The 240,028-nt window shown below is 44.4% G+C and overlaps 4 protein-coding genes and 3 long non-coding RNA genes across 16 annotated transcripts; 4 read left to right on the plus strand and 3 right to left on the minus strand.

Annotated features, from left to right (window-relative positions):
* Positions 1 to 638: 638 nt before the first annotated feature.
* Positions 639 to 14,151, minus strand: ARMT1 (acidic residue methyltransferase 1). The gene is made up of 5 exons (XM_082730102.1): positions 14,007 to 14,151; positions 11,813 to 11,918; positions 11,167 to 11,411; positions 5,495 to 5,660; positions 639 to 2,391 (listed from the first exon to the last, which is right to left on the minus strand). Exons 1-5 carry the CDS (start codon positions 14,045 to 14,047, stop codon positions 1,624 to 1,626), a joined length of 1,326 nt encoding a protein of 441 aa, XP_082586228.1. The 5' UTR covers positions 14,048 to 14,151; the 3' UTR covers positions 639 to 1,623.
* Positions 14,152 to 14,380: 229 nt separating this feature from the next.
* Positions 14,381 to 58,128, plus strand: RMND1 (required for meiotic nuclear division 1 homolog). 3 transcript variants are annotated; one of them, XR_014311577.1, is made up of 13 exons: positions 14,381 to 14,591; positions 18,741 to 19,255; positions 26,286 to 26,394; positions 28,791 to 28,866; positions 32,813 to 32,852; positions 33,658 to 33,758; positions 36,219 to 36,325; positions 37,408 to 37,472; positions 38,169 to 38,245; positions 38,372 to 38,510; positions 40,653 to 40,773; positions 57,308 to 57,424; positions 57,924 to 58,128. XR_014311577.1 is itself a non-coding variant. In XM_082730103.1 (12 exons), exons 2-12 carry the CDS (start codon positions 18,755 to 18,757, stop codon positions 57,963 to 57,965), a joined length of 1,356 nt encoding a protein of 451 aa, XP_082586229.1. In that variant the 5' UTR covers positions 14,387 to 14,591; positions 18,741 to 18,754; the 3' UTR covers positions 57,966 to 58,128. The 3 variants fall into 3 exon arrangements, 1 of the variants encoding a protein (XP_082586229.1); XR_014311578.1 differs by lacking the exons at positions 57,308 to 57,424; positions 57,924 to 58,128 and adding an exon at positions 39,068 to 39,300 and having other exon boundaries at positions 40,653 to 40,738; XM_082730103.1 differs by lacking the exon at positions 38,372 to 38,510 and having other exon boundaries at positions 14,387 to 14,591.
* A 2,054-nt stretch (positions 58,129 to 60,182) lies between these two features.
* LOC309864511 lies at positions 60,183 to 65,334 on the minus strand. The gene is made up of 2 exons (XR_014311583.1): positions 65,047 to 65,334; positions 60,183 to 62,211 (listed from the first exon to the last, which is right to left on the minus strand). It is a non-coding gene; the product is annotated as an uncharacterized lncRNA (long non-coding RNA).
* Positions 65,335 to 70,193: 4,859 nt separating this feature from the next.
* ZBTB2 (zinc finger and BTB domain containing 2) lies at positions 70,194 to 94,186 on the plus strand. Of its 6 annotated transcripts, none has more exons than XM_082730079.1 (5): positions 70,688 to 70,825; positions 81,361 to 81,493; positions 82,567 to 82,658; positions 85,631 to 85,815; positions 91,370 to 94,186. In XM_082730079.1, exons 4-5 carry the CDS (start codon positions 85,643 to 85,645, stop codon positions 92,739 to 92,741), a joined length of 1,545 nt encoding a protein of 514 aa, XP_082586205.1. In that variant the 5' UTR covers positions 70,688 to 70,825; positions 81,361 to 81,493; positions 82,567 to 82,658; positions 85,631 to 85,642; the 3' UTR covers positions 92,742 to 94,186. The 6 variants fall into 6 exon arrangements, with proteins under 6 accessions (XP_082586203.1, XP_082586206.1, XP_082586205.1 ...); XM_082730081.1 differs by lacking the exon at positions 70,688 to 70,825 and adding an exon at positions 71,230 to 71,361; XM_082730080.1 differs by lacking the exon at positions 81,361 to 81,493 and having other exon boundaries at positions 70,680 to 70,825.
* Positions 94,187 to 97,738: 3,552 nt separating this feature from the next.
* LOC309864506 lies at positions 97,739 to 103,751 on the plus strand. Its single transcript, XR_014311579.1, has 2 exons — positions 97,739 to 102,960; positions 102,993 to 103,751. It is a non-coding gene; the product is annotated as an uncharacterized lncRNA (long non-coding RNA).
* On the minus strand, positions 103,423 to 201,481 carry AKAP12 (A-kinase anchoring protein 12). 3 transcript variants are annotated; one of them, XM_082730073.1, is made up of 4 exons: positions 201,145 to 201,481; positions 146,376 to 146,490; positions 105,164 to 110,150; positions 103,423 to 104,503 (listed from the first exon to the last, which is right to left on the minus strand). In XM_082730073.1, the coding sequence occupies exons 1-3, from the start codon at positions 201,304 to 201,306 to the stop codon at positions 105,172 to 105,174; spliced, it is 5,256 nt and encodes a 1,751-aa protein (XP_082586199.1). In that variant the 5' UTR covers positions 201,307 to 201,481; the 3' UTR covers positions 103,423 to 104,503; positions 105,164 to 105,171. The 3 variants fall into 3 exon arrangements, with proteins under 3 accessions (XP_082586199.1, XP_082586200.1, XP_082586201.1); XM_082730074.1 differs by lacking the exons at positions 146,376 to 146,490; positions 201,145 to 201,481 and adding an exon at positions 125,738 to 125,980; XM_082730075.1 differs by lacking the exons at positions 146,376 to 146,490; positions 201,145 to 201,481 and adding an exon at positions 114,338 to 114,443.
* On the plus strand, positions 122,826 to 127,457 carry LOC309864512. Its single transcript, XR_014311584.1, has 2 exons — positions 122,826 to 123,108; positions 127,284 to 127,457. It is a non-coding gene; the product is annotated as an uncharacterized lncRNA (long non-coding RNA).
* Positions 201,482 to 240,028: the final 38,547 nt, after the last annotated feature.

Raw genomic sequence — 240,028 nt, forward strand, 5'->3', positions numbered from 1 at the left:
TCTGCCTGCTGCTCTGCCTACTTGTGATTTCCCTGTCAGATAAGTAAATAAAATCTTTTTAAAAAAGTCAACTGGGTAAACTACAAGTGGGTCCAAACCCTGCTAAGCATTTTCTAAGAAGTCCATCTTGAACCGACTTCCTCTCCGATGGCGCCACTTTTCTTGCTTCCTCATGTGCTTCCATGTTCTTATGGGAGGGGGTGAACTATTTCTTCACAAATCCTAATTTCATGTTCTTTATCAAACATGATGAAAACAGATAGAAATCCATTGCTCTGCAAACTGTAATATATTACACCATAGCTCACACTGTGGTTATTAAACGTATACAGTCGTGTTCTAACTTACGTCAAGTGTCTACAAACAATTCTAATATGCTCAGTATTTTAATAACTTAACGTTTAAAACAGGAACATATGTAGATAAGAGTAAATTCAAAATGTTCAGCTTTATATAAACATTTTACAAAACGTTTTAAAAACACTTAGCAAGAATATTGATGATAACCTCATTTATAAGTAAATTTAAGAACTGCTTTGGCAACATGTATAATACACATTCCATTTCTTTATTACATAGATCTCATATTTAACCTTCCCTTCTTGACTTTCTCCCACTGGAAAATGAAACCAAAAAGATTTTTAGTATAATTCATTTTATTATATCATCAAGAAAACATTTCCAGGTTTATTACCAATCTCAGTTTCAAAACAAACTGACTGAAACTTAAGGGTCTTTACTATCTAGTGGTCATCAAAAAAATGGGTAAGCATATAAACAATTAACTTAGTACTCTAAATTCAATGCACAAGAATCTCTTCTATCTAAAGCATTTTTTTAAAAAACTGCAAAACAATCTAAAAACCTGTTCATTTAGAGCACTTGTGTATTAAAATAATATATTTCAGTTGGTTATGGATATCACAAATAGAACATAAAAGGTATCAGTTCTCCAATACCATTTGCTACATTCTGTTCAATTTGGGGTTTCCCGCTATCCATCCCACAGGTCACTCAAAATACAAATGCGTGCAAATTAAACAGGTTATTTAAAATGAAATAAAGTTCAAGGAGAACAAAACTTAGAATTAACTTATGAGGTAATCTTTACTTCCATTGTTCAAGTATCACAGCTCTAAGAAATGCCTCTTTTCAAAGCCTATTTCATTGAAGATGTTTGTCTTCACGGAGCCCTTAGTTCTAGAGCTCCAAAACAAGTTAAATAAAATCCCATGCTTCCTAGAATATTAAGTACCATGCAGCATAGCATTAAAAGAATGTTAACTAACTTTAAAGGCAGAGCTGTCTTATATTTTACTTTCTGACCAATTAAAAAATAAGTTCATTAAAATCACTTGAAATTATGCATTTAACTAGAAATAAGTTACTAAAATTCCAACATGAACATAAATACCTGTAAGTAGCTCAATCCCTCTACTGCCCAATGAGTGGGGCTAAAAGCCCCAACAGAAGAGCATCCAGAGTGTATGGAAATGAACACTGAGAAGCCACGCTCCCCAGAGCTGATGCACAGCAGCCTTGGGACTAAATTCACACGCTCCTCTGGGCGACACTAAGTGTCTGTCGTCTCTCCCTACACAACCTAAGAGTTCTTAAAGCAAGTCAGAGTGGACCATCGAACTGCAATACCCCATACTTGCCGGTGGTCAGCCAGTTGGGCTCAGAGGTCATGTACTGTTCGGCCTGCCCCGGCCGCAGCCCCACTTGGATCTCAGCTTTTAATGTCCGAATGCTGCAGAGAGGGGCAGGGTGGAAGCCGTTCAAAGCCTGATGAAAGGGAACGGTAAATTCCCACTTCCTATCGCCTGTCAACTTTCTATAGTTCAAATCACCCTTGAATAAAATTAAGTGTGCCTTCTGTAGTTCAGCGTACAGGCCAGGAGCGACCTGAGACATGACGCAGAATTCATGAGGCAGAGTCCAAAATATATGATCCTGGTAAACCCACCTGCCCATGTTAATATAGGTTTCCCAGGCAGCCCCACATTGGGACATGCACTTATCATCAGACTCTTTCATTTGTTCAATTAACCAGTTAAAATCATGGATAGTCACATCAGACACAAACCACGGAATCATTTTTCCATAAAAATGGATCTCAGTAGCCAGTTGAGAGGACAACAAAAAGTCAGCTAAAACTAAATCTGTAACAAGTTCAAACCCAGAATTATCCAAGACAATATCTACTCTGGTAATAGACGCTTTTTCTCTTGTTTTCTTGCAGTTGGTAAGCAGTGACCAAAGATGTTCCATGTCATTCACTAAAATCAAAGGTTTTAGCTCCTCCAAAGAATTAATTATATTGGTTTTCTGAGAACTGGTGCCCCCGCCTGATAGAGACAGATCACACTTATTCCCCCACAGTGAAATCTGAAAAAGAAAAAGTACAAAACTTTCACTTTTCTTTTGAATAACCGACAAAAATTCTGTTGTATAAAATGTTGGGGGAAGGGGGGTTGCTAGATCTATTCATAAAATTTATTTCTACAACATGCTTAACATAAAATATCCATCACATCTACAACTTCTCTAATAACACAAAGATTCTGTTCCCATCATGATGTACAAACAAGGTTAAGACAATGAAACAAAATTTAATTGGTCACTATGTAATAATTTTTAAAAAACTAGTTTGAAAAAAAAAAAAAACTAGTTTGAATGATGTTAACGATCTGTATGGCTTTGTACAGCTTAAATCAGAATGATTTTCATCTTGCAGATATTAGAATATGATCACACTGTAAAAAGAGGTTACAAAGTATATTTAAAAATCCAAAGTCAAGAGAAAAGTAAGTTCCCTGTTCCCTCACATTCCTCCCCAAACTGCTGTTTCTTTTACTAGCTGTATAACCTTGGGACCAGGCAAACTCTCTGGGATTTAAGTTTCTTACTTGAAAAAGAAATTGGGCAAGCTGATGTCTACTAAAGACCCATCCAATTCCAATCATCTATTACTCCATTTTAAATTGAAATAATACTCAAGCTTATTTTATAGAACATGGTACAGAGCCCCTTTAAGCTGTCATTAAATGACATGTTTAGGAGTACATGCTCTAGAATCAAACAGACATGGGTTCAAATCCCAGCATTTCCAGTTAACAGCCATTGGTAAAGTACCTATGCTCCTGAAGACTCAGGTCCCACAGTGGAAAAATGACATAGCAGCACTTACCTGGTAGAGGTACTGTGACATGAGGTGACATGATACTAACTGTGTGTTTAACTAACACACCCAATACTCCATAAATAAGAGCCAAAACAGACTCTACTCTTGCGTGATTCAAAGACGAAAAGGCACATTCTAAGAATATTTTTTTAAAAAAGACAGATGGATGGATGTTTTTAAGTGCGAGGCTTCCATAGTAAGTGTCCATCTGATGCAGAAACGCAATGTGTGGGCGGCGGCCCCAGCCGACCTGAGGGTCTCTGTCCGCGCCCACTGAGGGTCTCTGTCCACGCCCACGTTTCCCTCACCCCACCTTCCGGTCTGCAGCTCCACGTGGAGTCCTGCCATTACTTGACTGTCCGAACTTGAGATTACAAGTTCTACCATAGCAAGGACTGTCTGTTTTTCTCCCCTTCACAGGCCCAGCATCCATTTCAACAGAGCAGGCGTTGAAATGTTCGTGTGGACGGTGGGCTTCTAAAAACAGATCGACTAAAATACCACGGTTTCTTGCAGGAGGTGAACTTGCTGGTCACCATGAGTACTAACGGAAGGTGACTCTGGCCTCCTTTACTTGGCCACATTCAATGACAGAAAACAGAGTGCTATTCCTTCTTCTTCATAATTTAATATACTCATGAGACAAAGACATCCATCCTCAAAGACTGTCCCCTGACACAATGGGCCAGCTACGGGTAAGGACGGACATATTACTACTTTTCTTCTTTCTTAATTCTAAACTAAGCAGAAAGGACAATTCCAACTGGGGGAAATAACCAGGCTTATTAATAATACCCCGGCAACTTTTCTCCCGAACTCTAACTAAGCCTTTCCCTCTTCATCATCACGCAGCTTACTCTGCTTGCCCTCAAAGTTTTATCAGGATTCTGCAGTCTCTACTTTCAAAGTATTTCCAGAATACTGGGGACATTTAACACCTCTTCTTGGTCTAGTCATCCCTCCCTGAGTCACGTTAATAACAGACTTCGCCTTGGGCGCCTGGGTGGCTCAGTGGGTTAAAGCCTCTGCCTTCAGCTCAGGTCATGATCCCGGGGTCCTGGGATCCAGCCCCACGTCCGGCTCTCTGCTCAGTGGGGAGCCTACTTCCCCCTCTCTCTCTGCCTGCCTCTCTGCCTGCTTGTCAACTCTGTCAAATAAATAAATAAAATCTTTAAAAAAAAATTTTAATAACAGACTTCCCCGTCCAGCCCTGAACCCCTTCAGTGTGTCCTGAGAAGTAATCCTTGTAACAAATCAATCCTTGTTACTCCTTTGATGAAAACCCTCTAACAGCGTTTAAGTAAAGCATGTAAGTAAAAACCGAAATCTTAACCTTTGCTTGCGAGGCCCTTCCAGGCCCGTCAGCTCGATCGCGTCCTGCAACATCCCCTTGCAACTCCCCTCACACCCCCGCCAGGTTCCCACCTCAGGTGCCCTGGCAGGAACGCTCCCCCGGACCTGCATGGGACCCGCTCCCCTCACCCGCTTTGCAACGTTCCCGTCACCTTCTCAGGCCCTCCCCTGGCAGCTGCACCCCTGCTTCTCCCCCAACATCCCCATTCTCCCACCCTGCTTTATCGCTCTGCGTGGCACTTCCTAAGAGCACCTTTTTCTGGAAATGTTTCTAACTTTTTCTGGGGGATGAGGGCTGGGGATACTGCGGTGTAAAACCCCACATTTTCAAACAGTTCTGATTCTAATAACACATCTTACGGATGTGTTCGAATGAGAATGCAAAACTAAACTTAATGCAAGACTGATGAAGAAATGTAATAAAACCGTATTAAACAGGCCACGGACCACGGACCACCTGAGTGTTTCCACCTGACAGTGACAGCCGGCCGGCTGTCCTAGCCTCTGTGCTCCAGGCTGACACGACGGCATCTGCTTCCATCCTCACGAGGTATACAGTGCCGTCCTCATCTAACAGATGAGAAAACTGTAGCTCAGAGACATGAGGTCACTTGCCTCAGGTCCAACACAAATAAGTGACAGAACCAGCCTTCAAGTCCAAGCCAACCTAGGCCGACCAAATGACTGTGAAGTGCTCTCTCAAGAATGACCGAGGCTAGGAAGCCAGAGGACTCGTGTGCCACTAAATTCACCTCCAGCTGAAGAGATTTCAAAACTCGTTCTCAGATTTTAAGTGGATTTTCAGCTCCTGAGTAAACTATTGTTAAAATGATAAAGAAGGATTATAAGTTCAATGACAATATATACACGTGCTCTGTTGTTAAACCAAGGCCACTTTATTTTTTAGCTGTTTAAACACACAAATATACTCAGGAGATTAATTATCATGTTTACCTGAAGAAGTCTGAAAAATTCGTCTTTCAGCTGATTTTCATCTAGGTCTTCGATGGCTCTTACCACCTCTTGTAGGTGAGTACACAAAGCAATGATAGATTCCCGTGACTCAAAGAAATTTTGGTCTTTTGATTCTTTAAATACATCAAAGTCATCAATTGGTGGACTATAGGAGGAGAAAAACATATAGGAGAAACATTTATAGAACTCTGTATCTTCTTTTTTTTTTTTAAACATTTGGGTAATTGCAGTTTAGTAAAGAAAAGAGAGTAGAAGCATCTAATCTCAAAAATCACTGGTAACAGATACTGTATGAAACATAAATCAAGTTACGGAAAAATGAATAATTATCAAATTACATAAATCAATTTGATCAAATTACACAAAATAAATCTCCAAAGTCATTTTAGTTAACTGTCAGGAGCTCCCTAATCCAATATTTTACTGGAATTTGAAATTATAGTGCTGTATCAATAATTATTTATACAGTTAGGGCTTCCAGAGCAAAAGTAGAAAGAAACAACACTTCAAGATAATTGCTTTAGTTGAACAAACATTTTCTTGGGTGTTAAGTGTGGCAGGGTTCCATGAAACAAACATATGGAGATCAATATTTGAACACAATATGGCAATTACCAATCGAGTCAAACAAAGTACTATGAGAACCCAACTACTTGAGAGAAATCAGAAAATATTAATGTCAATTTAATTACAACAAATTTTGACCACATATATATAGTTTTTTGGGTTTTGACCAATGGTGATGTATGTGTTGGGGCTTTATGCTATCCTATGAGATCAAATAATATTAATACTGGCCTAAGAACAACATAACTAGCAAGGTATAAATAAGAACATTAAACACTTTATAGAACCAAACACAAAAGACATTCAGATCCCCTGATCTTCTTGAATAGCAACTTTTTCCAAGGGTCATCTGCCTTATAACAAAAACAATGTGACTGATGTGGGACTGACTTAAAAAACAAACACATACCAGAATTTATACATCCTCTGGATTGCGGTCTCCTTCCAGTCTCCCTGGGAAGCTACATCCTTATTCCAAGGATGCTGCTATTCCTCAAAGCCCTTTTGAATTTTCTTTAGAACTTGTGGCACATTATTGAATGTCCTATCAGCGAGAGCACATCCTTATCCTTTGGAGTTTGGAGCCAAAGTCACTCAGAGCAATTTCAGCAGAATGATGTGTGTAAACCAAATGGAGTAATAGATTTTTTTTTAAAAGATTTTATTTATTTATTTGACAGAGAGAAACACGGTGAGAGAGGGAACACAAGCAGGAGGAGTGGGAAAGGGAGAAGGTTTCCCGCAGAGAGCCCGATGTGGGGCACGATCCCAGGACCCTGAGACCATGACCTGAGCTGAAGGCAGAGGCCCTAACCCACTGAGCCACCCAGGTGCCCTAGATTGTTTTTAATCAAAAATGAGTAACAACTAAAAAATAGTGAGGCTAATTTTTTTTAGGCGCACACTGGCTCTGAAAGAGGTTCCAAAGAATTAAAAGATGTTTTTGGCAATGAAGGCATTGCTGAAACAAATCAGTCTCTCAAGGTGACTTAAAAAGATAAAAATTATTTGGAAGCACTGGTTGAAGTGTAGGGTCAGCAAACCACCTCGCAGACTCAGTGTGGCCCACCACCTGTTCTGTATGACCTGTAAGCTAAGAACAATTTTTCTATAGCTGAGTGGTTGAAAAAAGAGTATTTTATGAAATATGAAATTTAAATTTCCGTGTCCACAAATAACATGTTATTGGAGCACAGCCACACTTGTTCATTAACGTACTGCCTGTGGCTGGTTTGCATGGCAAGGACAGAGCTGAGCAGCCGCAAAAAGACCATGTGGCCCCCACAGTCTAAAATGTTTACTATCCTGCCCTTTACAGGAAAAGTTTGCCAATCCTTGTCCTAATGTCTTATTAATAAAATCATTAAAGCCACACCTCTTATTAAGAATGAGCCTTGGGGCACCTGGGTGGCTCAGTCGTTAAGCATCTGCCCTTGGCTCAGGTCCTGATCCCAGGGTCCTGGGATCGAGCCCCGCCCACCTGGCTCCTGCTCAGTGGGAAGCCTGCTTCTCCCTCTCCTTATCCCCCTGCTTGTGTTCCCTCTCTCGATACATTTTTCTCTGTCAAATAAATACAATCTTAAAAAAAAAAAAAGAAAGAAAGAGCGAGTCTTATTCCTTGTATTTAAGAGTAAACTCATATATATGATTTCTGACTTTTAAAATGTTTGCTATTTTAGAATCTACTAAAGCTGTATATGTGCCTAATCTATGACCCGGTTATTCACTCCTAGATGCGCACCCGAAAGAAATACAGGAGTTTGCTCACGAAAAATATGTGTTCGAAGGTTTGTAGCAGCATTCTTCATAAACCCCAAACTGGGAACTACTCAAATATCCATCAATAGAATAAACAGAATAAGCAGATTGTGATTTATTCATATAACACAATACAATACAGCAATGGAAAGGATTTGTTTATATGGAGCAATATGGATGAATCTCGCCAACATAACACTGAATGAAAAAAAGACATAAAATTATATCCAATATAATTTCATTTAAATGCAGTTTAAAAACAGGCAAAACTAACGCAGGTCAGGATAGTGTTATCCTTGAGGGGCAGGAATGGCAGGACCAAATGGGCCATATGCGAGGATTCTGCCTCTTGGTCTGGGTGCTTGGGACATAAGCATGTTCTGGTAAAGACTGCCGAACACTTAAGATATGTTCTGGATGCATACTATACTTTAATAAAAGTCGTAAAATGTCTGTTTTCTCCATACTTTCATTTTTCAATATCTGAGGTATATTTACTTACTATATTTAAATTTTGTATATGGCTGACATTTTGAGTCTGAATTTAGATTACTCAACCATTTAACACTGATAAAAACTAAAATATACACCTTGACAAAGAAAATTTTAAGTATATTTCTGCATAAGGGACAAAATCAACATAAACTTGTCTCAAAGATAATAGTGCTTTGTGATTCTAGAAAAGTCAAGACCCTTCTTAGTCACTGGAGCTATCACTGGCCCAGCACAGGAATTCTACCTATGAAATGGACATTTAGGGGTGCCCAGGTGGCTCAGTGGGCTAAAGCCTCTGCTTTCAGCTCAGGTCATGGTCTCAGGGTCCTGGGATCGAGTCCCACATTGAACTCTCTGCTCAGCAGGGAGCCTGCTTTCCCCTCTCTCTGCCTGCCTCTCTGCCTAACTTATGATCTCTGACAAATAAATAAATAAAAATCTTTAAAAAAAAAAAAGGAAGGAAATGGACATGTAAAAACCTTCAGTACTAGTTCTACTATAAGATATTTCTTCCTTACACTGACCTAAAACCCGAGTTCTGATAAAAATTCCCTACAGCGCCTGGATAGCTCAGTGGGTTAGGCCTCTGCCTTCAGCTCAGGTCATGACCTCGGGGGTCCTGGGATGGAGCCCAACATTGAGCTCTCTGCTCCACAGGGAGCCTGCTTCCCCCCCTCTCTCTGCCTTCCTCTCTGCCTGCTTGTGCACTCTCTCTCTCTCTCTCTCTCTGTCAAATAAATAAAAAAAATCTTAAAAAAAAAAAAATTCCCTGACTTTGAGTGTCTGCCACAGGGATCACCTGAGGAGAGTTCCACATTCATGACTAACATCCTTGTTCCTGCAACTTAAAGCTAAATTGTCCCTTGACCCCTTTTAACAAGCTGTCCCCAAACCTGTGCCTATCAATCCAGGCAGGATGTGCAGAATCTCTCTGAGGCATGGAAAGAAAAACTGCTGCCCAGTCCCCACCACAGGGATTTCAAACCCTTCATGTTAAAAAAAAAAAAAAATGTCCTCCCCAACTGGGTTATAAATGTGTAACCAGGTTTATAAACTTCCACCCTAGTATTTTTTAATTCTGAAACCAAGCTACCTCTAAAATCAAACTCAGAAACATATTCCTTTTACCTTTCTAACTCTCAAACCCCTCCAACACCATGCAGGGAGCCACCCCATGTTTCAACACTTCAGCAGCTTTGGGTCATACCATGGATGTTTTCCAGAATTATGAAAACATCAGCCAGAATTTCACTCACCTTAGTCCTTGACAGACATCCAAATCTACTACTTGGAAAAAGATGGTTTAATGAGGGCTCTAAGCTGATTTACATAGACCAGGGTCAAGTACTGGCCACACCACTGACTAGCCATGTAACCCTGGGCAACTGATTAGCAGCATCAGACCTGGATTTCCTCGGCGGAAAGCATAGAATGCTACACTTCACTGGGCTGCAGTCACTGGAACCCAGCTGGTGTTCAACACACGACAGCTCCAGTAGTGACTACCGTCTCGCTCAGATGCCTCCCATGTGCCAGATACTTGAGAGCGTATTTTGCTTTCAGGGCAAAAGTTTTAAAATATGTTTGTTTATTCAACAGTGGGTGCAGGGTGAGACACAATCAATTATTTAATTAAATACACTTATTCAGCAAAAATAAGTTGGGACTTTAAAAAATAAATTCTAGGGGTGCCTGGGTGGTGCAGTTAGTTGAGCATCTGACTCTTCGTTTTGGCTCAGGTCATGATCCCAGGACCCTGGAATCAAGCCCTGCGTCCGGCCCCTGCTGAGCACGGAGTCGGCGTAAGATTCTCTCCCTCTAATTCTGCTCCTCACATTTGCACTGTTTCTCTCTAAAGCTAAATTAAAATCTTAAAAAAGAATTTCAATTTAAAAAATAATTTCTAAAGATTAAAACACTCAAGTTGTTTCCCCAAATAATTTTTTTATTTTACTATTAGTGCTGGTTTGATCAATTGCTTTTAATTATTCTTTCCTATTTTTAGGGACAGCTTCCAAAGAACTCCTCTTATCTAGCAACCTGTAGTTTTGTAACCAGTGACCTAAAAGGATGATCCACATTACATTTTCTTCTACTCTCTAAATCAATTCCGTATCAGAATTTTCCTAGAAAAAATTAAATTAGTATAAACAAGCCTATAAAAAGTGATTTTGATATGTGTTTAATTTTTAAAGTCTGTCTCCATTCTAACCATCAAAAAAGGGCTAAAAATTAATGAAGATAGTGCAAAAAACAGTCATGATTCACTGTTCTGTTAACTCCTTACCCCAAACTAACATATTATCTTTTTTATAAACAAAATATGCTCCCTTTGTCCTATCTTGTTTCACTGAAATAATTTTTTCAAATTAACACTTTTTGCTCAATACAATTTGTTTTACTCTAAAAGTAAGTCTTCTTTTACTCTAAGACTCTTTAAGTCTTTTACTCTAAAAGTAAGTCTTTGATTCTTAAAATTAAAGTGTTTAATCTTAAGTTCCCACTTCAGATATTATATTTTTATAATATTTTTAATAATCTCAATACCAGATGTGGGGGGTAGAACTTACAACCCTGAGATCAAGAGTGGCCTGCTGTACTGACTGAGCGGACCAGGGACCCCCCTTCACCTTACGTCAATTCTGGCAATTTGGGTTATAACTGCCAAGCATCTATTATACCAGTAACATTTGCAGAAACATCCGATATTGCCGTTAATATCTGCTGAACTGAATTCCGGCTTCCACTGGTTTTTATTTTTAAACATATCATTTTATAATTTCAAAAAAGCATCAAGTCATCTAAATATTTATTATTTGTTATATACTTACCTCTGGATAATTGCTTCATGAATTCTACGATACATGTAGCATTCTACAAACAACCAAGGTGAGTAAAACCACCTGGGTTTTCCATCATTTTCATTTAAAAGACTCTGTTGATATTCTAGGTACTGATTCCATATGTCAGTATCAACGAACTTCTCAACAAAAGGGATTATTGGTTTATCTGTTTGCAATTCATTTCGCAATTTAGAAAGAAGAGAAATTGCTTTCTTTTCAGCTTCTGTGCCTTTCTGCAGAAACATGAAAAAATTTTTAAATGCTTAAAAATATGTGAATAATCTAAATATAGAATTTACATAGGTAAACAGCTAATTTATATAGAAATAAGTTCTCTAGGATAACACATTTTTAAGGTCTTAAACTAAAGAAAGAAAAAAATACTAGATTTCAAAGCTACATTTTAAGTCTCTTACAAACAATTATAAACACTGAAATTCATAATTCTTAAGTTGAAAATCAAAGAACACACACATGATCCTGCCCTACTTATTCTGCCTTTTTTGTTTGTTTAAGGTCCTTCTAAGGAACCAGACTCTTCTCTAGGGGAGGAATGATCCTTACCAAAGATGGAAAACTACTATTGTGTTTCTATTAGAGTTAACACAAAATTAAAGTGAAAACACAGTATTACCTCTCCATGTTTTTCAAAAAATTCATTTTTATGTCGATGCAACGTATCAATAGCCTTGGTTAGGATCTGTGGTATTCGGTCTTTAATTGTAAGATACGCAAACGATCTAGAAAAGAGAGTCACATACACAGTATATTACTTAGTGTTAATACCAGCAGACTGGCCATCTTCCAGTTTCATTTGAATTAAAATTCCTTTTCTTACAAGCATTATAAAATAAGCCACCATTGTCTGACTATTATATTAAGACAGGAAAATCCAAAAACTTCTCTGGTATTAAATGTCATGAAAGCTAAACATTCTTGGTGCTTCTAGTCCCAGATTCTCCCCTTCAGACTGTTCCATGATTCTTATCTTTCCCATTCTCTTCCTTTTATTTTCTTGAATCAGAAACTGACTTAATGTGATAGGACAGAAAAAGGATTTATCCTTAAAAAAAAAATAGGATAAAATAATTTATACTAAACTTCAAACAGGCTCTTGTTCCAGGTTTATTACTTACTAAGTGACTTTACATACTTAGATGAATGAGGCAACAGATGTAATAATGTGTGAAAGCCTCTAATGTGCTAGAACATGAGGAATAAAAGAGATTTATAAACCAGCTTTTCTCTTAGTCTATATTCTTAGCCAATTTTACTTCTCTTTAAAGGTTTTCTCTCCTGCCTTCTCTACCTGCACAATGACTCCATCCATCCTACTCTGCCCCCCCCAAAATTAAGACATGTTACTATCATACTCTCCCAACCAAAAAATCAGAAGTTTCCAGAAGTGTCAAAGAATGAAAAAATCTGGAGGAAAAACTTGAGCATACTTGCATTAAACAAACAAACAAACAAACAAACAAAAAACCACCTACAAGTACTCTGGATGTTAGGCATACAAAAATCAAGATTTATAGATTATCATTTTATAGATAATTAATTTTTAAGCAAATGTATATTATTCAGCTAGAAAAAAGACTTCAGGAAATGATGAAATTCTGTGCATTTTTAGGCACAAAACTTAATCAGTTCATTTATATCTTCAGATCACCAGACACAAAATATAGTAAGTAGTTAGGTTCTGGGGGAGTCAGAAGTTATATGCAGATTTAAAAAAAAAAAAAAAAAAAAAAAAGAGGAAAGGAGGGGTGTCGGGGCCCCTAACCTCCACCCACCCCCACCTTGTTTAAGGGTCAACAGTACTAAACCTCCTCAAGGTTTCCTAAAAGAACTGCATCTGGAAGGGTAAAGTCCGAGGCCAGGACTAAGGCAAAGCCAGAGGAACCTAGAGCTCAAAATTTAAGGTTCCACACACTCCCTTATATTTTGCATGACTGAATGAGTGCCTGCTCAAATTTGGGGCCATTGGTGCCTCTCCAGCCTCAACCTGCTCCTGTTAAGGTCAATTTCCTCTGGTTACCCCCTTCCTCCCTTTTTGGGGGGCACTTATTTTGCAAGACGTATCTCCAAATACAAATTTCGCCATCCAATGTCTACAAATACTTATTTTTTATGGTCGCCCACAACTTTTATCTAGAAATCCGTGATATGACACGTAAAAAGCGAGAACCTCCAGGCGCTGATCGCGAGATCACGAATTAATCTCAACGGCAATAGGAAGAAACATTTCTCAGTAAATCCGAGATTCCTAACTTCTGCAGAAAAAGGAGGCCTCCGAAAGCGCGTTTATTAAAGGAAATAAAGAAAAGATGCTGTAACACCCTGAAAGGGGAGAGAGTTGGAGGCACCAACTCTCACGACGGTCACGAGTAAAACAAAACAAAACAGCAGCATCCGATCACTTGAAAGACAAGTTAACTGTTCGCCATAAATTATAACACAAGCCTACTAAAAGGCCTGAACAAGGACAGGAGACAGAAGCGGGGTGACCCGAGGATTTCGGCGGCGTGCGTCGTCCGCTCCCAGCAGTCAGGGAGAAGGCTGGAAGCCGATCCGAGCCCGGAGCCCGGAGGCCGGCGGGCAGCCTCAGCCAGAGGGGTCGGCCCCCGGCCCGGGCCGCCTCGCTCCCCGCCGGGAGGAGGAAGCCGAGCCAAGACGCCAGGGAGCGGGGCCCAAAGACCGACCGGGCGCCCCCGGGCCGCCGCAACTCCCCTGATGGCTTCCCAGACGTTCCCGACGAGGCCCAGCTTTCCGCAGAAGCGGGGAGAGGAGGAGCAGCGGAGGGACTGGGCGAGGAAAGAGACACGAACCCTTCGTCCCGTCCCGAGAGAGACGCCGGGGTTCCGGCCATCACCGCGACCGCGCCGCTGCCGGCGTCGACTCCGACGCTCACGTCGCACCCGCGGCGGCGAGAGAGGCGGTTCCGGCGCCAAGGAGGGGCTGAGAAAGGGCGGGGCATGGGTTAAAAAAATGCGTTTGAATGAAAAAACTTTATTTGGTGCCCGTGCAAGAGACAAACAACGGCTGGCAGGGCTGGAGAGCGACATCTTCCGGGGACGAGGGCGGGGACAGCTGAAGGCGACGACAGCCCCGGAATCAGGAAGCGGGCGGAGGCGGAAGCAAGCAGGGACCGGGAGGTACCAGGCACTAGGGAGCGGAAAAGGTCGCGGCGACGCGGGTCACGTGGTTCGGCAGTCACGTGCACCCGGCGGCTCAAGCTCTGCCGGGCCTGGGGTGCTGCGCGCCTGCGCAGTGCGGACCCTGGGAGGGTCGCCGGAATCTGCAGTGCGGGCTGCGGGAAGCGGGAGGTTTGGGGACGGCTGTTGTATCTGACCTGCAGCCGGGTCGCGGAAGCTTGTGCGCCTGGCACGTCCCTCTTCTTTTCCGTCGGAAAGGTTAGTGCATGGCCTTTCCCTAGCCAGCTTGTACGGGCCCTCACAGCGGTCCTCACCTTTGATCCCGGTCACGCTGAACCGCTCGGGTCACAGGTTTCACCGGAACCGCTGCGGTGTTCTTTGGTCGACTTAGCTGGGAGTGGAAAAGCATGCAATCCATAAACCCCTACTGAACCTTTTTCTGAGCCAGTGCATAACGCTTACCGCAAAGATTTAAAAAAAAAAAAAAATGAGCTTACGGAATTGGAAGGCATGCTCCCAAAGATTAGCGTCCCTGTTTTCTTATTTAATATTACTGTTAAGAAGTAGGAAATGTGCCCAGTAACTGAGTAGCTGCCTTGTATCTCATTCAAAAAATAGGATTGAATACCTGCTGTATACTGGGCACTTTGTGATCACAGAAGCCACAACATGGAAGGAAGACATGGGTCTTGTCCTCAAGAAATTTACATTCTACGGAGGGGAGAGCGAAATCTGTTCTTTCCTCTTCTGTTTTCCCCTTTAGCTTTGTCACTGTTTTTTAGAAGTATTTATTTATTTATTTATTTATTTATAACCTCTACCCCCAACCTGGGGCTCAAACTCACAGCCTGGAGATCAAGAGCCCCAGGCTCCACTGACTGAGCCATCCAGGCGCCCCTAGCTTTGTCACTGCTTAACATATATTTTACTCACCCAGTTTATGCCTTGTCATCTCCAATGTGATGTACGTTTCAAAAGTCAAGGAATTTTCTCTTTTATTTTCATGTGTATTAGCAGTTGGGAAAAAGTCTGGCACATGGTAGGAACTCGGTTCATCTTTGTTGTATGAGTTGACAAATTAGAAATACAAGGCATTCAAGTGATGTTCAATGCAGTAGAAAAATAAACAGGAGAGGAAGATAGTTGTGCATTTAAAATGAAGTGGTTTGGGAAGACTTCGCGGGGTGGGATCTGTTGGAGCAAAGATCTGAAGGTGGTGAGAAAATGAGCCTTGCAGATTCTCAGAAGAGCGTAAGGAACAACCAGTACAAGAAGTACCAAGATCCAGAGTGACTGGAACAACACGAGCAAGGCATAGAGCTGTAGCAGGTGTTAAGGTGGAGATAAAGGGTCTGGGAATGTAGGACCATGCATCAATTTTAAGGTTTTTGGCTTTTATTTCAAGTGAGAGGAGAGGGCAGCATGAAATTTGGTGCAAGAAGAAAGATGTGATCTGGCATAGGTCTTTGAAGGATTATTTTTGTTGCTGCGTTGTGAAGAATCTGCAGGAGACAAAGAATAGAGGCCGGGAGACCTGTTAAGTGGTTGTTACAATAATCATGGGAAATACAGCAGCTTAGACCAGCGTGGTAGCAGTGTTGGTTGAGACCTGGTGCAAATAAAGCCAGTGGGATTTGCTGACATATTGGGTATGAGGAATGAAAAGGCAAGGTGGATTGTAGGTTTTTGCCTTTAGCAAAGATAAGAATATAATTGCTATTTTGTGAGTGGGGAAGACTGTGGGAAGAACAGATCTTGTGGGAAGATTTCAGAAGCTCAGTTTAAAGCATGTTGTGTTTTTCATGCTTATCAGAGTGGTTTAAGAATAAATTTGCTGTTCATCGTATTGACTTAGGAATAAATATTTGCTATTCATCAATGTGTAGGTTGCATATAAGGAGCTGAGAATAGAGAAGAAAAGTGGCCCAAGTACTGAGCCGTGGTGCTTGTGATTGTTGAGGGGATAGGAAAACACAAAAGAGATGGAAGGTACAACCAATGAGGTAGGAGGAAAATGGCCAGTGTCCTATCCCGGAAGTCCAGGGAAGAAGGAGGGTGCAGTGCCGATAGATAAGTCCGTTAAAACGAAGACGGAAGTGACCACTGGCTTAGAAATACAGAATTCATTGGTGGCCTTGCCAAGGGAGTTTTGGCGAAGAGGTAGGGATGATAGCCTGATTGAAGTGGATTCAAGAAAATCAGAGGAGTTAGAGATAGTTAATAAAACTTCTAAAGGAAAGGAACTGAGAGCAAAGGTATAGTGTATGGAGGGAAAGATGGGATCAGGGGAGAGTTGTTTTTATAAGATAGAAATTAAAGCAGAGTCATATGCTAATAAGAATATTCTGGAAAGAAGCACCTGAGTGGCTCGGTTAGTTAAGCGTCTGACTCTTGGTTTCAGCTCAGGGTCCTGAGATCAAGCCCTGCATCAGGCTCTGTGCTCAGCGTGGAGTCTGCTTGTCTCTCTCCCTCTGCTCTTCCTCCTGCTCTTTCTCTCTGGGATAGATAAAGTCTTAAAACATATGTATTTTAAGACTTTATATATATATATATTTTATATACATATGTATATATATTAAGACTTTATATATAAAGACTATATATATACATATACACTATATATATAAAAGACTTTGGGGGACGCCTGGGTGGCTCAGTGGGTTAAGCCACTGTCTTCAGCTCAGGTCATGATCCCAGGGTCCTGGGATCGAGCCCCAAATCAGGGGCTCTCTGCTCAGCAGGGAGCCTGCTTCCTCCTCTCTCTCTGCCTGCCTCTCTGCCTGCTTGTCATCTCTCTCTGTCAAATAAATAAATAAAATCTTTTAAAGTAAGAAAAAAAAAAGACTTTGTATATAAAGTCTTAATATATATACATATATACATATATATACATACATATATTAAGACTTCTTTTGACAGAGAGAGATGACAAGCAGGCAGAGAGGCAGGCAGCATATATATATGCTGGAAAGAAGGAAAAACAAATAGCACGAAAGAGGAAAGGAGGGTTTAACCATTCCTGCTAGAGGCAGGAAGGGCTGAGACTTGGTGTGCACATGGAGGACCTGGTTCCTGGTGGGACCACGGGCAGCTCATCTGTGGCAGCGGAAGGGAAGACCAAGTACATAGGCACAGAAGCAGTCATTGGGCAGGTGGATCATGGTGAGAGCTTGTGGAAATTCTCTTCTGTTCTGTCCATGAAAGAGGAAGCAAGGTCATTCAAGAATGAGAAGGGAAGAGGAGGCAGTGGAGGTATGAGGAGAGAGCACAGAGTAGACTGTGGTGGAGAAATGGGTTATGGGTGTTGAGCACTGTGAAAGGCGTTCCTGAAGGAGGCGGCCATGATCTTAAAGTGAGACCGGATGGCTTGGTTGGTTAGTTGGTTGGTTGTCTGTGGCCACGTTCAGACGCAGGCACATATTAGGTGAATTATAGTTAATTTCGGTGGATGCGATGTCACATAGGCATGTGGGAGAAAAAGGGATGCAAGCGATTCGAGGTATGTGGGGGAAAGAGAGGCGGGAGACCCCAGAATGTATACTGAGCATGGTGGAAGTGAGCAGTGGGAACGAGGGGCACTACAGGCTGTCCAGATCATTGAGTTTTTGGTCCTGTTGGGGTTGAAGCGTTGTGGGAAATGTGGAAGAGGAGTGCGCTTTTAAAGACCAGACGTGGAGTTCGGAGTTGGATGCTTGAAACTGAGCATATGAGGTTGTAGTTGGTGATAACACACAAAGCTTATGGAGAGCTTTTAGAGTAATTAACAATCTAGTAGACTTTTAATCTTTAAGTGTAGTTGGTGCAGTTAAAATTTCACTTTCCTGAGTTGTGGCCCAATTTTTAACAAAACCTAAATTTTGTGTGTGTGTGTGTCAGACACCTTAAATGCTACATCTCTCTTCCTCCATAAAGACAGAAAACACACTAGTTGTTCGTCCTGTTCCTTTTGCGTTGTTTGTCTTAGTGCTTTGCATGGCCTGTATGAAGGCAGTCTTTAGTTTCCAAGGTAAGAATTTCATAGAAGAGAATAGGGGAGAACCAGTGTATACAAATTTCTAAAACTTTTTATAATTCGTTTCTTCAAAACCCACTGGCTCAGCTGGCAAGGAGTAGTACTAATTAAAGGTGAACTGTAATAGCTGCTTGGACTAGAACTAAACACAGAATTCCAGCTTTTGAGATATTTTAGAGGCAGTAGCTTCTAAACATGACTGTGACAAGCCTAGGTTGTCATTACACTTGTATTTACTTTTTTAACCTCATTCTTTTACTAGACTTAGGTTAAGGTGTATTTGTTTTGCAAATGTTTTTACAGAAATATTTTTAGTATCTAGGAAAATATTGTATATATTTGAAAACATGTAGAAAAAAAAAAACACTTTGAACTTAGAATTCTTTTTCTTTTAGCCTGGGATGTGGTAATGTCAGCCAGACTGTTCAGAGCCCTGGCCGGATCTCACTGTATTTTATCAAAAATACGTCAGTGCCAAAGACTTGTCCATCGAACATTAAGGCCACGGAAAGAATTTGAGACTACAACATGCAGCACCGTGATGAGAAGTCAGAACTTGGAGTTGTTCTTTGCTGAGACAGCAGCTGGTGGTTTGAGTAAGTCCCCGGTCCTGGAAATGAGTCCGAAAATCTTAAATACAAGCATACTCTCTCCATTAAATGCTGCGCATTACCAGGATGAAAAAATGCACCTTCCAACCAGATCTTTTGGTACTCACAGGAATGTGACTCACAGACCAAATCTCTTAGGTTCTAAGTGGTTCATAAAAATATTAGAGCGACATTACTCATCTCCATCAACGGAAACACTAGTTCCTAAACAAGACCTTCCGCAAATCAAGAGACCACTAAAAGCATCGAGGACCAGGCAGCCATCCAGGACCAACCTTCCAGTTCTGTCTGTGAATGAGGTAAAAACGTGTGGTGGTGGCATTCTGTTTTGTAATCATCGCTTGCACTGTCACTGGTGTCCATGGAACATAGCCTTACTATGAACCTAAGAGAGCTGGCCGCAAGACCTTTGAAGCCTAATAGTAAAATCTGTGATATCCAAAAGCAACCATCTTTTTTTTTTTTTTTTTTTTTTTAGAATTTATTTATTTATTTGACAGAGAGAGATCACAAGTAGGCAGATAGGCAGGCAGAGAGAGAGAGAGAGAGAGAGAGGAGAAAGCAGGCTCCCTGCCAAGCAGAGAGCCCAATGTGGGGCTCGATCCCAGGATCCTGAAATCATGACCTGAGCCAAAGGCAGAGGCTTAACCCACTGAGCCACCCAGGTGCCCCTCTTTTTTTTTTTTAAGATTTATTTGAGAGAGAGCACACACTCATGTGAGTAGGGGAAGGGACAGAGGGAGGGCGGGTGGGAAGAGAGAATCCCCAGCAGACTCCCTTCTGAGCACAGCGCCCAAAGTGGGGCTCGATCTCACTACCCTGAGATCATGACCTGAGCTGAAATCAAGATTCAGACACTTAACTGAACTACACTGGTGCCCTAAGGAGTCAACATCTAAGTTTTAAGAATTAATAGTATGTATAAAAACAAAGTTTAAGCAATTAAATATAAAAATACAGTTTATGAAAAGATTAGTTATTGACTTAAGGCAACTTTGAGGAAGAATAGTGTTAGTGTTAAGTCCAGTGTTGGAATGGTACTGTAAAAAAAAGCCCATTTTGGGGCGCCTGGGTGGCTCAGTGGGTTAAAGCCTCTGCCTTCGGCTCAGGTCATGATCCCAGGGTCCTGGGATCGAGCCCCACATCAGGCTCTCTGCTTGGCAGGGACCCTGCTTCCCTTCCTCTGTCTCTGCCTGCCTCTCTGCCGACTTGTGATCTCTGTCTGTCAAATAAATTTTTTAAAAAGAAAAATTCGGACTGTAGAAATTTGTCATCAAATTTTAAAAATCTTTTTTTAATAGCTATGCAGACAGGTAAGCACTCATTAGCCTGTGGTAACTGTGTGAGATCGAGTAGTAAAATGACATGGCAAGGTACAGTCAGAAAAAAGAGAGAGGTTTTGCTTCTTTAGCCTTTGAGGGTCAAAGGGTTTTTTTTTATTCACTGTTAAGAGGTTTATGGGAATTTCTCAGCTACAATTGCATTTCCATTCTAAATGATCAATACTGTTTAAGGTTCAGATCAAGCCCTTTGCCTGCTTTTGTATCTTGCTAATACCTAGAACTGTGCCTAATACTTAATAAATGTTTATTAAGTTGGAAAAGAGAGAAGGGAGGCAAAGGGGTCTCTGGTGTCCGTGGTCATCCACATTAAAAGTGGGAATGTAAATATTTAGAACTTTTTTTTTTTTTTTTGATTTTACTTATTTATTTGACAGAGAGAAATCACAAGTAGGCAGAGAGGCAGGCAGAGAGAGAGAGAGGCAGAAGCAGGCTCCCTGCTGAGCAGAGAGCCCGATGCGGGACTTGATCCCAGGACCCTGAGATCATGACCTAAGCCGAAGGCAGTGGCTTAACCACTGAGCCACCCAGGCGCCCAAATATTTAGAACTTGATCAGGCCTTCTGAATCTATCAGAAAACAGGTTAGAATGTCTGTCTTAAAATCTTGATTCTGAGAAGTAGACCTTGAGCATGTCTAATTAGTGTTGATTTGTTTTGTTTTTTTCTGACTGCATAGTTGACTTCCTTCAATGAAAAAAGGTGTGATTAGGTACTGTACCCCCAAAGCAGAAGACTGGCTTTTATCTGCCCCAACTGGAGGGGCACCCTGTTGCCACATGGGCATCATGGGGCTGGCGAATGCTTTGTGGCGGTAGAGCCTTTTCTCCTGCTCTGTACTGAGACAGGAAGGACTCTCCCTTGTTCCAGAGAGCATGTGTGCTTTGTGTGGACCCCCACACGGGCTCCTGAGCTCGCTTGCTCTCCTGGAATCAAATCTTTATCTGGTGTCATTTGCGGAGATTAACCTACTAAGATGTTCAGCCCATGTGCCATTGGCTCCTGGTTTACCAGGACAACAGTGCCTCTTGGTCATGGGTCCTGTGTCTCAGGATGGTGGAGGATGACAGCCACGGCCCCAAGCAGTGTGGAGATGGGCACGATAGGGAAGGGGCCAGGGGCCTGCTGGTGGTGTTCAGAGGAGCACCACTGTATGCTGCAAAGTTCACTAGTGGGTTGTTCATAGTTGTCTGTCTGTTCTTGGGGGATTTTTTCAGTGAAATAGAATAGAAAGCATCAGAATGTATTACTCATGGTAGAGCTAATACTATTTTGTGAATTTTTTGTGTCAGCTACTGATCTATATACCTATGTGTACTGTGTATTCAAAAGGCATTCTTGCCACAGAGGGTAGTCAAAAAACTGGAGAGCCAAAGTGTTGTACTAGTAATGTAAAATGTATTTGTATTTTATAACTTTCATCCACAGTCTATACGTAACGGGAAAAACATGCATTTTTCTTTCTGTGATACAGAAACAACATTGCAGTAATGCATTAATTTTCTTCAGTACTAGAATGTGAATAAAAACAAACTTTCTTTTTCAAGAAAAGTGTTCCATCTAGAGTGTGTGATGCGCTAAAACAAGAATCATATATAGATTTCTAGCCCCATCTGCTGGAACATGTTTTCTGTGCCCAGAAAAATGAATTCCATATTGTGGCTCTCTTGGCTTTGGGTTTTAGGGTTTTGTTTTTGTTTTTTTAACACTTTAAAATAGAAAGGCCCAAGCTTAGGTGTTAAATTCAGTAACTATTTTAGGTTAATTTGGCACATTTATTTAAGAACAAGTTGTTGATCCCATCATAAACTCAGAAGTTTGTTCTCTCTCCATATAGATATGTGATTCATTATAAAAACCCAGAAAAAAAACTTGTATGAAAACAAAAGCTTTTCACAATGTAACAATATCATTAACGGCAGGGTGGGGGGGTGTGTGAATACAGCATACTCCATGGGCCTCTCTTCCCTTTGAGTATAGTCTTGAAACTTGAGGGATATAAAACTAAAAAAAAAAAAAAAATCCAACAAATCAAACTGAAGAACTTTGTGAATCATTTATTAATAGAAGAAGCGGTAAGTTAAAGAGAGACCGCGATCCGAGATGCTTGAGGAGGAAACAGAGAGGAGTAGTGTGGCACCGCCAGGTCAGCTGTGTGGTGCTGGCCAGAACCGGGAGCCAAACCAAACAGGAGACCAGCGAGAGAAGGAAAGGTGACAATCTCTAGAAAGTCTGTAAAAATCCTTGGCTAAGTAAAAACAGATTGTGTTTCGAGATTCATTTTTAATCTCTTTGGAACTCCGTGTGTTTTCTCATGGAAGCGGTGACTGAATGCCTTGCCTTGTCCCGTCCTTGAGGGTGCACAGTAGTGCATGGACGAGTCTGGTCAGTAACACATGATGGTGGGGCAGACAGGAGACAGCCGGGAGTGGGGGGGCTTGGGTGCGCTGGGGAACGGCGACCCCTGCCTCAACCTCAGTTGATCCTTGCCAGACCTTCTGCTTGATCAGAAGTTGGTGGAAATCTGGGTTTTGTGTGAAATCTCAATTTGTTGTTATGGTGAATTCAAATCTTAAAAATACTAGATGCGGGGTGTCTGGGTGGCTCAGTGGGTTAAGCATCTGCCTTCAGCTCAGGTCATGATCCCAGGGTTCTGGGATCAAGTTCCACATCTGGCTCCTTGCTCAGCGGTGAGCCTGCTTCTCCCTCTGCCTGCCGCTCCCCTACTTGAGTTCTCTCTCTCTCTCTCTCTCTGACAAATAAATAAATAAAATCTTTTTTAAGAAAACAACGCTAGATGGGTCACCTTTGAGTTGGATCGTTCTCTGAGCTGCCAGGTTACAATTCTGATTCTAGAGACAGTTGTCGTCTGCCACTTTCGGTGCAGTTACGGGAAGATCATTCATGGGAATAGTTCTAGGGCTGGGGCCCTCTTATTCCTCATCTCTCTCTCTCTCTCTCTCTCTTTTTAAAAATTTTTTTCAAAGGGTCCTTTTTTTAAAAAAATATTTATTTATTTGACAGAGAGCTAGAACACAGCAGGGGGAGCAGCAGAGGGAGAGGGAGAAGTGGCTCCGCACTGAGCAGGGAGCCCGATTCACAGCTCTATCCCAGGACTGAGCAGAAACCAGATGTTTTTTTGGTTCATGACCTGAGATCTGGGATCATGACCTGAGCCCATAGCAGACGGTTAACCGACTGAGCCACCCAGGTGCCCCATTTTTTTTAGGTAGGCTCCATACTCAGCCTGGAGCAGAGTACGGGTCCTTGAACTCATGCCCCAGAGATCAAGACCTGAGCTGAGATTAAGAGTTGGACACTTAATTGACTGAGCCACCCGGGCACCCCTCTGCTTATCTCTTACCTTTTTTGTGCTTCCTGCTCTTCTACCTCCGGCCCAGACAAAGTGTGTCAACTGTAGTAGTCACAGAAGTAATTCTCACGTCTAGCCGAACTTACTGTGCTTTTGCTTGGCAAGTCTCAGTAAATTCGTTGAGTCTTCCTGCAGAGCAGAGCTTGCCCACTGCGGCCTTTCCTGATACCTGTTACCAGGATTCCTCTCTTTCCTCCAGCTTAAATCACATGTCCGGTCAGCTCTTCTTAACTCCACGGAGCCTGAAGAGAACAGATAGTGTTAACAGTTCTAAACCTTAAGCATGTACTTGATTTCTCTGTAACTCTCTCTATTATCTATACTCTGGCTGTATGAATCCGTATGGTTTATCCGCAGGTTGATTCCCAGTGAGTCTGGGAATCAGCTTATCAGATACCTTCCTGCAAAAGGAGGGCAGCTTACATTCATTTATCCTCACATCCAAGAGCAATTTCTCCTTGTCTGACTTTCCTTTTTTTTTTTTTTCCTAATTAATTTAAAATCATTTTGGTGATGACTGGATATTTGATTGATGTTAGGTTTTTCGGTTTGTATGTATCCTCAGGTCCTCTCTTTATTCCTCTGCTACTTTTTAAACCGCATGTGAAAACGGCGTAACGGGTTAAGGAAAAGGGTTAGGCAGGGTTAGACCGTTTCTTGGGATAGGGCCGGGAGTTAGGTAACAAACGTGAGAGAGGGGAAAGAATTAATATACTACTTTTCTGAAACTGTGCTAGGAATATAACAGAAAGGGAAAGGGCTTAATGCTGAGATGAGTAAATCCTAGGAGTAAATTTTGATTCAGTGACTCATAAACCTCTTTTAACCAGTGGTGGGCCAAAGCAGCATAGGTATCACATGACCATAGAATCCCTCATGTTCTGGCGGAAATATAAAATTATGAACATACGAAAATTCAGATTTAAATTACTTGGCAAACTTTTTCGCCTCCCATAAATCTAGATGGTTTAAACATACCCATACCCGTAATAGTGATAACTACATTCTCACATATTGACCATTTGTGCTAGCCGTGATTCTGAGTAATGGACATTCATCAGCTTTTTTAAATTTCACAACAATCTTGGGGCACCTGGGTGGCTCAGTGGGTTAAACCCTCTGCCGTTGGCTCAGGTCATGGTCTTAGGGTCCTGGGATTAAGCCCCGCATTGGGCTCTCTGCTCAGCGGGAAGAGCCTGCTTCTTCCTCTCTCTCTCTGCCTGCTTCTCTGCCTACTTGTGATCTCTGCCAAATAAATAAATAAAATCTTTAAAAAAATTTAAATTAAATTTCACAACAATGCTATAAGTAGGTATTTTGTCATCCTGATTTTTTTTCTTTTTTTTTTTTTAAAGAATTTATTTACTTGACAGAGAAAGATCACAAGTAGGCAGAGAGGCAGGCAGAGAGAGAGAGGAAGAAGCAGGCTCTCTGCCGAGCAGAGAGCCCGATGTGGGACTCGATCCCAGGACCCTGAGATCACAACCTGAGCCGAAGGCAGTGGCTTAACCCACTGAGCCACCCAGGCGCCCCCTGATTTTTTCTTAAAATCTGTTCAGATTCTGTACCAAACTCATGAAACCTTTGCCAGTAGCTTTTGAACTTAATGGACGTCATCCTCTAGTGAGAAATATATTTTATATTACACATACTTAGATATGCATATGTGACCAAAAAAAAAACATTTACCTATGCTCTGAATGATATATTTTCTATTTTGTTGTATTTAATTCTTTTTATTTTTTTTAAGATTTTATTTATTTACTTGTCAGAGAGGGAGAGACCATAAACAGGCAGAGAGGAAGGCAGAGGGAGAGGGGGAAGCAGGCTCCCTGCTGAGCAGAGAGCCCAATGCGGGGCTCGATCCCAGGACCCTGAGATCATGCCTGAGCCAAAGGCAGAGGCTTAACCCTCTGAGCCACCCAGGCACCCCTTTAATTCTTTTTAAAAGCTGGTTTGGACCAAGTAGATCGGTAGCAGGTCCCACGGATGGGTTGTGACTTACAGTGAGACAGACCAATGTGCTGTGCCACGCCCCTTATCGTCTGTGTGCTGCACACACACACAGCACAGAGGTACATGTATGTACACAGACAAGACTCCATGCACTAACGAAACCCGGACACATCATCAGATAAACACAACTTTTTGTTTAATAGTAACCAGAGTAAGAGTTCTGTACTTCCTTCGTAGATGTAAAGCCCTCTCTGATGTACAAGACTAGTGACAAATTATCACATGGTCTCAAATAATAATGCTGCTATGATGGGCTCACCCGGGTGTCATACGGACCCCACCCAGGGCCATATGATGCCTTAACCCTCTCCTTATCTTTTGTTCCATGTGCGCTTACACCACCACCACTGGGGGAGCAGCTCTGTTTTCGGGATAGCCCGTAACATCACTTTGGGGGCTGGCAGGAGAAGGTCCTCATAGACTGGGCTGAAATCCATCTCCCTGTCCCTTTCTCTTCACCCTCATCGTGTTCCCTGTATGAGCCTTTGAGAGCTTTGATGAAAACTCTCAAGAGCCTCCTTTGCCTAATGGAGTCCTGGGAGGTGGTCACCGTCAGTTTAACCTCTTGGTAACCCGCGTCATGCTGATGTCGCCCAAATAGGACCTGATGCACTGCACAGCGTTCGCGACCGCAGATGAATACCATCTCGGGACTCTCTCTCAAGATCTGGCCTCCCATGGATACGTCGAAGTAAACAGTTTGCCTAGAGGTACATCTTCTTGAACCTGGGGCCAAGTATGTTAAAATGTATTGGAAAATAATTTTCCTGTGATACTCCTTAAATATGCATTTGTTTACTTTCCGTTTTCTATTTAGAAGATTCTATCAGGACTACCTGGGTAGCACGTTTGGTTAAGCATCCAACTCTAGGTTTCTGCTCAGGTCCTGATCAAGGTCATAAGATCAAGCCCCACATTGGGCTCCGCAATTGGTGGGGAGTCTGCTTGGGACTCTCTCCCCCCCCCACTGCACCTCTCATATGCACATTCTTGCTTTCTCTCTCAAATAAATCTTTAAATAAAAAAAAAGGATTGTATCACGAAAATGATACAATCATTTGTCATTGAGTCTCCTTATACAAATGGCAAAGATAAGAAATTAAAATGTATTTACAGAGAACTTAGCTCTCAGATTAAAATCAGTATGGTTTATTAAGCTTTATTTGTAGGATCACCATGACTTGGGATGATCAAAGGCTGTGACACTTCATTTCTATTGCATTAAAAAGTTGTTTTAGGAGGCACCTAGGTGGCTCAGTGGGTTAAGCCTCTGCCTTCAGCTCAGGTCATGATCTCAGGGTCCTGGGATCGAGCCCCATGTCGGGCTCTCTGCTCAGCAGGGAGCCTGCTTCCCCCTCTATCTCCGCCTGCTGCTCTGCCTACTTGTGATCTCTCTCTCTGTCAAATAAATAAATAAAATCTTTAAAAAAAAAAAGTTGTTTTAGTGTTACAGAAGAACCATGCCATTAACAGAAATGTAGGGAGAGCCTTTATAGAAAAATTTACCAGCACAATCCGATACTTTAAAACTAACAAAATTAATGAAATGAGAAATACAAAGAATATTGAAAAAAAGAATTAAACTTAACAGGATTTTAGGACAATATCAGGAAGGATTCTTGAAAAAAGAGCCTGTTTTGTATTTAAAAATAAGTAACTTGGAACACACTGGTGGAAATTAATGAATTTACCACCGAGTAGCAAAAACAGCAGGTTGAAAACCTCCCTGCTACCTAGAAAATTCTTCAAAGGGTCATTGACCCCATAAGAAACACATGAAATGTCACTGTGCTCTTTCAGCCTTGGTGCCTGGTACAGACTCCTTGTGCCATTTGATGGTAGAAGCAAGCATAATTAACTGAGAAAACCAGAGCTATGTCCAGAACCATGATGATAAAAAATTTTCCAGGTGTGGGGCGCCTGGGTGGCTAGTGGGTTAAGCCACTGCCTTCAGCTCAGGTCAAGATCTCAGGGTCCTGGGATCGAGTCCCGTATCGGGCTCTCTGCTCAGCAGGGAGCCTGCTTCCCTCTCTCTCTCTCTGCCTGCCTCTCTGTCTACTTGTGATCTCTGTCTGTCAAATAAACAAAAATTAAAAAAAAAAAAATTTTTTTTTCCAGGTGCATTCTTGGCTGATTACAAAGGCTGTGCACCACAGCTGGGCTAGCTTCTAGTACCAGCCCCATTGCCCTGGGTCTTTTCCATTTCATTTATGTGGCTCTTGGGTGCACAGGTGAACTTTGCCCTCTGTAGGATGTAGTGCTTAAGGGAAGTTTAACCTCACCCAAAAAAGGTAGGGTAGGATTTGGTCGTTACCTGAATGCCCCATTCCCCAGCCTCTACTAGGAACTCTGAAATTTCGTTGGTTCTAATTTTAGGTTTAGGTAATTTTAGGTGTTGCACATTAACATTAATATATTAATTGACATGTTCACATATATTTATAATTTATGTTATAGAATATTTTGTACTCAACAATTATTAATTATGCTAATAAAGCAACTACTTGTTGATGAATGTGTATATTAATATGTATATTAATACATATCTAATAATATTTAAAAGATTATAAATATTTAAATAGTTACAGGTGGCCACAGTGTTGGTTCTCATAATTAACTTTGAATTCAGATAGGTTTTGAAGTGGTCAGTATCTTTGTTTCTGTATATTTTCTGTTGTCTCATACTATATATATTTTAAAAAGCATCAAAATGAATAGTTTGAAAATATTAAAATCATTTTATTAACAAAATGGTATTGAAAAGAAGAGAATTTTGTAGAAATTTTAATTCTTGAATCTTAGTTGCATTGAAACTAAGACTTTAATCATTATTAACTGGACTGAATGAAGATCGGTGTCCGTGAGTGGTTTTAAATAGTACTAATAATAGTGTCACAAAATTACTTTTGTGAAAGTAATTTCTTATAGTCTTTCATTTTCATATGTTGAATACTTTCAGAAACCTAAAAATGGACAGAATGTTACAGAGCACTTATTGATCTACGATGGGTTGATCATAAGGACTTCAATAAAAGTTCATAGGTGACTCGTAAACCTTGAGTCACTATATGGTGGTAGTTTTTCATGCCTCAATTTCAAATCACAGATGCAGCAAACATTTTGGTGATGGGTGTGGAACACTCTGCTAAAGAAGGTGATCCTGGAACAATATTCTTCTTCAGGTAAGACAAGTGGGCAGCCCTTTTGGGAAATGGGCCTGTGGTCAGATAACGTGGTCTTTTTTTTTCCTCCAAGTGGTAAGAAACACAGATAGTTTATTTTTATCTCTCTGCATTTTATACCTTTTCTACATTGTAATTTTCTTTCTTTTTCAATTTTTTATTCAAATTCTAGTTAGTAACATATAGTGTAATAATTGGTTTTAGGAGTAGAATTTGGTGATTCCTCCCTTATTTATAAAACACCCAGTGCTCCTCGTAACACATGCCCTTCCTTAATACCCATTACCCGTCTAGCCCATCCCCCAACCCACTTCCCATCAACCCTCTGTTCTCTATTGTTAAGTGTCTCCCATGGTTTGTTGCCATCTCTCTCTCTCTCTTTTCCCCTGTTCCCATATGTTCATCTGTTTTATTTCTTAAATTCCACATGTGAATGAGATCATATAGTATTTGTCTTTCTTTGACTTATTTCATTATGTACTCAGGCTCCATCCATGTCGATGAAAATGGCAGGATTTCATTCTTTCGGTGGCTGAGTAACATTCCATTATATACCACTTCTTTATCCACTCGTCTGTCGATGGACCTCTGGGCTCTTTCCACAGTTTGGCTATTGTTGGTAATGCTGCTATAAACATCAGGGTGCATGTGGCCCTTCAGATCAGTATTTTTGCGTCCTTTGGGTAAATCCCCAGTAGTGCAGTTGCTGGATCATGGGGTAGTTCTGTTTTCAACTTTTTGAGGAAACTTCATACTGTTTTCTAGAGTGGCTGTATACGAGCTTGCATTCCCCCCAACAAGATGGTTCCTCTGTCTCCACAACCTCACCAACATCTGTTGTTTTCTGTGTTGCTAATTTTATCCATTCTGACAGGTATGAGGTGGTATCTCATCATGATTTTGACTTGTATTTCTCTGATGCTGAGTGATGTCGAGCATCCTTTCATATGCCTGTTTCCCATCTGTGTGTATTCTTTGGAGAAAAGTCTTTTCATATCTTTCATCCATTTCTTAACTGGATTAGTTTTTCGGGTGTTGAGGTTGGTAAGTTCTTCGTAGATTTTGGATACTAGCCCTTTTTCTGATAAGTCGTTTGCAAATATCTGCTCCCATTCTGTAGGCTGCGTTAGTTTTGTTGACTGTTTCCTTCACTGTACAGAAGCTTTTTACCTGGATGAAATCCCAATGGTTTATTTTTACTTTTGTTCCCCATGCCTCCGGTAACATGTCTCGTAAGAAGTTGCTACAGCCTAAGTCCAAGAGGTTGCTGCCTGTGTTCTCCTCTAGCATTTTGATAATTTCCTATCTCACAATAGGTCTTTCATCCATTTTGAATTAATTTTTGTGTGTGGTATAAGAAAGTGGTCCAGTTTCATTCTTCTGCATGTTGCTGTCCCGATAACATGGTCCTTAAATTTGAAGAGTACCTCCTCCCTTAATAGTAAATGTGTCCAAATATACTTGTGATTTAAATTTCTCCTTTGATACTTATTTGATCTAGGAGGCTTCATCAGTTTTAGGAATTTTCTAGTCAATCCTGATAACACAAATAATTTTGAAAACAAATAATTTTTCCATGGCTTGTCCTTCATTTATCAATCCAGATTCTTGATTCTGAGAGTATGTATAGCATCCTACTTTTCCATTCATCTTCAGGACTCCCCACCAGACTCATGCTCCCATCCTGTTTTCTCTTCTTCCTTTATTTATTTTTTTCCTTCTGTAACTCTTTTGCTTTAGTTTTACACCACCTTACCTCTCCAGAGACATCAGACTGGAACCCTGAGAATGGTTATGATAATAGAAACCACTTAAAATAATTTCATGTTATCCTCACAGCTCTTCAGGAGGCCTATTATTCCCTTTTTTGCAGCTGGGGAAACTCAGGGGGAGAGAGACTAAGGGAAGTGTCCGTAGTCATGGGATTGTTCTATGACAGAACAGAAACACATAGAGTGTTTGTAAGAACCCCAACTTTGATAAAAATCTTTTGATATCAGTGTCTATGGTTGATGATTCCTGGAAGCTCCAGCTTGGTTCCTTTCAATGCCTTACCTTCCTTTTGACAGAACTTTGGAGATAATCGAGAGCTCAACACTTGGCCCAAGTAGAATAGCGTCCCCTTCAGTTTGGAGGAATTTGAATTTCTGTGGTCCTCTAGATGAAAACTAGGAGAGCATCCAGTAGAAATATAATGCAAGGCTCGTATGTAAAGATACATTTTCTAGTAGGCACATTTTTAAAAGTTAAAAAAAAAAAAGATTTAAATTTGAACCCCGATAATAATATGTGTCACCTGAAACGGATTTTAATAATGTGTTTTATTTAACCCAACATATCTGCAAGGCTATCACTTCAACATATAATCAGTCAATAATTAATGAGATTTTTCCACTCTTCTTTTCACACCAAGTCTTCAAAACCCACTGTGTGGCTTATGTCACTAAAGTCACTTGGTGTGGACCAGGCCCATTCAAGGGCTCTGAGCCCCCATGGCCTCCAAGTGCCCCAGCGCATGGCACAGCTTCCTGAACGGAGGGGGCATGATCCCAAGATCTCTTGTCTGCCCACAAGGGACCCTCTGAACTAATTACTCCTCTTGCATGGCTGTGGATACCAACCCCGACCACCTAGACCCTACACCGGTGGGTTTCCGCAGCCGGCTGCCGGTCCCCCCCGCCTCTCTTCTCGCCACTGCCAGTCTTGTCTGGGCAACACAGACAGGAGCCATGCTCAGCAGGCACTTCTGATCCCCACGCCCTCCGGCTTCAGGTTCCATGGAACCTGACCAAACTCCATGTCGCTGCCTCTCTGGCCTGACCGCCTGCTGCTTGCTCACATCCACAGCCTTGCAGACAACGAGCTGTTTAGTCCGAGATGCGCCGTGCTCGCTCACCCCTCCTCCCTGAGCCCACGGCGTTCCCTCTGCCGTGCTGCCACCTCGCTTTTTCTCCTTTGGCCTAGCCCTACGTGTCCTATGGGAACACAGGTCCTCCCAGGGACATTCCAGAGTACATAGTGCGTAATTCTCTAAGTTGTCACCACTCTGCACCTGCAGTTGCGGGTGTGTCTGTCATCAGTCTTTTCTAAACCAGGAGTTCCTCGAGAGAAAGAGACCAAACTCATCTTGTATCCAATGCAAAGTGCTGACCCACACGTATGCTAACGAGCACAGTGCTTAAGACACATTTGAAGAACCATAGGGACTACTGAATTTTTACCTCTTCATTTCTACCTTTCTTTCCTCTGCTGCAATAACCCAGAGCCATAATTTCTCCCTCTTTCTCGTGTTTGTTTGTTTGTTTTGTTTTTTAATTTACCATCAAAAACTGCACAGCATGTCAAACTTGAGAATATCAAAGCAGGTTCATCTAAGCTTTTTAGACCTCACATTTTTTCAAAGCCAGACTAGATTCAGGGCCCTCCTGTGGCTTCATCGTACTGCTCCAAGCACTGTAGGGATGGGCAGCATTATTCCCTGGGTGCTTTTAGCCATCTTTGGCTTTAATTTATCTCAGTCTTTTTATTCCATAACTATTAAAAGCATGATCCTTTATTCGTTTCCTGTAGCAGAATCTGCTTTAGATTCTTAATGAGAGCTAAGACGGGTCCCCGCATTTTCCTTATTCTGAACATCAGAATTGAACCAGATATGAAACAGTCTAGATACATGAAGTTATATAGCATTACAATAACATTTATTCTGCAAGCCATGTGAGAAATCATGAACTTGGGGGAGCTCAGGTTTTATCGAGAGTTCAATAATAGTTCTTGTTTTCACAACTCCGTCTAGGAACCATAATGTCAAATAAGTAATAAATCACATTTTTTTAAAAAATCGCCTTCTGGTTCTCTCCTAGAAGTTACTTAAGCATGATTTTATGTATAGCCCTAAAGAATATATTCTGGCATTAACTTTGTTGGTTCTTTTATTCTTTTAAATCAGAGAAGGAGCTGCTGTGTTCTGGAATGTGAAAGATAAAACTGTAAGTATATATAAAGTATAAAAGTGTAAAAATCTAGTTTTCTGAGAAAAAAAGTAGTAATTATCCCTCAATAATCTGAGTCATGGAAGATAAATTAACAGATAATCCACAACTTACTCGCTCTGTGTTACATGGTATTTATCCTAGCACTTTTGCCTTTTATAACGATTGTGTTTGGGGGTCCTGCATGGCTCAGCCCGTTAAGCGTCTACCCTCAGTTCAGGTCATGATCCTGGAGTCCTGGGATCCAAGCTCAGTGGGGAGTCTGCTTCTCCTTCCCCGTCTGCCCCTCCCCCCACTTGTGTGCTCACCTGTGAACACGCTGTCTCTCAAATAAATAAGTAAAATCTTTTTAAAAAAAGAACTCAGAGCAGAGACTGTCACTTTCTGTACCTTGATATTGTTTAAATTTTTACAGTTTTGTAGCTTACATATTTTTAAAAGATTTAAAGGCTACAAACCATAATGTTAAACTAGTTGGTTTTCTTTGGGTTGTGGAATTAGGGTCATTTTAATTTTCTTCTTTATGCCACTCTCTGTTTCCTAAATATAAAAACTATGTAATCTCCTGCTGAGTTTACTCTCACAAAGAATTTGCCTTTTCCTTCAAAATTAAGCAGAAGAGCTTTGCACAGTGGCAGGATCATAGCCAGTGAGGTTTCTCCGAGGCACGAGTATTGCTAATTAAAAACTAAACAGAAGAAACATCAGCAAATGTAATGAAAAATGCTAAACGCGTTAACCCTGAACCATAGTTTTGTACTGAGAGAGTCAGTGCAATTCTGGGTTCTTGCTTCTTTTCCAGATGAAACACGTGATGCGGGTCTTAGAAAAGCATGAAATCCAGCCCTATGAAATCGCTCTGGTGCACTGGGAAAATGAAGAGCTTAACTACATAAAAACAGAGTAAGCAGCATTTTATCAAGTTTGCAAAAAGAGCCGCAAGCAGTGAAAGCAATAAACAGCTTGGGCACTTGGAAACTAATTTTAAGACAGAAGTTATTGGTGCAGGGGTACCTGGATGGCTCAGTGGGTTAAGCCTCTGCCTTCAGCTCAGGACATGATCTCAGGGTCCTGGGATCGAGCCCTGCATCGGGCTGTCTGCTCAGCAGGGAGCCTGCTTCCCCCCCCACCTGCCCCCACCTGCCTCTCTGCGTTCTTGTGATCTCTCTTGCTCTTTCAAATAAATAACATCTTTTTAAAAAGTTATTGGTGCAGATATAAAGCCTAAACAATATAATACGTGTTAGTAGGTAAACATAATGGTTTGGACTTGTCAGGCTACCCATAAATTACAATAAATCGATATATAACCCCAAAATGGTAAGTAAGTGTTCTAACTAAGCAGTCTAAACCAGTAAATGCTGTGCCTTCATCAGAATGAACCTATCAACTTATTCTAGTAAAGGTTTCTCATAAGCCCATTTTCCCCCTATTGGTTTTGAGTGTGGGTGAGATGTAAGAGAACCACTGGTAGAAATGGGGGGCCCGCAGGAAGTGGGGGCCCGACATAGCATCCCCAGGGAAGACGTGTGGGTGGGCAGCCCCCGGCTGATTTTCTTATCTCAGCGAGCAGGGGAAGATGGAGACAGACGGCAGTGCAAACAAGATCGAGAGGCCCTTTTCCTCAGGGAGTTACCTGGCTAGTGGAATACGAGAAAAAGAATTCTTTCTATTAAAGGAAGGGTTGGAAGCAGAACTTGAGGAAAATTTGGAAGAGACGCCAGCTGTAGAAAGACGAGATGGGGTCAGAGCTAAGGACTAATAGCCAACAAAGATACAGTACTTGCCTTGTGCCAGGTACTGTTCCAGGTACTTTCCAGGCATCCTTTTATCTGGTCCTGACAAAATAACCCTACAAATGGCGTGAACCAGCTTTTCGGACAAGGTTCAGAGATATTTCGTCCTACCTAAGGGTACCTGACCAGCGGTGAGGGCCTGGGCCCAGAGTGGATATGCACTTGAAAGTGAAGACGTGAACCTGAGAGACACAACAGAAGAAGAGCTGGTGGAGTTTTATTAATTTTTTTATTAAGCACTCAACCTTGTGGCTCTGCTTCCCATGAACCTCCTTTCTGTGCTCTATTTCCAGAGCAGACTGTTGCTAGACACCCACAGACACGCACACACGCACGCTCACCCAGTACCTTACAGTCTCTGGAGGAGTAAAGTCCCTAGCTGGGGTGTCTTTGGCTCCCAGATCCCATGTTTGGCTTCATCAGAAAGCCCATCCCAGGGGTGCCTGGGTGGCTCAGTGGGTTAAGCCTCTGCCTTCGACTCGGGTCATGATCTCAGGGTCCTGGGATCGAGCCCCGCATCGGGCTCTCTGCTCAGCAGGGAGCCTGCTTACCCCTCTCTGCCTGCCTCTCTGCCTGCTTGTGATCTCTGTCTGTCAAATAAATAAATAAAATCTTTAAAAAAAGAAAGAAAGAAAGCCCAGCCCAGCTGCAGCACCGTGGCTGACACATCAGTCCTGCCGGGGATCCCGGCTCTTGCTGCCTCGGGCGGCTCTGCGGCCAACAGCTCCGTCATTAAAGCGTCTGGCACCTCTGCTGTCCGGTCTTTTCTTTTTCCTTCCACATGAGGGTGTCAGCATTCTGCCTCGCAGCCTCCCACTGGGTCCATAGCTTTGCCCATCTCTTGCCTCACATCTGTGATGGTTTACCCTGTATGTTGCCTGTTTGCTTGTGACGTTTCTGTCCCCAAGTTCCCTCCCATTCCCTCTCTCCCAGTCCTCACAAAGGCCTCACATGTGCCCCTCACTGTTCACCGCTTCCCGTCTCCCTCCCGGTTCCCACTGCATCGGTGTGACTGTAGATGACAGCGTGACTGTAGATGACAGTGTGACTTTAGAGGACAGTGTGACTGTAGGTGACTGTGTAGATAGCTTTATATTCACCATTATTATATTATCCACCATCGACAATAGGAATATATTATATTAACCATTATATATATTATATTTTTTTTCACCATTCACCTTCCATTAGCAATTTATTGGGATCATTTTCCCTTTCTACAAAATATTAAAACACACTTGTCAATTTTTGCTGTGTGGATTTCCTATAAATGAACCATTCTCCTACTGAACATCTAGTTTCTTGATTTTTTACTGTTAGTTCACCATAAAACAAGTTTTCCTGCCCAGATCTTTCTTTGCACCTTTGATTATTTCCTTGGGATAAATTCCTAGAAGTGGCATTATTCAGATCAAAGGGTATAAGAACATTTAGGAGAGTCTTGGTACAAATTGCCAAATGACCTCTAGAAAGAGTATAAGGTGACTACTTCAAAAGAAAAAAAAAATTTTAAAGAAAAAGTGCTTTTTAAGATTTAGAAGATAATTTTTTTTTCTCCTTTTCACAGGGGACAGTCGAAACTTCACAGAGGGGAAATCAGATTAAATTCAGAGCTAGATATAGATGACGCCATTCTAGAGAAATTTGCTTTCTCGAATGCTCTTTGTCTTTCAGGTAAGTTAATGCTACTTGTCAGAGAAAGAGTTACATGGTTTTCATTTCATCAGGGAAGTTTAAGCGTTCAGTAAAGAGTTAGGCATGTTTTCACAGATTATTCAGCAAAGCCTTAACATTGCTTTGCAGAAGAAAAAACAGAATAGAGTGTCTGTGCGAAGGTATTCATTCTTTATTAACTGTATCAGTAAAGCTTTCCCTCTCCAGAAATATTTGTAGTATTATCCCCTTTGTTTTCCTGTCTTCTTCTGCATGGTGGTGGCTCTCAGGTCGTCTCTAATCCAGGCAGAGGAAGCCCAATGTGACTGGACGCAGGCCTCTGGGTAAAAGTGTACCCCGGTTCCTCGCAGCAGTGGGACAGAGATCCGTGTGCTAAATAGAACTCCAGACATTCAGGGTGCCTGGGGAGCTCAGTCAGTTAAGCCTCTGCCTTTGGCTCAGGTCATGATCTCAGGGTCCTGGGATCCAGTCCTGCATCGGGCTCCCTGCTCAGCCGGGAGTCTGCTTCTCCCTCTCCCTCTGCCTCTCTCCCCAACTTGTACTTTCTCTCAAATAAATAAATAAAACCTTTAAAAAAAAAAAAAAACTTCAGACGTTCTCTAAGAATTGTGTGGCGGTCCCCTACACTCCGCTGTGGCGGATGTGGCCTGCCCGGGAGGCTTTGGGGGGCTTGTGAGCCACATGCACAGCCCCAAGGAATGTAAGAAATAGGAGGGAAGGCAGGGAAGGCCTGGTTCCTGCGCCATCGACAAGCCACGCTTCCCTTCGGGGTGTACCTGGTGCTCGCTGGCTTTCTGAGATGCAGCGGTAGAAAATTAGGAATTCGACCCAGCGTCGTTGCGGTCTGCCAGCTGGGCTTGGATGTGTACTTTTTCCTCCCTCTTTTTCACTTCCAGTGCTGAACTTGATCATGAGAACGAGCTATTCTCAGGTTTCAGTTGCACATTGTTAGCACATTTGCTCCTTAAACTCTTACTGAAATGGTGGTGAAGGTACCGGGCAAGTAATTGTGCATTCTGTATAAACATGACTATGAGGATGAAAAATGTTCCATTGTTACTCCTTTTTTTTTTTTTCCCCAGTGAAACTGGCTATTTGGGAGGCATCACTGGATAAATTTGTTGAGTCTATTCAGTCAATTCCAGAGGTAATTATACCAATTTTATGCTTGTTTTCAAGGGTTGGTTTCTATTTGGGAGAAATACAAATTTCCCACCCTAACAATATACTTAGGAGTAAGTAATAAATGCTAGAGAAGCTGTACTGAATTTAAGCAAAAACAGAACATTCATTATACCTAAAATAAAAAATTTTATATATATATATTTTTTTACTTTTGAAAACTTAGAATTCTAATTACTTTCTTCTGATGGTGTAGTATTTTTAATATAACTATCCTTTTTTAAAAAGTGAGCTGTTTCCTCTCTAAGGAAGAGGATTATGACCAGTGTTCTTGACTGAAAACTATTTTGCCAAATTATGAGACAAATGGTGGCTTGAAAAGTAATAGTTCTATCAGAATGCACCAAAACTTACTGTTGACTGTAATTTTGTTTTTACTGTGAAAAAATCACAGAATTATACTTGGGAAAAGAGGCCCTGTTTTTTCAATAAGAGATTAGGACTGTAGATCCTAGAAAATGCCATTGAGAAGGGAAATGCAACAAGAGAATATAGAATTTCTATCCATTAAGATGTTGACATTTTGAAGAGAGAGACTGAGACATCATCCAAGGTGTTGTTTACATCTGCTCTAGAATGTGCTTTATGGTCCTGTTACTTGTCGGAGATACGTTTGTGTGGACACATGTATGTATGTCTGTGTTTTTTCCCTCCCAAATAGGCTTTAAAAGCTGGGAAGAAAGTGAAACTATCTCATGAAGAAGTGATGCAGAAAATGGGTGAACTCTTTGCCCTGAGGTAGAATGTTCTCTGTAAATAAGATTAACGTATGTATGTAACAGTGTGACGAAGATGTTGCTGTCCTTGTCTAGTAAAAAGCCAACGTGGGCCTTGATGGGAAGGGCGGTCTCTCTCGCCTCACAGACATGGAGCCCTGGGAGCTCATTCCCGTTAGAAGAACTTGAGCTGTACTAGGACTGCACTGCAAGACATTCTGTGTGCGCCCAGAGATCATAACTAATCTACGTTAAACCTACATAAGGGAGCCCAGTAGATGTTCTTGGTAGGTAGAAAGATATATTCTAGAATTTGGGTAATGGGAATTCTTGGTAAAAAGATCTCCTCACATCTGGAGAATGTACCGCTCAGTGAAATAAGCCAGTCAGAGAAAGACAAATACCGTGTGATTTCATTCGTAGGTGGCATTTACGAAACAAAACAACAAAGGAAAAAGAGACAAACCAAAAAGACAGACTGTTAGCTGTAGAGAGCAGATGCAGATGGTTTGGGGGGTGTGGAGGGTTGTGTTAGTAGGAGAAGGGTATTGAGAGTACTTATCCTAACGAGCACTGAGCAGTGTATCTAATTGATGAATCACCGTATCATAACCTAGTAGAACTAATGTAACACATAAACTACATCGGAATTAAAATAAAAACTGTATATATATATATATATTTATGTGTATATATATATATACTGCATGATATTGCTAAGTGGAAGCCAGTGCTACGGAAATGTTGCATACCATGTGTCGTCCACTCGGAGACACACTGTAAGAAGCCACAGCAGAGACGGATGCTGCCAGTGGAGCTCTGAGACAGTGCTCTTTTATCACAGAATGAACCTCTTACACTTAAATAACTCCTTGAGCTTTGTCGGGTGTGCATGCCATCCCATTCCGTCTTGGGCGCACAGAAAAGGAAAGCAAGAGGGAGAGGAGGGGAATGACAACTAAGTGACAGCCGCCACCGGTGCGACATCAAGCCGGCCATTTTCAGAGATGGGAAGGAACGGTGTCTTAAGACTGACGAAGTACATCGCTGTGTCATTTTAAAGAAGTTTCTGGAAAGGTGTTCAGTTTCTTTCATTTTTGTCATTTTCCCAGGATTTATGGGATGAAACATCCCGAATCTTGGCACAATTTCACAGGACAGGATCGTTCAGCGTCTTGTCCCTCCAAGTGTGTGGCACAAGCTACTAGGGATTGCTGTAGATAGTTTGAGAGTGGTTGTCCCACATTCCCCTTAGAGACTGGCCCGGAGAGAAGTGGTCCGGGATTTCTTTACTTGTGCATTCCTCATAGGCCAGGGGCCTGATTCAGGTTGCCAACAAAGTAAAAACCTATTCCCCGGGAGCGCCCTGCAGCTCATCTGAAGCCTTGAGCTCTCTAAGAAGTGGGGGAGAAACAGTCTCCAGCCTCTTCTCTTGGTAATGCCAACAAAATGGCAGATTATAATCATATCAAAATGCAGAGATTAGGGCTAAGTATAGTTTATGAACAGTTTCTATAGTGTCTTACTGTTCTTATCCTAAGTTTTCTTCTCTTTACCATAAAAGCACCTGTTTGTTATTAAAAGGAACATGGCAAACCGAATAGATAACATGGCAAGTTGCAACAGTGGGACTTAGAAATTAAGTCCCAATTATGTAGGTACGATCCAATTTGTGTAAACAGACAAAAATGAATATTCATCTTTATCCTGCCATATATGCATACCTCCCATATGTGTTGTGTGTGCACAGACATGAATATATGTGTAGAACAGGTCTGGAAGGACACACTAAAGTGTTCACGGGGCCCAAAGTTGTTTTGGGGTAAGAGGGCTGACTGCTCTTTTCCAGGCTCTTCCCTAGGGATTTCTTTGTTACGGTGAACAACTGTTTATGTTTTACTTCTGTGCCTTATTTTCATCTAAAAGTAAGCACAGGGCTCTTAGGTAAAAAGGTACATGCGTGTGTGTCTTTCTTGTCCAGTGTCTGCACACAGAGTAAGCGAACAGTGGGGACCTGTGGTGGGTGGGACAAAGGGAAAGCCGGGAATAAGGACAGGAGTGAGATTTGTCGCTTTACCTTTTCTTTATTTTTAAGCCACATGATTACCTACCCATCAAAAAATGTCTATTTGTAAAAGTTAATGAAAACAGGAAAATGGTCAGAAATTGAAAGCAAAATGAGACAGGTTTTTTTTTTTCCTAACACTTTGTAAGTAACATTAATGTTAAAGATTGAGTTAATTTGGTTGCAAATTTTGAAATTCTCATGTAAGTCTTTTTATTTGTGTATTTCTCAGAAGTATTACAAAGGTGAGCGTTAACAAATGTTTTCATAAAATCCTTTGTAAATGGAAATAAAATAGGGACTGTGATTTTTTTAATTCAAGATTTAAAAAGTTATAATTTTTGGTTGTTTTTTTTTTTTTAAGACACCGTATAAACTTGAGTTCAGACTTCCTGATCACTCCCGATTTCTACTGGGACAGAGAAAACCTGGAACAACTTTATGATAAAACTTGTCAGTTCCTTAGCATTACTCGTAGAGTTAAGGTACGTATTTTGCCCTTTTACTGAGAAAGATAACAACTCTGCTTATAATTTGTGTGATGATGTGAAGAGAAATTTTAAGTAAATGTGTTTAACTGGTTTTAGAGAAATATCTTGTTTGACTTTGATTCTGATCTCTGGATTTCCCCTTCCCCATCTTCTGGGTACAGACAGTTTTCAACACTTTTCTTTATGGTATCAAAGGATATTCTGAGGGGCGCCTGCGTGGCTCAGTGGGTTGGAGCCTCTGCCTTTGGCTCAGGTCATGATCCCAGGGTCCTGGGATCGAGCCCCACATCGGGCTCTCTGCTCCACGGGGAGCCTGCTTCCCCCTCTCTCTCTGCCTGCCTCTCTGCCTACTTGTGATCTCTGTCAAATAAATAAATAAAATCTTAAAAAAAAAATATTCTGGGGGCGCCTGGGTGGCTCAGTGGGTTAAAGCCTCTGCCTTCAGCTCAGGTCATGATCCCAAGGTCCTGGGATTGAGCCCCGCATTGGGCTCTCTGCTCGGCAGGGAGCCTGCTTCCTCCTTCTCTCTCTCTGCCTGCCTCTCAGCCTACTTGTGATCTCTGCCTGTCAAATAAATAAATAAAATCTTAAAAAAAAAATTATTCTGATAGTTTCTAGGTAAAAAGAGTTTTAGAGACCCACTCTTCTTTCATCGAGCTCTTGTCAAGTCTCAAACAAGACTTGAACCCAAGTTCAAGTCCTGGAACTATGTTGGTGGCAGCAAGAATAGAAATGAATTCAAGAAAGAATTCTCTAAGATCAAGCAATTGGCTTATGGGAGGTCAAGGACAGGGAAGAGTCAAGGATGACTGACGTTTGCCTGTGAGTGACAGGTAGGAAGGTGGCAAAACATAGACAGGTGCGGCCGGGGGAGTGGAGGAGCAAAATTTAAGATATGTTGAGAGTAAGTGGCAAGAAGCCATCCAGTGAGGGGCGCTCATGGGTTAAGCCGCTGCCTTCCGCTCAGGTCATGATCTCAGGGTCCTGGGATCGAGTCCCACATCGGGCTCTCTGCTCAGCAGGGAGCCTGCTTCCTCCTCTCTCTCTGCCTGCCTCTCTGCCTGCTTGTGATCTCTCTCTGTCAAATAAATAAATAAAATGAGAGAACCATCACTCATTAGAAGCATGAAAGCAAAATTGTGAAGAGTGACGTAGGTATGAAGAGAATGATGAAAGTGGGTGGAGGTGGTCATGATGGAGGTAAACCATAGGGGGTTAGGGAAACAATGGACGTTGTAGGGTAGGAAGCAGAATGGACGTTGTATGATGTGCACGTAGTTCTATGACCTTTTATTACGTTGAGATGCAGAACTGTTCTTTCACCACAAAGATCTTGAGCTGCCCCTTTGGAGTCACCTCCCCTCCCCTCCCCCATCATCCTTAACCCCTGGCAGTGACTAATCTATTCTCCATCTCCATAAAATGCTCTGTACATACAGTCATACAGTGTGCAACTTTTAAAACTGACTTTTTTCATTCATTGAGTATAATGGCCTTGCCATCCATCTAAGTTGTCGTCCGTGTCCAACCCTGCCCTCCTGTGCATTACTTAAACATTTTTTGGAGTTCGTTTTGATTTATCTATCTGTATATCTTTAGTAAACCTCTTTGAATAGATATTTAGTGCTTTCCCTAGATATTCTCTTGTACATACATAGCTGATCACAGGCTACTCATTTTGACATTTTACCAGGTTAAATCAAGTACTAAAATCTGTTACCCTTTACATGCCTTTACCCACCACTATTTACAGTGCTCTGCAAACATTGAGAACTCCATCACGGTTACAATTTTTGCTTTAACCATCGAATATAATTTTAGAAAACTCAAGAGGAGAAGGAAATTCTATTGTTTTTACCTATATTTTTTTATTGTTGTTCTTTTTTCCTTAATGATGTTCCATGATATCTTTTACTGATTCCTTCCTGTTTCAAGAACATTCTTGAGTTATTCCTTTAGGATACATCCATAGAAACACAGTCTCCTAGTTGTCCTTTTGTCTGAGACTCTCTTGATTTCCTCTTCCTTCCCAGCAGCTCTAGGATTCTGGGCTGACCGTTCTCTTCCAGCACCCAAAAAACGCTGTGGCATCTAGTTCTGGGCTGCTCGGTTTCTGATGGGATAATATGAACCTCACATCCTTTCTTACACGTAACATAAGGCTCTGTTCACTTGTTCTGTGGTCTGTTTCCACTGTGGTGTTCATATGGGATAACTTCCTTCATTCTGTCTTCAACTTTACAGATTCTTTTGCTGCCGAGCCCATCATTGGGTTTTTTATTTTGCTTATTTTATCTGTCTAAAGATAAAATTCTAAAATTTTCCCATGATTCTTCTTATGCTTTCTAGCTCTTTGCTGGGACTTTGTTTGTTTTTGTTTGTTTGTTTGTTTGTTTGTTTGCTTTTCATTTGTTTCAGGCATTTTCATAATATGCTTATTAAAGCAGTTTGATGATGACTGCTTTAGAATTCCGGTCAGATCATTTCAGCATCTGATTTATCGTGATGTTAACACCTCCTGATTGTCTTTCCTCAGTGGCTCCCACCCGAGTTAGTCCCTCCAGTTGCCTCATTGCCTCAAGGGTTATGTTCAAGTGTTTTTGCTTCCGATTCAAGGACCTTCGTGCTCTTTCCTCTTTTCCAGTCTTACTTCCTCCCGCTTCCCCACATTCATCCCATGCCCCGTCAAAAATAAATGACTTACAGGGCTCAGTTGGTTGAGCATCCAGCTCTTGATTTTAGCTCAGGTCATGACCTCAGGGTCATGGCATCAAGCCCTGCATGAGGCTGTCTCCTTTCCCCAGATGGTGAGTGTGTGCACTCTCTCTCAAACAAATAAAATCTTTTTTAAAAAATGGCTTACAAGGGGTGCCTAGGTGGCTCAGTGGGTTAAGCCGCTGCCTTCGGCTCAGGTCATGATCTCAGGGTCCTGGGATTGAGTCCTGTATCAGGCTCTCTGCTCAGCAGGGAACCTGCTTCTCTCTCTCTCTCTGCCTGCCTCTCCATCTGCTTGTGATATCTCTCTGTCAAATAAATAAATAAAATCTTAAAAAAAAAAAAATGGCTTACAATTTCAGTAGCCCACCATGGCTCATTGAATGATCAGGCAGCTCTGGTATCTACGTATTTTCCTCCAGCCCAGACATTTCCCCTTGAATAACAACATCGAAATCACCTTAGTTGTCTCGGACCTGTATGGTACCCGCTGCAGTTGTCACTGACCTTGTTACCGCCACTGCCTGTATGGGCGGTTTCCGGCGCAGGAGAGCAGAGGTCATTGCCAGCCGTCAGGGAAGGAGGCCTATCCTAAACTGGGCTGCTTTTAGCTGATGCAAGAGGATTGATCAGTGATACTCTTAAGATTCAAATGTCAGGGACGCCTGGGTGGCTCAGTTGGTTAAGCAGCTGCCTTCCGCTCAGGTCATGATCCCAGGGTCCTGGGATCAAGTCCCACATTGGGCTCCTTGCTCGTCAGGGAGCCTGCTTCTCCCTCTGCCTCTGCCTGCCTCTCTGTCTGCCTGTGCTCGCTCGCTCTCTCTCCCTCTGTCTCTGACAAATAAATAAAATCTTAAAAAAAAAAAAAATTCAAATGTCAGTGGCTTCCAAAATGAGTTTAGATATTAAATGACTAAATAGACAGGGTTTGATAATCCAGATATCTGCTCAGACATGAAGGGACTTGGACTTGCGTGGTTGTGGACTGGGCTGAAGTTCTAGAGGCTCTAGAAAGGATGCTAAACACGCTACGGAGTTGAGGGACCTCCTGTGGTTGTGTTGTTAGCTCTCACTGTGAAACAGATTGTTCCAAAACTGAGTGGCTTAAAACAGCACTTGCTGTCTTACTGTCTGTGGGTCAGGAGCCCGGGTCCAGCTCAGCCAGGGCCTCCGGCGCTCTCTCTCTCTCTCTCTGTGGTCTCAGGCATCAGCTGGGAAGGTGAACTTCCTAGTTCACTCATGTGTTGTTGACAAGATTCAGTTCCTCTCGGGGTGATGGGCTAAAGCCTCAGTTCCTCCCAAGCTGTTGGCCAGAGAGGCCTCCCTCAGCTCCCTGACCTGTAGTCTTCTCTGGGGAACAGGACCTCACAGCATGGCAGCTTGTTTCATCGGGCTGAGCAGTGAGAGAAGGCGGGCAGAGCACCACCAAGATGGACCCACAGTCTCTTGTAACCTAATCGCAGCAATTACAGCCTGCCACTTCCGCTGTATTCTTTTTGTTAGAAACAAGTCACTGGGCCCAGCCCACAGTCCCAGGGAGGAGATTGCACAAGGGTATGAATGCCCAGAGACGAGGACCTTTGGGTGGTGTCTTGGTTAGGCGTCTGCCTAACGCAGACTTCGGGTTTTGAAAAAGGTGGAGAACATTTTTGGGAGCCTCCTTGGTCAGCACCGTGCCCTGCGTCGTCCTCACAGTGCTGTTAGGTTAGTGACGCCCTGCTTCCCGCCACCAAAGGCCCTGCCAGCAAGCATCACTGGTCTCGTGTTCTGAATCATCAGGAAGCCGACTGCCACTGCCACTTGGCTTGGGCAGGAAGGTTGATGCCAAAGAAATGAGCTGATCTTTGCCCTGGAAGGTGGCCATCTTGATGTGTCTGTCCTCACTGTACAAGATGGAGTTACTGGCATTAGGTCTACAACTGAGGACACCTTGTGTGAAGAATACCTTGACGACCAGATGGTCAGCTAATTCATGGCCAAGATCAAGTGCAAACAGAAGACAAACATCGGTGAGAACAAAAGGGCTGTGTAGGCTCCTCCCTGCCATGTATACTATGCTGAGTACCCTCTGTCTTCAGTATCCGGGCCAGTTTGAGATTGAGTCCCTCCATGAAAGGATTGACATGTAACTGCTACCACCCATCAGCAGCTGGGGAATCAGATGCTAACTAACCCAGTCTTTGGCACCCTGGACCTGGGGAGAAAGCCCCATACAGTGCCAGCTAGACAAGGCACTAATCCCTCCAGGTGGTTTTATCATAGCCCCAAGATTGAACATCTCCTATGAAAAGAAGTAAAACCAAATTTATTCACAGACGACAGGATCTTGTATGGAGAATGTCCTAAGACATCTACCAAAAAGCTACTAGAACAAATTAGTGAATTTACCAAAGTTGCAAAATCCAAGGTCACTATATAAAAAATAATTCTTTTTCTTTATACTACCAATGAACAATTGGAAAATGAAAAATTTGAAATGCCATTTATAATACCATCAAAACCTCCGATTACTTAGGAAAACTTTTTTTTTTTTAAGATTTTATTTATTTATTGGACAGAGAGCCCAAGCAGGGGGAGCAGCAGACAGAGAGAGGGGGAGACGCAACCTTCTGGCTGAGCCAGGACCCCAACATGGGGCTCAGTCCCAGGACCCCAGGATCATGACCTGAGCCGAAGGCAGGCGCTTACCCAGCAGAGCCAGGCAGGCGCCCCTCTTTTGCCCATTAACAAAATCGGCTGTTCCTTAAACATTGAATAGAAACAGTTCTTCGTATATGCTGGGGAAGTCCTTCATCAGGGAGGTCTACGGAGAATGTGTCCCAGACTGTGGCTTGCCTTTTCATCTTTTTTTTTTTTTTTAAAGATTTTATTTATTTGACACAGAGAGAGAGACAGCGGGAGAAGGAACACAAGCAGGGGGGTGGGAAAGGGAGAAGCAGGCCTGCTGCTGAGCAGGAAGGCTGATGCGGGGCTTGATCCCAGGACCCTGGGATAATGACCTGAGCGGAAGGCAGACACTTAATGACTGAGCCACCCAGGCACCCCACTGTTTCAAAGAGCATTAGCTTTTCTTTTGGGTGAAGTTCAACTTGTGAAGTTTTTCCTCCAAGGTTCATGCTTTTTTTTTTTTTGTCCTAAAAAATCTTTACCTGGCTCAAAGTCATGAGACTTTTCTGCTATATTTTCTTCTTGAAATTTTAAAATTTTAGCTTTAGTGATACAGTAGGTACTAACTTGGTGGGAGTGACTGAGAAAAGACAATCAGTAGGTGTTAACATCAGTATTTAGGTCTCTGATCCATTTTTTTAAAGATTTTATTTATTTATTTGACAGAGATCACAAGTAAGCAGAGAGGCAGGCAGAGAGAGAGAGGGAGAGAGGAGGAAGCAGGCTCCCTGCTGAGCAGAGAGCCAGATGTGGGGCTCGATCCCAGGACTCTGGGATCATGACCCTAGCTGAAGGCAGAGGCTTTAACTCACTGAGCCACCCAGGCACCCCTCTGATCCATTTTAAAATGGTGTGAAGTAAAGGATAGAGTTCAGCTATCCAAGTGTTCCAACACCATTTGTTGAAAATATTATCCCTTCATTACTGAACTGATTTATATTGGTCAAAGATCAATCGCTTGGGGCACCTGGGTGGCTCAGTCGGTTAAGATTAAGCAGGTCAGGGGTGCCTGGGTGGCTCAGTGGGTTAAAGCCTCTGCCTTCGGCTCAGGTCATGATCTCAGAGTCCTGGGATGGAGCCCCACATCGGGCTCTCTGCTCCGCAGGGAGCCTGCTTCCTCCTCTCTCTCTGCCTGCCTCTCTGCCTGCTTATGATCTCTCTCTCTCTCTGTGTCAAATAAATAAAATCTTAAAAAAAAAGAAGATTAAGCAGGTCATGATCCCAGGGTCCTGGGATTGAGCCCCATGTTGGGCTCCTTGCTCAGTAGGGAGCCTGCTTCTCCCTTTGTCCCTTCCCCTACTTGTACTCTCTCTCAAATAAACAAAATAAAATCTTTAAAGTAAAAATACATAAGCGGCCAAAAGATTTGAAAAGACACCTCGCGAAAGAAAATAATGCAAATGGCAAAAAAACCATGAAAAGATGTTCAACATCCTTGTTCACCAAGGAAGTGCGATTAGAACTACAATGTGATTTCACTACACACCCCTTAGAGTGGCTGAAATTAACAGACTAATGCCAAGGGTTAGTAAGGATGTGGAGGCACTAGAACTTCATTACCTGTGGGACTAGAACTTGGTACCACAGCTTGGCAGTTCCTCATAAAATTAACCATTGTCTTACTATAAGACTCAACAGTTCTTCTTCTTAAGTGTTTTACCCAGGAGAAATGAAAACACGTGTCCTCAGTGTTTCATACACAAATGTTCGCAGCAGCTTAATTCATAATCACCCAGAGTGAGAAGCAGTGCGGCACCCAGCAGCAGGTGGAGGGTAAACGAACTGTGCCATATGCACAGAGCGGACTAGCAGGCAGCAACAGTAAGGCCCCGACTGGTCCCTGCCTCAACATGGAGAATATCAGTCACGCCAGGTGAAAAATCCAGACACAAACACGTGCGGTTGTGTTTATGGGATCTAGAAAGGCAATTACATCTATAGGTACAGAAAGTAGATCTGTGGGGCGCCTGGGTGGCTCAGTGGGTTAAAGCCTCTGCCTTCGGCTCGGGTCATAATCTCAGGGTCCTGAGATCAAGCCCCACATTGGGCTCTCTGCTCAGTGGGGAGCCTGCTTCCCCCCTCTCTGCCTGCCTCTCTGTCTACTTGTGATCTCTGTCTGTCAAATAAAGAAATAAAATCTCTTAAAAAAAAAAAGAAAGAAAGATCCGTGATTCCCTGGAGCTGGGGAGGGGTGAGGGGTGAGTGGATGGGGCTGTAGTTTCTGAAGGAGCAGCAGGGAACTTTGGGGGATGATGGGGAATGTTCTGCGGGCAGCTACAAGGGTATCTGTTCGTCAAAAGTCTTCCAGTTGTCTGCTTAGAATAGCTGCATTCTATCATGCGTAAACGCCTCATAACGTTAATTTGAAAATAAAACATCTGGTGAGAATTCTGTAATAGACTAAATGAAAACATCAGTGTCGATGAGACACATTCACTGGGGGCAGATTGGAGAGCTCTCTGAGTTACTGCTCTTGGATGTCTCTTTTTCATATGGAATGGAGACTTGTGATGGAATCATGATCGATGTGACAAGATATAAAGTCATTGCCGCCACGCAGCAGCAGACCTTCCCTACCTCTTCCGATAATCAGCGTGCTGTGCCTAATCGAGTCCATGAAAGTGGCTGGGCAGAAACCCAAATAACCAGCTGCTTCCCCAGCCCATCCTGTCTTCCCTCAAGTTACGGTTCCATGATGCTGATGCCCTTCGCTTGTCCCTCGTGGACAAGACTACAAGAAAGGAGATAAAAAATGACGATGACCAGTTCTGAAGGCGGACTGAGGGTTTGGTTCAGAGGAGAAGTATAAAGACAAGGACATCTTTCAAGAACTTACTCAACGGGAACGCTACGTCCAGCATGAAAGCCGGAGTTGAAGATGAGACATGTCAGAGCAAGACCAATAGTGAAGATGAAGTCAATGAAATCATCCGCTAGCGGGACGGGAACCAGCTGCTGAGGAGGAAGGGAAACCGGAGACCATGCTGAGGCTCATCACTCTGCTAACCCAGGAGGGGCACCTCCAGCCGAGGCGCCATTGGAAGGTTGACTGTGCAGTCCAGAGAGTCGGTGCGGTAGGGTCCAGTCAGTCCCCAGATCAGAAAAGTCCCACAACAAGTCAGTTCTGTGGCAGTTTTTTAATTAGCAATAATCGCGCCTTGGATAAACCTCATTGGCTACGATACTGCCACTGCGCAAAGCTGTGGCAGTTTTTTAAATCTCATATGAACTAGATTGAACGACAGTCCTCCTGGCTCCTCAGTCCTCAACTGAGTACAGCGTGAGGATGCATCCATTGCATTAATCAGGATAAAAATAAGGGTCTTTTTAAATTTCACACCATCACAGATAATCTGTAGCTTATGTTCTTTCAAGTTGATGTGATTCGATTCACTTGGTACCTTTGGGCCAGGACATCCCTGGTTGCATTTTGCCAGATGAGCCCAAATGTCCCGTTCTTGGAAAGTTTTCCCTTCTGGTCTGTGCCTCTGGCTCTGGAGCTTTCTGTACATATCCCTCTCATGCAGCGCTTACAACCTGCATCTTCGTGTTCTGATGACATGTGCAGACCGGGTTCCTGGCGAGGGCCTTCTTCCAGTTCATAGACCGCCACCTTCTCACTGTGCCCTCGCATGACAGGAGAAAGAATGCTGTCTTGTGTCCCCTCCCCTTCCTGTAAGGACACTAATCCTGCCCTCATGACCCCACCTACACCTGATCGCCTCCCAAATCCCCATCTCCAGATACTATCACCTTCGGGATTAGGGTTTCACTGTAAGAATTTAAGGGGGACACAAACTTTAATTCCATAATACCAACAGTCCCTGAAACTCCACTTCATTTTTTCTTTCGGAGCTAAAATTCAAGATTGATTTTAATTATCTTCATAAATTATATATTTCTACCACATCTTTATTGGATTCTATGTTAGGAACTGGGGCAAGATAGCTAAAAGTAGAAGTAGCAATGTATTAGGGGGAAAGGGACTTGCAGGAAATTGGACCTGCACTCGTGGGATTTCCCCCTCTCCTTCCTAAAAACACAGCAGCAAAAGGGATAGAAGCTACTTTCCCCCTAAATATCTAAATATATGATGGGCACACCAGAGTGGAGGGGTTATTTGGCTCATGGGCCCAGAGGGCGAGGGATGCGGATTGGGACCTGTAGCGCGTAAACAGCTGCAGGGCATGATGGCCACATAGGTTTAGACTACATTTCACTTTATCTAATGGATTTGGACATTCTGTTTCTGAAAACTCATTACAAAGCAACTCAAACTTATGGTCATCAGAATTCCTTGGGTGACTGACAGTTTTTATGGAAGCCCACTCACTTCCCCCTGCATCTGCCTCCCCTGTAGCAGGGTGCCCCATGATCATTACTCTCGGCACCTTCGTGGCTTGATTGAATCATTACAGCTAATTGTTTTTCATTTCCCAGGCCCACTCTGAGCCATTTTTTTGGTGTTAAATCTTCCACAAGTTACCAAGCATACTTAGAAGTTCCCAGACTATGTTTCTCAGAGTATGTTCCTTTTTTTTTTTAAAGATTTTGTTTATTTGAGAGCGAGAGACAGCATAAGCAGGGGCAGCTGGGGCGAAGCGGGGGAGAAGCAGACTCCCCACTGAGCAGGAAGCCCAACAAAGGGCTCAATCCCAGGACCCTGGGATCGTGACCCAAGCCAAAGGCAGATGGTCGTAGGACTGAGCCACCTAGGCGCCTCTCTGAGTATTTTCTTATCATGCTGAAGGCAGTTAAGACTAGTTGGGTTTTGTCAAGATTATTCAGAAGAAGTTAAAAGAATTTAGCCTGCCTCAGGGTGCTCAACACAACCCTGGGGTTGTAGGGGACACAAAAGAAAAGAGCTGGTGCCGCCCTTCGGCAAGCTTTACCATCTAACAAGACGACGCCCGGAGCAAGGAGGGTTGCAAGGAGGGTTAGTGGAAATGCCAGCAGAAAGCTGTTCCTTGTTCCATTTGGTTGGTTTTCTTTTTCCCCAGAGAAAGGAATCTGGAAAAATAAAGAGGCATGACTTATGCTCAAAGGAGTCCCGAGATGTTGAGGGTGGAGGTCAAGTATTTCATTTGGTAATTAAAAGAGACGGAAGGCGCCTGGGTGGCTCAGTGGGTTAAGCTGCTGCCTTCAGCTCAGGTCATGATCTCAGGGTCCTGGGATTGAGTCCCGCATCAGGCTCTCTGCTCAGCATGGAGCCTGCTTCCCTCTCTCTCTCTCTCTGGCTGCCTCTCTCCCTACTTGTGATCTCTCTGTCAAATAAATAAATAAAATCTTAAAAAAAAAAATCCACTTGTTAAAAAAAAAAAGAGAGACGGACTAGAAAAGATGAGGGGAGGCACAGCAGGGCAGTTGGGGCGGAAGAGCCAGGCAGGGGGGTGTCGCTCGCCGCCCCTTCTCTGGGAGTGTCCAAGGTTCTGTCCCGGCTGCTTCTCCTGCCTGCCCCAACAGCTCTCCTCTTCGGGTCCGTGACTTCCGACCCCGCGTTTTCCGGATGATTTTCAGCTGAGTATCTCTAACCTCAGGTCTCCGCGTGCCTTCCAGGTGTTTTCCGTTCCCTAGCAGATCTCACACGCCTTCCGCAGTGACCCATCTCCTAGCGTCCCTTTGAGAGTCCGTGCTCTGTGTCACTCCACGCTAGAAGGTCAGCTCCCGGAGATCAGAGACCAGGATTATTTTCTTCCTTGTTATCTTCCCAGTTCTTGGCAAGGCCTCACACAGAGCACATGGCTCAGTAAATATTTGTACAATTAATCGGTGATGAAGATTTCAAAATGAAGCCCATGGTAGTCTCCCAGAAAACACTGAACATCTAGTCTCCATTTCAGCTTGTGGCAGGACCATTAGTTCCTCCATCTGTCTGTCAACCAGAAAGCCGAAAGGCCTCATGGTTTCCTCTTCCTCCGTCACCCTCCATGTCCAGTCACACCGTCCTTTCATTTTCTCCTCAGGGTCCTTTGTTCATTGACAGGTATTTATGGAAAGTCTGTACGATGGGCCGTGGGCTGGTAAAACTGGGGGGATTACCATACTGACCACTGCCTTCAGACCCCCGCCTGTGACACTTCTGCTGTCGCTCACCCTCTTGTCTCCGCCAGACTATTCTCAGACCTTGACTGCCCCCCGCCAGCCTCTCCACTGCACCGTTGAGCTGGAAGGCAGGGATGTGTCTGTCTGGTTCACCATTCCATCTCCTTGCCCAGCCCTAGTCACAACACAACCAATATTTGAAGACTGAGCAAAGGTCTCCACATTCCCTACAGAATAAAACTCCAGTGTTACAGCGTGGTGCAGTAAGTTACTCTTGCTGCTGTAACAAATTATCCCAACTGGCTTAGCATGAATGTATTGTATGACGGCTCTGTAGGTCAGCAGTCTGACTTGACAGTCACTGAGCCAAAATCAAGGTGTTGGCAGGGCCGCGTTCCTTTCTGGAGGCTGTGTGTAGGGAAAGGCTCTTTCCTTGCCTTTCGCAGTTCCTACAGGCTGCCCACATTCTTGGCCTGCAGCCCCTTCCCTGTAACAGAGGCGAGTTCCAGACTCCTCGTGTAGCATCGCTTTAAGCTCTTGTACCTGCCAGTTCCACTTTGAAGGACCCCTGTGATTCCACTGGACACCCCCCCAAGTCATCTAGGTTTCGCTCCCTGTCTTAAGGTCAGCTGATTTCCGACGTTAATTCCATATGGAATCCTATTCCTGTTGCCATGTCCTAGTCACACTGTTCCACTCACAATTTGGCACTAACTCACCTTTTTAACCTCATTTTCAAGTACTTCCTTCCAAGTATCTAGCATGCTTTGCCTCTGTGCTGTTTCCTGTCTTGGGCGCTCCCCCCTTTCCTTGGCTCCCTACCTTTCTTCCTGGCACCTGCCTATCTCTTTTAAGATTTTATTTATTTTTGTGTATGGGAGAGAGCGAGCAAGCATGAGTGGGGGAGAGGGAGTGGGGAGGGACAGAGGGAGAAGCAGGCTCCCCGCTGAGCAGGGAGCCAGTGCAGGACCCCAGGACCCCATCGCAGGACTCTGGGATCATGAGCTGAGCCAAAGGCAGATGCTGCACTGAGGGAGCCACCCAGGCGCCCACTCCCCGCCTGTTGAGCGCCTACTCCACATTCCCACCTCTGTGGTACCATCCCTGTTTCCTCGTGCTCCTCACGTGTGTGCAGGTAACACGCAGGACTCTATAGCTCAATGAAGCAGGAAGCCAGGACGGTCCTGCTTGCACACCACAGAAAAGTTTGAACGAGCTTACTTACTTAGCACCATGAAAGGCTGAGAAGAACAGGCTAGAGTGTGGGAGTGGGGAATGTCTATCGCACAGATCCAAATAAGTCAGTCTCTCCTCGCCACTTTCTGAGCCAAGCTGGCCTCCTGGTGGCCTTCTCTGTGGGAATGGGAGAAATGGGTGTGGGAAGAGGGAATTTCCAAGTTTACATTTCACCCGACCTGGCAACTTCAGAGGACTGGCACATGTGTCCATCTTTGACCAACCGTATGAGGAGGAAGTGGGCACTATGGTTGGCTAAGCTCCTGGGTCTTCTAGCCACCCTTTCCACCCTGGGGGTTCGGGGGGAGTGCTGGCGAGGGTGTCAGGTGGGTGCTGAGATCATGGTTGGCCGAATCAGGTGGAAGAGTCACTCCCCCAAGTGGGGGGGGTGGGCTGGGCAGCCAGCAGATGGCTGGGAGGCAGAATGAAGGAAGCGCTAAAATAAGGAAGCGGTGCTTTCGGAGCACCGAGGAAAGAGCAGGCTGGGAAGGCGGCACAGGGCGCCATCCTCAGAGGCGTGACTGGACCAGATGATCTGGGATTGTTTCATGTTGTCGAGAAGGCAGTGGATGCTAAAATGTTTAAAGCTGTTGAATGGAGGAGTGACTTGATCCAGCTGCTTAGAATGAGAACCTTGATGCCAGTGGGGGGCGGGGGGAGTGGGTCTGTTCTTAACAAGTAATATTTCATGAAGACCTCCTGTGTGGTATTAAGGAGTGCTAAGAAGGAGGTAGATTCAAGACTGTCCACCGTGGGGCCTAACTGTAGGGAGTGGGAATTAGAGATCAAAGATCTCCACCCCAGGGGTGCCTGGGTGGCGCGGTCCATTAAGCGTCTCCCCTTCCTCAGGTCACGGACAGAGTCCCACGTCACGCTCCATGCTTGGCAAGGAGTCTGCTTCTCCCTCTCCCTCGGCCTGCCACTCCTCCTGCTTGTGCGCGCTCTCCTCTCTCTGCCAAATAAATAATCTTTTTTTTAAAGATTTTATTTATTTATTTGACAGATCACAAGGAGGCAGAGAGGCAGGCAGAGAGAGAGGAGGAAGCAGGCTCCCCGCTGAGCAGAGAGCCCGATGCGGGACTCGATCCCAGGACCCTGAGACCATGACCTGAGCCGAAGGCAGAGGCTTAACCCACTGAGCCACCCAGGTGCCCCTAAATAATCTTAGAAGAAATAATCTCTACCCCAGGTGACTGGGAACAGCATGACCTGATCAGAGGAGGGAACGCAAGACAAGGGATAGACTTGGACAGGATGTCAGTTTTAGTTTGAGAAACATTAAAGTTGTGTGGTCAGGAAACCCGTAAGATGTTCTGGAGGCAGGTAGAAATTCAGTCAAAGAAGAAACCAGAATTACACAGTTATATTTGGGAGTATAAGAGATCGTTTAAGTCTCTCCCAAAGTGTGGGGTACGTACACTTGTTCAAGAGCGGAATTTAGGTGACACCTGGACCCTGAACAAGTTTGGTTTTGGTGGTTTAGTGGCTCCTGATGGGCCCTCTAATGTATGCTCCTCCCTCTTTCCAGGGAGTCAGGCTCAGCTTCCTGAAGGTAACAGTGTTTTATGTCACACTGTTGTCCATTTATGGCGATGACAGTTTACTTTTTTTTTAAAGCATTTTTTTTTAAGATTTTATTTATTTATTTGACAAAGATCACAAGTAGGCAGAGAGACAGGCAGAGAAAGAGGAGGAAGCAGGCTCCAAGCTGAGCAGAGAGCCTGATGCGGGGCTTGATCCCAGGACCCTGGGATCATGATCTGAGCCGAAGGCAGAGGCTTTAACCCACTGAGCCATCCAGGTGCCCCGACAGTTTACTTTTAAATAAACATACTAAGCATAGTCTTTTGGAAATGACTTAACAGTCCAGTTGGCACATACACTTCACAGAAGCAGTGATGGTGAGATGCAGGGTTACCGAAGTTTCGGGAGCGTCTACACAAACCGAAGTGGGTGAGACAGTACAGAGCACAGAGCTAGAAGACAAGAAGGGTAAGAGCAGGACTTTGGGAAGTGTCATCTAAAGGCAGAAGGGGACAGAGAAAACCCAGGAAAAATGGCCGTCCGGGGTAGAACCTAGATCTTAGGGGAGAAAAAGCCAAAGGAAGTGTGCCTTTCAAGGTGTTGTCAAATGCCTGAATTCGCTGAGGTTTAGAACCAAGAAAAATTGTTACGATTTACCAATTCGGAGACATTTTTCCAAGTTCCAGAAGAGTTGTAATATGCAGTTGCTAAGGGCTAGAGTAAAGCGGGTGACGAGGAAGTGGGGAAGAACGTGTCTGTTTAGTCACCTGGAAGAGAGAATGAAGCCTGCGGATGAGCATGTTTCTAGAGCAAGATCGGGCGGCCCGTTCGCGCCTGTTCGCGCCGGGAAGGAGGGCGAGGAGGGAGGGGCGGCCCTGGTGTAAGCATTTGACGGAGCAGAAGCGACAGGATGGCCATCAAGGCTGGAAACACGGTGAATGTATGCTTATAACTGCGGTCCCTTGTGTTCTCCTTATTGAAGCAGTTTATTATTACTATTTTTTAATATTTGAGAGAGAGGGAGGAGAGAAAGAGCACAAGGGGGGCGGGGCCAGACGGGGGGGGGGGGTGGAGAAGCAGACCTCCCGCTGAGCAGGGAGCAGGACGCAGGGCTGGATCCCAGGACCCTGAGATCATGACCCGAGTGGAAGGCAGATGCTTAACTGAGGAGCCACCCAGGCGCTCCTGGGGCAGTTTAAGGCTCTGTGCACAGCCGCAGTCCATAGGGTACGCCGGCACCTTTCTGTCAATCCCCAAACATGCATCTGTGAATGATGGTCTCAAATGTCCAGACCAAACCCATAAGGAATCGGGGAGAATCAGGCTATCTTAGAAAAAGTTTCCAGACTTTTTCCAATTTTCAAAAGAAGGTGAGATACAGAGATTAAGGAGGTCCAACCACCGGTGGTCACATCCAAGTCTTAAATTCAGAGAATGTTTTCTGGGGCGCCTGGCTGTTCATTCCGTACAGCATGCAACTCTTGATCTCGGGGTCATGAGCTCAAGCCCCACATTGGGTATAGAAGTCACTTAAAAATAAAATCTTTTAGAAAAACAACCCCCCCCCCCCGCCAAAGATTCTGTTTTCTGTGACCCTGCCCCAACCAGCACGTGGTGGGGCATTGGAACCCCAAAGTTCTGCAGTTCAGCACTAAAAGCAGTGCCAACTAGTGGCAAGTGTGCCCCCAGCCAAATGGTACAGTCTGGGGGTCTGTACAGAGCCTGAACAATTTTAGAAAGTAATCATCATTTTTATCTTTTCGGGCGTTTTGGCCACAACGTGTTTCAAATTTGCCTTTTTTTTTTTTTTTTAAGATTTTATTTATTTATTTGACAGACAGAGATCACAAGTAGGCAGAGAGGCAGGCAGAGAGAGAGAGAGAGAGAGGGAAGCAGGCTTCCTGCGGAGCAGAGAGCCCGATGCGGGGCTTGATCCCAGGACCCTGAGATCATGACCCGAGCCGAAGGCAGCAGCCCAAACCACTGAGCCACCCAGGCGCCCCTCAAATTTGCCTTTCTTAACAGCTAAACTTCCAAGGGCAGCTAACCAGAAACTGGGACTCAAAACCTTTTTTACATCTTCCATCCAGTCTTAAGAATGCAAGAGTTTCAATAGAAGAAGTACTTCCTGCCGTTCGGTGTGTGCGAATCAAAGTGTCTCTATGCGGACTCCAGGGAGGCAGGTTCCCACGGGCAGGCTGCCTTGGGGACAGAGCGGAGCGACACTTGGAGGATAAATTGTTTACCTATTTCAGACCTGGACAGTTTTGAAATGTGACGTTACTTAGTTCTTAAACCCGTTTGAATATAAATACAGGTGCTTCCTGAGGTTTTTCTAACGCAGGTTATGAATGAGAAGCTTCAGCACTGCATGGAGCTGACAGATCTAATGCGGAATCACCTGACAGAGAAGAGGGCGCTCCGCCTGGAGTGGATGATTGTCATCCTCATCACCATCGAGGTACACAGCCGTGTAGAAGGAAAGCGGGGGCACCTGGCTGGCTCAGCCAGTGGGGAGGACACTGTTGGTCTCGGGACTGTGGGTTCAAGCCCCACATGGGGTGTAACTAGAAAAAAAAAAATTAAAAATCTAAAAAAAAAAAAGAAAAAAGATAATTTGACACAGAAAATGACAGTGGAAAAGAGCATGGCTTTGTTCTAATTACTAAGTCTATTTGGAAGTGAGGCAAGTTTCAAGGGACTGTGGTAATCCTGCAAATGCAAAGTGTGATTTTTGGAGGCGTTGCATTTTATGAAGATAGCATTTAGAGAATATTCTAGCTGCACATCTGTAACGTACAACCCAGCAGTAAGAACCTTTGCCTCACATCTGGAGAGCTTACCATGAGGGAAAGACTTCAGGAGCATTTTCAATAATCACAATTTTGGAAAAAATCATTTAGGTTTTTTATCAGTGATTTGCTATGAAACTGACAAATCTCATTTCTTATCACCCTAAGGTCATGTTTGAATTGGGACGAGTATTTTTTCTCATCAAGTGATAACCAGAGAAAAGTATCAGTGCAAAAAGATATTCAAGTTCTACAATCAAAATATTCTATTGGGGGAATCTCTTATTTAATTGGTATTTAATATTTTTTAATCAATGTGATGATCTTTTTCAGCTCCTGTATGTATTGCTGCTTGAATAAAAATTATGAAGAATCTGGTGCTTGAGTCTTTAACACTGAGAGTTTGAAAGGAAGACATTGTAGAACTGTAGAAAGCTTAACACCTAGGAAAACTAGGCAAAGATACTTATTAAAGCCAAATGTCTTAAATTTTGGACACTATCCCTTCACCTGTCCCCAGGAAATCCCAATCACAGCCCTAAGAGAACCATACACGAAACTCTGGAGTATTGAAATAAATACATGAGAGGATCGTGCTGACAGGAATGAATTTAGACACCTACTTTGGATGGTTTAATTTCAGTATGGCTGCTCACTGGCACTACTACCCACACCTTTACTATCAATTTAGTCAAAATAGTCTTCCCGGGGCGCCTGGGTGGCTCAGTGGGTTAAAGACTTTGCCTTCAGCTTGGGTCATGATCGCAGGGTCCTGAGATCGAGCCCTGAATCAGGCTCTCTGCTCAAGAGGGAGCCTGCTTCCTCCTCTCTCTCTGCCTACCTCTCTGCCTACTTGTGATCTCTCCCTCTGCCCAATAAATAAATAAAATCTTGGAAAAACAAAAAACAAAATATTCTTCCCACACGTTTTTTTAGTTTCACACATACTTTGAGAAAATGAAAAAATGGCATGAATAAAGAACTTGACCTTTATGTGCTTACCATCTTGAACTGATAAACATTTTTAAAAAGCAAAGTCCTTTTGGGGCACCTGGGTGGAGCAGTCGGTTAAGTGTCCGACTGCTGGGTTTTGGTTCAGGTCGTGAGATTGAGCATGCTAGAGTCTCTCCCTCTCCCCGCCATCCCATGTTCTAAAATCTTTAGAAAGTAAATTCCTTTTTATCTTCATTTAGACATAACCCCACTTGTCCCATGTGCTTCCCACCACATTGAATTTAAATGTTGCTTTTTTCATATATTAAATGGGGGGTTAGATACATCCACCCCCCCATAGTTGAAGATCTGTGTATCTTTGACTCCCCCAAAACTTAATAGCCTGTTGAGCAGAAGCCTTACCAATAAGTCAATTAATACGTTTGTCATATTTTTTACTGTATTCTTACAATAAGGCAAGGTAGAGAAAAGATTTGAGAAAACCCATTTACATACTAGATGTACTGTATTTATGGCTAGAACCCACTCGCATATAAATGGAACTGTGAAGTTCAATGAAACCTGTTATTCAAGGTTTCTATCTATGAATACAGTATTAACTGTTCTAAACCGAGATACTTAAATTTTGCAGCTTTAAGTGCCACACAGGATTTCCCCTAGAGAATGCACATCTATCTATATACCCTTACTATTTTTAAATAGTGCTCTAATAGTGCAAAGGTGAACATCCTGGTACGGTTTCTAGCACACAGTTCTCGAGAACTGCTGTCTGCTAAGGAACCCATATCCCAAGATTTCCCAAGGAACATGTGGGCATGGAGTTCAAGGAACACTTTCTAGATGCTCAAGTTCACAGAAGCGCTTACACAAAGCTGCTGTGCCTGTAGATGCACCTGCAGCCAATGCACGAGGGCTATTCTCTTTACCTATCTTCTCTCCTCACCCATCTTCAATTTTAGTTTGGTCTCCTGTATTTAAAAACCTATAAATATACTTAACCTACATTTAGAAGTCTATGGGAAGGGGCGCCTGGGAGGCTCAGTGGGTTAAAGCCTCTGCCTTCAGCTCAGGTCATGATCCCAGGGTCCTGGGATCGAGCCCCAGGTCGGGCTCTGCTCCGCAGGGAGCCGGCTTCCCCTTCTCTCTCTGCCTACTTGTGATCTCTGTCAAATAAATAAAATCTTAAAAAAAAAATCTTTGGGAAGCCAACCAGAACACAATTTGAAATACTGGTCAATGAAGCTTTCTAATTTAATGAGAACCACATAATCCCCCACCTCTTAAGAGGGACATTTCCAATAAAGCTTTACTCCTAGTGCAATATACACAATTTGCTGTTTGGGTCAACTGTGTGTTAATTACAATTTTAACAACAAAATATGAACATTTGGTATCTTTTGGTCATAGCAAAATCCAGCATTTCAACTTATATACAAACATGCTGCAAAGAACATAAGGATGATCAGTAAGAACTCTAAGCATAAAAATTTATTAGGTAAACATTCTGTGAGGGAAATGTAATAGTTTTTCAAGAAGGAAAAAGGAACAGTGTTGGGGCGCCTGGGTGGCTCGGGGTTAAGCCTCTGCCTTCTGCTTGGGTCATGATCTCAGGATCCTGGGATCCAGCCCCATATGGGGCTGAGCATAGAGCCTGCCTACCCCTCTCCCTCTTGCCTGCTTCTCTGCCTACTTGTGTGATCTCTCCTTCCCCGTCGATAAAGTCTTCAGGGAAAAAAAAAAAAAAAAGGAACCATGTTAAATTTGAATTGTTTATTTTTATTAAAGCAATCATGGTAGACACCAACTCATTACAGCACTACATTCCACTGGATACACTAAAGACAGATGTGATTCATCAGAAATTGCATCTTTTTCAACCAAATTTTATGATAAAAGCTTCAACTTAAGTTATAGGAAAGAGGTTTTTTTTTTTAAATTTTAAATTATGTAACAGAAGAAAGATGTTCAAGATCACAACTTCTGTAACATCAAAATGACCAAGAAATCCTAGCAGAGAAGACAGAGGTGAGCACAAGTTTAAGTACATTCACCAGTGGCCCTGGAAGCACTCCTCAAAGTGGTATCAAATTTCTGTCACTCATGCGAGTACAGTGATTAAGACCAATCTGGACGTGAATTCCTCACCACCAGCGACTAGCTGTATCACCTTGGGCCAATCACTGAACCTCTCTCTGGGTCTGTTTCTTCATCTGTAAAATGGGTTTCAACAGTACACAAGTTCACAGAGTTACTGTGAGGATTAATGGAATTAAAATGGAAACTCTGAGTTTATTGTTGCTACAATCCATCTGAGTAAAAATCCATAGGATTCTGAGATTAAATGGAGGCTCAATCAAACCAGGACCCCCCGCCCAACTTTGAATCCAACTGGGAAACATCATGGGAAACTTAAAAAGACAGATGTTAGCAAATCCTGCACCTAACTGGATGGAGCAGTTCACTTAAAGTAGTATTTCCACTCTATAAAATGAGTTGGCTATTCAGTGTAAGCCCGAAATGGCTTTTAAAATCAACACATTTTTCATGTACCAGGCAGCCGCCACTGGCATTCTGTGTGCCTTCTCACATATCCACAGCAGTAAGAAGCAGGAATGTTTTTTACATATAAAATCAATATATTATTTCTAGAATCAGAAACATGTTTTGCCAAAACTTAATCATATTCACCGGTCTATCACTTAGAGCAGTGTCTCCTAAGTGCGGTGCTCAAACCAGCCCCATCAGCAAACACCTGGGTGTCCGTGATTTATACAGATTCCTGTGTTTTGCAATCAGGATTTATGAGGCAGCAATTAAAGAATGTTTCTTACAACTCTCCAAGAGATTCCCATGCTCACCAAGCTGAGTCCTGTTAACTACTTACTGGCTTCTCCTCACTTTACAGAGACAGACTTTCAGCAATTCAGGAGTACCCTCTTGCTCCATTTAATGTACTTAAGTACTAAACCACCTCAGGTGGCTGAATTCTTTCTTTCCCCAACCCAACCTCCTCGTGCTCTCCTCTCCCTGCCTTTACCAAGTGCGTGCGAACGGCCATACTGGGAGAGATAAAGATGAGTAAAGGAAGTTTTCCCAAAAACCTCAAATCTACTAACTTTCAATTCTCTCCGCTGCTTATGAATCGCCACTTTTTAAAGATTTAAGGTCACTATTCCAAATTCCCTTTCCTCATGGGCCTTAACAAAACGGGATTTTTTTTAAAAGCCACATTTTTAAACTTCTTCTGCACAATCTGAAAACACAGGATTTAAATGTTCTTTAGAAACAAAATGTTTCAGGGTACGTGGATAGCTCAGTCAGTTAAGTGTCCAACTCTTGGTTTCTGCTCAGGTCCTAACCTCATGTTGTGGGACAGAGCCCTGTGTCAGACTCCATGCTCAGCCGGAGTCTGCTGGATACTCTCCCTCTGCCCCTTCCCTGGCTTGTGTTTGTGCACTTTCTCAGATAAATAAATCTTTTAAAAATTTAAAAATAGGGGTGCCTGGGTGGCTCAGTGGATTAAAGCCTCTACCTTCGGATCAGGTAGTGATCTCAGGGTCCTGGGATGGAGCCCCACACCGGGCTCTCTGCTCGGCAGGGAGCCTGCTTCCCCACCCCCCACACCCTCTGTCTCTCTGCCCCACCCTCTGCCAAATAAATAAATATTTAAATATTTAAAAAAATAAAAATTTAAAAATAGGGACGCCTGGGTGGCTCAGTTGGTTAAGCCTCTGCCTTCAGCTCAGCTCATGAGCCCACGTTGGGCTTCCTGCTCAGTTGAAAACCCGCTTCTCCTTCTCCCTCTGACTGTGCTCACGTGCTTGCTCTCTGACAATAAATCTTAAAAAATAAAAAAAAATCTGAAGATTTAAAAATAAAAGCAAAACGTTTCAACATGTCCTAGACTGTAATGATAAAATAGGCTGGAAAGCATATAGAACTGTAAAGCCTACTCACAGAGATACTCATTCTTTCATGCAACACAACAAATAACTTAAGTAGTTGGGATGTGTTACTCTGGACTGCAAGCTGCAGTGGCAGAACGACAGAAAGGGCTCCTCCTTTCCTGAAGCTTACATTCAAATGAAGACAGGAGGAAAACAAACAACTCATCTGCTTACAGACAGAAATGCTCTACAGAGAAATCTACAGAATCGGTAGAGGGGTGGTATGAACAAAATCAGAAGAGTGAACACAACAGTTAAATCAACTAAAGAACCTAAAATGTATGCAAGATTTAGACAGCACTATTTGAATTGAAAAGCCCAAAACAGGCGAGATCCTGGTTAAGTTTGAACTGAACTTTTAATATCCAACTGGACTTTTTGAGTTCTAGAAACTTGCTTACCACAACCTTATTTTTTTAATACTAATATAAAAGCATGTAGTAGATTGCTTCTTGAACTCATCACATGAAGACTTACAGATGGCAACAAACAAAAAATGATGTAATTCCGGTCAAATCTCAGCCACCAGACCCTGGTCTTTAAATGCAGAGTACTGATCTTAATCTAAAAAGCCTCATGTGGTTTGGGCTCTGGTTACCTTAGAGATTTCTGACTCTAAGCACTCTGATGGCAAGCAAGATTAGTCTGAATATTTGCCCTATGGGGCACTAACGGAATCTGATGAACTAGAATCCTTGAATTTTATGTGGCCCTTTCAGATCCTGGGTTTCCTGGCACTGAGGGGTTTCCTGAAACAGCCAGATTTCCAGTGCTAGGCTGCAAAGGCCTGTGCAAACCAGCCAGCTGGTTATCCTATCTTCAGACCACATTTTAGAAATCAATGTTTAGACAGACAACTTTTTCAAATGAAGACACTGCTGCCACTCCACAGATCTTTATTCCGGGTAAACTACCAAAAATGGGACTCTCCCCTACAATGATCAATCATTTTCATAAAGAAAAACAAGTCCGTATCATATAAAGACACACAGATACAAGGAAAAGTAGTTTTTTCTTATAAATCATCACTGATTTCACTTTCAAAGATAAAAATTCCAAGTCAAATACAATTCTATAAGCAAAATTCCAGATGCAGATTTCTTTTTTAAGAACTATTTCTGAATTAAAATAAATGTCTTAAAAAATCAGTTGTGACTACTGAAACACATGACTCCTTGGAGGAGTCCTTCACCCAACTTGGCTGAGAAAAGCAGCCAGTCTCAAAAGGGTATATATTGCACGACTCCATTTATGTAACATGCTAAAAGAGACAGAACTGATGATGAAGAACAGATCAGTAGCTGCCTGCAGGGATGAGGATGGGAGGAGGTTAAGTATCTAAAATGACCGCATCAGAGTTTTTTGAAAGTGGGAGAACTGATCTGTATTCTAATTGTGACGGTGGTTACACAAATATTTATCGAAGTTCAAAGAACTAAACACCAAAAGGAAAAAAAATTGGGACACCTGGGTGGCTCGGTCGGTTAAGCAGCTGCCTTTGGCTCAGGTCATGATCCCAGGGTCCTCGGAGGGCTTCTCCCTCTGCCTACTACTCCCCCTGCTTTTACTCTCTCTGGCAAGTGAATAATCAAATCTTTTAAAAAATTCACTGTATAGTTTTTAAAATTTATTTAAATAATCAGTGACTTTTTTCAAAAAAAAAAAAATAATAATAATCTTATCATGTACTGAGATATTGTGTTAAGCCCCCTTACATTTATTTTATACGCACACAAATCGTAAGTTTATTTATATATTTAATATATATAAAATAAAATATGACTGTGTCCTCCCCTACTGGACTGTAAGCATCTTGAGAATATTAAGTATAACGAAAAACTGAGGCTTCACAAATGAAGTACATGCCCAAAGCCAAACAATTTAAGGTAGAGAGAACATGATTCCAACTTAGATTTGACTCCAATGCCTATATTCTTCACTAATGTAAATATCCTATACTCTCTCCCCTCTGTTCATAAATACCAACCACTCTGCCTCTTCCAATGATGTCAGAAAGCTATTAAGTTTACTCATTCTATTCCTAACTCAATGCATTATCCTAACATGAAAATGTCTGATGAGCAAAACATGATTCTAGAGCAGCAAGGCCCAACAGAACCTTCTGCAATAATATAAATGTTCTATACCTGTACTGCCCAACACGGTAGCCTATACCCACATGTGGCTGGCGTGACATTAATTTACAAAGCCACATGTGGCTAGTAGTGACTGAATTGGACAGCACACTTCTAGAGAAGTAATATAAAAAGTGCATGCCACAGAAAAAAGTAACCTATCAAAATAGGAAGGCAACTCAACAATGAAACAACTCAAGGTAGATGTGTATAATCAAAGAGTAAGGCTGAGAAATGCAGAACCACTTGGGGCACCTGGGTGGTTCAGTTGTTTAAGAGTCCGACTCCTGGGACGCCTGGGTGGCTCAGTTGGTTGGGCGGCTGCCCAACTGCTCAGGTCATGATCCCGGCGTACTGGGATCGAGTCCCACATCGGGCTCCTTGCTTGGCAGGGAGCCTGCTTCTCCCTCTGCCTCTGCCTGCCACTCTGTCTGCCTGTGCTTGCTCTCGCTTCTCTCTCTATGACAAATAAATAAAATAAAATCTTTAAAAAAAAAAAAAAAGAGTCTGACTCTTGGGCGCCTGGATGGCTCAGTGGGTTGGGCCGCTGCCTTCGGCTCAGGTCATGATCTCAGGGTTCTGGGATCGAGTCCCGCATCAGGCTCTCTGCTCAGCGGGGAGCCTGCTTCCTCCTCTCTCTCTCTGCCTGCCTCTCTGCCTACTTGTGATCTCTCTCTGTCAAATAAATAAATAAAATCTTAAAAAAAAAAAAAGAGTCCGACTCTTGACTTCAGCTCAGGTCCTGACCTGAGGATCATGAGATCGAGCCCCACATCGGGCTGAGCTCAGTATAGAGTCTGTCTCTCTCCCTCTGCTCCTCCCTGTGCTCGCTCTTACTCTCTCAAATAAATAAAAGAAATCTTTAAAAAAAAAAAAAATGCACAACCACCAAACATGTCACAAAACTCTATTTCTCACACACCTATTCACCCTTCAAGATTCAGTGTAAACACCGAGTTCATTTATACTAACCACTACACTTTGAGTATGTGTAGTGTAGAACTGCATATTAAATAGGAGACTGTCTTCTTCCTACTGGACTTTGAGCATCTTAAGAACAAATATTAACATATACAGCACAAGCACCTCCTACCTATATCCAGAAGCTTTCCACAATAATAAGCATTTGTTCTCTCAGTTCTAGTGGGAAAAATTATCTTCTCGGGTCCTTCAACTACAAATCCAATTCAATTCTGCAAGCACTTGAGTACCAGCAACACACAGAAAAGGGAAGTCGCTGTAAAGAACTGAGAGAGGGGATGGGAGGGACAAATATGGGTAAACAGGAGCGAACACGTCAGTGTGTGCTGTAGAGCAGACCAGCACCTGACAGGAGGCCTGATGGTAAGAGAAGCTGGAAAGCAGTTTAAGAACAAAGCAGCCATTATCAATTCTGCAATACCAAAGGTGTAAGATAATTTACTCTATCCCCAATCTATTACTCAGGAAAGTCTACCGGATTTAGAAGAAAAAAATCAATGAAAGCCTTCAAGATTCATCCCGGCTCCACTCACACTACCCATTTCAGGGTTCCATCCTACTTCTTACACCGCAGAGCCAAAACTATTCTCAGAACAAATCTTACTAGATCCAAAGTTTCCACGACAATCTCAGAGCAGAAAGTGGAATCGTTTTCTTTCATACACAAACCCTGATTATCTTTAACATCCTTTAGGTCCCCAAAATGTGCTATCTGGAAGAGTTACACAGTACAGTCCCGAAGTCTATATATGCAGCATCTGGAGCTAACACCAAGTCACATAGTTTGAATTAACTTAATTCCTACTTTTGTTTCCTCTAAAAATCAATAGGGAGGGGGTGCCCTATGAGGAGTCTGCAAATTCATAGACATCAAGGCATTATCTGTAGGTCAAGTAAGTTGAAAGTATTACTATCATGTAGAAGTTTGCAAACAGTAGACTAGGGAAAAACAGTTCTATACTAGAACTTCTTCAGATTTTTAAAAATCTCCAACAAGTTTTCACATCTTCATCAGTACACAGATTGTTCACAACAAAAATCAGAGAAAAATCTGCTTAGTTTTCCTAGACTGAATGGCCATGGGCTGGTCAATTACTTAACTTCTTTGAGCCTCTCATCTCAAATTTAAGATTGTGGGCTTGAGACTAGATGCCCTCAGAGGAAAAACTGACATAATTAACTAAGATAATTACTTACAGATTGACTTCAACAAGACTTCTGGTTCAATCCTAATTCACCCATAAACAAGAAAAATACAAAACTATGGTAGTTATTAAAATATGTCATAAATTCTCTGATACTCCACCCTTCAAGACATGAAGCTTAATTCCTATGCCCTTGGCTACAGGCTGGACTTAAGTGACTTTCTTTTAAGTAACAGCATGTGGCAGTGGTGTGGTGCCCTTAGGGAAACAAACTACCACCATGTTGTGAGGACACTCAAGCAGTCTGCTGGAGAGCTGAGACCAGCAGATTGCCAGCATTAACCTGCAGTGTGAGCCACTTGGAAAGCAAATCCTCTAAGCCCAGTCAACATCTTGACTGCAACCTCCTTAAAGACCCTGATCCAGAACCACCAAGCTAAACGAGTCCAGATTCCTGATGCAAGATAAGCAAATGTTTATTATTTTAAGCCATGAAGTGCTGGGGTAATTTGTAATAGCAAGAAAAGTAATCTGCCAGTGTTTTTCAAAAAATGGACCTTGATTCATTTGTGACTGATGAAATCAATTTAAACCACCATAATCAGGCTTAAGTTAGGAAAAATTATATAACTCAAAATAACAAGTACTATTTCCTTAAATCTTATATATTGTGTAAACCAGGTAGCATTTAATTCATGTTTATCTTAGAATTATAACCAAAAAGGTATGAAACCCAAAAGCCAACACTAATAGGATTAAAACAAAAAGTTCCCTAAAGTATAAGGAATCCTTCAGAGAATATGGACTGAGCAATAATGAACTATAAAATAAACATTTCCTATACACTTTATAACCAAACCAATGAAATACAAGACACTCTCAAAAATGCATCTTTTCTGACTTATATTTTAAACTTCATGTAAAACACAGAAGACGTGGTAGACTTAAACACGTAAAAACTTGTCATTTTCCTAATTTAAGAGGTCAGCCAGGAGAACATCCTTATAAAATCATATACTGAAAAAGCTGCTCTGGGATCTACCCACATCTATTATTTCCTCTACTACTTTTACCATCAGTGTTAAAGGAAATTCCATCTTCCACTTCCGCCCACACACACGACAAATTTCAAATTTTTGCCCAAAAAAAAAGGTAAGTACAGTACTACTAAATTGCTTTCTGCCCAATGTCCAAGTCTCACGGAAATTATCCTCTTCAGAACACAAGCAAATGCATACTTTTCTTATTTCAGCACAACATGCATCAAAACTTTCATCAGCACATGACTGTAGAATATTTATGCATAATTCAACTTTTGATGAATCCACTTAGATTATTTGCTTACAGTGTGATTTTCTTTTAAGTAAATGTGTGAAACTATTTTTGAACTCCTAATTTACCAAATTCATTTTCAAAATACCAAAATAAATCAGTGCATGAGCACTAAACAGATGATTTAACTTCTTATTTTTCTCATTACTGAACTCACGGCATTTGTGGCTCTCCCACAACCAGACTGACAGCTTTCCTTGTCCCAGTCCTGAGATACACTACTAGTTCTTCTTTGCCATGACTATTTTCTCCCCAGCCTTTCCATCTGTATCCACCTAAGTATTTCCACTTCGGCGAATTGTAGAAAGCACACAGAACTGGTATAGAATTCCTTATAATGCTATTATTTTGTGATGGTGACTAAAAAATCAAAATAATTTGCATACTTGGCAAAATTCAAGTGCGCATGCCTAAGTCTTGAGAAAACTGGCAGCAAAGCAGCCCTGTTCTCAAGAGCAGCAGCTCCTGAAGACAAGACCAGGATGCTCCTGGCACAACTTTCTCTAGGAACGAGATCCAGAGTTTCAGGAATAACCCTGGTTCATTTCTGCACAACTACCTAAGAGTACTGGGAAACTATTCACTGGTCTTAAAAATAAGCAGTTACTTTGAGACTCAAGGCCAACACTCTAGACACAATGGCTAAAACGAACCCAAAACTTTAACATCAGTTTTGCCCACATTTTCCTTAAGTTTTTCCCTCAAGTCAGTTCACTCTCCATATGGGTAAGCAGTCCATCAGACCATAAACCTGAAAGTTCACAGTCAAGGTTTAAAAGAATTAAGAACCCAAAGATCTCTAACTACGTCTACCAACCAGTCAATTTAGTTTCCCAGTAAGATGAAACGGACTTCAACTGCAGAGCCAATCCAAGGAACCTGGCATGCCTGTCTGAAGGCCAACTTTGATGTGTTAGTGAGAGCACACTAGAAATACTTCTATCAGGGCCAAAATTTAGTTTTGCAGGTAGACATTTAACCACTCAAGTCATTTATCTAGCTGATCAAAGAATAAGAAAGTTCAAGGCAGGTATGTATGAAATCTATTATTCACTTTTGGACCACTAAAGTGACAAAGCTGCTTATTTTGTCTTCGAAGAAGGAATCAATAATCAGTAGCCCTGGATAAAACTAGATAACTAAATCAAACTCACATTTTTAGGAGGGGACACTTATGTCAAATTAACGATCTTAAGTTATTAATCTTGCCTTAAATATTTTGGGAACTATGTGCCAGAGCTCTGTGCTAAAGTCTGGCCCTGTAAACCAGAATGAGTTCAACATCAACCTAAGGAAATTATAACTAAATTGCATACTTTAAAACCACAGAGAATCCTGGAACCTGCTACCTCCATTTCCTTAATAATCAAGCCACATTCTTTTTAAGTCTCCAAAATCCTAAATTATGTAAAATACAAAAATCATTAAACCCAGTTCTCAAAAAATTAAGTTGTACTTGCAAAGATATAAAATTCTAGCAAAATGGAAACAACACAAAAATAAACTTTCAAATGTTAATAATGACCACCAGAGAATCCAAGTCCCCTGCTCGCCATGGAACCTGTTTCTGGACTTCCAAATTTAACAGAATGGCCAACTCTAAATCCAATCTAACAGTCCCTCAGAGAACAAAACTTAACAGGAAAGTAAATTGTGCTTAAGTAACAAACATGCTTTGCAAACTGATTTTTTCTTGGACCAACGCCTCATAAACTAAACCACAATTACTGAAATAAGCATCAAGTTCAATACTAACAAACGTCTGTCATCACATTCAACTAGTCTGTAAGGAAGGACTTGTACCTCTATACACAGCACAAATTGGCATATCTACTTCGGAATGACTTTTCCAATTCCACTGATGACAGAAAGGTATTAGTGATTTACAAGTTTCTCCCTGGCTCTCAAGTCCACTCATTTCAAGTCTTAAGATGAAAACTTAAAAACACACGGGAAATAAAGGGACAAAGATAATGGCCAAGAGATGTCAAGCAGAAGCTTGCAGACGGATCCGAGCGGTTCTGCATCCCTTCCCGGAGCATCTCCAGGACTGTCCTACCTAAACACTTTATGTAAACATGGGGCTTGTGACTCAAGCCTCCAGCCCCAATAGGTGGAGAGAAGTTTCCTCGCCTCGGCTGCACATGGTTTGCAGAAGTTTGGCTGGAGCAGAGCGGAGCCTGGGTGGGAGCGGCAGTGTAGTTAGTGCTGCAGGCGGCGGCGGCGGCGGCGGCAGAGCAGCAGGAGGCGGAGGCGGGCGGGGGGAGGGGAGGCGGCTGGGGGGGCGGAGGGGGCTCTTGCCGCCACTGCTCTCTCGCCGCCTCTCCCCCCCGGCGGGAGCCGCTCTCAGCCTCTTTGCACTAGTCGCTCCGCTCTCTCGGTCATGTGACCTTAACGTAACCGGACAGGAAAAGCCCCGCCGCCGCCGCCGCCGCCGCGCCGGAGACACCGACCGCGGCGGCAGCAGCAGCAGCAGCAGCAGCGAGAGGCAGAGGCGGCGGCGGCGGGGAGAGCACGGCCAAGGCTGCCCAGCGGTGCCTCCTCCACACCCCCCGCCGCAGCAGCACCGGCGACAGGTAAGCGCGCAACGCCTCCACCTCCCGGGGCCGGTGCCCACGTGCCGCCCCCGACCCGGGCTCCGGGAAGGCGGAGGGGGGGCGGGGGCCACCGGAGCTCGCAAACGGTTCCGGCACCAACGGTGGCAACAAAGAAGACGAATGACCCCCGTCCCGGGGCTCCGGGTGAAGGCAGGCGGAGGGCCCGGACCACACGGGGACCCAGTTCTGGGAAGCGAGGGCAGGGGCGCCCCGCGGGGGCGGTGGCGGCTGCGCCTGGCGCCGGGGCTCTGGCCGCCTGACAAAACCATCCCCCGGAGCCAGGCGGCGGCGAGTCGGCGGCGGCTCCATCCGGGGCTTTGCGGGAGGGGGAGGGGACGGAAGCCGAGAGGGCGGGCGGCGGATCGGAGGGAGGGAGGGAGGAAGGGGAGGGGGGCGATTCGCGTTCCGTTCCCCGTTGCCGGTCCCTCCCTTCTCGCCGCCACCGCGAAGCGCGTCCCGAGCGGCGGCGGCCGGTGAGCGTCCCGCGCTGGAGCCCTGAGAGGCGGGCCCGTCAGGTGCGTAATCCTTCCGACGCCTCGCCGCCGCCTCCTGCTGCTGCCGCTGCTGCTTCTTCGGCGGCAAGGCCGCGAGCTGCGGAAGTGGGTTTGGGGGAGGGGAGCGGAGAGGGAGGGGGAGGGGAGGGATCCGGTCCGACCGGAGCAGGCCCGGCCTCTCTGGCGCTTCTCCCAGCTGCAGCGGCTCCTACAGCTGCTGCCGCTACTGCTGCGGCTCCGCCTCCCCGCTCGCGGGCGGGGGCGCGCACGCGCGCTTCCGGCCTCCTCGGGTCTCGCGCTGTCTTCGGCTCTCGCGCGCGCTCTTCCCCTCGCCCTGTCTGACCACCCCCCCCCGCCCCCGGCGCCGGAGCTGTTGCGCCAGCCGGGGCGTTGCGCACGGCGTAGGCGTCGGCATTGTGTTAAACTCCGCGGGACTTGGGGCGAGCGCGCGCGCGCACGCGGGACTGAGGGAAGCGGAGAGCGTGCGGCGCGGCCGGAGTGCGTCGCCCCTCCCTTCCCCTCCCCTCCCCTCCTCCCAGCCCCTCGGGGATGGGGGCGGGGCCGAGGTGCGCGGCGCCGGGGCCCGTCGGGTCCCCGCCGGTCTGGCCGGCCCCGCCCCCGGCCGGGCCCCCGCCCCCCGGGACGGGGCGGGGCGGGGCGAGGCAGGACTGGGCGGCCGTTGGGCCGCTCGCCTGCGGTCCGGGCAGATGTAGGCATCTCTGGGCGCCGCCCGGGTGGACCGCTGCGGCCCGGGCCGCGGGTGTGGGTACGCTGGGCCGGCAGCCTCCGGCTTCCGCTCCGTTGCCGATGTGAGCCTCGGCTGAGGCCGAGGTTAGCTCGGCGCTGCGCTGTGGTTTCTGGCTGCTTTGCCTTGGGGCGTGGGCCGGCGTCGGTGCTGCGCCCCGAGCCCGCACGGCCCTCCCACCCCGGAGGGCTCGGAGAAGGGGAGGCTGGGGGTTCGGAGGCTGTTTCCCGGGCCCGAGACGTTTTTCCGGTGTAACAGAAGCCCGAAACCAATGATTTTTAAACAGGCTGCAAAGATACAGAGGTGCTTAGGAAGCAAGGACCTTTTCTGGTGGTGAAAGGGGGGCGGTAAGAAAGCAAGGGTAGCTGAGCAGGCAAAAAAGTGGGCAGGGTGAAATGCAGATTGTTAATGCTAGGCCATTTACTGCAAGAACTTGCAACTGCTCAACTAATGATGCCTTAGGGAATTAACCCCCTCCCCCCCAATCGCTGCAGTGTTATTTGCTCTCCATCAAATACAATGGGCCCACTTAGTGTATAAGTGTCAATTCTATTCATTTTAATAGGTTATTGTTTCAGTAAAAGCATAAAAAAGGTCAGAATTACGGGCTCATACAGAATTTAGGGGTGCTCAGGGTTCCCTTAAATGGGTTGCCCTGTCCTTTTTAGGACGGATCTTCACGTAGACCCGGAGGGAACCCTGCATTAGCATTTTAGTTGGAGAGGTCTGAAGTTGAAAAGAAAATCAGAACTAAGACATCATTGAATGCTCATTTCTGTGATTTATTAAAAACCGACATTAACTTAAAAAACTAGATTTCATTTTGCATTCTAAATAACCTTGGTGTATATCCAGGGTGTTTTCAAACTGTTAAAATGTAATTATTAAGAAAAAGTTCCATATTCCTTTAAGCTGGGCATTTCTCACTTAATAAATTGGTGGTTTATAGAAGTTTATTTTCTAGCCAAAGAATTGACCTCTTACTGATACCATGGTAAGATTCCCAAAGCACAATGTATACCAGGGGTAGTAAGGGCCACAAATAGTAGTGAAGGAATCCTTTGAAGGGTGGCAAATAAATCACCCTTGAAGCTTTGTTGTAGTGGATAGTCCAACCACTTGCCAGTTTTAAAGCTTCTTTCAAAGAGGGTGTAAGTAAATGGTGCTCTGCAAACTTCCACTGAAATACTCCAGCAGCACAGTAAACAGGGGGCACCTTTTAGGCACAGAATAAAAGCTGCCACGATGACATTCTCTTCTTTATCATAATGATTAATGCGAACTTTACACTGTCCCCAAAGATCTCCTCTTCTGTAATACAAAAATTATATAAAATATAAAATTGTATTCACCTTAATCCTCTAAGATAGATGCTCCTTGTGAACACTGCATGTCCAGTGTACGCGGATACGCGTTCCCAGCTCGAGAAGCCCTGACATGGGGGTAGAAAGGGAAGGAAGCCTTCAAGGCTCGTAAATGGCATTGCCATAAGAATGGCTTTGGAGCTGGGAGGCTTTTCCGCCCTCTCTTCTTAACTGTCTTGGTGCTTGATCTCTAGTCCCACTGACTTTTCCCTGAAGTTAAAGTTGAAACGTTGAGCAAGTGGTGTGGTTCCAGGCTGTCACGGTGAAAGAAGAGCTTGCTGGTCTGCTGGAGACTGCCATAAATTTCAGAATGCACACGGCGAAAATGGGAATTTATCACTTTTCCTACCTCTTGCGGTTGCAAAGCAGGACTCTAAAAACCCAAAAGGGAATTGAGAATTTTTATTTTCCTGAGGGGAAAAAAAAAATTGTAAACATTCTAAGCATCAGAGAGTGCCCAAGTATATGAATTACAATTTTGTTACCAAATTAAACTTAATTAAAATACTACTGTGAGTCAATAGTAAATAAGAGTGTTTTACAACGCTAATATGCCATTAAGAGATGGAATCAGTAGCCACAGAATACTTAAAGTTGGCAGTCCAAGACAGTTTAGGACCATTTTTTTCCTATGTTATAAGGCCAAGTTAGAGGCTGTATTTATGCTCAAACCCATAATTCCCAGCTCCCATGAATGAGGTATGCATCCTAAGACTTTCTCACTTCAAGAAAGCTCAGTGTGCAAAGATAGGAATTTTTTTTTTTTAAAGATTTTATTTATTTATTTATTTGACAGAGAGAGATCATAAGTAGGCAGAGAGGAAGGCAGAGAGAGAGAGGAGGAAGCAGGCTCCCTGCTGAGCAGAGAGCCCGATGTGGGACTTGATCCCAGGACCCTGAGATCATGACCCGAGCTGAAGGCAGCGGCTTAACCCACTGAGCCACCCAGGCGCCCCAAAGATAGGAATTTATAAAGCATTTTTAGGTATCTAAGTACTTGTAAAATTGCCCTTTTTACTTTGCAAGAGGTTCAGTTCCTTTAAATTGTGCACCTGCCTAAGTTCTGCAGCAAGCAAAGAAGAACCTTCAGAGTCATCTGAGAAAGGTTTCAATGTGTGGTTGTGTTCCACATCGCGCCGGTCTTCTTAGATTCTCTGAGCCTCACAGTGCTTCTGAGCAGGGGTTGGGGTTGTCTGAGTGTGGTCTGCACACTCTTCTGAATCTCCAGGACCCCCTCAGGGCTCCATAAAGTCAAAACAATTAAAAAAAAAAGTCAAAACAATTTTATAATAATGGTAAGATGTTGTTGGACTTTTTAGCTGTTGACAAAATGTGTCAACGTTGGAAAGATCCACTGCATAACTCACCAAGCTGATATTTTCCAGTGACCCATGGGGGATGTTCACAAAAACCATGCATGGGTAAAAGATCCGTTCAAAGTGCAAGCTAGAGCAATGAATTTTACTGTAAGAGAGTAGGAAAATTTTCATTCGTTATGTATTTTTAGATCAAACTGCTAACCTTCAAGAAACTGCGACTTATCAGGTTTTGGTGTAGTATCAAAGAAAAATATCCACAATTTCCTGGAAAAGCTATTAATATATTTCTTTTGCCAACTACATCTGTGGGTGAGGTTGGATTTTCTTGAGTACTCAACCAAAACAGTTATCACAACAAACTAAATGGAGAAGTAGAGTAAATGCAGAATCCCATTGTCTTCTGTTAAAGAGATTTGTAAAAATAGCAAATTAGATTAGGTTTTTAAATTTTGCTATGTGATTATATGTAGGTTTCCTTAAAGTTGATTATAGCATAATGCCTTTAGAATTCTCACTTTAATATCAACTCCATTAGCCATAAACCTCTGACTTGGTTCTCCTTGATGCAAACTGTCCCGGAACTGCCTCCTTCTGACCTTCACTTAGAAATTAAAAACTAATTCCAAAGTTAACGTCAGCAACCTGTAATTGAAAAGACAATCTCTTACAAATCCAGTGGCTTTCAAAGTCAAAATACGTGCTATTGATTAGTATATGTCCCACCTTTTTCTAATCACAATGGAAGAGGATTGACTAATGTTAGGAACAATGCATCAAATTGTCACCACAACTGATTAAGACATTTCCTAGCTTTGAGATACAGTTTAAAAACATTAAAATTCAAATGGCCAGCCTCATTCAGGTTTACTTTATAGGCCCTAAATATTAATTATTAATAATACTAATTGAAAAAGCAGTTTTTTCATCCTGGTAAGTGGGCTGAGCTACTTGAAAGAATCAATCTTACTTGTGGGTAGTGCTTTTTCTGTTACTGATGTGTCCTGTGCATTACAGTATTCATTTATGCTTCACTTAAATAAAATTAAGGACTTTAGAGGACCCTTTTAGTGCCCTCAAAATGGGTAGTCTAAGTGGTATTTAGTATCTTAGGAGAGCTATTATCTTTAAAAAGTGAGTCATCAATTCCCAAAAGCTGTTCGGTCTCTTCTTATACTGACAATGGTAGGAGGAAATTGGGTTGTCAAAATATACTATGATGATATTGTCCCATTCAGCTGCACCTCCAAAGGATAAGTAACTTGCACAGAAGTATCAGCGCCACCTGGGCTGCCAGCTGGAAGCAAAAGCCCTTGACCTCTAGGCAGTACCGCTTTATCAGTGTGGAAAACAGTGGTGAAGCATTAAATTACACAAGTGGTCATTTATATTTAGCTCTGAAAAGTGCTTTTGACGTGTTTTCAACTTGGTGTTTTCGACTTGTATCTCGCAGTCTCTGAATTTGCTTAAGTTAAAAAGAAAAAAAAAACAACTTTGTACACATATACATGTATAAAGAAAGCATTCAATGAAAACCCACTTTTAAGAATTGCTTCCCTCAGGGCACCTGGCTGGCTCATTCCAGAGAGCATGTGACTCTTGTTTCTCCGGGTTATGAGTTCCAGCCCCATGTTGGGTGTAGAGATTACTTAAAAATAAAATCTTTAAAAAAGGAGAATTGCCTCCTCCCCTCCCCCAATCTCTATTTTTCCCTCCGTGCCTTTCTGCTCACATTCTGATTTAAGAAAGACAAATGATTTTTTTGAATTTAGTTTTTTTTTTTTTAAGTTATTTGTACAGTTTTAAATGATTGGGGGCTTTATGTAGGTCTTCATTTTCTTGTCACGATTTCATGGCAGCCTTCTGTGACTGGGAGTACTAGGAACTCCGAGGACTGACCTCCGGAGCCAAGTAGTGCAGAGGAAAGCGTGTGAAATTTACACCCGTTAGACCAGAATTCACTTGACTCCTGTTTGCAGTTGTGACCTCTGTGAACTGTCATGTAGTGATTCAAGGTTGGAGTAAGATGCACCCAGCTTCTCCAAAGACTCAGACATAAATCCCGGCGGGGACTCAGGACTCCAGACCAGTACAGTCACCGTGCACACTGCACACCTCCACTTGGTTGACTCAGAAGTATCCACGGTCCCACCTCCTCCCAACATAACCTCACGGTCTTCCTCACAAAGCTGGTCTTTGCCTGTGTTCTCTCTTCTGGCCGGAGTCCCCATGATCTTTCTGGTTACACAAGCGAGAAACCTAGTAGGAGTTCTCTTGAACACATCGGTTTCCCCCGCCTTCCTCCATCCACTTCACCGCCAGCTCTGTTGAGTTCTGATCTTCCAGCTACGTTTCGAATCCCATCCACATCGCCACCACCTACTTTTGTCACCTCTTCTAGACCACAGAAACGTCTCCCCTCTCACCACTTCCGGCAGGTCTCACCTGCCTCTTCACTCCTCAGTCCGATTTGGTTTAGCTCTGCAGGGCAGCCATCGGATCGCTCACCCTGCGAAAGCCCCTCGGTGGCTCCCATTGCTTTTCAGATACGGACCAAAACCCTTAAGAAGACCTGAGTCTCCAACTTCGCCTCACCTCCTCCGCTGCCGGCTCTTTGACCTTCAGTCAGAGGGACCTTGTCCCAGTTCCTCAGCTGCATCTTACTCCCTCCTGTCTCAGGGCCTTTGCAGATGCCTCCCCTCCGCCTGGAACACTCCCGTCTTTGCCCACTTGACTCTTCTTACTCTCCAGATACCTGCTTAACTGGCATTTCCTCACAAAAGCCTTCCCTGATCTCCAGCCCCAAAATTAGACCCCAGTTTCATGATAAACTTTAATTTTGTAAATTTGTGTACTTCTTTGATTCTACCCTCGAACTCTGTACTCTCCATGCCAGTGTGAACACTATACCTGGCAGCTCTGAAAGCGCTCGACAGATGTGTGACTGCTCCCCAGATCTGCAGCTTCAGAGCTGGACTACATGTGGGCAAGTCACTTAACTTCCTAAGTCCAGTAGATTTCTGCTGGAAAGAGGGTGGTTGGTCCTTGGCACATAATAAGGGGTCATTTATTATTAAAGCTGTGGTTATTCATATCATAATTCATACTGAAGAGTGACAAAATGATCCACCGTGGTGTTATTGAGGATTAAATGATGAGTGTAGGGACGCCTGGGTGGCTCAGTTGGTTAAGCAGCTGCCTTCGGCTCAGGTCATGATCCCAGCGTCCTGGGATCGAATCCCACATCGGGCTCCTTGCTCCACAGGGAGCCTGCTTCTCCCTCTGACTCTGCCTTCCACTCTGTCTGCCTGTGCTCGCTCTCGCTCGCTCTCTCTCTGACAAATAAATAAATAAAATCTTTTAAAAAAATAAAAATAAAAATAAAAAATAAATGATGAGTGTAAAGAGTTACCGTAAAATAGAAAGCACTGTTCAGAACTTAATTGTTAGCATGAAGAAACACAAAATGACATTTAAAAATCAAAAATAGCTCCCTTTAAATTGCTGTGAACTTTTTAGGTTAATCTAAGATAAATAGAAATCCAGCTCTTATCCCACATCACCCAGCTAGTCGGGGGCCAAGAACTCAACATTCTTCTCTCTGAATCTAGAGTTTCTTAATTTTTTTTTAACAAATACTGAACACCAGACAATACGCTAGTATGTGAAATAAAGTAATAAGTGATATATCAGACCCAGTGATGTGTTTTCGGGAAGCATCAGGCAGACACCGTGTAGACTAGAATGTTCACCGATGTTCCAGAGGCAGGGAGGGCCTCCTAATCTTGAGGGTCAGGGAAATTCTGCAGGGGACAAGTAGGGTAGGGGACAGGGAAGGCAGTAAGTAGTGGGTCCCTCTGGAAGTGGCATGTTTGAAGGTCTAGCGTAGAGTTTCTGAGGCCCCGTTCAAACAGGCCCCCAGTCCTGACCGTGGGAGTAGAGATCCGGTGCTGGGCTCAGCCTGGAGAGAACGGGCTCTGAGCAGTAAGTGTTGCAGGGGGCTGGGAGCCCAAGAATGGCCTGGGCTTCAGGACCTTCTGGTTATAAAGAAAGATGCCCTTCTTCAGCTTAGCTCAGCTCATCTGGCATTTCCAAAGTGAGTGAAATAACATCATTTTGTCCCCATTACCATCCATAGACTCAAGATGAAATTGGGCTTTTAGTGATGCTTGCATTTCAGAACAAGTTTTACTTGATCATTTCATGAAGGTCATCAAATGATAATCTTATATCAAGGAAACAATTAGGCACAACTTAATGTCATAAAGTAAAATTTTATCTTGTACTTTTTTTTGCATTAGAACATTTTTCTTCCATATACTGAATAGACTGCCAACAGCCCTTCCTCTAGAAAGGTGTTCAGACCTTATGTTCTTCCTGCCCATGTACACTTAGAAGTCCCCCATCCCTACTGGGTGTGTGAATTTTTTTTTTTTTTAAGATTTTATTTATTTATTTGACAGAGAGACATCACAAGTAGGCAGAGAGGCAGGCAGAGAGAGGAGGAAGCAGGCTCCCCGCTGAGCAGAGAGCCCGATGCGGGGCTCGATCCCAGGACCCTGAGATCATGACCCGAGCCAAAGGCAGCAGCTTAACCCACTGAGCCACCCAGGCGCCCCTGGGTGTGTGAATATTTTATGTCTTTTCTTGAAAAGTAGAGAATGATACCCTTTTGGACCCCTAGTTTCAAGGTTGGTTGGCTGGTTTTTAGTAGGCCTATAAAATCCAAAAGTCTGGAGACCATTAGTTTCCATTAGCACGAGACCATGTTGTGCAGTTAGGCAGGGGTTGGCCATGGAGGACTGGTAAGCTGTGCTGAAAACTTTGGGTTTCACACTAAAGGAAGTAGGGAATCACAGGAGGATTTTAAGCAGGATAGTAACATCAGATTTGCCCTTTGGAAAGAGCCTTCTGGCTATTCCGTGTGGATGGATTCAAGAGCTAGAGCCGGAAGCTGGAGAGATGTGTAGGGAGACAGAGCTCGGCGGTGGGATAAGAAGCTGAAGTTGGTGGGCCGTGAGTGACCGACTGTAGAATGAGGGAAGTGAGGCCAAGAAAGGGGGAACTGAGAGTCCTGGCTTGCACAAGAGATGGATGGCGGTGCCGTGCACTCTGCAGGGGGTACGGAAAGAAGGGGTTTGAGGCTCTTAGTGTCCTTTGGAGGAAATGGGGGTGAGGGGAAAGGGGATTTGAATTGCTTTTCCTGTTCTGAATTGAGGAGTCATTTGGAATGGCCCAGTGGGAGTGGACTGGATCCCCATAGAGAGTCCACAGAAGGAGAATTAGGCTGTGGTCAAGGCAAAGAAGCATCAGCAAAAGAGGAATCCTTGGTGGAGATTAAAATAGAACAGCCAGAGGTGAGAGAAAACCAGAGCACAGCAGCCTCGGAGCCCGAGACAGTATTTATGGAGCAGAGAGGTCGAGTAGGCTCAGTCTGGGGGGGCTGGGGAGCAGAGGTCCTCGATGACCTTGGCTGAGCTGTCTCGGTGCACAGGGCAGGAGCGGGCACATGTGAGCCGTGGACGGGAGGTGGGAAGCAAGGAGCGGACTTCCATTTCCACAAGCGGGGGTGGCCTCAAGCAGAGCCCCCCATGAAGATGCTGCAGCCTCAGCCTGCGCAGCACAGGCTGAGTGGAAACAGCTCTGAAGGGGCCGTGATGACAAAAGGAGGTTTAGGACAAGGGAGTGCCGTCGACTGTGCAGGGGCAGGCGGCACTGCCCGAGCTGCCCGTCTCATGGAACCCAGGCTGGGGACCCCGCCACCCCATTTTCTCAGACTCACTCACATGTGCCAGACTTGAGGGGGGGGTTCTGAGTTGGTTCTGATTTTTCTTCCTCAGAAAGCTTTTCTGGGTGTCCAAAGTGAGATTTAAAAAAAAAATTTATCTATGCAAAGTTTTGTCTTCCCTATATACATTTTGAACAGAAGACTCGTGCTTTCCATGATTCCTCCTCTCGTTTGGCTTTTGTCACATCCTTGAGACTCCTCTACATGTGTTCTTCCCTCTCTGTGTGAAAGACCTGTTCAGTATGATTCCTATTCTGGGTCAAATGGGAAATCTCTAAATTGAGATTCTAATTTTTTTTTTTTAAGATTTTATTTATTTATTTGACAGAGAGAGATCGCAAATAGGCAGGGGGGGGGGGGGACAGGCTCCCTGCTGAGCAGAGAGCCCATGTGGGGCTCGGTTCCAAGACCCTGAGAAGATGATCTGATCCGAAGGCAGAGGCTTAACCCACTGAGCCACCCAGGCGCCCCTCGAGATTCTAAAATAACTGATAGACCCCCTTTAAAAAATAAACATTTCACGGTTTGGGTTTTTTTTTTCATTATTTTTCCATATTTTCCATTCTTACGGGCTGAAAAAAATACTCACCTTGGGCTGTTTGTGGAATGAGAAGGAGCTCTACCTCTTGCTGTATCAAGATTTTCACTGTAAGAACAAAAACTTCAAAATCCTATAAAATATAGATAAGTTTGATGACATTACAACGTAAAACTGTATGTCACAAATCTCTAAAACAAAATCAAAAGAAAGTACAAGAAATGTTGGCGGCTTACATGTTTAAAGGGCTCATTTTTATTATATACCAGGGGTTTTACAGATCAATAAGAAAAAGACAACCTGATAGAAAACTGAGCAGAGCTCATGAAGAGATACAAGAGGAAATGTAAATGATCGATAAACATAAAAATATACTTCCTCTCATCACCAAATCCACAGAAGGTAAGAAAATGAGAACGGATTTGGCAATGATTCCTTAAGAAGGGGTACTACCACCCCCCACCCCCCCATCCCCGTGCTGGCAGAGTGTGGAGAAACTGGGGGGGTGGGCGGAGGATGGCTGGACAGCTCCCAACTGTGCGTCTGTGATAGTCGAATGTCTTATCACAAGTATGTATGCTCAAAAGCAGCAATAAAAATAATGTTTCGATTGATTTTTAAACACACTCCTGCATAGCGCATACCAACAAACCAGACAACCCTGCTTAAATCTCTCTTCTAAGGCCTACCGAGTCTATCCTGGGGGCCGGGTTGGGGGGGCAGACCAGCTGACCTCTCCGCCTGTTTCCTCCTTTATAAAATCTGCATAGCAATACCACAGATAAGTTCATGCACAATTAAATAAAGAAACGAATGGTCAGTGGTAAACACTCCATCAGTAAGAGCCACTCTTGTCATTATCATCAGGGAATGAACAGTCATGCGTTCTCATACTCAAAGCTGCTGTCAGGGAAGGGAGAGCCAGAGCCGCCTAGGCATAAGGGGAACGGGCTCAGAGACAAAGCGCAGGAAAAGCAGCAGCTCAACGCACGGTGCTCTCAGGGGGTGATACGCTTCTTTGTAGAAAAACGCTGGTTGGTAAGATGGAAAAAGGAAGTATGCTGCACTTTCCAGCCAACAGGCTTCTACTGGTCTATCATGGGGGCGGTCAGGTTAGAGTGATGTTTCTGTGTAATCCCCGTTACCCTGCACGCAGGCACGGACTCGTGTTTTCATCCTGAACCTCGCACCTTGTTTCTGTCTCCCCTTCCTCCTCTGAGAGCTCTTACTTCTCCGATCTGCACCGAAAATCCTGGGGGAACGAGGGTCCTGATCCATCCCAAGGACGTGGACATATAAATGAGCCTGCGGTCCGGGTCTCTGTACCCAGACTGCTGCGAGCTTGGGGGACCCGCCTGCCTTTCCTACTTGGAGACAGCCCTTGATAGAAAATGTGACACTGGACATCCTTGATCCTTGCTCCGTGACCTGATTGGTCTCTCAAAGTATTATTCCATTTCCTTCTTTTCTTTTAGGTCACACTTGTTAATTCTGAATCTGCCAGATCATGCCTAGCACAGGAAGGAGAGTGGGGAGTTCAGTACCAGCTGAGTAAGAACTGCCACGGGTCTGGTTTGTTTTGTTCTGTTTTGTTTCTAAAGCTTACTGATAATGCATCCTTCACAGTAGCTTTCCCAGTTCTGCACTTAAGTGTCATCGTTATTACCCCTTTCTTTTTAAATCTGGCTAATTAGTTAATGTGTGGTGGGGTTGTCTTTTTTTCCTTTTACTTTTTATTTTGAGATAACTACAGACACACATGTAATTGCAAGAAGTGAGAGACATCGCATAAGCCCTTTGCCGAGTTTCCTCTGATGGAACCTTCTCCCTAAGCTATAGTCCACATCACAACCAGGGTGCTGACGCTGATACAGTTGAGCTGCAGAACATTCCTGTCCGAAGGATCCCTCGTGTTGCCCTTCTGTAGCCGAACCCATTTCCCTCCTGCTCCCCTCGCCTCCCGTCACTAATCTGTTCTCTGCTCCTCTGATTTTCGAGAATGTTACAGCCGTAGAATCATAGAGCGTGTGACCTTTAGGGATTGGCTTTTTTCACTCCGCAGAAGCACCCGCCTTGCTCTGTACACGCAGCAGTAGTTCATGTGTCCTTAACTGGCTGCGTGGTTTCCTGGGGCGTGGGCATACCACGTGCTTCACTGTTCACCCACCGAAGGACATCTGGGCTGTTTCTAGTTTTGGGCTATTAGGAGTAAAGCTGCTGTGGATGTCCACGCATAGGTTTCAGTGCGAACGTAGGTTTCTGTTCTCTCAGATGTGTCCACGAGCCCTGTTGCTGAGTGGGACGGCACTTGCATACTGAGTTTTTAAGAAACCGCTTTTCCAGAGTGGCTGCGCACTTCCCCTTCTCCCCGCCGAGTTCGAGCGGTCCAGCTTGGTCCTTGCGAGCATCTGGTGTTGCCGTTATTTTCTACTTAGGCCATTTTGATGGATATATAATGAAAGCTCACCGTGGTCTTAATTTGCTTTTCCCCAGTCACCAATGAGGCTGAAGCTCTTTTCAAGTCTTTGTTCACCATCTGCATAGCCTCTGTGGTGAAATTTATCTTCTAGTCCATTGCCTGTTGTCTAGTTATATTTTTTTCCCCTTTTTGGGCCTTCGTCCGCATCAGTTGTGCATATTTATGTGGCTCTACTGCTGGGTTCTCAGTCTGTTTCCTAGTCTGTATGTTTATCCCTTCAACAGGACCTTGCTGTCTTGAATGCTATACCTGTTCGACGCATTTTGAAATCAGACTGATTCGTCCCACTTTAATATTCTTTTTAGAAACTATTTTAGTGGGGCACCTGGGTGGCTCAGTGGGTGAAGCCTCTGCCTTCGGCTCAGGTCATGATCCCAGGGTCCTGGGATGGAGCCCCACATCGGGCTCTCTGCTCAGCGAGGGGCCTGCTTCCTCCTCTCTCTCTCTCTGTCTGCCTCTCTGCCTCCTTGTGATCTCTCTCTCTCTGTCAAATAAATAAAATCTTTAAAAAACTTATTTTAGCTCTTCTGGTTCCTTTGGCTTTCCATGATACATTTCAGAATATTCTCATCTGTGTCTACAAAAACAAAAACAAAAAGCCCTTGCAAGAATTTTGATAAGAATTTTGCCAAACCTATATGCTGACTTGGGAAAAACTTGTTTGTGCTATGTTGGATTTTCCTAACCATAAATACAGTGTATGTTTCCATTTCTTTAAATATTCTTTGATTTTTTTTCTTCAGTGTTTCAGATTCTTCAGCATACACGTCCTATACATGTTTGGTTAGATCGACAACCTATGTATTTCAACATTTTAAGTGATTGTAATGGTGTTATATTTCTAATTTCAGTGTCCGCAGGCTCAAACTTAGTATACAGAATTATAGTTAACTTTCACATGTTTATCTTGTAGCCTCCCCGTGGTATGGCCAGACTCGCTTGTTAGTTCCAGGAGGGGGTTTTTTTTTGTTTTTTTTTTTGTAGATTCCTTGGGATTTTCTAGGTAACAACCATGTCATCTGGCAAGAGGGACAGCTTTGGTTCTCTCTTTCCTCTCTGTATGGCTTTTATTTCCTTTCTTGCTTTATTGCACAAACTCAAACTTCCAGTACTATGTTCGGTAATGAGAATGGGCATCCTTGCCTTGTTCGCAATCTTAGAAGGCATTCGCTCTTGGTAACACTGAGTCTACTGTTAAGTATAACGCTGATCTGTGTGTAGCGGGCTGTTAGAAATGCTCTTGGTGGGAAAGGAGCAGCCTACGGATGTGCCGAGCTACCTCCTTTAGAGGCAGCTCTGCTCCTCTACAGCTGATTCAGACCCAGTGCTTTGCTAGGGTGAAGTGGTCATGAAGACCGTAGAATTTGGAGTCAGAACAATGGGATTTAAATGTTGGTTCCCCTGCCTTCTAGCTTGATGGCCTGGGCAAACTTATTTACACCTCTCAAAGCCCAATTCCTCATCCACAAAAAAGGGAAGAGGATGCCATCCCACTGCCCCCCTCCATGAGCACAGGTGTCCAGGGCAATAACGGGCGAGTTATTTTATCCCCGCCAGGGGCAGCCCTGTCCCCAGGGCAGGAGCTGGAAAATGCCCCAGTTTGGTGAGATCTTCACCCTCCTCTGCTGTGTCCCCCCGTCCCCCTGCACCCCGCCCAGCACCTTAATTTACTGATCTCTATGGAAGATTTGACAAGTTCTAGTAGACAGGTCATTTAGAATTTGCATTTGGAGTCGTAAACTAAAAGACTAACTGATCTGGGGACATTTGCTGTCTGGAGCGCAGACAGCCGAGTTCATTTCCCGGCTCGGCTCCCCCACGCACGTCTGTGTAAACTTGGGCAGACCACGTAATCTCCCACCTCGCTGTAAATGCCATCATCTGTGAAATGGGAGTGAAGACAGCTGACTCCCAGGGCGGCTATGGAGGTGAAATGAGCGAGCTGGTGTCACGTTGTTAGCATGACTTTTTAGCTGTGGTCATTACTATTGGTGACTATAACGGACACATACTTACTTGTGAATCACCTTTCTTAAAAAAAAAAATTGTTTGCTTTGCAGATTTTTAAAAAAATGGATTTGGCCAACCATGGACTTATTCTTCTGCAACAGTTAAACGCTCAGCGAGAGTTTGGTTTCCTGTGTGACTGCACGGTTGCCATCGGCGATGTGTACTTCAAGGCACACAAATCAGTTCTTGCTTCATTCTCCAATTACTTTAAGATGTTGTTTGTCCATCAGACCAGGTAACTAACGTGGTTGATAATAATCTAATGACTGTAGACGCTGAACTTCATGGCCCTCTTCCCCTCTGCACCTGCTCTTAGCCCATCCAGACCATGGGGCTCACCTCCTCTCCCTGGAATCCTAGGCCCCTGGGCGCCCAGTTTTCCCTCATGACCTCACTTGCCCCTTTGCCCATCTTGGTTACTCACACTTCCATGGACCTTGGAGCCCCCCCGGCAGCCCCTCCACGCCCAGTACCCTGGGTAGCTGAGCCCAACCCCCAGGATGGGCAGTGGCAGCCTGATTCCCTCGCTCCCACTCCTCCAGCCCTGGGCCCCGGCTGCCCCCACTCCTTTCCCTATTTTTATCCTTATTTGCCAGTCTAATGAGAAGCTTCAGGGCATGAATTCCCCAGTTCCCTTCTTTTCTCTCTTAACACATCTCAATCTCAGCATCTTTGTTTGATCTTTCCTTCCCATCTCTCCCATCTTGGAGAAAAGGACCCTCTAAGGAAAAGTGGGCTTCCTCCAACTCTCAGGCTACAGATCCGACCTCTTACTCTCTGTTCTATCCTTTTCTCTGTGCACTGCCCCCGTATCCGAGCCGCTGCAGGATCAACATCCTGGGTACCTTGGCTGTGCTGTGGGGCACCTTCTCCTTTATCTCACGGTGAAGGTGTTCAGAGGGTGAGTCACAGCCTTGCTGGTGCTCCCCACTACCCCCTTGACCTCTCCTCTCTGGGGACACTGTGGTCTGTGCTCCATCTCCACCGAAATCATTTCTCTAAGGTTACCTCTTCATCAAAACCGCGGCTCTTCTCAGCCTCTGGCGTCCTTGTCCTTGGCCGCACTGCATCAGCCGCACTTTGATAATGCAGAACGTTCCCTGTTTTCCTGCCCTCTGGGCAGGAGCCTTCTGAGAGTCCTGCTGAGTTTTAGTCTGGAGCTCTCCATGCTTCTTTCCCTGTGCGCTCTCCTGAGGAGCTTGTTTCTTCTGGATTTGGCCTCCAGTGGAAGCCACAAGTTTACAACTCTGGCCTTGACCTTTCTCTGCGTCCAGAACTCTGCTTCCCAAGGCTGCGAGGCTGCTGCTCAAGGGGTCGAATGGAGTATCAGCGTGTCTGAAGCTGAGCTAGACCTTCCCAGGTCCTTCCCTATTTATCTCCAAGTAAACCGCACTTAAAATCGCTCTAGAACCCCATTTTCTTGGTCCCGCCCCCAGTCACATTTCCCTCTCAGTCCCTTTTGCATTAGCCCTTTCCTTCCCCTTCCTAATCACTCCTGTCAGACGAATATTCCTGAAGAGCGAACGCATAACTGTAGGACACCTTTGATCAGAAACCTAGTCCAGAGTGTCCTGCTTGGATCAGAAACCTCGAGGCCGTCCGTCGCACATCAAAACAGCACACGGATTCCTGCTTCTCTTTCAAGGCCCGAAGGCTGCAGCCTGCTTGGGCACCCTGCTTGGCCATCATGCCCAGTCCCCGAGCCCAGCTGCCCCTCACCTCTTCTGCGACCCCTCCCCACAGTGATCCAAAGCCGGCTCTTCCTCTCTCACATTTCACAGCACTTTCTGCCCCTTTACAAGATCAGCACATTTTCCTTGTATTGTTCTCGGTGGACTTCTCCCTCCCCCCACCCCCTTCATTTGTAAGTTTCCTGAGGGCAGAGACCAGGTTTGACCAAGCTTTGTGGATGCCCAGTAGTGTATAGTTTGGGTATTCGTACATAATGGCCACCAGTTAAATGTCTGGAGGAGCAGAATGGGTGAAGAAGAGGGATGATGGGGAGCAGAGGTTGCTTTGTCCTGCAACACTAAGGATGTTCCCTTTTACCTCATGGTCGGAGACTTGCTTAGAAGTTTCAACACAATGAGTTAACTTGTCTTGAGGGGGAAAGATTTTCATTTTGAGGAGTAAAAAAATACAGTTTAATGAGTTTTAAGATCTTCTATTTATTTATTTGACAGAGATCACAAGTAGGCAGAGAGGCAGGCAGAGAGAGGATTGACAGAAGCAGGCTCCCTGCTGAGCAGAGAGCCCGATGATGTGGGGCTGAATCACAAGATCCTGCGATCATGACCTGAGCCAAAGGCAGAGGCTTAACCCACTGAGCCACCCAGGCGCCCCAGTTTAATGAATTTTAAATAGATTCAAGAAACTTAAGTGGAGAGCAGTTTAAATGCCTTTGTAAAAAAGGAAATGTGGTATCTGTGTAGACCGGAGTTCCCAATGTTCTTTTCTCTTTGAGACCAAGCAAACAGAGAGCAAAGGCCAGAGGCAGCCTTTCAAACCAGGGCCTTCTTTGTCAGGTGCTGTGAGCTGCCACCTGATTACCCAGAAGGTAGACTGAGAATACAGGTTTTTCACACTTGGTTTAAGAGTTTTCTTCGGCTCGGGTCATGATCTCGGGGTCCTGGGATCGAGCCCCGCGTTGGGCTCTCTGCTCGGCGGGGAGCCTGCTTCCCTTCCTCTCTCTCTGCCTGCCTCTCTGCCTACTTGTGATCTCTCTCTGTCAAATAAATAAATAAAAATCTTTTAAAAAAAAAAAAAAAGAGTGTTTTGTTGTCTGTAGTGCCACTAGATGTCTCTGTCTGGTGTGCAGCCCTGGAAGTGACTGGGTTGTGAATCTCACAGGACTGCAAACACCGAGTTCCCCAGACTGCAGAGAGGCAGGTCTGACTAAGCACAACCTCCTGAGCGAGGGAGAACATTATGTAAAGTTAATTATTTCTAAGGTTCTTTAAGCCCCTTTTTTCCTTTGAGATTCCAGTGAAGGAAAGATTAAAAATGCAAATTCCTGTGAAAGTTTGCACAAAGGGCTTGTGGCTGTGCTAAAACCTTATTTTTCCTGTAAAAGTGTCTCAAGCAGACACCTACAGACCAAACCATGTAGGTGTAATTATCTTGTGGGGAGCTGTGTCCTTCCAGAAGGACTTGGAAATGACCAAAGTCTGGCCCATAGCGAGCAGAGGGGTCTAGCTGGGAGGGGAAGCAGTCAAGGATGGAAATTGCTAGAATGTGACCTAAGGAACTTTTTTAAATAACTTTTTTTTTCAAGTGTTTCTATGTGTATATGTGTGCATGTGTTCTTCTGCTTTAAGGAAAAAAAAAATGAAGTCAAGAAATCAAGATCATTGGTTTCTGGGAACCTCCCAGGGCCCTAGGCACTGGCGTTGAATCCCAGAGGCCTCCCTCTCCGTGATGGTTTCTCTCCAGCCCCAGGGGTCCCTTCAGATTCCTTCTCCCTCCAGCCTGGCAGGGTCTCCCAGCCCCGTTTATTCTTTGCCTTCAGAGATTGCACACAGTTCCTTAAAACCTGAGCTCTGCTCAGTAACCACCCATCACTGACAGTAGACAGAGGACAACCTATATAGTAACAATAAGGAAAAACCATAAAACTGACAACAAAACTTGTATAGAAAGGGACCCCACTTGGTACTTACCGATCACAGATGCTAAAAAACATATCCCTCCTTGGGACTTAGACCCTTCTCTTCTCTTTCTGGGAGGCAGAGGGGAGCTTGCTTTCTCTTTTGCCTGGAGGAACATACCCTTCCAGCAGAACAAAGGTGCCCTGTGAACTCCTGGGAGTACTTTGCATCTCCGAAGGCCTGTGGTTTCCCAGTTCTCTGTTTTGGAGGTGGCTGTTTACCTGATTAAAGTATTCTTCCCCACACATGATCCCTGAAGCTTTGTTTTGAATATTGAACTTCCCTAGAGCCCCTGAAATGTATTCTAGTGTACACACAGTATTGTCGGCACTCGCTCTGTGCTCGAAAGGAGGACCACCTATAAAAAGACTCCAAAGGAAAATGAGTGATCTATCTTTTTTAAAAAAGAGTCACAGAAACTCTCTTCTTTCTGCCATCAAAGTGCTGCTAGTTTCTATGCATAATCTTTATTCTTTGACTTCCATACTTTGTAGGCAGACACTTTTCACATGATTACTTGTATGCAGTCATCTTGAAATATACACGTATTGATAGCAAGACAGGAATTCCTCAAATCTGGTCTGTCTCAAATTGCTATTAAATCACTCCTTTTAAAAATAGAATAAAATGTTAAATTTGGAAGAGCAGGTATACTGTGACTTTTTTTAGCATGTTGAAAAACATATTGATAAGATAAACAGCTAAAGGAGACAAAAAGAGTTACAAGAGTAAGAAGTGGTATAATCAAAAATGATTATACATTGTAAGAACCTGATTAAATAACTCCTCCATTTTTAAAAATGATTATACATTCTAAAGGCATTCAAAGAAGCTGTCCTTGAAATTGAAAATGCATTGTCTCTAGAATATATTCACACAGGGGACATACAGCACACACCTCATACTTTATAGATACAGTCATTGCTTTTAATGCATTAGAATTGCTGTCATTAGTGATGGTTTAGGAAGAGTTTTTTGGGACTTCTTGATTAAAGCTGCTTGATCAGAATGATGTTTCTTGAATGAGGCAAACACTAGCTGCTTTAGGGACCTCAGATAAATCACTTAACTTTTTGGGTTCTCAGTTTCCAGATCTGTCAGATAGGAAGAGTCCCCTCTGCCTGAACCACTACACAGGATTGTTTTCATGCTCTAAACAATTTTGGTGTCATGGGTTTGGATTGAGACCGAGATTTAAATCCCTCTTCGAACTCTGATATTGAGCAAGGCATGAATCTCTTTGAGCCTCAATCCCTTAGCTGGAAAATGAGAATGAATGGAGTTTAATGAGATAATGCCTGTAAAGGCCGGGGGTAGTTCTGGTGGTGGTGGTATTTACATTTGGTAAGTAAGGGAGTTGTCCTGGAACCGCTTTTTACTGCAGTCTAGCAATACTGGGAAGGTGATCTGACCCCATTAGAGCTAGAATGCTCCCACATACCTTCCTGGGGCGGGGGGTGCAGATCAGAGAGTTTAGAGCACCAACAGAATTAGGTTTTATTTTTCTCTCACTTTTGTCGTGTGGCTCCTAGCGCTTGTTCATACTAGCCCAGCTCCCCCGTGTCATTTTACAAATGAAGAAACTTTCTCACCAGGTAGATTGTTTGATTTGCCTTAAAAGATCTCCTGCTGAGCTCTGGATGGCATTGGATCAATAGAAAATCATAGACTTTTAGCCAAAGCTCTGCCAGGTCAGCGGCTCTTAACCATTTCCAGGTCACAGGCCACTTTCAGATGGAGAAGCAATAGATCCTCCGCACAAAACACAGAAGTTTTTTTATATAGAACTCTCAGAGTTCTGTCTAAAAATACAATGTGATAGAAGTTCATGTAGACTCTGAGGAGAAAAAAAAAACTGCTTCAAGAATCTAGGAGTTAAGATACCATATTTGCTTAACGTGAACTTTTTCCTTCTCATCCTTGCAAATACATTTATTGTCTCTGTCTGTTCTTAACACCATGAAATTACATGGGTTCCAGTTATCTCCCCTGAGCATTCCTGTTCATGAAACACTAACCGTAAGAAAGGGGAAATGCTCTGGTTTCATTTGCCTTTAAAAGTTGCCCCCTTTTTTCTCCAGAGATCATGTTCTCCCTGGAGACCTGGGCTGACACTTACAGACTTGTCCCTGTCTCTTGCAGTGAGTGTGTCCGTTTGAAACCGACCGACATCCAGCCGGATATCTTCAGCTATCTCTTACATCTGATGTACACCGGCAAGATGGCACCCCAGCTCATCGATCCCGTTCGACTGGAACAGGGGATCAAGTTTCTGCACGCCTACCCGCTGATCCAGGAAGCCAGCCTGGCCAGCCAGGGCGCCTTTTCTCACCCCGACCAAGTTTTCCCGCTCGCTTCTTCCCTGTACGGCATTCAGATCGCAGACCACCAGTTGCGACAAGCCACCAAGATCGCCTCTGCCCCCGAGAAGCTGGGGCGGGAAGCGCGGCCGCAGCCGTCCCGGGTGAGCCAGGAGCAGGCGCCGGAGGCCGCCCAGCTGTCCCAGCTGCCTTCCAACCTGGCCCCGGTGACTCGGACGCACCTGACTCCCTCGGACCCGCTGCAGACCTCGCTGTCCCCGGAACTCGTTTCCACGCCCGTGCCTCCCCCGCCCCCCGGGGAGGAGACCAACCTGGAGGCCTCGTCCTCGGACGAACAGCCGGCGGCCCTCACCATCGCCCACGTGAAGCCGAGCATCATGAAGAGGAACGGGAGCTTCCCCAAGTACTACGCCTGCCACCTGTGCGGCCGGCGCTTCACGCTGCGCAGCAGCCTGCGGGAGCACCTCCAGATCCACACGGGCGTGCCCTTCACGTCCGGCCAGCCCGGCGACAGCCGGGGGCCCCTGTCTCTCTGCAGCAACGCCCCGGACCTGGGGAAGGACGCCATGGAGGTGCCCGAGGCCGGGATGATCAGCGACAGCGAGCTGCAGCACATCTCCGACTCGCCCATCATCGACGGGCAGCCGCACTCGGAGACGCCGCCGCCCTCGGACATCGCGGACATCGACAACCTGGAGCAGGCGGACCAGGAGCGCGAGGTGAAGCGGCGCAAGTACGAGTGCACCATCTGCGGCCGCAAGTTCATCCAGAAGAGCCACTGGAGGGAGCACATGTACATACACACCGGCAAGCCCTTCAAGTGCAGCACCTGCGACAAGAGCTTCTGCAGGGCCAACCAGGCGGCGCGGCACGTGTGCCTCAACCAGAGCATGGACACCTACACCATGGTGGACAAGCAGACTCTGGAGCTCTGCACGTTCGAGGAGGGCAGTCAGATGGACAACATGCTGGTGCAGACCAACAAACCCTACAAGTGCAACTTGTGCGACAAAACCTTCTCGACTCCCAATGAGGTGGTGAAACACTCGTGCCAGAACCAGAACTCGGACGTTTTCGCCCTGGACGAGGGGCGGTCCATTCTCCTGGGCAGCGCGGACTCGGAAGTCACGGAACCCGACCACCCAGTGTTAGCCTCCATCAAAAAGGAGCAGGAAACAGTGTTGTTAGACTGAATGTGACTTACCTTTTTTTTTTTTTTTTTTTAACTGTCATTTTTACAGAGACGGTCTCCTCTCCTGCCCCCCTTGCCCCCACCCCCCACCCCACCTCCCAATTCAGAACTGTAGTTCTCCGTGGCATGATACCAACAGGTCCCCGGTCCTTCCGTCCTCCCCACCGCCTCCCTGTCCCCAGCCCTTCCTCCGCAGAGGCTTTGTGCATTATAAACCTGGAACATATTTACTTCGAGTCAGGGGATATTGGAGAGATAATGGGCAGTAGTACTTATAAACTCAAAATAGATTTTGAGACGTTTTAGATTATTTAAAAGCAGACTTGCAACTAATGAAGGGTATACAACAAAACAAAACAACTAGAATGCAATTTGGTAAACTCAAATTATGACTTTCCCTGGGTAATAAGTCTTCCTTCTCGGAAAACAGCAGAAAATACAGCATGCTTCTTAGAGATTCCGCTGGGCTCTGTACTATGCAAAAATCTAGAAGGTGTGGGGAAACTTTAAACCCAAGTAAATGTTCTTAGTATTTATCCTCCAGGTGTCTTATTTCAGAATGCGTCCTTTGAGATTATGTCCAGTCAAGAAAAATCATTCGTTAGGAAATCTACTTGAACAAAACACAAAAGAGAAAAAGTAATAATGTGATGGCAATCTTAATTTTTGGATAAAACATGACAAAGCTGTGAGTTTGTGTGTTTGTAAGAGAAAATGTGTGGATATTTGTGATAAACAGGTGTATTAACGCACATGCCTTATCCAATTGCTGGCTTCTTTCAAAGTTGAACGAGAAAAAATTCTCTGTTTTAGTTTCTGATAAATCTGTTGGTTGTTTTAAAAATCAGACTTGCGAGTACTGTTATTCTGTAGATTGTCTTTCTGAATAGAAAACGACATGCCATTCCAGCAGCTGCCGGTGGTAAATTTGTTTTGGCACCGACCAGCTGCTTTAAATCAGTGTATGTATGCAGGAAAGTGCATCTCAGAGGCAAGGCTGTGGGCAAAGCATGTAGTAACTTTAATGACTTTAAACGTTAATGCTAATACTTTACTGGCAACATTCATTGAAGCATCAAAAATGGCAAAGAAAAATCAGGACAAAAAAACCTAATTGCTGTTTGGGGGAAAGAAACTCGATTTTGTTGTTTCATCTCCACATTTTTTTTCTCTGTCCTTTAAATACCCGAAATTTCCTCCACTGGCCTGAAAGCAGTAAAATGTGTCCATTAATCTTTCCTTGGGCCAATAACAGAATGGGTCTGACAGGACAGAACAGGAGCCAGAAATAAGGACCGAAGGGAAAAGGGAAGAACAGTTCATAGCTGTGCTGTACGTATATGTTTAAAACTGAATATCCCATCATCCTGTTTCATGTATAGTTGAGTTCTCAGATTTGTAAGTTTTTATACATACTTTCATTGAATAAACATTTAATTAAATGGGTATTTTATTCTATCTGTGTATTACTTTGTCTACCTAAAGAGATGCAGGGAGGGGGGCGTGGCGCAAGGAGGCATCTCCTTGTGGCACCTCCTTTCTGTCTGCAGAACTTCGGACAGGCCCCATCACTTGAGTGGCATTTTCTACATCTATAAAATGAAGACAGTGGGGACACCTGGGTGGCTCAGTGGGTTAAAGCTTCTGCCTTCGGCTCAGGTCATGATCCCAGGGTCCTGGGATCGAGCCCTGCATCAGGCTCTCTGCTCAGCAGGAAGCCTGCTTCCCTTCCTCTCTCTCTCTCTGCCTGCCTCCCTGCCTCCTACTTGTGATCTCTGTCAAATAAATAAATAAAATCTTACAAAAAAAAAAAAAAAAAGAAGACAGTGATAACTGCTGGATCATCAGATTGTGGGAAACAAATGAGTAAACAGTATGAAGGTGCCATGGTCAGTCCAAGCTTGGCCAGGAAGGGGTCTGGAGGTCATCCTACCCAACTTTGTTTTACAGGGAAGACTCCAAGAGGTGTTTACCTTAAAAAATGACACAAAGTCACGCTATATAAACTTAGATTCTCAAATACTGAGAGCTTTCCGTTGATTTCATCTTTTTTAAAAATCATATTCAACATCTCCCAATTTAAATGAGAGTCTTGTGCCAAATTAAGTTCTCTGAGTATCTGTGGAACGGGAGATCCGGGCAGGTCCCCGCTGCTCTCCGCAGCACACCAGGCATCCTCGAAGGCACATGGGTCACACCAGAGGCTCTTAAAGAGCAGAAAGTCATGGGAATCCCAAGGGATCTGGTGGGTAATGAGAGAGGCTGAGGTGAAGATGCCAGCTGGCCCCAGCTCACTTCCCACAATTTGGTGGAGCAGGAACTGTGGTCAGCTGCTCGCTATGGGCAAGAGGTCTTAATGCTGGCTTGTGGCTACCTCCTCCTCTTGTGACAGACCTGCCAGTCCCTCCCTACCCTAGAATGCTCGCTGGCTATTTCATCACAAGAGGTTATAAAGTTAACATTTCATTCTTAATTTTTGATGGTACCAATGTAAACACGCTTTGGACATTTCAGTTAGTAATGTCAGTCTGAACACCCAAGCTCCAGCATCATTAATTTAGGCTGTCACTCTCCACATTTTAGCCATTATTGACACCACTGGTACTACCATTCCTTTCATAGGGAAAACAAAAGTGACCCATTCATTAAACAGATACAGCTAAAAAAAAAATCTGTAAAATAGTGTAGGATTTACCCTGGGAAATATGGCTGTAATGGGATTTTAGATTTTTATTTATTTTTTTAGATTTTATTTATTTTTTTCCAGTTATAAAACTGGAAAATATATACATACATATATAAAATAGCTTTGGATAAGGATAGAAGAATGGAGAGTAGAATGGACCTCAAATATTCTCCTTTCTAAAGTCATTACTAGGGCGGCTGGCTGGCTCAGTGAGTGGAGCATATGGCTCTTGCTCTCGGGGTTGTAAGTTCGATCCCCACGTTGGGTGTAGAGATTACTTAAAAATAAGATCCTTAAAATAAAAAGTCATAGAAACCTGTGGGGCATCTGGGTGGCTCAGTGGTTTAAAGCCTGAGCCACCTCTGCCTTGGGCTCAGGTCATGATCCCAGGGTCCTGGGATGGAGCTCTGCATAAGGCTCTCTGCTCAGTAGGGAGCCTGCCTCCCCCTCTCTCTCTCTGTCTGCCTCTCTGCCTGCTTGTGATCTCTGTCAAATAAATAAATAAAAATCTAAAAAAAAAAAAAAGTCCGAGAAACCAGCCACTATTCTTTTTTTTTTTTTTTTAAAGATTTTATTTACTTATTTGACAGAGACCACAAGTAGGCAGAGAGGCAGGCATAGAGAGAGAGGAGGAAGCAGGCACCCCGTCGAGCAGAGAGCCCGACCCTGAGATCACGACCCGAGCCGAAGGCAGCAGCCCAACCCACTGAGCCACCCAGGCGCCCCGAGCCACTATTCTTATTTGTAATTTCCCTCCAAGAAAGGGAAAGAGCTGAAGCATGCCGAGTGAGACTTTCAGTTCAAAATGTCACGCCTTGGTCACTGAATTGCTATGTTTAGAAATATCTAGGCACTTAGGAGGATGGTTGGGGAGGACCGTGTGTGGGGCGGGGGAGTACTTCCTAAGGCTTGGTTGGAATTATGGTGGGGGGAGGGGGAGCCCTCTTCACTCATTCACTAGTAAGGAATGTTGAGACAAACTTACTTGTATGGAGAGTAGTTTATCGGAATGGAATGAAACTTGTTCTTGAGATTGACTGCATTTTTAGGACAATTTTCAGAATCCTGAAAATACTTAGATTGCATTTTGCTTGGCTTTAGTTTTCCATTTTAGTCTGGAACAAACCATTGTCATACATCATTGGCAGGTAAGCAAGATTCAGGCTTAGAAATCTTTGAGTAAATATAAAACGAAGTATCTTGAGACAGATCAACTAACCTGCCTCTTCTAGAACTAGCCCCTTAAACACAACTAGAAGGGTATTAGCTAACCCATTAACAACTCTCTAAATAAAAAGTAGACTCGGAATCTTCAATGTGAAAAATAAATGGACCAGGATGAAATGATATTCTGTGGTTTCATTCTCTTCAGATCAAAGTAATTCTGAATATAAAACATGGTTATTCTTGACTGAAGTTGGCGCTGCTCTCTGAAAAATACGTAATCACCTGCCCTGCCTAATTTCTTGGTCATTATGAACATCGCAGCTTGTGAAGAAGGCATTGTCAACAGAAGGGCTGAGTGGGGTACGTGAGATCCTCAACAGGGTGTCTGTGTGCTAGAGGCTTTCATTTACTCCCAATCATCCTGGCAAGCATGTGTCCCATTTTTATAAATGAGGAGACTGAGCCCCAAAGAAATTAAATAACCTCTTTGAGGTTATCCAGCCAAATAGAGACAGTCATCTTTTAAAACCCCATGTGGCTCCCTCAAAAAGCAATGCTCTTTCTCCTCCCCCAGGGATGCCTACACCTAACAAGCACCTTTGACCAGCCCTTGGCAATGGGCAAGTCCTGTATTATTGTAATTGACAAGCCTTTGATTCAGCAAAAGCAAGAAGTACAAGGCATGGCTTTCCTTGCTCATCTGACCTACTTTTTTGTGTCTGGTTTCAGACCTAGGTTTGTCCAAATTATATTAGGCAGCGGGAAAAGACATGTATTCCCAAATGTGCAAACATTTCTGTGGACTAGAAGCAATTGCTGGGGGAGAGGTGCCAGGGGCAGGGAAAGGAAAGCTTTTTCACCTGCTAACCTATTTGTTCTGCGACTGAGGCAATTAACTTAAATCCGTTCTATAGCCTTATGTTACGGCAGTGGTCCTAAAACAGGCACATCAGAATCTCCCGGAGGGCTTCATGAAACAGACTTTCAGCCTGGCAGAGTCTCTGATTCAGTTCGTCCGAGGTCAGGCCCAAGAATGTGCACGTCTAATAGGTTCCCAGATGAGATGATGACGATGATTCTGGAAGCCACATTTTTTTTAAAGTCTTTATTTATTTGAGAGAGAGAGAGAATGATAGAGCAAGCAGACACCACCCCCCCCCCCACCACCGCTGAGTAGGAAGCCCATTGCGGGTCTCCATCCTGGGACTCCAGGATCATGACCTGAGCTCAACCAACTGAGCCACCCAGGCCTCCCCCCCCCTTTGGAGCTACATTTTTTAAAAAGATTTTTATTTATTTGAGAGAGAAAAAGAGAGAGCACGAGCAGGAGGAGAGAAAGAAGCAGACTCCCTGCTGATTCCATCCCACGACCCTGGGATCACGACCTGGGCCAAAGGCAGATGTTTCACCAACCGAGCTACCCAGGTGCTCCCAGGAGCCACATTTTGAGAACCACAGCATTACTCTATCATTTCTGCTATATTCCTATCCTTCCCCGGTTCTACTTGCTCCTTAGAATTGCAATAACCAGGGGACCTACTGTGGGGCCACACAGAGACCTGCGAGAATTTCTAGCATTCTGCTTTCTTTGAGGCAAAGTGCTCCTTAACGAGATATATGATCTGTACACATTGGTACAGGAGCCCTTGGAAGAAATGGGCTTTATTCTAAACCTCCCTCCTCTCCTTCCAGAGGCACCTGTAACCTGTGAGCATGGAAAAGAATAAAGCTAAAGTAATCGAATATTCTAAGTAGTTTTCGGGGAGGCCACCTAGCTTCCTCCGTAGGAAAGGGGCCAGGATCTGGGTGAGGACACAAAATGGCACGGAGGTGGTCGGCTGAGGCCACACAACCCCTGAGAAGTAAGTACACAGCCCCCATGTCCTTTTTGGTCAGCGAAAGAAAAGAAACTAAAAAATCTTATCTTTGCAGTTAGGTAGTAACGCCCGTGAGTAGACAAATGCGGGAGGACCGGAGCCTCCGCGGTGCGGCATGGGGTGGAAGCGAGGACGGACCCAGAACGCTGCGGGGACCGACCCTCCCACAGGCCCGCCGCCCCATGGAACGGGTCTCCCCCGTCAAGCCTCGCTGGAGAGCCGTGCAGCAGGCCACCCAAGCCGAAAGGGAAAAGGGGAGGAAAGAAATGAAATGTGATGACACACAAGTGGAGGTTTCATTTCTAGAAAGAGCGCCTGTGAGTAAGATGGGTCTTCGTAACTTTGGGAAGATCCGTGTCATTCTGAAGGTTACCAAGATCTTCAAGGACACAGCAGTGAACAGCGGTCCCGGCCTCTGGTGGGAGGCTTTATTTACATATTTCTCTTTATTTTTTCCTCTTCTATCTATTTACCTATGTCTCTTTCCCTTCTAATTACTAATATGAATGCATTGTGGTGCGTTTTGCTTTTTTTTTTTTAAAAAGACTTTATTTGACAGGCAGAGATCACAAGTAGAGGCAGGTGGAGAGAGAGGAAGGGAAGCAGGCACCCTGCTGAGCAGAGAGCCTGATGCGGGGCTCGATCCGGGAATCCTGGGATCATGACCTGAGCTGAAGGCAGAGGCTTTAACCCACGGAGCCACTCAGGCACCTGAGTTTTGCTTTCTTAGTTCCTAAAGCACATTCCCGAGAGACTCTTATGAAGATTCTGAAATGACACTGTAGTGACAAGCCATAAAGCCACCTCTTGGGCGCCTGGGGAGCTCCGTTGTTAAACGTCTGCCTCCAGCTAGGGTCATATCTCAGGGTGCTGGGATCACGTCCCGCATCGGGCTCCCTGCTCAGCAGGAAGCCTGCTTCTCCCTCTGCCACTCCCCCTGCTTGTGTTCCTGCTCTCCTGGTCACTCTTAGGCAAATAAGTAAAAATCTTAAAAAAAAAACAAAAAACAAAATAAAAAAGGAAAGAAAGAAAAAAGGAAGGAAGGAAAAAAAGGAAAGCAAGCAAGCTTCCTCTTCTCAATCACCTGACCAAAGGTTGTGTGTGAGATTTTAGGCCATTATTTCACGGCTCTGGGTCTTCCAGGACACAGAACGGAAAAGCCATGGCTCTCGTTCTCAACTCTCCCAAGACCCACCCTCCCCGAGGCCGGATCTGTATTTGCCCTCACATAGCTCCTGGGCCCCCCCGAATGGAACAATTCCCAAACTGATCATCATCTCCTGGCCCCACCCATGTCATGGCTCAGCTCCACACCGAGGCTGGTCACCCAGAATGTCCTACTTCACTCCACCAAGTTCCCATGACAGACAATGAGGTGTCAGGCCCTGTTGACTCGACCCTCCTACATCTCTCCATCTCACCCATAGGCTCGCCAGCCAAAAGGCCATTGCTTTCATGGTGCCCATTATCAACTCCTGCCTGGATTATGGTATTCTCATTTGTAGTCCTCTTCCCAACCTCCAGTCTTGGAAGCAATTCTCCAGATGCATGTCATTTTATTTTTTTGAAGATTTGAGAGAGAGCTTGTGTGCAGTGGGGGGAGTAGGGGAGGGGCACAGGGAGAGGGAGTAGTAGACTCCCCCTCTGAGCAGGGAGCCTGATGTGGGGCCGGCGTCCATCCCAGGACCTCAAGATCATGGCCAGAATCAAAGGCAGAAGCTTAACTGAGCCACCCAGGTGCCCCTGAGACGCGTGACATTTTAGGTAGAAGTTCCTTTCCTATGAAGGGCTGTCCTGGGCCAGCACATTAAATTCCAGTAACACCCTTCCCTTGCCACTGAAACCAAGAACGCTACAAGGGAATAGGGTAAAGCGCACCACACAAGACCCTAACACTCCTTGGGAATCACTAACACAGAAGGACCGTTTCACTTCCTTGCTAAGTTACTTTAATGATTTATAATAGGTCTCGTGCCCCAAAGCGGGGCACGAGACCTATTTCTGTCAAGTCTTTCAAAAGAACACCGATTTTGTTTAGGTTTCAAGTTCTAGAGGAAACCCTGCCTGCTTTTTTCAGGTATCAGAACAGGGATGAGGAGAATCAAGCACAACGTGGTTTTTAAATTAATCTATAGTATTGCCTCTCCGCTCGTGAATTATACCAAGTTATTTGGAGTTAGAGTAAGAGGTAAAGCACAGGGTTGAGTTAGAGGTAGGCCTTCGTACTCAGTACCCTGCCACAGGAAAACGGCACATTCAGTCCTATTTTCTTCATTTATGAAATTCTAACACTGGTCTCCAAATAGTGTTACAGTGACGCTGCTCTTTTTTAAGATTTATTCATTTGAAAGAGAGTGACCAAGAGCAAGGGGGTGGGGAAGGGCAGAGGGAGAGGGAAAAAGCAGCCTCTCCACTGAACATGGAGCCCAAGGCGGGGCTCGATCCAGGACCTCAGGACCACCACCAAGCTGAAGGTAGACACCCAACCGGATGAGCCACCCGCGCGCCCCATTAAAAACCAGTGGTTTCAATCTCCACTTTCTCATATGTAGAATTAGAACCCTGATCCCCAGATCATGTCCAGTGACTCCAGGTGGAGATAGTAAGGAATTGGGTGGGGAGGAGAAGTTTGCATTTACAGAACAATTATGCCCGGATATCCTGATCCATTTCCATTAGAAATGAACGGTCACTTGGGCTTGAAGCTACAGAACACTGCGCTCAGCCTCCATCCTCTCACCGTCTGGGAAACCTGGGGCTGCTGGGTCCATCGCCTTCGTTGTAGAGCTTGGTTCCTACCTCTGGTTCTAGTTACTGGTTGGGATTTCAGAGGGAGGTCTGTGTGACTATCCAACAACTCTACTTTGGGGAGTTCGAGGTCAGCCAGAGGGTTTTAGGTTTTTGGTTGTTTTTTTGTTTTTGTTTTACTTTTTTAGTTTATTTTTTTAAATAAACGTATCATGTATTTTTATCCCCAGAAGTACAGGTCTCTGAGTCACCAGGTTTACACACTTCACAGCACTCATCATAGCACATACCTAGCCAGAGGTTTAATGAGATTCTAATTAAAGGGCCCTTGGCTCCCAAAAGGTTAAGAATCACTGACCATTTTGGGTGCATTTACACATGTCCCAGGTACATTCCAAACTCCCACAATGCTCTGTGGAGAATGTTGCAAAGGTGTAAGTAATTAAAAGAAGTTAAACGTGTGATGATTACCACAGCAGTGGAGAAAAGAAATCAAAACTGAATTAAGGTGAGATTGCAGACAAGAAAATCCAGGGCATTTAATTAGGTCGCATTTTATTTAGATAAATGAAAATCTGCCCCCCAAACAGAACTAGGAATCAAATATTTTCTCAGGTTAAAAGAAACTTGCTATGCTTGAAGCTTACACTGAAAGCTAAAATTTCCAGCCCTTGACTATTTGTAGCTCCAAACACCAAAGGAAAATACGGGAAACACAGTATGTGTTAACAGAGAGGCAACTCAGGTGTACCATTAGCAAAATAACCTGAGGGGAAACATTTTACGTTCCCCAATTATAAGAAGTGGTGAGAGTTTACAAGTCTTGCATTGCGTTCTACTGTACATGGCTCTACAGTAATGCCAAAAGTAGCAAAATATAGGCACTTGCTCCAACTTCTGCAGTTTACATTTCGCTGGTACGTACTTCATAAATCAACAGCAGCTTTAGAATTGTAATACAGGATTCTATGTCATGCTACTGTTAATAGCATTCCTCCGGCTAATGGAAGTGTTGCTTAACAGACATAGGTCTAGAACTCGTACAGAGATAATCCGAGGCACATCCAGATAAAGGAGTATGAAAAGTACAGTCATGAAGCAACCACTGCTGGAAAACCAGAATGACTTGGCCACAGGTGCTCCGGGAAGAGCAAACCCAAATAGAATGGAGTGGGAGGGGGTTAAAAAAAAAAAATCCAAGTTAATCACTTGACTACATAAAGCCTTAATCAGTTCAAAGTGAAGCGTCTCGTGCCATAGAGATGAAGTCAGTGTTTGACCCATCAGGAGCCCCTTACAGATTGCTTGCTCTCATCTCCAGTGCCTCTTGGTTGATCTTCAAAAACTGACATCAGCACTTGGATTTTTTTAAGTCTCTAAGTTGGCAAAAAAATTATTTAGATCAGAGGGTTGTTTTTTTTAAATTTGGGGGTTTTAAGTTTCATAATGATGTTCAGATGACTATGATAGAGGAGAATAACTCCTTAAAGGGTATTAAGTATTTCTCAGCTACAATGTCATACACTGTTAATCATGAGGTGTCTCATGATATGATATGGCCCCCCCCTTTTTTTGGTCGTCAGGTTTGTTGATCTAAGATCAACTACTTTCTAATTCTAACAACCTATGTTCCTTCTGCCAAACTTGTCTTCCTAGAACATCTAGAATAAAATCATTAACTAGCAGTCATAATTTCAGTTTGCAAACCAGAGTACTGAGTTTGAGTGCAATTTAAGATGCTCGTGTGGCGAGGCCATTTCTACGTGTGAAGAAGCGGAACACGACACAGCTAACTGTGGCCAAAGTCTGACAAAGTCTTTTACATATTGGCATAAATTAAGAATCATTTTGATATTTTAAAAAAATACTCAAATCACCTATTGGGCAAGGCATTTTTACTATTAAGCCTTCTTAACAATTTCTTTCTTGACGTTTCTCATTAAAACCCAGAATGATGAAAGAAAACTGACTTTTCCAGGAAGGCACCACCAGATGGTAGCACTGTATCAGTCCTGTCCGTCTCAAAAGCTCCCGGTTGACCTGCAACTGATGCCTCTCTGCTGGAGTTCCTCTGAACATTACCTCAAAGCAGTATCCAGTGGTGATACCATGTAGTGACCACACTGGAAACTTCTACCTTAGCTGCTTTTAGATCTCAACAAACATGCCCCAGGCTTCCTAGTATCTAATAAAACCAGCAAATCTACGTGAAGCAAATATTTTATTTAAATCGGTTGTCAAATCACAGTTTATCCAAATGAACATAATGCAACATTGTCCTTTAAAGAGTGGGCACAGATATGGCACAGACACAATCCAGGACCTACCAAAATACCAGTCATCAAGAACCTGACTTTCCTTCACGCTGTGTGTGAATGTCGTCCAGCACAGAAGAGTAGAATCAAAACCTTAAAACAGCCAACTGTTTTCTTGACAAGATGAAAAACGTTTCTCACTACCTTGCCTCAGGATTTCAGCACACTCCTCTCTCCAAACAGCCACAACAATTCAGAAAAAAGGCTTAGAGTGAATTCGCTACTGGAAAAAACAAACAAACAAACAAACAAAAAACTCCCTTCCAACCCCCACTGGGCTAGAAAGAAATTTCACAGTAACAATGGAACATTCTGTATGTTTCCCCTCCCCCACCCCAAAAAGGCTTTTTAGTTTTAGCACACTGTGCCTAATAGGAAAGTGACCCATTTTAGAGCGGTATGAAACATGGACCCTACTCCTTAGTAGATTTTAAAGTACGAACTATAGCTTCTGATCAGGAACGTTGTCTCTAGGGAGTTGTTCTCACGACTTCCCCGGACTTGACCGCGGCTGCATGGCTGCTTGGCCCGCCTTATCCTGGGCGACACAAAAGGAATGTACCATCCTGCACATTTCCTTAATCATTAAGAAAAAAAAATATACAATAGATACAGAAGGAGGGTTACTTAAAACATACATATAAATACATAAAGGAAGATACTCCAGTTTGAGAAGCAGAACCAGGTTTGGCCAACTCCAGTTCCGAGTTAAGAATTCAGGACCTTCAATCAGAAACATTGGAACAGGGTATCAGGGCAAAGTGAGGGGGGAGGCCCTGCGAGGAGGAAGTGTTAGATGGCTCTAGCTCCCGATGCAGCCTCAGGATTGTCAGGGGCTCCAGAAAGGTCAGTCCAGGGACCTGTTCTTCGGTTTTGAGTCTGGAACACTGGTCTCGAGTCTCGACAGCAGCATCCATCGCCTCCTACTGCTCGTCTTCACATTCTGGTCTTGCAAACACGTGGGCTGGACCTGGAGGAGGAAGGAAGAATGCAAAGTCAGTCAAGGTCTTCTCCTCCCTCGTTCGTTCCAGGAGCAGCAGAAGCCCTTAGAGCAGAGCGCCGCCCCCGCAAAAGCAAGTGGGTCAGAACTGTGGCAGTTCAGACTGGGCCACCCCAAAACTTGGGAGCTGTGGCTCCCCAGCACCAACATTTGGGTCCATCACACACATTGGGAAATTTTTTAAATGCCTGTTCCTACTGATGGGGGAACAAATTTTTTTTTTTTCCCTTGAGAGCTATCAACTACAATTTCAGGCTGTAGGACAGCAACTCACCATGAACTTCTGCTTATAAAGAAAAATTCAATGGGAGCACAACCGGTTTCTTAAGCCTTTGAGCCACACACACACATGCACGCTTGTGCACACACACATGACCCCTCACTTTCTTTGAAAGCAGGCACGTGGGTGGAGAATGAGCTCATTGTTTTCGTGTCATCAGTTAAGCCTGAATGGCAGCAGGTCAGTGAGGGGAAAAAAGGAAACCAGGATCTCCTTTGACTGTTCTTTGCCTAACTCGAGGATCTGCCTACAGTCACAATGACTCAAACTCCTGCTTCCCTTCTAGCAAATATGCCGTCACATGGCAAGAAAAGAGGAAAAGACTGTTTTAGAAGATGAAACTTGCTTACATGACGTTTTAGGATCCTGTGGGTTCGGATTTTGTCGGTTCTTCTCCCTCCTGTTTCTGAGTGTCGTCCTGCGTTTCGGTTTTGATCTCTTCTTCTAACTCGCTGTGGACTTTTCCTTCTGGAAATTCTACTTCCTGGCCACCTTCCTTCTCCTTCAGGGTTGGTCCATCTGTGTCTGGGGACTCTTTGCTCAAGCCTCCTGGGGCCGCCACACCTTCCAGGGCTGAGTGCTGGTTTTCCGGCTCCACAACATGACCTTTTTCATCTTCTTGGGGTTCAGAGAGGAACCCCTCTAACCTTTCTTCTAAGCCGGCACGATCACCATCTTCTGCAACAGACTCGGTCCCGGTTGCTTCTTTCTTTTCCTCCGACAGGAGAACTGCCTCTTCGAGCTGCTGGTCATTTATGCTGGAAGGTTCTACCTCAACACTTGCCACCTCAACTGAAGCTTCACTCACAGTTTCGCACACGTCGGAATGGGTCTGTTCCCCGGCGGTGAGCGTGGCTTCTCCGTTGGCCACCGCAGCTTGAGTTCCATCCCGTGCAGTGGCCTGAGGCTCCCCTTCTTCGGTCGCAGGGTGCACCCTCCCCTCCGGGGCGTCGGCGATCATCGGCGGGGCCTGTGTCTGGAAATCAGCGGCTGTTTCTTCCGAGCTCACTAACTGGTCGACAACCGTCTGGATTACATTGTGTACAAGTTTACTGCTCTCAGTCTCAAGTTTCAAAATCTCGGTTTCAGCCTTTCCATCTTCCTTTCTTGTTTCACTCCCTTGGACTTCTGGACCAGCACTGGGCGCGCCCTCTTCCTCCGGGGACGGTCTCCGGGGTGGGCTTTTCTCTCCTTCCAGGTCAGCACCGATGCCTCCTTCAGGCGCAGCCGCTGTGGTCACGGGTGCAGACTCCGGCTGAGCCTCAGTCCCTGTGGGTGCCTCGATGTCCCCTGGCTGGGCGGTCAAGTCTTTATCTTTTTCGGAGGATTCTTCTTCGGGTACTAACTGTGTGTCTGCAGATTCCCAAGTTTCCGTGGTTTCTACAATCTTGACAGTTTCTTCTAAGACCTTCTTCTCCACTGCTGCAGCTGCTGGAGTTAATGACACCTCTGGGGTCTGGACCTGAACTTCTGTGCATACCACTTCCTCCTGCACTGGCCGGGGAGAACCTTCTGAAGCGGTAACCTCCTCTTCCCCGTGGAGGACGGCCACGCTGTCTGTCTCCTCCAGGTGCTTACGAAGCTCCTCAGATGTGGTCACAGCTGGTTTTTGCTCGAGTTCCTCTTGGGTGGCTTGAGCTGGCTCTACTTCCGTCTCCTCCCTTTCTCCTTGAACTTCCACCTCTTCCTGCACTGGGGTGGGAGATGGTGTAGGGCTGTGGACTTCGGTGTCGTCATCCTTTTGAAATTCAGATTCTTTAGGAGCTTCATCTTCAAGGACAACTTCACTTGTTTCCTGACTCCCGGTGGTCTCAAGGTCTGCACCTGCGACAGGGCCTTCGAGAAGCGGTTTCTCTCTGCTCTCCCCACCAGTAAACTGACCTTCCTCTTCAATCGCATCCATCTTTGAAAGAATGGGTACGGTTTCCACCGGTACCTCTTTGTCCATATGTTCTAGAACCTCTTCTGTTTCTGAATGTCCTTTAATTTCTTCCTGGGATGGAAAACTAGCAGGTGTTGGAGGCAGCTGCTCGGGGACAGAAACTGCTTCTGCTTCTGGGACCTGGGAATCTTCACGCATCTCCAGGATCTGCTCTTGCTGTGTTCCAGGGAGAGCTTCGAGATCTGCTACGGGGGTGCTTCCGTTGGTCTCGCTGTCTGTAAGGGTTTCAGCGGAGTCAGGAGCAACAGCCTGTTCCAGAATCAACTCTGATTTTACCCCAACCAAGGTTTCAGCTTGACAAGTGGTTCTAGGCTCACTGGAGTCCACACTGTCTGTGACTGCAGGAACTTTCTCAAAGCCTTCTGGGGTGGCCTGTACGACTACTTCGGCTTGTGTCAAAGTCTCAGCTTTAGCTTCCTGTGCCTTCACTTCCAACACTCCATCTGCCTCTTTCTTCAGGTCTAGCCCTGGAGCATCCTCTTTGGCTCCATCCAGCTTCTCCAGTATTTTGGCTCCTACGTCCCCTGTTGTCTGAATCATGTCTTCTGGCCCCCTGCCATCAGGCAGCGGTGATCCTTCTCGAACTTTCTCCGCAACTGCCCGCAGGACCTCTTGAGTCCGCCTCTCTTGGTCTTCCAGGTCTGGCACACCGCCTTCCACCTCCTGAACCGGTGTTGCTTCCTCTGTGGTTTCTGGAGAGTCGGTGAGCTGAGAAACAGCTGAGACCATGTCAGCGGTCTCTTCAGCCCCAGATGCTTCTGCGGCTTCTTCAGCACAAAATGCCTCTGCACCTTCTGCAGCTGTCACGGCCTCTGAAGTTAATTCCGCCTCGCTCACGACCGTGTCATCAGTGGCATCTTGCCCCTCTGGAAGAGTTTTGGTAACAACGGAGGTTTCTTCTGCAAGGACCTCTCCTTCAAGTACCTCCCCAGTTAGGGGTTTGGCTTCCTCCTCTGTTTCTTCAAGAGTTTCTGTCACCGAAGCGGATATCCAAGACGGCGACCTCTCTTCGACACTGCTAACAGCCCTGGCCCCGTCGAGGACAGTCACCTTCACGCCGTGAACCAGATTCGTACTGAGCTCTTCCGACACAGAAACAGCTACCTGCTGCTCAGGCTTCTCCTCTCTTTTTTGGGCTTGCTGAGCTTCGATTTTCTCCCTTTCCACCGCATCATACTCGGACAGAGGTACCACAGCCGGGACATCGGAGTCATCTTCGTTGACCTCTGGCGGCCCCGCATCCTCAGCCGTGGCGTGTTCTGCTTTCCCATCTGACCTTTTCTTCCTTCGTCCGGGAATAAATTTCTTAATGGAAACCCAAGACTCTTCTTTCCCAGGCTCAGCATCTGATGTGGAATGTTCTCCAACAGACCCAGGTACAGCATCTTCGCTTTTCTCTTCCAGTTTCGACTTCGATTTTTTCCTCGGAGTGACTAATCTTTTAAAGGACTCCCAGGTGGAAACCCCCTCTCCTTCGGTGGGGCTGCCAGCTTGCTCAGGTGAGGGGCTGCCCGGCCCTTGATCCTGTTCCTGAGAACTGGCAAGCGCAGCGTCCGGTCCGGTTTCTTTCTCTTTTCCTGCATCATCTGGTTTCTGGCCGTCTCCTCCCATCGTTTTCGGTTCCCCTTCATCATCAGAAGATGATGCTTTTCTCGCTCTTTTCTTGGATGATCCCACACAAATCAAAGCTTCCCAAGATACTGAGGTATCAACCCGGCGCTTGGGTTCTTCTGGCTTCTGCTCTTCTCCACTTCCCTTGGCTTCTTCCTGCATCTCGGAGGCCGCGCTCTCCGTGGAAGACAAGGTGGCGCTCTTGACTTTCTCCAACTCGTCTTCTTTGTCACTTTCAGAAAGCCTTCTAACACGTTTCTTGGGCGTCACCATCTTTTTGAAAGATGCCCAGGGAGTAACACCTTCTCTCTTCTTCTCCCCGTCGGAGGTAGTCCCTTCCTCAGCCTCCCCCTCCTGCTGTGTGTCCGCGAGGCCTTTCTCTAGACACGCGATCTCCTCCGGTTCCTCCGGGGACGAGGCAGAGCTCTCGCCCTTCTGTTCATCTGCACTGTCCGGAGACTCCGCTGCGACCTGGTGGTGCTCCCCCGACTCTTCATCCCCTCCTCCTCCTCTCTTCCCTTTCTGTTTCTTTCCAGAAAGCTTTTTTAAGCCAGTGCTGGTAAAAAGTTTCTTTAAAGGGCTTCCTTGCACCTTCATTCTCTCTTGGGAGGACAGCATGTCTGCCTCACTTACGACGCCCTCCGGGTGTGCAGAGGGCGCTTTCTCCTCGGGGCTCAGGTCCGCCGGCTGGGGGTGGTCCCCTCCGGGGGTACACATTTCTTTCATCTTCCCCGGCTCCTCAGGAGGCTCGGCTTTCTCGAGCTCAGCCTGGGAGTCTACCCCTTTCTCAGACGGCAAAGGCTCCACTGCTTCTTCTCCCTCAGCCTTCTCTTCTTCTGTCTTCTTCTCTGGCATCCTGACGTGGACTTCGGCAACAATCTCTACCTTATCATCAAATACTTCTGTGGCTAAAGGGGCGGGTCTCTCTTCGGGGGGTCCCTGCGCTTGATCTTCGGAGGGCAGCTCTACTTTTTCAAATTCCGCGGACAGTCTGGCAGCGTCAACGCTCTCGGCGATCTCCTGGGGGCCCTCTTGCTCAGAAGCTGCCACTTTCTCTGAGGTATCTTCTGTCTTTTCCTGTTCCTGCGTGTCTCCTTTTTCAGGCTCTTGGTCCTTTTTCTTCTCTGAAGCTTCCAGCTCCTCCTCCTTCGGCTTCCTGAAACTGGTCTTTTTTCTCCAGCCAGCCCAACCTTGCGTGAAGAACTTTTTGAAGGGTGATGCTGTTTCGCTGGCCACCGGACTAGCTGGAGACTCTGGAGATTTGGTGGGTTCTTTTTGTTTATCTTCCCCGTCCTCTTTGCCTTCCTCTGCTGCTTGACCAGACTCAGCCTGGAGAGAAATCTCTGTGTTGCTTGGCTCATGCTTAAGGGTTTCTTCGGGTTTCTCCGTGGATTGTTTTAATTCACTGTCTTTGGCTGTTGCCTCTCCGGTCTCCTGGCTGGGTTCCTGGTGGTCACCAGCCCCGTCTGCTGCTCCTGATCCTTCCCCTTCATCTTTTTTGACAGTGAGTAGCTGCACAGTGTCGGACTTCTCGGTCTTATCCTTTTTGACAGTGAATTTAAAGCCAACAAACTTAAACACCTTCTTAAATCCAACATCATTAGCCTGGGAATCAGCAGGTTGTATCAGCTCTTCTAAATTGCTTTCTGAAGAAGGAATCTGGTCGATGATTTCAGGCATTTCCTCCTGCCCATCCTTTGCTAGGTCTTGAGCGACCACGGAGCCAGCAGCCATCACCTTATCTGAGGCTCTTTCATTCACATCTTCAGACTCCCTCTGTCCAACTACAGAAAAAGGAGAGTGGTGGAGAAGAATAGAATTATTACAGTTCAGAAAAATTATACATGTTTTAAAAAACATAACCAAGTAATACTTTATTTAATCTCAGGCAATTTCATGATAGGCTAACAGTCTTCTCAGTATTTATAAATCTCAGTCCATGAGACAGCATCTGCTTCTTTCAAATGACTTTTAAAAATTCAGGTTTACAGATACTACTCTGCTCCTTCTGTTCCCTGTGAAAGCGAAGTTTACACACCCAAGTACCAGGATACTAGTTATATATAAGTAGCTGCAACATCATTAAAGTGGGACAAGCAGATTCTGTTGCAACAGAGAATGGATCAATCATCACACCCACGACAGAATCCGACCCATTTTAGAAAAATAAGCTAAATGGCAACAAAAGAATCTAGACAAATCTCAAGTTGAGGTATTCTATGTGACAACTAGCTGGCGCTTTCTTTTAATAAGTCCCCCAAAATGGACTGGAAGCTGCATGGGGAAATTCAAGACTGGGGAAGGGCAAATACAAGGAACAATTTATCTCGACAGATGGGAAGTGCTCAATAATGTAACACAGAATGTGAAAAATTGTGTTGTACACCCGAAGCTAAAGTAATGTGGGTCAACCAAACTCAAATAAAAAACAAAACGAAACAAAATTAAAAGAAGGAAAGGTGGTGCTCACAAGCTGAGAGGTGTGACAGAGGGACACAGGAGTTAGCTTGAAGGGGTCTCTTGCTGGACCAACACTGAAGCGTAAGAAATATGATGAGAAGGATGGGGTACAAAACACTGAACAAGAAAAGAATCCATGAATCACGAGTGATACTAAAAAAGTAAAATAGGGAACAGGGAATACTTCTTCATGAAAAGTGCCAATCAATAATAAATTTAGATATAATTTCTACTTTGATCTACAGTCACTCATTAGAATTTCAAAATTCTACCGCATCAACCCCATCAAGATTCACATTGTTAAGGATGAGTTAACAAAAATGTTTCTTTTATAGCCAGTTACATAGGCTCCTTCTAGACCATGGTCAACAGCTGTTTGGCCGTGAAAACGTTGAGCATTACAGTCTTTGAAGAAGAGACTGTGTCCCCTCATCCAGTATGATCCACTTACATGAAATTAACGTAAGTGGATTTTCTTTTATTTCTTTGGGGAGGAAAAGCCACGTTTTAGTTCAGTTCATCAAATGGGTCCACCGACCTGAACTTTTCCAATGCTCAGAATAAAGTAAAAAATCATTTCTCATTATGTTCAATATAAAATAATACACAACACCATTTTCATGGCCAAGTGTGGTTACAAGAAGTTTTACTGTTTTGAATGCAGCTGGGACTGAATAAATATGGAACTAGTCATATCACCATTAAAACCAGCCATTCGGAGGCGCCTGGGTGGCTCAGTGTTAAGCTTCTGCCTTCGGCTCAGGTCATGATCCCAGGGTCCTGGGATCGAGCCCCACATCTATGCTCAGCAGGGAGCCTGCTTCCCTCTTTCTCTCCGCCTGCTTCTCTGCCTGCTTGTGCTCTGTCAAATAAATAAAGTATTTTTCTTAAAAACAAAAACAACAACAACAAAAAAACACCCAGCCATTCAGAAGCAAAAGAAAAAGACAGGAGTTAGAGGAGAAGTTTTTATAGAAAGGACTTGAACGCAGAGCAAGGAAATTATCTGATTTGCAGTAGCTTAAACGGTCATGTTATTTGAAAAAGCTTAGTTGTCTGCCATCAGATTAAGAAAACTGCTCTTTGCCAGTATCTTTGTAGTAACTCCTTCAGTCAAAAATCCAGAAATGCTAAAACCATTGGGTGAAAGGTTGTCAGGAACCTGTAGTTTTAGAGTATGGACACACAGATCAAAAGGAAAGCCTGCCTTTAGAGTGGAGAAATCTCCAAGTACCACCTTAAACATCCCCACTAATGGAACAAAACTATCATTGTGCTTTCTGATGTGAAGCACTGAGAAGGCCAATAAATCACTTCTAAGTACTCCTGCCAAAAATGCTTAATGGAATCTTAACTGTGAGGAAACTATCAGATGAATCAATGAAGGATATTCAGTACAACATCTAGCTTGGCAGCTATGTCAATGTCAGAATGTACGAAAGTCCAACAAAAACCCAAGTAGACTGTCTGCAAGCAACTTGCAAACAGTTTAAGGAGAGAGAGGAGGGCGGGCAGGAGAGACTGTGCTAGACTCTATGTAACTGCTAATTAGGTCACGTGTATATGACTTTATTCTATTTGTCTACAGTTTTGAAATATAAAATATCATTGAGGGTTTAAACAAGCAAAATCAATGTAATTTGATAAAGGAAGGAGATACTGTGCTAAATTAATAATCTTAAGAAGCATAACAGTAAGATCTACCGGGCACAATCCTAGACTGGTTATTGGTTAGGGCAAACTAGCCAAAGGAGATTTTTGGCTTTTTTAGGAAAATATAACTGAGTATGATTTAGGATGAGATGAGATGAACTTTTCCTGAAAGCAAGAGCTGAAGTTTGACTTAAAAAAAAAAAAAAAAAAAAAAAGGCGGATTACCAAACAGTATATATAGTGTGATTCCGATTTGGTCCCCGCCCCTGTTACCAAACCCCCTACACCCCAGCAAACACACACCCCTCACATGATCTCTGGGGAATATAAATGTGATTTTTAAGAATTTTTGAAATTTATTTCTTGTGAAAGAGAGAGTGAGCAAGTTAACAGAGCAGGTGGGGAGGAAAGAGGAGGGAATGATCTCAAACAGACTTCCCAGGGCTTTTTTAAAGATGTTATTTATGTATTTATTTGACAGACAAGAGATCACAGGTAGGCAGAGAGAGCGGGGGAAGCAGGCTCCGTGCTGAGCAGCGAGCCTGATGTGGGGGCTCAATCCCAGGACCCTGAGATCATGACCTGAGCCAAAGGCAGAGGCTTTAACCCACTGAGCCACCCAGGTACCGCCAGAAAAGGTCTTAATACCCACAGCGTAAAATGAAGCTTAATAATTATAAACTATCCATACCAATACTTAGAATATATCCATACATATCCATACATATACAGCATGGTTCTCATGGGCTCAGTTTGCTTGAGAGCCTCAGTCCCTCTCCCTTTGCTCTCCCTCTGGCTCATACTCTCTCTCCAATAAATAATTTTTAAAATTTGTTAATTTCCCTCATTATAAAAGTACATTCATAAAAAAAAAAAAAACCTTTCCCTGAATTCTTTTAATGTAACACAAGAGATGTAACTTTTTTTTTAGACTATTTATTGACAGATAAGAGTGAGAGAGAAAGCTCAAAAGCAGGGGAAGTGGCGGGCTGAGGGGAAGGGGTCAACAGGCTCCCCACTGAGCAGAGAGCCCAACTGGGGGGGGGGTCCATCCCAGAAACCCCAGGATGATGACCTGAACCAAAGGCAGACGCTTAACCAACGGAGCCACCCAGGCGCTCTGAGATGTGACTTTGTAATTTAAAAAGGCACACGATACCATTGAAACCGCACTAGGGAAAAAGTCAACCCCCAATGATACACTCCACACTAGCACAATTTTACTGAAAACGTACACAGAGAGAAATGAAATTTCCTGCCAGCAGGCACGGGAGAAAAACACTCGTCCACTAACCTTTCTCAGCTTCCCTGGACAACGCAGAGACCTTTCGCTCACACAGGGGAGACCACGGGTGTTCCGACACACACCACTTGCCTCCCCATTTCCCTGCCTGCTCGCAGATCGCTTTCCATCTGAAACACTTTTTCTTCCACTCTGGGGTGACTGGACCGTTGACAGTCACAAGGAGAGAGACAAAAACCAACAGCTGCCAACTGGCGGCACCGAGCAGCTGGCGACGCCCCCGCCAGCCCCCCGATGCTGAGACCGGCTCTTGACCCACAGCAGTTTACGGGCAGAACCCATCTCTCTCTCGCTTTTTTTTTTTTTTTTTTTAATTATTTATTTTTTTGAACTCATCTCTTTAAAGAGGGATATAGGATCCCGAGAAAATTTAAATCCTAACTGGCCAACCAACTGGTCTACAGCTTCTAATGACCGAAGCAGTCCCAGGAGCCAGGATCGTCCAACAACCGGGTGCTGTGGGTGGCCCTCAAAGCCGCCCCGCCCCGCCCTGCCCCGCCCCGCCCCGCCCCCCGCGTCCCTGGGCAAACCGCCGCTGGGGGGCGCGCTACTCACGGCAAAGGTTACTCCACCAGGGCATCACGCGCCGCCAGCCGGCAGGGAAGCGCTACAGGGGCCGGGGAGGCCCAAGCTTCTCCCAGCTGCCCCATCGCGCAGGGGACACTGATAGCGCTGACGAGGGCGCCCCCTGGAGGCCACCACGTGCGTCACAGAGGGCACAGCCTCCTCGCGGTCCAGCCGCCCAAGGGCTCTGGCCTCACAAGCCCGCAAGGAAAACGTCCCGAGGGTCCTGTGCATCATCCCAATGGGTCGCTTCAAACGTAAGCGCACTCAAACTCTGAAAATCCTCATGGCTAAAGGACTGGCCGACAGCTAGACCTCCATACTGTCGGCTATCTGAGCTGCTTCTCTGATCTGAACTGTTGGGCAGTCATTTCCAAAATCGCAATGCATAGTGATGGCCAAGGGGATAGTGGGATCCTGCCCACAGCATGGTTCATTTGGTTGTAAGAACTTAAATTTCTTGAGTTAAGGACAAGAACTGTGTGCCTTGTGCACGTTCCCATTACAGAGCTCATTCAGAGTCACAATGCCTTGGGCTTGAAGGAAGAATTCACCTTGTCCTTCCAACTGAGGAATAAATGGACTTCAGATAAGGTTATGTGGTTCTTGCACAATGGTACAACCACTTTTGAAGAGAGCTTGGCAGTTCTCCACATAACTAAACATTTTCTTACCTTGATAGCTGCAACCTGCTCCTTGGTACCTCACCCGAGGGAGCTGAAAACACGTCTACACAAAAACCCGCGTATGGATGTTTGTAGCTGTGTTTATGGCTTTATTCATAACTGCACACACTTAGAAACAACCGCAAGATGTTCATTATATAAATGGATGAATAAACTATGGTACATCCAGAAAATGTTGTAACATCATTCAGCGCTAAAGAGAAACTAGCAAAAAGCCATTCAACAATACAGAAGAACCTTAAATGCATTATCACTGGGTGAAGGAAGCCTATCTGAAAAGGTTACATACTGTATGATTCCAACCATATGATATTCTGGAAAATGCAAAACCAGAGACAAAAAAAAAAAAAATCAGTACTGTCAAAGGATCGGGGGAGGGAAGGATGAACACGCAGAGCATGTTAAGATTTTGTGGCAGCAAAACTAGTGAGCCCTCCAACAACATGGGTTTGAACCATGTGGGGCCCCTTACCCATGGATTTTTTCAATAAATACAGCACAGTACTGTGTAAGTGTATTTGCTCTTATGATTTCCTTAATAATATTCTTTTCCTAGCTTACTTTAAGAATAGAGTGGATCATATATATAACACGCAAATATGTTAATCAACTATTTATATTATCAGTAAGCCTTCTAGTCAACCGCAGGCTAATAGTAGGGTTAAGTTTTGCAGGAGTCAAACCTTGCATTTGGATTTTTAACTAGTAGGTCCCTAACCCCATGATGTTCAAGGGTCAACTATACACTGTGATACTCTCAGGGAAGATACTTATGATTATTTTATCATTTGTTCAAAACCCACAGAATCTACACCACCAAGAGTGAACCCTAGTATCAACTATGGACTTTAGGTGGTAATGATGCCAATGTAGCTTCATCAAAAATAATAAATTCACCACTCTGGTGTGAAATTTGGTAATAGGAGACACTATTCATGGCAGGGTGGCAAGGAGGCATAGAGAACTCTGTACTTCCAAGTCATTTTGGCTATGAACCTAAAACTGTTCTAAAAAATACAGTCTATTTTCTTTAAATGGTCTCATGACTTGGCCAGTGTCAGAGTAGGGGTGTGGCATTTCTGGTGGGCCAAAGGCTGGAGGGGGACCATTAAATAGGAACAAAACAAAGTCAGTCTTTGTAAAGGAGAAATTCCATACACTTATCAAGTGCTATACTTATCTTCCAAAAATTTTAATATTTTGTAATTTGTAACTGCTACTTATGATAAGAAAAAGTATTGAGACAGGTCTACTCCCATTCTTAGATGGAGACAGCACTTAAAATTCTATTTTGGGGTGCCTGGGTGGCTCAGTGGGTTAAGCCTCTGCCTTTGGCTCAGGTCGTGATCCCAGGGTTCTGGGATCAAGCCCCGCGTCAGGCTCTCTGCTTGGTGGGGAGTCTGCTTACCCCTCTCTCTCTGCCTACTTGTGGTCTCTCTCTATGGCAAATAAATAAATAAAATCTTTTTAAAAATTTTTATTTCAGTGTAAAAACGCTGTTTTTGATGATTACAGTCATGCCATTAAAAAAAAAAGAAAGAAAGAACATATATATCCTACTCACCCACTCAGAGAGAGTCAAATCACTCGATCACCATTTCCAACCATTATGGTAAAACTGGGTGAGGCTATGATCTATGGGCGCTAAGTGGGGGATGGGAGAGAGAGCGGGCAGGGTATTTATGTGCTCACTAGCTGTAAGAGTGGGGAGATGGGGCAAAAACTTAACACCAACTTCCATTAGGGCCAGATGCACATTGCGTTTAAAACCTTCACAAGGGACACAGCAGCATCTGTGGCTAAGAATGCATAATCTAACATGAAAAAGGAAATAAACACAAAGGAATGCAGTGGAAATGGGGAGAGGAGAGTATATGCTTCCAACATGTCAGTGTCTTAAAAGACAAGGAGTGCAGAAATTAAAGAAGCTAATGGATTTAACACGTAATACTGATCCACGGATGGATCTCACAATGCAAGGTAAGAAATGCTAAAATGGACACTTTTAGATTAGTTTACAAAATTCGAACAAGGATGATAGATTCTACATAATGACTGTAATGATGTCAATACAGGACACGGCTGTGGAACTACAGTTATAAAGAGCATGTATCTCTTCTTAGGAAACGGACACTTAATACTCAGGAATAAATGACATGGATAACTGAACCCTCAACAGCTTCAGACCAAGTCCTATCTCCTGCCCATACAAGGGCTGACAGGAACCTGTATGCTGGGTTTTGGTTTTATTTTATTTTCTACCACAAAGGAAAAGTAAATAAGGAAGCAAATGCAATACAATACTAACAATACAGTTATCTCGATAAACGGTATATAGATGTCTCCTGTACTTGTTTTTTATTTTTGCAACTTTCTCTAAGTTCAAAGACACTGTTAAAAAAAAAAAAGACACTGTTTAAAAAAACAAACACCCAGAGATATGTGAAATAGATAAAAATGACTAAGAGGTACAAAATTCCAGTTATAAAATAATCACGGAAATTCAAAGTACATCACATGAAATTGTATGGTGACAGACGGGGACGACACCACGTGGTGAGCAGTAAGTCACGTACAGAGCTGTTAACTCGCTATGTTATACACCTGAAACTAATATAACGTAGTTATACTTCAATTAAGAAACACTCAGCAGAATCAACAGGTGCAGACAACTAATAATACAGAAAACAACAAAAGGAGAGAGGGTGGCGGTCACAGAAGACATTGGATCCTAACCGCACAGCACAGACCATAATGTTTTATCAAGGTATTAACAGAAAAATTACTCTCTCCCAAATTCAGGGAGGGGGGAGATTAAAAGAGCCAAAGTTCTGGAGACAGATTTGGTTTCAGCTGCACCACATCTAGCACTGGGCCCTTGGGCCAATTTCCTGAAGTTTCTGTTCTTAGCGTCTTCACCTAAAACATAGGTCACCTTTGGGAAGGCTTGTTAGGAGTAAGTATCCGTTTGTTGTTAAGATAAAACAAAAACTCTAATTTTTTTCTTCATTGTCTTCTTTAGAATAGAACTATTTCATTTTAATTATTTTGTTGCCCAACTCCAAAATGATCTTTTTTTTTTTTTTAAGATTCTACCTATTTACTTGACAGACAGAGATCACAAGCAGACAGAGAGGCCCGGCAGAGAGAGAGGAGGAAGCAGGCTCCCTGCCGAGCAGAGAGCCCAATGCGATGCAGGGCTCGATCCCAGGACCTGAGCCGAAGGCAGCGGCTTAACCCACTGAGCCACCCAGGCGCCCCCAAAATGATCTTTATAAACTGCAGGAGATTCTTCAAATTCGGAAAACTGGGAATGACATGCATACAGTATATAAATCACTGTCCAAACCCCTGAGCAAGTGTTTGAACAGAAGAGGGCAGTATTGAACAGTTTTCAACTCCACCACTGGAAGCCTTTCAATTTTCCTAGATCAGGAGCACAAAAAGAAAAAAGGGGGGGGGGGGAAACCCTCAAAAACCTACCAATCCATAAAGCTTAGGTGCCTTGTCAAATTCTCTATAGTTGAACGTGTACCTCTTTGACTCTCAACACAGATGCTAAGGGAAAAACGGGGCACAGACAGACTGAGTTGGTTCCCTCCCTCTCCTGTTTGTTATTCAAACCATGTGAGGATCTAGACCCTTTACCCCATTTTGGACCAACTGAGGGTCAGAACAGTGACGCATCCCTTCTTTTTGTGTTGAACTCCATCCCCCCAACCCCCGACCCCCCCCCCCCACCCCCGCTTTCCCAGGCTCATCCGTACCCAGTACCTTTCCCACGTGCTGCCAGAAAAGGGAATCTCCAGACAAGACCACACTCATTCCTGTCCCTGTTCTAGTTTGTGGTGAGCAGAAACCTTTTCCCAGGCATTTTTAAAAATTTTTATTAACATATAATGTATTATTAGCCCCAAGGGTACAGGTCTGTGAATCATCAGGCTTACACACTTCACAGCACTCACCATAGCACAGACCTTCCCCAATGTCCATAACCCAACCACCTCCCAACCCCCTGCCTTCCCTCCTCCCCGACCCAGGCAACCTTCAGTTTGTTTTGTGGGAGGGATTAAGAGTCTCTTATGGTTTGTCTCCCTCTGGATCCCATCTGGTTTCATTTTTATGTGCTGTCTGCATACTGGTTCTGAATGAGTTAAAGATCATCGCTGGGGGAGCAAACCTGCTGGCCCAGTTTGTCGGGGTCTGGGCAGGGGAGTGAAGGCAGCAGATATGTGACACAGAAGGCAAGTGATACTAGTATCTTCTAGAAAAGACAGGCCACTGTTCACCTACCTAGATTCACACAGTGGAATCCATTCACAACCAGACCCAGAAACATTTCATTCCTCAGTTTACCTCCTCTGCTCGAGTTTTCAACACATCAGCTCCCTTCAGTATTATCTGCCTTAGATCTGTCCCACTGGATTGAAAGAGGACAATCAAAAGGCTTGATCATCTAAGCATCACTGATTTGAGGATGCACTTTCTTGGTACCCAAAAAGTCCCTCCCCAGAAACAACTGATTTTACAGTAGGCCTTTCTGACACACAGTTATCACTCATGCGAGACTCAGAGTGATCGAAATTTTCCACTTTGAAGAACACTGCTCTCAATCCACCAAGATTCCCAAATGCCCATAAAGTCTAAACACCATGCTCATTTACCTACTGCTTTGGTGACTGAGCTAGAAAATTCCACATTCTTGCCTGGTATCAAAGACAGCAAGAAAGTTTAGAAAGGGAGCCCGGACTGCTTATCAACAGGAAAAAACTCTAGTAGATAGAGCTGGCAGATACTGGTCCTCTCCACACCCCAAAGCCATTTAAAAGGGCTTTGACTACAAAGGAAAAAAACTCTACCATCCTAACCTCAGGCCACACACTCACCAGACCCACGCTTCCCACCATTTGCTTGGGACATGGTCTGTGTGGACCTATTTTCCCACATCGCCGTCAGTGAAAAAACATCACAGAAGTCCTGCTTCTCAAATAAACATTATTACCGAAACCATGCATTTCTATTCCCTTTTTCGGGGAGAAGACTCTAATCATGTCTGTGTGAGAGTGTCCGTATGTTGAAAACCGTTTCTTGGAAACACAAAGGATGATTTTATTTTTGGGGAAGTGTATTTTTTTTAGTCATCTCTACACCCAGTGTGGGACTTGAACTTACGAACCTGAGATCAAGAGTTGTGCGCTCCTCTGGCAGAGCGAGCCAGGCACCCAAAAAAACACAAATTTTAAAATGATGTACAAGGTGCTTTCATGCATTTAAAGTTTCAGAATATCCCTCAAAAAAAAATCCTTATGGTGGACCTTAGATATTGAAGACACAGTACATAACAGACACAAACGAAGGTACCAGCTTCCTAAAGCTGTCCTACCACCAGAGGCTTGGGGTAATTGTCAGCCTGTCTTGTGTTTTTCTAAGACAAATGAAAAAGTATCCCTAAAAAGTGTAGAAAGTAAAAGAGAACAGTGGCATCCAGTAGTATATATTTTCTGGAATGAACACCTGTAACTGTATTTTCATTTTTTTTTTTTAAAGATTTTATTTATTTATTTGACAGAGAGAAATCACAAGTAGATGGAGAGGCAGGCAGAGAGAGAGAGAGAGAGAGGGAAGCAGGCTCCCTGCTGAGCAGAGAGCCCGATGCGGGACTCGATCCCAGGACCCTGAGATCATGACCTGAGCCGAAGGCAGCGGCTTAACCCACTGAGCCACCCAGGCGCCCCACTGTATTTTCATTTTTAAAAATATAAGCCACTCCCTTCATTAAACTATAGGAAAACTGTTAAGGGCTTTGATAGTAATCTATGTATTTCCTTTTCCTTTTTTTTTTTTTTTTTTTGAATATTTATTTGACAGAGAGAGATACAGCTAGAGAGAGAACACAAGCAGGGGGAGTGGAAGAGGGAAAAGCAGGCTTCCTGCTGAGCAGAGAGCCCGATGTGGGTCTCGATCCCAGGACGCTGGGATCATGACCTGAGCAGAAGGCAGTCGCTTAATGGCTGAGCCTCCCAGGCACCCCTAATCTACGTATTTCTTAGTATTATGAGTTTGTCATCACAAGCCCTTTCAAGGTCAAAAAACAAGAACAGGACCCCTACAAGGCTGTGAAATAGTAACGAGTCAAGTTAATGTGAGAATACGGGAAGTATTTTTAATGATGTCTCAAGAGCAAAACTTGAAATCATTTATGGTATAGAAATCCCACTTTCGTAGAGCATATGAAAGCTTTTAGGTGTTATTTTCTAGTAAACTCTGCTTCATCTCCAGATAAATGTCCAGTTAGGCAATCCCCATTTAGGAAATCAAACACAAGAGGCGTCCGGGGTGCGTGGCCACATTTACACTGTCCTTGTGGAACTATCGTCATCCCCCTACTTCCCGAGTTTCAAAAGGCACATGATCCCCCCAAAAGTCCAAGTACTCTCCGAGAAGCTGTGCTCCACACAGACACCCCACCTCCAAACTCCACAAATGCAATCAACGGTTGCAGATCAATCAACAAGTCCAAAACCTACAGGGTCTGTTCTCACTCTTCCAAATACTTAAGAGATTAAGACATAAAAAGTGTAACTCGTGTCTTCTATTGTAGATGTTTAAGAGAAGACAAGAAAGAGGTCGTCATATGATATATTGCAAAATTTTAATGCTTTTATCCAAACGTAGCTTTCCAAGTCCCGTGGTACAACAATAGTCATTTTTGTCAGAGAAAAAGTGCAATATTGCAAAAGCTACAACATTAACTTTTTCAGTTTAGGGTAACCAGAGCGCTCTGTTCTGTAGCCCCACCAGGCCTGCTTGCTGCTGACATCTGGATCTGGTTAACTTTCTCCTACAATCTGCAGCACTGTCCTGGAGTTTTTCCAGAAATTCTCTACATTCTAAATCCATCCCGTGTATCCCACACACCCAACGTCCCATGCTGTCAGGCTCATTAACCACAAAACCTTGAAGGGAGATGTTTAAACTGGGATTAAAACTCAGAAAAGCAAAACCCCACGTAGGCAGGGTTCAGGGGACGGTCCCCATTTGTCCCGGTCTCAACAGTGATGCTGAATGGCCCCTGTATATCGGGGCAGGCATACAAAAGCAGGGGCACCAAGAAAGCCGTATTAATATCCTTTACAAGGTACTCTACGGCTGTGCTTCTTTGTAGCTGTGAAACACCAAGAAAAACTGAGTTATCATCTTTAAAAGGGTGTTAAATACCCATTGTGTGCAGGATTCTTGTACAGAATAATGCCAATGGGCCCTCACTAGGAGGTAGTTATTACTCTAGTAGGTGTGACCATACTCATTTCAACATTCCTCGAGTCTCTAAACAACTCATCTGCCTCCTTGGCAAACAGAAGCAGCCGTGTAGATGATTTTTTAAAATCCTATCCAAAGATCTGCATAGAGAAAGGCAATATAGATCATCTAGAACTTGTATGAATGTTGGAGGACTCTTCCTTCCCTGGTTTCTAGTAGAGACAAAGAGTAATGCTGCCCTAATTCCCCATGACACTCCACGGTTATCTCAATAACATGTTAGATAAAACAGGTTAGATATTTTCAAATTACCTTCCAAAATTCAAGAAGCATTTTTCTCCTGGCACACCTTTAGTAGGCTGGTGGGGGAGATGACACCTCCACCATCCTATGTGATCACGTATTTTCTTGTTTTGTTTTTTAATGTATTTATTTAAGTCATCTCCACACCCAGCGTGGGGCTTGAACTCCAAGACCTGGAGATCAAGAGTCACGCCCTGTACTGACTGAGCCAGCTGGTCCTCAAGTTGTTTGTTTTGTTTTGAGAGAGAGAGAGAGCAGACAGAGAGAGCAAGCATAGCAGGACTGTAGCAGAGGGAGAGGGAGAAGCAGGCTCCCTGCCCACCAGGGAGCCCAACACGAGGCTCAAACCCAGGACCCCAAGATCATGACCTAAGTCAAAGGCAGACGCTCAACTGACTGAGTCACCCAGATGCCTCCTACTGTCCAGCTTGTAAGCTAAGTATTGCTCCTGTGATGTGAGGTTAAGATGTCAAGGAAGACCCAGAGTGTATGAGAATATGCCATCATATCACAGTAAGTTTTGCTACCCTCATTTCACTGGTCTGGGGGTGGGGGGTTGTGCAGGAAGGAGGAGTAATAGTCCTGTAAGTGACAGCATTTCCTTACTTTCAGGAAAGGAAACTCGCTCCTAAGTACAAGAATATTATCAGTCTGATCACTTCCTGTTCACTGTGAAATTTAAATGCTCCACGCATAACGTAACACTGAAGAGGACTAGATTTCATATTATTTAGATGAGTAATCTGCTAATTAGTAATTAATGCCATTTTAATTTTTTTTTTTTAAAGATTTTATTTATTTATTTGACAGAGAGAAATCACAAGTAGTCGGAGAGGCAGGCAGAGAGAGAGAGGAGGAAGCAGGCTCCCTGCCGAGCAGAGAGCCTGATGCGGGACTCGATCCCAGGACCCTGAGATCATGACCTGAGCCGAAGGCAGCGGCTTAACCACTGAGCCACCCAGGCGCCCAATGCCATTTTAATTTTTAAAAATTTTTTTTAAAGATTTTGTTTGACAGAGATCCTAAGTAGGTGGGGTCAGGGGGGTAGAGAGCAAGCAGGCTCCCCGCTGAGCAGAGAGCCAGGTGCAGGGCTCCATCCCAGGACCCTGAGATCACGACCTGAGCTGAAGGAAGAGGCTTAACCCACTGACCCACCCAGGCACCCCTATTAATGCCATTTTTAAAAGCTTTTCTTGCTTTTCAAGATTCTGACCAACTAAAGACCAGTCACTGTAAATCTTTCTTATCAGGATAACTTACAGAGGGGGGAAAAGATGACAGCTCAAACTCCCTTGGTCCACAACAAAATGGTTATTGGCTGTTACAGTTTTGGAGGTAGGAATTTATGTGCACTTTATTACTAGGGAAAGTACCAAATTTTGTCCATTCTCCACAACAGCACTGTAACAGGAACTCAGAAAGCAACGGATCTACTTAACTTGAAGTTGCCTTAAAAATGACATCATCCAGGGGCACCTGGGTGGCTCCGTGGGTTAAGCCTCTGCCTTCGGCTCAGGTCATTATTTCAGGGTCCCAGGGATCAGCCCCCCGCATTGGGCTCTCTGCTCAGCAGGGAGCCTGCTTCCCCCTCTCTCTCTGCCTGCCTGTGATCTCTTTCAAATAAATATATACATTTTTTTAAAAAATGACACCATCCTTCCAACCGTTTCCATTCATCCATTGGGATGATTTGAACCAATTTTTGAAAGCCCTCCAAATACCCCAAGTTCCGTACCTCTTTAACTACTTTGAAAAAGTGACACCTATCTCCTAAGAAACTCAACACCTGACAAATCAGGCAGTGAATATAATAAAGGTCATGCTATACACAAAAAGCACCCAGAAGAAAGTTATAATCCTAGAAGGCCCACCCCTAGCCGTGGCACCCCCCACAAACCACACTACCAGGCAGCCTCTCTCACGGTTTGGCATGGCTGTTTCATTCAGAGAAAAAGAAATGATCTGGAAAAAATGAAACGTTTTGGTTTTAATCTATTTTATTTTGTACAGTCTATTAAATAATAGATTCTAGGTGTCTCGTAAACATTGTTGCTATACAAATGGTATGTGGCTTATGGCATTAACTTGAGGAAGGAATTCTAAGGAAATCTCAAAGTAAACAAGCTAATCTATAGGAAGTGAGGGGTATTTTTAGTTTTGCTGAACTTTCACATTCATTTAAAATTGCACAGAAGAACCAGGCTTCACAGAAACCATTATATTGAGAAAAATGTGAAGTCTAGAAATCCTACACAGCATTTTTAAGAAAAGGTGTAGATTTGATGAGCAGTGATCTCAAACAATTAGAAAAGAGCAGGTCTTAGAAATCTAAATTAGCCAATGGGCGTTAGTGCTGGAGTGGTAAAAAGGAGAGAAGAGAAAACAGCCAAGTTCCTAAGGAGTCAGGCCACACACAGCACACATGCATCAACGATCAAACATCAAGTTAGAAGAGCTGTGAGGGCTTTTGACAAATCTGATATACATATAACTCATTTGCTAGACATATGAATTAAATATTATAATTCATACTTACAGCCACATTTTTAGAATGCGTTTTTTAAAAAACATACATTTTTACTATTCGTGCTTCAATCCTGTTACCCGCTGGCCATCAACTTTACACTATGTATTTGCTAAAACCACCATTTAAACCAGAGCTAACATTTTAGGCCCCTAAATCGCCAAGTGCACTTTCACTGAAAGTTTCCTATTAATAAGCAGGCCATATCCTAATTTCGCAAAGACAGGAATTTACTTCTTTAGGACGACAACCAGGGATTAGGCTTTCACAACCTAGCTTCAAATTCACCCCCATCTAACACCTACCTCTTCAGTTGGCTGTTCTTCTGCCCTCCGCCCACCAAGCGCCCCCAATACATTCAAGGTCTCCCCTAAGTACAGTCGGGAAGACTCCTGCGTAGGCAAAAAGAAAACGCTGGGCGTGTTGAGTTCTCACGGAGCCCAAGAGAGAACGCTCTTCTGGCTGGAAAGTCAGCCAACACAGGAATGAATGCCCCATCAGTGTGTCCCCGGCCAAGGACCTCGAAAGGTCTCTGCCCCCAAATGCGGGGTGGAGGGAGGGAAGCCTTTACACCACCTGCCACGGAGGCGGAACACAACCAGCCGGCCGCCGCCTTACCTGTGATGGTGAGGATTCCCAGCATATTTAACCGCACACCTGCAGACGGCAGGAACAGCCGGTGCTCGCCCTCCTGCGGGCGCTGGGCTGAAGCAGCACCGGGTCTCGCCAGCCCCGCGCAGGCGGGCTGAGAGATCAGAGAGGAGTGCGCGCCGAGCCACCCCCGGAGGATGAGGGAGAATTTAAAGTCACTTCGGAGCCGCGGCAAAAAGGGACGGAGGATGCATTTCCACGGCTAATTATAGGAGGGCCCGCCCCCGCCCCGGAGCCCCGCCCCCGGAGCCCGCCCCCCCGGAGCCCGCCCCGCCCCGGAGCCCCGCCCCCGCGCGCCGGGACCTGGCACCGCGCCCGGGTCCTGTGTTTCATTTTACAGGAGAGGAGCCCGCCCTGGAGCTGGTGTCCGGGAATGGTCAGTGGGGCTCCGCAGGGTCCCAGGGAGGGGTTCGGCGTGGCTGGGGTGAAGAACCCGAGTCAGCAACATTTTATCTGAGCCGTTACTTCATTCCTGGCGCCGATTTACTCGGGCGTCCTCACCCTTTAGCAGGACTTGAAGCAAATAACGGCCCAGATATTACAAGTCTACGACCATTTTTTTTTTTTTTTTTTTACGGCCTTTTGTAGCCTTGTTTGTGCAAAGGCTGACCAGGTGCCAAACACGGCTCGCATTTAGCAGCGACAGTATTTTTACATTTCCACCGCCCGTAGGACACTCGGGCCCTGCGCTGGGGGATGGCAACTGGTCTCCTCCCTTGTCCCTTGAGAAGGGTGTTCGAAGGCCACCGTTCTGTCTCCCACGCTCAATCAACCCAAGGCAACTTGTAAAAAGCCCGAAGACTGGGGCAGCGGGTTTGTTTGTTGATGTCTTTATGGTACCCGTTAACTAAATATTTAGATCAAACGAGGCCATATTCCGCAATACAGACACTGCCATATTCAAGCGCACGGCATGGAGGTCAGAACCCACATCAAGCACTCCTAACATCTCAGGCAGCCTCGGATCTCAAATGCTTTCTTCCCGAAACCTTAGAATGTTCCGTAGGAAGACACAGAGGAACTGATACACCGGTCTTGCAATTTCGACGTGCTTGTGTCATTGTTCTGCAAGGGAAAGTGCACCGAGCTCCCCCCCGCCCCCCGCTTCCTTTCCTTTTCATCCTCGTCCTGTTTATCACTTCATGCCTTGCCTGCTTTACCCCATTACCACGGCCTCTTCCCCTAAGCAAACAAAAGAAAGGCTTTAGGACTGCTCTTCCCTTCAGACGGAGAAGCTCAGATCTTACTCATTACTGCTTAGGGGAGCAGAGAGCCTTGGGCTGGACCAGAGTGGGCGCAGTGAAGAGAAGGGTGAGGCAGAAACATCAAAAAAGCCAGCCCGGGGATGCCGGCGGACACCTAGTTGCCTCTTCTGGCCACCAGGAGGCGCAACGCACCAGGGTTGGGCCCAACTGGGCGAGGTTAAGAAAGCAATGTCGCTAGTGATCAGACCGCGTTACAAAAATCCACCTCAGCCTCTTTGTTGACCCGGCTTCCCTCTTTTTTATTCCAGAGGACATCCAGCCAGGCCGTATGTGTCCCCAGGGAACGGAATGATGAGCTCCCTCTCCTGCCGCCTGTGATATGATACCCAGAGCAAGCGGCATCCTAACCTTTCATCTTCCCTCGAGGGCCCTTAATTGGGGTTCACAAATTACCTCAATTACAGAGTCTGGTGTGTGTCAAATACTGCTGGTGGAATGGTCCCCCTCTGTAATCCACGCATGCACACTAAGCAGTCCAGACCACTCTGAAGTTCCCCCCTCCCCCAACACAGGCACTTAGCTCCCGGAGCTGGGGAGTCCTGGCTGAACAGATCCTGGATGAACAAGCCTCTGGAGGCTGCACAGGTGGTCCACATTAAATGACTGGTCTATAGCCTTCCCAAGCAACAGCCCCAACAGTGTGTCCCCAGATACAGCCACACCCCTCCCCTGAACTGTCCCAGGAACAGCACCCCCCCCCTCCACACCTCAGGGATCTGGGATCTCAGTTTCGCCTCATTTCTCAGCACCAGCTGCTGGGGACAGCACATGGCCATCATCTGGTGTGCCCTTTGAAATACACCTGTTCCACCTATAGGCACATCTGTCAATTCTGACCTTGCTTAACAGTGCCTACCTGCTCCTTTCCTTCCCATAAGCCCAAGATCTAACAAATCACAGGCAACAGCTACTCCACTGGGCTGAACTGGAAGAAACATCCCTAGTTACGAATTTAAGGCCCCAAATAACATCCACAAAGATAAACTTATTGCTGTGTAATTCTGTTACACCTTTTCTTTTTAGGACACTGGTAACAACACTGACACTGGGATTCCTAAAGTGGTTAAAAGCACAAGGCAGAGCAAGAGAGCATCTGGTGGCAAGTTGCTGACTCTCTCAGCAGACAAGCAAGGACAGGGCGTGACACGGTGGCGGCCTCTGTGGGTCTGCATTTTACAAAGCAAAGTCACTCAACCGTGTGAAAGCAGAGGTGGCGCTCAGACCTAAGGGTCAATATACAATGCAGGAAACTTTCTTTTGCCGTTATGTTCTGATTACATTAAAACTGTAGAGAAAGAAATCATCACCCAAAGCCAAAATTATGGGAAAAATGTTTAACCATATCCCAAATAGGTAGCGGACAGCGAAGGTGTTTTTCCTGAATCTTCATGGTTCATTGAACAGGTATTTGCCACGTTCTTGCTCTGTGTTCATTACACTGTACATCCAGGGATACACTCGGTTATTATCCTTTGGCCTTGGGGAGCTCATCCAGCGGTAGACCCATCTGGAGGCCAACATGGGCACACTCCAGTGTAGCTCACTGCACATACCACGTGAGCTGGCTGCAGAAAGGGTGAGATGTGTGAAGGGGACGGCGGAAGGCAGTCCACGCAGGAGCAGCATGGGCAAAGAAGAAGAACATGACATTTAGCGAATTATGAGGGAGTTCTGTCGACCTACAAGCTCAGAGTACCTGGCAAGAGACCAGGGGAAGGGAGGGGAAGGTAACAGAGATGGTAACTGAAGTGAGAACGAGAAATACTGTATTTGAGGCTTATGAATTTGAGTGACAGCTTAATGGCTTTCTAACACATAAAACCCTATTAAAAGGCGGGCAAAGGATCTAAGTAGACACTGCTCTAAAGTACATACACAAATGGCCAATGAGCACATGAAAAGATCCTCTGCATCATCCGTCATTAGGAAAATGCCTCTCCAGACCACAATGAGGTACCAATCCACGCCCACTAGGATGGCTACCATCAAAAAGATGGGAGAGTAACACGGACTTGAGAAATGAGAAGCTTCATCCATGGTTAGCAGAGATGTAAAATGGTGCAGCTGCTTTGGAAAGCAGTCTGGCAACTCCTCAAAATGTTAAACACAGAGCTACTTACTGTATGACCTGGCAATTCTACCCCTAGATATATAGCCAGGAGAAATGAAAACATGCATCCATGCAAAAATTTGTACAGGAATGCTGATAGCAGTTAATCACAGTAGCCCAAAACTAGAAGCAACCCTGATATCCATCAACTGATACACAGAAAACAAAATTAGGGATACCTGCAAAGGAGAAGGCTACTCAGTAATAAAAAGGATTAAATATGCAGGTTATCTCTTTTTTTTTAAGATTTTATTTATTTATTTGACAGACAGATATCACAAGTAGGCAGGGAGGCAGGCAGGGGGTGGGGGAAAGCAGGCTCCCACCTGAGCAGAGTGCCCGAAGCGGGGCTTGATCCCAGGACCCTGGGATCATGACCTGAGCCAAAGGCAGAGGCTTTAACTTACTGAGCCACCCAGGTGCCCCTAAATATGCATGTTCTAACGTGGATGAACAATGAAAACATTGCTAAGCAAAAGAAACTCATCACCCAAGAGCATACTGAACATACCAAAATGTTTTTTAGTTTTTAATTTTAATAATTTTATTTTTTATAAACATTATAATGAATTATTAGCCCCAGGGGTACAGGTCTGTGAATCGCCAGGTTTACATACTTCACAGCACTCACCATAGCACGTACCCTCCCCAGTGTCCATAACCCCACCCCCCTCTCCCTACCCACCCCCAGGGCCCTCCTCAGTTTGTTTTGAGATTAAGAGTCTCTTATGTGGGCGGGGGAGGTCGGGAGGTCTCTTATGGTTTGTCTCCCTCCCGATCCCATCTTGAGAGAGAGGAGTGGGAAGCGCAGGGAGAAGAAGAGAGAATCTCAAGCAGACTTGGGGCTTGATCTCACGACCCTAAGATCTCCACTTGAGCTGAGACACGCTTAACTGACTGCACCACCAGGCACCCCTTGAAATATTTAATCCCATTTAAATGAAATGTCCACAAAAAGCGGTTGCCTAGAACCAGAGAGGTGGGGAGAGCAGGACTGAGTGAGACCAGGTTTCGGGGTTCTTTAGGAGAGATCAAAATGTCCCTAACTGCCTGCCTGCAAGTGGGACTGAGCCGTAAAGCCGCACATGAGAACCGGAGCAATCGGAGACGGCCACCAAACCCAGGCGCCCACACTCCATGTCACTGCCTTTCCAAAGCAGCATTCCCTTGCAGGAAAAGCAACCAAAATACCAACAAGGTCTCTTCCTCTGACAGGAAGAGGGCCGGTGAAATCTAAGCGAGCATCTTCACCACCGTGACTCCTTTACAAGGCTTCAAGGGATGCCTGGGCAGCTCAGTGGGTGTCTGTCTGCCTTCAGCTCAAGACATGATCTCAGGGTCCTGGGATCGAGTCCTGGATGGAGTCCCACACTGCACTCCCCGCTCAGCAGGGAGTCCGCTTTTTCCTTTCCCTCTGCCCTGCTCCTGCACACTTTCTCGCTCTCAAATCAAATCTTTAAATATATTTATATATATTTAAAAAAAGCTTCCAAGATAAACTCAGGGTGAGCTCAAAGCTGCTGGAAGAGATGACATAGACATGGTCTTTTTTTTTTTTTTTAATTTTATTTATTTGTTTGACAGACAGATTAAAAATAGGCAGAGAGGCAGGCAGAGAGAGAAAGGAGGAAGCAGGCTCCCCGCTGAGCAGAGAGCCCGAATGCGGGGCTCGATCCCAGGACCCTGGGACCACGACCTGAACCGAAGGCACAGGCTTTAACCCACTGAGCCACCCAGGTGCCCCCATAGACATGGTCTTGATGAGGCAAGCATCAGGTGCAGGATGGGTGTTCTGGTCTCCGCCCTTACACCGCAAACCCTGACAACTACCAGCTAATCGAATTTTACGGTCCGGTTGAACTGGACATGTTTATACAGACACGGTTACTCTGACTCAAAATCCTCAAGACAAATAATGTGAGTGGTTCCTCAAAGGGACTGTGGTGATACCACAGAAAGGCTTGAAGGGGATTTTAAAATGACTTCACAATCCAGTTTAAAACAAAGCAAGGAAAAATGTAAATACTCAATACAGATGATAAAAGTGACTTAATTTAAGAATTATTTCGCCCCTCATTGAGTCCATATTGGAACATTCCTTGATTTGGCAATTCTGTTTCTGCGAAATACACCCAATGAGAGGCAGAGGTTTATGTATGAGAGCATTTACTGCTTGGGGTGTACCATGTTTGAAGAGCCTAAGTGTTCTACTAGTAGGAAGGGGGGATATTTGGCAAAATCATCATAACAAATAACAAGGAAAATGGCTACACTTATACAGAAGTCCACACCTTTGTTCAGGGTGAAAAGCAGGATACAAACTATATATTGAATCTAACCACAATTCTGCTTTTTAAAAATGCATATATGGTACATAATAAGGCTGAGGAAGAAGGCCCAGAAAGAAAAATAACAAAAGCCAAACATAGTGGAATTACAGGGAATCTCAGTATCTTCCTATTCTTTATTTTAAAGTGGGTGCCACGCCTCACAGGATTTGAACTCCCAAACCTGAGGCCAAGACCTGGGCTGAGATCAAGAGTTAGACGCTTTACTAACTGAGTCACGCACGTGTCCCAATATTTTCCTACATTTTACGCATCTTCCACAACATTGTTACTTCTGTGGTCAGAACATGAGCACATTGGCCAGCTGGCTTTGGGGTGGACGGATGGTGTCCAGCATTACCAGACCTCGAACCCCAGAGCGACGCCTCTGATGTGCTATGTGACTGCACAGTGGTCCAAGATACCATGATCTTCAACTCTCCAATCACTGGAACACAGAGATTGGAAAAGTGCAAGGAGACTAAAGTTTAAATACAATCTTTTAAGAATTAGGAAATTTTTAAAAACTTCCAAATCTGGCGGGCGCCTGGGTGGCTCAGTGGGTTGGGCCGCTGCCTTCGGCTTAGGTCATGATCTCAGGGTCCTGGGATCGAGTCCCACGTCGGGCTGCCTGCTCAGCAGGGAGCCTGCTTCCTCCTCTCTCTCTCTGCCTGCCTCTCTGCCTACTTGTGATCTCTCGCTGTCAAATAGATGAATAAAATCTTAAAAAGAAAAAAAGAAAAAAAAACTTCTGAATCTGGTGAGCTACATGAATAAAAAAGAGGAATCAATTCTTTCCTGAGAGCCTTGTGTTCAAATCCTCCACTCATCTCAGGTCTGAACACTCCTGTCTTTGATGTTGTCAAAAGGATTCTAGGGGCGCCTGGGTGGCTCAGTGGGTTAAAGCCTCTGCTTTCAGCTCAGGTCATGATCCCAGGATCCTGGAATCAAGCCCCGCATTAGGCTCTCTGCTCAGCGGAGAACCGGCTTCCCCCCACCCTGCCTGCCTCTCTGCGTACTGTGATCTGTCAAATAAATGAAAAATTTAAAAAAGGGGGGGGGGGATCCTGAAGTCTGAAAAGCTAGCTTCTAGTCCTGACTGTTGGCTTTATGGCACACAGCGAAATATTAGAATGCTGTCTCTGTAGTTTAACTAATGGAGAATAAATATATGACCCACAGTAATGTTATGCTGAGATGTAAATGAAAGTTAACACTATCACTACTGAGTATATTCTAGAAGGAGAGTAAATATAGCTATTAGCTCACTTAAAACCATGCCCTTTTAGGGCACCTGGCTGGCTCAGTGGCTTTGGCTCAGATCATGATCTCAGGGTCCTGGGATCGAGTCCCGCATCGGGTTCTCTGCTCAGCAGGGAGCCTGCTTCCCCCTCTTTCTCTGCCTGGCTCTCTGTCTGTCAAATAAACAAATAAAATCTTTAAAAACAACAACAACAACAACCATGCCCTTTTCTTTTCCTTTTTTAAGATTTTATTTATTTATTTGACAGAGATCAAAAGCAGGCAGAGAGGCAGGCGGAGGACGGGGAAGCAGGCTCCCCACTGAGCAGAGAGCACGATGCAGGGCTCGATCCCAGGACCCTGGAATCATGATCTGAGTTGAAGACAGAGGCTTCAACCCACTGAGCCACCCAGGCACATCCTCAATGGGAGGAAAGCTGGTTTCCTTCCTGATGGAGACGCTCTGTGTGCCTGACGCAGACAGAAGATACAAAGTGCATACCCTGATATAGTACATGTGTCTATCTGAATATTATGGGGGGGGGGAGATGCTATGAAAATATCTAAAAAGATTCCTTCCGGGGGCGATAATGGAAAAAAGGTCAAGAAACGCTGCTCGTAGTAGCAATTAAGTCTCATTTTGAAGAATCCTCTGGAAACTATTTCTGGGAAGACAAAAATGCCCCTTTATTATTAAAAATGCCTCTTCTCCTCTCACTTTGCCGGAAAAGAAAGAGTGGATCTTAATTTGCCCGAATTCTTAATGAAAAGGAGTCAGGGAGGTGGGGTGGGGTGGGGTGGGGGAAGCAGCCGAAGGTTGAGTCAAACAGCGGCGATGGGCCCAGCACCCACTCGCACTCCGCATCCGTCCTCCTGATTCATGGTGTGACCCCACGCAAGCCACATACACAACTTCCAATGTTAGAGCAGCCACACCAAAATGAGTTAAAAAAAAAAATTGAGGTCCATTTTATTATGCTTTATTTAGCCCGGTATTAACAATATTATGACAACATGTACTCAGTATAAAAAATGATTAATGAAAACATTTTACCATCTTTCTGTTGCACTAAGTCTTTGAAACCCAGGATGTACTTTGTTCACAAAGCATATCTCAAGTAGGATTATTAGAACTTCAAGGGCTAAATAGCGACCTTGCGGCCAGAGAACAGCTCTGAAACCTCAAACCTAACTGAATGTTCCCGCTCTTTCATTTTTCTTTTAGAAAGCAGGCTCCATGCTAACACAGGGTTTGAACCCATGACCCTGAGATCATGGCTCACAAGCTCTACCTCTGAGCCAGACCCAGCCAGGCACCTGGAACGTCCCCTCTTTCTGCCATTTTGTCAGCAACAATCCTATCCTTGTTTTATTTCCTAGCCTTCTAGATAAATTCCCAAGATACCCAGTCACAGAAATGCCCTCACTACCTCAGCGTCCAGTTTAGAGCTGGCCCTTCCACTCACCTAGAATTCTCCAGCAGTTAAGCCCAAACCCTACAGTTAAGACCATTCTACCTCCCCATTACTGTGCTCCCACACAGGAATTCTCTGTTGGCTTAGCACTTAAATAAACCAAACCTGGTTGGACTAATGGATGAGTTCCTTGGTGGCCTCTACATGGTAAGGAATAAAATTCCCACTGATAGATTTAACTGGTACACTTGGCTTTTCCACTGTCTCTTAATTTGTTAATATATTTAATATCTTTAAACCTATTATTTTTCCACCAACTTTTACAGTAATAACATCCAACAATACAATGCTTTAAATGATTTTTTTACTTAAAAGGTCATCCTATGGGTATAATCAGATCGGCTTAAAAAATAATTATAAAGTAAAAGTTGACACTTGCAGAAGAAATAGATTTAAGCGACGGTCACAAGTATTCCTATTTACTTGTGAAGATGACTTTTTTTTTTTAAACAAATCTGGAGTGTCCTAGTTAAAAGCATGTAATTTTTTTAAAGTCAGTGTAAAATTTACTGTCTATCTACAGAGTAAATTCTGGATGACAGTGTATTTTATCTTTTACTTCCTCCAGAAAACATACTCATGGATCATCGAGATGAAATGCATGAACTCCAAGATCAGAGAAAAACAGAAAAAGGTTAAGAAATTGGCAGTGGCAACCAGTTTGAGCACCTCAATACACCGGCATCCTGGATTAGCTGGAGAAAAAGTAATTAACTCCACTTACGCTACAGAAATCTCCAAAGGCCTCAACCTAACGCAAATAGATTCAGGTGAAAAAACCCAAGACACGGATAAGTGGATGAACCGAATGTGGAATATATAAACAATGGATGGTCACCCAGCCTTAAAATGGACAGAAATCCTGTCCCATTATTACAGCTCAGACAAATCCTCAATACATGATGCAAACAGTGAGGCAAGCCATTCACACAAGGGCAGGTCCCTCCTATGTGACGTACCACAATTTTAAAAATTTTATTAAAAAAGAAAAAAAGACCCTAGGTTCCCTCCTCCTACAGTCTGTATAGCCAGACCCTCTTCAATCACCGGTCCCAGAGGTGACAGGAGTGAAGCTCAGTCTCCAGGCCAGGAGTGGGAGGTGGGGGGTGCAGAGACTCGAAGGCACACCACAGCACCCCATTGTAAAAGACAAGAGGCATTCAGCCACCCCACTCCCATACTCCCTCCCTCACTAGGCTCCAGAAAGGAGTCTGTACACTTGGGGGAATGTGACCAGCCCAAGACACATGAAGATCAACCAGATCACCCTCCAGGGATGGCCACGTTGCCCTGTAACACAATCCCAACCAACTCTTATTTTTTTATTATTATTTATTTACCTTTAGAGAGTGCGAAAGGAGGGCGAGCATACACGAGCAGGGGCGTGGAGCAGAGGGAGAGGGAAACAGACTTAAAAAAAAAAAAAAAAAAGATCTTACTGGCGTGCCTGGGTGGCTCAGTGGGTTAAGCCTCTGCCTTCGGCTCAGGTCATGATCTCAGGGTCCTGGGATCGAGCCCCGCATCAGGCTCTCTGCTCAGCCAGAAGCCTGTTTCCTCCTCTCTCTCTGCTTGCCTCTCTGCCTACTTCTGATCTCTGTCTGTCAAATAAATAAAATCTTAAAAAAAAAAAAAGATTTTATTTATTTGAGAGAGAGAGCATGGGAGTGGTGAGGGTCAGAGAGAGGAGCAGACTCCCCGCTGAGCAGGGAGCCCGATGCAGACACGATCCCAGGCCTCCAGGATCATGACCTGAGCTGAAGGCAGTCACCCAACCAACTGAGCCACCCAGGCACCCGGAAACAGAGACTCTTAATCTGCCTCAATGTCCAGCATGGAATCTGATGCGGGGCTTGATCTCATGACCCTGAGATCGTGACCTGAGCCAAAATCCAGAGTCAGACAGTAAACTGACTAAACCACCTAGGAGTGCTCCCCACCCACCGATTTTTAAATATCAACAAACCAGCCCCCAAATCAGATACATAAGGAACACACCTATTATGAAAGACAAAAAAGCAATCTGGAAGAGACAGAGGCAATGCAGAGAAATCAACCTTCAAAGCAATCCAAAGATAGATAATGCAGCCAGAAAAAAAAAAAACCCAGGATACTTCAAAAATGAATTTTAGGAAAAAAAAATTCAGTTCTTAGAAATAAAATAACAAAATGGAAACTAGTCTTTAGGATATTTTCCCAGAAAATAGAGTCAAATACAAAGAGCGAAGAGATAAATGACAGAAGGGAGAAAAAAAAGATTTAATGAGGGCCACTGTATGTCTTAAATCTGAATAACAGTAACTCCAAAAAGAGAACAAAGAAAAAGATGGGAATGGATGAAATAACTTCCCCGGCATGTGATAAATGGATTCACAAGGAGACCCATTGCTGTAAGATTTTCAGAAGACTTTTAGGACAGAAAGGACACTATAAGCCACCCGTGGGATTAAAGAAGCAGGTCAGCATCAGACTCCGACGGGGATATATATATGAAGACAACACAGAGAATCCTAACGCGCCTGAGGAATGAATGGAAGGAAAAATTAACCCAACTGGTGGTGGTGAAGGCCAAAATCTGACACACAGGAGGAAAATGTTGCTCTTTTGCAAAAAGTTCATTCGCGGAGCTTAGACAATGAGGCCACCGGGCTCTCAGCTCGGCAGGAAGCTACTAATATGGAAACCAAAGCAGCCTCCATTTATGTGGGACAAGCAATGATTTGCAAAGTGGAGATTATCTTACTCTGATCTTTAGTTCCTGGATCCCACCATGTAGGCTGCGTGCCGAGGCTCCCCTTGAGTGAACACCAACAGAGCGACTGTAATTCCATCATTACAAATACGTTATCGAAGGATATTGACATGTCCGTCACGCTAGTTGGCTTTGGCTCATTAAGCAACATCCCTGATACGACGACCGCTTCCTTATGCTTCTCCATCAACGCACGTATCTCCTCTCTAAGCCATTCTTTCCGCACAGAATACTTGGCGGAAGGCCAACTGCTTTCTCACGTGCTGAAGAGGTGGGGAAATTAAGCAAGTCTGAAAAGGCGGGAATATTGAAACAGAAACCCCTTTATGCTTGGCAAGCTTCCATCAAGCACATTCATACTCCAAAGATGTAATAAGCCCCTGGCATTTCTCTTCAAATGGAGATGGCTTATTTTCTCTGGTAGTGTTTTGTCTGGGGAAGAAAAGATGAAAGCAAAAGACAGGATGAATGTTTTCAAATACTTAGAGGGCCACCTTGTGGAAAAGGGAGGTGAGTTTATTCTAGATAGTTCCAGAAGTCAGCACAGCTTGGGGAGGAGGGGGGAGGGCATGTCTTCCCTGAAGTGAAGTAGTAACTGGCTTCCGGTCATGGAGAAACTCCCTACCTCCGAGTTTGAGAGAACAGCCTCCTGCCAGGGGGCCAGAGCCTGGTCTGGACCACCTCTAAGTCCCCCTCCTCGAAGGCCACTAAACCGGACTTTGCGGTTCTGTCGATCATGCCGACAGGACAGGTGTTGGGGGCTCACCTGGGCCCTCTCGAGATTCAGATGCTGAAGGCCCTGACTGCCAGCACATCAGAATGTGCTTGTGTTCAGAGAGGGGATTAAGTCAAAGAGACCGTTATGGTACGTCAAATCCAACCTGACAGGTATCCTTTTTTTTTTTTCTTCTTTTTTAAGATTTTACATATTTAACAGAGAGACCGGAAGAGAGGGCACAAGCAGGGGGAGCGGCAGGCTGAGGGAGGAGCAGGCTCCCCACTGAGCAGGGAGCCTGACCCGGGGCTGGATCTCAGGACCCTGGGAAGTGTAAGCAGATGCCCAACCCCCTAAGCCAACCAGGCACCACTTTTTGTTTATTTAAGTGACAGGTATCCTTATAAAAGGAGACTAAGACACAGAGGCCAGTGATACGCACATATAGGGGAATGACTGGACACCGCCAGCAGGTGGCCATCCGCAAGCCAAGGTGAGGCCTCAGAGAACATACACCTGCTAACACCTTGAACTTGGACTCTGCAGCCTCCAGAACTGGGAGAAAGTAAATTTCAGTTGTATAAGCCACCTGCTCTGTAATAGGTTATTGTGGCAGCTCTAGTGAACTACAGAGCAGGATAACTGCCCTGGGCTTGTCAGTCTAAGCACTGCATGTTCAGACATGGGCAAGTAACCAGTCCCTTCATTTAATTACATCTTCCCTGTAACCAGTCACACTGTCCCGACATGTTAACTACAAAAGCAGTTTGTAAAAATTCAAAGTGTAGAAAAGCTACATTTAAAAAAATAATAAAGAACAAAACCAATAATCAGCTAAGATACTCTGAAACTAATGATTTGGGGAAAAATATACCCAGAGACTGCATCTTCCATAAGTTACCTAAGCATCATTATTTATGTAACATGGGGACATTTAACATACCATTGCTAAAACCATTCAGGGTTCACTACATTAGGAGAAATTGGATTTTTTTTTTAATCTTTTTAAAGTTTATTTATAATATTACCCAGCCTGGGGCTTGAACTCACAACCCTGAAATCCAGAGTCGCATGCTCCTGCAACTGAGCCAGCCAGGTGAACCTGAACTGGGACTGTTTTAAGAATGAGTTAGTCGGAGAAAAGATCTAAAGGACTGTCAGCTAAATTAATAGCTAAAGAATTTAATGTTTCCATTAGGGCTTAGTCCCAGTTAAAAGAACCGGTAACCTCAGACCATTACAGTCCCTCCAAGGGAAAGGGTCTGAAGCTTGGTATGTAATGGAGACCAGTCTATAGACCATCTCACCTACGTGCCTCCTCACATGGGACAGAACTCACCCTGCTCAGTGAACTGGAGTAGCCTCAAACTATAGCTATTTCTGGCAGAGCCTTCAAAGTAACTTAAGGTTGAATGACAGTATTCAGGGCAGACAGATAGGGCATTTACCAGTATCTGTCAAAAAATAGGGCCATAACCAATCCTATGACATAATTTCCATTTCCCTTACAGGGCAAGAGATAGGTTACCGTGTAGCCACATTTATGAAACTACATAACTTTCTTTCATACTTGAATGATTTAGTAAGACATTCCTGAACAAATTTTTCCCTCTTGAGTTTTCATTAGATTAAAAACTTCATATATACAATAAGACCTTTTTAAAAGTATTTTTTAATTTTCATTTTTAAGTAATCTCTATACCCAGTGTGGGACTCGAGCTTACAATGTTGAGATCAAGAGTTGCTTGCTCCACCCACCAAGCCAACCAGAGGTCCCAAATCTGGAAGAGGACTTCTAACATCAGACTAAAAAGAAAAAGTGTCTTTACAATAAGGCATAATGAAATTACCAGGTAGGTTCTCACCTGCTCAAGGTCACTGGAGTGTCTTCAACGGCTAACCCCATCATTTGGTTTTCCTATTACCAGCAATACTAATGTCACTCAGTCCTGTAATTTCAGAGATGATTGAGGATGCTCTTTTTACATATGGAAACTGATGGTCAGTGAGATTAAGGGATAGATTCAATTCTAGGGCACACAAAGAAGATGACTAGAGCAGCCCCACCCATGGTTTTGTCCCCTAGAATCAACTGAGCAGAAAAAGGATGACTAGAAGTCCTTCTCTCCTCATACCCCCACCATTTACCATGTTAGGAGGAAAAGTAAGGTTCACCGGACTGCCAGACTTGAATACAGTTCAAGGGAGAAATTCTTCTCAGTACAGGTTAGCTGTTAATTACTTTAAAAGAAATCTGTTTCTTTAAAGAGGAAAGAGTAGTTATTTATTCCCAGAAATTTGTCAATGACATAGTCATTTCAGAGAGGAACGCTACAGACATTCCCGCAGAGCAGAGGAATGAATAAAAACCGGTTCCCAGAAACTGCGAAGTACACACTCCTGCTGATGTTCAAGGCTTGTTTTATGAGCGTTCCCCCTAGTTTTCAGAACATTACGAAAACAGGATACAGCTTGAGAAAATGTCACGCAATAACACTGTATTGGAAAATACCAAAGCGGGGGGTAGTGGGGAGCGCTCTGTCATTTGTTTGAGCGTGCCCACTGGAAAGCATTCCCGAGCAGGTCAGGGTCTGACGTCACCTTTTCAGGCAACACCTGGATGAGCGACGTTCAGCACCTGCGAGAGGCCAGCATGGTGCGCGGAGAAGGACCCAGCTTCACGGGTGCTAGAACGTTGCGGTATTTAACTATGTGAAAATGAGACAACGGTGCAAAGCTAACAGATGCTCCTCTCCCATGAGCGGAAAAGCCAAACTGCTAACTCTAACCATTCATTCACACAAGTACTTGCTTCCTACATTTTAGCAGAGCTGGAGGTAAGAGACCTGAGCCACGCCACAGGCTGACAAATGGTGTGGGAAAAAGAGAGGAGGAATGGAGGGTCGTGATCTGGGCAACAGGCACCTGTCTTCATGAGGATATGAACAAAGTACCAATTACATCACCAACTGAAAGAGAAAAAGCGATTGTGTATGTCTTCACTGTCCAGAGAGCAGCCTCTCACAGAAGAACATGTATGGGGTAGGGAGTCCACCTTACCAGAGACCTGGAAAGACCTTAGGTATTCACTGTCCAGATAAAGATACTAGATGATCCAAACTACTAGCAACTACAGAATGGATTTTCTGTAAGGTAGTAAGATCTGTGGGGAGGGGTGTGATCATTTGGCGGTAAATAACCTTCTGGCCTTACCTTCTGGCCTTTCCATGTCCCAAAGGCACTAAACACCAGAATCGGGTAGGTTTCAAACAGCAAATTTAATAAAAGCGGAGACAGTGACATTAAGCACCATGAGGAAGATGAAATTCTCCGTCATACTGCAAACTGAGCTTCTAGATAACTGAGCACGCCAGACTCCATTTTTTTGTTTCTGTATCTGGGGGACAGGAGCCAGATGCAGAAAAACTGGAATCCTACAGAAGGTAAGAAACACGCTCTGTCAAAGACTTCTGTTCAAAGTGACAACATTTAGGGGTTTCCCTCTTTGTACATTTTTCTCGGGATCTGAGAGGGGTTTTTTTTTTTTTTTTTCTCCCTAGGATTGCCTATCTTTTTTGCAGTAGTGACCCTCCTCACCTTTTTAAGGAAGATTTTACAGGCGCCTGGGTGGCTCAGTGGGTTAAAGCCTCTGCCTTCGGCTCAGGTCATGATCCCAGAGTCCCGGGATAGAGCCCTGCATCAAGCTCTCCACTCAGTGGGAGCCTGCTTCCTCCTCTATCTCTGCCTACTTGTGATCTGTCAAATTAAATAAATAAAATCTTTTAAAAAAAGATTTTCTTCTTCTTTTTTTCTTAAAGAGAGAGAAAGCTCAAGTGGGAAAGAGGACTAAGGGAGAGGGAGAGAATGTCAAGCCGACTTACTGCTAAGCAGGGAGTCCCTTGCAAGGCTCAATCTCAGGACACTGAGAACACGACCTGAACCAAAATCACAAGTCGAATGCTTAAGGGACAGAGCCACCCTGGTGCCCAGCTCCTCACCACTCTGATCAGCGTTAACAGAGCCTGTCCTTCTGGTTAGCTGCTGCTTTCAACACAGCCGGCTCCAGAGAGACAAACAGCAAGGGCAGAGCACCCCAAACGCTCACTGCTGCTGGGGTCCATGTCCTCACTCTGGGCAGGCAAACAGTAGAAAGCACGTGTCAACAAAAATTTGTTATTATTTTTTCTGTGCGTGTGAACAAAAATTTAAAAACCAGGGCAATGGCTATCCTTTATTCACACAAACAAACGTGACCTACGGAAACAGAGAAATCACCTACTTTATGACATTTGCTGTGTCTACTCTGCAGAAAGGCAAATCTCAAAAAGGAAACAAGTAACACATTTGTAAATGATAAATTCTAATTATTAAGATTGGAGACAATCACTTGTGTAGTTGCACATGGCAATGAGTTGAATGGATACTTTAATAAAAATATGTATTATCCGGGAGTGGCTGGTTGGCTCAGTGGGTTAAGCATCTGCCTTCAGCTCGGGTCATGATCTCAGGGTCTGGGATGGAGCCCCATGTGGGCTCTCTGCTCAGCGGAGAGCCTGCTTCCCCCCATCCATTCCCCCTGCTTGTGCCCAAGCACCCACACTCTCTCTCTGTGTCAATAAATAAAATCTTTAAATACATGTATTATCCAAACAAAGGAGGTCTTCAATTTTTTGGTTTTATAATATTGAATTTCCCCATCTGGTCAGGAAAAAAATAATGTGTGCAACAGATACTAAAGTTAATTTTTGTTTAAAATCTGGAAGTTTTAATTTGCCAAAGTTTCAAATATAAAATTTGACCTGGATTCACATGTAATGTTTTAAAAAATCATTCCTGTTGAGGCATTTAACTCCTACAAAACCCATATAGGCCACAGACTATAATAAAATGACAGTTTGGGATGGAGAGGGCTTTTTAAAAAATTTTTCCACAAAAGCACATTTTTCACAAAACTAATGGCACTTGTGTGACCACTGTGAATGCTGCAAATAGCATGACATGAAATAACTTTTTTTTTTTAAGATTTTATTTATTTGTTTGACAGAGAGAGATCACAAGTAGAGGGAGAGGCAGGCAGAGAGAGAGAGAGAGAGAGAGAGAGAGAGGGAAGCAGGGTCCCTGCTGAGCAGAGAGCCCGATTTGGGACTCGATCCCAGGACCCTGAGATCATGACCTGAGCCGAAGGCAGAGGCTTAACCCACTGAGCCACCCAGGCACCCCCAGAATAAGTTTTAATAAACAGAAACCACCTTAAAAATTTCAGAAGGACAGGGGCGCCTGGGTGGCTCAGTGGGTTAAGCCGCTGCCTTCAGCTCGGGTCATGATCTCGGGGTCCTGGGATCGAGTCCCACGTCGGGCTCTCTGCTCAGCAGGGAGCCTGCTTCCCTCTCTCTCTCTCTCTGCCTGCCTCTCTGCCTACTTGTGATTTCTCTCTGTCAAATAAATAAAATCTTTAAAAAAAGAAAAAAAATTTCAGGAGGACAAAATCTCCAAGGCTAAAATAATTTACTGTGAATTCTTTTCATGTAATTTTTTAAGATTTTATTTGTCAGAGAGAGCAAGAGAGACAGTACGAGTAGGGGGAGAGGTAGGAGAGGGAGAAGCAGGCTCCCCCCCTGAGCAAGGAGCCTGATGCGGGACTCAATCCCAGTGCTCTGGGATAATGACCTGAGCTAGAGGCAGACACTTAACTGACTGAGCCACCCAGGCATCCCATTTGTTCACCCAATAATTATTGGTTCTCAACCCTGACTGTGTCCTTTCTGTAAGATGGCCTGTGGAATTCTACAATCTTCAAGTCCTCTCCAAAATCCCTCTATACACACCTAAGCCTGATGCACAAAGATATTTATGTAGCAAGCAGGCCCTTTCTTCTGTCATCTGAGGAACATTTACAAGGACAGGATTCCATTTTCCTTATAGGAAGAGGATGGGTTCTGTATTGCCAGTATGTCTGGCTTCAGCAAGAAAGCTAACAAGTCAAGGTCAGACAGTATTTTCATGTCTGGCTGTGTCTAAATATAGTCGGCTGCTTTAAATGAAAAACCTGCTGGCAGGAACGCCCCTCGTTCATCGATCTCTCCCGTGGACTGATGCACCTAGGGCAGGACCCAATCCCTCTGCTGGTCAATCTTCCGAGGGAAGGAGGTGGGTCAGGCTACCCGTATTGACGTGGACAGCAGGAGAAACCGAGGTCCCCGCAATCCTACGTGTTACCTACTGAATTATGCCTTCACTGACATCCCAGGAAGCTTCTGTGTAGAAAGGATTTCTGGAAATAACAATAAAATCTGACCATAGGCGATCACTGTAGTCAAAAGGAAAGCATAAAAAGGGGCCCTGGGGTGGCTCCGACGGTTGGTTATCCGACTCTTGGTTTCGGCTTGGGTCGTGACCTCAGGGTCCTGAAATCGAGCCCTGTGTCAGGCTCCACACTCAGCAGGAGTCAGCTTGGATCGTCTCTCCCTCCACCCCCCCTTCCCCAGCTCGCCCGCTCTCTCAAATACATACATAAATCTTAAAAAAAAGAAAAAAAAAAAAAGCATGAAAAAGTACTAATGTTTACAATGCCAGGCAGCCAAAATGAAGACAGCACGGAAAAAGAGAAAACAAGTGCACCAAGCTTATTACAGACACTAATAAGCCAATGGATTAACAGTTCTTCGTGAAACAGGAAAAGCTCATCCGAAAGGCAGGGCCCTGGGTTGGTGGCCCCTGCAGGCCTAGGTCACCCACCCGTCTTTTAGGCCTTTTCAGGATTTTTCAAAGGAACAAGGTATATCACTGACCACTTTTCTTATAAGAGGTCTTTGCTATTTGTTCAGAACCCCGAGGCCACGAGCAGAAGCCTGGGTCAGCTCAGGGAGACCAGGGAATGTTCCTCTGCGAAGGCCTGACCTTGCCCCTTCTCCTCTCCCCCCCGCTTCTGGATCGCATACGTCAGCGTCACAGAGGAACCCCGCCTCACTCACGTCAGTGATCCCACACTGCCGACAAATACTTGCTTTCACAGCCCTGCCTGCTACCCAGCACACTTGCCTCTCTGGGTTTCCAGTGAACGCGGCTCAGAGAACGCTGTGCCCGAAGACAAGCCTACGGACCTGCCCAGCACGGTGAAGGCACAGCGACTGAGAGCTTGTGTTTGGTCATTTGCTGAGCTTGGGTTTGAGTCCTGACACAAGGTTCACCCACCTTATTAAAGACCATCGTGCACAAACGCACAGTTCTAGGACCCGTGGTAAAAACCTGCAAGGTGGTGGCTGCTATGATTAGTCACCTCACTTTGGCCCGAGACCCGTGAACCCGTCTGACCATTATCTGCCCCTGTCCCCAGGTCTTATGCGCTGACCTCAAATCATGGCACCCGCAGAATCCTGACCAGCTCTCATTTCTTGCAAATGCATTTGATACCCACCATGTGTATCCTACAGACCCGCTTCCTCTCCCCCTGCAATGGGGAAGCGGTAGGCTGTCTGTCCATTTGTTCTCCTTCCCTATAGCACAGAGCACAGGCGCTTGGCCAGAGAAGGCTCCAGACCCGCTGTGGCTCGACTGGATTCAAAAGTTGCCATGGGAAGGACAGAGCACAGGACTTTGGAATGTGAGCTGGGACCATTCCAATTCTTTTGGTGGAGATTATTTGAAACTTTCACACTAGGTCATGCAAATCCTCCCTTCTGTGAGACTGTATATATTTCCGACTTTATATTGTGCCTGTGGTGTTATATAAAGATCAGTCTTCCCACCAACTTCAAAAGCAGCTCGCGGCTGGAAGCAGCTCCATGGGGGCAGTGAACAAGAAGAGAAACAGGTTCCACATGTTAGGAGAGTCTCGTTTACCCAAGGCAATGGCCAGTCTCCTCTCCTGGGACTTTCCCCTCATCTCTCTTGTTCACATTGCGAAGACGCACTTCACTTCCTGCCAAATCATCATTTTATGCACCTTCGATAGTGGTCGTTAAATTCTCCTTTGTTTATGACTGAAGGAAATGAGGAGATAAGAACTTCAGGCCGGAGGACACTTCTTCTCCAGCCTGGGAAGCTTGGGCCTTTGGGTCAAGGTCCTTGCTCCTGACCCGAAGGTATGGTCCCTGCGACCTCAAGTGGGCTCACTCCAACTAGTCTAACTAGTCCAACTAGAATCACATTGTAGTGATTCACTTTCCAATAACCACCCCCACGGGGTCTCTAGGCTCAAGAGCTAAAACACATGCAGCAAATCATAGTTTGGGCGAAGAGCGGCAGGCACCCTGAAATACACATTTCTAGAAAAATCTGCGCAAATGGAGCAGGCTACTCACCAGAGGGAGAGATACTGAATCTTCAAGCAACCACGACTCTGGGGGTTTCCAACAAGATTTCACATCAATATCAGACTAGTTGGGACCAGCCAACAATTAAAATGAAACAGAACAAAAAACTACCAACCTAAGCTCCAGACAAAAATGTCTAAGAAGATGAAACATGACTTCGTTTCCTATACCCAAATAGCTGGCAGAACTTCGTATACCTGGGTGCAGAGGCCACACGAAAGATCTGATAAATACTTCCTTTTGTAACCAATGGATTGCGTCTGTGGTCAACATCGCCCCCCTGCCCCGACCCCAGTTGGACACCGACTGGTCCAAGCAGGCTGGCTTTCATTGTTTCACTGGATTCAGAGAAGGTGTTGTCAGCCCTAGAATCCCTACTTCTTCTACCCAGAGACTGAAAAGCTGCTTACCATCTGTGACAATGGCTTCTTCCTCCTGGCCATTCAGGGCTCCCTCCTGGGGGCTGAACTCTTCTTCCTCAGCTAAGCCATTGGCACTAGACAGCTGACCATTCTTCTGCAGGAGCTAAGGGGACAAAACAAAACCATGTAAACTTACTGTCAATGGTAATGAAGATTTGAAGTGTCCCATGAGCTTGAATCATCCAGCTACCTTACAAAAGGTATCCCAGGAGCTTTATCAAGGAGACAGGGCTTTGTGTCTGGGTAAATGAGCACCATTCCTTTATCCACACAGTCATCCGAACAGCGGGCACCATCTCCACACCCACCATTCCAGGCCTATTCGAGCTACAACACTGAGAAGTCAGATGCAGCCCCAGCCCCTCTGAGCTTAGAGACTACTAAGAAAACTAGACTTTCAGACTTTTAAACGCTGTTTTGTTTTTGTTTTTTTCAGGGCACTGGGTGGCTCATTTGGTTAAGCGACTAACACTTGTTCATCTCCGCTCAGGTCTTGATCTCAGGGTCCTAAGTTCAAGCCCAGGGATGGGCTCCACGCTGGGTGTGGAACCTACTTCAGAAAAAGTTTTTTTTTTTTTCTTTAAAACAACGTCTCCTTGTGATTAGATGCAGGGTAAGCATATTTGATCAAAGTATACCTAAGTGACAATATGTCCTTCTCAGGAAAAAGGACACGTAAATAAACAATCAGGGAAATGGTCCTGATGGGGGAATACACAGAGCCAGTCACAAACAGGAGAGGAAGTATGGATAAAGCTAGATCTCCGATCCCACAAGGTGGGTGTATGAGAAAGGGTCCAAGGAACTCAGGAAGGGGAAGGGAATTAGGAACCCCACGGTTCGAAGACCAGTGTACCTGGAGACAACACATCAAAGAGATGGGCCACTCATGCTTTTGTGCGTCACTGATTTTTCCTTAAAATATTACTAAAGTGGTCAGTTGTCCTCTATCCCAGAGGATAACCTGTGTGATTGAGGTTTTCAGTTGTCGTTAGTAGCAGATACACAGATTTGCCCTTCTGTCCATAGGTAAAAAGTTTTGAGGCTGTGGCAAACATAGTATAATAATCATTAGGAACCCCAGGATTCCAACAAAGCTTTCTATCTTGTATACGCATCTCATTTTATCAGAACCAACTTAGGTGGGGTGCTTGGGTGGCTCAGTGGGTTAAAGCCTCTGCCTTTGGCTCAGGTCATGATCCCAGGATCCTGGGATCAAGCCCCCACATTGGGCTCTCTGCTCAGCGGGGAGCCTGCTTCCCTTCCTCTCTCTCTGCCTGCCTCGCTGCCCACTTGTGATCTGTCAAATAAATAAATAAAATCTTAAAAAAAAAAAAAAAGCCAACTTTGGCAGACAGCAGTATCTCCATTGGGTAGAAGAGGACACTGGACCTCAGTGTGTGTGACCACAGAAGCTGGGGTTGGCTGGCCACAGGTCCCACAGCCTAGAAGTGAGGCACCATGGCCCAAAGGCCAGTACCACTCACCATCAAGGACCTGCTGCTGTGCATAGTAATAAAATGCCATTCAGAGTCTTCCAGAGTACCCGGACCTGCCTACTTCAAAGAAATCTCAAAACCACGGCACTCTACTTAGCATGATCCAATGATGCTTCCAAGCTAACGGAGCGCCCTGGCCAAACCACTGGCTTTGATCGGAGCCTTGAAGGGACAGCAGGTTCAAGACTGTCTGTCAATCCAGAAGACTTGAACTAAGCTAAATTGATTTCACCTGGCTGTTCCAGGCTCCCAGCTGCCTTCGACGGCATGAGCTGCTCCTTGAAATAATACCACGGTACTTTAATACTGACTCTACAGACGGACAGTCGGCTTCAGAACACCCATGCTGAGTCCATTTATCAGACAGAACACTCTGATTACATTTCCCCTTTAAGTCTTCTCTTCCCGAAATACAAGATGGAGTCTTAAATGAAACCTGAAGACAAAAAGCAAGGCGGGGGGGGGGGGGGGGGGGTCTCTGCAGTGCCCGTAAGGAAAAATGTTAGGTATCTGGACAAAAAAATCACTAGTTATGTGAACACATCAGGCTCAGATTTGATTAATAACATGAAGAAGAGTGGGAGGAGGAAAGCAGGGACACTTAGGACTGTGGGGTCCACGGAAACACCATGAATCTAACCTAAGAAGTGCTGACTTGCACCATGATGCTGCAAACTAATGGGGATCACGGGAAAGCAGCTTGACCATCTCCATTTTTTAATTCAATAAATGGGGCCCCTTGTTTGGTAACCAGAAATCTGAAGTTTTATGGAGTTTAGAGTCCTAGAGAATTTCTGCAATTCTTTAAACAAGTCTCATCTTTCTTTGTGAATTGTCAAAATCAAGGGATCTTTACCCAGAGCCCAAATGTCTGGAAACATGGAAGAACTACAGGATGCAGACACAAACTTTCCTCTGCCTTTCAATGTTAGACACACAGCGGCACCTGGGTGGCTCCGTCGTTACACGTCTGCCTTCGGCTCAGGTCATGATCCCGGGTTCCTGGGATCGAGCCCCGCATCGGGCTCGCTGCTCAGCGGGAAGCCTGCTTCTCCCTCTTCCACTCTCCCTGCTTGTGTTCCCTCTCTCACTCTGTCAAATAAATAACATCTTTGAAAAATCCCTGCTTAAAAAAAATGTTGGGGCGCCTGGGTGGCTCAGTGGATTAAAGCCTCTGCCTTCAGCTCAGGTCATGATCCCAGGGTCCTGGGATCAAGCTCCGCATCGGGTTCTCTGCTCAGCCGGGAGCCTGCTTCCTGCCCCTCTCTCTCTGCCTGCCTCTCTGCCTACTTGTGATCTCTGTCAAATAAATAAATAAAATCTTAAAAAAAAATGTTACACACATATAATGAAGCAAATTAAATAACATCAAATGAGTCTTACAATCGGAGTCACCTGCTAGCCCTCCTTATACACAGGTGTGATAATTATGGATTACTAATCCCAATGGCCACAGGGCAACTGTCTCTACTTCCAGAAGGCATTTGATGAATTAACTTTGGTAGCAGACAACTGATGACAGGGACCATTATTAAAACTGAGTTTTGAGGGCGCCTGGGTGGCTCAGAGGGTTAAGCCTCTGCCTTCAGCTCAGGTCATGATCTCAGGGTCCTGGGATTGAGCCCCGCATCAGGTTCTCTGCCACCCCACCACCTGCCTGCCTGGCTCTCTGCCTACTTGTGATCTCTCTGTCAAATAAATAAATATATAAAATCTTTTTTAAAAGGTCACTTCAAGTTGTAAGAAACTGGACCCTTTGATCCTTAATATGAAAGTCCTGTCTCTATGTGTATATATATTTTCACAAGCATTTGTAAAAAGGGGAGAAATACACACTTTTTGAAGTTTATGAGAGCCAGTGCGTGCCAGGGCAAGGGGCGGAGAGAGAGTATCTAAGCAGACTCTCCGCTAAGCGCGAAGCCAAACCCACAGCTCTGTCTCATGACCCCCCCATCAATGACCTGAGCGGAAAACCAAAAGTTAGACACTTAACCAACTGAGCCACAGTGTCCCAAGAATTACATGCCTTTTAATACATATCTGGCTTGTCTTCATTCTTTTTTTTTTTTTCTTCCTGATTATCCCTTTATTTATTATTTACTTTTCTCACCATAGCCAACACCCTTCCCAATGTCCATCCCCCCAGCCACCCAAACCCAGCCACCCCCTCCCCTCCAGCAACCCTCAGTTTGCTTCCTGAGATTGAAGAGTCTCTTAGGGTTTTGTCTCCAGTCATTCTTTCTTCTGTCTGTAATTCACATGCCCACCGGAGACAAGGATTGATTTATCAGTTATGCCCAGGTAAACGCAGACGCAAGGACACAACTTAGAGCCAGGGAATGGGAACTCTGGATCCAGAGACCAGGCATGAGGGCCAACTACTTCAGGGAAGAGAGCAGTACTGGGATTCAAGTTTCCAAACAAGAAAGAAAGAGGAAATGTCTACTCCATTCTTGCACACAGCTTTTTCCATTCCTTTTAGACTTATACAAATACAGTTCTAGAACCTTGACTTTTGAGATAGACATTAGACTTGAAAGACATGCTCCCTGCACTTCAATACAGTGAGCACCATGAAAGCTCTTTTCCCACTGGATTTGTGCTTCAAAAAGCGTCAACGCCTCTTTTGAGCAAATCAAAACCCTTAATGTTTTCAAGCTTATATCCTCTGAGTGGGTCAGCCAGAGTTCATTCCCGTAAAGTATTACCACATTACCACTCAACCTTTAGGAAAAAAAAAAAAATCTCAGCGCTTCCAGCAACTATTTTCCCCTCATTCTTCTAAGACCAGAGACTATCCAAAATGGCAGCCAAAGCACTAAAGAAAAACTACCAGACTCCTCTGTTCCTCTTCCTCCTCTACAAGACTGTCCACAATTTTCTCTGAGCCCCCTTTACAGAGTAAGCAGGAGGAGTATCAAGCTTTTTTGTTTGTTTTTTAAAAAGCAGGCTCTTGTGTCCAGGGCAGGGCCGAACACTGGGCCTAAACTTACAAACCAGAGATCTAGACTTGGAACTGAGATCAAGAGCTGGACACTTACCCAACGGAGCCACCCCAGTACCCTTCTTTTCTATGGATTTTATCTTTAAGTCATATCTTCACCCAACAGGGGGCTCAAACTCACAACCCGAAGACTCAGCGTCATACTCTCTCCTGACTGAGCTAGCCAAGCTTGCCAGGATTATCAAGCTCTTCACTGAATGAGTTAAACAATGTTCCACGAGTCGCGTTCTTGACGCTCTCGGGATATTGGGGGTAGGGGAGATGAGCCTGCTGAGGTAACTTCTTTAGTAGCAGACACTCTCTGTCTACATCCCCACTGGATGGCCAGCAGAAGTGGGACTGCCGTAAACGTAGTAAATAAGGCTCTGCCCAGCACAATTCTAGCAAAACCCAAGAAGAACTGTTAAAGCCCAAGAAGCGGAACTGTTAAATGGATATAAGCAGGAACAACCAGGAATCTGTATGACATGAAAAAGATAATCTGGGGGAATGAATACACCCAATGTGGGACTGAAAGTCATGAGCCCAAGATCAAGAGTCACACACTCTTCTGAGCCAGCCAGGCGCCCCCATCTGGGGGTATTTTAAACCCCCAATAAAACTTGCAAAGAGAACACTTCCATGTCTTTTTCTTCAAGTAGGGAGCGTTCTGAAGGTAAGCCTTTAAAAATGTCAAACAGAAAACAGAAACCAGAGTATCAATCAGTAAACTATGTCTTTGGAAAGCAATTTGGAAATAGCTATAAACCATCCGAATGTACATACACACTCCACACTATTTTTTTTTAAAGCAGGAGAGAGCAAGTGCGCATGTCAAAGGAATCGAGAAGGGGGTGGGCAAGGGAGAAGGAGAGACGATGTACAAGCAGAGACTCCCCACTGACCACGAGCCAGGGCCGGGTTCTAGCTCATCACCAAAATGAAGACCTGAGCTGAAATCAAAACTCAGATGCTTGGCTGTCTGAGTGCCCCATCCACCACGCGATTCCAGTGGGCACATGGATGCCTTTACACACCCAGCAGGTGTAGGTGGCAGTGATGTACAACACAGAACAGCATCGAAGGGAACCAATTCACAGAACAGCATCGAAGGGAACGCAGTACATCTAGGGACACTGATGTGGGTAGATGTCTCCAGTTTAAGTGGGAAAAGCAAGGTAACGGAGACTGATTCCTTTATGTATTTAAAAATAAGACAAAAGTAACCCACTAATAAGGAGGGAAGAAGGGAAGAGAGGGCTCCCTCCCAACTCCGCACAAGCAGGGAGCCTGCTTTCTCCTCTCTCTCTGCCTGCCTCTCTACCTACTTGTGATCTCTGTCAAATAAAATCTTTTATAAAAATAAAAAAATTTAGGGTGCCTGGGTGGCTCAGTGGGTTAGGCCGCTGCCTTCGGCTCAGGTCATGATCTCAGGGTCCTGGGATCGAGTCCCGCATCAGGCTCTCTGCTCAGCGGGGAGCCTGCTTCCCTCTCTCTCTCTCTGCCTGCCTCTCCATCTACTTGTGATTTCTGTCTGTCAAATAAATAAATAAAATCTTTAAAAAAAAATAATAAAAATAAAAATAAAAACAAAAAAATTTAAAAATAAAAAATAAAAATATATGTTGACTGAGACCCAACCAGAAATACCAGGGCTCTGCTGCAGGCTACCAGAAGCTCCTGATACACTCGTGTGTGTATTACGGACCCATTTCACAAATGTGATTTATAGGCGATCTTGCTAATTTAACCCTCTGCCTTAAGCCAACTACTGTCATTATCCCTAGCCTACAGCCAGCCATGGAGGCTGAAGCTAAGAGGTACTGTGACCAAAGGGACTGAGCCACAATGTGGGGAGGGTGACCTGAGCTGCACTAGCGGACTCAAGGTGCGAGCATTCTGTCCGGCGAGGAGTTTCTGGAGCGCAGAATCCCTAACTTAGGAACCTCATCTCCCAAAAATGGCATGGGCTCTAAGAACACAAGTCATCATGACAAGACCAACCAGCCTGGGTTGTGTTTAAGTGAAAAGTTTCTCCTCTAATTTAGACGTCATTTACAGAACACCAACAGAATTATGGGTTTCAAAAGATTTGCTTTTCTTTTAAAAGTAAGCATTTTTATTCAAACTAATTCAAGCAGAAACTTCATAAACTCCAAGTCTAAACACGGTATAAACCTTTAGGACAGGGGGTGAGGAACAGAAGCCAATGCTTGACAAGATCAAATGGATTGAGTTAAGGTCATTGCAAAAAAGAGTAAGAGGAGGGAAAGCAAAAGATTTAACTTAAAATCAAAACAATTCTAAATATACAAAATTTGGGGAATGGTTACAGCCTATCTTGCAGCATTAAAAATACAACCTACAAAGTATATGATAGTATGGAGATGTATTTTATGTTGTAATAGTCAGTTTAAAAGGCAAACTAAATAGTTAGTATAAAATAATAACAAATACAGGGGCGCCTGGGTGGCTCAGTGGGTTAAAGCCTCTGCCTTCGGCTCAGGTCATGATCCCAGGGTCCTGGGATCGAGCCCCACATCGGGCTCTCTGCTCCACAGGGAGCCTGCATCCTCCTCTTTCTCTGCCTGCCTCTCTGCCTAGTTTCTCTCTGTCAAATAAATAAAATATTTAAAAAAAAATAACAAATACATAAGAGAACATACTATAAAATAGCCACATTACCAAACTTAACAATAACGTATCAAAATCATTGGGGAAGGAACTATGAATATTTGATATCCTTTATTTTTCCACTTTTGCGTTCTGTTTCTTACCTACATACCATGATTGCTTTTACAATTGGATGGTGGGAGAGCTTTTCCTCTGCATGTTCTTTTGTTTCAGTTTATTTTTAGTATGGGCGAAAGGGGGCAGCTAAGAAAATTTGCTTTACAGGGAAGTGCTGGAATTCTGATTTCTACCAGTCACATGAATGTTCACGGGACAAGTGAACTGCTTTAAGAAAGAAACTCCGCAGTGAAATCGTATTTCAGGAGTTTGATCATGCAAACAAATCCATATTCCTTCCTCAAGGGTAGATGACACCATGGGTTCAGAGACAGAGAAGCAGAGTGGAGGGCGGGGTACTCTGCGGCAAAATTAAGTACTTCGATTCAGCATTTATTTTTTAATTGTCCCATCATTGTCTTAGCCTGAAACGTGGGGCTCCCGGCCGGCAAAGGGAAGCAGCCAGGAAAGCTGGTTCTGATCTGTGACCTTGGGCACATTACTTAGTCTCTCCTACCTGCCCTTCTCTGTAAACTACGTTAAGATTTCATTTTCTCTACCTCACAGAATATTGTGTATCCCACAACACATCCCACAACACAACCCACAACACATGTTAAGTTTGTAGTGTGTCACGTGTTAACCCAGGTTTTACCTGCTTTTGTTATACTATCTGCTGTCAGCAACTGTGACTCTAAAGGGGAACTACTTGTCCCGGGCCCGTTTCCCCTTCTAAAATGAAAAGCAACAAGAGTTCCTGCCTGATTGGTCCAACCTCTGCACTCAACATACTCAACATACCCAGCACGAAGACGTCTAGTCCTCTAGCTTTCTAAAACTCTCCGTTAGGAGGGGCCAGGCATTATACACAAAGGTCGAAAGGAGGACAGACACCAGAGTTGGTTTTCTTGTTTTTCTTTCTTTTTAAAAAAATGTTTAACCACACCAAGTCTGGGGGAAACAGCAGAGACCATATAGCATGGTTCCCATTAGCTGTGGAACCTTCGCTCTGAGCTCATTCTCCAGGTATAAATGGGGACTAAGACCATCTCCGTTTTTAGACTGAGATTCAAATGGAATAGTACTTGGGAAGGTTCTCGTTCCCAACTGAAAAGCTCTCAGCAGCCATTGTGTGAGTCACAATCCACTTGCACAAACCAAGGTACGTATTCTACTCCGATTATTTTTATCATACTCAGGCCAACTTTGAGAAATTCTCGTATTTGCAGTGAGGAGGATGTTGAAGAAGGCACCATTAGATCTCAAAGGACAAGGGGGTCCAACAGTATCAGACACAGCTGTGTTCAGAGAATACCTCTTGCTACCCCTGCACACAAATGGGGCTACAGCTCAAGACACAGGGTACCGCTATGGAAAGATGGCCAGAGCCTGGGGACAGACTTAGCCACAAGGCAACGATGACTCAGGAGATGTAGGCTCTCTTGCCTGCGGTTCCCGGCTGGGCTGACCCTTGGTTAGCAAAGGCAAGTTATGCTGCTGCAAGAGAGACTGTAGAGAACCCCACTACCACACGTACACAGACTACATGGGATTGATGAGCCCATCTGTCAACAATGCTTTAAAAAGTTGACCATCTCAGGGCGCCCGGCTGGCTCAGTTGGTGGAACATGTAACTCTTCATCTCAGGGTTGTGAGTTCAAGCCTCATTTTGGGTAGAGATCTAACATAAGAGCAAAAAAAAAAAAAAAAAAAAAAAAGTTAACCATTTTTATAGCTGAAGAGTTATTTTATGCAAGTCAACAGCCATAGCTCCAAACAGCACATTCAATCTAGAACCAAAATGTCTGAACAGGCACAGCTGAATATGGTTAAACTATTTCAACCCTCCCTTGTATTTAAACATAAGCACAGAGAGAAGTTCCCAAACTATTTTTAAATTTCTAGAAATAAGCGGAAGGCTAAATGTAGAAACACATGGCTCCATCACTAACGCATATTTATAAAAATTTTAGATTAGCCACAGCCCTAATTTTTGCGAGCTAACTGCACTGAATTCTTTAATCTCTCCAGGCCTTCCTCTATACAGCCATGCTTTCTAACAAGTTAGCCTTATGATACTCTCTTTCTTATCCCAAGGGCAGTCCATATCTGAGACGCAGAAATAAAACTTAAGAAAACCAGAGTGATGAAATAATTTTTTTTAAGATTTTATTTATTTATTTGACTGACAGAACACAAGCAGGCAGAGAGGCAGACAGAGAGGAGGAAGCAGGCTCCCTGCAGAGCAGAGAAGAGCCTGATGCGGGGCTCGATCCCAGGACCCTGAGATCATGACCTGAGCAGAAGGCAGAGTGCTTTAACCCACTGAGCCACCCAGGCGCCCCTGGTGAACTAATTTTTAAAGATTTTTTTAAGATTCCAAAAGAACTGTCAATTCTGTAATGTCTGACACTACTAATGTGGTCATGTTTTTCTGTAGTGTTCAACTATTTGGTGTATAATGACTGATCTCCAGACAACATATCTTGTTATTTAAGATAAGCAAATAAAATGTAAAAATTATTGATAAAGTAAGATCGGGGCACCGGGGTGGCTCAGTTGGTTAAGCATCTGTCTTTGACGCAGGTCATGATCTCAGGTGGGATTGGGTCCTACACTGGGCTCCCTTCTCAGTAGGGAGTCTACTTCTCCCTCTCCCTCTGCACCCCCCTCCCCCGCTCATACTCTCATTCTCTCTCAAATAAAATCTTCTTTAAAATATATAAATAAATGTACATATTTGACAACGTAAGATTAGAAAAATGTTGATCACAGCTGAAACTGGAGGATGGGCACATGGTGTTTATTATTCTATATTCCATGAACTTAGAAAGGATGCAAGTAATTCACAAAACAATAAGCCAAAAAGAAAAAAAGAGAAAAAAAGGAGACCTTTAAACTTGCAAGGCTTTTTGAAGAGAGAAAATGACCTGCTTCTCGAGTTTCAGAGGTACTGTCAAAACCTTGCACCAAAAGCTCTTCAAACCACATGAAATTGAGAAGACTATATACCCTGGGCCAGGAGTAAGTCTAGTGACCTCTAAAAATGAGATGTTTTCGGGGCATCTGGGTGACTCAGTCTTCAAGTGCTGACTTCTGATTTCGCTCAGGCCATGATCTCCGAGTTGTGAGGTCAAGGCTCCTGGCTCAACCTGGGGTCGGCCTGGGAATGTCTCTCCGTCTCTCTCCACTCCTCACCCCTCCTATCCCACTTAGCCCAAGCTCTCTTTTTCTCCAGTCATAATAATAACAGGATGTCCTTGTCTCTGAGAAATGACATTTGGAGATCTCTTTCTGGTCCTCACCTTCCTTCAAAAAGAGGCCCTCCTATAAGGAGGCAATTCCATCTCTTTAAAATACTAATGTCCCAAAGCATCTGATCTTTAAATAAAACCTCTGCTTGCTTTTAATTTCATGCTCTCTCTTTCCACTCATCTACTCATCAAAACACCACCACCAAGTCCTCTCCTTACTGGTTCCGGACATTAAACATGACTGAGTTCATCTGAAGGACCTTGCAAAGGGGGTGGGCGTCTCATCACCATCATCTCGAGTCAACGGGGCTCCTTCCCTCCAGCCCCACGTAAAGAAAACACACGCTCTGAGTAACCGTGCTTTTGAAATTTCAACCCACTATCTAAGTAGTGTTTCTGGAATACGATCTGCACAGCCCATGAGCTCGTGGGTCCTTAAATGCCACTTTGTGAAGGGTATTTAATACCAGACACAGAGTCTCTTGGCCACTGTCCAAAAATCTCCGATTTCCCTATTTCTTTTTTTTTTTTTTTAAAGCAGTATTCACCTTTATGATTTCCCTATTTCTTGTAATTTTCAGCAAAATTCATTATAATCCTTAATGTAGTTTCAGGAGGAAAAGCCTAGAGTCACCCCTAGACATGAGAAAGGATGAAAGTGGAAAGAGAGCCATTAGCATCACAAGTGCTGCTTTCAGCACACAAAACTAATTTCATTCAACTGAATGCTAGTATTCAAATAATCACGTATTTAAAAATAGAAAGTAAGGGGCACCTGGATGGCTCAGTGGGTTAAAGCCTCTGCCTTCAGCTCAGGTCATGATCCCAGGGTCCTGGGATTGAGGCCCACATCGGGCTCTCTGCTCTGTGGGGAGCCTGCTTCCTCCTCTCTCTCTGCCTACTTGTGATCTCTGTCAAATAAATAAATAAAATCTTAAAAAAAAAAAAGGAAAATAATACAGCTCATATTATTTATGTAAATCCCAAAGCCTTGGCCAATATAGGTAAACTCTTTATTAGGAATGTTAAGTACAAACCAGGCCTCTAATCTACATGATCAGCACTTTGCAAACTGGTATCCAGGAGTATCAATACACTAGGTCTGCAACAGCAGATCGTCTGGGAAACTCTGATCAAGTGTAGTTCGCACTCTCAATCTCCAAGGAGGAAATCCTTTCAACACTTTTATTTTTAAATCATCTCTACACCCAGTGTGGGGCTCGAACTCACAACCCTGACATCAAGAGTCACATGCTCTACCGACTCAGCCAGCCCAGTACCCCACTGGAACTGTTTTCTGAAACAATGTGCCCACAGAACCCTTGAGTTCACATCTATCAACAGCCCCTGTAACTAAAGACACCAGGGTAAATGCAGTTATGTTTTTTCAGTCGGATATGTATTCCCATCCATTAAAAAGTTACAGTTGTTTGAAAAAATATGAAAGATCTTCAGTGCTCTGGGAAAGTATGTGAAAGAAAACAGAGCTCTGAATCTGGTGAGGTGCGAGATCCACCACGCTGACCTCAGATGAAGAGAATTTGTACGATCTCTGCTTGAGATCAGGGAAATAAAAAGGACCACCTACCAGCTACAGCCATTGGCTGTGTGAAGATGGTCTACCAGAAGCCTAGGACACAAAAGGCCTACCTGGCGAGGTTTGGAGCTCCCGCCACGCTGAGGTCGTATCATACTGAATGGAGAGAGAGAGATGCTGCATGAAACCACAAAAGAACATGTGAATCCTAGACACCACCAGCGTCGTATGTGCAAACTACGTACTGGAATTGGAGGGCGCGAGGCATTGCTGGTGCTCTCCGCCCCAAACTGTGCCTCATCTAGGTCCTAACACTCCTGGCTAAGAACCGTGACTCAGCCTCGTAGAATCAGGAAGAACTCTTCCGGGTTGAACTTTAACTGTGTTCTTTAACTCCCACCAACCCCGGCTTCCCTGAAACCAAGAAAAAATGATGCTACTTATGTTGGATCATTGATACAACCTTCCTAATACAGAAGTGAACCACAGCTGAACCAGTGTCCACTTGGGTAAACAAACAGTCTGGGCAAACCAACAATTCAGTTTTGAATTAACGACTTTCAGGTGAATCCCTTTGTGAAGCTTCCAAGCAAAGCTGAACTTGCATGTCTGCACACAGTAGGCACCTGACATCTGTTGTTGGCCGTGGACTCTCCAGGTCTGGCCAAGTTAGACACCTCAGGATATGAATCCCTAAAGCATTATTTTCTAGTGTAATGACATATATAATGAATGTCCAAGTCAGGCCATCGTCCTCCCCGCCCCCCGCCCGAACTGTTGCACCTGCAAGATATACAAGGAAACTGCTTGCCATTTTGACTTCATAGGCCCCTACAGATTCCAAAGGCAAGATAATCCAAGTGTTACTGTGTAGAGAACAATGAACATGAGTAGCTTAAAAGCACAAGACTGGTGTTCTGAGACATTTCTGACTATACTCGTGCCTTGTTCCTCTTGAGCCCCTGGAACACTGAGTTCATACTCGTGCGTCTATCCCGCAAGTCAACAAGATCCCCACTCCCCCTGCATCCTACACACCACGTCACAGTCAAGTCATTCCTCTCTTAAGATCCTCTCCGGGGGATCTGTGTTAGGTAGCAAAATATTCCATTGCATCCCTGCTTGGGAATTCAGTAATCCAAAGAAGTTCTGAAATCCACTGTGTGCCTTAGAAAGGCTAACTAGCTTCTTAGCCTGACAGATAAACAGTTCTGACAAAGGAGAAAACCAGGATCATCTCCAGCTTCAAACACCTTTAGGTGCTAATAATACTTCTTCTAATCAAAGATGTGTCCCTCGGGATGCCTGGATGGCACAGTCGGTTAAGCATTCGCCTTGGACTAGGGTCAGGATCCTGGGGTCCTGAGATGGAGCCCCTCATTGGGCTCCTTGCTCAGCAGGGAATGTAATGTGCTTCTCCCTCTGCCTGCTGCTCTCCTGCTTGTGCTCTCTGAGAAGTAAATAAAATATTAAAAAAAATTTTTTTTTAAATAAAAAGTTAAAAATCAAACAAAAAAATCCCCGAAGATGTGTCCCTGTAAAATGAGCATCAGAAACTTCAGAGAGGGGCTTAGTTATGAAAAATCTGCAGCACCAAACTCTGCACAATAAACGCCAATATCTAACATCAAATACACATCTGGGACACATCAAATACACATCGAGTGAGCGTCCGGGGGTAGTGGCTCATCCCCAGTATGTAGGAGGAAGACAGAGATGGAAAAGTGGGACACACAAGGGTGTTTTAGACAAAGCTCGTCTCCCATCCTGATGAAACTGTCCAATCACTCGTTCAAAGCAGCCCAAGGCAGCACAAATTACCACATCTTGCAGGTTCCACCACAGCCTACAGAAATGAGAGTTCAAGTTTACTGCAAGCTTTGTCCAACCTAAGCAATATATAATTAGGAGTGTAACTGAGGTCAAAGTTAAATGACATACATTATCAGTATGCAAATTTCATGGCTGTCCTGCCTTTGAACTATATTGTTTAAAATAACTGCTGAGGGGTGCCTGGGTTAGGTCTCTGCCTTCGGCTCAGGTCATGGTCTCAGGGTCCTGGAATCGAGCTCCACATTAGGCTCTCTGGTCGGTGGAGAACTTGCTTCCCCCTCTCTCTGCCTGCCTCTCTGCCTGCTTGTGATCTCTCTCACTGTCAAATAAATAAAATTTTTAAATAAATAAATAAATACATACATACATACAATAACTGCTGATTAATATCCAGGTAGAGAGAACTTATCGATCGCCCTGTTGCTACTTCAGTTCTAAGTCTGTGCTCCCTTTGATTGAAAGAAAATGAACACACCAAATGGCCTGTCTTATTTTCAGTAGAATGAGCTTAATTTTTAAAGATGGCCCATCTAAGAGAATGTGATTTACCGAAGATCCAACAACTGCTTGCTATTCTACAATGTTCGACTCCAAATATTTCGAGCATGATCATCGAAAGGAATCCCAAGAGACTAGGAAAGCCACACATCGATCTACAGAGTGGCGGCCGTGTTTGCTACAGAGCCAACCCACAGCTTCCCAGACTGACTTCTCAACGGCTTTTCAATTGATTCAATGTCTGCCTCACATCTGCTTCTTTCCGAAGCCGGCCAGGCTGCGAGTCCCAGTGCCAGAGCCTCGCCCGCCCCAAGCTTTTAGGATGGAAGGCGGCACTCAGCAAGGAAGGAGACGAGGGAGCCGGTGCCAGCCATGTCAAGCCATCCCAAGGGATGTCCGGAAATGCCTCCTTCCATGTAAAATTAATTAAAAAAAAAATACAAAGTTTCCTATACACCATGGCATGGATTATTTAATGAAGTTATTAAACATTTAGCTCTGATAATGGACTTGAAGACCCCATTTTGGAGAATCCATTTAGGGTGGGGGGACGGTTAATAGCAGAATTAAAATGATCCACTGAAATGGTTTTCTGTGACGCGTGTGCTTTGCCCCGGACTCCCCAGAATTCAGTCGGCCGCCTGAGGACCAAAATACCAGTGACATGAAGGCAGTCCTGCCGGTCCTTGAGCACAGCCGGTGTTGATCAGGAAAGTCTCCTCTAGGTCCAGCAAAGACTGCCTCATGCCACAGGTTCCAAGAGGCAGGCGATGTCAGGACCATTCCCTTAAATGGTCAGAGGGCTACCGGGTTCTTCCAGACCCAGCAGGACACACAGTGTGATAAACAGAAGGGCGTGGGAATCCCCTCCTTCTGAGCCTTGAGCTGTGAGCCCATTTCTCATCCTGAGCCTATAAATGTGGGGCTGACACTTGGCACCATCACTGTGGCCACCCCCCAGCCCGATGAAATCAGCACCTGGGGGAATGATACCCAGGTACCCATAGTTTCCAAAATGCTCAGGCGATTCCCAGGGGCAGCTACTGTCCCAGAGACCGGATACTGACCGCAGCGGACGGCCCGCTGGGGGACACAGGAGTTCCGTCATTTGTCGCAACTAGGAAACAGCCCTCGAAGGGGAAACAAGTCAGAAGGCAGGGGAGTTTGCGGGAGGTTAAGTTTACAGGCACAGAGACGTGGTTTCCCTGCAGGTAAGTTTACAGGAGGAGGGGGAGAGGGAAAAGCCGAGGAGAAACTGATTTGGAGCAGTCGGGTCCTCCTCTCCCCTGCACTCCCCCATGGGAGTGGCATGAAAGGGAAGTGGCATTTCATAAAAAAGAGTGAGGCAGCCTCACTGTTGAGACCTTAGCACGAGGGATCAGCCAGCCTGGCTTGAAGATTTCCTCTGTATCCATTTCAGAGTGGAGGCGGGGGAGGGGGGTGAGGTTGGGGGGGGCGGGGTGCAGGAGAAGAGATGACAGCAGGCCCTGCTTCTCGCGTCCAGCCGGCCGGCCTGAAACTTGGCTCACCACCGCGTCCAGCCGGCGCAGCAGTGGTGTGCTGGAAGGATCCATCACCGGCCCCCTTCCAGGCGCTCAGCAGAGACGGCATCTTGGCCCCCCCGACACTGCCCGGAGTTCCTGTCACCCAGATGGCCCTGATCAAGCTTCCGGGACTCATGGAGGAGCAACCATGATGCTCGGTCCCGTAAGCATGCAGACACACCGAAATGTTTTTTTTTCCACAAAGGAATAGTGACTATTCTAAGAACAGGTTTGTAATGGTTGATGTGTTTCTTCTATCAACAGTAAGCATCCAAGGAAGCTTGTTCAGATGCCTCTTCCCAAGCCTGCCTTCTGCACTAAGCCCAAGATATTGGAACAAAAAACACTAACACAAACCCTAGACATACGCATCATCATGTTACCCAAGGAACAGAGTCATAGTCCAGGTGCCACAACACACGTCTCTGCAAGTCAAGCATCTCTCGTCTTCGACCTAAATGAGCGGAGACAAGCCTATGAATAAAACCTGGGCAAGGAAGAGACCTCTGCGACACCTCTCTGCCCTCCCATTACGAGCTCAAGCACCCCCAGTCTCTGTACTCAAGAACCATCCTACTTCTTTCCTCTAGGTAAACCTCAACTGGTTTAGACTGCATTTATAAAGATAATCTTTTTGATTTTATTTATTTATCTGACAGACAGAGATCACAAGTAGGCAGAGAGGCAGGCAGAGAGAGAGAGAGAAGAGGAAGCAAGCTCCCTGCTGAGCAGAGAGCCCGATGTAGGGCTCGATTCCAGGACCCTGAGATCATGACTTGAGCTGAAGGCAGAGGCTTTAACCCACTGAGCCACCCAGGCGCCCCTCTTTTTTTTTTTTTTTTTAAAGATTTATTTGAGAGAGAGAGAGAAAGTGTGTGTGAAGTGGGGGGAGGAGCAGAGGGAGAGAGATGGGGGTGGAAACAGAGACTCTCAAGCAGATTCCCTGCTGGGCATAGAGCCCCATGTAGTGCTCGATCAAGACCCTGAGATCATGAGCCACCCAGGCCCGCCTCCTGCTTGTTTTCCTGGTTTTTAAAGATTTCTCGAAGTTCTTAAATGAGTTACACTGCACACACACCAACCTTCCTCTCAGAACCTATGTACCCAACTCCCCTGGAAGGTGTTTCTAGAAAGTAGACATAGCGAAAGCTTTATCATTGGCAAAGCGCTACGAAAAGCACAGCAACTACAAGGTTTTTGTTGTTAGTTTCTTTGGTTTTGCTACCAAATTTATTCCCTCATACTTCTGCTTCTGATACACAGAGCAGTCAGAATATTCACTAATATATAAGCAAGCGCTCTAGAAAACATGACCTAATTAAAAGCACACTCAGTCCGGGAAACAATGAAATTTGCAGAGAAACAAAGCTGTTGTCACCATCTCTCAGCATGGTTGGTGGGGGGTGGGGAGAGTATTAGCTTGAAGCTGGAATCTCTTCATCTGCACTTATCGCTGGTAGTTAATTACTACTTGAATATAAGTGATCTTATACAAGCACATTTTCCAGTAAAAAAGGAATCCATTAACCTAATCTACAAATCGTAAGTTATACCTGTCAAATTAGCTTTCAGAGCTGCCAGCTATCATAGAGAACATCTAGTGATGCTATTCATACCTTGATTTTTAGTTCTATCGGGGAACACAGAGCAGTGCTCATTCGCCACGTAAACACATGCAAGGAGTCTTGTCCTGACTCGGGAGGCAGGCAGGAGCCTTAATTTCGGAGTAACTCCGTCTGTTGAATGCAGAAGTGGTTACTTCTGAATGGGGGTGGTTAGGGTGGGAAGCAGTGAGACAGGCCACATGTATCCCAAATCCGACAAATGTAGAAATCAAGTATTTCAGACCTCTGCCATGGTGACATCTAAGTACCAACTTTACAACAGTACTAACGGTAGCACCTATAGTTTGAAGTCTGTTTCAACAGCGCGTTCCTGGTTCTTTTATACACCCACACTCATCTCATCCGACTGCACCAGGCCCAGACTGGCAGCTCTCTGCTTCTTGTTTGCTTTACTCTATAAAGTATAAACCCAGAACTCTGAGCTCTAACCTTCTAAAATAGGTCACATTCAGGAATCTCAGTCAGGACGAGCAAATAAATGATCTGCCTTGACCCCTGGAGACAGAGTAGACGAGCTTGTTTTGTCCACAAATGCTTTGATAAGTAACTAGTATATTCTATAAATAACTAGTATATAACCCAGGACACCTGGGTGGCTTAGTCAAGAGTCTGCTTTCGGCTCAGGTCATGATCTCCAGGTCCTGGGATCGAGCCCTACATCGGGCTCTCCGCTCAGTGGCAAGCCTGTTACCCCCCCTCTCTCTGCCTGCCTCTGCCTACTTGAGATCTCTCTCTCTGTCAAATAAATGAATAAAATCTTATCTAAGCACACAAGAGTTAAGAATCCTTTGAATGGTGTTATTTTCCAGTTTTTTTCTAACTTTAATCTACCCCGTTTTGTTATAAAACAGATTTTTCTAAACAAGAGTAGATTACCAAATAACTGCAAAAAAAGAGAACTTCAATGGTTTTAATATTCATTTGTCTCAAGTGTGTGCTTTCTTCTTCTAAAAAGCATTCTTTCCCTCTTTTCCATAAACTCTCCACTGAGGATTAGAAGCTCTCCGGTAATCAGTAGTTTGAAAAAGATATGCAGAAAATAAAATGCAGTTCTAGTATGTACGAACACCTTCCGGCAAGGAAAAAAAAAGAGTTTAATGGAAAACTCAATGAAGTGAATTACCAGCGAGATATCCAATCATATAATAATGACTGAAAAATGAAATTAGCAAATGTCTTATAAACTGGCTACAGTTACTGCCAGTGGGGAGTAGGGGACAGCACTCTGCTTTAACAGTTAAGTTTGTACGATGGAATTAGAATTAGTCTTACTGGGCGCCTGGGTGGTTCAGTGGGTTAAACCTCTGTCTCCTGATCAGGTCATGATCTCAGGGTCCTAGAATCGAGCCCTGAATCGAGCTCTCTGCTCAGCAGGGAGCCTGCTTCCCCCCAACACTGCCTGCCTCTCTGCCTACTTGTGATCTCTATATGTCAAATAAAGAAATAAAATCTATAAAACAAAACAAAAACCAAGCCTTAAAAAAAAAAGGATTAGTCTTACTTGACCCCAATACATATCCCACTGTGCTGCAGTTTCATAAATGACATTCTTCACACTATTTTTTAAAAGACTAAAAAATGTGAGAAAGAGGGTGCATGGGGGGATTGGGGCAGGGGGGAGAGAAAGAGAATCTCATGCAGACTCTGAGCCAAGTGTGGAGCTCCACGTGGGACTCGATCCCACAACCCTGACAACAGGGCCTGAGCCAAAATCAAGAATCGGTCACAACTGACTGAGCCACCCAGGAACCCCTCTTCCCACTGTTCTTTAAAATAAGTTCATGGAATCTGGAAACCTGGACCACTGCATGCTCATCCAGCTTTCCTGTGTTCTGTTCCCCTTACTGACTTTCTAAGTTCAGTTTCCAAAGTTTCTGTGTTCCTGAGCTTGAGCTGCTGTAACAGAGTACCACCGCCTGGCAACAGAAATTTCTCACAGGTCTGGAGGCTGGGAAGTCCAGTATCAAGGCGCAAGCCAATGTGATTTCTAGTGAGAGCCTGCTTCTTTGCTTGCAGAAGGCTACCTTCTCACTGTGCATTCACGTAGCAAATGAAGGACAGAAAAAGACACATACACACACACACACACACACACACCATGATTAAGAGCACTCTGTGGTGTCTGTTCTTTTAAGGATGCGAATCTCCTCAATCAGTTCCCACTCTATGGCTGCAATTTGACCTTGATTACCTCCTTATGGGACTATCTTTGAATACAGTCACAACGAGAGTTAAGGCTTCAACATACAAATTTTGCAGAGGACAGGATTATTGTAGAGCGAACAGTAATCACTGGAAGAGGCCAAAAGGCTGGCTTCTGGGGCACTGGGAATGTTCTACAAACTGACCTGGGAGCCTTTACACACACGTTCATTTTCTAAGAATCCATCAAAGTTACACGCCCTTGAGAGGTCTTGTGCTTTACTGGGTGTCGAGTTGACATAAGCCGACTTAAAAACCAGCAAAACCATCATTCTGGCTGAGAAGTGACAATGAAACGAAAGAAGCCAAGAATGGCGTCAGGGAGACCAGAAACAGGGAGGGGACCCTCAGGACAGCCATACCCAATCAGTCATGTGTTTGGAGTGAGGCCCTCAAGACCTGACACTGGAAAATGGGACTCCCAAACTGGAGGCTTGGCTGCTCAGAAAAAAACTCATCCTGTTCATGGTTTTTAACTCCGGGCTTTGTCTTCATTTTCATTCTCTCCTTCTCTCCTGTCTCCAGTTGGATGGAGTTCCTTAATTTCTTGATGCCTGTTCTGGCCATTGGTAGCAAGAGGATTCACAAGTCTGTATGTGTTAAATGCTTAAGAAAGCACACATGGTAAGCATCCAAATTAATTCAACTATTAACATCACAAAGCAGAAAAAACAGTGGTTTTTCTTGCCCTTTCCCGCCATCTGGCCCCAACAATGGGGCCATCTTTCCTTGATGAGACGGTCTCCCAGGTAAAGAACATCATCTCCGTGCCAAGAACTGAGACACTTGGGGGTCACCTTGGGCTCCTCTGCTCCTTGTTCATCCCAATACTGATGCACCATCAAGTCCTATCATTTGTCATGTTTTCAGTGCTGTCTGCACCCACTCTGACTTCTGCTCTAGCTCAGGCGTCAACACTGCACGTCTGATTGCCTGCGCCCTGAGCACTGACTCCCGTTACCTTCTCTAGTTTTCCATCTGCCATGTGTCTCCCTTACTTCCTAAACCCTAACTCCTCACCATCTGTAGCAGGAGACAAAGCCTCCCCATAGAAGAGCCTCCACTTCCCATTTGCCCCCATCACCCTCCTTCCTAAAGGCTCAGTCTTGGGCTAATCAGGAAGAAATCCTCAACTTCCTTCGCCAGCCACCTCTGCACTTTCATGCAACACGAACGCAAGCCATGCTGCGGGAGGCGAGCGATGGCTAAGCCAGTGGGAAAACTCGATGAACTCGTGAGGTTGGAGGTCCAGCCCTACTGAACTCACGAATGGCCTGAACCTGGAGAGAAACAACCAACAAAGTGCAGGAAGACAGGACGTACTGGTTCAGGCCTACACACAAGAGCCATCAGGGGAAAGGCAACTGCTTCAATGACTCCTTATGAGTGGTAACACCATTAGACTCAGGCCAAAGAATGCCCCCACTTTAGAGAGTCCCAATCTGGCCCTCCTCAGACCTCCTCCTCCCTACAGGAACCAAGAGGAGAAATCTCCCTGAAATCAGCGTCTCCCCTGCCCTGGGACCCAAGCTTGTGGTGTTCCCAGGCCCTAGAGAACCCAGCCCGTGGGCATCTGTAAGTATGAATGCTGGGGGGCGGGGGACAGAGCTGGACGATCACCTGCTTGGGCTGGAGGCCCCTCGAGGTATAGGGTCAGCCAGGAGTGGGGAGACAACAGGCTGGAAGCGAGTGCCGCCTGCTTTACCACCTTCTGGCCTGGAAGGTCGAAGGTTTAAGAGTTCTAAGCTCGGATTTGGCCTTTCTGGTTGGTCATTAGGAAGGTTTACTTGTCAGGAAAGGGGATACAACATTTAATCTAACAGCTCAGCAGCTTAACAGATTTAAGGTATTTTGACATGGGCTATGTGGATTCTCATTTATATTCTTGCCCTGGGCCTTGCACATGTTAGGGGTGAGCTTGGAGGAGAGCCAAATCCGGCTTTGACCAGGTCAGGTCCTGAAGGGAAAAACCTAGAGCCTAGTCCCTCAGAATAAAGGGAGGTAAAGCCGGGGAGGTAAAGCCGGTCCTCTCTGAAGCCCGATCTCTAAGATTTCTACCCAGACTCTGCTTGCTGAAAGCTGTGTGACCTGAGGCCAGCCGCTTCACCATTCAGAGCATGCCTCAGTTTACCGGTCTCGGAAGGTCGTCTCATAAGGTGGTTGAGAGGATTACACAAGTTGGTATTTGTGAAGCATCTGAAACAGACGAAGCCCTACGCGTTTGTTAAATAAACAGCGTGTGTGGACAAAAGAACGCAGCCACGAGAAACTGGGTCCCAACCTCATGGACAATGCTTTACCCACCCAAAGCCAAGATTCTGTGTTACCATCAGGACATGATAGGAACCTTCGCCTGGAAATCCGAGAGAAGACACTGTCAGCAAGAGAAAAAAACTGTGACATTCGGACAGCTGAGGGATTGCCTGGAAATGTGAAAATATAAACCATCCGTTTTAAAGTAGTAAGACCAATAGATAAAGTGGGCAATAGATACCATTCATAACTTGAAATTAAACCAGTACATCAACAAACGGAAATATATTATCTGCTCTAATAAACTCAAGGAACGCAAAAAGCACATTTAAGATCGCATCCTTCCCCTGTCCAAGTCAACTACAGTATCAGGGACGTGGAAGGGACATCTCAACCCTCACAGGCTCCCGGTGGCACTGAAATTAGCAGAACTTACAAAAGCATGCCTTACCAGCCTTCTAGCCAATTTGCAGAGGAAGACTTGCAAATTAAGCCACTAATCTTGTTTGGCAGACTGGAGATACAAATTTCTGTCTTGACTACAAAATGCAAGCTCTTCCTCCTCTCTCTCCTGAAGCCTGGAAGCTCACCTTATAGGAAGAACAGGAAGAGGGCCCAGAACAATGCCACTCCCTGTAGAACAGAAAACAGGCTGTCCCTGTGTTCACCCGCAAATAAAAAGAATGGCTTAGTCAACTGTCATGTATTTAAGTGACCCCAAAACATAAGGAATTCTATAAATGAGGGCAAAATAGGAGTGTGTTAAGCTACCGGCAACCTAATAAAAACTCTGATGCTTATACATTCAGTAAGTTATAAGTAATATACACTGACATAAGCAAATATAAATTTAAATTTTATATGGCAAAACTGGGAGGGAGGATGTTCTAAGTATTTTACACAGTATCTAATATTGTAACATTTTTTTAATGAAGGAGACAGCAAAATTTTGACATTAGAGCACGAAGGGTTCCTCTTCAAGATCTAGAATAGTTCCTCCACTACACTGCTGAGAACCAAGATCTGAAAGAATGTGACTTGTCTAAGGTCACAGACCTTGTTCAGAATAGAAACCACCCTTAAAAAAAAAGAAAAACACACACACACACACCCACCAGCTTCCAGGCCACTGTTCCGGTCTCCTTCTCTATCTCTACTTTAAAAAAAGAAAGAAAGAAGCGCCTGGATGGCTCAGTGGGTTAAAGCCTCTGCCTCTGGCTCGGGTCACAATCCCAGGGTTCTGGGATTGAGGCCCGCATCGGGTGCTCTACTCAGCAGGGAACCTGCTTCCCCCTCTCTCTCTGCCTGCCTCTCTGCCTATTTGTGATCTCTGTCTGTCAAATAAAAAAAATTTAGAAAAAAAGATAATATGTTAATAAGATCATACTAGGGGATACCATCTTTTGTTGTTTTTTTAAGATTTGTTTTCCCCTTTAGAGAAGGAAAGAGAAAGACAAGAGCTTTAAGTGGGGTGTGGGGGAGCAGCAGTGGGAGAGAATCTTCAAACTCCCTGTCAAGCAGAATCCCCCACGGGGTTCAATCCCACCACTGGTGATATCAGAACTTGAACCCGAACCAAGAGTCAGATGCTTAACCGACTGAGCCACTCAGGTGCCCCAGGGAATACAATCTCACTAGAATAACAAGAATCTTCCCAAGAACTGGAATAAGGTTCTGGGTGTGGGCCCGCTAGACCACTGACGTAGTACAGATTGTAATGACACTCAAAGTCTGTTGTTCTCCATTTCAAATTCATTGTATCTAAGAACTTACTGGAGGATTTTAGCAAAGCAGCAGATGGCTTTGATAGAAGAACACTTCAAAACTCATTGTCTTAAGCTAAGTCATGAACTAGTTATCCTTTCATGACTCCAATACCTATAATATCACTGCAGAGAGAGAATGGCCCCTTCCAAATGCAAAATCCAACCGGATTAATAGTGCAACTTTAATAAAGATAAACAGCACTTGGAGTCTCCCTCACTGTAAGTCTATCCACAGCCATACATTAGGGATCCAAAGACTATCCTCAACACACAAATTAATATGAAATTAATTTATGAAAATTTCAATTATAGCACACTTACATTACTGTAGATTTTAAATAAAATTTAAATGAGAAGCTGAACTTCTATTATCCCCCTTCCACAGGAGTACAGGAAATGCTTCTTCCCTCCTAAATGCACACGCATGCACACACTCACACGTACCAGTTAGCTACGCCCTAAAGACCTGGGGGGAAAAAGGCTTCCCATGTCTCCTGTATCTCAGTGACGAACGCTTTTTTAAATATTAGGAGATGCACCACTATCTGGCAAACCAATACAGTCGGAGAATAGATTTTTACAAAATCCACAAATCACTCCTAAAATCTGTTCCTGTGTATATTCTTATTAGCATTTAAAATGTTTTATATTTGTTCAAAAAGAACAGAAGGGAAAAGCTAAAAAAGAAGTAGGATTTATAGCCCTGTTAAAATATAGTAAGAAGATGGTTCAATGGGAGGCAATAATCTATTTGCAGTTTTAAGCGTTCTCATTTTAAGAACTAAGTGTGAGGGGCGCCTGGATGGCTCAGTTGTTAGGCGTCTGCCTTTGGCTCGGGTCATGGGATGGAGCCCCAAGTCACGGTCCCTGCTCAGCGGGAAGCCTGCTTCTCCAGCTCTCATCCCCCCCGCCCCCCTGCCCGTGTTTCCTCTCTTGCTGTCAAATAAATAAAATCTTAAAAAAAAAAAAAAGAACTAAGTGTAAAACTCATTCAATAAATACCTACTGAGCCATTACTTGAGTATCAAATTTTAAGTTAAAAGAAATTAAACAGGGACACCTGGGTGGCTCAGTCAGTTAAGCCTCTGCCTTCAGCTCAGGTCATGATCCCAGTATCCTGGAATCGAGTCCCACATCTGGCTCCTTGCTCTATGGGGAGCCTGCTTCTTCCTCTGCCTCTGCCTGTCACTCTGCCTGACTGTGCTCTCTCTCTCACACTCTTAACAAACAAACAAACAAACAAATTAATTAATTAATTAATTAAACAGAACTGTTTCCTATTGTTTCAGTTCTATCAAGTTCTCCCTTGGTAAAATCTACACCTTAAGAAACAATATGCCAGAAACTTGTTCCATCCATTCTGCATTTTTTTAAAGATTTTATTTACTTATTTGACAGACACAGATCACAAGTGGGCAGAGAGGCAAGCAGAGAGAGAAGGGGAAGCAGGCTCCCTGCGGAGCAGAGCGCCCAATGCGGGGCTCGATCCCAGGACCCTGAGATCATGACCTGAGCCGAACGCAGAGGCTAAACCCACTGAGCCACCCAGGCACCCCACCATTCTACATTTTTAGAAACTCTTAAAGAGAAGATCCAGAAAACGAGTTTTATCTCTGGGTGTGCTTACCATAGGAATATTCTACCCAAAACAGGTAAAATGCAAGTTTTGTTTTTTTTTTTAAATTAAGAACATACATATTACTTAGTAAGGCACTGTGGTCCACATAACATTTTTAAGTGTCCAACACTCACTGCAGCCGCATCGGTTAATAACCAGGCTTAGACACAGGCTCATCATCTCCACCTGCTCTGACGGAAATCTGGAGCCCCCAGAGTACAGAACCCACCTTTAAACAGCTGCAGAAGTAATTACCCCTAGGAGAGGACGGATTCATTTTCTTCTGTATCTTCAAGATTTTCTAAGTTGTGGTACTTGCTTTTAGGCTTTCTTGTTACCTAAATGAACACCATCTGCTTACACTGAGTCTACGCCTGTGCACACGGACACACAAATGCCACCGCAGAAGTACCAAGAAAAAAAAGTCAATCCTTCCACATCCATCCAAAAAGAACAGTCTTTTAAAAAGGTCCCTTCGTACTCTTAAAGAGACAGATCAATAAAAAGGGACAGAGAAACCAATGCACTATCGAACTCTTTCCTAAAGCCATGTGACTGTGATAAATAAAACACAATCAGTGACCTCCTAGGTGGGGAAAAAGGTAAAAAATGATAAATAGCAAGTTCCTCCAAATCTCTCGGCAGGTGTGCACGCTCCTCCAGCCACTCCCAGTCCTGCCGGCTTCCCTTTGTGTGAGGCTCCAGGAGGCTCCGTCCACAGGGAGACGCGCTGCGGGGGACTGCAGACCGGGGTGTGAACCGTAGCCCTCTCCCTGCCAGGACTGCTGACCAAGCCAACTCCATGTCATTAGCCATCCCTTCTCCGTCCCACAAAAGCCCCAAGCAGATCAAATGTACTCGCACCTATAAAAATGTCTGAATCACTTGCAAACATGAAGCAAACCCCTGCAGGAAGAAATGTACATTTTCACCTCCTCCCCGGCTCTCCTTGGGAGCCTCTGCAACAATGACTCCAGCCACCAGAACACCATGCTCTGAAAATCAGCTTTTACTGTTTTAGCTTTGCTACATTTACATTTTGTACAAGATTTTTAGAGGTCTCGGGGAATCTGAATAAAATCAAAATTTATTGTTTAACTCTGCAAACTATTTCACGGTCTGTGGAGGCTCACTCAGCACAACCATAAATCTGTTTATATGCAAAATTTCATCTGATCAGTTTATTAGTGAACAACTGTCAGACAAATGGGCAGTGGTATCATCAATTAACAATTATGTTCAATGTAATTTTTATTATTTATGAGCTATTCTCTTCCTGCAAACATGAATCCTACCCAATTAAACAAAACCAATCTAGATGCCTAGATAATTAAAACACTTTTCCAAGTCAATGAGGTACTCTAATGGTTTAATCTGCATAAAGTCATTCAACTAAAATAATAAAAAACAGCCTTTCTGCAATCCTGCACTAGAGTAAAAAAAATATAAATGCACAACTTGGTGGGTAAAAAATATGTAGGAGGTCCCGTTGAGACAGATGGGAGGGAAAATAATTCTATAAAATCTTACTTCTTCCAGTGATGGTATAAAAAATTTTTTAACATTTAAATTACTGAATCAATATAAAATGTGTCAAGTATCCTTATTTAAAAAACCTGTCAATGATTCATTCAAAGGCCTTCTACAGCAAAATGTGAGCTTTAGCAATGTGATGTTTCCTATGATGGAATTTCTAAGGAAAGATCCCAGTCAAGCTGTTTTTTTACTATCACCTTCTTGGACGGTGGGTTCATTTTTCAAAAATCTATTCAACAGTTTTTTTCCCTCTTCTGGATGTAAAAGGGACATGCATTCTTTTTTTTCTTCTTCTTTAAGATTTTACTGATTTATTTGAGGGAGAGTAAGAGCACAAATGGGGGCGGGGGGCGCGGGCAGCAGGGGGAAAGAGAGAAGCAGCTTCCCCACTGAGCAGGGAGCCAGAGCAGGGCTCAATCCCAGGACGCTGGGACCAGGACCAGAACAGAAGGTATCAACGGAGCCACACAGGCACCCCTGGACACGCATTCTTTTTTTTTTTAATGATTTATTTATTTGCGTGACAGAGAGAGATCACAAGCAGGCAGAGAGGCAGGCAGGGGGGATGGGAAGCTGGCTCCCGCTGAGCAGAGTCTCCCACGAGGGGCTCAATCCTAGGACCCTAGGATCATGACCCCAGCCGAAGGCAGAGGCTTTAACCCACTGAGCCACCCAGGTACCCCTGGACATGCATTCTTAAAGGGGTGCTCTGAGGGCTCAAACACTGGAAATCTCCTACATGACGGGCGCTGTCTGCTCTGGATCCTGTCATTTGTAAATCCTCTGGCCAACCAGAGGTCTTCCAGATGCAGCAGGTGAAGGGCTAGAAAAAAAGACAGCTTGGGAATCCTTGCTGGGAACACAAAACGGCCGTCAGGGTAACTCAGTCAGCGTATGGCTGGAACAGGTCTGAGCGGATGATCTGGTGTGTGAGGATGAAGAGGATGAAACAGGTCTGTGAGGATGAGGAAACTGTGTCCAATTTCATCCCACTGTTGCTATGAACCAACCGGAGGGTTTATTTGGGTGGTTTTTTTTTTTAAGATTTTATTTATTTGACAGATAGAGATCACAAGTAGGCAGAGAGGCAGGCAGAGAGAGAGGGAGAAGCAGGCTCCCTGCTGAGCAGAGAGCCCGATGCGGGACTCGATCCCAGGACCCTGAGATCATGACCTGAGCCAAAGACAGACACTTAACGACTGAGCCACCCAGAGCCCTCGGGAGTTTCTTCTTTAATGTGTTTTTAAGTTAAACATTATAAACTGTGAAATGATCTTTCTTTCTCTACGAACATACAAAAGAGATGACTGTGTTAAAAGAGATAGATAATAGCTGCGTTAAGTGTGAACCTCTATTTTTCTTTTTTCTGCTACTTTTTTCATCTTTCTACAATTTCTAGTTTCCGTATTTTCTAACGCTTGAAGACCCTTAGGTACAGAACTTCATTTTGTCTTATCATGTAACTCACAACTTCCTTCAAGAAAAATATGAACATTTCTGACAGAAAAAATTTCTCGGGTGCCTGGGTGGCTCCGTAGGTTAAGCCTCTGCCTTCAGCTCAGGTCACGATCTCAGGGTCCTGGGATCGAGTCCTGCCATTGGGCTCCCTGCTCAGCAGGAAGCCTGCTTCTCCCTCCCCCGCTCCCCCTGCTTGCACATTCTCTCTCTGGCAAATAAATAAAATCTTTTTAAAAAAAGTAAACAAATAACTGAATTGAGGAGATCCTAGATCCAGTTTTTCAATTGCAGGCATAAAACCCATGTAAGGAGTAACAGGGCAAGTCTGAATATGGACTCTGTGTTAGATGATAGCATTGCATCAGCGTTAAACCTCTCAAGAGCAGTTAACAGTTACTGTGGTTGAGGAGGAGGAGGAGGAATTCATTCTTAGGAGTCACTGCTAACCTCTTTCAAAGCCAAGCATTCTGATGTCTAAGAGTTCAACAACAAAGGAAAACCAGTAAGAGAAGGAAAACAAACCTGGCAAAATACAATCTTAAACTGCTTCTGTACACTGGGTGAGAAACACATTAAACCAACAGAAATTCTCACCATTACCTGCTTCCCACCATGGAAATGTTTTACTATTTGAGTAACTCCCCGTTCTAAAAGGAGAACTTCTTCATAGGTAAGAGCTTACCAGTCGGGGTCATAAGGGCCATTTTCCAGAAGCCAGGGTGCACAATGCGCAAGGTTCACACGGATTCAGGGTGTTTGTACACAGTCATTCAGAAGGCATCTTTAATTCTAAGCTTTGCACAAGTAAATTAGAATACTGGAAATTTAGTTCTCTAAAAACAAAATGGAGGGGCACCTGGGTGGCTCAGTGGGTTAAAGCCTCTGCCTTCAGCGCAGGTCATGATCTCAGTGTCCTGGATCAAGCCCTGCATCGGGCCCTCTGCTCAGCAGAGAGCCTGCTTCCCCCCTCTCTCTCTGCTCGTGATCTCTGTCTGTCAAATAAATAAATAAAAATCTTTATTAAAAAAATAAAACCAAAATGGAACCCTCTAACATGGCTGGGAAAGTAAAAGGGTGCAGTGGCATTGGAAAACTGTGTGTTAGTTCTTCAGAAAGTTAAACATAGAGTTAACCAATAACCCTGAAATTCTACTCCTACAGGAAAGACCTATTCACCCAAGAACTTGGACCTTCATGTTCACAGCAGTATTATCTGCAATAGCCAACAAGTGGAAACAACCCAAATGTGGATCAACTGATGCAAGGCTGAGTACAATGAGAGGTGTAGCCATACAATACCTTATTATCCCGCAAGAAGAAGAAACTAAGTACTGTCATGTGTTGTACAGATGAACCTTACAAACATTACATTAAGTAAAAAAAACAAAAACAGAAACAACAGACATTTCTCTTTAGAGATGGAAGGTTGATTAGTGGTTATAAGGGACTAAGGGAGGGGGAAGTGGAGAGTGATTCTAGGGTTCCTTGGTGGGGGGGTGTCAAATGTCCTAAAATTGTCATGATGGTTATACAATTCTTCAAGTTGAAAACCACTGAACTGTACACTTTTTTAAAAAATTTATTTGACAGACAGAGATCACAAGTAGGCAGAGGGGCAGGCAGAGAGAGGAGAAAGAAAGCAAGCTCCCCGCTGACCAGAAAGCCCGATGCGGGGCTCAATCCGAGGACCCTGGGATCATGACCTGAGCTGAAAGCAGAGGCTTAAACCACTGAGCCACCCAGGCGCCCCTGAACTGTACACTTTAAATGGTGAATTGTATGATATGTGAATTATTTTTTATGATATGTGAATTATATGTTAATAAAGCTGTTATTTAAAAAACCAGGAGCAAGGGGTGCTTGCGTGGCTCAGTTAAGCATCTGACTCTTGGTCTCAGCTCAAGGTCATGATCTGTGCTCCTGAGATCAAGCCCCGATCAGGCTCCACGGTCGGGGGAGTCTGCTTTCTGCTGGTGCCTTTCCCTCTGCTCTTCTCCCTGTGTCTTGCTCGCTCACTCTCTCTGGAATAATAAAAAAAGAATCTTAAAAAACAAACAAACAAACAAACAAAAAACCCCAGGAACAATTAATAATCTTTTAGCAACTGAGACTAGTAAATACTTCTAAGTAATGTTACCCATAGATATTTTCCAGGATAAATTTATCTGCTCCAGGGTGTTCATTTCCGATTAATCACAAACAGGATCTACAATGCTTCTTAAGCAACAGTAAAATGTCATGACGATCAGATCTGAGTGGTGCTGATTCCTGAAGGAAAGCAAATACATTCTTTAATTATGCAAGCCTCCTCCAGATGTCTTGGCTGATGATTTAGACAAACTTCTTTTCCACCAAATTTGGAGGGAAGAAAGAGTAAGATAAAAAGTCAAAAGTGCTAACTGAAAGAAAGTCTGCACTAAATAGAAATTTAGGAAGGATATACACACTCCCCCCCGCCACAAAAAAGTCAAAACTCAGGCCAACACTTGGGAATCACTATTCACCCTACTGATGGACTACAGCGATCTCCAAGACAGCTAAGCCTAGAAAAGCCATTGTAGTGTGTATACTCAAATGCCTGCAGAAACCTTCTACATCAAAGATTTCACCTGAGAGTGAACATCTTTCATCTTGACCATGAAATTTAGTCATCTGACATTAAATGTTTCCCACACCTGGTACTGGGAACGACTTCGTTCCAACACTTGTGACATGGTATCACATTCTCAACCCTGAGTTTGAGTATGCCCCAAGTCCTCACTTTCTTTCTGGAATATTAAAACAAGAGTTTGACAGTCGATTGAACATCTTATAAATGATAAACATAGATCTATTTCCAAAACTAAAACAATGTACAGAACTGGAAGTTTCCATATAATATAGGTAATTTAGTTAGGTATCAGACATTCCCTCCAAGCAAATGGACAACTACTTAGATTCACACTCAACAAGATTGATACACACAGCTTTCAAAGTTTTACTTCTGTTTTAAATACATGTGTTTGAGAACATGTGCCATCATTTTAAGATTTTATTTATTTATTTGTCAGAGAGAGAAAGAGAGTGCGCACAAGCAGGCAGAGCAGCAGGCAGAGAGGGAGAGAGAAGCAGGCTCCCCGCCAAGCACGGAGCCCGATGTGGGACTCGATCCCAGACCCTGGGATCATGACCCAAGCCAAAGACAGCGGCTTAACCCACTGAACCACCTAGGCACCCCATGTGCCATTATTTTAATTAATGAGACTTGCTCAGTCCCAGGAGGGTCTGAATCTGCAAATTTAGCTTAGTAGTTCCATGAATTTAACTTAGTGGGAACTGGAAAGTCAAAACGGGGTCTTGGGGAAATGGCATGTCGGGCAAAAAAGGGACACCCAGTGAGTGGTGTGCAGGATTCAGAACGAGGGAGGGCTTAAGGATCAGCGGGCTCTTCCCATCAGCAACCCTAAAAAGAAAGGTTCCAAGGGCCTGAATAAAGGATGCTCCCTGCTGGCCAAGGAAACGAATGGTAGCCTGGAGACCCTGCCTCTGAATCATCTCAGTGTCCACTAAAAAGAAAGCGCATGCTAACCTTCCACGGAAACTTTCACACTCTAAGTGTCTGTGATTACTTCTGTCTACAAAAAGCCTCCCTAATCAACAATGATACTTCGCCAGTCTGAGAACAACTATGCTGTCCTTCTGCAGCTGCCTTCTAGAAATTTAACAGGCCAGGTTAACAGGAATCAAAAATCATCTATTATTTTCCTCTCAGCCCAGGACTCTGTAGGCCCTCGCCTCAGGGCCTTGTCAGGAGTGGCAAAAGCTGGGTGGATTGAGTCCTGCTTCAGGTGTTTAGGGAAAGCCTGGGCTGACTGGAGAGGTCATGATGGGTGCCCCGGAGGGAGGGGCATCCCCAAGAGCAGATGGGAGGGGACAGCGCAGAAGCAGGGACAGAGCTCAGCCACTCTGCAAGCCATGGGGTTGCTCTGCTCCCTGGCAGTGCCCTGGGAAAAGTGGCCTGACTCAAGAGAGTTGGCGAGATGGTGCACCTGAAGGGCTGCAGGGACTCCAAGCTCTGGGACTGCCAGCCTGAAAAAGATTCCTAGACTCCGGAATAGCCGAAGGCTCCCAGGCAGATACATAGGCTGGATTCCAGTATATGAACTTTAAGAAGTACAGGTTTGTTTACACTGAACATAAATTTTCATGGTCCAGGAATACCCATTTTTCCCATTGAGAGCCATCCCCTCCCCACTCTGAATAAAGGAAATGGGGAGGCCAAATTATTTTGTGGGAAGTTTGCTTAGCAAAAGTGGTAGGCGTGAAAGAGGACTTCAGCTGCCTCCATTTTATTTTATTTACTTATTTATTTTTATTTATTTACTTTTTAAAAAGATTTTATTTATTATTAGAGAGAGACAGAGAGAGCACAAGCAGGGGGAGCGGCAGGTGGGGGGAGAAGCAGGGTCCCGCTGAGCAGGGAGCCCCTCCCTCCCAATGCGGGGCTCCATCCCAGCACCCTGGGCTCATGACCTGAGCCGAAGGCAGGTCCTTAAAAAAAAAAAAAAAGAAAAAAAAATCATCTATTAAAAAAAGGGCTACAGACACAAAATCTCATCCTTTGTCCTTTGAATCTGTAACTGACCTTGTAAAACTTGCATAGGAAATGGGGCTGACCCTTTGAAGACCACCCTCTCCCAATACCCCTCCTCAAACCCCACCTTCTGTCACCAGAGTTTGGCATTTTATGGACTCTCGTGGGGCAGCGGTTTCTCAAGGATCCGAAAACCACGCTTTTGACTTTAACACAGCCGTATCTGGTTTTCATATGTGGCTCTGTCCTAAGGACAATACTCCACAATACTCCACCTGGACCAATGTAAACCAGTGTAGCATTTATTACTACACAGTAAGAGTGTATCTGAATGGTGTATTACCACCTTCCCTCCCTGCATACTATCATGAACAGACGCTCAATGAAAACCCCAGCTTTCCACTGCCCTCCTGCTTGTCAATTACATCCGTTCATCCTCAATTCCCTCCCTAACATCCTCAATTCCCTCCCGTGTGGATCGGCTGGGTTTGCAACAATCTTAAAAAGGAAAAACTCTGAATTGTCTAAAACACTGTCATTCTAACACCTCTTCATTTTCAAGAACTTTCAGCCACACGCATAGACTAGAGAGAGAATCGCTGGTCCAGAGGACAGTTAGGCGAACTACCCCCATTCTGAAACCACACGTTTGCCCGAGACACCACCAATTCCTCTCCCATGTCCTTTTTTTTTTTTTTTTTAAGATTTTATTTTTTTTAATTTGACAGAGAGATCACAAGTAGGCAGAGAGGGAGGGGGAAGCAGGCTCCCTGCTGAGCAGAGAGTCCGATGCGGGACTTGATCCCAGGACCCCGAGATCAGGACCAGAGCTGAAGGCAGAGGCTTAATGCCCTGAGCCACCCAGGTGCCCCTCTCCCATGTCCTTTAATGACAAGAGATGGGTACAAACACCACACAGACTGAGTTCACTCCGCTGATCTTTCAGCCTCTGAAGTGAGGCAGTGATACATACTGAAACAAACATCACACCGCACAGTTTTCCTTTCTTGTGTTATTTATTTGTACCATTTCCAGAACCTGAAGTGCTGGAACAAAGCATGTGAACACTCATTACGGTCCACCGCATCACCAAATTGCTTTATAATCTCATTTTTCAAAAGCACAAGATCCACTGCATTTCAGGGTGTTTTTCTTCTGCTCTGTTAGATGCTTCTCTCTCCCTGTCCCTACACAGACCCAGAACCTTCTACCCTGTCTGCTTCCTGTCTGCCTGTTCTGGTGCAGAGAGAGCTGTGTGGTCCTTCCTCTTTATCCGAACACCCTCACCATGCCAACACTTACAGATAAAATACAGCATTTGTTTTGTAGTTAACTTGTTAACCACTTGTCAATGAGACCTCTTCGTTCACGGCTTATGCAAGTTGATAAAAATAACTCTGACAAGGCCACAAAGAGAGTTCTGAAGCCGGCAATTCTTACGAGGATGACCCGTCAGTTATGTTTATGCAACTGTATGTTTTTGCCTACATTTAAGGAGAGCTGCTTCATCAGTCAATTTTGTCCAATCTCTGGTGAAATCCAGAAACACAATCGGTTCATTCTCGAAAATCCTACAGTACAGAAACCTGAACAACAACAAAAGACCAAGAAAGGAAGGAAGAACAAAACAAAAAAAAAATAAGTAAATTTGGTTATTGGGTTTGTTTTCAGTGAACCCAACCTGACTCCTGGTGATCACTAATTTTTTTTTTCATTACCTGCTGAGTAATCCATTCTAGCCCAAGAAGGGTATTATAACCACTGTTAACTGTAGTTCTTTCTGATGAGGGAGAATGATTGGAGGATGGAAGCTTAAGGAAAAAGGTTTGGTTTTTATATACTTAGGTATGTACTATTTCATTTTTAATAAGCCATATAGCCATAGTATCCTTTCTCCTTAATATATTCAAGTTTATTTTCTTCAGATCTATTTTTCAAGTTCATTTTCTTCTAGTGTATTTTAAACCTATTGGATGGAAGTTAATCTAGCTAAGCGACTTAATGGAAACCCTTACAGTGACTAGATTTCCAATAGCAATAGGAGTTCCTTCTTAGAACTTTGATTTTCAAAAAATTTAGAAGGGGCCAGCTGGGTTCCAATGAAGGAAAAGATTTAAGCAGGTACAAGCACCTGTATCGTATCAGTGAACAAGTATCTGCTGCCAGTGGTTCAATGATAATTTTTCAATTAAGATTTTTTAAATTATGAAAACCATTGAACTGCATACTTTAAATGGATGAACTCCATGTTGCGTGAATTTTTATCTTAATTAAAGCTTTTTCAAGAATGCTTTAATTTATATCCTTAAATTTTATACCTAAAACCTAAGTTTTAGAAAAATTCTATTTCCCAGATTTAAGTTTCGGTATGTAATTTTCTGCAAGTAAGATTTTTTTAAGCTAAATTCATTTTTTTGAAAGATGTATTTGAGAGAGAGAAGGAGAGAGAACGTGTGTTTGCGGGGGTGGGGGGAGAGGAAGAGGGTAGACAGACTCCCCGCTGAGTGAGAAGCCTGATCTAATGACCCCCAGATCATGACCTGAGCGGAAATCAAGAGACTGCTGCTGCTTATCCAACTGAGCCAGCAAGGCATCCCCGCTAAATTCATTTTTTTTTAAAAGATTTTATTTATTTATTTGACAGAGTGAGAGATCACAAGTAGGCAGTAGGCAGAGAGGCAGGCAGAGAGAGAGGAGGAAGCAGGCTTCCCGCTGAGCAGAGAGCCCGATGCAGGGCTCGATCCCAGGACCCTGGGATCATGACCTGAGCCGAAGGCAGAGGCTTAACCCACTGAGCCACCCAGGCGACCCTAAATTCATTTTTTTTTTTTTTTTTGGTTTATTTATTTGACAGAGAGAAATCACAAGTAGACGGAGAGGCAGGCAGAGAGAGAGAGAGGGAAGCAGGCTCCCTGCTGAGCAGAGAGCCCGATGCGGGACTCGATCCCAGGACCCTGAGATCATGACCTGAGCCGAAGGCAGCGGCTTAACCCACTGAGCCACCCAGGCGCCCCCCCCTAAATTCATTTTTTAACCAGAAATACTACATACACATTTATAGTATCTAAAAATATATCTTTAACAGGCACTTGTATATACTATTTTCATATAGAATCTACTGACAAATGAACAATCATCTATGATTTCACATTCAACACAGATCTTCTTAAGATATTGGCAAGCAAAGTTAATAACCTGCTGGAAACATACAAAATTTCTGATCTAACAGGCTTTGCCTCTCTGGTCCTCAAGGCCTGTCAGCAGGGATTCAAAACTCCCTTCAGGACCACGTCCTGCTCCTGCGTTCTGTCTTGGTGTCAAGGATGTTCTCCCTCCCTTTCCTCTCTCTGCTTCCCTTCTACATCCCACTAGCTTTCCTCACAGTAGCTTTCCTCACAGTAGCTTTCCTCACAGAAGTCGCCTCTCCACCTACCCCAACCTGGAAACAGCCATCCACAGGGAAGAGACTGGCAGGTTGAGATCGGACATGGGTGGGCTCAGGATGAAGAGACAGAGACAATGGACAGAGGTGTCCCAGCTGGAGATGGACCGTTTCAGAATTCCAGAGCACCCTGATGTCACAGAAGCTAAACCCCTGAACACCAGATCCCAGGAGAGCCTGGGGAGGAGCAATGACTAAGAAAACACCAACGGAAGGAATTTAGTATTTTTTTGAATGGAGGCCTCAAAGACCAGCTCACAAGGCTCTAGCTATGTGAGTTCTGAGTTAGAAAAAGTCCAAAGCTACTTGTTCAAGGAAGTGGTACTTCAGCCTTTTGATTACCAGACTCAGACAATCAGCATGAGTGAGAGAAAATTTAAGTTTAAGGGGCACCTGGGTGGCTCACTGGGTTAAGCCTCTGCCTTCAGCTCAGGTTATGATCTCAGGGTCCTAGGATTGAGCCCCACATCGGGCTCTCTGCTCAGCAGAAAGCCTGCCTCCCCCTCTCTCTTTGCCTGCCTCTCTGCCTACTTGTGATCTGTCAAATAAATAAATAAAATCTTTTAAAAGAAAAAAAAAAAAGAAAGAAAGAAAATTTAAGTTTAAGAGAAGCAAGGACTCTGGAAGTCAAATCAACCTTTTTTTTTACTCATATAAGAAATAAATCTAAAGGCTGAGTACTTTGGGTAATAAACGGTCTTTGGTTTGCAGGCAAAGAAAATGGGCTTGAACTCTGAAGTGTAGACACAGACCCAGAAAACTTGTCAAAACCTTGGACTTGGCAGGCATTCATTGTGGAATGTCTCTTTGGCTTTAGAAAGAAGGGGGGACTGAGCATGGCCTTTGAGACAGTGATTACCTGTGAAGTAGTCCAGATACACAATGGCTTCACTGAAACCCCTCCCATCCTAAGCCTACTGTTTTGTGATAAAAACCATAGAGGCTTTAGAGATTTTCTTACTGGAGGTGGGGAAAAGGAAAACAAAGACCTTCTAATCGTTCATTAATTCATACCAGACACTATTAGTTAAAAATTAAAATACCAATAAATCAAATGTCTAAACCTTTAAGTCAACTGACCCTATTTCTAATTCAAACAGAATTCCCCAAATAAATGCCAACCCAGTATCGAAATAAATTTACAGCCCCAATTACAACTGTGTTTTCATACAAGCATAATCAAGATTTCCACCGTCCGCATTTAGGATGCCCAAGGTGGTGGAACACTGACTTCCCAGTCATGTAGACAATTCTTAGGCCATGCTACCACAGTACATGGGAAAGCACATAAAATTAAACACGCAATGCAGAGAACATCCTCTTACTACCACTTTCACAAACTGAAAGGAAGAAAAATGTATAGATAATCAAAAGAAAACATTTACTCAACCACTGGTTTTTGTTTTCTCTCTCAATGCTCAAGACACAACTTGGGAATGAAGAGTAAGGGGCTCACTCACTCATAGTGGGGTGGCTGGAAGCAAACAAAGGAAGTCTGCAGGGCTTTATACAACTACAAGCAGGGGGCCTCTCCAATTACAGGGGTCCAGGGTACTTTCCCTTTATAACCGTCTGTCTCTACAGCAGTTGTATATATAAAAAATGGCTAGAAGTAGGAAGATTAGCAGGTTTTTTTTTTTCAACTTTTAGAAACTATTTTCCATCAACCTTATTGCCACTTTTGCCTTTGCGCAAGTGTAGCTTAGGAACTTGCAGCAGTGGTTCCCACCCCTTCAGGCCAGCTGCACACAGGTAGGAAGACTAGTTTAGATGAATTCGGCCTGTACTGCAAAGGGTCATTAAAACTGAGGAATAAAGAAAAGATCCGAGGAAGCAGAAATAGAACGAGCAGAACCTCACAGCAGCCTGGACATGGATAAATGACAGGCAGAACACAAGACAAACAGGGATCCCCTTTCCCAAGATGGGGGGGGGGATACCAAGAGAGCGCCCCTTTATGGGAAGAGAGGTGGACCAAAGGGACAGAAGGAATGCTCCTCTTTTGAGGTCCACTTCTCTGATACTACACAGATGTGTATGTGAGACATAATTTAGTGGGACATAATTTAGTATTAAAAGACAAAATCGCCCAAGGACAATGCCTTGACCACAGAGGGCAAATCAGTTGGGGGATGGTCCAAAGGGAGGAAATGTCTTTGACCTGGAATGGAGTTCAGTGGGGTACAGTAGGACGGATGATGAACTGGCAAGTCAGGAGGGCAGAGCAAAACAAGCAAGGAGGAGGGGGATTCCATGGGCCTGGCATTCAAGTCACTCCATCTAAGAAAAATAATAAGTGCTATCAATTCTTATTTAGGTTGTATATAACTCCAAACCCAAACTGCTCATACAGCCTGCATTAGCGATTTCCAGTCCATGATGGGGTAGAAGAGTAGGGTCCATGGAAATAAGAGGTGAGCTAATAAAAATGAATCGTCTGCCATTTACAGATATAGGAATATATTCTAAAACACTTAGAAAAACAGAGGGCATTGGCATCCCTGGTGCTGTCTGGCATCCCAGAAGTTAAAAGTGAGATGAGATATCAGAAAATAATAAGGACATCTCTTTGGCATCATAGCCAAGACCCACTTCACGCTGCAGCGGTCCTTCCTGTACCCACCAGCCCGAAGACTGGGAGCTGAGCACACCACGGGGACCAGCGCGGAACCCAAGAGCTAGTGAACCAAAAGCTCTACTTCCTAGTTCAATTTTCACTCTGTGGGCTTCACTTTAAAATAGGGATGATACCCTTACTGCACCTAAGCTGTGAGCTAGTAGTAAAATACAAGTATATAGAAGTGCCCCCAAAAAACTGCCTGGTGCCCAATGGGTACTCAAAACCAACCAACATTATTAGTGAGTTGACAGCCACCAAGAAGAGCAGCTCCTTTGTATTTCCGTACGTACTTGGCCCTTATGGTTTATGCATCTCTTCACTTCATTCTCTAAACACGTTGCAACCTTGAAGTCAACACTGAAACACACCAAGCACCAATGGGTCAGGAGACCTCGGTCATGGGAGAAAACACTCAACTCACGTCCAGGCCCAATTTTTCCTGTGACATCAGTGCCTCGTGAGAGAATAAGCACGAAGTTACACTGAAGAAAAGGGTCAGGAAAGGGGTATCTTCAGTCAACACACTATGTATACACGGACCTAAACAGACACACAGCAGGGGGCGCCTGGTGGCTCAGTCGGTTAAGCTCCGACTACTGACCTCTGCTCAGGTCATCATCTCGGGTCAGGCTTGAGATCAAGCCCCACACTGGGCTCCACGCTGGGTGTGGCACCTACTTGGGGTTCTCTCTTCCCTCTTCCTTTGCCTCACCTCATACACACTCTCTAATAAAAATAAATAAACAGTAGTATCAAATATTTATTAAGAAGCAAGAATCAGTACTTTATGCCTTGATTCAACCTCCTGCTTATTACAGCCTAAAACAATCTTAGACGCAGAACCCTATGTCGACTTTTAGGTTTTAAAAGAGGCAACTTTCTTTTTTTTTTTAAGATTTTATTTATTTATTTGACACAGAGAGAGACAGCGAGAGGGAATATAAGCAGGGGGAGTGGGAAAGGAAGCAGCAGGCTCCCCACTGATTAGGGAGCCGATGTGAGGCTCGATCCCAGGACCCCAGGATCATGACCTGAGCTGAAGGCAGACGCTTAACCCAGGCACCCAACTTTCTTTTTTAGAACAATTTTTAAAAAGATTTTACTTATTTATTTGACAGAGACAGAAATCACAAGTAGGCAGAGAGGCAGGCAGAGGAAAGAAGGGGAAGCAGGCTCCCCGCTGAGCAGAGAGCCCAATGCAGGGCTCCATCCTAGGACCCTGAGACCATGACCTGAGCCGAAGGCAGAGGCTTAACCACAGAGCCATCCAGGGACCCCCCCCCCCTTTTTTGAAGTTTTTATTTATTTGACAGAGAAAGACTGCAAGTAGGCAGAGCAGCAGGCGGGCGGGGGGGGGGGGAGGTAACTTTCGTTAAAATTTTGGCTTAGTTACAATCCCAAATACAGTTATTAGCTTTGATCAGCCTCAAGAAAAAAAAATAAAATCAGTGTCTTTCTCAACTTCTCATCCAAAGCCCAAATAAGCCAGCTCTCAGCTCATAGCAAAGGAATCATAAGCTTTGAGGGTTTTTCCTTCTTCATAACCATAAAAAGCAACAAACGGGTGACATTTCTCTTTACTCTTATTTGCCAGAGGAAGAATTTGCAATCCCATTCAAGTAGGCTCTATTCTGACCTCCCCCCCCACCCCACCCCGATCTTCGTTCAAGTTCACATACAGTTACAATACCTCCAGTATTCATTGCAGGAGCTGGAAAGGGTTAGAGGAACACAGTATTGACAGCTTTTAACTCCACAGTAGTCCAATTGTCTTTGGCTCCAGAAAATACCGTTAAAGGAAAGTATGAAGGCATAACATGGCTTGTGCTAGGATGTTTAGTTCTCTGTGCAATTAAGTGCTATAAATATTAAGTCTATAAACAATTAGACTCACGAGACTGAATATAATCTCAATCTGATGCAATTATCTGATTTATCTAGCAATGAAATTAATCCAAACTTTCCTCAACCCCCCAGTCTGAATGATCCTTATTGTTGTACCAACTTTCCACTTCTCTGCCCTCCCCCACCAAAATACATTAACAAATCTAGAGGCCATTAAGTAAGGACATGAAAACATGAAATATTTCATCTCAGGATAATCTGAGACATTTCCCAAAGAACGTACATTTAAAAGCAGGGACATATTCCGCATGTTCCCATTTTAACTGCAGAGAAGTCTCTCTACATGTGGTTCATTTAGAAATTCCATATGAAAAATACAATCAGTTTTATATGAATGAAAGTGAAAACCCATCCTTCTGGTGCCCCCACCAAAAAAGAACAAATTTCCCTCGTATTTTAAAATTATTTTCTCAGTCTCAGCTTAGAAACTGAAGTTATTTTCAGTCCTCGCCTACATGCTAACAGATGCCGATTTGGATCCCAATTATTGGCTTCACGCAGCCGATCACAATAAATGCAGAGAAGTCATACCTAGAATTCCATGTTCTCCACAGCAGAGCCACAAGCTACCTCTCCAGACTCTTCAACCCCTCCTTCAGCTCTGCTCTTCTCTAGCCCAGCATTTTCCAATCCCATTTGGTTAAAGACGCCACATTAAAGATTCTGCTTAGTCCTGTAGTTAAGACAGACTTGGGTCCCCAAGCTTTTCCTGAGACCACTTTCTCTCTCCTATTAGGAGAGAAATTGCCTCCTTTCAGCATTTTTAAATATTTATTATTATTTTACTATTTCTCCATTTTCTTGCAACCTCTCAAGCATCTCCATTCTTCAACAATTCACCATCCATTCTATTTCCTCTACCTTAGTTCAGGCCGCTATGAACTATTTCTCGCAGTTCTGGAGCCGGGGAAGTCCCCAATGAAGGTGTGGGTCGATCTGAGTCCCGGTGAGAGCTCTCTCCCATGCTCTCATTGTATCCACACAAGGTAGGGACAAAGCAAGCTGCCTGCTGTCTCTTCTTACAAGATGACTAACCCTATTATCACGAGGGCTCTATCTTCATGACCTATCACCTCCCAAAGACCCCGTCTTCTAATACCATCATATTTGGTGTTAGTGTGTCAGGGTATGAACTTTCAGGGGACACTCAGTCCACCCTTCTAGGTCACCTTCCCTGGTGCCTGAGTACACACACTCTCTCTTAACCTTCACAACCCATCATGTCTGTGACTCCTGTCCAACCCTCAGCTACAATTCAGGGCTAACTCTGGTTTCTACAAGCTTAAGTCCACAGCAAACCGTGGGCACTGCGGTCACATGTAGTTACGGGAAACTCAGCTGGTCCCCTGCCGTGCTTAACACTGGCAGCCCAAAAAGACCCCCCCAACTCAGGAGGCCTGGGGGGCTCAGCTGGTTAAGCATCTGCCTTCGGCTCAGGTCATGGATATTGGGAGGGATATTGGGAGGGAATCCCACATCGGGCTCCTCGCTCAGTGGGGTGTCAGCTTCTCCCTCTACCTGCCTCTCCCCCTCCCCCAACAAATAAATAAAATCTTTAAAAGAAAAGAAAAAGACCCCCGGTACACTTAAAAGGAAGCCTCTGGTTTTCCTCTTCTTCTTAACTGTACTTACAGTCTATTATCACTTGCCTATATATACTCAGTAATTTTTAGTCTCCGATCATGCAATTAACACACATACACACACATCACATCTCTGATTTTTTCCAGTCACTAACCTAGAGCCTTAACTGTCTTTTTGGTGTTCCAAGTGCAGGGAGTGTGGCATCTGCTCCCTGCAGCCCAGCCCTCCTTGAGCCTGAGAAGTGCATTCAGACACCTAATTTGCCTAAGACCAAAGTGCCCTGAATGAGGAATAGAAGGCATCCAAGGATCCGAGGGACGCTTGAGAAACTTTCTCTGACAAATGTAATACTTTAAACCATGACCTAGTTCTCTGAATACTTAAGCATTCTTTGCATTCTTCCGTGTCCTGGAGGACTGTTTATCAGGCACAGTTCCAGAAGGGACTTGAAATCTTTCTTATAGATAACATTGTAGGGCCTCCTTGGTCACCAGACTCTGCATAGAGGACAAAAACCTTTTGAGCCTTGGAAAGACCTTAATATGTCTTTAATTAGTATCAAAAGAATAACCAACCTTCGTTTTAATCAAAGCAAAACAACTTTCTATACTGTAAACAAGAGCCAGATCTAAAACTACCATCAAACTGAGTTTAAAGTTAAGTTAAACTCTTGAAGGTTTTACTAAGAAAAACATCCGATAGAAAACCAAACCAACTGGGGTTTTGCCCCCATGACGGTCAACTCCTTTTTGTTTAAGTTTTATACACTAACTTTTGTCAGGATTGGAGAAAAGATGGTAATAATCAAGACTGAGTAAACATTAGCAGAAACATTTTCCACTACTTTTCAATAACTTTCTTCATATAAAAAGAGCCAAAGAACAAAAATTTCCCTTTTAGATTAACACTACAGGAGTCAGAAAGTCATGTCTAAGTGCTGACCCACTGAACTGTACACCTGAAACTAGTATTACACTGTATTTTCACTTAACTGGAATTTAAATAAAAACTAAAATTAAAAAAAAAGAAAAAAACCCTCATGTCTAAATATTGGTTAAATGTGTCCTTCCTCAAATTTAAGAAAAATTTGTCATAGAGAGACTGGCTAACTCTTAGCAACGTCCTGTAGACAGCCTATCTCCACTCTCCCTCCCTTTACACTGTAAATTCAAAGGAGACACACCACATCTAAGGCTGAACTTTGCACAGCCTGTGATTTGTTACGGGTATGGAGTAAGACTGTTTTATATAAATACCCAAATGAAGGGTAACTTCAAAGCAAAGTTTCTTAAGATGCATTCTACAGTTTGCTAACTTAGTGAAAAATTATCACCCAGCACTGAAAATGTAAACAAAGATTAGAAACCATAAAATATATCAACACTCTGGTTCTATGCACCACAACAATATGTATTGTATGGAGTAAGGAAACCTATCAAGGGTGCAATGAAATGGGTCTTTTAAAAAACCCAAAAAACAAAAGCAGGTCTTAAACAAAAATGGTCGGTATCAGGGGAGTGGCGATAGAAAACCGATTCTCGCGGCAGACAAGCTCAGCGCCTGCAATGGCTCAATTCAGTAAGAAATCTGTAATTCGTCCTCTGAACAACAAACCCGAGGGCAGGCAGTGGAGATGGGAAAAAATGACAAATGTCTTCTTTGAAAGTCAACGTAAACACTCCCCATGTTACCAAGATTCCTTGACTAGGAATGGAAGGAATCCTGGTCAACCCTGGGGCGCTGTCATTTCAGGAGGACCCGCCACACTGGGGTCAAGTGACCGCCACACTGGGGTCAAGTGACCGCGTGTGACAACGCAGAGGGTCCAACAGCCGTTCAACCCAGTGGCGTCTGCTCTACCTCGTTTTCTGTTAGTATCACTTTTGTTTCCACCTTCTCCGTGGCCAGTACCCAAAGTTCCTTCCACAGTATCGCCTGCCAACTATCCTGTGATAGGTGACCTGTCCTGATGCCTCCTCACCCCCCACCCCTACCCCACGATCCTGAGCTGCAGAGGGACTCCATCACCTCTCCCAGACGACGAGGCCCTCGGGATGATGCTCTCTCTTCAGCTCTCCAATCTCTCTCCATCTAGACCAATGTCTTCCACAGGTGTTTATGGAGTACTTGACTCTTTTTTAAAAAGATTTTATCTATCTGAGGGGCACCTGGGTGGCTCAATGGGTTAAGTGGCTGCCTTCAGCACGGGTCATGATCCCAGGGTCCTGGGTCGAGCCCCGAGTCAGGCTCCTTGCTCAGTGAGCAGCTTGCTTCTCCCTCCCTCCCACTTGGGCTCACCTACCTGTTCTCTCTCTCCAATAATTCAAATCTTTATTTTATTTGAGAGAGAGAGTGTCTGTGAGCCAGAGATGGGCAAAAGGAGGGAGACTCCTTGCTGAGCAGGGAGCCCAATGCAGGACTCAATCCCAGGACCCCAGGGATCATGACCTGAGCAGATGGCACACCTAACCGCCTGAGCCACCTAGGCGCCCCTGGAACACCTGACCAATTTTAATGCATGTTCATACATACCAAGAGAAATTAAGTTTAGAAGAAAACATCTGTTTCCCACTTACTTTTTTTTATATTTATGGATGTATAAACCATCCAGAGCCGTGGCAGACCAGTGTAAGGTGTTCTCTCTGGTGTTTTGATCGGAGGGGGGCCCCTAAGCGTGGGGGGACGATCAGGTGGAAGCCAGCGGATTGGGCTTCTCCCAAGGCAGAACAAAGGAGACAGATGTTTACCGAACACGCTGCGAGGGAGCAGCGGGCAGGAGAGTGGAGGAGAGGGTGTCTGCCAGGAGGCAGGGGATGGGGGCTGTATTTAAATCAAGAACGTGGGGACGTAGCGGCACGTATGGAATTTTCCCTTTTATGGTAACTGTGCCTGCATCTAAGTAGCCCACTGGTCAGTGAGGGCCTATGGCTAGTCTGAGGTGGGTCGACAGCCTGTCTAAATTCAGCTAGGTGGTTGCCCCAGGCCCTCTGGCCTTGATCAAGTTTCCATTGGTCAAGCCTGTTGCCTAAAAGAGGACTCTCTGCAGGTTAACACCTGAGATGCAGAACAGAAAAAAGTATTTTAAACCACAGGCTAGCTATTACAACTGATGACATTTAAGCCACTCCCTTAATGCTTTTAATTTACTATATAAACATGGCAGGGAATTTTTTTTAAAGTAAAAAGAAAAATAAACAAAGAGATTTATACATAGATACCAAAACCAGTTTTAAGCAGGGGGACTTACTGACTCAATACTACTGGGAACAGTAGGTAAGGAGCATGGAAAATGAATTCGGATCTCTCCCTCCAGACAGACACAGAACAATTCATTTCTAGCAGAGTCAGGAGCTAACTCTGGAAAGGAAAGCTTGTGACTTTCTTAGTCCTGAGCTCTTGGTGCTCCCTCTGTAGCCCCACGTCCTGGCACGGCGCCTGCAGGAGAGCAGCTGGTCAAGAAATGTCAGGGCGCCCGGGTGGCTCAGTGTTAAGTTTATGCCTCTGCCTTCAGCTCAGGTCATGATCCCAGAGTCCCTGGATCGAGCCTCACCGTCCGCTTCTCCCTCTGCTGCTTTACTCTATTTGTGCTCTTTCTCAAATAAAGAAAATCTTTAAAAAAAAAAAAAAGAAAGAAAGAAAGAAAAGAAAGAAATCTTTATGCAATCCAGGCCAACTAGTAAATACACAATGGACAAAGCCAGAACCCTATCCTGATCTTCAACGACTTAGCTGGGCTTTAGTATTTCTTCAAGATTTTTGGACCAGCAGACTACCATCCACTGAGCCCTCCTCAGGGCTGAACTCACTCCTTCCCTAGCTCTGCAGAAGTTGTAAATTGAGAGAAATGAGGGAAGAGGTTTAAGAGGCATCAGGTGGAAATGAACACTGACGAGTAGCTCCTTCTATCTCAGAAAACATAATTGCATGGAATTCAGTATCTCTTTATCCTGAATCGCACATTCCATGTAGAGAGAGAAGCCTCTACTGGCGGCACACTTGGTTTTCGATGCAGTAGAATAAAAGGATGAAATTACGTAGGAGGAAGTATGTCCCTTGACTTTTTTCTGGAAAACGTGCGGGGTGGGGGGGGGGCACCTGTTTTTCCTGCATCTTCTGAAACTCTCCCACGCACACGGGCTCCAACCACGGTCACGGTCAACCTTTGCTGTCATCGCTGCCTGGAGCCCCTCCCCCTGGCCCTCTGTCACCTCCTACATCCTGTACCCCTCCCTCAAGGCAACGGCAGCCACACCACACACCAGGCAAACGGGCACACCGACGAGCTCCGCGGCTACGGGATATGGGCTCCTTCCACTGCCTGGGATTCTGACTCCGCGCCATCAGGGACGGTGTCTTCACCAAGCTTCTGGACGATTCAACTGGACAGCCAGGTTTGCAATGTCTGCACCTGATCCGTCCTGTCCACGGGTGGCGGTAATCTTGCCTTCCCAAGTTTTAGCGTCCTTCATTTACAAATCAAAGACAAAACTGACATTTTTACTAAAACTAGGATTAAGGCTGGGCAGAATGAAACCCCCACCCCCACCTTACTTTTTTTTTTTTTTTTTTTAAACATTACAGACAAGGGGCGTGGAGGACAAAAACCTTTGAACTTGTAGGATACTTGTGTTAAGAGAAGACTGGGTGTCTGGGTGGTTCAGTCGGTTAAGCGTCAGCCTTTGGCTCAGGTCAGGTCATGATCCCAGGGTCCTGGGATCCAGTCCCCCATCCGGCTCCCTGCTCAGCGGTGAGTCTGCGTCTCTCTCTACCACTCCCCACTGCTTGTGCTCTCTCTCTCTCTCGCACATACACACAAAAATAAGTAAATAAAAAATCAAAACAGGGAGAGAGAGAAGCCTATCATGGTCTGAGGATTATCTTGTCATCTCTGTGCTTTGAGTGCCTCCTTTTTTCGGGGAAAGCACATTTATTCCAGCTAACAGATCCAGTCTGTAGTTTGTCGTTAAGGGGACTGGAACCCGTGGCAGGGGAGGGGCGGGCATTAACCTATTGTTTTCCCAGGAGTGGAATTCTGCTGGTCCCAGTCCCTGTCCCAGTCCTGGTCCCTGTCCCGGTCCTGGTCCCAGGTTCCAACATTTCATGGACCAGAAGTATGAAGAAATTTCTGGCAACTGGATGATTTTAGATTGTTCCCAGAGGAGAAACTTGAAAACTCATTGCTAAAGAAGTAGGTCATTGTCCAAACAAATAAAATTAAGTCTGTTTGTGAATCTGGGAAGCAATGAGTAAATACAAGCGGTACCTGAGCCACCCTTTTACTCTTCAACTTGTTTTCCCTATTATGAATCATTTTTTAAAAAAGATTTTATTTATTTGACAGACAGAGATCGCGAGTAGGCAGAGAGGCAGGCAGACAGAGGAGAGGAAGCAGGCTCCTCGCCGAGCAGAGAGCCCGATGTGGGGGCTCGATCCCAGGACCCTGCAACCATGACCGAGTAAATTTATCAAGGGCTATCAAAATTGTAAATGCAGGGGTATGTAAGGGGCGCAGACAGTTATGTGTCTGCCTTCGGCTCAGGTCGTGGTCTCGGGGTCCTAGGATGGAGCCCGCTTCATCAGGCTCCCTCTCAGGGGGGGTGGGGAGTGGGCAGGGGGCGGGGCCGGTTCTCTCTTCCTCCACCTCTCAGCCTCCCTCCCCCCAACCCCGCTGCTAATGCTCTCAAATCAATCAAATCTTCAAGAAAATTTTAATTAATTAATTTTTAAAAATTTACTTGACAGAGATCACAAGTAGGCAGAGAGGCAGTTAGAGAGAGGAGGAAGCAGGCTCCCCGCTGAGCAGAGAGCCTGATGCAGGGCTCCATCCCAGGACCCTGAGATCATGACCTGAGTGGAAGGCAGAGGCTTTAACCCACTGAGCCACCCTTGTGCCCCCCAAATTTTTTTTTTATCTTTAAACGCATATAAATGCTTTGAGCAAGCAATTCCACTTGCAGAGATCTTCCCCCTGAGATCTGCACACATACAAAGATACCTGAGCTCGGACAGTCCCTGTGCTACTTCAATACCGCGCAAGACCAGGAAAATGTCATGTAAACACAGGGGGATTGGTTAAACGTTTATTGTACTTCAACCCATAAAGGAAAAACATATGTAGTCATTAATAAAAACAGTGGTAAGTCTTTATGTCCTGATATGAAAAGATATTCCAAACCTAAATAGCAGAACATGCATGATAATGATTTTGTTAAAGGAAAAAACATGGGGCGTGGCACGGGGCTGGCTCCGTGGAGCACGCCACTCATTCACACCACATGGTGCAGATTACTTTTTTAAAAATTGGGGCTTTTGTTTATACACGGGTACATGCATCAAGTTTGGAAAGAACATGCAAGAGACCACCAACATTGGCTTCAAACTATCCACAGTGAATGTCTGGGGATGGAGAGGTAATAGAAGACTTATTTTTTATCATACTCTACACATCAAAGTCCTCAACATTAACATTTTTAGAAAAATAAAATATTAAGGGCACCCAGCTGACTCAGTCCAGAATGCATGTGACTCTTTTGTAGGCTTTTGAGTTTGAGCCCCACACTGGATATAGAGATTACTTAATTTAAAAAAATCTTAAAAAGAAATAAAAATAAACATTAAATAAATCCTGTTATGCAATGCTTTTAAGCAAACATTTCAACAATAAACAAGAACTTCTGATCTTATGAAGATGATGATTCAAGGAAGTCAGATTATAGTCAGTTTTCAATAACTTAATTATTAAGGTTAAGAAATAACAGAGGGATGTATCACTGAAATTATTAGATTCTTAACCTCTTCCCCTAAATCCTTTTATTAGATGTACTAACAAGTAGGAAACAAGAGGTTGATCATACAAAACCCAACACTTAGAATCTCTAAGGTGCTAATTTGCAAGAAAACCCTCCAAAATCTAAGCAGACAAGTCAATTTTAATGACAGATTTTGAAAGTTTATGTATTTTTTAAAGATTTTATTTGAGAGAGAGAGAGAGCACAAGCTGAGGGAGACAAGCAGGCTCCCAGCACTCTGGGATCATGACCTGAGCCGAAGGCAGATGCTCAACTGACTGACACACCCAGGCGCCCCTTGAAGATTTAAAAGTTCACATTTATAATAGACAGTGCTTCTCCCAAACACAGCTTTTTTGTATTTTTCCATTATTTTAAAATGAAACATCGTAAGTTTTAATTTTTTCAGGTTATAAGAGGGCAAAGAATTGGGTTCAATGATCTTTAGTTTGGCTTTTTTTTTTTTTTCATGAGATAAAAGTACTGAATATCTTTTTCTCAGTGCTATGAATTCTAATTTCTCAGTTCATGAGTAGACTACAGCAGAGAGAAGTACAGAGGCCAAGCAGGAGAGCACCATTTAGCTTGATTTCCCTTTCGGTGGTATTCTATAATCCTTAATGCGCTAAAGCTGATGGAGACAAAGAAATAATTTCATAATGCCCTTTTTTTAGTTTTTTTTTGTTTTTTTTTTTTTGACGGAGAGAGATCACAAGTAGGCAGAGAGGCAGGCAGAGAGAGAGAGGTGGAAGCAGGCTCCCCGCTGAGCAGAGAGCCTGATGCGGGGCTCGATCCCAGGACCTCGAGCCCCAGGACCTCAAGACCTGAGCCGAAGGCACAGGTTTTAAACCCCTGAGCCACCCAGGCGTCCTTAATGCCTTTTTAAAGCAAAACATGTTATCTCTGTTTTATCGATTATCCTATAAAATACCAAATTAGAACGATCCTTATTCTAATTGCTTTCAAGTGATCGAGGCAGAGATTAGCCAACCTGAAGTATATCCAAAAGGATGCATGTGAGAGGCGGGTTCATCCCAACAGTATTTTCAGGGGGAAATCTCCAGTGATCTCACACACATTCACTAACCTATGCAATCCCCACAGGCTAAACAAATGACCATCCTCACCCCGACCTCTCCAATGTCTGGAATCTGTTCTACTCAGGAAGTAGCCCCTCTTGTAATCGGGAGGGAATCCATAGGAAAACAGGCAGCCACACATCCAACACACCACTGTTAACAAACGTGTAATTCTCTCCAAACCCTAAATCCTGGCCCTTTTGTTGTAAAACTGATCCATGATCACAGTAAGGCCACCTACGTCCTCCATTCCCAGTTTGTAAACAAAAGCGGGAGAAAGCATCCCCCCCCAGGCTGGGAAGAATTATGCAGCTGATCAACTCAACGGTCTGTTTTAGTGCACGAAGGGCAAAGATATCCTTAAGTCCACCTAAGTCCACCCATCGGATGATGGATTCTTCCATTCGAGTACATGTTTATGTTCCTTGGTGATTCCCAGCTCTTGTGACGAAATGGAACCGTTAACAGAAGGACAGAAAAAGTCCCCATCTCCCCACCTGCCAAGGACATTGGCCTGAAGGTTACAACCGATCACTGCTCCATTTTCAGTCATTGATGGAGCAAAAAATACAAAAAGGGTAGGTAATTCAGAAAATTATGACTGTCCAGACTGAATGTGGAACCTGGCTTAAGAAATCAAGGTTTGGGGGCACCTGGGTGCCTCTTGTCATTATTAAGCGTCTGCCTTCAGCCCAGATCATGATCTCAGGGTCCTGGGATCGAGCCCCACAACCGGCTCCCTGTTCGGCAGGAAACCTGCTTCTCCCTCTCCCACTCCCTCTTTCTATGTTCCCCCTCTCGCTACGTCTCTGTCAAATAAATAAAATCTTAAAAAAAAGAAGAAAGAAATCCAGTTTGCCAGACTCTCCGTGAGATTGTCATTGGTCACTCCACCCTCTACTGACACCAAATACTCTTTCAAAGACAGACTTTTAAAACCGCATGATGGGGATAAGTGAGAGGCCTTCTTTACTGCTTTCATTTTCGTGGTCTAGTAATTCCTGTCCCTGCAGAGGCCAAAGTCTCCAAGTCTCGAAATTCAACGTAGCAAATAATCGATACCGTTCTCCCCCAAAATTTACATGTGTAAGATTGTAAACGACTGACTGGAAGAAAAGGTTCCTTCCGGGGCGCCTGGGTGGCTCAGTGGGTTAAAGCCTCTGCCTCTGGCTCAGGTCAGGATCTCAGGGTCCTAGGATTGAGCCCCGCATTGGGCTCTCTGCTCGGCAGGGAGCCTGCTTCCTCCTCTTTTTTTTTTTTTTTTAAAGATTTTATTTATTTATTTGACAGAGAGAAATCACAAGTAGGCAGAGAGGCAGGCAGAGAGAGAGAGAGGAGGAAGCAGGCTCCCTGCTGAGCAGAGAGCCCGATGCGGGACTTGATCCCAGGACCCTGAGATCATGACCTGAGCCGAAGGCAGCGGCTTAACCACTGAGCCACCCAGGCGCCCTCCTCCTCTCTTTCTGCCTGCCTCTCTACCTACCTGTGACCTCTGTCTGTCAAATAAATGAATAAGACCTTAAAAAAAAAAAAAAAAAGAAAGAAAGGAAAGGTTCCTTTCATTTTATTGAACTATACCGGATAAAGCCAGGACTTGTGCCTCAGTGCCCCTAAAATGTTAGGCTTCAATAATCAATTTCTTTTTTCTTACATTCCATATGATCTGATAGAAGTGATACTCAATTAGCGTAAGGTCATCTTAAGTCTGAGTACTTAACTCGGTAAAGGACAGGTAGAGAGAGAGAAAGTAAACTGGATTATTAAATAAGCAGCAGGCATCTGATACAAACATCATTTAGATAGAAAAAATGTCGATAGCTTTGAATTAATTAGTGATCAGCATTGGGGGGGGGGGCGTGTATCAGTATAACCCCCCAAATGTCCACATGCCCACTCAAGAAAGCTCAAGATGCAAATCTTAACTAATTTAATGTATAAAGTGGTCTCATTTGAGCCACCCGCAATTTATACTGTTCTGTCTATTCGACATGAAGACAATTTAAAATTGCAAGGCAAACAAGCCACTGTATTTCTGGAGAGCCCCTACAGAGTTTACTGCCGAAATAGTCACTTGGTCTATTAATAACCGGACCTATCTGGTGTAGTCACTTTCTGATACCGGAGGCAGACCATGAAAATGACACGGTTAAACTGTAGACAAAGTCGATGGCCCAAAATATTCCCCAACTTGACAGCGTGCAATCAAAACCAGGCAGCATGCCACCTGTGGCGGAAGACGTGCGCAAACACAGGCACGTCCCCTGCCCTCGTGGAGCTTCCAGAACGAGGACAACAGTCAAGTCACTAACCTCCCGAACGTGCCGCTAACTGCTGGGAAGGACCTGCGGTGCTACAGGAGCCTGCAAGAGGCAGATGGGATTACTCAGAGGTCAGCAATTGGGAGTTCCACAGGGTGAACAGGAGAGGTAAGAGCTACGTGCTGAGTCATTCTTAATTAGGGATTTCTTTTTAAAAGGACTTTTGAAAACCTGTGTAATTTTGCTAGCTGAAATGAAAAACGACACCATTTTCCAAGGATACATATAAGTGTATTGATTTGTCTCCAAATTGATAACTGGGCAGTATGCCAAAAAGCTCAATGATATTCTAGATGTTATTTAAGTCAATTTTTTTATAAAGGAGGATGCTTGGCTGCTTCAAGATGGTGGCGCCTAGAAAAGGAGGAGGAGAAGGTTATGGAAGAAGGACAAAAAGAGAATGGAAGGAGTATTTTTAAAGGGACAAATTCAAGTTTACCAGGAAGGAATTGAGCATTCTATTCCAGCATGAATTGTTAAGATCTGAAGTAGTAAAAACCAAGAGAAGAACTGTCCCCAATCGCAAGCTTTTGTCAATTACACCTTAAAACTACTTTCACTACTGGATTCTAAATACGGGGTATGTGGCCCCTTGGGCAGTAGTTGGCATCAGAAGGTAATGTGCGGTTAAGTATTAAAATGTCACTTAGACCTCAGTAAGACTGCACCTGACTTATGCCCAAAGCTTAGCCCCTGTCTTAGAAAATTAGCTTTCTAGCAGTCTGTACTTGGTAGCATCTACAACTCTAGGGACCATGGGTTTTACAAGTAGTTATTAGTTAAAGACTAGAAGGAATCTAATTAAAAGCAGTCTCTCAGCCCAAACTAGACTAGGGCAGCTAAAGAGGTCAGGGCAATGAGGTCACAGTTCTGTGAAATTTACCCAGATTCTGGTGGGGGAGGGGATGTTTTTCACACTGTAAACATCTGAAGTTCCTCACATTCTTTATCCTCAGATAAAACACAGGTTGTAAACCCACATAAAACACGGGGCTTTAAAAAATATGTATTAAGTTACCCACCACCTTCCCAACCCAAGTAAAACACAGGGTTTTTGGAAAAAAAATAGTAAGTATGATAAGTTATCCTCCATCTTCCTACAAGGATACGGCAAAACAGATTAGGTGATGCCTTGCTAATGAAAACACGTGCTGGAAAAACAGATCTAGAATGCAACGATCCAAACAAGTCCCAGTCTTGGCAGCTTTTAAGTGGCCAAGAGTAAATTATTTCAGCCTTGAAAGACTCAAGACTATAAAATACAAAATTTCTAGGAGGCTCAGCACTTGTCTCCATAGACACAGGAGCGCAAGCAATCCTCGCTGAAACCTCTGACCGCATCCTTGGAGAACTTCTAACTACTCCCCGGGTAGGTTTACCCCTTGAGTCCACAGGCAATGCACGGAGCGAAAAGGAGGACCCTGCCTTGTTGACGGAACCTGTCATTCCTTTTCGAAGAGCAGCGTCTGCCCAGGTTTTCTTTGGCTCGGAGCGAGCTACACCCCAGGCTTCCTCTGCATGGGAAGGCGGTGTCGGCTCGAGCCGCTGCCGCAGCAGGGCTGGGTACCAAACCCGCTCTCTCCAGGCACAGCGGGTGCCAAAGCCCAGACACGGCGGGGAACTCACGGGTGGCGGCCTCGCCACGCTGCGACACGGGTCCTGGCCCCAAAGCGGACTTTCCGAATCCGGGAGGAAGAAAGAGGGGCGGGGGGCTCAGGACCCTCGGCGGATGGGTCACTGCCCACCCCACCCCACCCCACCCCCGGACTCCCCCGCGCAGCTCCGGCATCTCGGGCATCTCAGGGCTGGGTCGCTCCCACCGGAAGAGTGAGGAGAAAGGCTCGGTTAGCAGGGGGCGGGGGGCGGATTTTATTACTGCGGATGGCGCAGTCGCCTCCCCCGGAGACCCACGACAAAGATGCAAGCCCGCCGCGCTCGCTGCTGCTCTGGTCCCACCCCGACGCGTGAGACCCTGGAAAGCCAGAAAGAGGGGTGCGTGCTCCCGAGTTTGCAGATGGGCTGGACGGGCCGGGAAGTTCTCGCACGCGGAGACCAGGGAGACCACCCTCCCCCACCCCCGTCCCCGGGGCAGGTGGCCCGGCGCGCCCGTACCTTGGTGGCGGGGTCGGCGGCGGCGATGGCCGGGTCCCCCGGCGCGCTGGGCGCCGCCTCCGCCGCAAGGCCGCCGCCGCTGGGCTCGGGCTCGGCCGGCGTCGCGCTCCCCGCCTCCGGCTGCTCCGGGCTCCGCTGCTCCGTGGAGCTCCCGGCACCCATGGCTCTTCTGCGGTTCTCCCGCGCCCCGCTGCCCGGCTACACCTTCCCCCAAACGGCAGGAACGTGGAGAAGAGCGAGAAGCCGTGCGCCCGCGGGGTCCCGAGAACGCCTCCCGCTCCCGCGGTCCTGCTCCGAACGCGCCCGGACTGCGAATGAACGAGACGCGCTCGCGGCAAACTCCTTAAAAGAAAAAAAAAAAAAAAAAAAAGCCACCTCTTTGCCTCCTCCTCCTCCTCCCCCTTGTTTTTCCCTCGCTTCATCACATGAGCCCTGCCCCAGACACGCCTTGCAGCAGCATCTCCCCCCAGGCTGTAGGACCAGAGGCGCAGCCCCAGCCTCCAGCCAGGGTCCAGGCGGCCCTCCCACCCCGACCCCCGGGCGCTTCCCATTCCTAAATGGGGACACGAGCTGGGGGCGTGAGATGGGGGGGGGGGGACGACCCAGGGTTGCAGAAGGGGAGAGGAGGGCAGAAGGCCCCTCGGGGAGATTGGATTTGCTGAGGTTTATTCAATGATTGATAACCGTCTGCGGCAGCTCACTTTCCATCCGCCCAGCAAGCGAACCCAAATCCCCAGTTGCTTTCCTTCAGCCTCGGTGAGCCTCCGAAGGCTGGTTCCTGCCTCCTCCCCAAGAGCAGGAGAAAGGCGAGCGCTCCTTGGCTTCTGCGGAGCCTGACCATATTAGGGCACCTCGCGTGGCAGGAGCTGGGAACCGAGAGGTTAATGCAGTCAGGCCACGGATGAGGTGGGCCAGGCGGCCCCACGCTCGCCTATCATCCGGAACCAGTGATGTCAGGCGATGCCATCAGCGACACGGGCTGCCCTCCTTCCCCGGGGAATTCGGGGGAGTGAGACTGTGACTGGAAATGGGCCTGTCCTCTTTCGAGGGCGTGACGCTGGAGGTCCAGGCCGCTTCTCCCTCGCGCCATGCTGAGACATGACGACATAGACCTGTCCACGGGCCATGGTTAATTCTCCGTAGATGCAGGCTTCAAGGGGATCGGCCTAAGTGGCTCGCCTTCCTACCCTTCATGCTCCTGAGTACTTGTTCCATGAAAACACAAGGCAGCCAACCATTATTTGAAGGAAATCAAATTTTCAGCTGGATTACTTGGCACGCAGGCGTGAAGGTGGTGGGGCCAAAAGAGAAATTATCCCCAGTTTTCAGTGGCAAAGACTTGCCTTAAATTTCACAAATAGTTGGAAGAATGAAGTAACTTGGAATATCGACCCCGGATACCAGAGAAATATCCCCTGCTCAGATTTCCTACAAGTTAGTGCAGAATTGACGCAAGCGGATAGTTCAGTAGTAGAATATTTTGTGCCTGATTAACTGTGGCTTGTAGTATAATGTCATATGGTTATCTAGCATAAAATATTTCTACATTTAGCATTATTTGAAGAAGCACATGAAGGCCACCTTCTCTAGAATATATTGCTTCTTAAGCAGTATTACGCAAAATGGCTGGTTTTCATCATTTTTAAGCATTTCATCCATTTCAACTTAAATTGTTTACTACTTAGGAAACATCCCAGTACTTACTATGTATGTGCTAGACGCTGTTTAAAGCACTTTGCATAGCTCATCATATTTAGTCCTCGAACCAACTCTATGAGGTAGAGCCTAGCATTCTCATTTTACCAGTGGAGTGGAGGAAAGTAGACCCAGAGACATTAAATCAGGTGCTCAAGATTTCACAGCTGGTAGGCAGAAAAGAGCAAGGATTCTTCCTACACTGAGTCTCTGTTCAACATCTCACTCCCCTTCTATAGGAAGCTTCCAGTGTGTTCTCTCTTCTGAGGAATATCTGTGAAAAAGTGGCATTTAGGCCTCACATGAGGGTTAAAATGCTATTAAAGCCTATCTGAGAATGACTAAGGTCAGCACATATGAAAATGTATCAATATGTAGTACAGACACTATCAAAATGTCCCATTCTGTGAGATGATAATTACTCAGTTCTTGAGAAATTCTTAACAAAGCTTTTCACATCCAGCTTTCAAATTTTCAGAGAAATATTACAAGGTCAAGGATTTCAAGCCAACACTATACAAGCCACATCATCAGTGTCGGCCTAGATTAGCAACTGCTTGCTTTGTGTTTATTTTTCAGGCCATGAAAATGTTCATATGATTTTTTTAAAGCAAAATCCTTTTTTTTTTGGATATTTTATTTTTATTTAATTTATTTATTTAAAGATTTTATTTCGTTATTTGAGAGAAAGAGATAGACAGCACAAGTAGGCAGAGAGGCAGGCAGAGGGAGAGGAAGAAGTAAGCTCTCCATTCAAGCCCAATGCAGGATTCTATCCCAGACCTTAGCCCAGTGCAGCTGCTTAACTGACTAGGCTACCCAGGTGCCCTAAGATTTTATTTTTATGTAATCGCCACACCCAATGTGGAGCTCCAACTCACAACCCTGACATCAAAACGTCACATGCTCCTCCAACTAAGCCAGACAGGTACTCCAGCAAAATCTTGTTTTAAGAAATAATACACTTTCTAGTCCTCCCTCATCTGCCTGAAAAAGCTCCCGGATAAGCATATTAAGAATCATGGGCCAGGGGCGCCTGGGTGGCTCAGTGGGTTAAGCCTCTGCCTTTGGCTTGGGTCATGATCTCAGGGTCCTGGGATAGATGCCCACCTCAGGTTTTCTGCTCAGCAGGGAGCCTGCTTCCCCCCATCTCTGCCTGCCTCTCTGCCTACTTGTGATCTCTCTCTGTCGAATAAATAAATTAAAAAACAAGAATCTTTAAAAAAAAGAAGAAGAAGAAGAAGAAGAAGAAGAAGAAGAAGAAGAAGAAGAAGAAGAAGAAGAAGAAGAAGAAGAAGAATAGGCTCCTGGGGCACATGGGGGGCTCAGTTGGTTAAGCGTCTGCCTTCCTTTCAGGTCATAATCCCGGGGTCCTGGGATCGAGCCCTAAATCAGGCTCCTTTTTCAGTGGGGAGTCTGCTTCTCCCTCTCCCTCTGCCTGCAGCTCCCCAGCCTGTGTGCCCGCTGTCTGTCTGTCTCTCTCTCTCTTTCTGTGTCAAATAAATAAATAAATAAATAAAATCTTAAAAAAAAAAAAAAAGAATGACAGGCTCTTTTGGAGATTCACAAAAGCACCTTTGGTTTCTGGACTTCCCAAAGAATCCTTTTCCATCTTACTTGTAAACTGGGGAGCTACTCTCTGTTAAGTTATTTTTATTAAGAAGAGTAGTTCTACTATTTATTATCCCCAGCAATGCCATGTCCCCACCTTTTGAACATACCACTTACAACATTCAATATAATAGGACATACGCTATTCAGAACACTACATTCATTTCTTACATTCATCCATTTTTTCCCTAAGATCTCATTGTTTTAAGCAATCTCTACACCCAACGTGGGATCAAACACAACCCCGAGATCAAGAGTCACGTGCTCTACCACTGAACCAACCAGGTGCCTGATTCCTTTCTTTTTCAACAGCTGTCTATCCAGTGCCCATTCGGTGCCAAGACTCTGAATCAAGTCACCAAGGTTTGCTTTTCTAGGGTTTTGGAGACACCTTTAGAATTGCCTAGATTAGTGTCATCGATAGAGAGGAAGACAGCTGTTCGCAATTTTCCACTTCTCAGTCCCGGGCTGTCGGTTACCCCAATTTCTCGCCAGCAACCCCTTCTCTCCCAAACAGCAGGACACAGGTGTCCCACACATTCTCTCCCATGGGGCAGCTGATGGTAGAGTCGTTTCTCTGTGAGAGTTGATACTCTCATAAAAACAGCCTGAAATTTCTCAAAAACAAATACACACAGCCGGTACAGCAGGCTGAACTTGTACGCTTCATGTCTAACTTCTCCAGAAAGACGGGTCACACGAGATGTACCAATAAAAGTTAAAGTCCTAACTAGGCATCCTGCGCACACACCAAAACCTCTTTGACTATGTTTTAAATGAATTCACAACTGTGAAACATGTTATATCAGACCTAATACAGCCCCTTGAAAAGGCAATCATAATTATAATTATTAAAACAATTTAAAACCAACCCTTAACTCTACCCCCACAGATTCATTCTCTAGCTACAAAGCCTTCAGGCAATTTCACTTAGAACAGGGAAACTCTCCAACCTTGAAACTACCACATATACCTTCATTGTATTCTCTAAATAAGAAGCCTACTTTTTTTCTGAGCTAATTACTTAATCAAGATATCTAAATCACCTAAAAACCCAATTCCTGCACTTCCCTCTTGCATTTACTAACTATAAACCAGAAAACCTAAGAATTAACAATTTTACTTTATTCATGACTTACTAATCAACATTCATTCATATAGGAGCTACAGAAAAAGTTCAATGTACTGATGAAGGTCAAAGGTCAACCACCTATAGACCTGCATCATAAATACAGGCAAATGCTAAATTTCTCAATTTCAAGAAATCTATTTCTTTGGGTTAACTATAAAGCCAGCTCTATTAGTTTCATTCACTATGATTTAAGATTGCCTTCTGGCCCAAATCTAAGATTATACTAAAGTAGCAAAAAAGATGGTGGTGTGATTGATATATATATATATATATATATATATATATATATATATATGGCATATAAAATACATGTAAAAAATATAATATATAAAATAAATATTATATATAATATGTATATAATATATTTTTAAAGTTTTTTTAATTTATGTATTGGGGCACCTGACTGGCTCAGTCAGAGGAGCATGTGACTCTCAATCTCAGGGTTGTGAGTTCAAGCCCCATGTTCAACGTAGAGATGACTTAAATAAAACTTAAAAAAAAAAAAAAAAGCAAATTCCACAAAGAACAAGTTCGACATACCTGATGTAGCTGAAGTTAGATCAGGATGTGTCTAATATAAACAAACAAATGAATACAACTGAAATGCAGTCACCTAGAAGCCAGGATAGCTTTAATTCCTCCTTTTTCTAGAGTTAGGCTTCTCTCCAGCCACTTATGAGTGGAGTCCAAGATATAGTGAATTATTTGCCTAAGATGGAGAGAGATTTCTCTGGGCATATTTTTGGAAGACATCCAAAAGTATCTGGAAGGTTCCTATTCCCCAGAGCAGACCAAGTTACCTTAATCCTCTTACCTTCAAATCACTTCACAAATTCTGCACAGGTTTTGTATGTATCCAATATTTTAAAAAATATATTTTAACATATTAATTCAATAGACTTTTATTGAGTCGAGTACCAGGTAAAATGCTTGGGACTTTTCAGAGCTGAAAACTTGGGTTTCATAAGTCGACATTTGCTGACTTATAAAAGATGTTAGAAACACACATTGTAAATTGTTGAGAGATTTTTATGTTCCTCTATGAACCTGAATACCTTTGTGAATTTTTTTAAAGACTGCATTTATTTATTTTTAAATAAACACTACACCCAGTGTGGAGCTCGAACTTACAACCCTGAGATCAAGACCAATAGAACCAGCCAGGCGGCCCTCGTTTGTGAACTTTTAATCTCAGATCTACAATATTTTTGTTGTCTTTTTTTTTTTTAAGATTTTATTTATTTATTTGAGAAAGAGACAGTGAGAGAGAGGACAAAAGGGGAGAAGAAGGTCAGAAGGAGAAGCAGACTCCCTGCAGAGCTGGGAGACCGACCTTGGTCTGGATCCCAGGACTCCGAGACCACCACCCGAGCCAAAGGAAGTTGCCTAACCCACTGAGCCACCCCGGTGCCCTATTTTTGTTGTCTTTAACATCAAAAAATACTTCAGTATTTTTATTGTTTGTGATGAGCAACGAAATGACCAATGGTTGACCTTAAGAATTACGAAAAGGAAATGCACAGGAGATGTTGACTATTTTATATACAACTCCCCTCTAAATTCTACTTGATGGGTAGTGAGATTCTGTATTCCTGGGCATTGGTCCCAATTCTGTTGGCTGCTTTTTTTCTTTTCTTTTTTTAATGACTTCTTGTCATTCCTACAAATGCAGTATCTATAGGAGGGGTAGCTGTGGTAAATTAGAATAAAAGATAGAAAATCAATAGTGAAACTAGATACACTTTCCCTCCCTTCCCTCCCGCCAATGTGTGACTTCATTACAACTTCACTGGGAGCATAATCAATTACATGAAAAAGATTCCAAAATCTGCAGCTGCTTATGCTACTAAATCACTGAAAACTTTGAAAAATGAAATAATCACTTGGATATGTTATTTTGAATGTTATTGAGCTCTTGAGAATTCTTTGAAGAAATTATGAGTAAAATATTTGAAATTCAGTTTCTATGAGAGAACTGGAAACACTGATTATTTCAGAGTGCAAAATTACGGGGTGTTTTGCTAAGTAAAAATGACGGGTTAGTGAAAATAATACCCAGTGAGTGATTGCCGTATTCAGTATTTGAAGTAAAACTGTACGGAACAAATCCCCTGATTGAAAGTTGCCAACAGTCCCTTAGAATATTTTTTTCACAGTTTTATTGCAGTGTAATTAGTGTAGAAAGAACTGCATACATTTAAAGTATACAAGTTGATGAGTTTTGGTAAAAGCATACATTCTTGGAATCTTCATCATAGTCAAGATAATGGGCACAATCATTTACCCAAGAATCTCTCCATGTACCCTTTGAATTCCTCTCTCCAGCCCCTCTGGTCCCCTACTGCCTTCTCAGGCAGTCGCTGGTCTGCTTTCTGTCACTACAAATGGGTTTGCATTCTCTAGAATCTTATAGAAATGTATAGACATGGATATTATATAGGGACATCTGGGTGGCTCAGTTAAGCGTCTGCCTTCAGCTCAGGTCATGATCCCAGGGTCTTGCTCTGGGGAGATGGGGAGTCTGCTTTTCCCTCTGCCCTCACCCCTTGCATGGACGCGTGTGCTCTCACATTCTCTCAGATAAATAAATAAAAATAAAATAAAATTTAAAAAAATGGAATCATCTGCTTCATATGTACTTTACTTCACTTGACTTTTCTTACTTAGCATAATTATATTGAGATGCATCCACAATTATACTGAATTATTTAACATTTAACAATAGTTATGGATAATTTTATTTATTTAAACTTTTTTTTTTTTTTTTAATTTGACAGAGATAACAAGTAAGCAGAGAGGCAGGCAGAGAGAGTAGGAGAAGCAGGCTCCCCACCAAGCAGAGAGCCCGACTCGGGGCTCAATCCAGGATGCTGGGATCATAACCTGAGTCGAAGGCAGAGGCTTAACCCACTGAGCCACCCAGGTGCCCCGTTATAGATGATTTTTATTTTATAAAAATGTTTTTTGCTTATATGACTTCCCTAAATATTCAGTAATGAATATGTATGAGATTTTTCCCTATAATGAAAATACCGAGGCACATATGAGTGATATACGAATGTATATCCCATTGAAATCCAGACAATAATAAATCAACTGGCATTTGAGCCTGAATTATAGCTGAAGGCAAATCCATTCTGTATTTTTTTTTTTTTAAAGATTTTATTTATTTATTTGAAAAACGGAGATCACAAGTAGGCAGAGAGGCAGGCAGAGAGAGAGAGAGAGGGAAGCAGGCTTCCTGCGGAGCAGGGAGCCCGATGCGGGGCTCGATCCCAGGACCCTGAGATCATGACCCGAGCCAAAGGCAGCAGCCAAAACCACTGAGCCACCCAGGCGCCCCCATTCTGTATTTTAATAAGTTTGTATTCACTTTACATGCTTTTCCCGCTTCATATCATTACTCTGAGTATTGAAAAGATTTTGGGGGAAAAATGATAACTTAATTATCTTCCCATAATAGTTATTAGCTTGGCTGGGAATGATGCATTTTTGGCGATAATTCTAAATTCATATAGTGATAGCGGAGGTACCAGTGTAAGTTGTCAATTTAGGGGGAAAATATTCTGGAAAGTATAGTCACATACCTTAAATGTTGTTGTATAGCAACGTAAAATGATTTTTAATTTCATTTATTTAATTTTGTAAAGATTTTACTTATTTATTTGTCAGAGAGAAGAGAGAAAGAGAGAGACCAGCAGGCTGAGGTTCGAAGCAGGCTCCCTGCTGAGCAGGAAGCCAGCCGCCCACGGGGCTGGGAGCCCTATCCCCAGAACCCTGGGATCATGACTTGAGCTGAAAGTAGATGCTTAACCCACTGAGCCACCCAGGCATCCCTAAAATGACTTTTAAAAAAGTGTATCTTAACTAGTATTACTAGTATCTTAACTAGTAATACTCCTCCAGATCAGGGCATGTAAAGTTGTAAAAATTATGACATTTTAAACAATTTTGACCATTACAAAATTTGACAAAAATTATGATAATTATGATCATTGCAAATCAGTATTGATACTAATTTTTGCAAATTAGTTATTGCAAATCTGTTATTGATACTAATTTTTGCATTTATTTATCAGATATCTAAAATAACTTAGAAAACTACATTTACAATATCATCTCAACTTGATAGGATAAAAGCTGAAAACATATATATATATATATATATTTAATGTATGCATATATGCCTAGAAAAAAGGCGAAAATGTTACTATAATTCTTTCTAGCTGATAAAATTTAAAATGACTTTTTTCCTTCATTATGCTTGCTTGTTTTTCCCCTAATTTTCTTTCCTTTTTTTTTTTTTTTAAAGATTTTATTTATTTGACAGAGAGAGAGAGAGAGAGATCACAAGTAGGCAGAGAGGCAGGCAGAGAGGGAGGGGGAAGCTGACTCCCTGCTGAGCAGAGATTCCAGGGAGCGCCGCCCCCTCCACCCCCGCCCCATGCTGGGCTGGATCCTAGGACCCTGAGACTATGACAGAAACGGAAGGCAGAGGCTTAACCCCCTGAGCCACCCAGGTGTCCCTCCCCTAATTTTCTACATTGAGTATGTGTTACTCTTGCCAACAGAATAAAAAGCATGTAAGAGATTTTTTCATTACCCAAGGAACACTAGAACCTGAAGGATGGAAGCTCATATAGTACATTACAACAACCCAGTATACCGTATTTACCATATGGAGTGATAAATTATGCTAATAATAAAGTTTCATAAAGAAGTAGGCAGGAATAGTTCTCAAACTTCGCTGCAGACTGGAATAACTTGGGATATTTAATGAATACGGATGCCTGCATCCCAATTTACCGCTGCAGCTTGGGTACTGAGGTTGTAAAAAGCTTTCCCGGTGATGCTATTAGGCAGCTGAGATCTAGAGCAACTGCTCTAGCTTTGAACTGACGTTCTGGGTATGGCCTGGCTTCTTGATGGCATTAATAGTCAGCTAAGCAAGGATATGGGAGAAAAGCAATTTCCTTTCAGGATAGTTTTTTTTTTTTTTTTTTTAATGATACTAGGAGAAGGGAAGTCTGTGTTCTGGAATCATCGTAATTATATATATATTCAATCTGTTGCTCATAAGGAAGTCAATCCACTTGGAAGGTTCCCATGTAGGACCTCTTGGCAGAATGAATTTTATGTTATATTGGAAACACCTTATAGAAAGACCGTACTTTTTAAAATCACGCCAAAGAAGATGGTTATTACAGTACAGAGTTACAGATAAGTATAAAATTATCTACATGCAATTATATACTGCTTATCATATTTCTAGGCAGAAAACCATTAGGTTATGAAATACTGAATATTTGCTCCACAGTATAGAATTTAATCACTACAGAAAATATTTGGTCTAGCCAAAACCCACATGCCTGGAGTCATGAAAATAATCAGAGTGTGAACTGATAAATATCTTAACTAGGAATAAATTGAAGAGAGGCAGATCAGTTGATCTAACATTTCTTTTGAATTCCTTTAAGCTGACATGCTAAATGTTTTTAAAATAAATGTAAATTAATTTTATAACAATTTCAATAAACCCATTCAAATATGCACAACTGATTTTTCACAATTTGCATAAGTAATCCAATGGTGGGAAGATAGCCTTTTCAAAAAATGGTGCTGGAACATTTAGTCATCAATAGGCAAAAAAAAAAAAAAAAAAAAAAAAAAAAAAAGTTAACCCTGACCTATATCTCACACCTTAAAAAAAAATTAACTCAAAATGGATCATGGACTTAACTGTAAAACATAAAACTGTAACACTTTCTTAAAAGTAAGAGAAAATCTTAGGATACAGAGCTTGGTAGAGAGTTCTCAGACTTGACACAAAAAGCATTAAGAGGAAGAATGGATAATTGAGAGTTCATCAAAATTTAAGGTTTCTGCTCTGCATAAGACCCAGTTATGAGAATGAGAAGACAAGCTCCAGACTGGGAGAAAATATTTGCAAACCACAAATCCAACAAGGACTAGTATCTAGATAGAGATGGAATCCTCAAAACCAACAGTAAAAAACCCCAAACAATCCAATTTTTAAAAATGGACCAAAGATTCGAAGACGTTTCATTCAACGATAGAAACAAACCACAGATGTAAAATGTAATCTGCATGACTCTCCAGAGAATAATGCTGAAAGAAAACTGCAGATTCCCCCAAAGTTACATACTTTTTAATTCAAATTTATAAAACATATCTAAAATGACAATTACAGAAATGTAGGCGAGCTTAGGGGTAGCCAAGGGTTAAAGAAAGGTGGGGGAGGAGGGAGTGGGTCTCGGGGCAGCAACAACAGGGATCCTTGGAGGAGAAAGCTCCTTACCTTGGCTGTATCAATGTTAATATCCTGACTGTGATGCCTGCTCCAGTTTTGCAAGATGTTACCCCCAGGGGAACTGGGTGAAGGGTATATGGGATCTCTGCCTTATTTCTTACAACTGCACGTAAATCTATAATTAACTGGGGGGAAAAACAGCTTAATTAAAAAAAAAAAAAAAAGAACAATATATTCTGTGTTCTCAGATGGGCTAAAATTAAGATCCCAGATACCCATTTTTATTTAATTTCCAGTCTCCTCAACTTTCCAATGTGTTTAAAATACCTTTTAAAATGAAACCTAAACCAAATTAGATGTCAACACAGTGTTAAGAGGCTGGTATTTTGTTTTGCTTCTAGGCTTTTTAACTCTACAGCAATCAGACTTGATAACATACAGAAACAATAGATTCCCTGGCTCTTGCCCTGCTGTGTAAATACACCCTTTTAACTCCTTGGCTTCATCTTGCCAATAAAGAAGGAACGGACCTACCTGTAATCATCTTGGCCAATATCACTTCCAAGTTCTCCTGCTTTCCAGGGGTCTTAGAGGAACCAGATCAAACAAGAAATGGAGCTCCAGAAGCAGTCCCAGGGAGGTCAGCGGAGAGCAACATCTCACATTAAGAACAGTTTCTGGAAAGGTCCCTGCCTTTTCTGCTTCCCTCATCACCGATGTTTAGCAAAATCCAAACTGGAATCTAGCAATATCGTATCAGATATCAGATAAAGAAAGAGAAGAGAAAGCAGATAAAGAACGGGAGGGGGCCCATCCATGTTTAAAAATGTTAATTTTCCAGGGTCACCTGGCTTGTGCAGTTGGTTGAGTGTGGACTCCGGGTTTTGGCTCAGGTCACCATCTCGGTCCTGGATCCGGTGTAAGATTCTCCCTCCCCTTCCAGTCTGTGCCTTCCTCCCCTCCTCTCTCTTAATAAGACTTTAAGATGTTAATTTCCCAGGGTAAATTTCACTTCAACAAAATTGACCATGGTTTATATTTTCTTTTCTTTTTTTTTTTTTTTTTAAGATTTTATTTATTTATTTGTCAGAGAGAGAGAGAGAGAGCGAGAGTGAGCACAGGCAGACAGAATGGCAGGCAGAGGAAGAGGGAGAAGCAGGCTCCCTGCAGAGCAAGGAACCCGATGTGGGACTTGATCCCAGGACGTCCTGAGCCAAAGGCACCTGCTTAACCAACTGAGCCACCCAGGAGTCCCTGGTTTATATTTTCTAGCTAAAAAAAAAAGTCCATATCCTTTTTTGGCCTATATTTAATAACAACTGTTATATATTTGCTTGTCTAAAAATATTTACAACTTTCAAGTCAATGCAGCAAGGTATTCTCCAAGATTGACAAATCGATAATGCTTTATAATTATATTTTTTTCAAAGATTTTATTTATTTATTTGACTGACAGAGACCACAAGTAGGCAGAGAAGCAGGCAGAGAGAGAGGAGGAAGCAGGCTCCCCGCTGAGCAGAGAGCCCTATATGGGGCTCGATCCCAAGACCCTGCAATCATGACCTGATCCGAAAGGCAGAGGCTTTAACCTGCTGAGCCCCCCAGGCATCCCAAGAAGCTGATTTTTGAGCAGAGTAAAACATAGACACTAGCAGCAGAGCTAGACTTATTCCCCAAATGTCCACAAGAGATGAGTTTTTACTTTCCACATTTCGTTGTATTCAAATAAAATGGTTTCTAGACACTCCGGAGATATGCAGAGAAAAGAAAATCCATCTCAGCCTCTCTTCAGAATAATAGTATTCCTAATCTATGTGGCTGAAGAGAGAGGTAAGAAGATTTTTAGAGATCTGAACAGTTTAAAATAGCTTTTTTTTTTTTTTTTTTTTTTTTGCCAGTCCAGGGAGGAAAACACTGAACCATCTCTATTCCTGAAAAGAAAGGGCTGAAGGTACTAATTCACCGTTTGTCTCTAGTTACAGTGTTTCTTGGATGTTCATGAGATGGTTTGGTGTGAAGAAACTAGGCATTAAGTTGAAGAATGATTGCCTTTATTATTGAATAACTTCCCTCTTATCGACAAAATTTTTCCCAGCACAAGTTGCAAAAGCAACTCCTCTCAGTGTGTTATCATCCCCAAACTCAAAACCACACAGATAATTAAAAGGGAGTCTCTTCTCTCCCACCCAAGCCGCATTTGGGATATTCCGGAAAGTGGAACCAGTTAAAAAAAAAGGGGGGGGGGGCTTGGCTTTCATTTTCATTTGCCTTCTTTTTTCCTAAAGCTGCAAACCCCCAGTGTTTCCTGTGCCTGCCTCTTTATTTAGTTTGCTCTGTTCATATACTCACCCTGGAAATTGCTGTTCTGATTTGAAGACCCTTATCCCTACCCATCCGACCCCAGCCACCTCCTTCTGGCTTCCCCGCTCCTGTGTTACCAGTGTTCCGCACCCCCAGCCCCGGGATCCCAGCATCGGGGGCACTGACTTGCCCTTCCAGGCACCTGCAGCACCTCCAACAGAGCAGCCCGATTCAAGGGTCCCGGAGCCCCTAGGCTCTTGGAGATGTGAGATCAGGTTTGGGTCCCCCGTAAGGTGTTAGCGAGGAGAGGGGATGGGGGTAGGGCAGCCTGGGACGTCCCATAGACAGAGAAATTTCTCTCTAGATAACCTGAAACATTTCAAACTGGCCCATCTGTCTTTTTTTCTTTTCATGAAATAGGAAAATGGAAAACGTGATTTACTTCACCAACCAATGTGGGCTCAAAAAAAAAAAAAAACGACATCTTGACCGATTCTGGTTGAGGACTCTGTCCCGGGAGCAACAGCTGATGCACAAGGACCAGAGATGGGTTATTAGTGGCTTAGCCCCTTCCGGAACTTTCTGGAGGAAGTATTGGTGAAAAGAAAACGAATTACAGCCAATTTAATCTGTCCTTTTTTGGGAGAGGGAGAAGCAGACTCCCTGCTGAGCAGGGAGCCCAACGGGGGCTGGATCTCAGGGCTCTGGGATCATCACCTGAGCCGGAGGCAGATGCTTAACGACTGAGCCACAGGTGTCCCTATATATCTTAAAAAATAATAATAATAATAATAATAATAATATAGTTCTTTCACTCTGGTGCCCCCTTTTAATCTGTCCTTAAGACCAAGAAAATGAGAATAACTACTTATTTTGAAAATAAGCATCTGGCTATGACCGCTGAAGCCCCTTTATTTCAGATAACCTCATCCAGTTGCTCTCTGGGCTTATTGTCAATTCCCACTAATACAAAATTCTGAGATTCTCTAGGAATTTTTCATGAGCAACTATTCTCAGTGGGTACAAGGGTGCATCTCAGAGGGCTTCCCCTAATGGGCAGGTTCTCAGAGGTACAGGAAGAATTATACGTTTATAACCTCATACTATCTAAATTACTAATTTGAATATATGGTGGGATATACCTAATATATTAGTGCCATAGCACTATAAATATATATAAATATAAATATGTATACTGGATCTGAATGCTCAATTTAAAAAAAAATTGGTGGTATATACAGTCAGTAAGCCTAGAGACCGTGCTGCTAAAGGCGGAGGAAATCTGTCTTCTTCACTCAGACCCATAGCCATGACTTGTGGTTTATAACCAGAAATTCAGAACTGTCATAAGTGGCTCCCTTTTAATTCATTTATACATCCCATGGCTCCTCAAGGGTGAGACCACATTTTATACATTTTTGTTTCCCCATGACCTAGGACAGTCCTTGAAAATGTTGGAGAATTGGGGGGTTCCTGGCAGACGCCCACCCTTGCTGACAGCTTGAAGGCCACCTCACCAGAGACCCGGAGCCAGAACCCCTCAGCTGAGCCCTTTCCAGGTTCCCGATCTCCAGAAACTGTGAAATAATAAGTGTTTGCTGTTCTAAGGTGCTTAAAAATGCTCTGTGTTTGGGTTTCAAGGACGAAGAAACCACATTGGAATCGGCAAGGGCAAGAATTGTCAGATGTTTATTAAAAAAGGTGGCGGATTCTTACGACGCTTAGCAAATGCATATTCCCAGTGGTCACTAGACCGGAGCCGAGATCTTAGTGTTTGTCATGTCAGTTTGGTGACAGCTGTGCCCCGACGGGCTGCCCCACTGTTTTGTTTCCAACGTGACCTGGACGGAGCTCTCAGAAGCAGATGTATGAGGAGGAAATGAGCTCATTGAATAGCAGGCAGAACCGCAAAACAGTTTCACAACCAAAACGTTGCTGTGAAGAGGACCTGACCGCAGAGGCAGGATCAGTGGTGATATCTCCACATGCAAACAGAAATTCAGGAGGTGCTCTGTACGAACCGGTTTAAATAGGACTGGAGGTGCCCTGCCTTTTTCTTGTATTCAGGGGCTGCATGAGAGGCTCCAGAAGTTTAAAAGATGTTGCCAAAACAATACCTATTTTCAGAGCTAAGAGTGGAGTTGCAAATATATGTAAATTTAAATACTGAATTTTAATGTGGAATTGTCTTAGGATCGGGAGACAGTTCCCTGGAGATGCCAGCAGCATTTGGAACAGCAACTGGGGTAGGTAAACCACGGAAGGGGTGACGTCACCAGCGGGCCCAGCAGAAGTCAACAGTTTATCCCAAAGAAACGGAAGCGCAAAGCACCATAAACGCAGTAACTAAAATCAATATTTGTAACAGACACAATAGGTTGGCTTTGGGATCTCATTATTTTACTGAAAGAAGTGCCTTCCAACATGTCTGGTTTTCGAATATGAGATAAAGACAGGAGAAGACCTTTTCTGGCACTGTGTTCTTTAATAAAAGGTGGCCCTTTATTTATTTATTTATAGTTATGATTTTTATTTTTATTTCATTTTTTTTTTAAGTAGCAGATCGTTTTTGTCTTTTTTAAAGATTTTATTTATTTATTTGATGGAGAGAGAGATCACAAGTAGGCAGAGAGGCAGAGAGGCAGGCAGAGAGAGAGGGAGAAGCAGGCTCTCTGCTGAGCAGGAAGCCCAACTCGGGACTTGATCCAAGGACCCTGGGATCATGACCTGAGCCAAAGGCAGAGGCTTAACCCACTGAGCCACCCAGGCGCCCTTTATTTTTATTTGTAAGTAGGCTCCACTCCTAGGATGGAGCCCAGTGTGGGGCGAGGCTCGAACTCACGACCTAAGATCAAGACCTGAGCTGAGATGGAGTCCAGTGCTTAACCAAACAAGTCTCCTAGGCATTCCCCGCCCCCTTTTATTGTCAGGGCAAAATGAAATTGGAGATCTCTTAGGTTAAACTGTTATTTTTATTTTTTATATATTTTTAAACTGGCCCTGCATTTTTGTCTCATGTTTCATTATTGCATCCTCTGCAGTAGGTGTCTGTGAAGAGGTCTTTGTCCTTGCCATCCTCTGTGCACTGCAGGTAGACAGCACTGGTCCCCATCCCCTGGAGGTGGCTTATGGCTCTGTGCGTGTCCAGGAAGCATCTCCCCTCCTACGAGGGGACTGTTAATATATTCCAAAAGAATCCAGCAACATCTTTGTCTTTACTCCACTGTCCTAGCATGAGAGATGACGGAGGCATCTATCTAAACATTGGGTTAGTGTCCCTCCTTGGGCTCCACAGATAGTACCCCACCCCCTCGCTCCTTAATTCTCTTCTTGGACACCTGGGTGGCTCAGTCTGTTAAGTGTCTGCTTTTGCCTCAGTCTGTTAAGGTCCTGATCCCAGGGTCGTGGGATCGAGTCCCATAGTGGGCTTCTTGCTTGCCAGGGAGCCTGCTTCTCCCTCTGCCTGCCGCTCTCCCTGCTTGTACATGCACGCTCTCTCTCTCCCTCTCTGACAAATAAGTAAATAAAATCAAAAATCTTTTTTTTCCTTCTTCTCTTGACTTTTTTTTCCTCATGCAAATGTTTAAATCTACTTTTTAAAAGATCTTATTTATTTATAAGAGAGAGAGAGTCCAGCAAGGGGAGGGAGAGGGACATGCAGACTCCACGCTGAGCACGGAGCCAAGCCCGGGGCTCAATCTCATGACCCTGAGCTCACGACCTGAACTGAGATCAAGAGTCTGATGCTTAACCAACTGGGCCACCCAGGAGCCACTGAATGTCATGAACAGCCTGAGGCTTGAACTCAAGACCGTGAGATCGGGAGCCGTAAGCTCTACCACCTGAGCTGGGCAGGCGCCCTAAATCTATTCTAGGTGGAAAAATATTAACAACCAGTAAGTGCCCTTAGAGCTCAGTGCCTTTAGACCCCCCTTTCTTTCACAGTCAAGTTTCTTGGGCGGATAATCTCTACAGCCTATTGGTCTCCGCCTTGCCCACCAGCACCCCTGTACATGCTGCCCTCTGGCCTCAGAAACAGAGACTGCTCACCCTTGGGGAGAGAAAGAGAGGGGGGGTCTGGGTGGGATCTGGTTTCTGGCTCCCTTTCCTCCAGAGAAGCGACGCAGGGGCCTGTCGCGGGGATGTGGGAGGGAGTGTGCAGGTTCCCCTGTAGCTGGTTGGGTCTTGACTGGGCTACCAGGTCTGCTGAACGAACTGGTGGGGGTTCATTCTGATGGTGGGTGCTGTGTGTCCGCTCTCCGCTTTGGGAAGAACTGGCTTAGCAGTCTGACATTTTAAAGTAATCTTTCAGTTTGGTTCAATTGATCACCAAGACAGGATTTTAAAAGCTGAAATAGATTGCTAATCGCTTCTTTAAGAGGAGCACAGATAACCTGTGCTCCTCTTAAAAAGAAGAGAAGAAAAGGCACTTAAAATAAGAACTGAGAGTTAGGGATTTTTTTTGCCAGGGAGCGTTAACCTGGAACAGCACACAAATGGTGACGTTTGGATGGCACCTCCCTGGCAACTTCTAGAAAAGCCTTCTCTTCTAGATTCTTCTTCTGCTTCTGCTCTAACCTGAGGCTCTTCTTAGGACTTTGGCTAAAACCGGAAACGTGACTAAGTGACCCTTTGGGGTTTTAATTTAATAACAGCAGAAAGGTCAGAATAGAAGCTTGAAGAAGTCAGTGCCAAGATTCTCACAGGGCCTGTGTTTGTGGCTGATTTCCAATGAGAAACCGAGGAACTTTTGCTGTAAAGCCACCCAGGAGGAGAGGCGTCTTAACTGATGAACATCTCCCAGCCCCGCTGAGTAGGCGGGTCCTCACCGGATCCTCTGGAAACACTCCCTGTGGCCCCGCCTGCAAGCCCACACGCCTACTCCACCGAGGAGGACGCAGAGCAGAAACGCAGGCTCCCGTCCCTGGCGATCCTGTGATAGGGCTCCTCAGGATAGGAAGATGGGGTGGGTCCCAAGCTGAGGGGAAGGCTTATTGAGAACAGGGGCAGGAGGCAGGGAATGAGCAAAAAATAAACCTGGACTCAGTCTCAATTAAGTTAAGTGTCAGCCACCGGGAAGCAACTTGAAACAGAAGGCAAGAAGCCCGCAGGCTCTTAGGACCCAGCCGCGCTGTAGGGCTATTCTTAGCCTGGGTTTTCTCCCAGCCCAATCTGAAGCGGAAGTTAGACTGAGTCTTCTGCCTATAATGAAGGGCCCCTGCCCCCCACCCCCACCCCCAACCATGTTTCAGATTTTCTGTTTGGGTATATCCTGGACATAACAAAATATGTCTAATGCATGCAACCAAAAGCTTGTGGTGAGTTGGCTAGCATTGCAATTAATAGGAAGACGAGCAGAGGTTAAATAGAGGTCAAACTGCCTTTTTTTTTTTTGTTTCTAAAGTCCTTACTCCTTTCCTTTTTTCTTTTTTAACTGATTCTCCTAGTTAATCGTCAGAGTTTTTGTTCTGTTTTTGTTTTTAAGCCTCTGCAACTCGAACTGGATGAACCTTTAATTCTTTCAAATGTATACAATCACGGGGGCTCACATCTGCTACCATGTACAAGTCTCACTGTGTGGTTGCAGTGACTATAAATACTTCCTTTAAATTGGTATAATTTCTAAATCAAAATGTTCTGAAACCAACGGGAATGTTTATCCTTCGGTAAATTGACTACGGTTCCAACAGCCTTGTTTGTCCTTTGATTTTGGGAAGGAACTTTTCTTCATCAGTAACACTGGCAGGTTTTGTCATCCTGAACCCGGTGTTGTGGACTGGTGGGATCTTCGGGGGTCTTCCCTGTCCGATCTGGGCAAGTCTCGCTAAGACTGGTTGGGCGGCAAAGAGAGGAACAGCAAGCGTGAGCAACAGGGGTCCGGCAGCCAGGTCCCAAGTGCCTACAATGGTGTGAATTTCATGGGCGGAGTGATAAGGTGGATCCGGCTGCAGCCAGAGCTTGAACTTTGCTGTGGGACGGACCCAGCTCTCCCACCATGTGACTTTGGAGGAATTGCTTAATGTCTCTTTGTTAGGAGTGAGTTGGACAGTTCGCTAGTCAGGGCCGGGGTCCCCCACAAGAAGATACGGAGTCAGGACAGCTAAGATCAAACAGCACTGACATCTGGTTTTGCAGTTGAGACAAGAGCATGCTAGGATGCTGCTCTGCAGCCTTTCCAGAAGTGACTTCTGCAAAAACATCCTAAAATAAGACAATTAACCACAGGGCCTTTGTCCCTATCCTGGGCAAGGGGCAGTTAAGACATAAGTCCCCAGATGTCAGCCCAAAAAGACCATCAGCATGTAGACATTAACCCAACAGGTAGACAGACGTGTGCCCAGAGCCCTGATGGGCTCGACTCAGCACACCCTGACTGCTTAAGCTAGTTCCGCAAAAGAGCTCATAAAAATCTCCAAACTTATGGGCGCCTGGGTGGCTCAGTGGGTTAAGCCGCTGCCTTCAGCTCAGGTCATGATCTCAGGGTCCTGGGATCGAGTCCCGCATGGGGCTCTCTGCTCAGCAGGGAGCCTGCTTCCTCCTCTCTCTCTCTCTGCCTGCCTCTCTGCCTACTTGTGATCTGTCAAATAAATAAATAAATAAAATCTTAAAAAAAAAAAAATCCCCAAGCTTAGAAACTCCAGGGGCAACCCTCCCCGGCCTCCCTCCCTCCCCGGAGCCTGGTGCTCTGGCTCATTGAACATTGCCGCGCTGCCCACCTTCTTCGTCTGGTCCTCCCCCTCATGCTTGCAAGGGGTGTGATGAGAACCGGGGGCACTGAAGGCAGACAATTCCCGCACCATCTTGGCCTTTGTTTTTGGTTATCTCCGGCGGGACAGAACACCAAATGCTCACGGCATTGTTTACAGGACCCCTGAGCTGTCGCTGTGGCCACGCCGGCCCTCCGGGAGGATGGGGACGGCTGCCGAAGCCTCGCTCATCTGTACTACGGGGCTGTTCATGTCCACCCCGAAGGATGGGGCTGAGAAGGACGGTCGCCAGCAGTGCCGGAGACACAGCACGTGGCCCATCTCAGTGCCTCCTTCCCGCCCCTGGGTGAATTCAGGAGGAGATGAAGTCTGCCAAGGGTCTTACATTCACCTTACACACGCAGCCGCTGTCTTTGGAGCCCCAAGGACTGGCCACGGGGTCATTAAATACACCATTTTACATTCCCTTTTATTGTGTTTTGGGCCTCTTTTTGGGGTGAGAACATCCTTTACGAGTCACTCCTCAGACTGCAAGTCTGCCCCCTCCCTGCCCCTGTGGGACACCCCAAAGGCAGAGAGATGAGCCCCAGCTTCTGAGCGTGCAATCTGCGGGCACACGCAGGTGAGCCCCGGAGGGCCACACAGACGGGGGGCCAGAAAGCAGGGGCCTCCCGCAAAGACCGGGGGAGGGTGGCTCAGGGAATGCGGGCGTGTGCGGGTGACGGGCTGAATCCGGAATGGTGACAGAGTGAAGGCTGAGGGACCAACAGGGCACACAGACATCAGGGGACTTGAGCCCATGAGCCGTCCGCAGAAAGAAGGGCGTGTGTCAAGGCACCAGGGAAGAAGAGCAGGCCTGGGGCATCTGACGAGCTCCGTCCAGCTCAGCAGTACTGGAGCAGTGTGGGTTCTGGGGGGTGTCTGGCTTGAAGGCTCAGCACTATGTTACCAGGGTGCCCCCCCAGGCAAATGAGCAGTAGATGGCAACATCTTCTAAGGTACTAGGACATTTGGGGATGGCCTCTCAGACGTCACTGAAGGGGTATTTTTTGGGTTTGGTTTGGGGTTTTTAAGATTTTTATTTTTATTTTTTATTTATTTATTTGACAGACAGAACACAAGTAGGTAGAGAGGCAGGCAGAGAGAGGGGGGGAAACGGGCTCCCCGCTGAGCCAGGAACCTGACATGGCGCTCGATCGCAGGACCCTGGGATCATGACCTGAGACGAAGGCAGCCGCTTAATGGACTGAGCCACCCAGGCGCCCCAAGATTTTTACTTTTTGAAATAATCTCTACCCCTAGCATGGGCTCAGTCTCACAACCCCGAGATCAAGAGTTGCATGCTCTACCCACCCGGCCAGCCAGGCGCCCCCCCACCCCGGGTCTGGTTTTTTATTTTGCATCAATAAGATTTATTAATAGAATAAATTCTATTAATTAGATTTAGAAACAGGATTTCCACTGTATTTGTTGACTTTTAATTTCTAAATTATCATATCCCAGACTGAGCTTTTTGGGGACAAACAGCGCTATGAATTTCAAGCCATGTACAGTTTGGCGTAGCTGTCAGGATACAGACCATTCTGTATTCCCCCAAAAATCCATTCTGCTGGCCCTCTGTGGTTATACCATTCCCCACCTCCCCACCCAGACCAGTGGCATCTACTGATCTGTTTGCCATGACTGTAGTTCTGTTTTGTTTTTTTTTTTTTTGAGAAGTCATATAAATGGAATGGAAGATTGATTTATTTGTTTATGAGAAAGAGAAAGAGAGCATCCGAGCAGAGGGAGGGGCAGCGGGGAGAGAGAATCTCAGGCAGACTCCACCTTGTCTACGGAACTGATCTCACCACCCTGAGATCATGACCTGAGCCAAAATCAAGAGTCAGATGCTTAACCGACAGCCACCCAGGCGTCCCTAGTTAGAATCATATATTATGTAAGCTTTTGAGACTGGCTTCTTTCATAGACCTCAATGCCTTTGGGGTTTCTCCAAGTTGTTGTCGGTATCAGTGGGTTTTCCTGTTTATTTCTGGGCAGCGTTCCATCATATGGACATGCCAGTTTCTTTACCCACCCCAATGAAGGACATTTTATTGAAGGACTTTTTTTTTTTTTTTAAGCTGTCAGAAGAAGACATGGGAAGCAAGCTGACGGAGGAGAAGGGGCCCATCAGACATCTATTTCAGGAAACTGAGACACTGGTCCTGAGGCCAGAATAAAAGGGGACAGGTAGGAAAATTTTCAGGAGGGAGAGTGGGCAAGACATGAACGCTTCATCAGTTATGAGCCGGAGGGAGAAAGACGGGTGCAGGGTGAAGCTCAGGTTTCTGGTTCGGACGACAAGCGGGACTACAAAATACAGAATTCGGGAAGATGAGTATGATGCCAGCCAAGTCAGAGACCCAAATCTGACCTCCCTGTGGAAGGCCTTCACGGAAGGAGGCAAATCTGTGAAGGGCCTGGTAGACAGCAGGTATTCAATAAAGAACATCTGCCTGGGAACCTAGCCACAGGCACAAAGACGGAAGGACAGAGTCACTGGCCCTGAAGAGTCAGATCTGTAAGCAGGTCATCCTAATGTAACCACCGAGAAGTGCAGCACTAGAAGTGTAGGAGTGCCATTTCCAAAGTAAGAAGGAAGGACCCTTAGCTTAGTATGCCTATCAGAGACGGCTTCCTGGAGGAGGAGGTACTTCAATGTAAAATCTTTCCTTGAGGAAAATGCGGTCCTCCAGATGAAACCACTTACACAATGTGAATATTCACCAGGAGGATAAGCCGTTTAACCCTTTGGCATCAGTATATGCTATTCTGCCCTAGAAAACCAGTTCATCTGAAGCTAAGATAGGGCCTGGAAAAGTTTGAGCAGAGGACAGATGGCATGAAAATCCCTGTGTGGGAGTAAGGGTTGCTGAGTTATCTAACCCAAGAAAGCTGACTAAGCAACTAGAATCATCTGGGAGCTTTTTAAAAAAATTCAGGTAACAGAACCTTACCACAGACCTAAAACTACAAACTCTCTGGGTGTGACCTATGAAAAAAACAAAACAAAATAGAGCAGCACTCCCCAGATGACTGTAACGTGAAGTCAGGTAAGACCCTAGGTTATCAGGATGGTTCGGCAGCAGAGCCCAGGGATACTGAAAGTTACCTACCTCGCACAGACATAGGGTAAATGTTCAGCCTCAGAAATGCCTGCCACTGGTCAGAGGGAAATCAAGTGTGTGAGTGAGTGACTGTCTCCCTTATCCTTTTTTTTTTTTTTTTTAAGATTTTATTTATTTGACAGACAAAGATCGTAAGTAGGCAGAGAGGCAGGCAGAGAGGGAGGGGGAAGCAGGCTCCCCGCTGAGCAGAGAGCCCGATGCGGGGCTCCATCCTAGGACCCTGGGATCATGACCTGAGCCAAAGGCGGAGGGTTTAACCCATTGAGCCACCCAGGCGCCCCTCCCTTATCCTTATTCTCGAAAAAACAACTCCAAACACAGATCCCGCCCACTAGGTGTTAGCTGTCCTTTGCTGCCAGGTAACCCAACCACATCTGATAAAAACCATAAATGCATGAGTTTTATAAAATAGCAATAATAGCTATACTTTTTTTAGGGTTATTACTAGGTCCTGATTTTGCATATACATAAAAATGTTTCAGCTTCGGGGCGCCTGGTGGCTAAGTCATTAAGTGTCTGCCTTCAGCTCAGGTTGTGATCCCAGGGGCCCAAGATAGAGCCCTGCATCAGGCTCCCAGCTCGGCAGATAGCCGGCTTCTCCCTCTCCCACGGCCCCTTCTTATGTTCCCTCACTGTGTCTCTCTCTGTCAAAACAAAAACAAAAACAGAAAAATCCTTAAAAAAAATTTCATCTTCTAACAAGCAAGGGAGGTAACTGTGAAATAAACCTATTGTTCCTTGTTCAAGGTTGTACATCTCCCAGTGGCTTACCAGTCAGATTCCAAATTTCATTCCTTTCATTATATCAAATAAACAACCTTGAAAGATCTGCAGTGAGGGCAAGAGTGACTATTCAGCAAAAGGCCAAGGGAGCCCGCAAGAAAAAGGAGCATGACAATTAAACGTGTGTAATAAATCGGGTTGGGGAGATAATGAAAAATAAACAAAGGAAGGGAGACCAGATGAATAGAATTTAGGGCAAGTATCTATTAGCAAAGCAGACTGAGGGAATCTTTTGTGAAAAACAATGAAATAGGCTCAGAATTTCCTGACCCATGTTTTATGTGTGTTCAAAGCTATTGTTCATAGTTTTTCCTGAACCTTACCCTACCCTACTTTCTGAGGGTTTTTTTTTTAGCTCAGGAAAACAGGTCCAAAGAGATGGTTTCGGTCACATCGAGCTGTCTGGGACACCCAGCCTGGGTTCCTCCTGCAGGCTCGCCGCCTTCCTGGGCAGCGTCGACTCTGTCTCGAATTGTTTCAGAGGCTGAGGGCGGATAGCACAGTGCAAACCCCAGAGACACAGACCTTGACCTTAATAGCACACTGACCTAGAAATACACCAATTCGTACACATGGGAAGAGACGGAAGAAAGAGGGACACGAAAGAGGGCAAAGGATTGCCGAGGGAGGACTCGAGGGACGGAGCTGAGCTGGCGGCCAGAGAAATCTGGATTAACGGTGACTTCACAGCAGGCTGGGCGAGGTCGTGGCAACCTAGTCCACAGCCACTTTCTTCTTTCTTCCCCCAACTAGGGCCAAAACAGAGAAGTTGAATATCATCTGGAATTTAGATATAAAAACTTTCAGGGAAATTGAATTAAAAAAAAAAAAAAAAACAGAACACAACACTGGGGGTTGGGGGGCTGGGTGAGCCTGGTGTTGGGTGCTGAGGAGGACACGGACTGCGTGGAGCACTGGGTGGGGTGCGTCAACAATGAAGCTTGGAACCCTGAAAAGAAAAAAAAAATAAAAATTTTAAAAATAATTAAAAAAATAAAAAAAGTACAGGTAGTAAGTGGTGCTTACTAAGGGAAACGATTATAAACAAGGCTGTACAAGTCGCCCTTCCTGCTGAGGCTTGATCATTATTCTCAGGCACCATCGACATGCACAATGTAATTATCGTCATTATTGTCAAGCACGAACTAAATGGATGGCAGGATACTGGGCATTTTAACTACATTCCCTGCTCCACTCAGTCGTTTTTAGGAACGTCCGAGGTGAATGTTATTATCCCCATTTTACAGAAAAGTAAATGGAGGCCCGGTGATGCCGTTTAGGGACTTTCCGGGGACACCTAGAGTGAATGCAGGGCTCAGACCAAGTTATCTTTGACCCTAAGACACTCCTGCCACCATATCAGCACTACCCTTGATCTTGAATTGGTTTAGACTAGGGGAGGACCAAATCAGCTCACAAGGACCCCACCCGGCCTTATCTTAGGGACCAGCGGGAAGAAAAGAGAAAGGAGTGAAGAGAGACGGAGACGGACCTGGTGGGGAGCAAGTCTCCGGGTCCTGCCCCCAGCACCAAGTGAAGGGAAACCTTCACCTTTCTCCCTCAGGGTAAATCCTTGCATTTTTATTTTTATTTATTTGTTTTTGTTGGAGAGAGAATGTGAGTACACAGGAGCGGGGCGGGGCAGAGGGAGAGAATCTTAAGGATGGGCCACGCCCAGTGCCCAGCACCGACTGGGTCCTCCTGGGGCTCAATCCCACGACCCTGAGAGCATGACGTGAACCCAAAGCAAAAGTCAGATGCTTAACTGACAGAGCCACCCAGGCGCCCCAGGGTACATCCTTTTTGATTTGAATAAATCACAGTAGCCGGGTGCTGATGCTTTACAAACACAGTTGCGAGCACTGCTTTCTGCATTTGCATCCTGACTCCAGGAGAGAAGAGGGTGACGCTCAGAGACAGAGGCCAAGGGGCCTTGTTCCAGGCCATGAGGACAACACTGATAAGAGAGAACAAAGCCCCAACCCAGGTTCCAATCGTGACAAAAAAGCGGTATCAACCAAAATGGCAAATGAAAATTCTTTTCTCCATTAAGATAGTGAGAAAACTGGCCTGTGTTCTCATGTGCCGTTTCAAGGCCCTCGAGTAATTGTAAAGGGAGTCCTTTAAGAAATCCTTGAATCCACCTGGGGAACTAAAGGGCACTGGTAAGTAGAAAAAGCAGCGTAACTTTATTTTTTCTTTGTAACACTTTTTTTTCCCTCCTATCAGACTTAAAAGGAGAACTAACCAGCAATAATTGTAAACCTGTGTTTATGGGCACATAACATAGAAAAGTGTAATTTTTTGAGCACATACACGTTTTACTTCCCTTAATATGGAAATGAAAGAAAACAAAACAACAATATGAATAAGGCACTTAATCATCCTTGAATGCCTACTCTAAGCCATTATGTTATATGCATTAATTTAAATGCTTTTATTAGGGGTGCCTGGCTCAGCAGGTTAAGCCTCTGCCTTCGGCTCAGGTAATGGTATTAGGGTCCTGGGATCGAGTCCCAAGATGGGCGCTCTGCTAAGGAGGGAGCCTGCTTCCCCCTCTCTCTCTGCCTGCTTGTGATCCTGTCAAGTAAATAAATAAAATCTTAAAAAAATAAAATAAATGCTTTTATTATTATTCCCAATTTATGAGTAATAAAATGAGACTCAGATCTGTGAATTAAAGATCAAGATAACAGCCTTATTTTTTCTTCACTTAGGATTCAAAGATCCATTTGGTTTGCAAGAAGGTTCATTTATTAAATAACACTACACAATGCAGTTAGAAAATGATTTCCAACAAAGAATGTGAAAGAGTAAAATATGCCAAGAATAAAATACCAGAGTATCTCTCTTAACCTGACAAAATAAAAAATAGATATTGGAAATAGCATAACTTGTGATTGAATTTGATCTTGCAGTGTAATCCAGAAATGAGAGAAACATCACTTAAGGACATATGTGTACACACTAGAAAAACAGAGCCAACCATTTAGCTGTGTCCGCCTTGGGCTGCAGCCTCCATTCATTCTCATGGGTATACAGTTCATTCCCTGTATTGTCACCACTGTACTTCTTTTTTTTTTTCTTTTTTAAGATTTTTATTTATTTATTTGACACAGATCACAAGTAGGCAGAGAGGGTGCGGGGAAGCAGGCTCCCTGCTGGGCAGAGAGCCCGGCAGGGGACTCGATCCCAGAACCCTAAGACCATGACCTGAGCCGAAGGCAGAGGCTTAACCCACTGAGCCACCCAGATGCCCTTCCACTGTACTTTTAAAAAAATTTTTATTTAAATCCCATTTGGTGAACACACTATAATACTAGGTATAGGTGTATAATGTAGTGATTCAACACTTCCAGATACCATTTGGTGCTCATCCCAAGTGCCCAGCTTAACACCCATCATCTACTTTACCCATGTCCCTGCTCACTCCCTCGGGTAATCGTCAGTTTGTTCCGTTGGTAAGTGTCCGCTTCTTGGTGTGCCACCCCCTTCTCGCTTTTCCCTTTGCTCATTTGTTTTGTTTCTTAAATTCCACATATGAGTAAAATCATGCGCTATTTGTCTTTCTCTGGTTTATTTGGCTTAGCATTAATACTCTCTAGCCCATCCATGTGTTTGCAAATGGCAAGATTTCATTCTTTATGGCTGAGGGGTACTCCATTGTGTGTGTGTATGAATATACCATATCTTGTTTCCATATACTATATATCATATACCATATACAGTATCTTTCTTTAACCATTCATCAGTCAGTGGACACTTGGGCTATTCCTGTAATTTGGTTATTGTAGATAATGCTGCTATAAACGTTGGGGTGCATGTATCCTTTTGAGTTAGTACATTTTTGTCTTCTTTGGGTAAATACCTATAGTAGTGCAATTGTTGGATCATGGAGTGGTTCTGTTTTTAACTTATTGAGGAATCCCCATATTGTTTTCAAGAGTGAAAAAGGTAACTTCTACGCAGTGACAGCACAAAGAAGGGGGAGGGAATGGACCTATATAGGAGAAGTGGTTTTACATAGGATTGAAATTAAGTTGGTGTTAATTTAAATTAGGTAGTTATAAATTAGGATGTTAATTTTAATCCCTGGGGCAACCACTAGGAGATAGCTAAAAAACATCAGTAAAAGAAACAGCTAGGGAATTGAAATGACACATTTGCAAAATAATACACAGGGATGCCCAGGTGGCTCAGTTGGTTAAGGGTCTGCCTTCGACTCAGGTCATGATCCCAAGGTCCTGGGATCGAGCCCTGCACTGGGCTTCCTGCTCGGCAGGAAGCCTGCTTCTCCCTCTCCCACTCACTCCCCTTGCTTGTGTTCCCTCTCTTGCTTTATCTCTTTGTCAAATAAATAAATCTTTAAAAAAAGAAAAAGAAAAAAGAAAACAATACACAATAAGGGAGCAGTAGATGAATAGAGGAACAAAAAGACCTAAGACACAGAGAACAATGAACAAAATTGTAGCCATAAATCCTACCTTATCAACAAGTACATTAAATATAAAGGGACTAAACACTGCAATCAATAAGTAAACATTGACAGAATGGATAAAAACAAGTTCATGATCCAACTATTTGCTACCTACAGGTGGCACAGTTCAGAATCAAAGACACAGGTGGACTGAAAGTAGAAGCAAACAGTAACAAAAAAAGAAGTGGAATAACTATACTAGTATCAGGGAAATAATAGACTTGAAGACCAGAAAGTGTTCATAAAGACAAAGAAAAACATCCACGAGAAGATATACCTACTGAAGTTCTAACTCCCGGTTTTGTAGGATTTTCTTCTCCTTAAGTGACTGCAGATTGTTGGTCATGCTTTGAAGGATGAAGAGGTAGACCAGATGCAGTGGTCAGAAACAAAGCCAAGTTTATCAAGTGACAATACAAAGTTTATTGAGTGATAGTACAAAGCTCGGGAAAAAGGCGGGGACCCAAGATGGTTGCGTTGGACTTTCTAAGTCTAAGGTTTTTATGGGCTTGTTGGTAGGCTGTTTTAATCTGATCAACCCTCCCTGCAACCTGTCAGCCAATCAGGTTTTTGTCATCTATCTGTCACCTGGGAAATCGTGGAGGACTCCTTCAGTAGCAAAATCCTTAGAGGTGGTTTCCTGGGGGGAGGGGGGGCTTGTCCCCGCCTGCCTTTCTTCCAACTATCCTTCATCGCCTGTATTTCAGAATGTGACTATATTTGAAGAGATAGGGCCTTTGAAAAAGTGATTAACTTAACCCAAGGCCTGTAGGGTATCTCTTAATCCTATCTGACTGCAGTCCTTAGGACAAAAGAAGGTTACAGGGCCTGGGGAGCCACCAGGGGTGCAAAGAGGGACAATCTTACAAAGCAGCAGCAGGAGGGTACCCACCTGCAAGTCAAGGAGAAAAGTCTCAATAAAAACCCAGCCCTGCTGGCACCTTATGCTTGGACATCCAACCTCTAGAACTATGAGAAAATAAATTTCTATTGTTTAAGCCACCCAGTCTGCGGTCATTGTTAGGGATGCTCTAAACACATAAACGTGTATCTGAACAGAGTTCCAAAACACATCAAACAAAACCAACAGGAATGAAGGAATAGACAATTCAACAATAGTAGTTGGAGACTTCCATAGCCTACCTTCAATACGGGATAGAGCAGCCAGACAAAAGTTCTGGACGAGGAAACAGAACAAGCAATACTGGAAACCATTTAGCACTAAGGCAGATGTTAGAACACTCCACTAACAGCCGCAGAACATACCTTGTTCTTAGGTGTACGTGGAACGATCTCCAGGATAGGCCATAATGTCAGGCCATAAAATGAGTCCCAAAACACTTAAAAGGACTGAAAATCGTACAAAATATATACTCCCTGACTGCAGTGGAATAGAATTAGAAGTCAGGAGCAGAAAGGAATTTGGGACATCCACAAACCTGTGGAAACTAAACAACACACTCCTGAAAAATCAACGAATACAGGAAAAAATAGCAACGGTTATTAGAAAATGCTTTGAGATAAATGAACATGAAAATAGAATATACCAAAGTTATGGGATGCACCTAAAACACTAATCGGAGGGAAATTCATAGCATAAATGGTTAGAATAACAAGGAGAAGAAGATCTCAAGTTAGTAATCTAAAGTTCCACCTTAAGACTCTGGATGAAGAAGAGCAAAACTGAAACTCAAAGCAAGTAGAAGGAAGGATATAATAAAGATTGTAATGGAGGGGTGCCTGCGTGGCTCAGTGGGTTAAGCCTCTGCTTTCGGCTCAGGTCATGATCTCAGGGTGCTGGGATCGAGCCCCGCATCAGGCTCTCCGTTCAGCAGGGAGCCTGCTTCCACCTCTCTGCCTGCCTCTCTGCCTACTTGTGATCTCTGCCTGTCAATAAATAAATAAAAACCTTTAAAAAATAAAATAAATAAAATCAGGAATGGGGGCACCTGGGTGGCTCAGTGGTTTAAGCCTCTGTCTTCGGCTCGGGTCATGATCTCGGGGTCCTGGGATCGAGCCCCACGTTGGGCTCTCTGCTCAACGGAAGCCTGCTTCCCCCTTTCTCTCCGCCTGGCTCTCTGCCTATTTCTGATTTCTCTCTGTCAAATAAATAAATAAAGTCTTAGAAAAAATACTTAAAAAAATAAAAATAAAAATAAAATAAAATCAGGAATGAAAGAAAAAACATTACTTTAGAATTTAAAGAAATAAACAGCAATATATTTTTAAAAGATTTTATTTATTTGAAAGAGAGAGAGAGAATGAGAGAATGTGAGCCTCTGTGCATGAGTAGGGGGAGGGGCAGAGGGAGGGGCTCCTGGCTGAGTAGGGAGCCCAGTGTGCGGCTTGATCCCAGAACCCTGGGATCAGGACCTGAGCTGAAGACAGACACTTAACCGACTGAGCCACCCAAGCGCCCCAGTAAACAGCATTATAGGGGAAAATTTTGAACAATCGCATACCAGCAAATCAGATTATCTATATGAAATACAAACATTTTTAGGAAGATACAAACTATCTAAACTGACTCAAGAACAGAAAATTTGAATAGAACTATAACAAAGGGAAAAAAAAAGAAATATTAACAAGGAGATTGAGTTAGCAGTAAAACAAAAACCCCCAAAGCAATATAATCGCCAAGCAAAACAAAACAAACTTTCCACAGTGAAAATCCCAGGACCAAATGCAAGAAAAGAAAGGAGTAATAGACCATAATAGACTGAAGGAAAGAAATGGAGGTAGAATTCTAAACCTTCACTTACCCAGTCTTCCTTTTTTTTTTTTTAATTTTAAAAAAGATTTTGTTTATTTATTTGACAGAGAAAGACTTAGCCAGAGAGGGAACCCAAGCAGAGGGAGTGGGAAAGGAAGAGGAAGCAGGCTTCCCGCTGAGCAGGGAGCCCGATGTGGGGCTCGACCCCCGAACCCTGGGATCACAACCTGAGCCCAAGGCAGAGATGCTGAACCACTGAGCCACCCAGGTGGCCCCCTTTTCTTTTTAAATTGTGATTTTAAAAAACCACGTAAGACTAAATTTAACATCTTAGCCTTTTTAAAGTATGAAATTCAGTAGTGTTAACTATATCCACATTGTTGTAAAACAGATCTCCACAGATTTTTCATCTAGGAAATCTGGAACTCCGTCTGCCTCGAATAACAGCCCTGTTTTCCCTCCTCCCCCTAGACCCTGGCAACCACTATTCTACTTTCTATTTCTATGAATCTGACTACTTTACACACCACATACGTGGAATCATACAGTATTGGTGGTTTTTTGTGACTGGTTAATTTCATTTAAAATAATATCCTCCATGTTCATCCAAGTCATCACATGTGATAGGATTTCCTACATTTTAAGGCTGACTTATATTCTGTTGTGTTCCTATACTACATTTTGCTTATCCATGTACCCACCAATAGAGATTTTGTTGCTTCCATTTTGGCTATTGGACACAGTGCTGCAATGAACATGAGTATGAAAATCTCTCTTTGAGATTCTGCTTTTAATTCTTTAGAATATACACCCAGAGGCGGGATTGCTGGATCCTATGGTTCTTCTATTTTTATTTTTTTTTTAAAGATTTTATTTATTTATTTGACAGAAAGAGAGATATCACAAGTAGGCAGAGAGAGAGGAGGAAGCAGGCTCCCCACCGAGCAGAAAGGCCGATGCGGGGCTCGATCCTAAGACCCTGAGATCATGACCCGAGCCGAAGGCAGAGGCTCAACCCACTGAGCTACCCAGGCGCCCCTCTATTTTTAATTTTTTGAGAAACTTCCATACTCTTCTGCCATACAGGATGTACCATTTTATAATTCCACCAATAGTGCACAGGTGTTCCAATTTCCATACATCCTCACCAACGCTTGTTTTTTGTTTTTTCTTTTTCTTAGATTTATTTATTTTTGAGAGAGAGAGAGAGCGTGCGTGCACGAGTCGGGGAGAGGGACAGAGGGAGAGGGAGAAGCAGACTGAACATGGAGTGTGACATGTGGGCCTCAATCCCAGGACCCTGGGATCATGATCTGAGCCGAAGGCAAAAGCTTAACCCTGTGAGCCACCCAGGTGCCCCCCCCTTTTTTTCTTGATAATAATCATCTAAAGGCCATGAGATGATATCTCATTATGATTTTGATTTGCTTTTCCTGATAATTACTAATATTGAGCATCTTTTCATATACTCGTAGGAACCATCTTTGGAGAAGTATCTATTCAAGTCCTTTGCCCATTTAAAATTTTTTATTTTATTATTTTTAAAATTTTTATTTATTTATTTTTATTTTATTTTTTAAAAAGATTTTATTTATTCATGAGAAAGAGAGAGAGAGGCAGAAGCAGAGGGAAAAGCAGGCTCCCTGCAAACTAGGGAGTCCAGTGTCGGACTTGATCCCATGACATGAACCGGTGGCAGATGCTTAATCGACTGAGCCACTTAGGCACCCTAAAATTTTATTTATTTTTAAGTAATCTCTACACCCATCTTGGGTTTGAACTGACAACCCTGAGATCAAGAGTCTCACGCTTCTCCACCTGAGCCAGTCAGGCACTCCTGACCATTTTTAAATTAGGTTATTTGATTTGTTGTTGTTGAGTGCTAGGAATCTTTTTTATTTTTTTAAGGGTGGGAGGTCGGGGGAGGGGTAGAGGGAGAGGGAAACAGAGCATCCCAACCAGACTTCAGGCCCAGTGCAGAGCCCAGGCAGGTCCATTTCATGACCCTGAGACCATGACCTGAGCCAAAATCATGAGTCGTGCCCTTAACCAACTGAGCCACCCAGGCAATGCCAAGAATCCTTTCCTAAATTATTATTTTTTTATAGTAAGCTCTATGCCCACTGTGGGGCTTGAACTTACCGCCCTGAAATTAAGAACTGCATGCACTACTGACTGAGCCAGCATAGTGCCTCATAGGAATCCACTATACATGCTGGATCTTAGCCCCTGAGGTCTTTGCAAATACAGTTGACCTTTGGAAAACATGGGGAGTTAGGAGCACCACTGTCCCCCTGCAGCTCAAAATCGTGTATAACTTTTGACTCCCCAGAAACTTACCTGCTAGTAGGGAGAACCACAAGACATCACTCTTCACTGTTGTATACAATTTACTGGAGAGACAAACTGCACACAGGGAGATGATTAACATCACACTGCATTTTTTTTAAGTTTTTTTTTTTTTAAATTTATTTGACAGAGATCACAAGTAGGCAGAGAGGCAGGCAGTGGGGGTGGGGGAAGCAGGCTCCCTACTGAGCAGAGAGCCTGATGCAGGGCTCGATCCCAGGACCCCCTGAGATCGTGACCTGAGCCAAAGGTAGAGGCTTAACCCACTGAGCCACCCAGGCGCCCCCACACTGCATTTTAAGCAGATACTTGCAACTGATATTTGGAAGGCTTGAGCTTGGCACAAAAGCAACAGGAGGTGACTCAAAATTATTACAAAATTATTACAAAATGTAGGGGCGCCTGGGTGGCTCAGTGGGTTAAAGCCTCTGCCTTTGGCTCAGGTCATGATCCCACGGTCCTGGGATCGAGCCCCACATGGGGCTCTCTGCTCGGCGGGAAGCCTGCTCCCCCCTCTCTCTGCCTGCCTCTCTGCCTACTTGTGATCTCTGTCTGTCAAATAAATCAATAAAATCTTAAAAAAAAAAAAAAGAAGACAGTACGTACCACAGTTAATTTGTGCAATTTTGATTTAATACCGCCTCTTTGTGTGTGCTTACATTTTTCTCAGCTGCCAATGAAGTCTGTAAGTGTTTGCATGCATAAGTCTTGATAATTTTTAACTTTTTGTAAAAGATTTGTCTATATTTCATGGTAACAAATGATAAAATATATTTTATGTATTTATGACATACCTAACTTCTCATTTTTTTGTTAATTTTTTACAATATTTCCAGGCTACCTGGTTTGTCTTTGAGTTGTTTCAAAATGTCATGAATCTCCAAAGTTTTTCCAATACATTTATGGAAAAAAAAATTCAGATTTAAGGGGATGCATGCAGTTCCTCTTCCTTATAGGGTCAACTGTGTCTTCTCCCATTCTGGAGCTTGTCTTTTTACTCTGTTGAATTGTGTCCTTGGATGCACAAGTTTCTAACCTTGATGCAGTCCCATTTTTCCCAATCTTACTTTTATTTATTTATTTATTTTTAAAGATTTTATTTATTTATTTGACAAGACAGAGATCACAGTAGGCAGAGAGGAAGGCAGACAGAGAGAGAAGGAAGCAGGCTCCTCCCTGCTGAGCAGAGAGCCCGATGCAGGGCTTGATCCCAGGGCCCCAAGACCATGAGCTGGGCTGAAGGCAGAGGCTTTGACCCACTGAGCCACCCAGGCGCCCCCAATCTTACTTTTAAAGATGTCCCACCCCATAGTCCTCTTGTGTCACATGCCCTCATTCGGTGACTCTGAAACGTGCCTAAGGACCAGATCTCCTGGAGGCTAATTATACCATAGATGGTCGAGTCCCACCACCCGAGTTTTTGGTTCAGAGATCTGGTGTGGGGCTCAAAGACCCACCTATCCAGCAAGTTCTCAGGGAACACGGATGCCCCTGGTCTGGAGACCACACCTTCAGAACCGCTGCTCTAGTCACCCTGTCTCCCTCTGTTTTTAAAAATTATTAAAACGCCTTCATGCCTTTGCTCTTGCTGTTTCTGCTCTGCCTGGAATGCCCTTTATCTACACACCTCCTCTGTGAACTCTCACTGAACCCACAAGCTGGAACAAATCTTTCTCCTTCTGAGTCTCTGTGTCATGTAATATTTATTTGGCCTTTCCCGCCTTTTACTTTCGGTTCTTCTCTTTTAGGTACCGGTCATATCCTCTACTGGGATGATAAACTTTTTGATATCCATACTTCAGCTTCATTACTCTTCAACTTCATTTCTCTTCGCCCTCCAGTGCCCAGCGACAGGACTTCACCTGTCCTGGGCATAGAATGGGTATTCGTTAAATGAATGAAAAGTTAAGGAAATGCCCATTGAGTGAAAAGACAGCAGCATTGGGGAAAGACAGACCAAACAAAAGCTAAAGGAAAGGAAGAGATACGTGAAGGGGGGGGGGGGGATTCTTTCCGAAAGGGAATTTTGTTTTCCAACTAAATGGAAAGCAAAAATAGATCAGGTTTTCCCAGCTGTTCTATTTGTCTTTTTTTTTTTTTTTTTTTTTTTTTGCAGCTGTGCTAGAATTTCTTTTCTTTTTTTTCCCTTCTTCTTCTTTTTTTTTTTTTAGGCTAAAATTGCTAATCACCATGCCAGTAGGGTCCTTATGATTAAAAGAAAGAAAGAAAGAAAAGGATTAATGACTTTAATTTCCAAACATTTAGGGAATGAAAGTGTGGAGGGGGATAGTGTCTGGCGTATTGACAGGAAATCTATGCCGTTGCGCTTTTCCTCTCAAGACAGACCAAGACTCCTTCCCCAGGGAGAATTAGACAGGTGCCATCTACTGTAAAACATAGGTAGTAAAGAAACCGTAATGAACCCTAGAATTAGCGCTCTCTGAACAAAATTTTAAACTAATGTTTGTAAAACGACCCTGACATATCATTCTTTTTTTTTTTTTTTAAAGATATAATTTTAAGGAATCTCTACACCCCCACATGGGGCTCAAACTCACAACCCTGAGATCAAGCATCACATGCTTTACCTACTGAGTCAACAAGGTGCCCCATGACGTATCATTCTTTATTACATTTGTGATTCCACGTCTCTGACAGGTTGGACTGGGCGTGATTTTGAACTTTTGCTTCTTTGTTCATTAGGATAGCCTTCCTTTAAACCCAACAATTCGTCATAAGGTCATTTTCTCGGCTGTTCTTGATCTTACGAGCTTGGGAATGCAGTTCCTATTGCAAGCATCGCAAGCCAAGGGGGGAAAAACAAACCACAGAGAGCCCTGGCGTTTCTGCTGGAACACATGTCCAGAGCACCCACTGGAAGTTTCTGGGCTTTTCGTCCCCGAGGCAGGATTTTACTTTGGGTCAGGGCTGGGACCATTCTACACAGCTGTTAGCCATTTTCAGTTATGTTCGCTTGTTCTTTGGCTGCTTAGGCAGACCCTATTGTGTTATGCAGTCATTTCTGTCCATAGGTGCATTACCAGAACATTCTAACCACAGGACAATTGTCGCTCTTTAACAGTACGTAGGAAATTAAGAGAGCCTTGAGAGCAGACCTGAAAAATTTATTAAGCCCTCACTAAATCTCCGTCTTTTTTTTTTTTTTAATATTTTATTTATTTATTTGACAGAGATCACAAGTAGGCAGAGAGGCAGGCAGAGGGAGAAGAGGAAGCAGGTTCCCCACGGAGCAGAGACCCTAATGTGGAGCTAGATCTCAGGACCTCAGGACCATGACCTGAACCGAAGGCAGAGGCTTTAACCCACTGAACCCACGCAGGCGCCCCTAAATCTCCGTCTTTTAAAATCATTTCTCCATGGGGCGGTTGTGCCTGGAAGAACTGGAAACCCGCCACTCAATTATGAGCCTAAGATTCTATGAAATAAACGTGCCCGGAAATAAATCATTCTTTCTCGTCTCTTCTAGTGAATGAGATCTCAGCAGTCAAATTATCTCCTCCTGCTACCAGGGGATACTCAAGAGTAGGAATTTGGAAGCTCTTTCTAAACAACTTTACACAAGAGCTTAAAACAGATTTGTTACATTTGTATGTAAATTTGTCTTTAAAAAATGTATTCACACCTGCTGAGAGAAAAGGGGACTATGAGAGGTGTGTCTGTGTTGGGGTGGAGGGGAGGGTCCTGTTTTTCTGTAGTTAGTGCCTTGGGGAGGTTAACGTGTGGGAATGAATCCATCCATCAATTTTAACCTAAATGCTGAAAATTTGGGGGGAAATTGGACATATCAAATATGAGCTTGTGCTATCACCAGATGAATGAACTATTGTGATGTTTAGTGAGGGGAGAGCGAAGCAGTCTGACACTAAGCTGGACACTAGTAACCCCCTGTTTCTTTGAGGACTTCCGATACATGGTGACCAATTTCACCACAAACTGGGCAAAGATGCTGAAAACACATTCTACTTATGATAGAGCAGAAGTAAAGCTAAGGAGATGGGTTTTAGTACCAACATTTAAAAAAAAGATTTTATGTATTTCTTTGTCACAGCCAGAGCGACAGAGAGAGCGCAAGCTCCCACTGAGCAGGGAGCCTGGGACAGTGACCTGAGCCGAAGGCAGAGGCTTAACCAACTGAGCCACCCAGGCGCAGCCCCCACCCCCAACATTTTTTTCTTTTCCTTTTGGAAGTTATTATATTTTAACATTTTGGAAAAGAAAAGCCATAACTACACATTCAGTTGACATGTGTTTTTTTAATCTTTCTGGGAGCAACTTTCCTTCTGAGAACTGCTCCTGCTTCACTTCCAACGGACAGATCTCTTGGGAGCCACCATGTTCTTCTGTGACCTGGCCCCTTGCCTGTGTTCCATGAAACAGCCGGTAATACCAACGGACTCCCTCCTCTGAGTGTCTGACTTTTGCTCTCAGCTCAGGTCTCGTCTCCAGGTTGTGGGTTCAAGTCTTACGGAAGCCTCCACATTGGGAGTGGAACCTAACTTGGAAAAAAAAAAAAGTAATTGAGGCCCAAACTGGAATTTATTTGCTCCAGGTCCCCAGGAATGGTTGAGCGATGCAGCTGTAGCAGAGCAAGAATGCAGCTGGCTCATTGGAAGGACCACAGCCAGGAGATGAAAAAACATCTTCAGGAGTCTTTCCATCTTCAGCCTCATTCCTGTTCCCAAGAACAGTCTTTGTCTACAAGCAGAAAGCATGGCCTCCCCAATCATACTTTCCAACTTCTAACTCCAAAGAAGGCGTCCCTATCTTGTCTTTGTGTTTCTCATTTCCTTTTCTTCTCAGGACGCGGTCTGGTTGGATTGGGGTCCCACGCAATAGCCTCATTTTAATATGATCACCTCTTTAAAGGCCTCATCTGCCAAACAGTCCCATTCTGAGGTGCAAGGCTTAGGGCTTCCACATATGAATTTGGGGGTGGGCGACACAGCTCAGCCCATAGCCTTGACTGACATCTGCCTTGCTTTCTGGATTTTGGATGGGCTTAGATGTTTGGCATTCAAGTCTGTGCTGACTTTGAAGTTCCGGTTTCATCCACAAAGAGCATTTAATCTACAGATATGCACACCATGCCAGATTTTTGGACTCTGTTTTATGTGATCTTGTTGGGTCCTATTAGCCTCCCTTTATTAATTTACTGAACAAATATTTATTGATCAGCCAGCATGTATGAAATATTAATGTGGTGTAAGTGTGAAGAAATGTGATATTCTTGCAGATTTTGAGCTGGAGCAACCATGGAGCCTGTCTGAAGCTTTTAGTCTAGTAGAGAAGAAAAGTCGAAAAGCATCAATAAATATATAAAAGGAAACAAAGATTTAAAGCCAAGTGTATGTTAAGAGATGTACAGATAAATAGTATACAAATTCAGGGGAGGAAAAGATAGCTTAAAGCTGGAAAGACTGGAGAAAGCTTCCAGGAGGAATAGTGTTTGAGCTGGGACCGGAGCCAGGGGTGGCATCTGAACCCACAAGGACAAGGCATCCCACAAACAGATCAGCATCAGTGCCGCACTTGTCAGACAGACCCGGGGGGCCGGGATCCCCCCAGTGGAAGCGCTGACTGAGGGCCCAGACATCTCCACATAGGAGGAGGTTAGAGGTCATACGTGATTCATCAACCCGAGGCATGTGGGAAGG

The sequence above is a fragment of the Mustela nivalis genome (genome assembly GCF_964662115.1).
Source record: "Mustela nivalis genome assembly, chromosome: 5".
In the NCBI taxonomy this organism is placed as follows: Eukaryota; Metazoa; Chordata; class Mammalia; order Carnivora; family Mustelidae; genus Mustela; species Mustela nivalis.

Bases quoted from the DNA above. Each gene is read 5' to 3' on its own strand.
- ARMT1 (XM_082730102.1), bottom strand. From the start codon at position 14,047: ATGGCCGGAACCCCGGCGTCTCTCTCGGGACGGGACGAAGG. The intron at 11,919-14,006 runs GTTCGTGTCTCT...TCTCTTTTCTAG, and splicing joins CTCTCGGGACGGGACGAAGG to ATCGTTTGCGTATCTTACAA. The intron at 11,412-11,812 runs GTAATACTGTGT...ATGTTTCTGCAG, and splicing joins TTTTTGAAAAACATGGAGAG to AAAGGCACAGAAGCTGAAAA.
- RMND1 (XM_082730103.1), top strand. From the start codon at position 18,755: ATGTCAGCCAGACTGTTCAGAGCCCTGGCCGGATCTCACTGTATTTTA. The intron at 26,395-28,790 runs GTACATCTTCTT...TTCAAATCACAG, and splicing joins AGTAAACAGTTTGCCTAGAG to ATGCAGCAAACATTTTGGTG. The intron at 57,425-57,923 runs GTACACAGCCGT...TATCACCCTAAG, and splicing joins TCATCCTCATCACCATCGAG to GTCATGTTTGAATTGGGACG.
- ZBTB2 (XM_082730077.1), top strand. From the start codon at position 70,328: ATGGGGCTTGTGACTCAAGCCTCCAGCCCCAATAGGTGGAGAGAAGTT. The intron at 70,826-85,630 runs GTAAGCGCGCAA...TTTGCTTTGCAG, and splicing joins CGCAGCAGCACCGGCGACAG to ATTTTTAAAAAAATGGATTT. The intron at 85,816-91,369 runs GTAACTAACGTG...TGTCTCTTGCAG, and splicing joins TTGTTTGTCCATCAGACCAG to TGAGTGTGTCCGTTTGAAAC.
- AKAP12 (XM_082730073.1), bottom strand. From the start codon at position 201,306: ATGGGTGCCGGGAGCTCCACGGAGCAGCGGAGCCCGGAGCAGCCGGAG. The intron at 146,491-201,144 runs GTACGGGCGCGC...TTGTCCCCTTAG, and splicing joins CCGCCGACCCCGCCACCAAG to CTCCTGCAGAAGAATGGTCA. The intron at 110,151-146,375 runs GTAAGCAGCTTT...CTTTTTCTGTAG, and splicing joins AGAAGCCATTGTCACAGATG to TTGGACAGAGGGAGTCTGAA.